This window comes from Mobula birostris, chromosome 8 (assembly GCF_030028105.1).
Source record: "Mobula birostris isolate sMobBir1 chromosome 8, sMobBir1.hap1, whole genome shotgun sequence".
In the NCBI taxonomy this organism is placed as follows: domain Eukaryota; kingdom Metazoa; phylum Chordata; class Chondrichthyes; order Myliobatiformes; family Myliobatidae; genus Mobula; species Mobula birostris.
In genome coordinates this window covers 57,609,637-57,854,567 of record NC_092377.1, presented here as the reverse complement: position 1 = coordinate 57,854,567, position 244,931 = coordinate 57,609,637, and the positions used below count along the sequence as shown (strand labels likewise).

The following is a 244,931-nucleotide window of genomic DNA, read 5'->3' as shown; positions in this document are numbered from 1 at the left end:
CCAGGTTCTGGGTCCTTGTCCAGTCGCAGGCTCGGAGTCCAAGCCTTGTCTCTTAGTCTATGGTTCCTAGTCCTGGTCCCACTTTCCCTAGCCCAACTCTGCGTTCTTGTCCCTGCTCCTTGCCTGAATCCTGTCACGTCCCTACTCTAGTCAAGTCCTGGTCCTTGTACTTCAGTGTCTGTACCTTGCATTTGGGTCCGTTCCCAGCACCCCATTGTGACATCTGTTGGTTTTTAAAATCTTCCCAATCCTCTAAATTCCCACAATTTTTTTCTCTGTTATATGCCTTCTCTTTGGCTTTTATGCTGGATTTTACTTTTCCTGTTAGCCACGGTTGTGTCATCTTTCCTTTAAAATCCTACTTCTTCTTTGGGATGCATATATCCTGTGCCTTCCGAATTGCTTACAGAAATTCCAGCTATTGCTGTTCTGCCATCATCCCTGCCAGTGTTTTTTGCCAGTCATTTCTGGCCAACTCCTCTCTCATGCCTCTGTAATTCCCTTTACTCTGCTGTAATGCTGACAGATTTGACTTTAGCTTGTCCTTCTCAACTTTCTGGGTGAATTTGATCATATTATGATCACTTGCTCCTGAGGGTTGTTTTACCTTAAAGTCTGTAATCAATTCTGGTTCATTACACAACACCGAATCCAGAATTTTTGACCCCCTGGTGGACTCAACCACAAGCTGCTCTGAAAAGCCATCTCGTAGAAAATCCCCCTCTTTGAGTCCTGCCCTAACCTGGTCTTCCCAATCTACCTGCATATTGAAGTTGTTCCCCTCCCCCCGCCACCCCCATGACTATTGCAACACTGCCCTTTTTGTAAGCATTTTCTATCGCTTGTTGTAATTGGTAGGTCATATCCTTACTACTTTTTTGGGGGTCTGTATTCCACTCCCATCAGGGTCTTTTTACCCTTGCAGTTCCTTAGATCTACCCACAATGATTCAACACCTTCTGACCCTATATCACCTCTTCTAACGATTTAATTTCAATTTTTACCAACAGTAACTCCGCCCCCTCTGCCTTCCTACCTGTCCTTTCAATACATTGTGTATACTTGGACATTAAGCTCCCACCTATAATCTTCTTCCAGCCATGATTCAGTGATGCTTACAACATCATACCTGCCAATCTGCAACTGTGCTGCAAATTCATTTACATTATTCCATATACTGTGCACATTCAAATACACTCTTTACAGTTTTGATCACCTTTTATGTTGCAACTCATCCCGTTGACTGCAGGTTTGCTCTATCAATAGCCTCTCCTCACTATGCATTGCCTCTGTTTGTAAACTAGCTACCTCATCTTCAGCGCTTTCCTACAATACTTCTTCCATTGAAATACATAAAGCTTAAGACCCTAGTTGCTCCATGCTCAACCTTTTGATTCCTAACTTTGTCTGAGGTCTTACCAACATCTGCCTCCACAACCTCTCCACTAACTGTTCAGGCATTCCGCTTCCCAAACCCCCGGCAACTCTAGTTAAACCCCACTGTGCAGCATTAACAAACCTTCCCTCTAGGTTATTAGTACCCCTCCAGTTCAGGTGCAAACCATCCTTTCTGTACAGGTCCCACCTTCCCTGGAATAGAGCCCAATGATCCAAAAATCTTATGCCTTCCCTCCTACACCAACTCCTTAGCTAGTTATTAAACTATAATCTTTCTAGTTCTGGCCTCAATAGCACGTGGCACGGGTAGCAATCCTGAGATCACAACCTTGGAGGTCCTGCTCTTTAATTTCACACATAATTCCCTGAACTCCCTATGCAGAACCTCGTCACTCGTCCTACCCATGTTATTGGCCCTACATGGACCATGAATTCTGGCTGTACACCCTCCCACTCAAGAATCATCTAATTACCTAAAGCTTTATTTGGGAGATAGGCATTACAGAACATTTGAAAGTTGAATGGCAAATGGTGCAATATTAGAAAAAACTGTAATGACACTACATAATGAAAGTGCTAATAGATTGGTAGGTTTTATAATTATTGGGTGGGATATAAACTTCTGATTGCCAATCCTAAGAAGAGATATATTGTTAGAATGCTGAGATTATGAGGAGACATGACATTTCAGAAATGCTTAAAAAGGTAATGTATCTGTACAAAGATAGCATTTATTTGGCTACTGAACTTTATGGAAAATTTAGATGCAAATAAAATAAATCTTCAAATGTAAATTATGGCACTATAATACATCCTCATTTTTAATACAGAACAGCACATATGTGAATACGGTCTATGGTCCACAATTCCTGTGTCAAGTATGAGCTAAATTAAACTAATCCCTTCTGCCTACACATGATCCATATCCCTTCATACCCTGCCTGTCTAAAAGTCTCTTTAACATATTTTAACTGCTTTCACCACCACCCCTAGCAGAGCGTTCTAAGTATTACCAATGTCCTAGCTTACCGCTGATTTCTGCTCTATTATATGCCATCTCTTTTGCTTTTATGTTGCTTTTCAGTACCCTTGTCAGCCATGGTTGTGTCATCCTGCCTTTAGAATACTTCTTTGGGATGTATCTATCCTGCCTCTGTGCTGTATCTCAATAAATAAATAAATAGAATGCTGCTGCTTCTTTGGGGTGTATCTGTCTGCATCTTCTGAATTGCTTCCAGAAACTCCAGCCATTGCTGCTCTGCCATCATCCCTGCCAATCAATTTTGGCAGCTCCTCTCTCGTGCCTCTATATTTTCCTTTAATACTGTTCAAATTGCAAGGTGACTTCTATCATATAATCACTGTCTCTTAAGGGTTCCTTTACCTTTAACTCTCTAATCAATTCCAATTTATTGCTGAACACACAATTCAGAATAGCTGATCCCCTAGTGGGCTCAACCACAAGCTGTTCTTAAAAGCCATTTCATCGGCATTCTATAAATTCTCTTGGGATCCAGCACCAACCTACTTTCAACAACAATCTACCTGCTTGTTGAAATCCTCCATGACTATCATAACATTTCTGTTTTGATATGCATTTTCTATCTCCTGTTGTAATTTGTAGACCACATCTTTGCTACTGATCAGAGGCCTGTATATAACTCCAATCAGGAGTTATACTCTTGCAGTTTGTTATCTCAACCCACAAGGGCTCTACACCTTCTGATCCTGTCACCTCTTTCTAGTAATTTGATTTCATTTTACCAACAGAGCCAACCCACCCCCTCTGTCTACCTGCCAGTCCTTTCAGCCACAATTCAGTGATGCCCACGTCATATATGCCAATCTGTAACTATGCTACAAGTTCATCTACCTTATTCTGTATACTGTGTGCGTTCAAATATAACACCTTCAGTCCTGTATTCATCACCCATTTTGATTTTGTCTGCTGTGTACATTGCAGCTCATCCCATTGACTGTAATTTTGCTGTATCATCATCATCTCCTTGCTAGCAGTCTCACTACACACTTCCTTTGTTTGTAAGCAACTGCCCCATCCTCAGTCCTATTACTGCGGTTACCATCCCCCTGCCAAATTAGCTTAAACCCTCCCAAACAACTTGAGCAAACCTAGCCGCCTCAGGTTCAGGTGTAACCCTTCCCTTTTGTACAGATTGTATCTTCCCCAGAAGAGATTCCAATGATCTCGAAGTTCAAAGTAAAATATATTATCAGAATACATACATGTCACCACATTCAACCCTGAGATTCTTTTTTCTGCTGGCATACTTAGCAAAGCTATAGAACAGTAACTGTAAACAGGATCTGTAAACAAACTGTGCAAATGCAGGTAATAAATAAATAGCAATAAATAACGAGCATGAAATAACAAGATAAAGGACTCCTCAAATGAGTGTTGTTAGCCCTTTTTGTTCAAGAGTCTGATGGTTGAGGGGTAGGGACTGTTCTTGAACAAGGTGGTGCAAGTCCTGAGGTATTTGTACCTTCTACATGATGACAGCAGTGAGAAAAGAGCATGACTTGGGTGGTGAGTATCTTTGATGATGGACGCTACTTTTCTATGGCAACATGTCGTGTAGTTGTGCACAATGGTTGGGAGGTTTATACCCGTGATGTACTGGGCCAAATCCACTACCTTTTGTAGGATTTTCCATTCAAAGGCATTAGTGTTCCCTTACCAAGCCAGAATGCAGCCAGTCAGCATACTTTCCACCACACATCTATAGAAGTTTGCCAATGTTTTTAATGACATGCCAAATCTCCGCAGACTCCTGAGGAAGTAGAGGTGCTGTTGCCCTATGTTGAGTTCAAAGATGACTGGCACCTCCTGTGCCACCACTGGGCCAAACTATTGGTGTCTGCTGTTCCTTTAGATTCATCAGCTGCATGGACAGAGGGGACCTGCTGCATAGGCAACAGTTTGTTTTCTATATTGTACTGCCCTAGCTTGCATATGACAAAGACAGCGAGAATGCAACAACCATGGTCAACTCCAACTGATGCAGGGTCTTGCTGGATGAGGAAGTAGAAAGGTGGGTTGGTAAGTTTGCTGATGACACAAAGATTAATGGTGTTGCAGACAGTTTAGAAGGTTACCATAGGTTACAGCAGAACATTGATAGAGCTGGGCTGAGAAGTGGCAGTTGGTGTTCAATATAGAAAAGTGTGAAGTAATGCATTTGGAAAATCAAACTTGAAGACAGAATACAGAATTAATGGCAGGCTTGTCAACTGTGGGGATTAACAGAGGGATCTTGTGGTCCATGTCCATAGATCCTTCAAAGTTGTCACACAAGTTGATAGGGTTGTCAAGAAGACATATGGTGTGTTGGCCTTCATTAGTCAGGGGATTGAGTTGAAGAGCTGCAAGGTAATGTTGCAGCTCTATAAGACTCTGGTTCAAACAAAATTGGAGTATTCAGTCATGCCAAAGGGTCTTAGCCTTTTCCAAAGATGCTGTCTGGCCTGCTGAGTTCCTCCAGCATTTTGTGTGTGTTGCTTGGTATTGTGTTCAGTTCTGATGCCTCATTATAGGAAAGATGTTGAAGCTTTAGAGAGGTTGCAGAAGAAATTTACCAGAATATTATCTCAATTAGAGAGCATGTCTTATGAGGGAAGTTTGAGCGAGCTAGTGTTTTTCTCTTTGGAGTGAAGCAGGATGAGAGGTGACTTGATAGAGGTGTATAAGATGATAAGAAGCATTGACTGAGTAGACGGCTAGTACTTTTCCCAGGCAAAAATGGCTGATATGAGAGGGAATAATATTAAGGTGATTGGAGAAAGTATGGGGGGGGGGGGGAATGTCAGAGATAGGTTTTTACACTGTGTGGTAAGTGCAAGGTATGTGCTGCCGGGGTAGAGGTAGAAGCACATTGGGAACATTTAAGAGACTCTTAGATTGGCACACGAATAAAAGAAAAAATTGAGATCAATGCAGGAGGGAAGCGTTAGATTGATCTTGTAGTTGGTTAAAAGGTTGGCAGAACATCGTGGGACGAAGGCCCTGCACTGTGCTACGTACTATGTTATATTTCAGCAGATTACATTTGCCTAACTGGCACGCTAATTTTTAAATACTATGTTCTATTTCAGCAGATTTCATTTGCCCAAATGGCACATTAACTTTTAAAAACTGCAGGAGATCTTATGTGGAAAATGATGAGCATAATAAAAGTCTGTAGGAGAATGTTGTAGCTCATTCTCTAATTTCTGTGTAAAAAAAAAACTGACCCCCCCCCCCAGATCTCAATTGAACTTCACTTGCATTAAATTTATGTCCTTTAGATGAAGGTACAAAAGGTCGCAGGTGCTACAGCAAAATCTACTGGAGGAACTCAGTGAGTCAGGCAGCATGTATGGAGGCAAGATCATCATTTCTGGTTAAAACTCTGCATCAGTGTTTTTCCCTGTGGTTATAGACTCTCCAGTAATAGATCTATGAAGTTATCTTGAGAATAGAGATTATTAAAGAATGATCTGATAGAAGGTACAAACACTATTTAAAGTGATCGCAACAGGAACAACAGCCACATGGGATTTATTATACGCTGTGATACATAATGTTGGAGTTGGGAGAGGAATTAAATCCAATATTAGATTTACCAATGGGATTAGATGAATATATCTGAAAAGAAACATTGGGGCTCTGATGAAAGAGCAAGAGTGGAATGACCCAGCTGCAGCAAAAGTGGCGGATGCGGGTTCAATTTCAACATTTAAGAGAAAATTGGAAAGGTACATGGATAGAAGTGGATGGAGGGCTGTGGTCCTGGTGCAGGTGATGGGACCAGATCGATTAATAGTTCAGCATGAACCAGATGGACCGAAGAGCCTGTTTCTGTGCTGTCGTGCTCTATGGCACTATTTTAATGTTATCATATTATAACATCATTCGGGACATTATGGAGCTTAGAAAAATAGAGGGCTATGGGTAACCCTAGGTAATTTCTAACGAAAGTACATGTTCGGCACAGCATTGTGGGCCAAAGGGCCTGTATTGCGCCGTAGGTTTTCTGTTTCTATCTTTCTAAAAATGCAATTCTGTTGATACTTAAGTGATTCAAATAGTCCAACATCTGGCAAAGGCATCTTTCACTCACGAGACGAAACGCTGCTGTTTCAGTGATCCAAACACTGACACCGTTGCTTTTTTTCCCCCTTGGAGATGCTAATACTTTAGCAGCTGGACTCTCTACGGTTCTCGCGCCCGGCATCCCCGCGCGTCCCCGGGCCCCTCGCGCCCGGCATCCCGCGCGTCCCCGGGCCCCTCGCGCCCGGCATCCCCGGGCCCCTCGCGCCCGGCATCCCCGCGCGTCCCCGGGCCCCTCGCGCCCGGCATCCCCGCGCGTCCCCGGGCCCCTCGCGCCCGGCATCCCCGCGCGTCCCCGGGCCCCTCGCGCCCAGCATCTCCGCGTGTCCGGACCCCTCGCGCCAAAGAGAGCTGGCGCTGGTTGTTCCAATGTTCGGTGATTGCGCCATGTCTCTCACTCCGTCCATACCGCAACATTTCTGATCCTGTTATACTAATACAGTAGGATTTATGTAGGTACATGAAAATCGTATTATACTTTGTCAGTTAAGTTCACACTCAAGTTTGTTAACTGACGGTAAATAATACACAAACGAAATAACGTTCCTCCGGACCACGGTGCACCCACAAAACATACTGCACACGCAGCACATAAAATAAAATAGTACAACAACTAATTTAATTAAAATTAACTATTTTCCAATTAGCTTGCGGTATATATTCTATAAAACTCCCGCTCGGCTCCCGGTTGGGTAAACGAGAGGAGGGTTCTGTCAGCAGGATAGGAAGCGTTGTTTCTATTCTGGTCGTCGTTGTTCGCAAAATTAAAGCGATGACTCTCGGGAATTGTCGTTTTATTTGCAGCTCTCCAGGCATCAGTAGACAGAGACCAACCAAATCAAACTACAACTGCCATAATGCAGCACGTGGATATGTCGCTGCGGCACCAGGTTTTGGAAAGAGGGAGACTTCGGGGTGACAGCGGCTGCCGGCGACCCAGCACAAAGCCTGTCCCAGTTCAGATTCTTTTGTTTCTTTAACAAACTTGTGCTTTAGCATTAAATTCGGATCCAATTTCCACTCAGTATGGGAGATGACGCCGAGGAAGGGAGCTGCACTGTAAAACACGAATTGACGCATGGTAAGGGTCTTAAAAACTATATATTTTTCTCAAACAGTTAAAAGTTAATGTCTACATGTTGCTGCTGAACATTTTTGTTATATAATCACATTTATTTTGGAGGAGGTCGTCTGTATTAACATTTATATTTGACGTCAAAATACGGGCTCGAATAAATGTTTGTTTATTGTGTGCCTTTTAAATACACACTTTGAACCCAATTCTTGTATTGACTTGTCAGCCGGCAAAGCTGTTTGAATACTGCAGGGCTCGTCTCGATCGGTGGATCCAGTAACTCCTTGCCTTTATTACGTGGTTGGATGCTGTAGTAGAAAATGCATCTCTGTACATGGAGCGGGAGAGAAGAAGGGAATGTTTGCTAACCAGACTTTTGGCAGCAGGTGTATTGTGGTGCATTCCAGTGCGTAAGGGACTGGAATGTAAAGATTCTAACAACACTTTTCAAAGCATGCTCATTCTTGGCATGCTCCTGTATGCCTTGACAGCAACATTCTTTAGTAAGTGTTTATATTGCTTTCCATAAATTTGGCTTGGACGAGACTTGTACGTTGTCAATTCCTTATTTGAATTTATCTGACTATCTTGTATAAAGGTATCGAGCGAATCCTTGACGTGATGCAAAATCACTACACTTTTAATATATGTTAGGTTAACTGAAAATAATTTCCCCACCACTTTCGTCAAGCTAAGAATGGGAAATGTTTGGCATATCAGTGGTGTGAAAAACGATTTTGTTTTGGGAATTTCTGTTGGGATGCAATAATTGTACACTTTTATATATTTTGTCGTCATTCCTAAGAAGTCTTTTATAACAATTTCTGCACTGCCAAACTTCTTTCAATTTTCATATACTGTATGCAGTCTCGTATCCTTTCATGTTTTTAAATCACTTCCGTGCGCGTTTTATTACGTTGGACATAGAACACAGCACGGAACAGAACCTTCGACTGAAATATCTATGCTGAACTTATGCCAATTTAAAGTAGTTCTCCTCTGCCTATACATCACTACTGACTTTGAAACTCGGTGTACCAACCAATGAGGGCAAGCATGCCGTTCGTCTTACTGACTTGTATGTGAGCCAACAAGGCATTACTGACTTACATAGCCACTTTCAGTGAACTACGGACCTCAAGATTTCTCTGTACATCAGTGGTGTTAACAGTCTTGCAATTAACTGTAAACTGTGCTTCTCACTTTTGATCTCCCCGATGTGTAACACCTCACACTTGTTAGATTAAACTCCGTCTGTCATATAATATCTATCTTCTGCTGTATCCTTCAACAGCCCTCTGTACTGTCCATTACTCCAACCCTTATGTTGTCTGCAGACTTCCTACCCATCTTCTATATTTTCAATCAAATCATTTATATATATATATTGCAAAATGCCCCGCACTGTTCCCTGTGGAACATGAATGGTCATGGACATACAGCCAGCGTAGCATCCTTCCATCACTAATCTCTGTCTTCTATGAGCAAACAACGTCTGAGTCCAAGGTACCAAGTCATTGTGAATCCCGTGCATCATAACCTTCTGGATCAGCTTACCATGATGGTCTTTGTAAAATTACTTGTAAAATGCCTTGCAGCACAGTAGCCTGGTGGTTAGCACAACACTTTACAGTACAGGTAACCTGGCAAGGAGATAATACGTTCTCCCTGTGACTGCATGGGTTTCCTCCCACACTCCAAAGATATACCAGTTGGTAGGTTAATTGATCATTGTAAACTGTCCCGTCATTAGGCTAGGATTAAGTCAGGGATTGCTGTGGGGCGCGGCTGGAAGGGTCTGTTCCACACTGTATCTCAACGAATAAATAAAACCCAATTCTTCCACTGCCCTACCCTCATCAACTTTGTCACCTCCTCAAGTTTGTAAAACATGACTTGCTCATTTCAAGGATTTATGTTTGTAATATAAGTGTTAGTCATTGAAATCTTTTTTTCTCAGGAAAGACAGTGAATCTTTTGAGAGAACTAAAGCACTTTCAACTTAATTGAATTGCCCACAATATGAGTTTTATAGTGCAGTATATTGTTGAATAATGGCAAAAGCACTTTTATTAAATATCTGTTTATCATAGTTTATTGGATAGTTTGATGAGAACAAATAGTACAAGGCAGTGCTTATGAGCGTGTAATATTAAATACTATGTATGTAACATCAGAATGCTTAAGTTTAGTGGCCAGCATATTACAATGATGTCAAAGGAAACATTTTATAAAGAAAGACTAGGGTGTAGCCTTTGCAGTTCAACTTTTTTTAAACAAAAAAAGGTATAATGGAGACATAGAGAGATACATCATAGAAGCATTGCTTTAATTCAATACTTTTAGTTAATAAAACATATTTTAATTTGTCTTTTCTAAAAAATTGTGATTCCTTGCCATTCGTTCTTTGCATGAATAATATTTTAAATTTGTGAATGCATTGTAACCAATTTCATGTTCATAATATTTATGCATCTGAAAAAATTGATAATGTAACCTTTGTCTTGTTTAAAACTATTTCTTTCTTCTTTTGTACTTCTAAAGTCACACTTAGGAACATGAACAAAGAAGGTTTACAATATGCTACAGTAGCAGTAATATGAACTAGTGATTGTAATAGCAGTAAAGACAATCTCTTCCTAGCAGATATTTATCAGTATTGCTTGTTTTTATATCCTTCAAACTCTGCTCTGCTCTTGCAGTACACAAACACATTTTATGTTTGATGTATTGCTCAATTTGCCAGAAATACTGCTTCATTCATGAACGTTGCAAAGTATATTAATTGGAAAATGTTCTTTCAGGTTAACTAACCAGAAAAATAATTGCACCAACAATGGTCTAATTTGATTAGCCACAAAGAGGGTTTTTATATGTGAAGCTGCCTAATTCATCGATGAATGGTTTAATCAGTAAAAGTAGGACATATGTATTCCAAGCTTCATGTGTTAACTTAAAAGTTTTGAATAAATCTTTTATGGTTTGATCCCTAATTCATAAGTTGGTTTTTAGGTGAAAAATATTATCAGTGCCAATTTTTTTAAAGTAAACTCATGTAATATCAAATCCATTTGAAGTCTCACACAACATTTGTTTACCTTGATGTTGCGTTGATTTCAGTTATGAAAGTTAAGCTTTCATTATACAGATAATGAGTTTATTCATGCTTTAGAAGTAACATGTATTTGATGTGCAATTTAAGGTGCTAATGCAAGTCTGATATCAGTATCTCAATGTCACACACCTATCAATCCATTCCTGTTCTTAATATGATCAATATTGCATGACAGTATTGCTGCCTTCTTTGGAAACAGAAGTAAGGATATAGAGGAAAGATGGCTCCTCCTGTGCAAATTCCATCTGAACATTTTAGTCGATGGGATGGAGCAGAAAAAAAGACGTGTTTTGCACTGGAACTGCTAAGAGGGCACTTGAGTACAAATGACAAGAAGATGACAACAAATCGTTGCACAGATAAATTTGTACACTAACTCATGATCCACCTGGGGTTAGTCTGGAAGAAATTCTATAATCTTAGGGAATATATCAAAATGATCATTTTGATACCGTGTCTCACTTTTGTTGTTCTGAAATTAATACATCTGCACCACTCAGACATGTCTCCTACAGTGGCAGGCATTGTTGTAGATGCCCTATTACACTCTCCCTGCTTTAGTTCTTCTCAGCTCACAAAAGTCAATCAGAAAGACAAAAAGAGCATGATGATGGTAAACATACAGGGACAGTAATTCAAAATGAACAATGATGTTATTAGCACATTAGGAACAAGTTTCCTTTTTTGTTTACCAAGATAAGGTCAGCCACAACATTTTGCCTAACAAACTGGAAGGCATCCCTTCCAATCCAAAACCTTTCCAAACTGGAGAAGAGGATCCTCTCCCATGTGCACATTGGGATCATTGGGCTGTAACCAGACCCCACCTCCGAGGAAGCAGATAATCATTGACCAAACCTTTAGTGTCCCTCCTCCTTTCATAGCAATGAACAATCTGTCATTTAGAGACACAGGAGACTGCAGATGCGAGCATTTGATGCAACAAACAAGATGCTGGGGAAACTCAGTAAATCAGGCAGTATCTGTGGAGGAAAACAGATAGTCAATGTTTTGGGTTGAGTCCATTCATCTGGTCCGTTCATCCAGTTGGAGGGCTTTAGTTTGAAATGCTGACCTCTGTTTCCCTTCACAGTTGCTACCTGATTCTCTGAGTTCCTCCAGCATCTTGGAGGTCCTTCAGTCTTTTTATCTGCTTTCTACTGGTAGTCCTCCTGACAGACCTGTGCACACAACATTATCATGCTGTTCTTTGTCTTTATCATTATAAAGTTTCAGTTACAACAACATTTGCAGTCTCATCTTTTCCCCTCTACCAATTCATCAGCTCACTATGAGGAGCACCGGAGAAGGATGTCGGTAAGATCTTCTGTCGCCGCTATGTATCAGCACCAATGCTGGCACTCCAGGGGTGAACAGACTAGGTTATAAGTGCATGCTTCATGTGGAAGTCTGCATGACAAAAATGCAGCAGTGTGATGGGAATTCATCTCCAACTATCTAAGAAGCACTTGGATGTAAGAAAAATGGGGGGTTGTGAGCTGTGTAGGATGGAAGGGTTAGATTGATTGTGGAGCAGCTTTATATAGGCTGGAACAACATCGTGAGCTGAAGTTCTGTGCTGTAACTTCTAAGAGAACTAAGAAAGTCAGGAAACTTTTCTGGCAACTGTGTCAAAGTGATTGATGTCAAAGACCTGTACCAATACCAGTTACACAGACTGTCTCAGTCCCTAAGTCAGTGTACAGTAACTTAATCATGACCTTTATTCCTTTTTTTGGCACGTGTGTGAGTGTGCGTCGGCATGTGCGTGTGTGTCTGTGCGTGTGCGTCTGTGTGTATGTGCGTCCGTGCGTGCATGCATACATGTGTGTCTGTGCGTGTGTGTCTGTGTGTACGTGTGTCCGTGCGTGCATGCATACGTGATGTTGGCGGGACGATGTCTTTTTCATGCCTTTACAAGGCACAGAGCAAGAGAAAGACTGTGTGGCGCATCACACCTCACACAGACATTTCGCAGTATTTTTCCCTTTATTTTACGAGGTCGAGTTGTGATCTCGACACTCAACCCGGCACAGATGAAAAGCGTACTTGGGAGTGGCCCCGACTGGATTTGAACCCGGGAACCTTCGTTCCAGAGTCTAGCGCTGATGTCATTGCGCCACCAGCCAGCCCCTGACCTTTATTCCTTCAGGAAAATATCCTTCAAGCTACCTGGAGGAAGCAGACTGAAGTCTGTTTCTGAATATCGAATGTATACAGTAATGTAATGGAGACTCTGACATGAAGATATTTGGTGACTAGGAAATTAGCTGTAACTGGGAGAGAATCAAAGCAATTGGATTGATGTGAAAGAAGCTGAGTTCTGGATTATTGATCTAGAGACAAACACATGAATCTAGAATTAAAGGTAATAATTCCTCCCTCCTTAGGTTTTTGTAATAAAATACAATTGTATTATTTCATTTCATAGTTCATTTTTTTCCCTACATGATTGATCTGGAATATGGGAAACTGTGATCATATTACTGTGATTTAAATGTAATGCAGTTCATATTATTTATTTGTATCCTTATGAATTTTGTATTTGTATTTATGCAATTTATATAATATCAATAAAAATATTGAAAGAGAATTAAAGGTAGACATGATAATGCTAAATGTAAAGTTACTAGATTGTCAATAAAACACATCTGGTTCACTATTAGGTGGACTGAAGGGCCTTTTTCTATACTGTACAACGCTATTGCTAATATTCTTCAGGGAAGAAAATCTGCCATCCTTACGTCATCTAGCCCATTTGTGGCTCCAGAGCCAACCCTTGTTGAGATCCCAGATAAAGACCTGATCCTCCTGATCACAAGCTAGTTGGGGGTGCAGCAGATGTCAAGAAACATTCAGTTGTCTTTGGAGTGATGCAGAGTGAAAGAATTAACTCCACCATGGATGGCCCCAAGACTGGATGCTAAAGGAGGAGGGTTGAGCATGGGGCTAGCAACTCCATCCCATAAAAACCCAGTGCCACTGAAATGCCAGCAGAAGCTCCACCTGGGATAACTTGAAAGACTAGCTCAGGAGAGAGGACGCTGCTGAGCTGCTGTCAGCGGCCTGTGCCCCAGTAGGGGTAATGGACTTAAGTAAGTAAGATGAAGAAATTGCATTTTCAAGGTTCTTCTCAACCAAGCCCTTTATGATTCTGTGGCAGACATTATAAAAACAGTCAGCTGCTCTTGCTGGAGCATGGAGAGGAGAGAGAACCTAAGGAGGGAGGAATTATTATTCCCTAAGATCCAGCCCATCATATGGTTTAATAGCTGAAATATTTCTGGCAACTTGGATGGCCTAAATTGAAAGTCATGTGAACTTTCTGGATACTCTGGAATGACTATGGGAACTTATTTTTTCTGATTGTCTGTCACAAACTGTACATTCAGAGAGTGATAACTCTTGAAACATATTTGCCCTTTATAAGGATAGAAAGTTTCAAAGAACTTGATAGGAAGTCTGAAATTCACATGAATGCAGCCGAAGACTCCCTAAATCTTTAAGGAGCACATAATCCTCATAAACCTTTGTGCCAGCTTGGCCTGGCAGTCTATACTCAATGAAGAGACAAAATCCCTTTTCTTGCAGTATGAAGTCAACTAGGATTAGGCCCAGAGGTTCAGAGTGACAGTGGCTTGACCTCTAAGGGCAGTCCATTCTTCCCTGTGCCTGAGCACACCTATCTTCCCCCCTACACCTGTCCTGCCATTGCAGCACATGGAGGTTCAGTGACAGCACTGATGGCAAACAGATATTAAATGTAGAAATGGCAACATAACTCATGTAAACTTTTGGCTCCTTACTGATCTTTTGGCTCCTTACTGATCTTCTGGCCAGTCTTAAAGCTGGTTGTAAAATCGGTGTCAAGTGATTGAATGACACTTAAGATAGTGTGATGTCACTGAATAAAGGATCATGAAAATATGGCTCTCTGTGAGAGATAACTAAAGCAAAAAAATAATACCAACAAAGCATGAGTGTCCTGACGTGGCCAATAGGTTCAACTTTGCACAGATATCCTGAATATCATAACACCATCAAGACCAGAGCAGGAATAGGCCATTCAGTCTTTATGCCCACCTCATCATTCCATAAGATCATAGCTGATCTTTTACCTCTTCACTACCTTTCTGCCCTGATGTTTAAGTTCCCTTAATACTGAAAATTCTGTGGATGTCCACAAAGATCCTGCTGTTATGGAGAAGGCCACTTTGTATTCTACAGTCTTGCTAGATGGAACAGTTTATGGATTGTTCATCCAAAATTCATGTTTTACTCTTGGCCACTACCAAGACAATAATACTGTCGATTCTCAGTGACTGGCGTAGTTCTAATTTCTTCATAGCCAACAGCCCTTGCTTAATGAGAGCTGTACAACAACCTGGTAGAAGCAGTGCGGATTGAGAGTGTTTATGGTATGCAAAAAGGGGCAAGTTTAGATTAGGTTATGAGGACACTCAGTCCTCATTTATTGTCATTTAGAAATGCATATATTAAAAAATGATACAATGTTCCTCCAGAGAGATATCACAGAAACACAGGACAAACCAAGACTAAAACTGACAAAATCACATAATTATAACGTATAGTTACAACAGTGCAAAGCAATACCATAATTTTATAAAGAGCAGACCATGGGCACGGTAAAAAAAAGTCTCAAGTCACAATAGCCTCATCATCTCACGCAGACGGTAGAAGGGAGAAACTCTCCCTGCCATGAGCCTCCATGTGCCGCAAACTTGCCAGTGCAGCACCATTGGAAGCACCTGACCACAGCGGACTCTGAGTCTGTCCGAGGATTCGAGGCCTTCCCCTCCGGAGATTCTGGATCACACAGTAGCAGCAGTAGTGAAGCAGGCATTTCAGAAGTTTCTCCCGATGTTCCTCCATGCTCTCACGTCTGTCTCCATCAAATCAAGATTGTGCACGGCACCCTACTTGACAGATAACAGATATCATTCACCCGAGTGACTGCTGCGTCGCGCCACCATCTTCTCCTCCCACACTTTTTTGAAAAAAGTTGTCAGATTTCAGTTATCAGCTGTCAGTTGAAAAGTTGTTGTCAGATTTAATATTAGAATAGCAGTAAAGATAAAATTGTAGCTCTTCTTAACAGCATAAAACCTTTTATTTTGAAACCAGTATGTTAATTATTCGTAGAAACATAGAAAACCTACAGTACAATACAGGCAGGGCCCTTGGCCCACAATGCTGTGCCGAACATGTCCCTACCTTAGAACTACCTAAGTTTTACCCACAGCCCTCTATTTTTCTAAGCTCCATGTAGCCATCCAGGAGTCTCTTAAAAGACCCTGTAGTTTCCGCCTCCACCGCCGCTGCCGGCAGCCCATTCCACACACTCGCCACTCTCTGCATAAAAAACTTACCTCTGACATCTCCTCTGTACCTGCTTCCAAACACGTTAAAACTGTGTCCTCTTGTGGCAACCAATTCATCCCTGGAGAAAAACCTCTGACTATCCACACAATCAATGCCTCTCATCATCTTGAACTATCTTGACCCATTTAAGCTGATCCCATCTGCCCACTTTTGGCCTTTGTCCCTCTAAACCGTTCCTATTCACATACCTGTCCTAGTGCTACTTAATGCTTCCTGACTGCCGGGTCACTACTGCCTGAATTGATGCATTCCTCCAGCATTTTATTTTTTGATGAATGTAATTAGTATGTTTAACAAAGCAGAAGATTGTTTGAAATTCTCTTTTAAACCCACTGATCCACACACATAGTTGGATTAGTTTCCTCCAGCCATGCTGTATGTACAAACTATATTGTCTTTTTCCTGTTTCTCTTCTCCAATGCATTTGTGCTGATGACACCATCTTACATACTTATAATATATCATTTTTTTCTCACATGGGATCCCTTCTGTATGTACCAACATGATCCCTGACCCTGTCGGTTCTGTTTCTTCGAACCTTCACTGCCTTTCTCTTTGCCCTCATTTGTCACCCACCAATCTCTATATTCAAGCAGATACTTTTCTATCACATCAGGCATCCAAGCTTGATACCAACACTGACACACATCTTCTTCCCTCTTTCAGTGTTCCTCAGCAGCACTGTGGTCCATTCCTCAGTCATTCCAACAGTGCCCCAGCCACTTTCCCTGCTTTCCATGGTAGCTCCTATGCCAGCAGAAGAGATTCAATGCCTACAATTTATAATCCCCTCCCTTCTGATTATCCAGGGCTCTTTCAATTTAGTAGATCAAATTTATTGTTCTTTTCATTGAGGAGAACAAATGAAACAAAATGACCGTTTGTGAAACATCTCTGTTTATTCTGTATGTGACTCTGAGTCTATTTAAGATTTCATGTATCTACAGTATTTTTTTCATTTTCAATTAGTTCAAAAGATGACTGCTGTTTTTCATTGGCTGCAGCAAATTTATTGAATAATACCACTCTAATTCATAAAAATAGAAAAATAGTTGTGCATTTAATATTTCAGTAACATTGGAGTAATATTGTAAATATATTGTTTGTTAAGCATTCTTTGTTGTTTACATTATACATTGTGGGTTATATGTAAAAGTACATAAACTGCATATACCATGATGCTAAAGTAAAAATGAAGTACACATGTTTATCTCCTGGCTCCTTGGTTTGCTTTTCATTAGTTAAGTGTTTTGGAGTTAGAAAACAAAAGTGATTTTAATTGATAACTGTAGTCTTATCTATGACAATTCTAAATGCATCCTACCAACAAAGGAAGTAGTTGCAGTTGACACCTCTAAGTATCCAACCCAAGCACCAACATGTACCTTAGAAACATTGACTGAGCCCCTGAGTCCTCTGCTGTCTGTGTCATTTGATAAGTGGGTTGAAGTAGTCATGACATTAATGAGAAAAACTGGCATTTACTGTATGTTACTGATTGATGGAGAAATTGTTGATGCTGTGCAGGAATATGCTTAATTTCTGAGCGTGACAAAGAGAGGATCTAAAAAACAAATGACTGTGGAGGACCTAATCTTATATATAGAAAATAGATTTTCATATTTCATTAGTATACTATTTCTGAGGAAGTAATTAATGTTGTCTGAGATAGTTACATTGAAGACAAATATACCAATCAGCTGGGGAGAAAAATCTGCAAGAATATTTTTCAGAATGACTGAACGTTTCATCATGTAAACTATTTAGTCTTGAAATAACAGGGCTGCTGGTATTACAGTGTTTTGTTTTTTTGGTTTCTCTGTGGTGCTAAGATATTTTATTTGCATTCCTTAATTTGCACCTGTGGATATTGTTTTAAACAATAAAAATATTTAATTAATTGGAATGAATTGTAGTAAGGTGTATTTGGGACATCTCTTTGAACCTTTTTAGTATTCACCACAAAGTTAAGGTAACACTATAGAGCTGTCTTTCTCAACCTTTTCTTCCTTCAAATAATTTTCAGGTCTCAGGGAATCCCTGACTAAAAATTATTATGTCTACAGCTCACGGTATGTTAGCATGATCAGTAAGTTGTAGATATAAAATTATTGTCAATGCTCTTTAGAGTAGAGGATGAATTTTAGCCGACTTTTCTTGACAAAAAAGCTACTTAAGCTTAGTTTATGTTTTGTTACTTCCCCTTTCATAAATTTTAAAAATTAATAAGGCAATCATAATAAATTTCTGTTCAATAACAGGCTTAAGCCAAAATGGAATTTAGGGTAAGCTCGGTAGATTTAATTTAAATAAAGTTTGTACATTGATTTTAGTTAATGCTATTTACAACATGAAAATTTGTTGACAATTTTGAATAGTAAAGCTACTAAAAACCATAAGCCAGATCAATATGAATAAAAATGTAGCCTGACAAAATAGCCATTTAAAATACTCAGCACGTTTACATGTCATATAGCTGTGGTTTGTAGTTAAGTGTCTTTTCAATTTTGCTGGAGCCATTGCTGTATTTCCAAGTTGTTTGCCACAGACTAGGCACAATGAAATAGGACAACCCATTGATAAGTAGCTTTCATTGTAAAGACAGACTTTTTTGTGTATGCTGTTGCACTAGTGCAGTGAAATGACCCAGAAGATTGTAATTCTTCATCATTAACCTCATCAGAATTATCCATAGGTCTAGGCCCAGAATCCCCCTCTTCCAGCTCACACCTCCTCTTAAAAAATCGCCACTCTGGACCATCTTTAGAATGAAAATTTCGCTCCAATTTTCTACTACGCCGGTAGAGTTTGTTCGCTCCCATAAGTCATTCGGCGGCACACAAGGGGAAGTTGGAGGAGATAATTCAGGAGGAAGAGGCTGAATTCATAGCACAAGTTGGGCGAGTCCATTCAATGCTTGGAAAACGCACTTCACACTCCTCATCAGCCTACCATCCTCCCCTCTGTGCAATAGAGCACTCATCAATTATCAATGGCCTCCCCTACCTCACGTCAAAAACTGAGAACAGACTCAACCAAACAAACACGGTCCTACTGCACACTGGGCTGAGAGACCTCTGACAAGATTGGTAATGGGGTGGTTCAGTCACTGGCCACCACTGAGAATGCTAGCATCGCGCATTGTGCAAAGTTAAAAAAACAATTTTTTTTTTAGTCACCATCTATGATTCCGCAGAACCTTGGTTGAGAAACCCTGCTACAGAGAGTAGATAAAACCAGAGCATTGAATAAAAGTGTATTTGAGCAACTGAATTGAAAAATTAGTCAGATTTGGTAAGGGTGATGGATTTCCTTCCCTGAAAGGCAGTGGTGAATCAGATGGGGCATTGCAACAAAATTGTAACTTAGTAGTCACCATAAGTAATAATATCTTTATAATTTCAGAATGTGTACAATTGACTGAAGGCACATTTCTCAGCTGATAAGTGGATTTGAAGTTATACCTCAGTGGCCCAGGCATTTAAAATATTGGTACTGCAATCATTTTCCATAGAATTCTTGTCAGGGAATTTAGAGAAGGCAGGACCCAAAAGCAGAGTGGGAAGGAGATTTAGTAGTAAACAATAACTTTAATAATGGACAGTAAAATAACAAAATGCTAGGGGGTCACAAAACGAGAGAACAGAAACAACAAGATAAACTTTAGGCAGGATGAGTGAAAGCTGAAAGCAACTAGTTGAGGTCAACTGATTTGATGAGTGAACAAAGGCTGTGCATGAGAAATGGGGTCAGATAGGCTGCAGGTGATGAGTCTGGAATGAGCGGCAGGTGAATCCTGTTAGCTGGGTGGAGACCGGGAGGTGCCTGCATGTGCAAAATGACAGGTGTCAGCTGGAGCAGGCCTGACAATTCTGCTGGATTTGCTATTAGGCACACACTATTGTTTTTTTCTTTTGAGGCCTAACTTCCTTCATTAAGTTGCATTTACCTGTTTTCCTTTCAGTTTCCTAGCAAACCTCATCTATAAAATCTGCACAGGTAGACAGGCTATCCTCAAACTTCAACATGAGCAGTTCTGAAAACTATGAATGGAAAATATTTAAGACCACCTGTTGAGTGTTATTTTAATGAATGTAATTGCTTTTTGTCCCTTTTTTGTTCTTTAATCTTCCCTTACTTGCAGGCTAGTTTTAACACATATAATGATTTTTAGCTCTATCACAACATCTGTGTTTGTACGTATTACTCTTCTGCATGTCTGGTATCAAACCTGAGATGATACAACTTGCTCCAACACATATCAAGGAAAATTAAGCCATTAGCCTAGAGATCCCTTTACACAGCTAACAATAGCACAGTGCAGCTGAAAATTAGCCCAGTCTTCTGTTGATGAATATCTTACTCACTTTAGTGCTCAGTGAGAAATTCAACTCCTAACATTTTTGATTACCCCCACCACCATTTTCCATTGTAAAATTCCACCAAATGTCATTAACAGTCCAATGTGCAAAGTTAATTTCAAGCATTTTCCAATCTCATTGCCCTGAAAATCAGCAGTTTTTATTTATTCTCTGAACAGCTAGATTTTACTAATTCTGTTAACCCTTGGATGAAGGGGTTCCTTAATGATGGATGCCACCTTTTTGAGACATCACCTATTGAAGATGTCTTCAGTGCTGGGGAGGCTAGTGCCCATGATGGAGCTGCCTGAGTTCCAAATTCCTGCCACTTTTCCCGATCCTGTGCAGTGGTCCTTCCATAGCAAATGGTGATGCAAACAGTTAGAATGTTCTCCACATTTGTGAGAGTCTTTGGTGATATACCAAATCTCCTCAAACTCCTAAAGAAATATAGTCACTGTCTTGTAAATACATCAATATGTTGGGCCCAGGATAGATCTTTGGAGATGGTGACACCCAGCAAGTTGAAACTGCTCACCCTTCCCACTGCTAATCCTTTGACATCTCCTTCCTGAAGTTCATAATCAATTCCTTGGTCTTACTGATGCTGAGTGGAAGGTAGTTGTTTCAACACCACTCAACCAGCAGATCTATCTCATTCCTGTACCTTCGTCATCACCACCTGAATATCTGCCAACAATACCTGTGTCATCAGCAAATTCATTTGAGCCTTTTGAGCTGTGCGTAGCCTCACAGTCACGTGTGTAAAGAGAGTAGATCAGTGGACTAAGCACACATCCTTGAGGTGTGATAGTTTCGATTGTCAGCGAGGAGATGTAATTTTTGATCCACGCTGACTGTGGTCTCCTGGTGAGGAAGTCAAGGATCCAATTGCAGAGGGAGGTACAGAGAGCCAGGTTTTGGAGCTTATTGATTTTTCTTCATCTTTGGTTATTTTCCCAAACTATTTCAAACAGGATCCTTTGAAAAATCAAAGGAGGTGAAATGTAACCAAGGTTAGGCCATGTGGTACCATGAGCTTGATTTACCAGATAATAAGTTCTTGACTGATCAACAATCTCCAATTTCTGCTGGAACCTTCCCTGAATCCAAAGATTTATCAATTCCATCCTTGTCTATAGTAAGTCACTGTAAATCAAAAGATTCATAATCACTTGGTGAAAACACTCTGTGTTTTGCAGTACTAAATGATCAACTCCTTATGCTGAGAAAATGGAGAAAATGTTTCCAGGTTTGAGACTTACCAGCAAGAAGAAACAGCTTCTCAGAATGCTCCCTATCAACCCCTGTGCATTTCAGTGAGCTCACTTCAGATTCTTCTTATCTCCAGAGATTATACCCAAGATACTCCATCTTTCCTCATAGGACAATTCTTTCATCTCAACAATCAATCTTGAGCATTTCCATTATTTTATTACTCCTGGCTTCTCCAGATAACACGCAGGTTATGATTTTACAAATGTCTGTCAATCAGTGTTGTGTTTTTCTCCAATTTATGGACAAAAGTCATTTGATTTGGTAACCATACCTCTACAGTATTGTAATGAATGGCATCAAAAGCACGTAAGACTGATCTGATAAGACAGAACAAGAACTGAAAGTGAGGAAGAAGAGAGAAAGCTAGGAATAAATATAGTACAGGTCAACCCTCACTAATCCGACTACCTGTAATCCAGTTCCTTTGATAATCTGGCATTGATTATGCTTAATGTGATCCTTCTGTAATTCGGTATTTTCACTAATCCGGCACTCCTCAGGTCCCAATGGTGCCGGATTAGTGAAGGTTGACCTGTACATGTGCTGGGCATTTGAATTTAATAATATCTTCGAGCTCACTTATAAGTAGGAGGTGTCCATCAGTTTGTCATTCTTAATCTAAGGATGACCTGGAAGCAAGTATCCCTTCTATACTTCAACAGTGACATCTGAGGCTTAGTCAGTAGCACTCTTCTCTATCATAGATTGTGTTACTCAGTGATAAGTTTTCAGTTTATTTATTTTTAGAGGAGAAATCTGAAGTTGCTGACAAGGCAATCACATATTGTCCATTTCTAGAGCAGTAAATGACAACTTTTCCAAATGATTCCAATATTCAATGAATGAACGACAAATTTATCACAAAAATTGCCATTGAACAAGACAAGTGAATGTTTTAGCATACACATCAATAACTTCCCACTCAATGTCAGCAAAATCAAAGAGCTGATTATTGACTATAGGAGGAAGAAGCCAGAGGGCCATGATCTAGTCCTCGTTGGGGAACTGGGGGAAAGGGTCACTAGCTTTAAATTCCATGGTGTCACCTTGTTAGAGGATCTGTCCTTGGACCAGCACACAAGTTTCGTCTCAAAGAAAACACAACCGTGCCTCTGTTTTCTTATGTGTAGATTCAGCATGTTACCAAAAATTTTGACAAACTTCAATAGATGCACAGTGGAGAGTATTCTAACTGGTTGCTAGTATGGAAGCACCAATGCCCAGGAACGGAAAAGGCCACAAAAAGTGCTGGATACAGCCCTCCCCAACAAGGAACACACACAAACTGCTGGAGAAACACTGCAGGACTCCAAAGGGTCTCGGCCTGAAACATCAACTGTACTCTTTTCCATAGATGCTGCCTGGCCTGTTGAGTTCCTCCAGCATTTTGTGTGTGTTGCTTGCATTTCCAGTAGCTGCAAATTTCGTGATTGGCTCCCCACCAATGAGTACATTTACATGGAACGCCACTACCATTGAGAAGGTGATACAGAAGCCTCAGTACCCATTCCACCAGGTTCGGGAACAGTTATTACCCTACAATCATCAGGCTCCTGAACCACCGTGGATAACTTTTAATCACAATTCTCAACTGATTCTACACCCTACAGATTCACTTTCAAGGACTCTTTACAATTCATATTCTCAGTATTATTTTTATTTGCACAGTTTGAGTATGTCGGTGTTTGTCAGTCTTTGTCTTTTATAGTTTGTCTGTCCTTAATTTTTCCATAAAGTTGTATTTTTTTTCCTGTATGTGCCTGCAAAAATGAATCTCAAGGTATTATTTGATAACATTCTATATATGTACTTCTATAATAAATTTACTTTTAACTTTGTATAGTTTATTTTAAAATCATTATTAAGATATTTTTCTGGGTATACTTGAGTGTTTATTGATAAGCAAATGGACGACAGCTAAACCTCAAGGAAATAAATGCATTTCAAAATGGACTTAGCTTGCACCTGGAAGGCAGATTGCACTGTGGCAGAAACAATTGAGACATAGTGAAATTCCTGACTACTGTGTAATCAGAGTTGATTTTACTGTACTACATTTCATTTTGTAATGTTATTTATTGGTTATGCCCTTTCCGGCCATCTGTCAGATATTTCCTGCTTCATCATTTGCTTGTTCAAACCTCTCATTTTCTATTTCTCCCTTCTCCCCATCTTCTCAGGTATTTTTCAGTATTCTAGCTTTTATAACCCCAAATGAAAATACTTCAGAAGTCTTTAAATGTAGTTAGAATTTATCGAAATGAATGCCAGTACGTATATGAATTATGAAGAAAAATATCTGAAATTGTCTTTCCTTTCCTCCCTCCCTCCCATACAATTATCTTTTATTTCCAGAATTAGGAGTTACACATTTTGACATCCCTGTGCAAAGTGTCCATTCAATTTCTATTAGATATTTTGCAGCCTCCTAGGCTCCTATATTCAATAATTACACATCTTTGCTTTCACCATCACCTTTTGCCTTGTTTCTTCACCCCTTTTGTCATATAATCTCTCCTGACTTCCATATCATAGACTTATCCTCGTCTTCTATTCTTCCACGACATTTGCATTGATCCTGTTAGACTTCTCCCCCACCCCCCCCCCCATTTCCATGAAACCTAATCTAAGCAAAATACTACTTTGTTTCTCTATGCACAGGCACTGCATGACCTACAAAATACCTCCTCTAATTTCTGTTTTTAAGCAGTGTTGAGTTTCTGAACTCTATAGGTCATGCCCTTCACACATGAAGTTACCATTTTGTACTTGTAATTGGCAGCAAACCTCACTGGACACAGAGAAAAAGTTGGATTGGAAAACTTTGAGCTACTGAAGGTTCTGGGAACAGGAGGTGAGTTTTGGGTAGAACCATTTTTGTATCAGTGTTTAGTCTTATACTCATATGGCAATTCTGATACAGACTGGATTTTAAACATTAGGCATAGACATGCCTCAATACACCTAGCTAGTTAAACCAAATAGGTTAAAAATTTCGGCCAATGTTCTGTGCTGAGCTGACAGACATCGGTTGACTAGTGTTCTGCATGGTCATATTCTTTTCTTTTTCTTGTGATTTTTTAACTGTATGTATAGAAAAATGAAGATTGGATTTGAGTTGTCTATGATCATATCATTTTCAGTGGAAATTATTGATACTTGGATTAGTTTAGATTAGATTAGATTATGAGGACACTCAGTCCTCGTTTATTGTCATTTAGAAATGCATGCATTAAAAAATGATACAATGTTCCTCCAGAAAGATATCACAGAAACACAGGACAAACCAAGACTAACTGACAAGACCACATAATTATAACGCATAGTTATGACAGTGCAAAACAGTACCATAATTTGATAAAAAGCAGACCATGGGCACAGTAAAAAAAGTCTCAAGTCCCGATAGCCCCATCATCTCACGCAGACGGAAGCACCGCAAACTTGCCGATGCATTGGAAGCACCCGACCGCAGCCAACTCTGAGTCCGTCTGAAAACTTCGAGCCTCCGACCAGCCCTCCGACACCGAGCACCGAGTACCATCTCTGCCGAGCGCTTCGACCCCGCGCCGGCCGCCAAGCAACAAGCAAAGCCGAGGACTCCGGGCCTTCCCCTCTGGAGATTCTGCATCACACAGCAGCAATGGCAGCGAAACAGGCTCTCACGTCTGTCTCCATCAAGTCAGGATTGTGCGCGGCACCCTACTTGACAAATAACAGATATCATTCAGCGGAGTGGCCACTGCAAGCTGCGTCGCGCTGCCATCTTCTCCTGCCTGTCAATTATTGTATAAAATACTAGTTTTACAAACGTCTTTGGAGTAAAGACATGAAAAGATTATTGACTAAAAAAAAGAATTGACTTTATTTGAATGGTTAGTCTTATTCTAACATCCATTTGTAAAAGATTAATTCTATATTACATATAAAATAATTCATGAACTTTATTTGTGTGACAGTATGTGTGTACTTTTGAATAATATGACTATCCTTGCCAGTTCAGATAGGATTCAGGAGAAAGGATGGTGCAACTATTTATCATTTCACCTGTCAAACTTGGATTCACTTTCAACCCACACCAATGAGATAAACTCTTTGTTTTGTTGAAATGATCACCACATAAGATGGATCCTTGTGAATCCATCGCTGGTCAAGTATCATTCAGACATTTTTGGCACAAATTAACAATTTGGTCATTCAGTGAAAAAAATCACATGTAATAGTTTTCTGCAGTAAACTGCATAATGTTGTAGAGGTTGCTTTCCTGATTTTTCAAACAGCAATTGATACAAAACAGCATCCAACCAGATAATTCATGCTACATATATGTTGTGTAAAGATTATGTACCACTTCAGCTAACCATCAGTCAGCTATCTGACAGTGCACTCTGTCTGTCTTTTGCCCGAAACTCACTCTGCCCCTAAGCAGCAAATTGCAAAACCTGCTAATGATTCTACCCAACCTTTAAGATGTTTTAAGAGACATTTAGATAGGCACATGGATGTAAGGAAGATGGAGGGATATGGACATTGTGTAGGTACGAGGGATTAGTGTTGTGGTGATATGACGTGTTAGAATGTGATTGAACAGAGCATGTGCAGAAATGTTAGAATGATCTAGAACATGGCTTGGTAAAAACGTGGTTTGGTTTTATTGCTGTAAATAAAAGTTCTAATTCTTCCAGAATATGATTCTTTACTGTTAACCCACGGCACGTATAAATATGAGGAACACAATATGGTGTCAGAAGTCGGTGTGGAAGAATAATACATTTCCGAATACAGGAGAATCGAAGATAATGGAAGAAAAAAAGAGCGCGAACTGCTTTGGTGTTGGCTAACAGTTTTACAAATGGAAGGTTTGCAACCTCCACCAACACTTCAGCTGACTGGGAATGTAGCTGAGAACTGGAGGAAATTCAAACAGCATTTTGAAATGTATTTATCGGTAATCGGAGCAGATAAAAAACGGAAAAAACAAAAGCTGCGATTCTACTCCATGTAATAGGTGACAACACAATTGAGGTATATAACCATTTTACTTTTGAAAATGGAGATGATTTGAATCTAAAGGCGATAATGGATACATTTGAAGCGTTTTGTATACCGAAGCATCATGTGACGTATGAACGATACAAATTTTATACTTGTAAGCAGAAAGCTGGTCAAACGATTGATCAATTTGTTACAGAGTTGAGACACCGCAGTAAAACATGCGAGTTTGCAGAACTGACAGACTCTCTCATTAAAGACAGAATTGTTTGCAGTATTCTGGATAATGGTCTGAGAGAAAGACTGTTAAGAGAACAAGGTTTAGACTTGAAAAGAGCTCTGATGCTTTGCAAAGCTTCGGAAACCATGACGTCGCAGGCTACAGAACTTTTCATTGAAAGCTACCACATAGATGCTGTAAAAAAGCACGAACATATTAGAAGAAATAAACAACAACAAAACCGACAGAGAGCAAGACGTCATCTGAGATAAAAAAGATATGTGATCGCTGTGGGTGGCAGCATCGACCAAAACAGTGTCCAGCGTATGGAAAAATGTGCAACGACTGCGGTAAGAGTAATCATTTTTCATGCTGTTGCAGAAGTAGAAAGAAAATAAAACAAGTAAATGCAGTGCTTGAAAATGAACTTGAGGAGTTCTATGTAGATGTGCTTTGTGAAAACAAAGAAAGTAAGAATGACTGGACTATTCCATTGCAAGTGAACCAAAACAATATTCTGTTTAAACTTGATACTGGAGCACAAGTAAATGTTCTTGCAGAATCTGAGTTTAATGCATTAAAACCAAGACCAGAGTTACATCACACAAATATAAAAGTGACTGGGTATTCAGTTGCAGACATCAGTTAAAGGAACATGTGTGGCAAAAGTATCACACAAAAATATTGTGCACACGCTTTCATTTGTGGTGGTGCCACAGAATGTACAATCAATACTGCCTGTGAGAGACTGAATTTGGTGAAAAGAGTCTTAGTCCTGGACAGTGAGACAGAGTCAGAATACAGTGACTTGACGAGAGAGTATGAAGTCATAAAGAAAGCTCCCAGACCCATCCCTTTGTTACCAGCATATTCACCAAAACCAGGAGTTGCAATTGTGCCCTCTGGAAGTAACGCACAAGCACCAATGGGCCATGAATTCCATCACAATCTCACCTCTGCAGGAGGACAGAGGCCAAACTTGCCAGTACAGTACAATACTGATCTGGAGCCAAAGAGTGACAAGAATCAGGATCCAATTGAAGAAGTGAAAACACAAGTGAATGAATTGAGAAGTTTTATTGAAATGATGAAGTCTCACCATAAAAAAGAGATTACAGAGTTAATGAATGAATTAGATGAAGAAAAGAAGATTCGTATTTCGTTACAAATGGAAGTGAAGGAATTAAGAAAGCTACAGTACTTGAAGAAGTACAACCTAGATCATACATGGTTCAAACAGAAGAAAGAGCAGTGTTAAGAAGAAATCACAAAGACCTCAGGAAAGAGCCAGCTTCAGAGTTTCAGTTAACTGATGCAGACCAGATAAAACATGGAAATAACAATGAAACACAAGAACTGTGTGAACCACTTAGAAGGTCTACTCGTGTTCGTAAACCCCCAGAGAGACTGATAGAAACATGTTAAATTATGCATTTGTTCTAGTTAATGTTGCTAATTGTTTTTCTTTTTAAGGCAAGGAAGATGTGGTGATATAACATGTCAGAACGTGATTGGACGGAGTTCTGAGCATGCGCAGAAATGTTAGAATGATCTAGAACATGGCTTGGTAAAAACGTGGTTTGGTTTTGTTGCTGTAAATAAAAGTTCTAATTCTTCCAGAATATGATTCTTTATTGTTAACCCATGGTACGTATAAATATAAAGAACACAACAAGTGTTTGTGAGTTTTTGATTTGCTTTTTAGCTGGTTTGGCACAACATTGTGGGCCAAAAGGCCATTTCCTGTGCTGTTATGTTCTGTGTTTTATAAATCCTCATGCACTGCTGAAAAATATTCTGACCATGTCCCACAGAATTTTCTCTCCAATATTTTCCCCTCCCAAATTATGTGACCCCAACTATATTACTTGATTCCTGTGGATGCCTTGCACTTCATGCCACTGCTACAAAATTCATTTTAACCAGCAAATAATAACCATAACACTGTAACTAAACTTGTTCATACAAGAACTTCAAAATGAAGCCTAAGGAAAAAGATCTTAAAGGCATGACCTTTTCCCATTGGTCCGAAGGCCTGCAATTATTCTTCCATTCGGTCATTATTCATCTGCAAATGTTAGTAGGTTGGTTGAAAGAAAAGCCACATGTCCCAAAGCAAGCATTTCCATTTGAGGTTCAGAGCCCAAATTCTGCCAGTCACTTACTTCTCTTCAGAGTGCCAAGGCCACGGGTTGTGTGGTGCCATGGTGCCAGTTACTTGGCATGGATTGCATCTGGGTGTGGATTCATTGCAGGAGTTTACTAGACTTTGTCTTGCTAATCTCAACACTGAAATAAGAAAAATATGAGTGGGAATTATTTTTAAAAATAGCTATAAAAGAAATTTACTCTTCTTGCAGACAATTCAACTGAGTAAGTAACACATCGATAAATATTTGATTTATTTACTTAGTGATACAGCACCGGATTGGCCCTTCCGGCCATTTGAGCCGTGCAACCCAGCAACCCCCGACAACCCCTGATTTAAACCTAACCTAATAACAAGACAATTTACAATGAGCAATTAACCTTCTAGACGATACATCTTTGTACTGGGGAATGGAACTAGAGCACCTGGAGAAAGCCGGCCCACCCCACGGGGAAGATGTACAGCCTCCTTTCAGATGATGTCAGAATTGAGCACTGGGCCCCGGCACCCCCTGTCGTAATAGCATCATGCTAACTGCTACCCTACTGTGGCACACAAGATAAGATTATAAATATCTAGGAGTGTATTGTGATACTTTATTAATGAATGTTTTTTTCTCTCTTAATTCACCAATGCAGCATATGGGAAAGTTTTCCTGGTCAGAAAAATTAGTGGCCATGATACAAACAAGCTCTATGCAATGAAGGTCCTCAAGAAGGCTGCAATTGTACAAAAAGCAAAAACCACTGAACACATCAAAACAGAACGGCAGGTGTTAGAACACATTCGTCAGTCTCCTTTTCTGGTCACATTGCACTATGCTTTCCAGACAGATACAAAGCTTCACCTTATTCTAGGTAATCTTTTTACAGTTGCTCTTCTGTTATATGGCATTCCAAAATGTTTTCATTTGAACAGTTCTTTGAAGTGTCTTGGTAATATGCATTGGTTTATTACATGTTACATTAGTAATCCAGCATATACTGCCACAGACAGACCAAACCGAACCAGCTTTCATTATTGGTTAAGGTCTGTTTCCATCCATAGGAGCTGAGAGCAATAAAGGATCAGTCCTACAGAAGAATTATTACAGCGTATCACATAAATCATTTCCAATGGTCAGTAATAAAACACAAACAATACTATAATCACAAAAATAATTAAAACAAGGTTACAATGTAATTCATAATTATAATGGATAATTCTCTTCCATAAACTGAAATGCATAGCTTTGATTATTTTAATAAACCTAGGATACCACATGATTTTTAAAAACATTGTTGACTCATCCTGACAACTTCAAGGACTTGTGCATGTGATCTGTTCATAGTTACTTCCAACATTCATCACAGGTTTGCCCAAACAAACTAGCTTCAAAGTAGAAAATAAAGATGAGGCAGTTACTTTAGAAAATGGAACTTGCTGTCCTGCTGAGCTTGGCATTGGAACCACTCTTTATACTAACTATTTGGATTCTGGAAGCAGTATCAAAATCTCCAGATGACTTCAAGTTGAACCACTGGCTTGGCTACAGACTGAAGGAGTATTGTATAGAACTACTGTACTAGGGAAACTAAAGGCATGCCAAAGGCAAGGTGCACAAGTAAAGAATAACATGATTTTGGCCTTGGTTGGAAGCATGTAGATGTTTGGCATGTTACTTTGCTTGTTCAGGTGTCCATGATTGAATAGTACAAGTTGTTGAATCCTGAATTATAGATTGTCAGGTGTGATGTTGTGGCCATCACTGAATCATGGCTGAAGGATGGCTGTAGCTGGAAGCTGAATGTTCAAGGTTACATGTTGTATCGGAAGGACAGGAAAGTAGGCAGAGGGGGTAGCGTGGCTCTGCTGGTGAAGAATGGCTTCAAATCAGTAGAAAGATGTGACATAGGACTGGAAGATGTTGAATCCTTGTGGCTTGAGTTAAGAAACTGCAAGAGTAGAAGGACACTGATGGAAGTTATATACAGGCTGGGATGTGGACCACAGATTACAACAGGAAATAGAAAAGGGCATGTCAAAAGGACAATGTTATGATTGTCATGGGAGATTTCAACATGCAGGTCAATTGGGAAAATCAGGTTGGATATGGATCTCAAGAGAGTGAGTTTGTTGAATGCCTATGAGAAGGCTTTTTAGAGCAGCTTGTTGTTGAGCCTACTCGGGGATCAGCTATACTGGACTGAATGTTATGTAATGAAGTGGAGGTGATTAGGGAGCTTAAAGTAAAAGAAACCTTAGAAGGCAGGATCACAATATGATTGAGTTCAAATTGAAAATTGATAGGGAGAAAGTAAAGTCTATTGTAGCAGTCTTTCAGTGGAGTAAAGGAAATTACAGTGGTATGAGAGAGGAGTTAGCCAAAGTAAATTGGAAATAGATGCTTCAAAGCAAGGAAATAACGCCGAGCCTTTATAAGACACTAGTCAGGCCGCACATAGAGTATTGTCAACAGTTTTAGGCCGCATATCTCAGAAGGGATGTGTTATCATTGGAGAGAGCTCAGAGGAGGTTCACAAGGATGATTCCATGATTCCGGGAATGAATGGGGTTAACATATGAGGAGCGTTTGGCAGTTTTGGGCCTGTACTCACTGGAATTTAGAAGAAGGGGGGGGGGTGGATCTTATTCTCTACCAGATGTTGAGGGGACTGGATGGAGTGGATATTTAAGAGGATGTTTTCTATGGTGGAGGTATCCAGAACCAGAGGGCACACCCTCAAAATTGAGGGGCAACCCTTTAGAACAGAGGTAAGGAGGAATTTTTTTTAGCCAGAGAGTAGTAAATCTGTGGAATGCTGTGCCACAGACTGCAGTGGTGGCCAAGTCCATGGGTATATTTAAAGCAGAAGTTGGTAATTTCCTCATCAGTCAGGGCATCAAAGGATATGGCAAGAAGACAGGTGTATGGGACTGAGTGGGAATCAGGATCGGCTATAATGGGATGGTGGAGCAAACGATGAGCTGAATGGCCTAATTCTGTTCCTTATGTATTATGATCTTCTACTGGCAGGGATGACAGCAGAGCAGCAATGGCGTGAGGTTCTGGGAAAAATGAGGAAGGTGCATGATAGATGTATTCCAAAAACATAGAGATACTGAAATAACAAAATAGTATAACCATGGCTGACAAGGGAAGTCAAAGCTAATGTAAAAACAAAAGAGAGGGCATACAACAAAGCAAAAAATAATGGGAAACAGGGGATTGGGAAGCTTTTAAAACCCTACAGAGAGCAACTATAAGAATCATTAGGAGGGAAAAGATAAAATAAGAAAGCAAGCTAACAAACAATACCAACGTGGATAATAAAAGCTTTTTCAAGTATGTAAAAAATAAAAGAGAGTTGAGAGTGGATATAGGACTGCTAGAAAATGAGGCCTGAGAAATAATAATGGGGTACAAGGAGATAGCAGATGAACTAAATGAGCATTTTGCATTAGCCTTCACTGTGGAAGACACTAACGGTGTGCCAGATGTTGAAGGGTGTGAGGGAAGAGAAGTGAGTGTAGTTACTATTACGAGGAAGAGGGTGCTCAAAAAGCTGAAAGACCTAAGGGTACATAAGTCACCTGGACCAGATGAATGGGGAGATTATGGGGAGAAGGCCAGGGAGTGGGGCTGAGTGGGGGAACAGAAGGATCAGCCATGATAGAATGGCAGAGCAGACTCGATGGGCCAAATGGCCTAATTCTGCTCCTATGTCTTTTGGTCTTGTGAATTGAATTGCAACTACATAACCTAGTGCTGATTTTCATATCCATGTGTTTTCTATATTTGTTGACTATTTCAAGAGGCTGTTAGGGTTTTGAAAGAGGTAGCAGTAGAGATTGTAGAGGCATTAGTAATGATCTTTCAAAAATCATTGGACTCTAGCATGGTGCCAGAGGACTGGAAAATTGCAAATGCCCCTCCACTCTTTAAGAAAGGAGAAAGGCAGCAGAAAGGAAATTATAGACCAGTTAGCCTGAACTCAGTGGACAAGAAGATGTTGGAGTCAATTGTTAAGGATGAGGTGAAGGAGTATTTGGTGACATAGGACAATGTAGGACAAAGTCTGCATGGTTTCCTTAAGGGAAAACCTTGCCCGACTAACCTATTGGAATTCTTTGAGGAGATTACAAGTAGAATAAGTAAAGGGAATGCAGTGGATGTTGTATATTTGGACTGTCAGAAGGCCTTTAACAAGGTGTCACACATGAGGCTGATTACAAAGTTAAGAGGCCATGGTATTACAGGAAAGTTACTGGTTTGGTTAGAGCATTGGTTGATTGGTAGAAATCTGTGAGTGGGAATAAAAGGATTATTTTCTGGTTGGCTGCCAGTGACTAGTGGTGTTCCAAAGGGTTCGATGTTGGGACCACTTCTTTTTATGATGTATATAAATGATTTGGATGATGGAATAGATGGCTTTGTTGCCAAGTTTGCAGACAATGCAAAGACTGGTGGAGGGGCAAGTAGTGTTGAGGAAACAGGTAGGCTGCAGAAGGACTTAGACAGATTAGGAGAATGTGCAAGAAAGTGGCAAATGATGTAAAATGCATGGTCATGCACTTTGGTAGTAGAAATAAATATGCAGACTATTTTCTAAATGAGGAGAAAATCCAAAACTCTGAGATGCAAAGGGACTTAGGAGACCTTGTACAGAAAACCCTAAAGGTTAACTTGCAGGTAGAGTGGGTGGTGAGGAAGACAAATGCAATGTTAACATTCATTTCAAGAGGTCTTGAATCCAAGAGCAGGGATGTTGAGGCTTCACCCTGAGTATTGAGAACAGTTTTGGGCCCCTCATCTAAGAAAAGATGTGCTGACATTGGAGAGGATTCAGAGCAGGTTCACAAAGATGATTCCAGGAATGAAAGGGTTATCATAAGAGGAATGTTTGGTGGCCCTCTCTAGAATTCAGAAGGATGAGGGGGAATCTCATTGAAACCTTTTGAATGTTGAAAGGCCGAGACAGAGTAGATGTAGAAAGGATGGTGGGGGAGTCTAGGAAAAGAGGGCACAACCTCAGGATAATGGAGTGTCCATTTAAAACAGAGATGCAGAGAAATTTATTTAGCCACTACTACTACGTCGACACAGGCCTGGGAGGCCGGCATCAGGCACGATGATGGATGCTCCACTTCTCCCTCTCCCTCATCAGTGTGTTCAGTTCATCTACATTAGCCACGCCACTGTCTTCTAGGAGTGTGTTGACCATAGTCTTGGGAGGGCGCCCAGGGTTCATCCTCCCATGCTTGGGCTCCCATGTGATAACTAGGCTGGCAGGTAGCTCGGGGTGGCGTAGACAGTGCCTCACTAGTTGCAGTCTTCTCGCCTCGATTTTAGTGGTGAGCATTGTTAGGTTGTTATAGAGCTCAACGTTCGTCATGTGCTGTTGCCAACTCACATCAATCGCCATCCGAAGCATTCATGTATAGCAACCATCTAGAGACTTTCACATCGTCTTGGTGAGTGTCCACGTCTCGCATCCGTACGTGAGAATGGACTCTATGACTGCTATGAAAATCCTCTTTTTAAACCCTCTGGTCAGGTTCGACTTCCAAAGGGTGGTGAGTTTGTAGAATTTATTACCACATGCAGCTGTGGAGGTTGTTGGGTAAAGCTTGAGAAGTTCTTGATTGGACACAGCATCAAAGGTTGCAGGTTCTCCGATGTCCTTATCATTAGTTGGTCGAATCAATGCTATTAAGATGATAGTTCTACCTAAGTTTCTTTACTTATTTCAGGTAGTACCAATTTTTATTCCTAATTCCTTTTTTGATCTTATTGATTCTAAAATTTCTTCATTTATATGGCAGAGTAAAAATCCCAGTTTGAGTAAGAAATATTTACAGAAATCCAAAAAGGTTGGTGGTTTGGCAATGCTGAACTTTAGATGTTATTATTGGGCAATTAATATCCGAAATTTAACCTTTTGGACCCAAAAGTTAGATAAAACTCAAAGCCCAAGGTGGTTGAATCTTGAACGTGAGTCTGTGCAAGGATTTTCATTGGTGTCTATTTTAGGGGCTTCGCTCCCCTTTGCATTTACTAAATTGAACAAATAAATTACTAACCCAATAATTAAATATACAATACGAATATGGTTCCAATTTCATAATTTTTTTGATTTGAATGTATTTACCCTTTCCAGCCCTATTTTATTTAATTTTTTTTCAACCATCCACAATTGACCAAGCCTTTCTTTTTTGGAAAATGAAAGGAATAAACTGTTTTTGTGATTTATTTACGGATAACTGTTTTATGTCTTTTGAACAGTTATCTAATAAATACAATTTACCTAGATCGCACTTTTTTAGATATCTACAGATCAGAAATTTTTTGAATGTCACTTTGCCTACCTTTCTGATATCACATCAAATTGATATTATGGAAAAAATTTTAAGTTTAAATCCCTTACAAAAGAGTGTAGTAACAAATATCCACGACTTGATCATGAAAATCCCTTCAGGGGTATCTGATAAAATAAAAAATGAATGGAAACGAGAACTTCAAGTAAATATATCCACAGAAGAATGGGCAAAGATTCTTAAATTAGTTAATACTTCTTCAATGTGAGCTAGACATACTTTAATACAGTTTAAAGTAGTTCATAGAACATATATGTCAAAAGATAAACTAGCCTGTTTTTATTTCCATATAAACCCTGTGTGTGACAGATGTAACTCTGAGGTTGCTTCTTTAACCCATAGGTCCTGCCCTGTTTTGAAAAATTACTGGAAAGACATCTTTGATATTGTTTCAGCAGTTTTACATATTGATTTACAACTTCATCCTATTACTGCAATTTTTGGATTACCAATGATTGATCCTAATTATTTATCATCTTCAGCCTGCCGTTTGATAGCATTTGTCATGCTGATGGCCAGAAGGTCCATTTTATTTAAATAGAAAGATTTTGATCCCCCTACACCTCAACGGTTTTCTCAAACTATAGCTTGTTTAAATCTAGAAAAAATCAGGAGTAGCACGGTTAATTCCTTGATTAAATTCGAGGAAACTTGGGAGTCCTTTATTCAATATTTCCATACGTATGTCTTAAGCTGATTTTCTTTTTGAATCCTTTTTCCTAATATTTAATTGTTTATGGAAGGAGGAACGGAGTCAAGGATAGAATAATTATAATGGACAAATTATGGCAGCCCATTTACTTCTTTCTGTTTAGTTTAGGGTGTTTTTGTTTTTTTTTTGTTTTTTTTTCTTGAACAAATCTTTTGAACTTTTTTCCAGTTTCAATTATCAAGAGATCGGGAGGACCTGTCTGGATATGATATTTGAAACTTATGTTTGTATATATGATTGCTATTATTGTAATCTTGTTCTCTTGGTATTGTTATTATTGATATGTTCATTTAACTGATTATAATGCAATAAAAAAATTTGAAAAAAAGGTTGCAGGGAGAAGGCTGGGGAGTGGGGAGAGTAGGCAACAAAAGGATCAGCCATGAGTGAATGGCATAGCACACTCAATGGGCCAAATGGCCTAATTCTGCTTTTATGTCTTATGAATTGAATTGCAACTGCATAACCTAGTGCTGATTTTCATATCTGTGTGTTTTCTATATTTGGAGTTGACTATTTCAAGAGGCTCTTAGCCAGCCTGCCTCTCTGTAAATGTCTTCTAAAACCCTGTTTCCTATATCTGAACTCAAAGCATCCAAAGTATTTCTTCTTGGTTATCAGTATTGACTCTCAGTTAAGCAGGGTTTCAATTGTTAAACATACATTGTTTCTCTCAATAAATTCTCAATTTCCATGGTCATATTACTACTAATGAATATAGTCTCCTATAGTTCTACAAACCTATGAGACAGCTAGTTCTGGCTTAGCAGCATCAGTTTTACTGGTTCTTCAGTTGCCAAAGACCAAAGCCTTGGAATTCCTTCCTTAAATTTTCTATCTTTTTACATTGTTGGCCTCGTTTAAAATGCACAAAAAGCTACCAGCTCAGTCAAGCTTTTGATTAATCTATCATAACAGCTTCATGTGTCACTTAGTCTTTCATTTCATATCGTCTGAGTACCACCTTAGAATTATAGAGTTATTAGGTTACTTTCCTACATTGAAGCTATTATTGTAAATGATATTTGAATTCCTTCTGCAGACTATGTGAATGGTGGTGAATTGTTTACACATCTTTACCAAAGAGAGCACTTTACAGAAAACGAGGTTCAAATTTACACCGGAGAGATTGTATTAGCTCTGGAGCACCTCCATAAGGTAAAAGTAAAAAAAAACATCCAGTCATACAGAGCAAAAGTAAAATGCCAAATTATTGTATCCAGGGTGCAATAATATGTTTTCTTTGAATATTGTAAAAATCCATTTGGATAAAATTAATTTGTATTAAAAATTTGACGTCATACAATGTAAAAATGGTCCTTTAGCCCATTGTATCTGTGCTGGCCATCAAGTTTCTATCATTTACAGGCCCATTTCCCAGAACTCAGTATATTTCTTTTAATGCCATGAAATTTCAAATGCTCATCAAGTATTCATCATGTTGAGTGTACTTGTCTTCCTCAGGAATTACATTCTAACTTTCAACAGCCTCTGGATAAAAAAAATTCTTCCTTAAGTCCCCTTTGAATGTCTCAATTCTAAACAATATTATTCCAACTGGTTATTGACCCACTCTGTGTCCCACTGTTAAATATGTGGGCTGTGACCAAAGAAAAAATGGCTAGAGTCGCTTAGCACTATAGTGCAAGTGTATTTATTAAGTGCGTCAAAAATCAAACTTACAAAACTAGTGGAAATAGGAAAAAGAAAACTGCCAATATTTACAAAAAGGTATCTACCAGAATACACAATAATAATTCCATACTTATTGCTGGTAATCTCAATCTCTGTCTCCTTCCGAGAGCGATAAGCCCTGTTTATTAGGCACCAGATCATGCCATCTTTAGTTACCCACAAAGTTAGCTTAAGATTACACATGAATTAGAATACGATGCACCCCACGGTGTAGTTACAATCCTATTACAAATAAATTGAAGTATCTATCTTCAATAGAGTATACAAACAATATATGCACATCTCTATTACTAAAGAGATAGAACACTCCACCATGTATGGCAAGAAAGGCATCATAAAGCCAATCCCAGCACATCAGCTCTTATGAGGATACACCAGGAAAGCTGTTGAAGTCTGCACTCTCAACATAATGACAGCAGAGTGACAAGGCAAACTTTGTGTGCATTTACCAAGCACTCTCTGTCACACCCATATAATTTTGAATACCTCAATCATGTCCACCCTCTCTGAAGTTTTCTACCCTGGTAGATCATCCAGGTTGCATCACTCAAGGTATTTAAAGAGGACATAGATCAACTTTTGAAAGATCAGGAAATTGAGAGCTTGTTGAACAGGTACAGAAGAGGAGTTGAGGCCTGAGGCAGGTCAACTATGATCCTTTTCAGGAGCAAGGTGACCTACATCTTTTCATATTTTCCTGTTCTGTTGTGTTTTTATCTCAAAAAAGAACAAACTTAGATGATCCAATCTTTCCTCATAGTTGCAGTGATTATTCTGGGCAACATCCTGTTGAATCTTCTCCGTATCCACTTCAGTGCAGTCACATTCTTCCTTTATAATTGTCTAAAGTAATTTGTTAATACCTCTTTATTGACAGCTTGGAATCATATATCGAGATATCAAACTCGAAAACATTTTATTGGATGGTGATGGTCATATTGTTTTAACAGACTTTGGACTCAGCAAGGAATTTGTCATTGATAAGGTAAATTTTGCTGGTTGATAACGCTGAGAATTTGTATGGCTATTAAAATTTTTCTCCATTGTGGATGTTTTAAAATTGATCTGCAATGTAAATATATACATACATTTCCTTTTTATTTAGAATGAAAAGGCATATTCATTCTGTGGCACCATTGAATACATGGCACCGGAGATCATTCAAGGAGGAAGTTGCGGACATGACAAGGTCAATGGCTAGTAGCATTTTTACATCATTGAATAAACAAATTCATATTTTTGTTAGAACATAATTTTGGAACTAACCACATATAAACCATTTATTTAGAAAGTTTCCTTTACCTATTTCTAATTTCCACATGTCATTTTATACAATATGTTTTTGATCAATTCATCAAAAGATTAATCAGCAGTTACCAATGAAGTGGACTCTGATCTTTGCCTATCTACATTTCCTTTGGAAATATCTTAATGATGGGAACTGGGAATTGTCTTGCTCATGAGAGTTGATGCTTATTATGGTGTAGCCCTGGTGTGCCGAGACCAAAATACAATTTGGAATTCCTGATCTGTGTGACATAGAGACTGCCATATAGAATATCTCACAATGGTGTAGAAATAGGGTCCAAATAAAACACTTCAAGTTGATTTTAGTTTTGCATAAACTTTAAGTAGAAAAGGGAAAAGACTGCAGACACATTAATTTTGTGAAAGGTTGTTGAAGTAGAACAAGGAGAATGCAAGTAGTTAGATAGCTATACTATTATAGTACTTTGTTAAAATTATAGCATAAATATGAGAAAGTCTGTGGATGCTGGAAATCCAAAGAACACAGCAGGAGGAACTCAGCGGTTCAGGCAGCGTCTATGGAAAAGAGTCAACAGTCGATGTTTCAGGCCAAGATCCTTCTTCAAACTACAGCGTGTCTGCTTATTTATCCTGGCTAAATTCTACGTATTTTTATATTTTATCAGTTTCCTTGATGATTATCATTTTAAAGATTGGAAATAGGATAATAAGTTTTAACAATTTTTAACTTAAATGTTCTGTTATCGATTGGGATTTTAGTTGAAAATAAAATTCAACAAAGGTATATTTTTTGTCAATAAGCACTGTGTATATAAAGAACAGAAAGGGGAGTAAGAATGTCAAAATATTCGGTGAGAAGAGAGGCTGTAAGTTAATAGCTGGGACTTGGGCCTAGGGTTACATTAGTTTTCAAGGTAAGTTGCCAGGAGAAAGCCATGAAGTTCTGTAAGAAGTACTGATGTTTAGGTTCAGGGCTGGCAAACAGTTGACTGACTGAACTGGATTTAGGGGTAGAAATTGGAGCTTCCATTCTGGAACCACCGGATTGGAGTCCTGGGGTGATCAGATATTCAGGGTGTACATGGTGCATGGCCTCAGGGTGCTAGATGGTTGAGGCAGAGAAAAAGACAACAATTTAGGAGCCTTCCTTCCTAGCGTGTCGCACCAGACAGTCAGCCATTCTTGTCTGGTGCGTAGTGTCAGGATTGATCTCACTTTCAGATTAACTGGGTCACGATATGAACGTTCCTGACTCGACCCTTGTTTTTTACAAGGCCGAGTGGCTAGCTCGACGCTCAACCCGGCACGGATGGTAAGTGTGCTCAGGGGGTGGCCCGACTTGGACTCGAACTCGGGAGCCTTCGCTCTGAAGTCCGTTGCTGATGCCACTGAGCCACCAGCCGGCCTTAGGAGCCTTGAGAGACCAGGGGTTGAGAAGACTGAGTTGATGTAATGTGACAGGAATGGTGTGAGTGCCCAAGGGATCAAGAGATGGAATTTGCTTACAGGAGTTGTGATCCATCTATCCAGAATAAATTATCGGGTCTCTGGAAAGCATAAGGATAGTCATTTCCAGGGGAACAGTTTGAATATATCCAATATTCTCCAAAATGTGCTCTAGACAGAAAATTATACAACAAGCAAGGAGGTTTCAACAAAGACACTAGGGTGAATAACTCTGGGAAATGCCATGTTGAATTTTGGAATAACCTGAAATTACTCAGAAATGGCAGCTCTTTCGCACTGGAAAAATGTCATTTTTCAGTCTTGAAGGATAAGAAAGGTAGCATCTGTGAGATTTGAAATCTACATACAAAAATAGTAGCAGAAGTTGGTAACTCTATAAATAGTATAAACAAAGTACTTGGTTTTATTTCTAGAAAGCATGACCTATAAGTAAGGAAGGGTTAAATTTCCCTGCTGTCTTGGTAAGGTCACACACACAGTATTGTGCTCAGAGTTGGATTCTGCTCTATAAAAAGGAAATTACAAACAATATTGACAAGGATATTACCAAAAGTGAGCAACTGTTTTAGTACAACTGTGTCTCCTATGTGTGTTGTAGTGATCTTAATTTCTTTTATATGTTTTTTTTTGCAATTTTATAAGTGTAAAACCATAAAATAAATAGAAGTTGAGTTTAGGTTTTATGTGTGTGTATATATATATATATATATGTGTGTGTGTGTGTGTATATATGTATATATATATATATATATACCTATATGTGTGTGTGTGTGTGTGTATGTGTGTGTGTGTGTGTGTGTGTGTGTGTGTGTGTGTGTGTGTATGTGTGTGTGTGTATGTATATATATATATATATATATATATATGTATATCTGGAGTAGGACTTCAACCTGAAGTAAGAATTCTGCCACTGAGCGGCCTTGGACACATTTTATACCATTGGTTCTCAACAGGCTGTTGATTGGTGGAGTCTGGGAGTCCTTGTGTATGAACTGTTAACTGGAGCATCTCCTTTCACTGTGGATGGTGCAAAAAATTCTCAATCGGAAATCTCAAGGTGATTCAAACAGCATTTTTCTTTTCTACAAAAAATGTAATGTTGGATGTAATTAAAATAAAGTACTAAAGTAATATTTATAGAATATAAACAACTTTCTCCATCTAATGTTTTGTTCCTGTTTTCCAAATTTTCACATGTAAGCTTTATTCATTTAAAAAGGACAATCTGATCTATATAACTTTAAGAGGCCTCTTTCATTGATACATTAATAAAATATTTTATGGTAATAATTTAAGTTCTGACAACACAGTAAAACTCATAATCCAGCATCTGATTATTTGGAAAACTTAATTGGTTGACATTGGCTCAGTTATTGGTCTGGAGTGTGAGTTGGGGAGCCAGAGTGCAAACAAGATGTGTAGCCATATACAGCAATTTAGACTGTGACTATAGCCAGGGTCCGGACTGCGGACTAAATGTGCAGTCAGAGCCAGGGTTGGCATTAGGAACATGACTATGTCTACGCTGGAGCCAGGGTCCAATATGCTTGTATATTTCCTGCTCCCTTTAAATTCACCGGGTTTACAGGAAAAATCATCATACCACTGTATAATTTGTAATAAATAAATGAGAAGTAGGTATAGGTGTTATTAGGAATAACGTCTAATAAAACATCTTTAACAAACAGTGGTCCAAAAATTCTGCTAGTCTCATGAATGCATCAGCAAAGTTCCATGAATGCCAGACAGGAATGTTACTACAGCATTAAAAAACCAAAGGTCTTAAAAATCAGGTACAATTAACTTAGACCAATCATTGAGGTTGCATTTCAAGTTGTTCCTTTGCATTTGGATCCAGGGAAACTAGTGCTCCATTTAAGTAAGAATTATTTGGCATTTGAGGATCTGATGAGCATTTGATTAGTATGTACTGAATACTGAAATTGCTTAAAGTCAGGAAATTTTAGCTAGCAATTTTTAGAATTCTGGTAGTTATAATCACATTAGGTTCATCACTTCAGAGGCACAACTCTTGTCAACATCTGCAACAGAAATCCAGTGTCCCGTAAACAGAAGATTCCATTTCATACCTTGTGCTAGCAGCTATTTATTAAAATGTGAACATGTGGCAGATTGGTTTATTCACACATGATGTGAGATTGCTGCAATTACATTGTGAAAGGATTTGCTTATTTCCTCAGGACATGAGCTTGCAGTAACAATAGTGTGTTACAATTTTTTATCTGCAATTTCTTCTCTTATAAGCACAATCTGGTTGAAGCCACTTAGTTTCTGTGGTACACATTTCAGTAGTCTATACAAGATTACATGCATCTGGACAAAGAACAGTGATTTATATTGAAAAATATTGCTGTTTCAGCTAGAAAAGTATGCAAAATAAAATGCACAAGGAAACTACTGAAACCTATTCAGAGATTATGCAATTTTCCAGCATCAAGTATTTCCACTAATATAGCTGCAGACTAAGATGCTATATCTTAAAAGATCCTTTTGTACTTAAATATAGTTTGTACCTGAATGTACAACTCTTGTTAATGTTTTACGTTAAGCTGTTCATTGTGGGTACAACACAAAATATTAACACATTCCTTCTTTATTCTTGTATATCAATAAATGCAGATTTGCATTATATCAATTCACTTGTTCTTTAAAAATAATTAAGGACCAGAAAAATACTGAGTTTATTTTTTCTAGATGAATACATATTCTTTTATAAATAAAGTAATTTGTGCTGCAAATGTATATATGACACTTCAGTTTTCTCTACTTGTGCATTCTTTGACTCCTGGTTTAACTTCCTACATGGAGGTGGTGAATGGAGCTCTGACATCTTCCTACTGGAAATCATTATCAATGTAGTTCACTCAAGGCACCAGTTATAAGCACGTGTGATTAACTGGCCATCCCAACTTCAATTACGACTGAAGTTAGTTTAGAAGATAAATGCTGAGATGTTATGTACCTACCTTACAACATACTACTTTGACCAAACTGTGTGTAGTCTGGTCACGAAACTAGAGGAAGGTTGGGGTTGCACTGGAGAGATTGCAGAGGAGGTTCATCAGGATGTTTCTTGGATTGGAGAGAGGTTGGAAAGGATGGGTTTGTTTTCCCTGGAGTGAAGGAGGCTGAGTGTATGATCTAAAAGACATGAGAATCTCTTTCTCATGGTAGGGGAGGGGGCGAGGGAATGTCGACTCAGACCATGAGAGGCCTGCATCGGGCATTTTCATGCCTTACAAGGCGCAGATTGGAAGTCTGTGTGGGGCGCCACTCCTCGCACAGACACTAGAGCAATGTGTGATTAAGTGCCTTGCTCAAGGACACAGACACACTGCCACAGCTGAGGCTCGAACTAATGACCTTCAGATCACTAGACGAACACCTTAACCACTTGGCCACGTACCCAAATTGTAGCAGTACCAAAAACAAGAGGATATAGGTTTAATTTAAGAAGAAGGAGTTACAGACCTGATTTAGGCAGAATGTATTTACGCAGAGTGGTTGATATATATAACTCATTGCAAGGAAGTGGTGGAGTCATGTACAATTGCTACTTTAAGAGATATTAAGACAAATACAAATAGGCAAGGCATAGAAGGATATAGGCTTAATGTGGGCAGATGGGATGGGTGTTAATGGGTAAAAGGGTCATGGACATGATGAGCTGAAGAGTTTATTTCTGTCCTGTACAACACTATGACTTTATGACTCTAAAATAAAGCCTATATGTAGCTGTAAGAAAATCTGGAGGAACTAACATTACCAACAGTCATGAGTTTTTCTTAAAATATTGGATTTCTTGTAATATGTAAATTTAAATGGCTTAATTTACTATGAATTTCATGTAATTATTGCATGTGTTCTGTTCGTGCTCATTATTGATCTTGAAAATAAATAATGAATATATTCCTTCTTAGGCGAATCTTAAAAAATGATCCAGCATTCTCTGTAGAGATTGGGCCCACTGCCAAGGATTTAATACAGAAACTTCTGATGAAAGATCCCAAACAAAGGCTTGGTTCAGGGCCAACAGGAGCTGAAGAGATAAAATCACATGCTTTTTTCCAGGTGTTGTATCAATAAGAAATTATAGCAGTTGTAAGAAGGAGTTTTGTTGTAGCAATAACAAGTCAAAGAAAGTAGTCACAGTAGAGCAGATCACAGAAAATCTCAAAAGCTTCTCAAGACATCCTGTTCAATGAGTATGCAAGCTAAACCATGGGGCTTAACCAACTGAGGCAGAGGTATTTCTGCTGAGGTGATGCCAAAGAAGTAATTCTGCCAAAATCCATAAGAACAATTCTGTCACCTCAATTGCTTAACATAAATCTTGAGTAAAGATATTTCCTCTGAACATTTCAACATATCTAGTTGTTAAGTAACCACATTGTATGACATGGTGAAACTTAAAGAATGTAACCAAATGTGGACTTAGCTAACTTTTTCTTTACATAATGTAATGTTTTATTTTTCATAAGCTTCTGTGATGGCATTTAGTAATCCAATATGGAATAGGGTAATCCAACCCACTGCTCTTTTCTTTGCACCTTAGAGTTACAAGCAGCCTTCAATCCCTCACTGACCCAGGTGAAGTTCTACAGTACAATCCACTGGTCAAAGCAGCACAGTACAGAGACACAAATAATTCTGCAGATGCTATAAATCTTCAATAACACACACAAAATGCTAATGAAGTGCTGATGAAGGGTCTCAGCCCAAAACTATGTCCCTCTGTAGTTGCTGCCAAATTTGCTGAATTGCTCTGGCATTTTGTGTGTGTTTCCCAGCACAGTACAGATCGCTTTGACATTTGTCAATGATCAAAACTCCAGTTGTTATAATTTTAATCATAAAGGGAATTATTATACAGGTGCAGTCAGTAAATCTGATCATATTGAATAATTAAGATAATTCTTCTCCTTTTCAAACAGTCTGTCCCTTATCACCACATCCATCTCCACCATTTCTCCAACACCTCCTGAACATAAGGCCCTATTCCTATCAAGTATTTCACTCAGCTGGAGGCTTTCTACCCTTCAACAGTGCAATTGCACTGAAAAAATCTCAACGGGTCCAGGATTGTTACCAATGGAGCTGCCTATCCAAAGTCGGGAGATTCTAAATCTCAATAGTGTCGAGGTGGTCTTGCAAATGTGATTGGAGGTTTAACAGTTAGAAAGTCTCCACCACACTGCCCACCTCCCAACACAATATCTGCAATCGTTTCAGTAGCTGCAGATGGAAGATCAGAAGGCTCTGCCAGAAAAGGTTGAGTTTATACAGTACTCCAAAATTTTATGGGCATTGCAAGGTCTAAAAATTGTCTGTTTTACAAAATAATGTTTGCTTTTTCCCCCATGTTAAGTTAATTAGACAGTTTCTGAAAAAGGAAGTGTTGAATAATATGGAATTTCTTTCGCAACCTATTATACCTCCCAACAATTTTGAAAGACAAAGCTTTGAGCAAGATACTGGCTGAATTGCAAAACTCCTTTTTGAAATTTATATCTGTGTTGATGAAAAAACTATGTGTTTTTGGTTCATTATTCACACCTGTGTTAAAAGATTACTGTCTCATAAACTAAAATTTGCATGATCTATTAGCTACCCGTGTTTTATGCTGTGGGATCATTCTTTCTTGCAGTGTTTCTGTACAATATTTTAATAGATTACCAATGAACAGTACATGAGTATGTCACATTTACAAAAAAAATGTGTAACTGGCCTTGAACAATTAAACATTCCATCAGTTTGCTTGCAAGCAATCTCTAAAACAGAGTGAAAGCATTAACATATTGTGAACATATCTAGCTGCTGTTTTGACATCTGTTATTTATTTGTAAGGTATCACAGAAATTGTGGAATAGGTAACTGTGGGATTCTCATTTTGTTAATTTGGCACACCTTGATTGCTAAGTAATAGGAGGCTTTTGACTGAGTGAGAACTGGGGAAGGAGTTGGTTTCTGGCTCTAGGACGAGAGAAGATTGAGGTAGGAAGTTTATGTCCGTGCTTTGGTGAGGCATCTGAGAGGGAGTCTGCAAAGAGCAGGGAAAGAATGCAGTAGTAAGTTTTGGACATGTTATAATGGTGGTAAAGTTAATGCCTTTTAAAAGATATTAAAAAAGATACATTGTTTTCAACTCCTTGGTGATGTTTCTCATCTGTAGTCTTCTTTGGGTTGAGATGGACATAATGCTTCAAAAAAGGCAGTCACCAGGGAGGGGCAAACATAACACATGGATTTGTTGGCTAGTCACACAGCATCCTGAAAAGCACCATTGATTTATGACCTGCATATAGATTTCAATATGCCTGCAGCGTCAAACCATCTGTGAGGCATGGGTAGATATCCAAATAGGGAAGGCGTTTTTATCATTACTAGCAATGGACAAGGTTCTGGAGTACTGGAGGGTTGTCGGTGTTTTGCCTTTGTTTGAGAAAAGAAATATGGATAATCCAGGAAACAATAGTCTCTTGAGAAGGTAAGAAAAGTGGTTGATGAGAGCTGGGTAGTGGATGTTGTCTACATGGTAGGGCATTTAACATAGCAAGACAGTCCCTCATGGTAGGCTGATCCAGAAGATTAAGATGCATGGGATTTATGGTAGCATGGAGGTTTGGATTCAGAATTAACTTGGCCATTGTAGTGGTAGAAGAGTATTATTCTGGCTGGAGGTCGATGACAAGTGCTGTTCCACAAGTGTGAGGTCTTCTACTTCCGGAGACCTAATACAAGGGCAAAGTGTGGCAGGACCCTTAACAGCATTCATGTACAGAGATATCTTGGGGTGCAAGTCCACAGCTTACTGAAAGTAGCTGTGCAATTAAACAGGATGACAAGGAAGGCGGAGTGCTTGCTTTCATTGGTCAGGGACATTGAACATAACAGACCTCAGGTTACAGCTACATGAAACCTTTGTCAGGCCGGACTTGGAGAACTGAGTGCCATTCTGGTTGCCCTGTTACAGGAATCAGAATCAGAATCAGGTTTATTATCATTGGCATGTGACGTGAAATTTGTTAACTTATTAGCAGCAATACATAATCTAGCAGAGAAAAAATAATTAATAAAATAAAACATAATAAACAAGAAATCAATAACATATATTGAATAAATTTTAAAAACGTGCAAAAACAGAAACACTGTATGTTTTTAAAAGAGTGAGGTAGTGTCCAAAGATTCAATGTCCATTCAGGAATCAGATGGCAGAAGGGAAGAAGCTGTTCCTGAATCACTGAGTGTGTGCCTTCAGGCTTCTGTACCTTCTACCTGATGGTAATGGTGAGAAAAGGGCATACCTTGGGTGCTGGAGGTCCTTAATAAAGGAGACCCCACTCCCTAAAGATGTCCTGGGCACTTTGTGGGCTAGTGACCAGATTTAAAACTTTCTGCAGCTTCTTTTGGTCCTGTGCAGTAGCCCCTCCGTACCAGACAGTGATGCAACCTGTACGAATGCTCTCCCTGGACTTTGAAGCCTTGGAAAGGGTGTAGAAAAGCTTTACCAGGGATGCTGTCGGGATTAAAGGGTATGATCTCTAAGAAGTGATTACACAAACTTGTTTTTTTTCTCCGGAGTGTCGGAGACTGAGAAGAGACTCGAGGAGTTTATAAAATTATGAAAGGCATACGTGAGGCAGGCAGTCAGAATCTTTTTCCGGCATGGAAATATCAAATCCTCGAAGGTGTGCATTTAAGATGGGGGGGGAGCACTTAAAGGACATGTGCAGGATAAATTTCTTACAGAGGGGTAGTTGCCTGGTATGGGCTACCAGGGGTAGTGGTGGAAGCAGACAATTAGACACATGAATATGCAGCAAATGGAAGGACTGTTTTAGTCTAATCTGTCGTTGTGTTTGGTACAGAAGTTGTGGGCTGAAGGGACTGTTTACGTTCTATATGACTGAGTGCACGCTCCCCTTCACGTTTCCTATTAAGATTAGAACATGATTATATAAACCACCAAAAAATAACTTGAATTATTGCTATACTATTTTTCCAATATAGTTCTGTAAAACCATATTTATGAATATTACTTGCAAAAACTAGTTTATCTTTCATATTTATGTTGCATACATGGCCTGGGAATTCTGCTGTACAGGGATGTTTGATGGTTTCTCAGAGTTGACAATTGCTTCAGGCTTGTGCCAGCTCACCTGTGACTATTGTGGCAGTGGTTGGGTCATGGAGGGAGGGGTGGAGAGAGATCTGGTAGATTGGAACCTGGAGTTGTCTAAGCAAGCAAGGTTGGTAGTTAGGAGAGGAGAAAAGTCCGCAGTCAAGGTGGAGTCTGACGAGTGAGCCTGCAAAGAAATTTAGAACAGAGAAGGGGATTTGCAAAAGAATAGAGGAGGTGGAAAATTGTAATTGGAGGACTCCAAGGTAGGTCTGTGCATTGGGGATTTCAAAATTAACAAAATGGAGTCAGGGAACAGGCCTTAGAAATGGCAGGGGCTGGGAACATGATCAGGCACATGGAGGACAGGAGTGTGAAGGTAAATATGTGACTGAACACACATAGGTTCCAGTCTATCACGGATTTTTTAATCCCAGTTGTCCTGAGAGTACCCACCAATGTTTATCTTTAGACTTTAATCTATGCTTCTACATTTATCTTCAGGGATTAAACTGGACTGATTTAGCAAACAAGAAAATTAAGCCTCCAATCAAACCAGTCATTGAAAATGAACTTGATGTTAGCAATTTTGCAGAGGAGTTTACAAAAATGGATCCAGCCTATTCTCCTGCTGCCATTCCTCAACATACTGATCTCTTTAAGGTATGCCAGAATGATTTTGCCTCCCTATTTAATAAAGCTTTAAATTTTCCATGTACAAGTGGGATCATATGTTTTTTACAGATTTGAATTTATTTAAGAATATTACCATAAGCAAATGGGATTGGTACAACTTATCTAATATTCCTCCTGGTGATAGATTTATTATTGAATATCATTATAATATAAATACCCAATAGCAACATGCATGGTGAAATTTGGAAGAGGTAGACTGTATGGAGGGTTATAGCAGGATATAATTATAGCATAATATTTTATTATATGTGGATTAAAAATGTTGCATACAATATTCAAACATTGCATGTCTAATCATCAGTTAACCTACAGGGCACAGAAATTGATTGGAACAGCGAACTCATCACATATTAAGAACATAAGAAATATGAGCAGGAGTAGGTCACCTGGCCTATTGAGCTTTCCCTGCCATTGTGTGAGACCAACCTTTTTTTCTGATCTGCAAAACACTTGACTCCTCTTTTACCCAAAAATGCCTGTCACAACCGTGAATATATTTAGTGACTCCGCCTTCACTGCTCTCAGGGAAAGAGGATTCCAAAGATTCACAAAACTTCTGAGAAAAGAAATCTGTCTTCACTTCCATTTTAAATGAGAGACCTCTTATTCTGGAACTTTGCACCATAGTTCTAAGTCCTCCCAAAATATAAAATATTCTCTCGCCATGTCTATCTACTTTGTCCACCATGTCAAGAATCTTTCATGTTTCATTAAGGTCATTTCTCACTTTTCACATGCTCAACTTTTTTCTTGTAAATCAGTCCCTGCAACTCAGAAACCACCAAGTAAACTGTCTTTGATCTTTTTCATAGAAATTAAATCTGCTGACACAAGGATCGGTAGGAAATTAAATTGTGAAGAGGAGACCACATATGGAGACCACAGAAGAATATAGATGGGCTAAGTGAATAGACAGAATATTATAAGGGAAAGCAAGAAATTTTCCATCTTGGTAGAAAAAATAAAATGAAAATGCATACTGTGAGAGATTGCAGAGTGGTCTTAATGCCCTCGTGCATGATTTGTTAAAGGATAGGATGCAGGTGTAACAAATAATTAGGACAACTAGTGGAATGTTATAATTTATTGTTGGGAGAACTGAATACAAAAGTAGGAAGGTTATGCTTTGGTTTTATATGAAAGTTATGCTTCGGTATACAGCATTGGTCTGATGTCATGAGCTTAGTACGAGTTCAGAGATAATTCACTGGACTAATAGGCGAGTCATTCGTATGAGGAAAAGCTGGTCAAGCTAGGCTTATATTCAATGTTTGGCAAAATGATAGAGGACTTAATTGGCACATATGGAAGTTTATCCATATATATGTACATGTATGGTATATACAAAATGGTTTTGATCAGCTGTGAATGGAGATGTTTCTTCTAATAGCAGAACTGTTTAAAATAAGTAAACACAAAAAAATCTGCAGATGCTGGAAATTCAAGCAACACACACAAAATACTGGTAGAACACGGCAGGCCAGGCAGCATCTATAGGAAGAGGTACAGTTGACGTTTCGGGCCGAGACCTTTCATCAGGACTAACTGAAATAAGTGGTCATCCATTTAAGACAGAAAGAAGACGACATTCTCTCTCTCAGAGGATGGTGACCATTTGGAACTTCCTCCCCAGAGGGTAGGCAAAGCAGACTCTTCGAATATTTTCAAGGCAAAGGTAATTGGAATCATGACTTGCAAGTGGTAACTGGATACCACAACAGACTGGAATGTGAAGCATGATCTTATTGTATACTTGAATGGCTTGAGGAGCTGAGAGCCCTAGTCCTACAGATTCACTTATGTCAAAGTTCAAAGTAAACTTATTATCAAAGTACATATGTCACCATACAGTATACTACTTTGAGATTCATTTTCTTGTGGGCATTCACAGTAAATAGAAAGAAACACAGTAGAACTGATGAAAAACCGCACACAACGGAGACTGTCAAGCAACCAATGTGCAGAAAACAACAAACTGTAGAAGTATAAAAAAAGGGGAAAAAATAGTAAATAAACAAGTGATAAATATTGAGAGCACGAATCAATTCAGTGTTGGAGTGATTGAAATTATCCCTTCTGGTTCAAAAGCCTGGTGGCTGAAGGGTAATAACTGTTCCTGAACCTGGTGTGAGGGACTTGAGGCTCCTGTACTTCCATTCCAATGGCAGCAGAGAAAGAGAGCATATTCATGTGTAACACACACAAAATGCTAGAGGAACTTAGCAGGCCAGGCAGTTCTTCTCATCTTTTTTCCATTCCTGATGAAAGTCTCAGCCCAAAACATTGACTGTTCACTCTTTTCCATTGATGCTGTCTGGCCTACTGTGTTCCTCCAGCACCTTGTGTGTGTTGCTTGGATATCCAGCATCTGCAATTTTCTCATATTCATATGTACATTTTTTTATTTCTCTTAAAATGAGGTGATTGAAACTGTACACAGTACTCTGTGTGTTCCTATCAATGCTGCAAATAGACTTTAATACTTCCTTTAACATTGTCTTCCATACAACTTTATGGAGCACTGCTGACTTCCTGTATTTCATAAACAGGAACATCCAGATTCCTCTATAATTCAACAATGTATAGTATGCTTCTATTTCAAAATATCCTATATGTGTACATTTTGATTGGATGAGTGGAAATTTTGGCTGGATAATTATCTGCTCATCATTGCTCCAACTGATTAGAAAAGTGAGTTTCTTACAAGGAGTGATTATTTTATCTCCTATGGTGGTGAAAATAGAATCAATTAAAAACGTGTATAGATCTGAAGATGAGATGTAAGTACAAAATTATTATTCTCTGGCCAAACGGTACAAACTAAATTATGAAAAATTATATCAATGCTTATATCCCTCAGGCAGCCATCAGCAAAATTATTATTTTAGTTTTTTTATTGACATTCAGCATGGAATAGGCCCTTCCAGCACCTCAAGTGCATTGCCCAGCAATCCCCCAGTTTAATCCTAGCCTAATCATGTGACAAATTACAATGACCAATTAACCTATTAACCGTTATGTCTTTGGACTGTGGAAGGGAACAAGAGCACCAGGAGGAAACCCACACGGTCATGGGAAGAACATACAAACTCCTTACAAGTAGTGTTGGAAGTTGATCCCAGGTTGCTGGTACTGTAAAGCGTTGTGCTAACTACTATGCTACCATGTAACCAAAAATTTACTGTATATATCTCAGGATTCCAGTGAAATAAGTCCATAGCAGATATTTCAGAGTGATCCTAATTTTGTGTGATAAAAATCTCCCTAGTATTTCAAAGTAAAACAAAATATTAGAAAAATAACATGAACGCTTGCAGAAATTAAGAATAATAATTTCTCGAAAGTTAACATCAGATGGATTAGATGATATAAAAATTTTTACCATATTCATTAGTAAACTTTCGGTAGTATCAGTGATGTGATCCCTAAAAATTATGTCTTTCGTCAGTTAGATCTGTGTTATTCAGGTGTGAAACATGACGTACTATCTTGATGAAATGAGTCTTTTCTGTAAGTCTCTGGTGCTTTACGCATTGTTTTTTGCCAATAGAAGTGTTAGTGGGAAATGGAACAAGGAACAAGGAACTCTTCTGGCAGTGGCATGCTTGGCTATGAGAAGTTTTCTTCATTATCAATTTAATTTAATTGTTTAAAACCTCGCCTGGATGCTTGACTCTATGGCTCTGCAACTGCATTTTTTCCAGAAATATGTTCAATTGCTATACAAAAAAGATATAAACATGTGCATCATTGTGAACAATTAAAATATCCAGAAATTTGTATTCTAATGAGGTACAACTTATCCATACTTCTAACAATATCATCTTGAAACTTCAGTTGTAACTAGCAATGAGCTCTAAATCTGTTTGCTGGATTCAGTGGAAGCTGGGATTTTGTGACAGCACAATATTGTGAAATGCTTTCAACACACAAATGATCAGTACATGAGAGGAATATTTGGGACTCAAATAAGCTGAAATTGAATGGAAAATCTGTGGAATAACTCCAGTAACCGATGTTTGCCAATGGTCTTCAGCTTCTGTTCATGAATTTGATCACCTGAGTCTCCAGAGTTTGCTGGGGTGATCTCAGTCAGCCTTAAATTATGAATTTGGTCGGGATAGGGAGCGCTTCATACAAGGTAATGCTGGTTCTGACCTTTCAGTATTCTGTCTCAGGTCCAAATTCTCTTGTTTATATTATCTAACAATTTATTTAATTCAAATTGTTAGCTAGTTTGGCAAAATAAATTAATCTTGAAGATAAAACAATCCAAAAATAACTGGTTCTGTCAACTAATCATGACATCAGAGGTATTAATATAGTTTTTATCTCATTCCTTGTCCTTTAATGCAGTCTGGAAGTGTTTGTTTTTGAGGAACAATTTGTCATTTTTATATTACACACAAAAACTATGATTTGATTTAGCCTGACAGGAAATATCATTGGGCAGACAACTATATTGGAAGAGCTCACAGAACAATTTACCACACACTCCAGTACCTTCTGGAGAAAAGTTGTATAGAGAAAAACAAAATCAAGTATTTATATTCTGAAAGGCCTGAAAGTAAGAAAGCATTTCTAACCTTGTAGAGGTAATATCATATTCATGTTACTGCTCCTTCTCTTGTACAGGGTTACTCATTTGTGGCACCTTCAATACTCTTCAATTGGAATGTTGTAATGGATAATACATGCATCTATGATCTACAGATGAGTACAGAAAGGCCAGGCGACAATACAGTTGCATGCAGTGCTATGATGAAGGTTTGAGTGCTTACAATTACTCCACAATATTCACAGTATTTTGATAATGATTACAATTTGGGCACATGGATTAAAGAATTTATAAAACAGTGAAGAACTATGGGATAATTACTTGCAGAAGCGTTTTGTTTTTAGTATCACTATCTTTACTGAGTGAAGAGTTCATTGTTTCATCCTGAAGCCTTTTACCGTGGATTAAATTGAATTTTAATCTCTACTTCTGTAGGATTCTATGTTTTACCAAAACTATGAAATAAATTTGAAGGAAAAACCACTTGGTGAAGGAAGCTTCTCTGTTTGTAGGAAATGCCGGCATAAGAGGACTGGACAGGAATACTGTGTGAAAATCATCAGTAGACGGTATTAATTAATAGCTTTATATTAAAAAGAAAATCTGTTCATAATAATTTAAAAGACAACAATCAACGATTGATTTGAAAAATAATTAAAGATCTCAAATATGATTTAACTTTTTGAAAGTGTTTTTTTTTTAGAGAAAATGAGTAAAATAAAGTGGTAGAACGTTTCATCAATCAGACTGCTATTGCTCCAGTTTAGATACCAGAACCATAATACTGAGGCAGGATTTATACAATCAATGTGAGTAGCTTCTAACAAAGCAGAGGCAAGAATAATTTAAGTGCCAGTTCTGTTCAGAAATCATGTACAATTTCTTCCCTGGTGGACTTGGGGATGGAACAATTTGTTGAATGATGCTAATGCAGGTAAATAGGATTAGTGTAGATGGGTATTAAGATTGACATAGATTTGACGGGCCTGTTTCTGTGCTCCTTGAAACTATGTCTAAGCTACTGTTCATTATATAGGGAGAAATCAAGGACAATTCTAGAATTGATCCCTAATCAGGGGTTGGGAACCAGGTGGTAGAACCGTTAGTGGAGAGGTTGTGGAGGCAGATGTTGGTAAGTCTTCAGACAAAGTTAGGAATCAAAATGTTGACCATGATGTGCCTAGAGTCCCGAGCTGCCTATATTTCAATGCAAGAAGTATCGTAGGAAAGGCAGATAATAGTGCAGAAGCTGAGGGAGCTGGTTTACAAACAGGGGCAATGTGTAGTGAGGAGAGGCTGTTGAAAGGGGAAAATTGCAGTCAACAGGATAAGCTGCAACATAAGAGGTGAACAAAATCCAAAAGGGTGAATACAGGACTGAAGGTGTTGTATCTGAATGCAAGTAGTGTACAGAATAAGGGAGATGAACTAGCAGAACATTTGCAGGTTGACTGGTATGACATTGCAGGCATCACTGAGTCATGGCTGAAAAATTATAGTTGGGAGTTTAATGTCCAAGGATACACATTGTATCAAAAGGATAGGCAAGAAGGCGGAGGGGTCAGCATTGCTCCGTCGGTTAAATATGAAATGGCATCATTAGAAAGAGGTGACATAGAGTCGGAAGGTGTTGAATCTTTGTGAATAGACCTAAGCAACTACAGGGAGTTGCATACAGACCCCCAAACAGTAGTAAGGATGTGGCCTGCAAATTACTACAGGAGACAGAAAATGCATGCCAAAAGGGAAATGTTACAGTAGTCATGGGGGCCTTCAATATGAAGGTAGATTGGGAAAATCAGGTTGGTGCTGGATTACAGGAGGGGGAATTTCTAGATTGCCTACAAGATGTGTTTTAGAGCAGCTCATGGTTGAGCCCACTATTCTGGATTGGGTGTTATGCAATGAAACAGAAATGATTAGAGAGCTTAAGGTAAAAGAACCCTTAGGAGCAAGCAATCATAATATGATCGAATTCACCCGGAAATTTGAGAAGCTAAAGTCAGATATATCAGTATTACAGTTGAGTAAAGGCCGTAGTCAACATGGTTTACTCAAGGGAAAACCTTGCCTGACAAATCTGTTGGAATTCTTCAAAGAAATAACAAGCAGGATAGACAAAGGAGAATCAGTTGATGTTGTGTACTTGGATTTTCAGATGGCTTTGAGAAAGTGCCACACATGAGGCTGCCTGACAAGCTTTAAGCCCATGGTATTACAGAAAAGATTCTAGCGTGGATAAAACAGTGGCTGATTGGCAGGAGGCCAAAAGTGGGAATAAAGGGATCCTTTTCTGACTGGCCATAAGACCATAAAATAGAGGAACAGAATTAGGCTATTTGGCCTATTGAGTCTGCTCCGCCATTTCATCATGGCTGATCCAATTTTCCACTCAGCCCCAATCTCCTGCCTTCTCCTCATATCCCTTCATGCCCTGACCAATCAAGAATTGATCTCTGCCTTAAATGTCATTAAAGACTTAGCCTCCACAACTGCTTGTGGCAAAGAATTCCACAGATTCACCACTCTCTAGCTAAAGAGATTCCTCCTTGTCTCCATTCTAAAAGGATGCCCCTGTATTCTGAGGCTTTTTCCTCTGGTCTTAGACAATCCCACCACAGGAAACATCCTCTCTTCATCCACTCTGTCAAGGCCTTTCACCATTCAATAGGTTTCATTGAAGTCACCCCTCATTCTTCTGAATTCTAATAAATACAGGCCCAGAGCCATCAAACTCTCTTCATATTACAAGCCATTCAATCCCGGAATCACTTTCGTGATCCTCCTTTGAATCCTCTCCTATTTCAACACATTCTCTCTAAGATAAGGGGCCTAAAACTGCTCACAATACTCTAAGGCTGGCCTCATTAATGCTTTATAGAGTCTCAACATTAATCCTTGTTTTCATATTCTAGTCCTCGTAAATCGAGTGCTAACATAGCATTTGCCTTTCTCACCACAGACTCAACCTGCAAATTAACCTTTAGTTATTTCTGCACAAGGATTCTCGTCTTTTTGCACCTGTTTTTTGTATCTTCTCTCCATTTAGAAAATAATCAACCCTTTTATTCCTTCTACCAAAGCGCGTGACCATACACTTCCCGAACCTGTATTCCATCTGTCATTTCTTTGCCCATTCTCCTAATCTGTCCAAGTCCTTCTGTAGCCTCTCTACTTCTTCAAGCTACCTGCCCCTCCAACTATCTTCATATCATCTGCAAACAAAAGCCACCAATTCCCTTATCCAAGTCACTGACATAAAATGTAAGAAGAATTGGTGCCAGCGCAGACCCTTATGGAACACCACTCGTCAATGGCAGCCAACCAGAAAAGACTCCCTTTATTCCCACTCTTTGACTCCTGCCAATTAGCCACTGCCTTATACATGCTAGAATCTTTCCTGTAATACCATGGGCTTGTAGCCTCATGTGTAGCACCTTGTCAAAGGCTTTCTGAAAATCCAAGTAAATAACATCAACTGATTCTCCTTTGTCTATCCTGTTTGCTATTTCTTCAAAGAATCCCAACAGATTTGTCAGGCAAAATTTTCCCTTGAGGAAACCATGCTGATTAAGGCCTATTTTATCATTGCCTCCAAGTACCCTGAGATCTCATCTTTAATCATCTACTCCAACATCTTCCCTACCACTGAGATCAGACTAACTGCTCAATAGTTACCTTTCTTCTGCCTCTCTCCTTTTTTGAAGAGTGGAGTGACATTTGCAATTGTCCATTCTTCCTAAACCATTCCAGAATCTAGTGATTATTGAAAGATCATTACTAATGCCTGTATGTTCCTGGTAGGATAAAAGGCAAGACTAACAGGTTTAGAGAACCTTGGTTTTTGAGGAATATCGAGGCCCTGGTTAAGAAGAATGGGGTACATGAGAAGTATGGGCAGAGAGGTTCAGTCACTTAGTATTCCAGATGAGACAGTAAATTGGATTCAAAATTGGCTTCGTGGGAGAAGCCAGAGTATTATAATAGATGGTTACCTCTCTGACTGGAGGCATGTGACTACAGGGATTGGTGCTGGGCCCATCGTTGTTTGTCATGTATATCAACAATGTCAAAAATAATATGGTAAACTGGATCAGGAAATTTGCTGATGACACCAAGAATGGGGACATAGAAGATAGTGAGGAAGGCTGTCAAAGCCTGAAGTAGGATCTGGACTAGCTGGAAAACTGGGCAGAAAAATGGTAGATGGAATTTAAAGCAGACAAGTGTGATGTATTCCAGTTTCGGGGGTCTAACCAGGTTGGACTTGCACAGTGAACAACAGGATACTGAGAAGTGTGATAGAACAGAAGGATCTGGGAATACAGATTCATAATTCCTCAAAAGTGGTGTCACCGGTTGATAGGATTGTTGGTACATTGGTCTTCATAAATTAAAGTATTGAGTACAGGAGTTGGGATCTTATGTTGAGATGGTGAGGCCAAATTTGGCAAAATGTGTGCTGTTCTGGTTACCTACCTACAGGAAAGGTAACAATAAGATTGAAAGAGTACAGAGAAAGTTTACAACAATTTTGCTGGGACTTGGGGACCTGGGTTATAGGGAACAGTTGAATAGGTTAGTACTTTTTTCCCTGGAGTGTAGGAGAATGAGGGGAGATTTGACAGAGATAAACAAATTATGAGGCATATAGATAGGGTAAGTGTAAGCAGGCTTTTTCAGCTGAGGTTGGGTGAGACTAGAACCAGAGGTCATAGGGCTAAAGATGAAAGGTGAAGAACTCGAGGGGAACCTGAGGGGAAACTTCTTCACTCAGAGGGTGGTGCGAGTGTGGAATGAACTTCCAGCGAAGAGTTAGGTGCAGGTTCGATTGCAGCATTTGGGAGAGGTTTAGATAAGGGCATGAATGGGAGTGGTATGGAGGGCGACCATCCAGGTGCAGGTCGATGGGTCTAGGAAGAGTAACAGTTCAGCATGGATGCTATAGTGTTCTGTGATGAGCATGTGTGGAATGGAGCACTGTATAGTATGTGACGAGGACTCTATACCTTTAGTAAAGAAGAGCAGGTGAGAAAATCATAAAGGAGTAAAGGTCTCAAGGACAACATACCAAGAATTTAGGAGGACAAATTTTGCTATGTTTTTGCAGTTGTAGATTAATATCCAAGGGTAACATGTTTTTCTCAGTACTTTAGAGCTTGCAATAGCTTTTCAAAATGTTTTGTGGTAAATGAATCACAGCAATTTCATAATCCAATTGTGATTCATCATTCTCTGGTGATACTGCTTTTTGTCTATTCTGGTTTGTTTTCCATCCAGTTGTAAAATATGAATCCTAACTTTCTGCATTTCATTCAGAATGGAACTCTGCACACAAAGAGAGATTGCAGCACTGAAGCACTTGGGGGCTCATCCCAACATTGTTAAGTTGTATGAAGTTTACCATGACCAGGTATAGTAAAGCAGAACAGCTACAAGTAAATCTAAAACCTCAATGAATCTAAAGACCCCAAAATCCAACAATTAACATATTTTATTGAATATTTAAAAACTTAAACTATGTTTAAAGGTTTTGAATTGTTTTATGCTCTTTTTGGTTTGGTATTGTTCCCCTTGACAATTTAGTTTCTTTCAAATTTCAGGACTACCATATTATCATGGTTCTTCTAATGATAATAATTCCAAGAGACAATGCATTGATCTGTTTAAAAGTATGACTGTGATAGAAAATCTCTTGATAAAAAGGAACGGTAGCTAACTGACCAAATTGAACAGGCAGAATTCAACACAAACATTTGCACAGGAAAATCTAACTTGCAAACCAGAAATTTCTAATGAAATACTTTTTTAAAATTAAGGGAAGTAGTCAGTATTAAGGGAGCAGTCAGTAGTAAAGAAGGCAAATGCAGTGTTGGCATTTATTTCAAGAGGACTAGAATATAAAAGCAAGTATGTGCTCCTGAGGGTTTATAAAGTCTTGGTCAGACCACATTTGAACTATGTGAGCATTTTGGCACAAATCTGAGGAAGAATATGCTGGCATTGGAGAGGGTTCAGAGGAGATTGAACCATAGAACACTACAGCACAGAAAACAGGCCATTTTGTCCTTCTAGTCTGTGCTGAAACTTTATTCCGCTAGCCCCATTGGCCTGCACCCAGTCCATAACCCTCCAGACCTCTCCCATCCATGTATCTATCCAATTTATTCTTAAAACTTAAGAGTGAGCCTGCATTTACCACATCAGATGGCAGCTCGTTCCACACTCCCACCACTCTCTGAGTGAAGAAGTTCCCCCTAATGTTCCCCCTAAACCTTTCCCCTTTCACCCTAAAGCCATGGCCTCTCATATTTATCTCTCCTAATCTAAGTGGAAAGAGCCTACTCGCATTTATTTTGTCTATACCCCTCATAATTTTGTAAACCTCTATCAAATCTCCCCTCATTCTTCTACGCTCCAAGGAATAAAGTCCTGTTCAATCTTTCCCTGTAACTCAACTCCTGAAGATCCGGCAACATCCTAGTGCTCTTTCAATCTTACTGATATCCTTCCTATAGTTAGGTGACCAGAACTGCGCACAATGCTCCAAATTTGGCCTCACCAATGTCTTATACAACAATCACCATAACATCCCATTTATGAGAATGATCCTGGGAATGAAAGAGTTAACATATGAGGAGTGTTTGATAGCTCTGGGCATGTACTTACTGGCGTTTAGAAGAATGAGGGGGCATCTCATTGAAACCTACCGAATATTGAAAGGCCTAGGTAGAGTGGATGTACGGAGGATGTTTCCAATAGTGAGAGAGCCTAGGACCAGAGAGCAATGCCCCAGAGCTGAAAAATATCATTTCAGAACAAAGATAAGGAGGAATGTCTTTATCTAGAGAGTGGTGACCCTGTGGAATTCATTGCCAGAGATGGCTGTGATGACCAAGTCAATGGGTATATTTAAAACGGAGGCTGTAAGTTACCTAATTAGTAAGGATGTGAAAAGTTATAGGGAAAAGGTAGAAGAATGGGGTTGAGAGAGAAAATAAATCAGCCATGATCAACTGACAGAGCAGACCCAGTCAGCCAAATGGCCTAATTCTGCTCTTATGCTCTCATGGTCTCATGGGGTTGAGGGTTACAGGGTGGCCTGAGAATACGATTGAAAAAAAAATCAGCGATGACTGAATGGCAGAGTCAGTGTCTGATTGGCCTATTTCTGCTCTTCTATCGTGGCCTTATGGTCCAAGTAAATATTGCCAATTATATGTGAATTGGTCAACTACCATTGCCTTAGTCCTCAGTAGTGGTCACTAGTTCTTCTGTTGTATTCAGTTAATCATATTGATAGGAAAATTTAAAGTTCTCCCTATGAAATGATACAAACTCTTATCAACTTCCTGATTTTGCAAATTCTATGTTTAAATACTCTATAGTGATAAAAGAAGTAAAAGATTAAATCTGAAATCTTTATGTCTGCTATATAATATGAATTCATTTTTGGTCACTGACTTTATAACAATTTAGTTTTGTTCTTCCCCCAGTTGCACACATACTTGGTAACGGAGTTATTGAGAGGAGGTGAGCTATTGGATTGCATTAAAAAGGGGAAGCACTTTAGTGAATCTGAAGCCAGCAAAATAATGAGCATGCTTGTGTCTGCAGTTCATTTTATGCATCATTGTGGAATTGTGCACAGAGATTTAAAACCAGAGGTATATGTATAGTCTTGAAAAAATCTCAAGTAATTCTGTTGTCTAATTATAGTTTTGGAAGCTGGTATCAATCCTTGTTTTATTTTGCCTTTTGATACTAATCAGAAAAATTAATTGATTTATAAATGATTGAAGGAATGTGCAGAAGTTCAGAGATTTTCTTCCCCGTGAGTGGAATAATGCCATCAATGGAGGGCTTTCACCAAATAAAATATATCATAATTAACTTGTAATTATAGGTAAAGTTTTCTAAACAAGTTTGCTTTACACAGTAAAGTCTTTGTAAAATGGGATAGAGGAGCAATGTCTGGTTGGCTGCCAGTGACTAGTTGCGCTCCACAGGGGTCGATGCTGGGTCCACTTCTTTTTATGATGTACATTAATGATTTAGATGATGGAATAGGTGACTTTATTGCCAAGTTTGTAGATAATATGAACATTGGTGGAGGGGCAGGTAGTGTTGAGGAAACAGATAGGCTGCAGAAGGACTGAGGCAGATTAGGAGAATGGGCAAGAAAGTGGCAAATGATGTACAATGTTGGAAAATGCATGGTCATGCACTTTGGCAGTAGAGATAAATGTGCAGACTATTTTCTAAATGGGGAGAAAATCCAAAGAAATGAGATGCAAAGGGACTTGGGAGTCCTTGTGCAGAACACCCTAAAGGTTAACTTGCAGGAAGGGTTGGTGGTAAGGAAGGGAAATGCAATGTTAGCATTTATTTCAAGAGGTCCAGACTATAAGAACAGGGATGTGATGCTGAAGCACTGGTGAGGACTCACCTTGAGTATTGTGAACAGTTTTGGGCTCATCTTAGAAAAGATGTGCTGGCATTGGAGAGGGTCCAGAGGCGATTCACAAGGATGATTCCAGGAATGGAAGGGTTATCATACAAAGAACGTTTGATGGCTCTGGGTCTGTACTCACTGGAATTTAGAAGGACGAGGGGGGATTTCATTGAAACCTTTTGAATGTTGAAAGGCCTAGACAGAGTAGATGTGGAAAGGATGTTTCTCATGGTGGGAGAGTCTAGGACAAGAGGGCACAGCTTCAGGGTAGAGGGGCGCCCTTTCAAAACAGAGATGCGGAAAACTTTCTTTAGCCAGACGGTGCTGAATTTGTAGAATTTGTTACCACAGGCAGCTGTGGAAGCCAGGTCACTGTGTGCATTTAAGGCAGAGATTGATAGGTTCTTGATTGGACATACAAGAGGTGATTGATAAGTTCGTGGCCTAAGGTAGAAGGAGTCAATCTTAGAAAACCTAGCACATTTATTTTTCAACATAGTCCCCGCCTACATTTACACGCTTAGTCCAGTGGTCGTAGAGCATACGGATCTTGGACCTCCAGAAAGTGTCCACAGATGGGTGATTGATAAGTTTGTAGCCTAATGTAGAAGGAGATGAGTTATACAGCTCTCATTACGTGCATGTGCAGTTCAACTCTTTGAGTGATGATGCAGAAAGTTTGAAGTTAGTAACTCATCTCCGTCTACCTTAGGCCACAAACTTATCAATCACCCCTGATAAACTATTAACTTCAAACTTTCTGCATAATCACTCAAAGAGTTGAACTGCATGTGCATGTAACGAGAGCTGTATAACTCATCTCCTTCTACATTAGGCCAAGAACTTATCAATCACCCCTGCTGTGGACACTTTCTAGAGGTCCAAGATCCGTATGCTCCACGACTGCTGGACTAAGTGTGTAAATGTAAGAGGGGACTATGTTGAAAAATAAGTGTGCTAGGTTTTCTAAGATTGACACCTTCGACCTAGGCTACAAACTTATCAATCACCCCTCGTAGCATCAAAGTTTACGGGGAGAAGGCTGGGAAAATGGGGTTGAGGAGGGTAAAAATGGATCAGCCATGATTGAATAGCAGAGTAGACTTGATGGGCCCAATGGCCTAATTCTGCTCCTATATCTTATAGTTTTATGGTCTTATAATGAGATTCTTGGATTGAAGTATTAATGTGGCCAAGTAGGCTAGAAAGGCAATTAAGAAGGGAAGCAAGATTTAGGAGTCATTTCTAATGCAACAGAATACAAAACCAAGTAAGTCTGGCTGAATTTATATGCAAAATTGATTAGGTCATGTTTAGTATATTACATACAGTTCTGACACCTTTTACTGCAATATAGGACATAAAGTATGCTACTTTGTAGCACTGGACCAGGCCACCTTCTTATTCCATCTATCTGCCAGCATTGCCACTTCCAGGGAGCTATGGATTTACACTATAAAATCCTTCTGACGATCCGGCCATTTATTGAATACCTTCCTCTTACATTTGATCTCCCAAAGAGTAGCACCTCACACTTGGTCACATTAAACAGCAGCTGCAGTTTCTTTGGCTATATTTCCTACTCATCTATATTCTGCTGTATGGTTTGGCAACCCTCTTTACTATCCACAACTCTGTTAACTCTTATGTCATTTCCAAAACATACTAATTAACCCACCTACATTGTCATCCAAATCTAAATTATTGAACGATTCAGCTGTTTTATTTAATTTTGTTCTGTATATTTCAAAGTATTTTTTAAAACTAGCACTGCTTATTTTAACTTAACTATTTAATAGACCTATATATATATACATTTACTGTAATTCAGTTTTTTCTCTATTCTTATTTATCATGTATTTCATTGTACTGCTGTGTAAAGTTAACAAATTTCACGATATATGCTGGTGATATTAAATTTGATTCTGAAGTATGACATGATTGTGTACAGTGTATAATTTATTTTGATTATATTTTGAATACATTTTGATTGTAATGTAAGAAAACTAAAATTCATAACAGATTGGCCAAATGAATCCATATTAGTTGGTATCAGGTATGCTTCAGAATTTTAATTAAGAAGTTTATTTAAGAAGGACTCTGCAGAGAGTGGTGCGGACAGCCCAGCGCATCTGTAGTTGTGAACTTTCCATGATTCAAGACATTTACAAGGACAGGTGTGCAAAAAAAGGCTCGTAGGATCATTGGGGACCCAAGTCACGCCAACCACAATCTATTCTAGCTACTACCAGCCGGGAAACGCTACCACAGCATAAAAGCCAGGACCAACAAGCTCTGGACAGCTTCTTCCACCAGGCCATCAGACTGATTAACTCACACTGATCTGACTGTACTCTATATTACATTGACTGTTCTATTTATTAAAAATTATTATAAATTACTATGATTGCACGTTGCACATTCAGATGGAGACGTAACATAAAGATTTTTACTCCTCATGTATGTGAAGGATGTAAGAAATGAAGTCAATTCATTCAATTCATTATACCACTATATTCATATTTTGTTTAAAATATTAATGCATTAATATTTTTCTTCTGTGAACAGAATATTTTATTTGCTGATAAGAGTGTTGACTCACCGATCAAGATTGTAGATTTTGGATTTGCAAAAGTTAAGCCTTGTGATAACCAGCCGCTGAGGACACCGTGCTTCACTTTGCAATATGCAGCTCCTGAGGTTCTCAAGCAAAATGGATATGATGAGTCTTGCGACCTGTGGAGCCTAGGAGTAATACTTGTAAGTTTACAAAGTAGCAACAAATTATGTCATAAAAACAACTGCTGAATATCAGGGGGATGAGCAACATCCGTGGAAGCACATTCTGGGATCAGAATGAAGCTCTGTGTAAACTAAGCACTGTAGTACAGTTGGTGTGATGGTACAGTGCCTATAAAAAGTATTCAGCCCCCTTGGAAATGTTCATGTTTTATTGTTTTACAACATTGAATCACAGTGGATTTAATTTGGCTTTTTTGACACTGATCAACAGAAAAAGACACTTTCGTGTCAAAGTGAAAATAGATCTCTACAAAGTGAACTAAATTAATTACAAATATAAAACACAAAATAATTGATTGCTTAAGTAATCACCCCCTTCAAGTCAGTATGTAGTAGATACACCTTTGGCAACAACTACAGCCGTGAGTCTGTGTGGATAGGTCTCTATCAGCTTTGCACATCTGGACACTGCAGGTTTTTCCCATTCCTCTTTACAAAACTGCTCAAGCTGTATCTGATTGCATGGGGATCATGCGTGAACAGCCCTTTTTAAGTCCAGCCACAAATTCTCAATTGGATTCTCATCAGCAGTGTTGATTTGGTGTGTCATATTAAAGGGGGTAAATACGTATGCTATCAATTATTTAGTGTTTTATATTTGTAATTAATTCAGATCACTTTGTAGAGATCTCTTTTCACTTTGACACGAAAGAGTTTTTTTGTTGATCAGAGTCAAAAAAAAGCCAAAATTAGTCCACTGTGATTCAATGTTGTAAAACATGAAAAAATACAAAAATTTCAGTGGGGGGGGGGGGGTAAATACTTTTTATAGGCACTGTATATCCAGTGATTGTTCTTTGACTATATGGGATTTAGACTTTATCACTCTGAGTACAACATAAATTCAATGTTCTCTGCTTTTGGAAATTCTCATTTCATTATACCAGGTATAATTCCATTTTAAGAATTAATACAAATCTATGTTTTTGCATGAAGAATGGTTTATTTGTCAATTTTAATCACTAATTTATGAAGTAAAACATGAACAGTTTCCAGCTAATTGTTTACTTGTTAACAAATGGGGAAAAATGCACATTTGCTTACACTAATAAACAGAAATTAGTTTAGCAGAGCATAACATTTTATTATATAAACTTCATACATGATGGCAAGTTTATAGTCGGCAAAGTGCAGGTGAAGCAATGTATTTTTTTTAAATTTTAGTTTATACTTAATTTCCAGCTGATAAGTAGGTAATTTCACCAACGGAAAGCAGTGATTAAATGGACAACAATGAAAAATATGAAGCAGTATTTGAATATTGTGCCCATATCTCCAGCTGATGCTCTGATTTTACGCATGCCTCCTATCAAGTAGCATGGGATTAAGCAATTTATTCCATTAACTTTATTGCCAGTTAACTGATTCATTGCAGAGAACTTTGGAAGGGGTTAATCCACGGGTTATACATAACAATTCATCCTAGTATATAAATTGAACTGCCGCTGCTAAGTTAACAAATTTCATGTCACATGATGGTCATAATAAACCTGATTCTGATTCTGATTCTAAATATTTTCCAGATTTTTCTTTTATTGATTTCCCACCATAAATCACTCTCCATTGACTGTGCCTTCTTTGCGTTAATTCTCAGGATTTTTTTTTAATTTGCCCTACAAAGAATTAAGACTTGCCAGATAACTACAGAAGATAGGAAAGAGACCATGTGAATGTGATCTGGAGTCAAATTAGGCAGCAGTGAGTAAGCACACGAATGTTCTTTCTGAAAGAATATGAGGGAACTGCTTGAGTTTTTACAATAATCTGACAGATTTATGGTTAGCTAGACAAAAAGTGACCCAGAAACTCAAATGGATCCGAAATGTTGCATACCTGGCATCAGCAGTGTGCCATTGGCAACCTTCCTCATGGGCTTACTGCTGCAAACTTCAGTAGCCAGACTTATAACTGACTAATAAAATCCATGAACAGAACAATGAAGGCAAACAACATAGAGTCATCGAGTGATACACACAGATACAGGCCCTTCCATGCTGACCCAGATGCCATATGGCCCATATCTTTCTAAACAGTTCTTATCCATGTACAGTACCTGTCCAAATATATATTTAAATGTTCTTCTTAAATTCTTTCCTTCAGCTTCCCCATTCCAAATTTCCATGCTCACCTCAACAAGGCAGCTCCATATAAATGGTCACTGATCATCAACTCATTAAAAAAAATAAACAAATTCTGGATAAAATAGTAGAGGATATCTAATTCAATGAAAGTCAGAGTAATGCTGAAGCAGTGTATGGAAGGGTAATTACAGAGAATCCCACCAACAAGTAAGATATAGGTGATGTAAGTGTTGTTGCCAGCAATTCAGAGGCTAATAATTTTGATTAAGTAGACATACCTGTTCCTAAAAATTAGTCTACAACAACTTGGATAAATGGAGCTTTGATTACTATAACAACATTTTCTAATTTGCATTGAATGACCATTCAGATTAATTTTGTTGCTAGAATGCTTACCAGCAGAAAAAAAGTGTCATATATACTACTTCAAATTGTATTGTTGTCAGATCAGTTATTAGCAAAACTGGTGTAGGATCTCAGCACAATAGACTGACTCGTCCTTTGCCTCCACAGAGACAGCTTAATCCATTGAGTTCCTCCAGCAACAGCATTTTTTATATTAGCAAAACTTGCTTGATGGAAGCTAGAGTCAAAAATAACTTCTAGATTTGATTCAGAGGCACCTGATTAAAATGCTGTGTGTAATATTAATCCTTCAACCTGGATCGCTTCGATTTCCTTCAGTATACATCCCAGTATATGAAATATTCTTCTTTATATATATTTTGTTGTATTCTAGTATACAATGTTATCGGGACAGATTCCATTTCTAAGTAAACAGAGTGCAGCAACATTGAGTACTGATGAAATCACACGGCAATTTACGCTCACAGGAGAAACCTGGAACAGCGTCTCACAAGAAGCTAAGGAACTCATACAAGGTAATGTTTCTATGAAATGTTACTATCCAGGGCAAATAAATTGTCACTCAAGATTGCTAATAATTAGAATAAGACTCCAATAACCCAGCAAGATTGGTGCTTTGGTGACGCTCAACCGGCTGACTTTTCAAACTAATATATATTATTCCTATTAATAACCAATAAATATTAAGATGTTACATGATATTATGATGTATTAATGGGATCATGCGAAAATAAACATCTAGATAAAGCAGAGGAAATGGGGCTCTGGTGGGTTTAAAAGGAGAAAAGGAAACAAGCGTTTGTACATTTAAAGAGAATGTGGAAAACCTCACCTGTCGAGCCAGATGTCACACCATTGGGATTTCTGAATAGCCAGATAGCAGATATTTGCATTTCCACTCCCGGGGCTGAAATGGCTAATATGAGGGGGCACAGTTTTAAGGTGATTGGAAGTACGTACAAGGAGGATGTTAGAGGTGAGTTTTTCACACAGAGAGTGGTAGGTGCATGGAATGCATTGCCAGCGACAGTGGTAGAGGTGGATACAATAGAGTCTTAGGTAGGTACATGGACTTAGAAAAATAGTCGGCTATGCAGCAGGGAAATTCAAGGCAGTTTCTAGAGTAGGTTACATGGTCGGCACAACATTGTGGGCCGAAGGGCCTGTAATGTGCTGTAGATTTCTATGTTCTAACTCTTAGTTTATTTATCATTTATTTATAAACAAAGAACAAAGAACAGTTTTTAATGTGAAAGCTTTGATAAAACTTTAGAATGGTGCTAATTTTAACTCCCAAATTCTGCAGGTTTACTTACTGAAGATCCAGGCTCTCGTCTGAAATTTAGTAGTTCCAGTTTCAATAATTGGTTTCAAAAAAGCTCCTGCTGGTCCACCAATCCATTGACATCTCCAGTTATTCTTGAATGCTCTTCCAACAGCTGTTTCAAGGTAAGTTTTATGACAACTTAAATTAGAAATACTGGTAATTGAGTTACACACACAAAATGCTGGGAGAACTCAACATTCAGGACGTGATTAAACGCTGCACTACCAGAACAAACCAGAAACCATAGCTGACTGCAGAGTTTCGTGTAGTGCTTAGGGGTTGGGGTGCTGCCTTCAGATTGGAGGTTAGATGACTCTAAGGTCAGCAAGAGCTGTGCTCTCCTGTGCCATTAGGAAGGCAAAGCCAAAGTACTCGCAGAAAATTCACAGACAACTTTGTGACACCAAGGACTTACAGCACATGTGGCAAGGGCAGTATACAAACACCATGCAAATTATGAGTCCACCCTGCACAGTAACAACAGTGACGCCTCCCTGATAGGCTGAATGCCTTCTATGCAGGATTTAAAATAATGAATGCTGTATCATCGAGGAAAGACCCCCTCTCCCCCTGAGGAATAGGCTCCCTGTCTGGCCACAGCCGAGGTGAGGAGGATCCTAGCATGGTAAACCAATGCAAAGCTGTGGGGGCAGGCAACGTACCTGCTCAGGTGCTGAGGGATTGTGCACCACAGCCAACAGAGGTCTTAACGGACACCTTTAGTATCTCTTTGCAACAGTCCACTGTCCCTGCTGGCTTCTTGGCAGCCAACATCATTCCAGTGCCCAAGAGAGCGATGGTAACTGGTCTAAACAACTACTGCCTGGTGGTACTGACCTCAACAATCATGAAGTGCTTTGAGCAGCTGGTAATGGATCTTATAAAATCCCACCTACCAGCTACTGAGGGCCCTTTCCAGTTCGCCTAAAGCTCAAACCCGTCCACTGATAATGCCATAGCCTCAGCTCTCCACTCCACCCTGTCCCACCTAGAAAATGATGCCTCATACACCAGGATGCTGTACATCAACTTCAGCTCAGCGTCTAATACCATCGTCCCTCAGAGGCTGGTGGGTAAACTGTTTTTGATGGAACTCAACACTCCTCTCTGTCACTGGATCTTGGACTTCCTGACGGAAAGTCCCCAGTCGGTCTGAGTTGGCAGCAACATCTCAAGCTCCATCACACTTAGCACTGGTGCCCCCCAGGGCTGTGTGCTCAGTCTGCTGCTGTTCACGCTGCTGAATCACAACTGTGCTGCCAGATTCTGCTCAAACCGCATAATCCATTTCGCTGATGATACTACAGTGGTTGGCCTCATGAGCAACAGTGATGAGCCGGCATACAGAGAGGTTTGTGAGAACAACAACCTGAGTCGCAACATGGACAAGACAGAAGAGATGGTTGTGGACTTCAGGAAGGCGCAGGTCAGCCACTCTCCTTTGCATATCAATGGCTCTGGCATGGAGAGAGTGAAAAGCACAAAGTTCCTTGGTGTGCAGCAACTTGTACTCACAACACCTCCTCATTAGTCGAGGAGGCACAGCAACGTAACACTTTCTGATGAGACGGAAGCATGCAAGGCTTCCTGCCCCCATTCTAGCAACCTTCTAACAGGAGCACCATCGAGAATGTCCTGTCTGACAACATTGTGTGGTGTGGAAGCAAGGCAACAGATTGCAAGACCTTGCAGAGGACAGTAAAAACTGCCAAGAGGTTCACCAGTGTCTCCCTCTCCCCTGTTTGTGACATTTACCAGGAGTGTTGTAAGATAGCGGCATACTCTGACACAACAGCTTCTATGGGGCCAATCAAGGGTACTTGTTACAATTGCAAGACCCTACTGGACATTAAGAACTTAAAGTACTGCAGGTCTACCCCAGCAGTGAGTTGCTCATTGGCAGGGAAACTAAAAGAGCTGGACTTGGTGTGGATTTTGCTGCTGCCTAAATTAGAGTCACGTCAGTATGCGAAGACGGTCTAACGGCAAGTGATTGTCTTAGTCACTTTTTTTGTGATCGCAAGACCATGTTGGACATTGGTAATGTGGAATGCTACAAGTTCGGTTCACTGTTTTATTGGTGAATGGCAGGAGCAGACGGCAGGTGAACTGTGTCGCCTTGGCTGTGGTAAGGACCGGGCCTCAAACCACTACATCACCTGCTTGCAGGATAGAGGCACTGGAGTCAGTGCACTCCACTGGAATGCCAGAGGCAGTGTGTGCAGCGTCCATGCTGGAGCAGTGCTGCCCTCTAGTGTTCACTCACCAGAAGACAAGATGTATTGTGATTAACTGCAGACTGCTGCAACATTCATGGATGCTGGGTCTTGGACTATATAGTTTTTTGTGTGACTGTATTTTACTGCTGTCTTAAATGTACTATGTGTGCCTTGTGCTATGAACGACTGTAGGTACTGTGTTTTGCACCTTGGCCCCAGAGCAATATTGTTCCATTTGGTTGTATGCATGGGTAATCATGTATGGCTGAATGACAATTAAACCTGAACTTGAACTTGATCTGAAGGGTCCAAAGCATTGTTGAGGATCCATACCACCCACCTCATAATCTCTTTAACCCAGTACCATCAGGAAGGAGGCACAAGAGCATCAGGACTAGGACTGCCAGACTGGGTAACAGCTTCTTCCCCCAGGCTGTGAGACTAATGAATACCCTGCCACCACCGAGGTCTCATCCCTAGGACAACAAGCTGTTTACTGGTTACCTGTGCTGTGCACTTCATGCATTTTGAATGATATTTTATTAACTTATTTGTGGTAATATTTTGTTTTGTGTGTTGTGTGTGATATCTGTATTGTGGGTGCAGTGTGCTCTGGAGGGACGTTGTTTTGCTTGGTTGTATATATGTGCATTCAGAAGACAAAGTTGAACTTGAATTTGAGGTCGAGCAGCATCTATGGAGAGGAATAAAGAGTCAACGTGTCCAGCTGAAACTCTTCATCGGGACTGTTGAAGGGTCTCAGCTCAAAACGTTGACTCTATATTCCTCTCCACCAATGCAGCCTGACCTACTGAATTCCTCCAGCATTTTCTGTGTGTCACTCTGATTTCCAGCATCTGTAGAAACTCTTGTGTTTAAAATTAATTGAATTGTTATATTAAAATAAAATAGGCATTAGATTTAATAATTTAGTCAAAAGCGAAGCTCTTTAAAGAAAATGTTTAGGATTTCAATGAAAATGTTTGTGACGTAAATGTTTTTCCGTTCATTCATACATTGTTCAATGATAAGAACCATTGTGGTCATCCGTGATTTGTAGGGGCTGTACTGGTCCGTGGGTATGCAGGGTGGTAGGAGAGGTATATCCATGCTTGAAAAGTTCTGGCAGTATGGACAAAAGATGGCAACCACATTGGGTTGGGGGTTGCTGGCTTGGGCTTTCCTGGTCAGTCTATGTCTCTCTACTGCAATTGTCTTTTCTGCCTCATACTTTTAGCCTTTGGCTTTCACGGGGAAACACTTTCCTTTCTGTAGTTCACTATAAAGCTATCATGGTCCAGTCCATGATGTCCGCATTCCAGTTCACGGTCCGGTCCATCGATCCATATTCCAGGTTTTCTGGTTTTCCCTTGTCCTGTTGTGTGCCTTAATTGAGGCAGATGATTCTGATTTTGGGCTGGCTACATAAACAGCTCCTGGGTTCAGCTTCATTTGCTGAACTGTTCCCTTCCCTTCCCCTTCCTTCTGTAGCCCTTGCCTGCTACCTTTGCCTGAAGCCTTGCCTGCTACCTCACTTGTGTCCACGCCTCTGCTAGGTAGGTCTGGCCATTTGCCGCTACCTTGTGTTGGGATCCGTCTCTTTGTGCCCTTGCCTCTGCTGGGTAGGTCCAGCTGTTTGCTGCTACCTTGTGGAGATCTGTCTTTCAGTGTTCTGTGTATGAGTCCCGGCCCTATGTCCTGCTCCCTAGGAGGGGTCCTGACTCTGTGTAGAGCCCCGGCCCCAAGTCCTGTTCCCAAGGAGGGGTCCCAGCTCTGAATTCCATGTTCCTGTTCTCCCTCGACCAAGGCTCTGCGTTCCTGTTCTCCCTCGACCAAGGCAAGGCTTCGTGTTCTCGTCCTGTCCATGTGTCTCACTCAGCCCAGGAGTACCTCGTCCAGCCCGGTGCTGGAGTTCCCCTGTCCTGTCTAAGCCACGTTCAAGAACCCCGTCCTGTCCAAGCCACAGCTTTGTGTTTTCGTCCTGTCCATATGCCTCGTCCTGTGCAGGAGTTCCATGTCCTGTTCTGTAGCCACGTCCTGTCCTAGCCAAGATCCTAGTCCCAAGTTCTAGCCTAGACCCGGGTTCCGGTTCCAAGTCAAGACCCAGATTCTGGGTCCTTATCCAGGCTCTAGTTCCGGAGTTCCGTGTCATTAGTCCAGGCTCCTTGTTCTTAGTTCCTTGTCCGGGTTCCGTGTTTCTTGTCCATGTCCTAGCCCAGGCCCTGCATCCTAGTCTCGTCCAGGACCTGTGTCAATGTCCAGCGTCCTTTCTTCCCCACTTCCCTTGCTTTCTTGACACACCTAGTCCTGTTCCTAGTACTTCAGTGTCTGTGTCTTGCATTTGGGTCCACTCCCAGCACCTCCCTCCCGTTATGACAAAAGTGGTCTCTTAGGCAACTGGTACAATGCATACAAGCTACGTGGCCTGCCCACTATAACTGGGACTGCATCAGGATAGTGAGGTACTGGGCAGGCCCACCTTGGTAAGTACCTCAGTGTCAGGGTTTCTGTCTTGCCACTTATGTTGAGGAACTTTCTGAGGCAAGCTGTGTGGAAATAGTTCAGTTTCTTGGCATGCTGTTGGTACACTGTCCATGTTTCGCAGGCGTAAAACAGAGTGGGAAGTCCTGTGGCCCTATACGCCCCCAGCTTCATCTGTAGACATACGCCTCTTCTGTTTCAGACGTTGGTATAAGGTCTGCCGAAAGCTACACTTGCTTTGGTGGTCCTGGCGTTTACTTCATCAGTGACGACATTCTGGAATGGCATGCTGCCGAGATATGTGAACCCGTTCACCGGGTTGAGTCTTGACTATTGATTGTGGTGTTTGGCTCAACATCATGTATGATTTCCCTGGAACTGGCTGATGCATTATGTCAGTCGTCTTGGTGTTACATACCCTCTTTCGAACCAGCACTGAGGGCAGAGTCAACAGCAAAAGGGAAGTTTCTGACAATGTCTGTCATAATCTTCGTCTTTGCTTGAAGCCTCCTGAGGTTGAACAGAACTCTAGCTTGCGTGTCATCATGGAATTGTAGCGTCACAGTGATGAATTCCTTGGCTATCTGTACTTCGCCATGATTTTCCACACACCCTTTGCTAAAAGTGTTGAGCGGCTTGGTCAGATCAACATAGCAGGAGAACAGGTCAGCGCTTTGCTCCTGGCTTTTCTGTTGCAGCAAAACAACATGTTGATAGCAACACACATCAAAGTTGCTGGTGAACGCAGCAGGCCAGGCAGCATCTGTAGGAAGAGGTACAGTCGACGTTTCAGGCAGAGACCCTTCGTCAGGACTAACTGAAGGAAGAGCTAGTAAGAGATTTGAAAGTGGGAGGGGGAGGGGGAGATCCAAAATGATAGGAGAAGACAGGAGGGGGAGGGATGGAGCCAAGAGCTGGACAGGTGATTGGCAAAAGGGGATACGAGAGGATCATGGGACAGGAGGTCCGGGAAGAAAGACAATGGGGGGGGGGACCCAGAGGATGGACAAGGGGTATATTCAGAGGGACAGAGGGAGAAAAAGGAGAGTGAGAGAAAGAATGTGTGTATAAAAATAAGTAAAAGATGGGGTACGAGGGGGAGGTGGGGCCTAGCGGAAGTTAGAGAAGTCGATGTTCATGCCATCAGGTTGGAGGCTACCCAGACGGAATATAAGGTGTTGTTCCTCCAACCTGAGTGTGGCTTCATCTTTACAGTAGAGGAGGCCGTGGATAGACATGTCAGAATGGGAATGGGATGTGGAATTAAAATGTGTGGCCACTGGGAGATCCTGCTTTCTCTGGCGGACAGAGCGTAGATGTTCAGCAAAGCGGTCTCCCAGTCCGCGTCGGGTCTCGCCAATATATAAAAGGCCACATCGGGAGCACCGGACGCAGTATATCACCCCAGTCGACTCACAGGTGAAGTGTTGCCTCACCTGGAAGGACTGTTTGGGGCCCTGAATGGTGGTAAGGGAGGAAGTGTAAGGGCATGTGTAGCACTTGTTCCACTTACAAGGATAAGTGCCAGGAGGGAGATCAGTGGGGAGGGATGGGGGGGACGAATGGACAAGGGAGTTGTGTAGGGAGCGATCCCTGCGGAATGCGGGGGGGGGGAAGGGAAAGATGTGCTTAGTGGTGGGATCCCGTTGGAGGTGGCAGAAGTTACGGAGAATAATATGTTGGACCCAGAGGCTGGTGGGGTGGTAGGTGAGGACCAGGGAACCCTATTCCTAGTGGGGTGGCAGGAGGATGGAGTGAGAGCAGATGTACGTGAAATGGGGGAGATGCGTTTAAGAGCAGAGTTGATAGTGGAGGAAGGGAAGCCCCTTTCTTTAAAAAATGAAGACATCTTCCTCATCCTAGAATGAAAAGCCTCATCCTGAGAGCAGATGCGGCGGAGACGGAGGAGACATGTTGATAGTCCCACATTAGTTATTGCAGGGCTGTTGATTTCCCTTGCAGGTGGATGATGGATGCATCTTTAAATTCCTATAGGACTGTCTCCTTCTGCTGCATGAGTGGGAAAAGCTGATGAAGTTTTTCTGTTAGCATTGCACCACCTTCCTTGTAAGCTTCAGCGGTATTGTATCAGATCCTGGTGCTTTGCCATTAGAGAGCTGACATATCTCTTTCTGGGTCTCAGCTAAGGTTGTTGGAACAACCAGTGCTTCATTGACAGGTACTTCAGGCAGACAGTCACCGGCCTCATCGTTTATAGTTGAAAAACAATTCAGAACTTTGTTAAAGTGCTCAGCCCACCTATGAAGAATTTTCTCTTTGTTCATGATCAGTGTGTTCCCATCAGCTCTAAGAAGAGGGGATAATTTTGATATAGAGCCATAGACTTCTTTTACTGCAGCATAGAAGTTTTTTAAATCATACCTATCTGCGTACGCCTGGATCTCATCAGCTTTATTGCTCAGCCAGGAGTCCTGCATCAGGCACAGGTTGTGTTCTACGGTTCTTCATATTTTATTGAAGACATTCTTCTTTGCGATGGGCTTAGAGTTGCTGAGGAAAGCTTTGTGGAGATGATGTTTCTCATCCAGCAATGTGTGATGTCAACACATTTTTCATCAAACCCGTCCTTGTGCTTTCTGGTAGCAGGCTCCAGAATCTCTGTGGCAGTGGTGTAGATCAGCTCTCAGAGGGATGACTAAGCAGTTTCCACATTCTGATTGTCCTGAGGGTGGAGTTTAAGTGGTCTTCCAGAGTGCCAACAAAAGACTGCTTTATGTTGCTTCTTCTCAGCTTTGAGACTTACAACCATCTTTGGGATTTCTTTCCTTGTGGGTGTCCCTTGGGCTGGATATGGACATTCACTTTAGAAACAATCAGATGGTGGTTTGTACAGTATTCAGCACCGCACATTGATTTTATCTCCCTTACATTCTGCCTGTCTCTCTTCCTGACGATGACGTAGTGAATTAGATGCCAGTGCTTGGAGCGGGAATGTTTCCATGAAGTTCTGTTACAGTTGGGAAAGCAGAGGATGGTGTTGGTGATCAACAATTAATGTTAGGGACACGTCTCGAGTAGTAGAAGACCGTTACTGTTGCAGCAGCCAACACCGTATTTCCCACTGACCCCATCCCAGGTAACATCAAAGCCTTCTCTTGTGTTGGAGTCACTAAGAATGATAAGCTTGTCCACTTTGGGAACAGTGGCAATAAACAAGCACAGTTCTTCATAGATCTTGTCCTTGACATCATCTGGGTGATCATGATTGGGGCATAAGCACTGACAATGGTGACATGCTTCCTATCGTGTGACGGGAGAGTTTCATGGTCATGAACAAGTCATTCACACCCTTTAGAGGTCCAACAAGTTTACCAACAATCTCTGTCTTCATTGCAAATCCAACCCCAGCCCTCACATTGGTCTCGATTTTCCTCTTCCACCGCAAAAGAATGTGTATCCCATGCCCCTTTCACAAAATTCACCCTCTCCTGCGAGTCGGGTCTCATTCAGGGCTGCAATATTGACATTATACCGGGCTAGCTCTCTCCCTACTAGGGCAGTTCTCCTTTGCGGTCTGTCAGCATTGACTCTATCCAACATAGTGCACACTTTCCGCGCAGAGAGGGTGAGAGGGATAGTCCTTAATTTTACTTCGATTGCTGTGATAGGGGCCCTGCCAGCAGCGGTGAACTGACCAAGGAAAGAGTGGAGCAGACAATGTCTAGGTCCCTTGTTCCAGCCTCTTCCTCGTTCCATGAAGGTGAGCAGTGCATTCCCGAAAAGGACTGCTCAGTTGCTCAGGTGGCTGCCAAAAGTAACTGTTGCCCCATGTCAGTGGATAACAATCCCATGGCCTGAGCCACCAGCGTGCAGGTTTGTGGCTACATCTGTGAATGTACCCAAATCTGCTGCTTTGTCACTGGCCTGTCACCACAGGACTTAGGTTGGTTTAGGATGGGAAGGATGGATGACATGAGCGACTTGCACAGAAATAAATATAAGTATCACAGTAATAAAGCTATCCACATGTTAGGATTAACCAGATATTTTATTTCCACTCCCTTAAACTTCAATGCTATCTTTCCTACACATATCACTGTGCAATTAGGTGCCATATTTATCCACATATTGGTCCGAAACGTCGGCTATTTACTTCCCTTCATAGACAGTGCCTGACTTGCTAAGTTCTTCCAGCATTTTTTTGCATGTTGCTCAGTATTTCAGTTATTTGACAGCGATGGAGCTGGACTTGTTGTGTACCCTGCTGCTGTCTGCTACAGCAACCCCAGGAGGAAGGTATTGGAGGGGGTGTGCGCTCCAACAAATGGTGCAAATGATTGCCTCGGACATTTCCCTTGTGATCACAAGACCACAAGACCCTAAGACCCTGTTGGACATTAGTAATGTAGAGTACTGCAAGTCCGGTTCACTAGTTCATTGGCCAGACCAACGGTGGGGGTGGGTGGGGATGGACTGTGTGGCCTCTGTTGTCGTGCGGACCAGGCCCTCCTGCCACGGAGTCTCCTACTGCATCCACCCAGGGGAGGAGAAGCCAGGGGTAGTGTGGCGCAGAGAGCTTACGGGCTGGGGTGGAGTCTGGCCCCATCCACTGGTGCTGCTCTCCATTGTTTGCTCAGTTGAAGACAAGCTGGATTGTGTTCATCACTAGTATGTGATGAGGAACTGCTGCATATTTGTTCTTGCAGGAATGTGGCTCCAGGAGAATTATCCCATGCACCATCAGTCTACAGCCCATGACACTCAGGGCTTGGGCTATATTATTATCATTTTGTGACTGTATGTTTTGCTGCTATCGTAAGTATATGTGCGTGTGACTGTTGGTACTCCAGGGCACTTTGGCTCCAGAGGGCTGCTGTTTTGTTTGGCTAAGTTCTTGTGTATGGTTGGATGAGAATTAAACAAACTTGATTGCCAGCATCTGCAGAATATCTTGTGTTTTTGGCTCTGAATAATCGAGCAATAGCTGTTATCTGGATGTGTTGATGATTTATAGCCACTTAGACAAGGAATAGGAGGATGCCTTTTGCTGTACCACAGCTCAGTTTAATATCTTTAGGTTCAGTAAAATATAGTGTATGGCATTTTACTGCAGATCTTGACTCCTAGACAACATTTGAATGGACCCTAGTAAAGCTGATCGCAAAGGGATGCAGTATTAGCTGAGCTGTACCTCACAAAGGAAGGGTGTGTATGTTGAAGTCAACTATCTCAGGTCAGGACATCACCAAGGGATTCTAAGGGCAGGGATCTGAACCTAACCATCTAGTTGCTTCATCAGTGGTCTTTTCTTCATCTTGTCTGAAGTACTTTGCTTTCGCACAAGGTCGATTCCATTTGCCAATCATCACCCTATATTTGTTTGCAGTATGACCTAGATAACATTCAGAAATTGGTTAATAATAAGTGTTTATGCCCCACCAATGTCCCACCAGACATTGACAACCGCTAACAAGAGAACATCTGATCACTTACCCTTGACATTCAATCTCCCACCATCTTCATCCTGGCACCACCATTGATCAGGAACTGAATTAGGTCTGCCACATCAATACTCTGGCTAAAAGACTGTGGTGAGTGACTTGCCTTCTTCTTCCCAAAAGCAGCTTCCTTGGTCAGCACCCTATCCATAATCCTCAATGCTCATTTCACACTACCAAACCATGACTGCCATGTATACAATCTGTAAAATGCAATGTATTTGCGCAACAAGCCTACTTGATAGCAACTTTCAAATTCATAGTTTCTGCTACTAAGGAGATACAGGCTGCAGATGCATAAGAACATCACTGCCTAAGATTCATGTTACCTTCAATCAGAAATGTATTGTTTCTTTATCACTGAAATGTCTCTGTAGTATACCTTCACCAAATGAACCACAGATGGTAAAATAGATGGCTAATAATCCTCTTCCCCGGGCAATTATGGATGGTGTTTGAATGCTGGCCTTATTGGCATTGAAAGAAAATGTACTTAGTTGATCTGCTGGATCACAACCATGTCATTCTAGAAATGAGATGCAGCTATAGAGAAGTTTGTATCTAGAAGAATTTATAATTGGAGCCTATTTTCAACCAAACATTAATGGTAGAATTATTTTGACCTACAGTCTGATCAGATGTTGACAATTTTATCAGTGTTAAACATGAGAACCTTTTCTGCATTGTTAACACAATGGATAAAATAACATCATTATTAGACAGTTTTAAGTACTCAGTCTGTTCAAAGTTATCTTCTAGTACACTTGTTGTATTGACAATGTGCTCTAATAACTCTGTATGATTTTGTTATTTAGGCCTTTAATAAGTGCAGGAGGGAAGGTTTTTTCCTTCAAAGTGTTGAAAATGCTCATTTGGCAAAAAGGCGAAAGATGAAGAAAAGTAGTGCAAGTACAGAGACTCGGAGTAGTTCTAGCGAAAGTTCCATTTCTTCACCATCCCAGTCTCTTGGAAGAGCATCTCCTACGTGCATTGTTCAAGTTCCTTTATCGGCAAAAAAGTCAGAATGTTTCTTCCAGTTTTCTGAAGAATTAAATAGCAGCTTCAAAAATGCTTCTCTCTAGCTAATGCAATAATATTCCACCCTGTCTCCTGTATTGACCATACCTCTTCCCACCCTGTCTCCTGTATTGACCATACCTCTTCCCACCCTGTCTCCTGTATTGACCATACCTCTTCCCACCCTGTCTCCTGTATTGACCATACCTCTTCCCACCCTGTCTCCTGTACTGACCATACCTCTTCCCACCCTGTCTCCTGTACTTGACCATACCTCTTCCCACCCTGTCTCCTGTATTGACCATACCTCTTCCCACCCTGTCTCCTGTACTGACCATACCTCTTCCCACCCTGTCTCCTGTAAAATTGCTATTCCCTTTTCTCTGTTCCTTTGGCTCCACCACATATGTTCACAGGATATGGTTTCCTTCCCAGGACATCAGAGATGTCCTCCTTCTTTAAAGAAGGGGTTTCCCTTCCTCCACCATTGATGCTGCCCTCACCCGCATATCCTCCATTTCCCAAACACCTGAGCTCACCCCATCTTTCTGCCGACTTAACAGTGATAGAGTTTCTCTTGTCCTGACCTACCACCAATGAGCCTCTGCATCTAAATCATCAGTCTCTGCAACTTCTGCCATCTCCAAAGGGATCCTACTACCAAACATATCTTTACCATGCCCCCTCTACCCTTTCCACACGAGTTGCTCTCTCCACGATTCGCTTGTCCATTTGCCCGTCCGCACTAATCTTTCTCCTGGCACTTAACCCTGCAAGCAGCTGAAGTGCCACACCTGCCCTCTCACCTCCTCTCTCACCTCCATTCAAGGACCCAGACAGTCCTTCCAGGTGAGGCAGCACTTCACCTGTGAGGCTGCTGGGACTGTCTATTGTGTCTAGTGCTCCTAATACGGCCTCCACTACATTGGTGAGACCCACTGTAAATTGGGAGACCACTTCATCGAACAACTCCACTCCATCTGCCAAAAGCGGATTTTCCTGGTGGTCAAACATTTTAATTTCCATTCCTGTTCCTATTTTGGCATGTCAGCCCATGGTCTCCTCTTGTGATACCATTGCAGCCACCTCAGGGTGGAGGAGTAACACCTCGTATTTGTCTGGGTAACTTCTAACCTGGTGGCGTGAATATCAATCTCTCCTTCCAGTAAAAAATTCCCTCTCCCTCTCTGCTCTTCTTCCATTCCCCACCTAAGCTTCTTACCTCTTCTGGCCTGCCAGTGACCTCCCCCTGTGTTCCCTCCCCTTTCTCCTATGGTCCACTCTCCTCTCCTATCCTATCAGATTTCTTTCTCTCCAACCCTTTACTTTTCCTCCCTATCATCCTCTAGTTATCCTCCTTCCCTCCCCACCCTTCCTTTCCAGTCCTGATGTAGGGTTTCAGCCCAAAACATCGACTGTTTATTCATTTCCATAGATGCTGCCTGAACTGCTGAGTTCCTCCAGCATTTTGTGTGTGTTGCTTCAATTATTTTTTCCCCTTTTCAAGACTGACTGACTATTATATCCTTTGCTGGTGTGATCCTGAACTGTAGAGTTTCCTCTGCTCCTCCCATCCCTCCCTCTCTCTCAATGCTTGCACCTTGTGATATTTTTCTGCATCAGAAGGAATGAATTGCTGCAATCTGTTGACTGTATGTAGCCTTTTTAAATTACTTTTATTAAGAGATTAAGAACTTTATTGAAGATTCGATTCACAAACTTGTTTTGAGAACATGGTAAAACTTTCTGGTATGGTATCGCATTTTCACTGATAATAATGCAACTTTATCACTTTAAAAAGAACAACTTTAAGCATGCAAATATGAATGAACACAAACTGCTCTTTGTCTCAATAAGTGCTTAATGGTGAAAAAGATGGATTGTCTATTGTGTTTCAATTGTGAAGCTTGTTCTTTACCCTTGTATCTGTGTGATGCCTCATTTGCATGGATACAATGTCAATCTTTCAGTTTTCCCTGAGAAGGAAAATTTGATATCTGACCTAGAGAAAGAAATAGTTATTAAATAGGAATTTTCCTTGCACATTATGACACTGTGAATTTATGAAAGAGAGTGGGAAAGTTAATTTAATAGGTGGGTGCTGAGAAATAAGGAGGAGAGGGTTGAAAACCCAGACATGTTAAAACATTACAGACCCATCATAGAAAAATGCATCACAGAAAAATATACCATGATTGAGAAATATATCTGTCAATTGCAATCTTATGGGAGAGCTCTAGAGTTCAATATGACATTGTTGAATGATAAATCAAGCTGGAAGGTTGTATGGCCAGTCTTTCCTATTTCCTAATTGTTTATGATATCAGAAAACACAGGTTGGATCTGCAGCTGAAGCATGAGAAAAACATTGTGTGTTGAGTCAGTTATTTTGCATTTAGGAAAATAGGATACAGGTTGATGCTGATGGGGAGTGGGAGCTGGGCATTCATTGCAAAATTGGTTTCACAAATTTGGCTGAGAATGCAACTATTTTGGAAAGATCTACGGAATAATATGGATAGCCTAAGCAGTTAATATTTTTTTCGTAAAGTAATAATGCTGGTAATTTGACTTGATGGTGCTTGCACAATTGAGATTAACTTAAAAAAATGCTGTGAAAATATTAAACTAAAGAAACTTAAGGCAATTCATATGGAAGCATTCATAAAAAGTAGGTTGCTTTTTATAGCCTCCTAAAAGCCAAAAATTGGAATCATGCTCTTAAGCCCAAGGGAACATAGCTGTTTTCAGGCAGAGTAAGAAAGCTGAAAAATGATCAGAACTTTGAGCAAAACATTCTGCACAAATTTGCAACAGAAGGTGGATGACCTTATGAAAAAGCTGACAGATTTTCTGTTTTTCCATCTTAATATCCTTAGAATATAAATTGTATTTTCAAGACTTTTCACGTCATGATTCAGGCAACTATGTAGCTGATGAAGGAATTGACTCTTTGTTTCAGTATTATCATTGTTCTGCATACAATGGTACTTGATTCAAAGATTGTAGTTTAATGCAAAAAAAATGTTGTTCCTCAGATTTTCATTTTCTAGTGTCATGTTGTACTATTTATTTCGTTAGTAGTTTGAGTGATTATTTGACCCAGTTACATTTGTTTCCTTACTCATGTCTAATGCTTAGAAGTGTAATGCCACACTGCCATTTATGTAACCTTTGACCCCTGGCTATATCTTTCCTCTGCAATCTATCTTTGGCTCCTCTCCTTTGTCTTCTATCTCACCTCCAATAGCATTGGACATTTTTTGCCACAAACATTGACATCTTTTGATCAGTTGTCTCCATTCAATAGGCAAAAATTATTTTAAGCTTACCTTTCTCACGTTTTTCTTCCATATCTGAGCATGGGCTCTCTGATCTTGCCTCGTCCACAGAACCCTTGAACCTTTTTCCACTAAACATTCATTAGCTGAGATTGTTCATAGTTCTCTTCTCAGGTACTTTCAGCCTCTACCCAAAAACTGCCATCCTTCTCTCTCTCCTCCATAAGTCTGACCTTTCACCCTTATCATTGCCAATTGCCTCCCAAATCTCACTTACCTTTTTTTCCCTCCGGTCCTAAGTTGTACTGTCATCACTGTTTCACTTTCCCAGTATTTCACAGCCGAATCCTTCAAGTCAGGCTTTGTGCTGTCACAGTGCCATGACATCTTACATTAACTTGGCTATGGTATACAGTACTATCTCTGCATCTGTATGTAGCTTGTCCATACTATCTTCCTAAATCATCATCCCATCATTATGTAACAGGGTGGATTCCTCAAGCGGGTTTTCTACCTTGTCTATTCGACTATAGCTAGAGAGTCATTTGCAAAGTCTCTCTTCCCATTTCCACACAGTTACCCATAAAGATCACAAATCTGCTTGATCACTAAAACAACCTCCTTCATCACATCTTCTAACTTGGTCCCTTCTTCAGTTCAACTAAATCTTCACTGATACCATTATTACTCTTGAATACTTTAGCTGCTGGTGTCCCAGCCCACACTAAGCCCATCATCATCCCTGTGCTTCTTAACCTCCACTAGTTCATGGGCAAACAACAGATTAATTTCAAAATTCTAATTCTAGCTTTCAAGTCTCTTGTTAACACTGCAACCTGCATTTCTAAACCATTCCAAGACATTTGCCCTTATGCAATTCTTGATTTTTCCTGAATATATTAGCTCCACCCTCAGCAATCTTGGCTTCAACTTGAATTGGCTTCAGCTTTTTATTTGCCTTCCTAAACTTCTGCTTCTTTCCATCTTTCAACTTTTCTCCCACAAGAAGCCTTAACAATTTCATTGAACTTTGGTCATCAGTTCCAATGTGTCCAATTTCCTAATGTGGCTGAGCTTCATTTATTATTTGATAATATTCATGAACAACACTTAGGGATCTTTCATTATGTTAAAGGCACCGTATAATGATGTTGTGTTGAAAGAGCTAATGCTATAGGCATGCGCTTGACACAAATGTTTGTGTAAATAGTGGAATTTTATATATTCAAGGCAAGCAGGTTTTCAGTATAAAATATCAAAATAAAGCAATAGGGTATTTTTAATATGAACTGTTATATATTGTATTTCAAATACTTCATTGTGTAATAAATATTTTCCTGAATTAGAGTGGGAACTGTTTTCATTACCCTGAATGTGTACATTATGTGAACATTGTCAGTTTTTTTATATATCAGAAATGAGAAAACTATTTACATCAATATCTTTGTTGGTTGTTAAATGTAATTTGAGATTATTCTCATAAATAAATCTAGCTGGTCTAGGAAAAGAAGTCTTCACCGTTAATTACAAGTTTATATTCTATGTGTGCTTGTTACTGTTAATTATATTGTTGCTTTGAATAAATGAATATGATGCCATTTTTCCAATGGTATTTCTGATGATACTTGTAATAGATTTTGATATTCGAAGTATTTAATGTGTTTAATTTCTCTTTACCTAGCAGAAACTGATTTATAAATTAATTTAGTTGTATGTTCTGCAATGTACAGGAAACACAGGTATTTGAAGCAACAGATTCCTTTACACAATGAAAATGCTGCTTGTGTTTTGCAATAAAGTATTTTAAGAACATCATTGATATGCTTTATTTTATTCGTATTATAGATTTTCATTACACTTAATTTCCACATCAATATTGATATACAGTTTAGAACTTACTGAAATTCAAGATGATTATGCAACAAATTGAGTTAGCTGATGTTCCTGGATCTGAGGGGAACTGCAAGTATTCAGACACTCCAAGATAGGTTGTATGGATTTCCATATGCGGTTCAGATCCCTGTGTTTGGCAGGTCACCCTACCCCGTCCCAGCTAAGTGTTTGGTACTTTCCTTTTTATTGTTCAATAGATGCAAATGTATTGCTGTAAATTTCTAAGAACAAGATGCACTTGTAAGTTTGAAGTACTTGGCCACAAATAATTTGCAGAATGTCATGATCTGTGCAGAAAATTCAGGTGCCACAGCTTATATACTCTTGTCACAGGTGTGGATATCAGGTTTAAATAAAACTTATTTGGATCCCTTGTAAAGTTTACAGTGCCCATATTTCAAATTATGGAGAAGATATATTTCACCATTGCATAGGAACTTTCACTATTCAAAAAGATTATTATCTTTTTTTTTGTTGGAATTGGAATTGAATTAATACCATAGCCCTGATTCTTGGTGTGAAACTGGGTGCAAGAGCCTGAGCCTTGCCCAGGTTCAGGTAAGTAGCACACTTGAATGGGAATCTGAAAGAACATGTCAGGCGCTCTGATTCCTTGTCATGTTCATTTTCTTGTACCTTTGTAATTCATAACAGTTGCAAAGATTGGCAGCATGGCGTGCAAAATATATTCTGGAAGAGATATCATAGATGACGTACAGGAAATACTTTGGACTTAGTGCCAGTCAAATTTCTTGGGTGTTCCTCTGCCAGTCAGGCTGCACCCAAACCTAATTCAGAGCATTGAGCAACTTGTCTTTAGACCATAAGAAATAAAAACAGGACTACTCTCTTGAAACTGTTGTTTCATTATCACTGCCTAGTAGCCTCTGTTGGGTTGAGCTTTTCATCAGAAATTAACTCAATTTTAATGAACTTCCTTCCAGACAGAAGTCTATCCAAAATTCCACAAAATGAATGGATATTTGGATGACTATTGTGGATTATCAGTTCCAGCGCATCTGTACACTTGCATTGGACTTCACATTCAGGGATAACATAGAGGAAGCAGTGAACGCAATATTGTTGAAAGCCTTTCCCACTTTTATAATTATTTTACTAATTTATTTTTGGAATATGAACAGTACAGCGTAGTACAGGCCCCCTGTCTGCCAACCTTCTAATCTATTTCAAGATCAATCAGACCCTTCCCTTCCACATAGACCCCCATTTTTCATTAAGCAATGTACCTATCTGAGAGTCTCTTAAATGTCCCGAATGCCAGCCTGGGTAAAAGGTGCCAGCTGCCCACTCTATCAATGCCTCTTATCATCTTATGCAGCTCTATCAAGTCTCCTCTCATCCTCCTTTGCTCCAAAAAGAAAAGCCCCAGTTCATTCAAACTTTCCTCATAAGACATGTTCTCTAATCCAGACAACATCCTGGTAAATCTACACTACACTGAAGCTTCCACATTTTTCCTATAATGAGGCAACCAGAACCATGTGTTGTCTAGCCAGAGTTTTACAGACTTGCAACATTACTTAGCAGCTCTTGAACCCAATCCCTCAATTACCAAAGGACAACACACCATACACCTTCTTAATCACCCTATCAACCTTTGCAAAAACTCTGAGGAACCTGTGAATGTGGAGAATAAAACTACACCTGTATGAAGCCCTACAGCATCTGGTAACCTTGTGATCTCTATCTTGGATGTCAGAACATCTTTCAAGAGAGTAAACCCTTGCCCTGATGGTGTACCTGGTGGTGCTCCGAAAACCTGTGCCAACCAACTGGCGGAAGCGTTCAAGGATATCTTCAATCTCTCACTGCAGCAGTCAGAGGTTCCCACCTGTTTCCAAAGGACAACAATCCCACCAGTGCCCAAGAAGAGCAGGGTGAGCTGTCTGAAAGACTGTTGCCTTGTGGCAATCACATATACTGTGATGAAGTGCTTTGAGAGGTTGGTCATGGCTAGAATCAACTCCTACCTAAGCAAGGACTTGGACCCACTTCAATTTGCCTATTGACACAATAGGTCTGCAGTGAACGCAATCTCACTGGCTCTCCACTCGGTCTTGGATCACCTGGACAATAGCAAAACCTCAATCAGGCTGCTGTTTATTCAGCGTTCAACATAATCATACCCTCAGTTCTAATCAGCAAGCTCCAAAACCCGAGCCTCTGTACCTCCCTCTGAACTGGATTCTTGACTTCCTCATCAGGAGATCAGAGTCTGTGCGGATCAGAAATAACAACTCCACCTTGCTGCCAATCAACACTGCCACATCTCAAGAATGCATCCTTAGCCCACTGCTCTTCTGTCTCTACACCCATGATTGTGTGACTAGTGTGTCATATGTGAAGCCAAGCAGAGCTGCAGAATGGATGATGCTAATGAGAGATAACGAAAGACAATGGAGAAACATTCAAAATGCCAATAAGAGAGAAGAGAGAGATTAACGAGAAAGAGACACAGTTCAGATGTTGGCGTCTGCCACAGACTGTTTGCTTTGAACCTGAACTGTTTGAAGTTTGATGGACAGGTGATACCCCATCGGGGGATAAAAATAGCGGGTTTGCTAAGACACAAACGCCACGAGACCCTGGAAAGAGCAGTGTGCCCCACAAGTTGGTGGGAGATTGGAGGACTGGTTCGCAGGAATCGGTCAGAGGTTCACAGGGTCTAAAGGTACGATCGGTGGGAACCTGGTGTGTGTCCGCCCATGCCTGGGTGCTGGGTTCACCACGGAAGAACGATCGCATCCGGAACGGAGGGGTCACAGTCGGTGACCCCAGCTGGATCAGAAGGCATTGAAAGGTTTGCCTGAAACCAACTGCATCTCTCACTCTCTCTCTCCCCAACGGTACAACAACAGCGATTACTTCGAACTGCACTAGACTGAACTGAACTCTGCTTCACCTTAAGACTGATCATTTTACCCCTAGACTGCGATAGAGCTTGGTTGATTCCTACTACCCTATTTCTGTGTATATGTGCATACTATCATTGCTAACCTGTTACATTTATATCCTTGCGGTTAGTGTACTGTATTACTTACTTCTTTAATAAAACTTTATTAGTTCCTAGTAATCACAGACTCCAATGAGTGGTCCATTTCTGCTGGTTTGGCAACCCAGTTACGGGGTACGTAACACTAGGTACAGCTCAAATGCTGTCGATAAATTTGCCGACACTACAACTATTGTTGGCAGAATTTCAGATGGTGATGAGGAGGCGTACAAGGCTGAGTGGTATCACAGCAGTAATGTTGCACTCAATGTCAGTAAGACCACGGAACTGACTGTTTACTTCAGGAAGTGGAAGTCAAGGGAATACACACCACTCCTCATCAAGGCATCAGAAGTGGAAAGGGTGACCAGTTTCAAGTTCCTGGGTGTCAACAACTCTGAGGATTTATCCTGGGCCTAACATATTGATTACAAAGAAGGCATGGCAGTGGCTATACTTCATTAGGAATTTGAGGAGAATTGTTATGTCACCAAAGACTCTCACAGATTTCCATAATGTACTGTGGAGAGCATTCTAACTGGTTGCATCACCATTTAGTATGGAGGAGCCATGGCACAGGATTAGAAAAAGCTGCAGAAATTTGTAAGCTCTGCCAGATTCATCATGGGCACTACCTCTCCAATATCTAGGACATCTTCAAAAGACGATGCCTCAAAAGGCTGCATCGATCGTTAAGGACCCCCTCACCCAGGATATGCCCAGTTCTCATTGCTACCATCAAGGAGGTGGTACAGGAGCCTGAAGACACGCACTCAACTTTTCAGGAACAGCTTCTTCTCCTTTGCCATCAGATTTCAGAATGGGCAATGAATCCATGAACACTTCCCTAATATTTCTTCCCTCTCTTCTTGCATTACTTATCTAATTAAATTTTATATTATATATATATATACTTATTGTAATTTCTATTTTTATTATGTGCTGCCCCAAAAGAACAAATTTCTTGACAAATGCCAGTGATATTAAACCTGATTCTGAACACCATGATCCCTCTGTTCCCTCACACTGTTAGGAATCCTGCCAGTAACTTTGTACTCCGCCATCAAGTTGAACCTTCCGGAGTGAATTACTTCACACTTTTCCAGATTGAACTCCATCTGTCACTTCTCAGCCAAGCTCTGTGTCCTGTTAATGGCCTGTTGTAACCTACGACAACCTTCTACCACCAGCAATCTTCATGTCATCTGCAAATTACTAACCCATCTTTACACTTCCTCATCGAAGTCATTTATAAAAATCACAAAGAGCAGGAGTCCCAGAACAGATTTCTGCAGAATACAACGAGTCACTGACCTCCAGGAAGAATACACTCCATCTACTATCACCCTCTGCCTTCTCGGGACAAGCCAGTTCTGAATCCACACAGCTAAGTTTCCCTGGTTGCAATCCCTCTTGAGTTTCTGAATGAACCTATCATGGGAAATTCAAAGTCCTTACTAAAATCCATATAAACCACACACACAGCACTGCCTTCATCAATTTATTTTGTCTCTTTCTTAAAGTCACTCAGGCTTGGGAGGCATGCCCTGCCCCTCACAGTGATGCTGACTATCCCTAATCAGACTGTGCTTCTCCAAATCCTGTCTCTAAGAATTCCTCTCCAATAGTTTGCCCACTGTTGATGTAGGACTCACTGGTGTATAATTCCCAGGATTATCTTTATTACTGCTCTTGAACAAAGGAGTACATCTGTCATCTTCCAACTTCTGGTTCTACTCCTGTGGTTAGTGAGGACACAAAGATCATTGCCAACAACTCAGCAGTTTCTTCCCTCACTTCCCACAGTAACATGGGGTATTTCCTGTCTGGCTCTGGGGACCTAACTATGTTTGTTCAAAAGTTTCCACACTGCCTCTTTCTTAACCTCAACATGTTCCAGCACATTAGGCTGTACTAAGCTGATCTCAGATTTGTCAAGGTCCCTCTCCCTGGTAAATCCTGAAAAGTATTCATTAAGGACCTCCCTTACCTCATCCTTCTGTTTCATAATATTGTAAAATACTTTAAAATAGTTTTCTTCAAATACACTTACACATTAACTTGATAACACAATGCATTAAAATGAGGATCGTATGACTTTATTTATATTTTACATTCTAATCAAAGTTTAGTATTGTAGGTTCATGACCTGTTTCTTTTACAAAATGCAGGAAGTCTGCAGGCTTTATACCCATTGTAGCTGAATTAGTCATTGGGTGAAAATAGATTCTTTTATGTTCTCCATTTACAAAGTCTGAATCCAATTCAAATTTTATATCCCCTTGTTTATCACAAAACAGAGCAAACGGTGTCGCACAACCTTGACCAACTTTTAGTTTTTCTAGCATTGTCCCTTCATCTGCAAAGCGTAGATTTCCACTTCCAACACCCAGCTTCTTTGCTAAGTCATTCAAATTGACTTGTCTATTGTGTAAGACAGTCACCAACCACAAGCTTTTTTTCTTCTTGTCCTTAAGGAACAAGTTCTTACTGTGCGCCCCCTCAAGGTGTTGCACATATGGCATCATAGCCTCAACTGTAAAGACCTGTTAAAAAAAATCAGAAGAACAGGATATTAGACTTAAAAAGGGACATAATTATGCCTTGTGCACTCTTGATTAATTACATCCTACCCTCTAATCTCAACTAACGTTTACATATGCTCTTGAAAAATTTTTTGTGAAGTCATTAAAAATAACTATAATCATAACCAATAGGAAGCCAATGGGGAATAAAACACTAGAAATAAAAAGCTGATTTCAATAAAACCATCAAGGTCTGGATTTTATCCTGCACATAACTTTTAAAGCAAAGAGTTTCTGAGATCACTGTAGAAATTATTTCATTAACTTCAGTGCTCTTTCTTAGCAATTGGTCTGCAATGAATACAAGAAACTGCAGAGATTTGTGGGCACAGGTAAACACATCACAGAAATTAGCCTCCTCACCATGGACTCTGCCCACACTCATTTCTGCCTTGGTAAGGCAAGCAGCATAATCAAAGGCCGCACACACACCCCAGGACATGCTATCCTCTACCCCCACCCCCATTGGACAGAAAATACAAAAGCCTGTAAGTACATACCACTGGGATCAAGGACAGTTTCTACTCTGCCTGTTATGGAAACACCAATACCCAGGAATGGAAAAGGCTACCGAATGTGGTAGATACAGCCTAATCCATCACAGGCAAAGCCCTCTCCACAACTGAATACATTTACATGGAGTGCTGCCACAAGAAAGCAACTTCCATCATCAAAGACCCCCACCATCCAGGCCATACCCTCTTCTCGCTACTATTACTGGAGAGGAGATACAGAAGCCTTGGGTCCTATGCCACCAGGTTCAGGAACAGTAATTACCCCACAAACATCTTGCTCCTGAACCAACATGGATAACTTCAATCACCGGTACTCTGAGCTGATTATTTGATCTACAGACTCACTTTCAAGGACTCTCTGCAACTTGCATTCTCAGTAATTTTTTAATTGCATTTTGTCTTCTTTTGCACATTGGTTGTTTGTCAGTCTTTGTTTATGTATTATTTTTCATAAATTCTATTTTTTCCCAGCAAAAGCCTGCAACCAAATGAATCTCAAGGCAGTAGATGGTAACTTTGATAATAAATCTGCTTTGAACTCTGAATATTGTGCAGTCAACAGTGAACATCCCTATATCACCTTACAGTTGAAGAAAGGTCATTGATAAGCAGCAGATAATGGTTGGGTTGAGGACATACCTCAATAATGACCTGAAAAGATGTCCTGTGGTTGAGATGATTGACCAACTATCTCTACACCGATTTTTCTATGGACTCCAAACAGCAGAGGATTCCTTTACCACTATCACCTTACCGCCTGATTACTATTGATTCTCCTTTATTAAATACTCAATCAAATGTTGCACTAATGTCAAAGGCAGTTAGTCTCACCTCAGCTCTGGAGTTCAGCTTTTTTCCACACTTAGACTAAGGCAGTAATCAGGTCAGGAGCTGAGTGAATTAATTGGGCAAACCCAAGCAGAGATTCGGTAGTACACCATTGCTAAACAAGTGCTGCATAATGGTATGGAATATCCCTTCCATCAGCTCGCTGATGACTGACAGTAGACCAATGGAGCAGTAACTGGGCCAGTTGGAGTTATCCTGCTTCTTGTAGACAACACACCTGGTTTATTTTCCACAATGCCGGATAGATGCCAATGTTGTAGCTGCACTAGAACAGCTTGGCCAAGGGCATGGCAAGTTCTGGAGCAAAAGTCTTCAGTATTCTTGCTGGAATATTGCTAGTACCCATAGCCCTTGTTGTATCCAATGCTTTTTGCAATGAATTGGCTTAAGAGTGGTATCCATCATGCTGGAGACCACTGGAGGAGGTCAAGATGGATCACCCACTTTGCATATCTGGCTGAGAAAAAGGGCAAACTGTACAGGGCAGTAAAATCATTCTCATAACCTATTAATATCATTGGAATTATCTAACTAGCTGTGTTTGGTCACTGAAGAGATTAAACAGAAATGGAATGTATACAGCGCAAAATCTATACTGAAGATAAATTACATTGAAGGGAAAAACAAGCAATTAAGAGTTGCAGATGGAAGCCTGATATAGAATCATGCAGCATTTTAACAATTTTTAGTAGCTTCCACCTTCTCTTGCTTCCCTTTTGAACTTGCTGACTTGAGCAGGGTAATGATTCAATAGTTGATAGAACAGGTCCCAAGATGTCCTTGGTGACACATACTTAAACTGAAGGACTTGGTAAGTACCAGATTATTGGAAGTGTACAGGAAATAAATGAACAGGCATACGGGATACTTGCTATTAATGCTGACTGCATGGAATACAAACCATAAAAAATATGCTGTATTGTATGAAACTATAGTCTTACGGGAACTTGAATTTTTAGAAGTGTAAACTGTATGAACTCTTTCTGTTTACTATTTCCTATACTTCACAAGCCGTTCCCCAGAGCTTATTCTATCCTGTATGTTCCTCAGCAAACATGGAGATCTGTATCTGGAAATTTCTCATTTTCTTTTTAAATGATTAAGATGGATAGCTATTTACTTAGGCAATGTCTTGAACAGAAGTGCAGCAGTACTTTTTGGGGGTGGGGAGAGCCAGAATAGTAACCCTATAAGTTTTTAAGAGCCATTCATATAAGCAGGCAAATCTTAAATCTTCTTGAGGGTGCCTACTATTGTCCTTCTGACTGCAATCTGACATTAGAATTCTCCTGGAATCCAATAGTAAATCAACCTCTTGGAGTTTTCTTGATGTTCCAGGAAAACAGGAAATTGTGCCAGGTTTTAAATTCTATTTGAATAGTAATGGTTCTGAACAAAAAAGAGGTTACCTCTAGGTCACTCGTGATTTCAAAATTAAGCCACTTAACAAATGCAGTTACATGGTTTCAGGTTTCTTTTCTAGTTTTTTAAAAATTATTCTTAAATTTTGTTATGCTGTGATTAACTTTTAGTACATTTTAAAGTTTTTTTGTGAATGTCAACGTTCAAAAACTTTCAGAGAAAGGCAGTTTTGCTTGGGGGGGGATGACTTCCAAAGCTCCACAGGGATCTCCCCCTCCCACTCCCACTCCTAAATCTCTTACTAGCTCTTCTTTCAGTTAGTCCTGACGAAGGGTCTCGACCTGAAACGTCGACTGTACCTCTTCCTAGAGATGCTGCCTGGCCTGCTGCATTCACCAGCAACTTTAATGTTTGTTGCTTGTTTTGGTCCTATTCAGGTTCCCCTACTTAGTTCTTTTCCCGTTACACTTAAACTGTATTGGCACAAGTTTCTACACTCCAACAGTTCTCAGAAATGTCATTACCGGTGTAAAGATGTGAACAGGGTGGAAAATGGAAGCATAGTCCATATAGTTGACACATTAGAGCCAATATCCATTTTAAGCCTTTGACTCCCACAGTTATCTTGACTTCACTGCTTCTTGTAAGAACCCCACATTACTTTCTCTCATTTCCTTCCGTTTTATCAGGTCTGATGATAAGACTTTCCACACAAAGCTTTGAAAATGTCTCATTTTCTTTTACCATGGATTCCCTGGTACCATAATTGACAGGCCTCTTAACCACATCTCCTTTTCTGCACCTCTGTTCTTGCCCACTCTCTTGCAAAGGATAGGAATCCCTTACTTACACCTTTCATCCTACCAGGTTCCACATACAGTAGTTTATTCTCTGTATTATTTGCCATCTTCATTGGGACTCCACCACCAGGCACATCCCCCTCTTCCTTTCAGCATTCCAAAGAGACCATTCCCACCAGTATTCACCAATCTAGTCATGCACTTTCCCATGCAACCACAGGAGATGCAACACCTACTTTGCTTCCTATTATCTTAATTCCGAGGCGCCTAGGGGCGACTTGAGTAGCAGCAGTACTCTCAATGGATATGATTAAATATTCGCATTTCAGCCTGATACAGCTAAAAAGGACAACTGCTTCCAAGTTCAGTACAGTCAACAAAAAAGCCTTAACGCATTTAAATGAAATATCACTGCTTAAAACCGACGGAAACAACATTGATTGTGGACGGAAGCGACCTCACAGCATTCCACCGAGGAAGTGTGGGTGTAGATCAGGGATACAAGTGCGTTTAAGGAAACGGGGTTTTAAACTCCCAATACCGATTATGTTGCTAGCAAACGTGCAGTCTCTGGTGAATAAATTCGATGATCTCAGAGCTAGGGTGCTGAATCATAGGACTTTAGGACCACGTGTGTCCTTTGTTTCACAGAACCCTGGTTAACCCCTTCCATACTGGATGCAGCGATTCAGATTGACCGGTTTACTATACACCGTCAAGATAGATCTGTAGAGTCTCTCAAAAGCAGAGGTGGAGGAGTAGGCCTCATGATCAACCCTTCTTGGTGCACAAATATTTCTGTGCTGTCCCAATTCTGCTCACCAGTCCTGGAATATCTAACAGTTAAGCGCCATCATTTTCATCTACCACGGGAGTTCTCCGGGTCATTTTGGTAGCAGTATACATTCCACCTCAGGCCAATGTCAATCAGGCTTCAGATGATCTGAGCAATGGGATCAACATGCATGAAACAGTGCACCCTAATGCCTTCACCATCATTTCGGGAGATTTTAACCAGGCCAGTCTGAAAAAAATCACTAAGCAATTAGCATCAACAGATCACTTGCAATACCAGAGGAAACAACACACTGGACCATTGTTACACCACCATCAAGAATGCCTACCGTGCTATTCCATGCCCTCACTTCAAGAAGTCTGATCACCTGGCTGTACTTCTACTCCCTGAGTATAGGCAGCACCAGTAGTGAGGACCAAGAAGGTATGGACAAGAGAAGCACAGGAGCGCTTACAGGACTGCTTTGAATCGGTGGACTGGACTGTATTCTGGGATTCATCTTCGAACCTGGATGAGTATGCTGCAGTTGTACCAACTTCATTAAAACCTGTGTGGATATGTATGTGCCTGCAAAGACTTACTGTACATTCCCAAACCAAACGCCGTGGATGAACCAGGAGGTACATCGTCTGCTGAGGGCATTCAAGTCTGGCAACCCAGGCCTGTACCAGAAAACCAGGTATGATTTGTGGAGGGCTATTTCAAGGGTGAAGAGGCAATTTCAAACAAGGTTGGAGGCGACATCAGATGCACGGCAACTCTGGCGGGGTCTGCAAGACATTACTTCCTACAAAGCAAAACCCAATAGCATGAATGGCAGCGATGCTTCACTACCAGATGATCTCAACACCTTCTATGCCTACTTTGAAAGGGAGAATACAACTACAGCTGTGAAGATCCCTGCTGCACCTGATAACCCTGTGATCTCTGTCTCAGAGGCCAATGTTAGGCTGTCTTTAAAGAGAGTGATCCCTTGCAAGGCAAAAGGTCCCGATGGAGTACCTGGTAAGGCTCTGAAAACCTGTGCCAACCAACTGGTGGGAGTATTCAATGACATTTTCAACCTCTCACTGCTACGGGCAGAAGTTCCCACTTGCTTCAAAAAGGCAACTATCATACCAGTGCTTAAGAAGAATAATGTGAGCTGTCTTAATGACTATCGCCTGGTAGCACTCAAGTCTACAGTGATGAAATGCTTTGAGAGGTTGGTCCTAACTAGAATGAACTCCTGCCTCAGCAAGGACTTGGAACCACTGCAATTTGCCTTTCGCCACAATAGGTTAACGGCAGATGCAATCTCAATGGCTCTTCACATGACTTTAGACCACTTGGACAACACAAACACCTATGTCAGGATGCTGTTCATCGAATATAGCTCAGCATTTAATACCATCATTCCCATAATCCTGTTTGAGAAGTTGCAGAACCTGGGTCTCTATACCTCCCTCTGCAATTGGATCCTCAACTTCCTAGCTGGAAGACCACAATCTGTGCAGATTGGTGATAACATATCCTCTTCACTGATGATCAACACTGGTGCACCTCTGGGGTGTGTGCTTAGCCCACTGCTGTACTCTCTATATACACATGACTGTGTGGCTAGGCAGAGCTCAAATACCATCTATAAATCTGCTAATGATACAACCATTGTTGGTAGAATCTCAGCTGGTGACGAGAGGGCATACTGGAGTGAGATATACCAACTAGTGGAGTAGTGTCGCAGCAACAATCTGGGACTCAATGCAGTAAGACGAAGGAGCTGATCGTGGAGTTCCAGAAGGGTAAGACGAAGGAACACATACCAATCCATAGAGGGATCAGAAGTGGAGAGAGTGAGCAGTTTCAAGTTCCTGGGTGTCAAGATCTCTGAGGATCTAATCTGGTCCCAACATATCGATGCAAGCATATCGATGCAGTTATAAAGAAGGCAACACAGCGGCTAAATTCATTGGAGTTTGAAGAGATTTGGTATGTCAACAAATACACTCAAAAACTTCTTAGATATACCATGGAGAGCATTTTGACAGGCTGCATCACTGTCTGGTATGGGGGGTGGGGGGGCAGGCTTCTGCACAGGACCGAAAGAAACTGCAGAGGGCTGTAAATTTAGTTGGCTCCATCTTGGGTACTAGCCTACAAAGTACCCAGGATATCTTCAAGGAGCGGTGTCTCAGAAAGGCAGCGTCCATTATTAAGGACCTCCAGCACTCAAGGCAAGCCCTTTTCTCACTGTTACCATCAGACAGGAGGTACAGAAGCCTTAAGGCACACACTCAGCAATTCACGAACAGCTTTTTCCCCTCTGCCATCAATTCCTAAATGGATTTTGAACCCTTGGACACTACCCCATTTTTTTATATTTCTGTTTTTTGCACGATTTTTAATCTGTTGATGACACAAAGGTTGGGGGTGTTGTGGATAGTGTGAAGGGCTGTCAGAGGTTACAGCAGGACACTGATAGGATGCAAAACTGGGCTGAGAACTGGCAGATGGAGTTCAACCCAGTTAAGTGTGAGGTGGTTCATTTTGGTAGGTCAAATACGATGGTAGAATGTAGTATTAATGGTAAGACTCTTGGCAGTGCGGAGGATCAGAGGGATCTTGGTCTGCGCAGGTTGATTCTGTGGTTAAGAAGGCATACGGTGCATTGGACTTCATCAACCGTGGGACTGAGTTTAAGAGCCGAGAGGTAATGTTGCAGCTATATAGGACCCTGGTCAGACCCCACTTGGAGTACTGTGCTCAGTTCTGGTCATCTCACTACAGGAAGGATGTGGAAACTATAGAAAGGGTGCAGAGGAGATTTACAAGGATGTTGCCTGGATTGGGGAGTATGCTTTATGACAGGGGTGGCCAACCTTTTACATTCCACACATCAATTTTTTCACTCACGAGTTCAGATGCGCCATACAACTCTTGTACTCCCATTCAATTCTTGTAAAAATATTAATATAGAACGCGTGCGTGAAAAAAATTGACGGATGGAATGTTGACGGTTGGCCACCCCTGCTTTATGAGAATAGGTTGCGTGAATTTGGCGTTTTCTCCTTGAGCGACGGAGGACGAGAGGTGACCTGATAGAGGTGTATAAGATGATGAGAGGCATTGATCGTGTGGGTAGTCAGAGCTTTTTCCCAGGGCTGAAATGGCTGTCACAAGAGAACACAGTTTTAAAATGCTTGAAAGTAGGTACAGAGATGTCAGGGTTAAATTTTTTTATGCAGAGAGTGGTGATTGCGTGGAATGGGCTGCCGGCGATGGTGGTGGAAGCAGATACAATAGGGTCTTTTAAGAGACTCCTAGATAGGTACAGGGAGCTTAGAAAAAAACCCTCTAATGGGTAACCGTAGGTAATTTCTAAAATAAGTACATGTTCAGCACAGCATTGTGGACCAAAGGGCCCTGTATTGTGCTATAGTTTTTCTATGTTTTTATTCACTATAGGTATACTGTAATTGATTGATTTATTTATTATTTTATTTTGTGGTTTTTTTTCTTCTTCTTCTATATTATGTATTGCATTGAACCGCTGCTGCTAAGTTAACAATTTTCACGTCACATGCCAGTGATAATAAATCTGATTCTGATTCTGATTCTGATCCAGGAACTCAAACAGTTCTTCTGGTGAAGCAGCAACTTACTAGCATTTTTTCCAATGGAGTGTATTGCTGTTGGTACTCACAAGGTGATCTCCCCAATGTTGAAGAGGACCACACTGGACTGGGCTCCCTGTCTGGAATTTTCACCTGGCCCATAAATATACCCTTGCACTCACCTGGGCCAAATGCAGAGACCTTCTGCTTTCCAGAGTCCAACAGCAAGGTTGAAATAATAATTGAGTTATGGGTGATTAAGTACAAAGGCTCTGAAGCTACAGGTAGAGCACAGACCAGTATAGTACAGGAACAGGTCCTTCAGTCTACTCTGTCTGTGCCGACCATAATGACAAATTAAACTTATCCTATCTGCCTGCATATAGACATAGAACATAGAATAGTACAGCACAGTACAGGCCCTTCGGCCCACAATGTTGTGCCGACCCTCAAACCCTGCCTCCCATATAAGCCCCCACCTTAAATTCCTCCATATACCTGTCTAGTAGTCTCTTAAACTTCACTAGTGTATCTGCCTCCACCACTGACTCGGGTAGTGCATTCCACGAACCAACCACTCTCTGAGTAAAAAACCTTCCTCTAATATCCCCCTTGAACTTCCCACCCCTTACCTTAAAGCCATGTTCTCTTGTATTGAGCAGTGGTGCCCTGGGGAAGAGGCGCTGGCTATCCACTCTATCTATTCCTCTTATTATCTTGTACACCTCTATCATGTCTCCTCTCACCCTCCTTCCCTCCAAAGAGTAAAGCCCTAGCTCCCTTAGTCTCTGAACATAATGCATACTTTCTAAACCAGGCAGCATCCTGGTAAATCTCCTCTGTACCCTTTCCAATGCTTCCACATCCTTCCTATAGTGAGGTGACCAAAACTGGACATAGTACTCCAAGTGTGGCCTAACCGGAGTTTTATAGAGCTGCATCATTACATTGCGACTCTTAAACTCTATCCCTCGACTTATGAAAGCTAACACCCCATAAGCTTTCTTCACTACCCTATCCACCTGTGAGGCAACTTTCAGGGATCTGTGGACATGTACCCTGAGATCCCTCTGCTCCTCCACACTACCAAGTATCCTGCCATTTACTTTGCACTCTGCCTTGGAGTTTGACCTTCCAAAGTGTACCACCTCACACTTCTCCGGGTTGAACTCCATCTGCCACTTCTCAGCCCACTTCTGCATCCTATCAATGTCTCTCTGCAATATTTGACAATCCTCTACACTATCTACAACACCACCAACCTTTGTGTCGTCTGCAAACTTGCCAACCCACCCTTCTACCCCCACATCCAGGTCGTTAATAAAAATCACGAAAAGTAGAGGTCCCAGAACAGATCCTTGTGGGACACCACTAGTCACAATCCTCTAATCTGAATGTACTCCCTCCACCACCACCCTCTGCCTACTGCAGGCAAGCCAATTCTGAATCCACCTGGCCAAACTTCCCTGGATCCCATGCCTTCTAACTTTCTGAATAAGCCTACCGTATGGAACCTTGTCAAATGCCTTACTAAAATCCATATAGATCACATCCACTGCACTACCCTCATCTATATGCCTGGTCACCTCCTCAAAGAACTCTATCAGGCTTGTTAGACACGATCTGCCCTTCACAAGGCCATGCTGACTGTCCCTGATCAGATCATGATTCTCTAAATGCCTATAGATCCTATCTCTAAGAATCTTTTCCAACAGCTTTCCCATCACGGACGTAGGGCTCACTGGTCTATAATTACCCGGACTATCCCTACTACCTTTTTTGAACAAGGGAACAAAATTCGCCTCCCTCCAATCCTCCGGTACCATTCCCGTGGACAACGAGGACATAAAAATCCTAGCCAGAGGCTCAGCAATCTCTTCTATCACCTCGTGGAGCAGCCTGGGGAATATTCTGTCAGGCCCCGGGGACTTATCTGTCCTAATGTATTTTAACAACTCCAACATCTCCTCTCCCTTAATATCAACATGCTCCAGAACATCAACCTCACTCATATTGTCCTCACCATCATCAATTTCCCTCTCATTGGTGAATACCGAAGAGAAGTATTCATTGAGGACCTCGCTCACTTCCATAGCCTCCAGGCACATCTTCCCACCTTTATCTCTAATCAGTCCTACCTTCACTCCTGTCATCCTTTTTTTTCTTCACATAATCTATATGATCTATATTCCTTCATGCTCTGCATTTTCATATGCCTTTCTAAGTGTATCTTAAATGGCACTCTTGAGTCTGCTTCCATAAACACCTCTGGCAGCCCTACAACTCTGAAATATTTAAGCCTGCTCATCTCCTTTAAACTTTTCCTCCCTCTACTGTTTGACATTCTTACCCTGGGAAAAGGACTCTATTTACCCTATCTGTGACTGACATAATTTTATAAACCTGTTACAAGGTCTCCGCTCATCTTGGACACTACAGAAAAAGCAATCCAAGTTTCCCCAACCTCTCCTTATTGCTAATATTCTGTATTCCAGGCAACATCTTGGTGAACCTCTTCTGCACCCTTTCCAAAACCGCCATGTCCTTCCTGTAATGGGTGACCAGAACTCCAAATGCATCCTCAACAAAGATTTGTACAGCTGCAACATGACGTTCTGACACTTATTGTCAATGCCCAGATTGATGAAGCCAAGCACATCACATGACTAGATAAGAAATGTATAACCACTTTCATGGGGCTATACTACAGACCACTAACAGTCAGAGGGATTGAGAGGAACATATTTGTAGAGAGATCACAGACTGTTGCAGGAAACGTAAGATTGTTACAGTAGATGAATTTAACTTTCCACATATTGACTGGGACTCCCATACTGTAAAAGGACTAGATGGGATAGAGTTTGTCAAATGAGTTTAGGAAAGTTTCCTGAGTCAGTACATGAAAGCCCCAAGTGATAGATAGATCTGCTATTAGAGAATGAGATAGGGCAGGTGACAGAAGTTTGTGTAGGGGAACACTTTGCATCTAGTGATCACAATGTCATAAGTTTCGGAGTAAGAATGGAAAAAGATAGGTCTGGTCCACTGATTGAGATTCTAAATTGGAGAAAAGCTAATTTTGATGGTATTAGAAATAATTTGGCAAGTGTGGATTGTGACAGGCTGTTTTCTGGCAAAGGTGTACTTACTAACTGGGAGACCTTCAGAAGTTAAATTTTGAGAGTACAAAGCTTGTATGTGCCAGTCAGAATAAAAGATAAAGATAACAAGTGTAAAGAACCTTGGTTTTCAAGAGTTACCAAGGACTTGGTTAAGAGAGAAAAAAAAAGAGCAGGTATAGGCAGATAGGAAAACATGGGGTGCTTATGGAGAATAAGAAATGCTAGAGAACATCCAGGGCCTGACAAGGTGTTCCCTCAGACCCTACGGGAGGCAATTACAGAAATTGCTGGGGCCCTAGCAAAGATATTTAAAACATCCTTAGTGACAAGAGAGATACCAGAGGATTGGAGGATAGACAATGTTGTTCCGCTGTTTAAAAAAGGCCTTAAACATAAACCGAGTTATACGCTCATGACTCTGACATCAGTTGTAGGAAAGTTATTGGAAGATATTCTAAGGGGCTATATATATAAATATTTGGACAGATGTGGACTGATTAAGGATAATCAGCATGGCTTCATGCGTGGTAGGTCATGTCTAACCAATCTTATAGTTTTTTGAGGAAGTTACTAGGAAAGTGGATGAAGGCAAAGCAGTGGATGCCACCTACATGGATGTCGACAAGGTCTCTGACTGAGACTAGTGCTGTGCCACAGAGATCAGTGCTGGGTCCTTTGTTGTTTGACATCTATATCAATGATCTGGATGATAACGAGGTCAACTGGATCAGCAAATTTGTGGATGCCACCAAGATTGGGTGTGTAGTGGACAGCGAGGAAGGCTATCATGGCTTGCACAGGAATCTGGATCAGCTTGAAAAATGGACTGAAAAATGGCAGGTGGAATTTAATGCGGACAAGTGCGAGGTGTTGCACTTCGGTCGGACCAACCAGGGTAGGTCTTGCATAGTGAACCGTAGGGCACTGAAAAGTGTGGTAGAACAATGGGATCTGGTAATACCATAAGGACCATACGACATAGGAGCAGAATTAGGCCATTCAGCCCATCAAGTCTGCATCACCATTAACATCATTCACTACTCTCTGGCTAAAAAAAAATTCTCCTTACCTCTCTGTTCTAAAAGGTCACCCCCTCAATTTTGATGCTGTGCCCTCTAGGTCTGGATACCCCCACTATAGAAAACATCCTCTCCAAATCCACCTCACCTAGTCCTTTCAACATTCGGAAAGTTTCAATGAGATCCCCTGCATTCTTCTAAATTCCAGTGAGTACAGGCCCAAAGCACCAAATGCTCTTGATATGTTAACCCCTTCAATCCCAGAATCATGGTTATGGTCCATAATTCATTGAAAGTGGTGTCACAGGTAGATCTAGTCATAAAGAAAACTTCTGATACATTGGCCTTCATAAATAAAAGTATTGAGTACAGGAGATGGGATGTTACGTTGAAGTTGTCTAAGACATTGGTGAGTCCTGTCAAAGGGATTTGGCATGAAATGTATACTGTACTCTTTTCCTAGATGCTGCCTGGCCTGCTGAGTTCCTCTACCATTTTGTGTGTGTTGCTAAGGCATTGGTGAGGCCTAGTTTGGAGTACTGTGTGCAGTTTTAGTCACCTACTTACAGGAAAGAATATAGAACATAGAAATCTACAGCAAATTACAGGCCCCTCAGCCCACAATGTGGTGCTGACCATGTAACCTACTCTAGAAACTGCCTAGAGTTACCCTACCGCATAGTAAATAAGGTTGAAAGAGTGCAGAGAAAACTTACAAGGATGTTGCCGAGTCTGGAGGACTTGAGTTATAAGGAAAGATTGAATAGGTTAAGACTTTATTCTTTGAAGATTGAGAGGAAATTTGATAGAAGTATACAAAATTATGAGGGGTATAGACAGGGTAAATGCAAACAGACTTTTTCCACTGAGGTTGGGTGGGACTACAACCAGAAGTCATGGGTTAAAGGTGAAAGATGAAAAGTTTAAAAGGGAACATGACAGGAACCTTCTTCACTCAGAGGATGGTTAGAATGTGAAATGAGCTGGCAGCACAGGCGGTGCATGCAAGCTCAATTTCAACATTTAAGCAAATTTTGGATAGGTATGTGGATAGTAGCGGTATGGAGAGCTATAGTCCTGATGCAGGTCGATTGGGAGTAGGCAGTTTAAATGGGCTGAAGGGTGTGTTTCTGCGCTCTACTTTTCTATGAATTCATTACTACTGTTATCTACTTACCTTGTCACTTTCAAGGAACTATGGACTTTTACTGCCAAATCCCTCTGTATATCAATGCTCCAAAGGGTCCCAACATTTATATTACATTTGAACTCCCAAAAACTACAACTCATTACACTTGCGCGAATTAAATTCCTTCTGCCATTTATTTGCCCATATCTGCAACTGGTCCATTCCCTGTTGTAACCTTTGGCAACCTTTTTCACTTTCCACAGGTCTGCCAACTTTTGTGTCATTGAGAAACTTACTAATCAGCCTGCCTACATTTTGTCCCAATTATTTATACTTACTTACAAACATACTGGATTTGGTAACCATATTCCCACAGTATTACCATGAAAGGCATCATTAGAACACAACACAAGGCTGCTGTGAAAAAGCAACTACTGAAATGAACTGAAACTGCAATTACATCGGACTTTTGAGTTTATTATTATGGGAGGTCTTTTACGTGCAGGAAGGATGTCTTGTACGCAGGCGTCCTTAAACGACAGGCCACAGCCAGCATGACCCCGCCCCTTCATTCGTGCTGTCTGAACTGGATGAATGGGTTGATTTATTTGGAACAGAGTTTGAGGGACGTGGAACTGAGCTGTAGAAAACTAAGGGAGGCCCTTAAACCGTCGACAAGAACGGCTTAGTTCTCTTAGACGCGCGGCCGAGAACAAGGGTGGGTGAATATAATATAATTGGTAAAAGAGTTTGGAATTGAATTTCACCCAGAAGGTGCAGAATTCCGGGCCTTGCTGGTAAAACGATAGTAAGAGATTCTTAACGTTGGATTGCCCTTTTTTTTGGCTACCATGAAAACAATGGGCCAAATAGCCTCCTTAGTCCAGTCCATTTCTTTCGGGTAAAAATAGTTATTCCAGATACAGTACAGAGATTTAAAGGATACCTTTGCAATAAAAATGTATTTCCGTGACTTACAATGCACTCCACTTGCTCTGACTCTCTGAGTCAAATTTAACTTTGGGTTGTAGTCTCCCTCAGGTTGGGGGCATTGACGCGGTGGGGGGTTGGGTAGGCGCCCGTCTGCGGGTGATCGGTGGGGAAGCGGTAAACGTGGCGTTGGCAGGAAGCTCTGCTTAGCCTGTCACCCTCTGAGTCAATCGATGCCTTGGCACCGGACTCACTCACCTCGGGGTGCTCCTCACATACTGTCTCGATGTTCAGCCCTTTCAGATAATCTTCTAGCTCTTTTCGCATCTCATTCGAAGCCATTCCGTCCTTTTCCTGCAACCGCTCAGCAAAATCGAATGGCTCAGAATGTCACTTCCTGGTCACATCCGCAGGCTCATATTTCACTGCTGGAGACACAAGACCGCGATTGGCATGTACTGTAGTATCAGAATCAGGTTTAATATCACCAGCATATATCGTGAAACTTGTTAACTTTGCGGCAGCAATACATAATAAATACATGATTTTAAAAATATCGTGGAAAAAGCTGAATTACAGTATGTCTATGTATATTAAATAGTTAAAATAAATAGTGCAAAAACAAATAAAAAGTAGTGAGACAATGTTTATAGGTCAAATGTCCATTTAGAAATTGGACGGCAGAGGGGAAGAAGCTGCTCCTGAATCGCTGAGTGTGACTTCAGGCTTCTGTACCTCCTTCCCGATGGTAACAATTGAAGGAGGGCGTGTCGTGGGTAATGGGGGTCCTTAATGATGGACGCCAGCTTCCAGAAGCACCGCTGCTTGAAAATGTCTTGGATACTACGGAGGTTAGTATCCATGGCGGAACTGACTAATTGTACAACTTTCTGCACCTTACTTCAATTCTGTGTAGTAACTTCCCCCCACCACCACCAGACGATGATGCAGCCAGTCAGAGTGCTCTCCACAGTACGCCCTCAGGAGTTTTCGGGTGTTTTTTAGTGATAAACCAAATCTCCTCAAACTCCTAATGAAATATAGTCATTATCTTGCCTTCTTTATAGCTGCATCAATATGTTGCTACCAGGTTAGGTCCTCAAGAGATATTGACACCCAGGAACTTGAAATTGCTCACTCTCTCACCTGACCCCTCAATGAGGATTAGACTGTGTTCTTTTGCCTTACCCTTTCTGAAACCCTCCATCAGCTCTTTGGTCTTACTAGCACTGAGTGCAAGGTTGTTGCTGCACCACTCAACTAGCTGGTCTATCTGGCTCCTGTATGCACACTTGTCACCATTCTGCCAACAATAGTTGTATCATTAGCAAATTTATAGATGGCATTTGAGCTATGCCTAGCAACTTCAATTTTAGCAACTTTCTCCTGTTCGAGTCCTTCCTTGTATCCTTTAGTTGTTGATTTTAAAAAAATGTATGTTTTCTCCAACTTGATCTGGAATATAATAAGCCATCCTGGGATAAAGAGTGATAACACATTGTACATTAGCGGTTTCTTTTGTTGCTATTTATAGACCCACTAAATAGTTTTGCAATTTAATTGTAAGAGAAATTACCTTAATTGCTAAAGCAAATCGTTCGTCCATCAGTAATACTGCACTAGTAGTTGGATTGAATTTGAATTATTTATTTGAAAAAAAACTTTTAATTTTAAAATACAGCGGGAATTCCCACCAGCCTCAGGTCATTGGAGCAAAATAAAGGAGATGCTCAAAATCAGAAACATAAACAGAAAATGCTGTATGCTTTCAGCAAATCAGGCAGTATCTGTGGGAGAAGATTCTGGGTGTCAATATCTCCGAGAACCTAACCTGGATGCAACATATTGATACAGCTATAAAAAAGGCAAGACAGTGGCTATATTTCATCAGAGTTTGAGGAGATTTGGATTGTTAACTAAAACACTTGAAAACGTCTACAAATGTACTGTGGAGAGCATTCTGTTGGCTGCATCACTGTCTGGTATGAGGGGGGGGGGCTACTGCACAAACTCAAAATAAGTTGCAGAAACTCGTAAAATTAGTCAGCTCTATCATGGGTACCAGCCTCCATAGTATCCAAGACATCTTCAAAGAGTGGTGTTTTAAGAAGATGGTGTCCATTATTAAGGAACCCCACCACCCAAGATACGCAGAAGCCTTAAGGCACATACTGAGTGATTCAGGAACAGCTTCTTCCCCTCTGCCATCCGATTCCTAAATGGACATTGAGCTCATGAACACTACCTCACTGCTTTTTTTATTTGTTACTTTGCACTACTTATTTTAATAGAAATGTATATAATTAATGTAACTCAAATTTTTTCTCTATTTGTTTATCATGTATTTCATTGTATTGCTGCTGTAAACTTAACAAAATTTCATGACATATGCCAGTGATATTAAGTATGAATTAAAATAAAAATAGAATTGACCTTTTGGGTCAAGGAGCTTCATCAAAACTATGAAAATGAGAAAATAAATGTTTTATATCGCAGAGCAGAGAGACACTGAGACATCAGAAGGAATATCTCTGATAGGTGCAAATGAAAGTTGCCAAGATAACAATGACAGTAAATAACTGGCACCCTTGGGACTGTGATGGCACCAGACTATTGAATATTGCTGCTATTAATACCCCAGTACACTTACAATTTACTTTTTTTAAATGTTACAATTTGGTGTAATAAATTTTCCTGTGAACCAAGTGACTAAACTGAATAAAGAAAATGGGTTCCCAGTGAGTTGAAAAGAGCAGGGGAAACAGAAACCACCATGATTTATGGGGAAATAAAACTCGATGGCAGATTACCGCACTTTTACTGTATTGGAGAGACATATAAATGAAACAAATTGATACGAAGATTCTGCCACATCCATGGAGAGTAAAATGATTTACCTCAAATAGTTAAATTCAGTATTAGAACTCAATAGTTTTAACATATTCAGATAAATGACTAGGTGACATTTCTCGAAATTACATTGGGTATTGTTTAGAAGGTGGTGATGGCTAAATTATTAAACATATTGAACAAGGTAAATCAATTTCTTGAAGCCTCGGGATCCATGCATACAGGGAGATGGGTTCCGAAGCGGGTAATCAGCACTGATACTCCTGAATGGTGGAAACGGCCGCCCTTTGCCTCTACGAAACTTGGCACCACACCTGCAGCTTTACAACAACCTGTTTTCTCACTTCCGACCTTCACAGACTCACAACGTCTGCAATCTTCTCCCCTCACAACCTGAATCAGGCCTCAGTTCCAAGCACCGTCGGCTGCTCTCCGTTTCCCCGGGACACAGGCCGGCCGCTGGCGTACAGGGGACGCTCCTTCACTACAAATCTGCAGCGCCGAAATTACGCGTCCATGACGCCAGAGCCGTGCATTGTGGGGAATTCAATGGTGGCTTCCATGGACAGGAGGAGGTGAAATACAGCTACGGGAAAACTGCATGTTCGTGTCCTTCATCTTTGCCTGTACGGGGGCTAAGGGGGCTCTCTGCCCTCGGTACTGGTATGTAGGACGGGCCTGGGCCTTCATGATAGTGGGGGAATTTTGTTATTCTTTGTGAATTGTGTGTATTCATCTTTAAAGAGTTTTACTTCATTTTCCCTCTCACCTATGTAGTTTCAGCTCTTTTCATTTACTACACGAACGCAACAAGCCGAAGTTCCCGAAGATTCCCTTCAAGCACTTTGCACCGAACCTGTATCTTTCTCCATTTTCTCATCAACTCTTGTAGTCCATCTCCAGATTCAGAGCTACACCGGACACATTGTCAATCAGGTGACTTAAGCACCAACTTCACCCTGCAAACTCTAATCTCATCCTATCGGAGAACTTTCTTTTGTTTCATTGTCCCAACTCTCTGAAATCTAAAATTAGCTTTCTTTCTTCATCCAGCACATTGTCAGTTCTGCAAGTTGTGGTGTGATCCCACCATCAATTACATTTTCTCCATGACCCTTTCTGCTTTCCACAGGGACCACTCTCTCTGTGATTCCCTGGATTGTGCAACCCTTTCTGTCCATCTCTGTCCTTCCCTGTAAGTGGTGCAACACTTATCCTTTCATCCCTTCCCTCACCATGGTCATAAACTACCCTTCCAGGTGAGGCAGTGATTTAGACACTCCTCCTCCAAGTTTGTCCCATGCATTTGTTTTTTGTGACATGGCCTCCTCTGCATTGCTGAGACCAGTTACTGCCTAGCAAATGTATTGCTAAATTGTTCCGTGTCCTCTGTGGTTATCTTGAATCCTTGAATGCAATCTATTTCATCTCTTCTCCCTATTTCTGTACTAATCAGTCTACCCTAGGGGCTTCTGCACTGTCAGGATGAGACTATCTAAAAGAACAACATCTCATTCTGCCACCTCTCTTGACATCTAAAGTTCCCTTACCTTGCCATCCTTGTCCTTTCTTCTTACTAGAACATATCTGTCCTGTACCCAGGGCAGTATTTTAATACCCTCCAGATATCAGATGTGGACTTGCCCAAAAACAGCTCTTCCCAATTAACCCTCCTTACTCCTGCCAATGCTCTCCTGCCAGCCCCATATTTATCTTTATCTACTTTCCTTTCCTTTATACTTTAATGTCGCCAAACAATTGATACTAGAACGTACAATCATCACAGCGATATTTGATTCTGCGCTTCCCGCTCCCTAGATTACAAATCGATAGTAAATATTAAAAATTTAAATTATAAATCATAAATAGAAAATAGAAAAATAGAAAGTAAGGTAGCACAAAAAAAGAAACCGAGAGGCAGGTCCGGATATTTGGAGGGTACGGCCCAGATCCGGGTCAGGATCCGTTTAGCAGTCTTATCACAGTTGGAAAGAAGCTGTTCCTAAATCTATAGCTTTCTTAAGGAGTTGTGATGACTAATTGTTCTCCCACTAAAAGGCCAGTCACCTGGCTGGGCTCAATACTCAACACCAGGTCCAATAGTGGCTCCTCCACTTGTCTGACTATCTACATATTAATTTAAGCAACCTCCTGGATGCAGCTAACAAATTCTGCCCCATTTAAACGTCATGGAGATCCTAGTCTATATTAAGGAAATTAAACTCACTCACGACAACAACCCTTCATTAATCTGCCCGCATATCTGTTCTATAATATCCTGGTGGTTGCTGAGGGTGTCTGTAGTATCATCCTGTCAGTGTAATTACACTTTTCTTGTATTTAAATTCTACCCATCTGGACTCAATGGATGAGCCCTCATTATGTCCCCTCCAGCTGCAACTGTGATATTGTTCTTGACTAATAGTGCTACTCCACCACCACATCCTCCTCTTTTACTTACTTCTGTTTATTCTAAAACATCAAAACTTGGGAATATTAAGCATCTGTTCCTGTTCCCCTTTCAACTAAGTCCCTGTTAATGGCCACATCATAAGACATTGGAGCAGAAATAGACTATTTGGGCCATCGAGTCTGTGTCACCATTCCATCATAGCTGATTTATTATCCCTTTCAACCTCAATCTCCTGCCTTCTCCCTGTAACCTTTTACTCCCTGATTGATCAAGAACCTATCAACCTCTGCTTTAAATATACCTAACGACTTAGCCTCCAAAGCCATCTGTGGCAACGAATTTCATAGATTCACACTCTGGCTAAAAAAATTCCTCCTTATCTCTGACTCTCTCTTCTGAAGCTGTGCACTGTGGATCTAGACTTCCCCATTGTAGGAAACATCTCCTCTGTCAAGGCCTTTCAATATTTGATAAATTGCAGTGAGACCTCCCACCCCCTATTCTTCTAAACTCCAGTGAGTCCAGATTCAGAGCCATCAAATGCTCCTTGTATGTTAACCCTTTAATTCATTGAATCATTCTTGTGAGCATCCTGTGGACCATCTCCAATGCCAGCACGTCTTTTCTTAGATGGAGGTCCAGAACTGCTTTCAATATGGGAAGTGCAGTTTGACCAATGCCTTATAAAGCCTCAGCATTATGTCTTTGCTTTTATATTCTAGACCTTTCAAAAAGAATGCTGATATTGCATTTGCCTTCCTTACCACCAAATCAATCTGCAAGTTAACTTTTTGGGAATCATGTACGAGGACTCTCAAGGCCCTTTGCACCTCAGATTTTTGAAATTTCTCCCCTTTAGAAAATAGTCTATGCCTTTATTCCTTCTACCAAAGTTCATGACCATACACTTTACTGCACTATATTCCATCTGCTGCTTCTTTGCCCATTCTCCTATTCTGTCTAAATCCTTCTGCAACCTCCCTGCTTCCTCAACACTACTTGCCCCTCCTCCTATCTTTGTATCGTCTACAAACTTGGCACAAAGCCATCAATTCTGTAGTCCAAATCATTCACATATAACTCCGACCCCTGCGGAACACCTCTAATCACCGGTAGCCAAGCAAAAAGCACCCCCTTTATTTACACTCTTTGCCTCCCGCCAATCAGCCAATCTTCTATCCATGCTAGTATCTTTCCTGTAATACCATGGGCTCTTACCTTGTTAAGCAGCTTCACCTTATCAAGGACCTTCCAAAAATCCAAGTAAACAATATCCACTGACTCTTCTTTGTCTTTCTTTCTTGTTACCTGCTCAAAGAATTCCAACAGATTTGTCAAGCAAGATTTCCCCTTAAGGAACTATGTTGACTTTGGTCTATCTTATCATGAGCATCCTAGTACCCCGAAACCTCATCCTTAATAATGGACTCCAGTGGCTTTCCAACCACTGAAGTTAGGCTAACTGACCTATAATTTCCCTTTTTTCTATCTCCTTCCCTCCCTTCTTAAAGTGGAGTGATGTTTGTAATTTTGCAGTCCTCTGTAACCATTCCAGTATCGAGTGATTTTTAAAAGACCATTATTAGTGCCTCCGCAATCTCTTCAGCTACCTCTTCCAGAACCTGGTCCAGGTGACTCATCTGTCTTCAGACTTTTCAGCTTCCCAGGCGCCTTCTCCTTAGTAATAGCAACTATACTCACTTCTGCCTCCTGATACTGGCATACTGCTACAGTCTTCCATAGTGAAGACCGACACAAACTGCTTATTACGTTCATTTGCTGTTTCTTTGTTCTCCCATTACTACCTCTCCAGTGTTGTTTACCAGCAGTCTGATGTGCACTGTTGCCTCTCTTTTACACTTCATATACCTGAAGAAAACTTTTTGGATCCTCTTTTATATTATTGGCTAGCTTACCTTCATATTTCATCTCTTCTCTCCTTACAGCTTTTTTGGTTGCCTTTTGTTTTTTTAAAAGCTTCCCAATCCTCTAACTTCTCACTAACTTTTGCTATATTTTATGGCCTCCTTTTCTTTTTTGCTGTCTTTGACTTCCCGCGTCAGCAACAGTTGCGTCATCCTCCCTTTAGGATACTCATTCTTTGGAATGTATCTATCCTGTGCTTTCCAAATTGCTCCCAAAAACTTTAGCAATTGCTGTTCTGCCGTCATCCCTGCTAGTGTCCTCTTCCATTCAATGTTCTCCAGGTTCCTCTCTTATGCCTTTCTAATTCCCTTTACTCCACTGTAATACCAATACATCTAATTTTAGCTTCTTCTTCGAAAAATGCAGGGTGAATATTATGATTACTGCTTCCTAAGGTTTCCTTTACCTTAAGATCCCCAATCAAATCTGGTTCATTACAGAACACCCAATCCAAAATTGCCTTTTCCCTGGTGGGCTTAACCATAAGCTGCTCTAGAAAGCCATCTTGTAGGCATTCTACAAATTCCCTCTCTTGGGATTCAGCACCAACCTGATTTTCCCAATCTACCTGCATATTGAAATTCCCCCAATGACTATAGTAACATTGCCCTTTTTACAAGCTCTTTCGCTCTCTTTTGTAATTTGCACCCTCCATCCTGGCTACTGTTTGTACCCTGCATATAACTTTCATCAGGGTCTTTATACCCTTGCAGTTTCTTAACTCTATTAGCAAGGATTCTATGTCTTCTAACCCCATGTTACCTCCTTCTAAGGATTCGATTTTATTTTTACCACCAGAACTACCCCATCCCCTCTGCCTCCTGTCTGTCCTTTCGATGCAATGTGTATCATAGTTCCGTGTACTGATTCATGGTTTCAGTTCTATCTGATCGTGCCTATTGCCTTGCTCCTGCCTGATCTTATTGGTTATGATATCTACCCTTCACTCAGTCTCTCCACTTTCTGATCTGATGCTCTGGTTCCCATCCCCCTGCCAATCTAGTTTAAATCCTCTCAAGTAACATTAGTGAACCTTCACAGGTTTTCTATTGGATGTTGGATTTCCTTTACCCTGAGTATTATCTTTCACTGCTTCTTCCAAGTGTTATTTGACATGGAGGAAAACTGATTCATAATGAGGGAGGACTAGATTATAATTAGGGGGAGGTTTTCTTGTCCATATTTGACCCTCTGGCAACATGGAGTCAGAGTTGAGGGCTCCAGGGGGTATACCGTCTTGTCTGTATAGCACTCTGCTACCTCCTTGATGAGTTTACCCTATTAAGACGTAGTCCTCTACTAATAGTGAGAAAGAGTTTCTAATATCAACTGGGTTGCTGTGTTTGAATTCCATGTATTGTATAATGCTACTCGATCCATTTCTTCTCTGTTTGATCAGAACAGCAAATGTACAACTGAGAGCCTGGTTAGACGACTTCAGAGGACATTTGAGAGCCAACCACAATTATGCAAGTATATAAGTTTCCTTCCCTGAAGGACATTAGTGAATCTGATTATTTTTACACTGTTGTGTGTAAGGAGTTTGTACTTTCTCCCATTCACCACATGGGCTTCCTATGGTTGCTCTGGTTTCCTACCAATTCCGAAGACATTTGGGTTAGTAGTGAATTGGTTCCATAGGTGTAATTGGTGTGGCACAGACTTATTGGGCCAGAAGCACCTGTTACTTTGCTGCATCTCTTAATAAAAATTTAACATTTATTTAAAATTTCTTGATTACTGGTCTGGTAATTTAACCATTGCACTACTACCGTATTTTATTAATTCCGCATACCTCTGCCACTCTGTCTTGATCAATTACAACTTAGCCCATTAAATCCTTTAAGACATGACAGTAAATTCAACAGTTTCAGATAAGTTGTAAATCTAGACAACGCATCGTATATCATGTATTTATATGTTTTTTCACTCTTTGGGTAATACATCTCTTCTGATTAAGACGCTCCCAACTCACCAACACGTCTTTATTAACACCAGCTTCTTTTTGATCCTCTTAAAGCTAGTAACCGTTATTTGTATTATTCATTTTGTCCTGGTTTCCACCTTAGCACAGGGTGACCTTCACCTTTTTTTGTACAGAGCCTTCTGTTCTCTGCAACTGAGAACCTTCCCCCCCCCCCAGCTTTTCCAACTTCCAACGAAAGTTTATCAGTATGAAACATTAACCAAGTTTTTGTCTTCAGATACTGCTTCATCTGCTGAATGTTTTCAGCATTTTCTGTTTTTATTTCAGATTTTCAGCATTGGTGTTATTTTGCTTTTGGATGGATCTGTTCCTAATTTTATTTCCTTTTCTTTCAATAACCCTTTCTTAACCGAGCTCTGCTAATACAGTCCAGATTAGCAATCAAGTTGTTGGATCTTCTTAAACAAAAGCAGAAAATGTTGGAAAGACTTAGTAAATCAGGCAGCAACCTACAATCCTTTGGCCTTGGTCTTTATGCTACAAAAGTCATTAGCTTAGTTCTTAATCCATAATTACATTTGATTGTTTAGATTTTCCTACAATGACAATACTGTGATGTTACTGTGATTTTCCTACAATGACAATACTGTAATGTTTTTCACAAAGGTATATAGTTATTAACGTTACAGCATTTTAACATCCTCAGTAAATCCTGAAGTACTTTCTTCTCCAGTGCTATCCATCTGAAATATTTTATTAATGTTGAGTCTTAAAGATTATTCATAAATTATTTTGCTCCGCAGTTGGTGATGATGATGAGAAGATTATTGATTAGACTGGATCCTACGACGTGGAAGTCATGCAGCCATGGAATCCCGATATTGAAATGGAAGGATGCTTGTGACTTGAGGCCAAATCCATGTTTGCTGCAGCAAAGGTGTTTACCCAGGGATATTAACAAATTCAGCCCATTGTGCATCAGGCATTTTAGCACTAAGAGGGTATGATGATCTATTTTAGTTTTTGATCTTAGACTGTCTTTTACTTTGCCTTGTCAGTATGCTTAAAAAATTGATGGTTAATCATTAAAGGATATTTATGGACATCTCTGCTAACTTGCATTTTCTGAAATGAGTTATTGAAATAATTTAGGAAACTGTATTTGCACTGGTTTCTTGATTTTGGAGGTGAGATCGTTTATTTCACTTGAATGCTGTTGCATTTTCCTGCAGTTGGGATAGAATTAGTAACTCAAAATTGTACTCCTATAAAAACTGCATTTTCTATTGCTTTTCTTTGAAATGGTTTTGAAAATCACTTTCACTCCATCTACTGATTTGATGTCTGCTTACTCATGGGGTTGACCCTAAATCCCATCTCAAATACTTCTAACAATACATATGTATACATGTTGGGGAAACAGTCTGTCTGCATAAATGCAGTGAACAGTTTCCAGATGACTTTTGTTCTATACTTTGGAATAGAAAGCAGCTTTTGTTCACACAATTGCATGTTTAGATTTTGAAATCAATCACTGTTAGTGATTGAATTGAAGTAGTTTATTAGCTAATATCCTTTTCTTTTAAATTCATTACACATTTAAATATGCACTAAGAATATTATAGAGAATATTATTTTTTTTTATTTGTGTGGTATATAGGTACAAAGGAAAGAGTTATCTGCTTTTTCTTTGTAAGTCCATGCATCTATCTATTCATCACAGATATAAGAATGCCTCTGTATTGATGCAGGTAATAGGTCATTCTTAAACATTTTATAAATTACCATGAGAAAATAGTGCACAAATTGTGCAAAACAATCCTAGTTACATCACTAAGCTGGGTAACTAGCATGCTGAAAGATTTAGTTATACACTTGGACATGACCACCAGCCACAGCCCTCCCCCCCATCCCACACCTGCTCATTTAAGTAGTGATCAAAAAGAAAAGTAGTTTGATCAGATTGTTTTTTAAGAATTTTACCAGTAATCACAGAGACAGAAAAAAAAGTAATTATGGGTGATCAGGAGAGTCCAATAGCCATTGACTTGTATATTGAGGTTGAGAATAAGGAAGCCTTTTTGGAATTTAAAAAAAAATCACACTTTTCAAAGTACATTTAATATCAGGGTATGTATCCAGTACATAACCTGAAATTCATCCTCTTCACAGACATTCACGAAAAAAAGAAACCCCATAGAGTGATAGAAACATTGAAGCCCTGAAGCCCCAGCCCTTCCTCCTCCCTTCACACAAGCAGCAGGGTAGCATGATGCTATTTCCCTTGGCTGGAGACTTTCCCCTAAACACTAGTTATATTTTTAGCGATTGTGATGAGGCCAAACTGGAATGACAAATACAAGTAAAGATTTATGGACAGAGAATCAATACTCCTGCATGATGCCTGGGATAACTGGTTTATGGGATTTGTAAGAGTAAAGATTTGGATCATGAACTACTGTCTCTGAAGCTGTGAGGAACATGGAAAGAGAGCTGTATTGTAGAGGGAAAAGGAAAAAAGCTTCAAAGATCTGGTTATTGAGGACTGAATGCAGAATTTCTTCATTTGTGGTATGAATCTTTGCAATTCACCACCATGACACTCAGTGAATATACTTAAGGCAGAATAGTGTTCTTGGCAGTGTGTGTATCCAGGTCAGTGCTGGGCCTGCGACTCTTCATGATACTGTATACATTAACGATCTGGAAGAGGGGACCGAGTGTAGTGTATCGGAGTTTGCTGATGATACTAGATTGAGTGGAAAAGCAAACTGCAGAAGTTACGGAGAGTTTACAGAGAAGTATAGATGGGTTAAGTGAGTGGGCAAGGGTCTGGCAGATGGAATACAATGTTGGTAAATGCAAGGTCATCCACTTTGGAAGGAAAAATGAAAGAGCAGATTATTATTTAAATGGTAAAAATTTGCAGCATGCTGCTGTGCAGAGGGACTTGGGAGTGCTTGTGCATGAATCACAAAAGGTTGGTTTGTAGGTGCAGCAGGCTATCAAGAAGGCAAATGGAATGTTGGCCTTCATTGTTAGAGGGATTGAATTTAAGAGCAGGGAGGTATGTGCAGGGTACTGGTGAGGCCACACCTGGAGTACTGCGTGCAGTTCTGGTCTCCTTACTTGAAGGATATACTGGCTTTGGAGGCAGTACAGAGGAGGTACACCAGGTTGATTCCAGAGATGAGAGGTTTAGACTATGAGGACCCTAATGCCTGGGACTCTACTCACTGGAATTCAGAAGAATGAGAGGAGATCTTATAGAAACATATAAAATTATGAAAGGGATAAATAAGATAGAGGCAGAAAAGTTGTTTCCACTGGTAGGTGAGACTAGTACTAGGAGACATAGCCTCAAGATTCGGAGGAGTACATTTAGGACAGAGATGAGGAACTGCTTTTCCCAGAGAGTGGTAAATCTGTGGAATTCTCTGCCCAACGAAGCAGTGGAGGCTACCTCAGTAAATATAAACAGACACGGTTGGATATATTTTTGCATAGTAGGATAATTGTGGGTTATGGGGAAAAGCCAGGTAGGTGGAGATGAGTCCATGGCCAGATCAGCCATGATCTTATTGAATGGCGGAGCAGGCTCAATGGGCCAGATGACCTACTCCTGCTCCTACTTCTTATGTCATGTTTATCAATAATAGTAATAGACAAGCTTCAGGAGACAAATAACCTATTCCTGCCTCTGTTTCTTTTGTTTATTTAATCTTAACATGGCACTCACTAATTTGCTGGTGGCTCTTCACCAATGATTTTGGAACTACTTTCCTATAGTGGCAGGAAATAAATTTGGGAAATCCACCCTAAACAAACCCACATTATGTCAGACCTATTAAAGGAAGAGCATTGCAATTCATTTGAGTGGAAATCAATAGCTTTGGTGAGGCAAATATAATGTAAATTATATTCCTTTTATTAATTGAATTAAATAGCTTTTGCATTAAGTGAATTAGATGAATAATTAATAGCACTGAATCTACTCAGTAACATTTACATGATAGTATTATTCCACAACATAATGTAGCTTCATTTACACAACAAAGCTGAACTTTGTCTGTGTAAGGCAGTGATCACTATGGTACATGAATCCACCATCAGATTTCTGAATGGACAACGAACCCATGTACACTACCTCAAATTTGCTTGCTCTCTTTTTGAATTACTTATCTTTTAAAATGTATTTCTTACTGTAATTTATAGTTTTGTAAAAAAAAATGCCGCAAAACACTGAATTTCATGACGTATGCCAGTGATGTTATGTCTGATTCTGAGATGGGTAGAGAGCTAAAGATGAGATCAAATAGGTTTTCCTCCTGATCTGCTCCTAGGCCTTATGGTCTTATGTTGTTTTTCTCCCACTATGTTCTTTGCCCAATTGGGCAGATAAGACCTCTAGCCAACTGAGTTAGTGGTACCGGTAGTGATGGGCATTGAGGTCATTTAACAACAGGATACAGTGCCCTTTCTTTCATTTTCTCTTCCTCCTGATGCTGAATATGATTTTCATTTGTAGGAAAGCTACGACTGGTTCTTGGTCTATATTTGAACCAAAGGATTTCACAAAGGTGTTAGTGTTCTTTTTAAGATCTTGTTGGGAAAGGCATGCAACTGAACATCACTATCTCTGACAATACATCATTATCATTGCTATTAACTGATTAATATTTACAATTCCTAGGTTGGCTGTTGAACGTAAACATTTTAAGATATAAGTGTTTCTCATATTTAGAGTAACCCATGAAGCCAGTAACTGAGTAAATTGAATAAATCAAATTCCATTTTTCTGCCCTCATTTGAAGTCATTCCATTGTATGAATGTACAATTCTGCAGTACTTACCAGAGATTTGAGAACTATGCTGACATTTCAATGTCTTACTGAAATCTTTTCATGTGCTTTGTCAACTAGTGTCCTTTTAATAAGTTCGATGTTTTATGATCCCTGTTTCTCATTCCAGAAGGGGATATTTAAAAGCACTGCAGTGAAACAAAATCAGGTAAAGAAAGAAGTGGAAATAAAGCAAAAGATGACCATCTCTGAACTTGCAGAAGCAATGGATAAAGATACAGGTAAGCCTCTTCCATTCTCTCAACAAATGCGAATGAATGGTAACATGATTAGCAAATGTATTAAAGCTACTACTTCAGCAGTGGTGCTATTTTAATTTTATTATTTGTTCATGAGTTATGAGTGTCACTGGGATGTCTGACATTTATTGCTCATCACTACTGGCAATGAGAAGCAAGCAATGGTCTATGGTAGTCCTTTCGATGTGTATACTCTCTCGGTGCTGTAGGTAGGGAATTCCAGGATTTTTTTTTACCAAGTGATAATGAAGGAATGGCAATATATTTCCAAGTCAGGAAGGTATGTAACTAACTTGAAAGTAAAGTTCCAGGATAAGATGTTTAAATGTATCTGTTTTCCTTGATCTCAGGAAAAGAGCGTGTGCGTTTGGGGAAATACTATTGAAAAAATTTGCTGTAGTGCACTGTGTCAGCAGTGCCCATTGCACAATGAGGGAAGGATAGGGAAAATGAATGTTTAAATTGGTAGTATATAGGATGCTGATCAATTGGTATCTTGAACGACTTCAAACTTCTTGAGTTGTGTGGGACCTAGGATCATTGTACCTGATTGTTGAAGATCGTGGAAAGCTCTTGGGAACTAGAAGGTGGGATGTTTGCTGCAAAATATTCCATTTTGGCCTGCTCTGGAAGTCACAATATATATTATCCTAGTTTCTATTATGTTTCTAATTAGTGGTAACCATACAGCGTTTCAGTGGTGGTGATTCAACATGATTTAATTAGTCATTAACATTTTTATGGTGGGACAAAGCCATTATCCAGCACTTGTAGTACAAATATTGCAAGCTACTTATTAGTTCAGTCCTCAGTTTTGTTCAGGCTTTGCAATATTTAGGCTTCATTGTCTGTGGAATTTCAAATAGTCATTTTGTAAGTGAATGTCCTCTTTTCTGAATTGATAATACCAGGAAAGTCTTTGATGAAGGACTTGAAAATGTCTAGATGTAGAACAAGGGTGGTGAACCTTTTTGAGAGTAGCTTCCCAAATTGGCAATAATCTTCAAAAAATATTCTCTTGTATACCATCGTAATTCTGAGGAGAAATTATCATGGTAATTTCTATATCATTATATCCATAGGACTCATCTCATGTTCTCAATATTTATTGCTTATTTATTATTATTATTTCTTTCTTTTTTTATTTGCACAGTTTTTTGTCTTTTGCACATGGTTGAATTTAACGGCTGCCCCAATTAGCCGAAGTTTCATGGAAATAGTTAAAAAGATAAACTATATAACAAATTATGTATTTTAATGAAATACAGAACAAGTTAAAACACTACCAATATTTACTACAGTACTATAAAACTATGTATTAGTTTGTAGTAGTTATTGATGGAGGAATTCATCCAGTGCATGCAAGGAACAAAATCAGCGCAGACACCTAAAGCAGATGAATTGTCTTCATACAAAACTTTCGATGATTGAATACTCCATATCTTTATTTTTATTGTAACAGTCAAGATTATTTTCGATACCGTCAAATTCTTTGTACTTACTAACTTATCAAAGTAGTAAAATCATTTCATTTTCGCTCTTGGCCATTTCTGACATCTCCAAGCCTAAATGTTTGAACCTGCAATGAGCAAAACAGTTCTGAATTGTCTTACTGTTTACGTCTCACCAACCATCAGTGACAAAAATCACTACCGTAGAGTGAACAGTTTCTAAATAGTGTCAGTTGTATGTGTTTGTTGTTTGTGTTCAAAATTCAGAGATTTTTGTCACTGATAATTGGCGAGAAATTTTGCTCAGAAGTTTACATGTTTCATCATCAACCTCTCAAAGTTCAAAGTCAATTTATTATCAAAGTACTGACAGTATTAGGCTCACACATATATATAGCCAGGGTGCTGAAGACCCATAGCACACTTAGTGTTGTTCAGTTTGAAGAAATAGCATTTTTAGCAATTAGTTGTAGAAGGTTATCCTGCCATGATACTTTTCTATGATGTTTTTTATCTGAAAATGTACTGTATTAAAATTTACAACTATATAATACATTCATGCATCATCATTCACAGCGCAAGATGGTTCATTCCATTTACAACATTCATTTTGTATCACTGTGACATCGCTCCCCTTTTTCATACATTCTATAACCAAACAGTTCAAAGCATCAAGAAAGTACCAGTAGCTCTCCATAGGTATAATAGGAATGCTGTGGATCTGTTAGTATAGCTCATTGATTTCACTGAGATTGCAAACAAAAAAAGGTATCTTGCTTATTCAAGTACTTTCTCCCTCTATCCAGATCATGTCTTTGAAGCTCTGTTGCACACAAATATTAACATGGACTCCTTAGATGATGATTCTGTCTTGGATGAAAAATGGATAAAAGAGATCATAAAAATATCTGGAATGAAGTTTAGATGGGCAAAACTTTCAGAAGAAAAAGTGAAAGAATGTAAAGATGCTGTGAAGAGGTAGGCTTGTTCTTTATTTCACATGTAATCAGGTTGAGGTGGTTATGTTTTGAAATAGTTAGCTTGGGGAAAAAAAATCTTTTTTTTTTCTGTACTTCACTCTATAAGGAATAAAGATGCCAGTTCACTCTGTGTGCAAATAAATGCAGCTTACTTGGATGAGTGCAGTTCCAGTAACACCCATGAAGCTCTTCATCTTCAGAAGAAGCATACTGCTTCATTGGCAGGCCATCAATCATCTGACACCATGATTATAGTGCGCTGTATTTGCCTACATTATGATGTCAAAGTTGAGTGTAGTGTCATTTACACGAGTAGTTGAATGAAAAGCTTGCTTGCAGCATCACAGTCACATAGCATCACGTTCAGCATGTTACCATCAAGAGGGTCAAAAGCAGCAGAGAATGTCTGCGCTTGTTCTCGTCACATTTCATCTTGGATAGATATCGAAACTAGAATAGTTTGGTTTAGAGGCCTGCTTAGTTCTGAAACACAATTCTTCAGCACATACTGGAATTTTGATGCAGTCCATCGTTTTTGATGAATCCCTTAACCATCACAAAGAGTGAACGCAGGCTTTGGTAGCAGTGGGATCTTAAGAAGAGACAAGACAGGTTGTTGTGTGGGACTCCCACATTCTTGCTACTTTTAATTCCTAAAACTCCGATCCAAAAGCTATATAAGAACACATTCAGCACTTCAATGTGTTATGAAAGTGATCTGTCACCACCGAAAGGGAAATTAATGATGGCTAATAAGTACTGATTTTCCCAGCAACATACTACTAATAATTTTTTTTTAAAATACACTTACCAGCAATCTATGATTTAGAATCTACTTTGCTCATCATTTATTTCCAAATTTTGTTCACAATTTTACTATTTTATGTTTTGTATAGTTGTTGTGAGATTTGTAGTTGCTGTGAATTGGTTTAAACATAATCCATAAGTTAACTGCTATCGCATTTGCTATGTTCTTTGTTTTAGGCCACCTGCAGATCCAGCAGTATTAGTTTCTAGGTCACCTGTAGTCACTGTCATGGGTCATGTAGACCATGGAAAGACAACGTTACTTGACAGCCTTAGAAAAACCCAAGTGGCAGCAACAGAGGAAGGAGGAATCACTCAGCATATTGGAGCATTCCTTGGTATATCTTCCATTGTTCCATGTTACTGTTAACCTCAAATATAAGCAGCATGTTGTGATAAATCAACTTTATTTAATTGTTGACTCAAAAAGTATTGTCCCCAGATTTTTAATTCTTTTTCTTTGGTGAAGCTCTAATCTTATCTTTAGAGTTGTTTACTTTGCAGTTGTAAGACTGTGCAAATTTAAGATTCTCCCCACCCTCCCCTTGAGTCTACAGTATTTTGTTAGAAAATTACTTGAAAAACTTAATCCTTTAACGTTCCCTAGATGAGAAGTAATGTTGCAGCTATACAGGACCCTGGTCAGTCCCCACTTGGAGTACTGTGCTCAGTTCTGGTCGTCTCACTACAGGAAGGATGTGGAAACCATAGAAAGGGTGCAGAGGAGATTTACAAGGATGTTTCCTGGATTAGGGAGCATGCCTTATGTGAATCGGTTGAGTGAACTTAGCCTTTTCTCCTTGGAGCGACGGAGGATGAGAGGTGACCTGTATAAGATGATGGGAGGCATCGATCATGTGGATAGTCAGGGGCTTTTTCCCAGGGCTGAAATGGCTGCCACAAGAGGGCACAGGTTTAAGATGCTTGGGAGTAAGTACAGTGGAGATGTCAGGGGTAGGTTTTTTACGCAGAGAGCAGTGAGTGCGTGGAATGGGCTGCTGGCAACGGTGGTGGAGGCAGATACGATAGGGTCTTTTAAGAGACTTTTGGATAGGTACATGGAGCTTAGAAAAATAGAGGGCTATGGGTAACCCTAGTAACTTCTAAGGTAGGGACATGTTCGGCATAACTTTGTGGGCCGAAGGGCCTGTATTGTGCTGTAGGTTTTCTATATTTCTATGTGTATCAGTTTTGTCAATTAAACCAGTTCAACAATTGTGGAGAAGAGTTGGGGATCAGCCGAAAAACCTTGAATGTAAATAATAGCTTATACTTTCTCTCAAATGCCTCAAAGAACGTAACATTAGTTACTTCGAAGATGTGATAATTTGTAAAGAGCTCTATGCTTCTTAGTTCCACAATTATTCACGTAAACCCAATTAATTGAATACTTACTATGAACTAGAAGAACATTAATGTAAAACAGTTGATCTTACAGTTTCCATTAGGACAATTACATTTTGCATTAAAGTAGTTTTGACTAATTTACCTCAAATTCAAACCGAGGAACCATGTATAAAATATACAGAAAAATCAACTTTGTATATTGTAACAGTATCCATAATGATAGAAAAAATGGGATTTTAATCTAACATCAGGTGTGATGGATTGCCTTTGTAAACTTTTGACTTTCTCTGATCCATTAATGTCCAACTTTGGCACACATTGACTTCAGCTTGAAATTAAAGCCCATTACTTACCTTCCACTTTCATCTCTCACTTTGTTCTTCTCTTCACACCTATTGGACCACTTTACATTCCTTCCCTCTCAAATACTCTGCACTTCCAAATCCACACCCCATGCTTTCATTCTTCCTTACTCTTTCTAATTACCTGCCAACGTACCATATTTGGCCATTTCTTAAGTAAGCCTCTCCAAATAGCCCATCAAGATCCTTCTCATTTTTTCCCTGAAGACCAGTGTTCCCATGCTGTTTCTGATATTTCTACTCAGGCAGCCTAGAGGGTGGTGATCTTTCCTAATCCATTCTCTCCTATTCCCATTTTACTTGCATCCTTAGTTTGAAATCACTCTGTAGCCTCATTTCTCCTTTACTCATCTAGCCCTACTAACAGACAAGAATGTGCCCCCTGATTTCTGTCATCTCACTGTCTCTGGCCATACAAAGGTTTTACTCCCTGTTAATACCTTCCCTATCTCACATCTCCTTTTAAATACGCTCTTTAAATGCCACATCATTTGCTTTAGTATCATAATATTTGATTTGACTTTCACCTCACAATGTTTCTGTGGATATAAATGCACGGTGCTGTTATTACATTCCTTAGTTAGACTGAATCATGAAAGGTGAAATTCCTTTGACCACAAAATGCTGATGAGTCAGATTTTATTTTCAGTAATTTGAGCTAAAGTCAGTTTTCAAAACCATAATTAATTTAATAAATCTTTGAGCATGGAAAAGTTAGCTTTAACCCTTAAAAATAAATAAAAGTGAAAGTTTCCCTTGTAATTGTTCTGTAGAATTAAGATTTTAATCAGAATTTCTCAGTGAACAATATTTCTGGAAGGAGTCAAGATGAATAATAGAGCATACAGAATATTTAATTACTTAGCAGAAGAAACTGCTGAGAATGCACATCCCTCAAAGCCTCAAAGAACACACCCTACTCAATCAAGAAAGCTCAGCAACGCCTTTATTTTCTGAGAAGGCTGAAGAGAACTGGACTATGCACATCGATATTCACAACCTTCGAGAGATGAGTAGAGTAGAAAGCATCGTAACGTACTGCACTTCTGCATGGTACAGAAACTGCACTGGGGCGGCACCATCAAGGACATGTATGCAGAAAGTTACCGGGAGAAGACTAGCAGTGTCATGAAGGATACCACCCACTTGATCATAGACTGTTTTGTCCACTTCCATCATAGAGTGGAGGCTATGTAGCAACCACACCAGTACCACCAGACTCAGAACCAGTTACTTTCCCCAAACAGTGAGGCTTCATCCACTAACCCGTCCCACCACATGCCACACCACCAATACTTTATTATTTCCTGTCAAAAGACACCTTATGCACAGTCACTTCTGTACCTCTCATCACTTTATGTACATATAATCAATCTATGTTTATAAGCTGTCATATAGTTACAGTATATTTATTGTGTTTTTTTAATTACTGTGTTCTTTATGTTAGTGTGTTTTTTATATCCTGCATCAGATCTGGAGTAACACTTGGAAATGACATTAAACAATCTTGAATCTTGAATGGAAGTTACCAGGTTTATTTTGCTCATTGTAGTGACCTTTGTATAACAACAATTTATAAGGAATTTTCAACTATTGCAGTTCTCTGCTTTCACTGAATTGATGAAATGTGTGCTTTTCCTTCTGTGGTCACTAAAAGGTTTTGCTTGTTTACACAGTTTGTTTACCTTCTGGTGAAAAGATAACCTTCTTGGATACCCCTGGCCATGCAGCCTTCTCAGCAATGAGAGCCCGAGGCGCTAATGTGACAGACATTGTGATATTGGTTGTTGCTGCAGATGATGGAGTAATGAAGCAAACAATAGAATCAATTCAACATGCTAAAAAATCTAATGGTACATGTAAAAATGTAGAGTTGAAATTATTTTTATAAAATTGGTATGTTTTTAGTGAATCCTTGGCTACAGAACATAGGATATAGAACAGTACAACACAGTAGGGCTCTTTGGCCCACAATGTCGTGCCAGCCTTTTAACCTACTCTCACGTCATTCTAACCCTTCCCTCCCACATAGCCCTCCATTTTGATTCATCCATGTAAGCATCTCTTAAATAAGATCAGAACTGGGCCATTTGGCCCATCAAGTCTGCTTTGCTATATGATCATGGGTCATCCATTCCCCTCTCAACCTCATTGTCCTGTCTTTATGCCCTGACTTATCAAGAATTTATCAACCTCCACTTTAAATACACCCAATTACCTAGCCTCCACCACTGCCTGTGGCAACTAATTTTCCAGATTCACCACTCTCTAGCTAAAGAAGTTCCTCCTCATCTCTGTTCTAAATGGACCTTCCTGTATTCTGAGGTTGTGCCCTCTGGTCCTAGACTCCCCCACTATAGGAAACTTCCCCACCCCATCCACTCTGTTGGAGTATTTGGTCACGAACATCCAGGCAGTATCTGTTTCATCTACTACAACCCTTTGCCTTTTGTGGGCAAGTCAGTTCTGAATCCATACAGCCAAGTTTCCTGGATCCCATGCCTCCTTACTTTCTGAATGAGCTTACCATGGGGAGCCTTGTCAAATGCCTTACTAAAATCTAAATACATCACATCCACTGCTCTGCCTTCTATTATTCATTGTTCTGAGGAAGAAGCTGACATTAATGCCTACTTGAGTTGGTGTTCCTTTTGAAGTTGTATTTAGAAATAGGGTCAAAAGAATTGAGTAGTGATGGATTGTTGTACTGTTGAACATGGGTCAGATGAAACTATATATTTAAAAATCACAAGTAGATTTAAGATAAAGTTTCCTGGTACCATTTTTTGAAGAGGAAAGGGATTTATGTGGCCAGTATTTATATCGCAATCAGCAAAGCAGATGTTCTAATCTTTGTCACATTATAATGCAGGAAATACAACATCCAACTTGCATACAACAATGTAACAATATTTTCTGAGTGGCTAGATACATCCTGATATGAATGTAAAGTGCCCAGGTTTTGGTCCTTTTTCTCCTATTACCTCTAGGTTCATCTCACTGCCACTATTCATGAACCCACCTGCTCCGAAACCAGTTCTGAAGGTCTTCCCTCTGCAGTTCCCAGTCCCATTGTTTCCCAAACCTGTAGAGCTGTCTTTTACCTCCTTCCCAAAATTAAATTTGATGGAATGGCCTGGAAATGGAGAAATTCTAACAGAGCCATTGTCACACAGAATATTAGATGATATTTAGGTGAATCTGACAATTGTAACATGAAGATTCTGCAGATTTTGCATCATTGGGGGGGGGGGGTGTCCTTGTCAGTAGGAAAAGACAGAGTGGTGCCCTAGAAATAAAATAGTGGGAACTCAATGACACAAAAATTCATGTCCCCTTTTCTATGTATGGAATGGAACATATCTAGAGACTAATACATCTGTTTACTTTTGTGTTAATATTAACAACTCCTCCTACAATAATAAACCATTGATCCTTTCTCGAGCACAGTATACGCTCTGCTACACCTTCAGCTAAAGTTAAACCTGACATATGTATTAATTTGCTGTGAATGAAAAGGCTGTAACTTTTCAATCATTTTCCTGACTAAATCAGCCTTCTGCAGTTGACTAGCATTCTATAAAATGGTCAACTTGTTCGGTCAACTTGTTCAGTCAACTCACACAAGGAAAGACCATAGAAATTGGATCTAGACATGCCCAGGCATCATCCCTGAAGAAGATGGCAGAGTTTGTCATCAAAACATTGGTTGTAATCGATACCTGTATCTGGCTGGAAGCCTGAGAAGAGTTTTTTTGACCATAGAAATTGTTCAGCAATTGCTGTAATGAGAATATTTTGTCAGCAAGCTTTCAAGTAATTCTGAATATTTTACTGTCATGTAAATTATCTAATGATTTTAATTGTTTTTATTACAGTTCCAATAATACTGGCAGTAAATAAATGTGACAAACCAGAGGCAGATCATGAAAGTGTAAAGAAGGAATTGTTAGCCTATGATGTAGTTTGTGAGGACTATGGTGGTGATGTTCAGTCGATAAATATATCTGCTCTTAAGGTAATGTTTTAATAGCATCTTTCAGCTTCTCTGGTTGAAATCCCCATTTGCTTAATAAATATCTTTCTGGCTCTTTTTGAAGCAAATGTTACTTCCATCTCATATTTATCTTCCTCATAATTAAATTAGGCTATAATTAGTGAAATATTCTAAAGTTATGGAACAAATAATATTTACTTGGTAGTTATTTAATTATTTGTTGTTATGTATGTACTGAAACAATCTTTTTCCATGGTCACAAGATTACATACTTTCCATTGTAGAAAACAAAGTTTACAAGTGTAAAACAAAAAAGTATGAGTGGCAGGAAAATGCACAGAGATTAAAATTTAAATGATCTTGGAATCGTAAGTTCAACATGAACATTACATGCATCTGTGTGTTCTTTATGTGCATACTGATGATCGCAGTTGGGGAATGGCGGGGGTGGGTTTGCTCATTGTCATAAATGCTGCTTTCTGGCCCTCATGCTCATCTCTGATTGACTCCCTTTAAAAGGTGAAGTAGAAACGTTTGGTTTTCTGGAATTCTCTATGGTTTGGAACTGTAATAAGGCAGATGTTTGTTAATGTTCTGAATTTTTTAGGGAGATAATTTGATGGCTTTAGCTGAAGCTACTGTTGCTCTATCTGAAGTGCTAGAGTTGAAAGCAGATCGTACAGGACCTGTTGAGGGTATCATTATTGAATGTCGGAATGATAAAGGAAAAGGGTAAGTAAATTGTTACTATTACATTATTGAATTTCATATATGGAATGTATTTTCAAAGGAGATTCAGAACTTTCGATTAAATTCTAGTGTCTAAGTTCTAAATATATATGTTGTAATAAATTTTAGTACAGGAAAAATGGCCTTGTACATCACTGCTATCAATTCACAATTCATATTTAAATTATTTCCTGAAATACATTGTATATATCAAACAAACCAGTGCTTGTCTATTAATTTACTAAAGTTAACTAGTGATATTTAGGAAATGTATGTGAGTTAGTTTCCAAACAGATAGCTTGCCTATACTATGGAGTACGTATTTTTAAGTTTCTTTGAAAGCAGAGTCAGGAAGCCAGGGATAGATTGCTATATAATTCAAAGCTGGTTCTCTTAGCAAAGCTTAATGTGTTAATGTGCTTAATGTGCTTGTTAGGTATTGGAATATTTAAGCATCCACAAGGGACTTACCATAATAGTCAGGTTCTCGTCCATCAGTCATCCAGATCAGAAATAGGAATTAGTTACAGTACTTGTCGATCAGAAAATAGAAACCAAATTAGGACTGCTCAGATTGAATGATTGCACTGGAAGGTACAAGTACGACTGCTTTAGGAGATCTTTTAGCAATGGTGTAAGTTAGAGCTAAATGGTGCATTTCATAAGTAAGAATGCTGGTTCTGTCCAAAATGTTGAAAAGTCACACTCACTTAACTGTTGTTGACTGGCATTGAGTTAGAGAATATAAAAAATAAATCAACCCTCTTATTTTCATGGGGTAATTGATAAAGGTACATACAGAATTGAGGAGAAAAGAGTGGACAGCAGTTAATTCTTCCTCATGGTATAGAAACCTAATATTCATAGGCATAAGTTTAAGATAAAGGCAAATTGGAATCCGTAATGTACTGCTTGCATGGGTGTGGGCACAAGTACTCTTGCAACATTCAAGAAATATCTACATGAATACTTGAATTGTCAAGGTTTGGAAGACTATGATCAAATGTTGGTCAATGGGATTGTACCGTTTCTAAGCTGCTGACTCTATGACTCCAAATCCTCCATGAGACAGGAGCAGAATTAGGCCATTCAGTCCATCAAGTCTGCTTTGCCATTCCATCCTGGCCAATCCTGAATCCACTCAACCCCATACACCTGCCTTCTTGCCATATCATCTGATGCCCAGACCGATCAGGAAACTATCAATTTTTGCCTTAAATATATGCATGGACTTGGCCTCCACTGCAGTCTGTGGCAGAGCATTCCACAGATTCACTACTCTTTGGCTAAAAAAATCCTCCTTACCTCTGTTCTAAAAGGTCACCCCTCAATATATCTCCATCATAGGAAACATCCTCTCCACATCCACCCTATCTAGTCCTTTCAATATTCCGTAGGTTTCAATGAGATGCCCCCCCCCCCGCATTCTTCTAAGTTCCAGTGAGTACAGGCCCAAAGCTGCCAAACGCTCCTCATTTGTTAATTCCTTCATTCGCAAAATCATCCTCGTGACCCTCCTCTGGACTCGGTCCAATGACAATGCATCCTTTCTGAGAAATGGGGAGTAAAACTATTGACAATACGCTGAAGTGTGGCCTGACTAATGTCTTATAAAACCTCTGCATTATCTCCTTGCTTTTATATTCTATTCCCCTTGAAATAAATACCAACATTGCATTTGCCTTCTTTACCACAGACTCAACCTGTAAATTAACTTCTGGGAGTCTTCAATGAGGACTAAAACCCTCTGCACCTCTGATGTTTGAAACTTCTCCCCATTTAGATAATAGTCCACACTATTGCTCTTTTTACCAAAATGCATTATGGTACATTTCCCAACACTCTATTCCATCTGCCACATTTTTGCCCATTCCTCCTATTGCTCCCTCAGCACTACCTACCCCTCCACCTATCTTCGTATCATCTGCAAACTGCCACAAAGCTATCAAATCCATTATCCAAATCATTGACAAACAATGTGAAAAGTAGCAGTCCCAATACTGACCCCTGAGGAGCACCACTAGTCACTGGCAGCTAACCGGAAAAGGCCCCCTTCATTCCCACTCACTGCCTCCTGGCTGTCAGTCATTCGTCTATCAACGCCAGTATCTTTCCTGTAATATCATAGGATTTTATCTTGTTTAGCAGCCTCATGTGTGGCACCTTATCAAATGTTTCCAGAAGTCCAAGTAAATGACATCCACTGCCTCTCCTTTATCCACCCTGCTTGTTACTTCCTCAAACAGATTTGTCAGACAAGCTTTTCCTTTACAGAAACCATGCTGACTTTGACTTAACTTATCATTTGCCTCCAAGTACCCTGAAGTGTCCTTAATAATAGATTCCAACACTTTCCCAACCACTGTGTTTAGGCTAACTGGCCTATAATTTACTCTTTTTTGTCTTCCTCCCTTCTTAAAGACTGGAGTGACATTTGCAATTTTCCAGTCCTCCGGGACCATGCCAGAATCAAGTGATTCTTGAAAGATCATGACCAATGCATCTTTTCAGCAACCTCTCTCTGGACTCTGGAATGTAGTCTATCTGGTTCGGGTGACTTATCCACCTTAAAATCTTATAGCAATGACACTCACTCCTGCTTTGTGACACTCGCGGACCTCTGGCACACTGCTAGTGTTTTCCACAGTGAAGACTGATGCAAAGTACCCATTAAGTTCATCTGCCATTTCTTTGTTCCCCCATTACTACCACACCAGTATCATTTTCCAGTGGTTCAGCATCAACTCTCACCTCCCTTTCATTCTTTATATAACTGAAAAAACTTTTGGTATCCTGTTCTATATTATTGGCTAGTTTGCCCTCCCATTTCATCTTTTCCCTTCTTATAGCTTTTTTAGTTGCCTTTTGTTGGATTTTAAAAGCTTCCCAGTCATCCAACTTCCCACTCACTTTTGCTACCTTATATGCCCTTTCCTTGGCTTTTATGCAGTCCTTAACTTCCCATGTCAGCCACGGTTGCCCAGCCCTGCCATTAGAGAACTACTACTTCTGTGAGATACAGTTATCCTGCGCCTTGTGAACTATTTCCAGAAACTTCAGCCATCACTGTATTAAAGTGAAAAATCTACATTTTACTTGAGGGAATGCTGCATTGTTGGAAGTTTAAAAAAAAACTTATCGTGTTAAAGCATTATCCAGTTAATTAACTTACTGGGATATAATACAGATGATTTCTTGCTGGTTCCACAGCTGATATTTATTCTTCATTCAGTGGAGATACAAGCAGATTATTTGGCTGTTACCATTATTATTCATGAAATGTTGCAGAATGGAAATTAACTTCCATGGTTCCTGGAATGTAACAGTAGAAAATTCCTGGAAATTAAAATCTTATGTTGTCTTAACTATTGCGCATGAATTAAACTGGACTAAATACTACTTTATTTGATAGACCAGTTACCACAGCTATCATCCAGCGTGGAACATTGATGAAAGGTTGTGTCCTGGTGGCAGGAAAGAGCTGGGCTAAAGTACGATTAATGTTTGATGAAAATAACAAACCAATGAATTCTGCTGGACCAAGTACTCCAGTTGAAATAGTAGGTTGGAAAGAACTTCCATCTGCAGGAGATGAGATACTTGAAGTGGAATCAGAGGTAAGGAATCTAGTCTTTTCTCAGTTATGGTTATCATTATATACCTCATTGTTCTCAAATTAATAGTTACATTGAAAACTTACACCTTTCATAGCACCTTTGGTTCAAAGTAAATTGTGCATTTATCACGTGAGCTATCACTTAATACAAAAATGTTGACGTAAATGAGAATGTCAAAATGAGAGAATACAGAGCCTGCAATTAATCTAATCATTGTGATCACCTTCATGGTAGTAGACCTTAACTTGCCTTATAAGTGAGTTCAATGAAGATTTGCTAGACTGGTTACAAGAATGAGTGGTTTACCAGATGAGGAGAGAATGTGTTTTCAGGTACTAAACACTAGATGCTGGAAATCCAGAGTAACGTACACAATATGCTGGAGGAACCCAGCAGATCAGGGGGCATCTATGGAGAGGAATAAATAGTCGATATTTTGGGCTGAGAACCTTCATCAGGGCTCGTGATGAAGGGACTTGGCCCAAAATGTCAACTCCTTATTCTTATGAGGTCCTGCAGCATTTTGTGTATGTTTACTGGGAACTTATTCTTTGAAGGTTAGAAGAATGAGAGGAGATCTCATCAAAAATTACAAAAATCTTTGACAGACTAGATACAAGGAGGTGTCTCAGACCAGGGTTATAGCTTGAGAATAAGGGATAGACCATTTAGTACTGTGATGAGGAGACATTTATTCACACAATGGAATTCTCCAATATGGATGACTGTAGAAACTGAGTTATTATGTTAATTCAAAACAGATTGTCAGATGTCTGATGAGTCAGTGGATTTGAGGACAGTACTAATTGAAGTAGAAGATCAGGCACAGCCAGCTTGAAGGGCCTTGTAGCCAATTCTGTCTTATTTCTTCTGTTTCTATTAACACATATTAGTATTGAAGAAGTTTTAGAATAAAAATTATTGAAAAACAATTGGAATAAGAGAGGGACCAGGTTCTTCTAATATGTTGACCTTCATGATAAAATGATTCATCAGAGTAGCCATTATTGTTCTATACATCTTTTGAACTGTATCCTGATGACAACTTGATGAATTTGATCTTTTCTAATTGTTTTGCTTGGCTGCACAGCAAAGAGCCAGAGAGGTTTTAGAATGGAGGAACTATGTCGAAGCACAGGAAAAAATCAAACAAGACCTTGAGGTGATTCAAGCAAAGCAAAAGGAACACCTTGAGGCATACAAGAAAGATCGAGAGAAATTTAGTAGCCTGAATTGGAGACAGAGAAAATCTGCAATGTACAAGGCCAATAAACGTCTAATGGCGGCAAGGCCGAAAGAAAAGAGTGAATTGGACAAATTTACACTTCCAATAATAGTAAAAGGTAAATGCCATATAGCTGGTGGGCTTCGATCACGTACAATTCTGTACTGCAGCTCTAGTGTATTGTTAACAATTTTGACCCAGTAGTTAAGCTAGTTACCATTCTGTAGATTTTCCCCAAATGTCCTGTGATAACCAAATTTCTTAAATGTTTGTATAATCCTGAGTAGTGAATATTGCTGAGCTGTTCGGGTGCTGGTGTTTTTTTTAAACTAACATCCTCATTTATATTGCCAGAGAGAATGTCCGACTTTTTTGCTTCCTATCCAAGCTTATTTAATGTAGCTATTTCATAAACTCCGTGGACCTTAACTAATGCTCACTGCAAGTGCATGTAGGTTTTTCTGATCTGCATACCTCAGTTTCTTCTGACTGAGCCAGTGACGGGCAGCAGCAGTTCAAAAAGGTGGCTCACTGGTACTCTTTCAGTTATGGATGGGTGGCAAATGCTGCCTTGAAAACACAAGCAAAATGTCGAGCAATAATGTGTTCCACTGGTACAATACAGTTTTATTGGATTCTTGTCTAATGTCTGCATGTTGTTACATTTTCCAGTAGACTTTTCTACTGGACTTTATGACTGTTTCAAATTATCAACTCATCTGGCTTTCTAATAGTGGATTGTTTGTGCTTTTGTTGTGAAAATGGAGTATTTTCTTTGATTATAAATGCCAATTTTGTAACTAGACAAACAGCGGTTAAAGTATTTTAAAATTACTTTCCTTCCTGAAGGTGATGTTGATGGCTCTGTGGAAGCTATTCTAAACATCTTAGATGCTTATGATGCTGATGAACAGTGTAAACTGCAAGTGATTCATTTTGGTATTGGAGATATTAGTGAAAATGATGTAGTCTCAGCTGAGACTTTTTCAGGTAAGATTTTAGTTTTGGTCTTAAATAAATGTACTGCATTTTTAATTTATGTCTGTAAAATGTCAAGAGTATTAGGGTTTATGTTTTACTCAGCTAATAAATCCATTAAATTAATACATTTGTTAAATCTATTCAAAGGCGCTTGATGCCAGTGAAAGATTTTTACAGAGTTCTTTCCTTATGCTGCACTGTTGGGAAGAAGGAAGATAGGTAAAACAGCTGAGGCAAGGATTATGGATTTGGGTCTGGTGCACTTGTGGCTAAAGGCCATTCAGGATATGCTTGTGGGGTGCGGGGTCATGCATCAGGCCCGGAAGGTTTACATTTTGGTAGATGTGGCAGGGGCACCTCTGAATAAGTGCTGGTAAGTGATTAAGTTAAAGGTTCTCTGTGCTAGCCTGGAACCTGCTCAGGGAGTTCTCCTTTAAGTACTGCTGTTGTAGTGATAACTTTAGTCATCAGGTGGCTCAGGAAACATATAATTGAAGTGAAATGCACAGTTGAATTCCCAGAGTAGTCAATTTTTACATAGAAATGATAATCACATTCTTTATTGGGAAAATGTTACAAGTACATTGGTGCTTAGAAAAAGTGAACCAAAAATATAAATGAAAAATAAAACAACTACGAACACTCTTTGCAGTACACTAAAGTGGAAAGAGTGCAGGTGATTTTCTGCAGCTGCAAGGAAAGTGCCTTAAGAATAGAGGTCCAATCACAAATAAGAGAAAATCGGCAGATACTGGAAATCCAAGCAACACACACAAAGTGGAGGAGGAACTCAGTAGGCCAGGCAGCACCTAGGGAAAAGAGTTTAGTCCCTTCAAGATCTCGGCCCGAAACATCAACTGTATTCTTTTCCATAGATGCTGCCTCGCCTGCTGAATTCCTCCAACATTTTGTGTGTGTTGTTAAGAACAGGGGTGTTTGATGAGAAGAGTGGACCAGGAAGTCGTGAAGAGAATACTCCCTGCAAAGTGATGAAGAAGGAGGCAAGGGGAAGCTATGTGGAGTTGTGGAAATTATAGCGAATAATCTCTTGAATGCAAAGGATGTTGAGGTGGAAGGTGAGGACCAGGGGAACTCTCCTTGTTCTGTCCTGGAAGAGAGCAGGGGTGGGGGAGGTGAATGAGATGCAATCAAGAGCTTTATTAAAAATAGTGGTGTGGAAGCCACAGTTCAGGAAGATTGTATAATTATCCATGAACGGTGTATGGATTTTGGCATGTAAATTAACGGCACTCTTTTATTGAATTTATAGGTTTGGTATATGGCTTTAATGTAAATGCCAACAAAGTGGTACAACAGATGGCTAACAAGAAAGGAATAAAAATCAAATTGTATAAGGTTATCTATCAGCTCATTGATGACCTTAAGGATGAACTGAGTGCCAAATTACCCCTAGTACTTGAAGAAAACATAATGGGTATGCTTTGGGTTTTATATCATTTAACATAATTTAACATTGAATACTATTTTCTAAAAGGATCTAGTGCTTTGCTAGCATATATGACAAATAAACTCTTCTCTGGCTTCCAGTCGGGTACAGGTGTTGATACCAGTACTCAGCTGGAAGCCCAAGTAGAGTTTACTCAACAATTTTCTAAACTCACCTGTTTCTATATAACATATAACTAACTGTATCTGTTTTGTTCCTGGATACATTTTTGATCTGGTTCTACCAAATCTACTTTGCTTTCAGGAGAGGCATCAGTGTTAGCACTTTTTCATGTTACAGTAGGAAAAAAGGAGGTACCAGTAGCAGGTTGTAGAGTTCACAAGGGTCAGTTGCACAAAAAGATGAAATTTAAGCTAATCCGCGATGGCCATATTTTGTGGAAAGGTATGTTTTGTTCTTGTGCAAGCCTATTTATTGTGTGTGTGTAGATGTGTTTTTTTTTATATACCATTGCATACAAAACCGCTAAAATGAATTTCCAAGGGCAGTTTGTGTCAAATATTTAAATAGACTTAACGCAAAATATCCATTTGTCAGATTGTCCACAGTCTGTCTTTTGCCCTTTTCTAATAGTGCTTTGCAAATTATTTCTTGTGCTTGGAGGCAAATTGCTTATCTGCTGTGTGGATGAAGGAAGGTTATTGCTGTAGTGGTGGGAGATCCGTTGGAATAGCCAAAGAGAAGCCAACAAATTAGGGAAAAATGTATATTATTAAATGTTTATGTAGGGAGAGTGTTTGTAACTAGTAAAGTCAGTAAAAATGATTATTTTTCCTTACCCTGTTCAGGTTCCCTCACTTCTCTCAGACATCTGAAGGATGACGTTTCTGTTGTGAAGACTGGCATGGAATGTGGCCTCAGCTTGGATAATGATATTGATATAAAGCTTGGTGATGAAATTATTTGTTATGAAGAAAAGGAGGTTCCACAAAATATCTCTTGGGATCCAGGATTTTAATCCTCATTGTTGCCAAGAACCTGTTATTTTGAATAAAATTAAATGGCACTACCATTGTAAATTATGTAAAGTAAAAATGGATTAAACAGATAAGAGGTGTATTTTGTTGTATTTGAACTTTTCTTTAGAATGCAGACTGCTAAAAAAAATCTGTTCATATCTTTTATTACTTCTCATAGAAGTATTATTAAACATTATGTAAGGAATTAATTTATTGTTTTAGTGGAGCAGTACAGATCTTTTGAACATACAACCCCAAAAAGATCTATGAATATGGAATTGCAAAATCAGTCCATGACCCAGATTTCAAATCACAATTTAAAATACTTCAAGTAATGCATTTGTTTTAATTTTATTTTGATCAATTATTGTAAATATGGCAAAAGCAGATTGTGCTATATGCTAATATATCTGATACTGTATATGGTGTAATTTTTGATTGGAGCTTTTCTCTTAACCGTGGGTTGCCAACAGCTGCAATTTTTAATGTAAGGAATTTGGCTCATGATAATTCAGTTTTTGAAGATAAAGATCTTTTACATGAGAGCTAAGCTGCATCTTGGTCTCCATTTGTTTTGTATATAGGTACCTATTGTCAGCATTTTGACTGTGGGAATCACAAGATTTGCACTAAGAAAGGGCTTTGATTGGAATGGCAACAGAAAGAGAGAGTTATAATTGGAAGTTTTTGTCGATCCCTGAACTTGAAAGTGAAAGGAAGGACGGAAAATAGACTCAAATCAAGCCTCCTGTTAATTAAAAAATAACTTTAAGGTAGATTTCAGTACAGTATCTAAAATGAGTACCTGTATATGAAAATAGTATTAAATACTTGGGAAATCATTACTGTGCGAAGTATTTTTGGGCCAGCCCTGATGAAGAGTCTTGGCCCGAAACATCGACTGTTTACATTTCTCCATAGATACTGCCTGGCCTGCTGAGATACTCCAGCATTTTGTGTATATTGCTTGGTTTTACATGGAACATTGGCGGATTTTCTCCTGTGATTGCATAAAATATTTATCTGTTGACATTTTGATCCTAAATTTTGGATTTTCAATATTTGTATTTCAGAATTCAGCATTCGTTCCACGTTCTTAATTTATTTCCTCTTTGAAGGTCATGAACCTATGGAACACTCTTCCTGAAAGGGCAGAGAAAGCAGTCTTTGAATGTTTTTTTTAAACCAAAGTTAGGTTCTTGATAAGCAAGGGAATGAAAGATTACCATTTAGATGAGAAAATAGGATTAAGATTATAGATTAGCAGTACTATTTAAGAGATGTAAACTCTGGGGGCCAAGTGGTCTACTCTAACTCATTTGTATGTACTTCTGTGACTTTAGTAAACATTGTATGAAATTTTTGAACCCTAGTACCTGGTTCAAAAGTAAATCGTGCAAATAAAAATAAGCAAATAACATTCAGAACTTAAATTCACAAAAGTGAATCCACAACTACAAAGCCAGTATCACTGCAGCCAATTCAGGAGCCCATTAGTTACAGGCCATAATTCCATGTGGAGACAAATAAGTCTTGCAGAGCAGTGATCTAAACCAGCCCATCCCAACACTGAGTTTAAATCATCCAAACTTCAGGTCGTTCCTTGCTGCTCTCGGACATGGGTCCTGCTGCCTTGATATGCGCCTGGGCCCCTCCACCTCAATTTGGCCCATACCTGACCTTTCCAATTCAGCACAGTGCTTAAATCAATCAAACCTCGGGTTGTTCCTTGCTCCTGGTCCCAGTCTTTGCCCTTACACCATGTTTCTGTGCCATTTACCAGCTCACTATGGTGGCCAGAGTAGAGTGTCTTAAAAGGTTAGCAACTGGACATCAATTTTCTTGAAACGCTAATAAAATGGGGCCTTAAATCCTCAGGACTGTGTCAAGTTCTTTAAAAGATAAACTTCCTAAAACATTTTATCAAAAATGTGTGAAAGCGCTGGGGAGGCTGACAAAATGCAGGACCCATTGTTTGCTGTATCTCATTTCTTCCCATAAGTTCAGAAACAGCTCAAAGTCTAGATCTAGAAATAATACATTGGTGGGCTATATTCTACATAGTTCCAGTGGATGCAGGTCTCTAATTTGTATATTTTAAATGTACAATTAGTGCAATAAAACCTCATGACTGACAAATCTCTAAAAAGCATTAATGCAGAACAGATGCAGGGCAATTTCCTTAAATTATCCTTTCCATACTACTGATTAGTTTGGCACGTTTTATCTGAAATTGAGAGATCAATAAATAAAATGCTAGAGGATGGCAGACAGCAAGTATTTCCTGCTTCCAGACTTGCTTTTTTGAGAAAATAACCACCTATTTCCTTACAATTAAAAACATTAAAACTTGTTTGACGTCTTGAAATGAACAAACCTTAAGGTTGTATGTGGTGATATGTACTTTGATAATAAATTTACTTTGAACTTTCTCCTCAGATTAGTTATTAAAACAGTTGATTGAGCAGGCTGGATATAAATTTTACTTTAAATACACAAGAGCCATTAAACATGAAATTCTGTTAAAGCCCAGATGGGTCAGCAGTGATGATGTAGTTTACCATTTAGTTGTCCTGGCAGTTGAAATGGTGTCAATGCCATTAACTGGTTTTCTAAAATTGTCTTTATGGGAAATGGCAAGGTCAACATCATTATGGAAAGCAACACTACTAATGTGTGGATAAGAGGCCCAGCATCCAAAAGTTGCTGAGTGGCATGATTATAAACTGCAAGGGATATCTGAACCAGCACCAGCATTGCTGAGTAAAGCAGATAGAATTAAATAATCAGGAACATGTTTTGAATGAATAGCAGTTCTGTGATTTCAGTTTTGACTCAGAAAAGTACAGCACATAAACAGTCCCCTTGGCCCATCAAGTTCATGCTGAAACCATTCAAACTTCCTGCACCAGGACCATAGCTCTCCGTACTTCTACCATCCACACTTCACTTAATGTTGAAATTGAGCTCCCATGTACCACTTGTGCCAGCAGCTTGTTCACACTCACGACCCTGAGTGATTTAGTTTCCCCTCAAACTTTTCATCTTTCACCTTTAACCCATGGTCTCTGGTCGCACTTCCACTCAATCACTGTGGAAAAAGCTTGCTTGCATTTATCCCATCTATACCCCACATAATTTTGTACATTATCAAATCTCTCAGTTTTCTATGAATAAAGGCCTAACTTATTCAATTCTATTCAACTTTTCCATATGAGTACCTATAAAAAGTATTCACCACCCCCCCCCAAGAAGTTTTCATGTTTTACACATTGAATCACAATGGATTTAATTTGGCTTTTTTTGGACACTGATCAACTGAGACTGTTTTGTGTCAAAATGAAAACAGATCTCTACAGTGATCTAAAGTAACTACCGATATAAAACATAAAGTAATTGATTGCATCAGTGTTCAGCCCTTTAAAGTATTTAGTAGATGCAACTATAGCCTTGAGACTGTGTGGATAAGTCTCTTATCAGCTTTGTGCATCTGGACTCTGAAAATTTTCCCCTTTCTTCTGTATAAAACTGTTCAAGCTCTGTCAGATTGCATGTGGATTGTGAGTGAACCGCCCTTTTCAAGTCCTGTCACAGTTGAGGTCTGGCGTCTGCCTTGGCCACTCCAGGACATCAACTATGTTGCTTTTAAGCCATTCCTGTGTAGCTTTGGCTTTGTCTTGCTGGAAAACAAATCCTCTCCTAAATCTGTTCTATTGCAGACTGCATCAGGTTTTCCTCATATTTTGCTGCAATCATTTTACCTTCACCAGCCTTACGGGGCTTGCTGCAGTGAAGCATCTCCACAGTGTGATGCAGCTAACCCCATGCTTCACAGTAGGGATGGTGTGTTTTTGATGCTGTGCCATGTCTGCCTTATGCCAAACATAGCACTTAGTCCGATGGCCAAAAAGCTCAATTTTGGTTTCATCAGACCATAGAACCTTCTTCTAGCTGACTTGTCTCCCACATGCCTTCTGGCAAACTAGCCAAGATTTCATGAGTTTTCTTCAAGTGGCTTTCTCCTTTGCCACTCCACAATAAAACTGCAACTGCTGAAGCACTCAGGCAACAGTTGTATGTGCTGTCTCTCTCATTTTAGCCACTGAAGCTTGTAACTCCTCCAGTCACTCAATTTCTGAGAACTGGTCCCTTTCTCTTCACCATTTACACCTCGGACTTCAACTACTGCACAGAGTCTTGTCATCTTCAGAAGTTTTCAGATAACTCTGCCATAGTTAGATGCATCAGCAAGGGAGATGAGGTTGAGTACAGGGCTACGGTGGGAAACTTTGTCACATGGTGTGAGCAGAATTATCAGCAGCTTAATGTGAAAAAGACTAAGGAGCTGGTGGTAGACCTGAGGAGAGCTAAGGTACTGGTGACCCGTTTCCATCCAGGGGGTCAATGTGGACATGGTGGAGGATTACAAATACCTGGGGATACAAATTGACAATAAACTGCACTGGTCAAAGAACATTGAGGCTGTCTACAAGGGACAGATCTGTCTTTATTTCCTGAGGAGACTAAGGTCCTTTAACATCTGCCAGATGATGCTGAGGATGTTCTATGAGTCTGTGGTGGCCAGTGCTATCATATTTGCTGTTGTGTGCTGGGGCAGCAGGCTGAGGGTAGCAGACACCAACAGAATCAACAAACTCATTCGTAAGGCCAGTGATGTTGTGGGGATGGAACTGGACTCTCTCACGGTAGTGCCTGAAAAGAGGATGCTGTCGAAGTTGCATGCCATCTTGGGTCAATGTCTCCTATCTACTACATAATGTACTGGGTTGGTACAGGAGTACATTCAGCCAGAGACTCATTCCACCAAGATGCAACACAAGAGCGTCATAGGAAGTCATTCCTGCCTGTGGCCATCAAACTTTACAACTCCTCCTTGGAGGGTCAGACACCCTGAGCCAATAGGCTGGTCCTGGACTTACTTCATAATTTACTGATTACTATTTATGGTTCTGTTACTATTTATTATTTATGGTGCAGCTGTAATGAAAACCAATTTCCCCCAGGATCAATAAAGTATGACTATAACTATGACGATTACCAGCAGTTCCATATTCTTGATGCCTGACTTACCTGTACTCCAAGGGATATTCAGTGACTTGGAACTTACTTGTATCCACCTCCTGCCTTGTCCTTTTCCATAACCTTATCACGGAGTTGCTTGGGAGTGTCCTTTTGCCTTCATGGTGTAGTTTCTGCCAGGATACTGACTCACCAATAGTTGGACCTTCCAAATCAGGTGTTTTTTTCACAAATCAATTTTTTACCTTGACTGCACAGAAAACAGCTCTTTTAACTAATTGTGACTTCTAAAACCAATTGGCTGCACCAGTGATGATTTGGTATGTCATTAAAGATGGTGTATACTCATGCAATTTATTATTGTTTTATATTTTAATTTAGATCACTTTGGACCTGTTTTTTAAAAAAAAAACTTTGAAACAAAAGTTTTTCTGTTGATCCGTGTAAAAAAAATTTCCCTCGGGGGGGCAGGGGTGTGTTGAAATCTTTTTACAGGTCACACTAACCTGGCAACATCCTTGTTAATTTTCTCTGTATTCTTTCAACCTTATTTACTCCTTTCATGTAGGTAGGTGACCAATGATCAAGTATCACACACTCTCGCCTTGGGACTTCTATGTACTGTCTAGTAGTACGTAGATCTAGCTCTAGCTCTTTCTAGTTATCGTTTAACTATATATAACCCAAATCAAAAACTCTCAACACTGATCCTCTCTAGCAACCCACCAATGTTCACAGAATCTTTGTCCAAGTAGATAAGAAAATTCCTCTTGATTTGCCTCGGAGAAGCAAGTGCCTTTAGTACATTAAATACATCCATGAACAGCAGCAAACAAATGCTTATCACAAATCTTTAAAAATAACGGGTTCTTTCAAATAACACACAAAATGCTGGAGGAACTCAGCAGGCCAGGCGACATCTATGGAAGAGGGTACAGTCAACGTTTCGGGCCAAGACCTTTCCGAACTGAAGGGTCTCGGCCCAACACGCCAACTTGTACTCAGTCTGGCCTGCTGAGTTCCTCTAGCATTGTGTTGCTGAGTTTTCCAGCACCTGCAGATTCTCTCTTGTTTGGGGTCTGTTTTGTTGAAAACATTACTCAACTATTGAACTGTAATGCATTTAAAACCACTTAATCATTTAAGATCAATTTAAATAGTATTATTCTTAAATAGTATTTAAAGACACATGGCATCAGGGATTTCATTTATTCTGATCCAAAAATATCCTCAAAGTTCTTAAATTGTAGCAATCAAAATCCAACACCACTATTTAAATCAGATTCACTTAGTTGATCAAAAGCTAATTAAAGGCCTATGCTAATCAAGTAACTATACCACTGCAACGTATCATTGACAGTTAAAGAATCTTTGGCCTTTAAAGTAATTACTGATAATACCCTAAAAAGCATGGTCATTTGGGTAACATTTTATTTTTTTGCCACTACTCGTGGAATTTCTTTATAACAAACCATCCAGAATGTCAGATCCAAATAATTTTCTATCATTGTTTATTAAAGTGAATACAATTATGCATCTTCAGCCTTGTTGAAGCAGTATGTTAAACAGCACTTTCCACAATACTGCCTGTTGAAGTGGCTGGCCATGAACACACCAGCACCACATTCCTCTGAGGGACATTCACGGCGTAGACGATAGATTTTCCCATATTCATCAACCTAAAAATTGAAAACAAACTTAATTTCCAAACTAATAGGAAAGGGGAAAACAATGCAACATGTATGAAGCCTGCAAGCATGTTTATCAACAATAGGTCATGCCAGTAAAGGTTATAGGATGTTAAGTAAAGCAAATACAGTGGATTCCGGTTAACTGGGCCATCAGGGTAGGTGCTTATTTAGTGCAAATCTTAAAAAAGAAAAACTAATCAAGAAAATAGCTATGATTCCCTTTGTTTACTTGAGGAGTTGCTAACCAGCAGAAGTCGCATACGCTTCAGTGGCTGTTAAGACTGTGCTTAGAACGAACAGGTTTTAAAATATCAGTTACATGAACTTGTCTTATCTACTTAGGCCAAAGGATTTGGTTCAAACTGATTTTTGATCATTTTTTTAAATTGACTTTTTTTAAAAAATCCAGATCCTTGTCAAGATGCCATGGAAAAACTGGCCAGCTGAAAAATTTACCCTAGGTCTCTGATCTAAAGAACACAGCAGCATACACTGGATGAATTCCATTATCAATAACTATTACAAACTAATACACAACTTTAAAATGCAGTAGGAATATCAAGTGTTCTAATTTTGTTCTGTATTTCATTTAAATTTATTTCTCAATTAAAAGGTAGTTTGCATTTTGTTTATACTTCAACTATTTCCATGAAATTGCCATCAGGAAGGTGGCACAGAGCCTCAGGACTGACCACCAGGTTCAGGAAGTTATCACCTCTCAAACGCTCTTGAACCAATCACCGAATGGTTCCCACACCCTATGGACTCACTTTCAAAGACTCCATCTCATGTTCTCTATATTTATTGTTTCCCTTCTTCTGCTACTTACAGTTTGCTGTCTTTTGCACACCTGTTCTTTATTTTGTCCTGTTGCAGTCTTTCATTGATTCTATTACAGTTCTTGCATTTACAAGAAAATGAATCTCAGGGCCGTATATGGCCACATATATACCTTGATAATAAATTTACTTCCAACTTTGAAACTTCAGTTGATTAGGCAAAAATGTACTGGTCCTAATGTGTCCCAAATTAGCAGAATCCACTGTAGTTCTATTTTTAAAACCCACTATATAAGGGGTATGCAATGATGAATTTTCAGAATCCAATAAATCAGAAGTTGAGGGTATAATCCTTTGCTGGAGGTGGGCAAGTGCCAAGTCTTATGTCAACAAGGAGTCCAGTAGTTGGGGGAGGAGAAAATATCAATTCTCAAGAATTGAAGAGGCATAAATCTATCATTTTTTCCCTTTTGGAGAGCAAATCTACATCCATGGCATTACCAGCACCCTAATTATACATTTAATTGCAACTGTACTAAGCCATTTAGATGACTATCTACTCTCACATTAAACAGTGAATCCTTAATGTATAGTATTACCTTGTAATATTTAAGGACAGCAAGTTTGACCTTCTTCCTCTTATGCTGGTTCTTCTTTGGGGTGGTGTATGACTTCTTCTTCCTCTTCTTTGCGCCACCTCGCAGTCTCAACACAAGGTGTAGAGTTGATTCCTGTTGAACAGCAATTATTTTGGAAGTGTAAATTTTCAGTTGTTGTGTTACACAAGGCATCCTGCAGGAATTACATGCAATAAACTATTTCCAAGTTCACAAAGTGTAACCAAGCTTTGAAAAAGTAAATATACCTTCTGGATATTATAATCGGAGAGAGTACGGCCATCCTCCAGTTGTTTCCCAGCAAAGATCAGTCGCTGTTGATCAGGAGGAATACCTGCATCAAAAAAAAACCCATCCCATTTTACTCAAATTTTAGGTTAAAGAAACTAACTGATGTCATCCATGAAGCCGCAATATTTTCACTTATGAATACAGCCTAGAAATCTACTCAGAGATCCTTGAAAGTAATTTCTCTATGAAGTGCAAACAAAAAGTCACACCAAATGCTTTTTATCATAGCCCAATCTAGATTTAAATGAAACTATAATCTGTGTCTCTTTTATAGGTGTACAAAGGACACACTAAATGTGCAACTTTTTATATTTCTCCAAGTCCTTTAAATATTTGGTTTTAAAAAAATGAAGAATATTCCTGCATAGTTAAAGTGAAAGGTTGTTCCTAATTTTTGGTCCTACCTTGCAAGTTCAACCATTTAAATCCTTACAATCATGTGGAGAATGTTGCAACCAAAATAGCTCAAAATATTAGAAATACTGGTTTAATTTGCCTATCCACCAACTACTAAGACCACATCTGACATGTGGGATAAATTTGTTGAAATGTGTGACGAAACATCAAATTAAATGGAGAGAAAGCATTCTTAGAATGCAGTATTACCATGAGAACATAAAATAAGACATTCAGCCCCATGATGATCATAACAGTATGCAGCCACAGGACATACAACATATCCTTTCAACTCTTCCCTTCCCAAAAATCTGGAGACATAAAATATATTTTCCAGATAAAACAACGCTTCACTTGCACTTCTTACAACCCAGGGTCCAGAATGTAGTCTTTTCATTGGAAAGACCAAATTGATATGCTACTTGATTTCTAGACTTTAATATAAAACCTTTTGAACTTTTCCCATCAATACACTCAGAGCAGTCACATGAAAATGAATGGGGTGTACTGCATGCCATCACAACGTATTAAACTACAGCTCTAGAAACTAACAGCCTGGCCTTCCTATGGAAATGAAAATTAAATTCTCAATTAAGATCGCATTATACCTTCCTTGTCCTGAATCTTAGCTTTAACATTTTCAATTGTATCCGAGGGTTCAACCTGTAACAAAAAAGTTTTGTGTAGTATATTCATTGTGCATTTTTCAAATATTTTCATAGAGCACGACATCACCATTTCAAAAATAGAACTGTTTAACTGATTTGAAAGACAGTCATTAGATTAGAATATGAAAAACATTAGTAATAAGACTGCAAAACACATTCCATTATTTCATCACAGAACAATAAAATAAAATTACTATGGTGGGACAGAATGTTAATGGCAAGATGCTTAACCTTGCTGACACATGAAGGGATTTTGGGATCGAAGTCCCTAACTCTCCAAAAGTGGCTGTAGCAGCTTGTAGGGCACTTGTCTTTATTAGTCAAAGCATTGAAGTTACATTCAGTTTGTAACTATAAATCTGGTTAAGCTACACCTGTGGAGCATTGCATTGAATTCTGGCTACACCATTACCGCAATGACAGATGTTTACCAGGATGTTTCCAGGACTAGAGGACATATGCTATAGGGAGGTCTGACAAACAGGTTTTCTCTGAAAACAGCAAAAGCTGGTGGGAGTTTGAAAGATTATGAGAGCTATAGACAGACAGTATCCTCAAGGGTTAAACAGACTAATACTAGACAAGCATTTATGATGAGTGGAAGCAAGTTTTTTTTAAAAGAGTAGTGAGGACCTGGTACATACTGTTAAGGGGGGTAGTGGGGGCAAATGATTAGAGGCTCAGATAGGCACAATTGTCCAGAGAATGGCAAAATATGGAAGGATTAGTTTAATTAGCCATTACATTAATAGCTTAATTAGTCCAACACAACAGTGCAGTCCTAACATGCTCAAAATGCTGGAGGAATGCAGCAGGCCAGGCAGCAGCTATGCAAAAGAATAAACAGTCGATATTTCGGCTGAAACCTTTCAATTCTGTTGTGTGTAAAATATAATCTTACAATCTGGAATTTTTAACTCAACTGTATTTTTAATTAAATAATGAAGCACCTGTTTAGGGGTTCATATACGCTGTTGGGGCCAAAACCAATTAATTAATGGTCTGTTCCAAATTAATGGTCTGTTCCATCTTCAAGTTAACTTAATAAGCGCTGACAGTCCAAAGGGCGATCAAGTAAAACAGACTTCCCACACCCGATAGACTGAAGCATCCTCCATGTAAGTAACCGAGGCCTCTGGATTCATTTTAACTAGGGAACATGTGAAGTTTCTCTTCCCAGAGACAACCTGTACTTTTCTAGACAGTTTATCGTCGACTTCCTTTTTGAATTTTAGTTAATTCTAAAACAGATTGTTTACAAATATTTCTATTTTAATTTTCACCCACCAGGCGGGGAGTCGGCCTCCCAGTGCTGGTCGGTCCCCACCACGTTCGCTTACCTCGAGGGTTATCGTTTTCCCCGTTAAGGTTTTTACAAAAATCTGCATTTTGAAAGTCAATCCACCTACAACAAACGAAGGGAAATAGCTTTAAAATTCCGGTTAAGCAGTTAATGATATCCAACGTGTGGCATGACTGACGAGCTCCACTCACCACCACCTTCCCTTAGCGGCCGTTCATCGAAAAAGGACCTTCTTCGCGTGCAATGGGGTTTCCCAAACAGGCTGCAGGGCGTAGGCGACTAACACACTCCTGTCTCAGTAGGCTTAATTTTTTAAACAATATGACAATCAAGAAAATATTAAAAGAATTTCAAAGTGAGTGTAAAAATTATTAACAAATAGTAATCGCTTTATTTCTGGCAAATTATCGCAATTGCATTGTTGAACTGTGGAAGTCTATAACTATAGCAACAAAGTATTATCTACACATTTCGTTTTAGTGTGACGCATAATATTAGGCTGTTAAAGTAAAACATTGATTAATTTCTTAAAAAGGTTAGTTTATGAAAGATGCATTTCCCATAATACGCTGCGGGCAACCTCCTTAGCAACGGACCTCGAAATGGAGTTGGTGGTGAGGTTGTGAAGGGAAGGAAGTGGAAAATAACTCTTCTGATGATAGTCTTTTGTCGGCTCCAGATGCTGTTACTCGTTAAATGGTAGTTATGTTGATCCGTGGTGCAGATAGCCTGGTTCTCCCTGGCATGTCACCGAACGAGTGATCATCTCACCCGGGATCGGTAGAGAATGGCCCAGAGACGGATGCCCGCCGCGGGTCTGTCGAAATGTCAGGCGATTCCCAGTGTAACCGACCGAAACTTTCATAGCCGCATTCGGGCACGGATTGAGTCCGAGATTGGCAAGCTGGGCTATACAGAGCAGGGAGTTAATGGGCATCGGTACATTATCTATAAAAATGCATTTGACAAGGTGAGAATGAGTGGCAGATACAACAATAGACAATAGCTGCTGGAGTAGGCTGTTCAGCCCTTCGAGCCAGCACCACCATTCACTCTGATCATGGCTGATCATCCACTATCCAGTTCCTGCCTTCTCCCCATATCCCTTCACTCCGCTATCTTTAAGAGCTGTATCTTACTCTTTCTTGAAAGAATCCAGAGAATTGGCCTCTACTGCCTTCTGAGACAGAGCATTCCACAGAACCACAACCCTCTGTGTGAAAAAGTTTTTCCTCAACTCTGTTCTAAATTGTCTACCTCTTATTCTTAAACTGTGGCCTCTGGTTCTGGACTCCCCCAACATTGGGAACATGTTTCCCGCCTCTAGCCTGCCCAATCCCTTAATAATCTTATATGTTTCAATCACATCCCCTCCCATCCTTCTAAATTCCATTGTATACAACCCCAGTCGCTCCAATCTTTCAACATATGACAGTCCTGCCATCCCGGGAATTAACCTCGTGAACCAACGCTGCACTCCCTCAATAGCTAGAATGCCCTTCCTCAAATTTGGAGACCAAAACTGTACACAATACTCCAGGTGTGGTCTCACCAGGGCCCTGTACAACTGCAGAAGGACCTCTTTGCTCCTATACTCAACCCCCCCTTGTTATGAAGGCCAACATGCCATTAGCTTTCTTCACTGCCTGCTGTACCTGCATGCTTACTTTCAGTGACTGATGAACAAGGACACCTAGATCTTGTTATAGGTGTCAAAGAACAAAAGAACACAAACCAGCAAACACTTATATAAAACTATTCCACAATCAATCTAACCCTTCTCTCCTACACTGCCCACAGCTCTATTTATTTATATCCATGTGCGTATCTTAGGGTCTCTTAAATGTTTCTGTTGTATTAGCCTCTTCCAGCACCCACCACTTTGTATAAAACAACCTGCCTCTGATATCTGCCATAAACTTTCATCTACTTAACTAAAGGAATACATTTAGACAAGTAATTTATTGGTATGGAGTGTCTCATTCAGAGAATAGCAAAACAAATTGACACATACAAACTGCTGGAAGAACTCAGCAGGTCAGGCAGCATCTCTGGAGAGGAATAAAGAATCAAAACTTTGGGCCTAAATCCCTCATCAGGACTTCCTTCAGCATTTTGCATGTGTTACTGTCTAGATTTACAGCATCTGCTGAATCTCATGTGTTTAGCAAAACTCAAGCAAGAGAATATATATATATATATATATTATGTAAACCTAAATATATGTGGAGCAAATTGAGACATGCAGAGAGCCAGCAGAGAAAACATTACATATACAATTAATTTGGAGATAATTGCCTATGCATTTAATTATTTTGAACTTATGACATTTACTTCATCCTTAGATGATTGAAAATACCACAGCGTATAAAAATATTCTCACAGCCATCAAACAAGAGTATGACGAAAGCATCAATGTTTTACTTGAAGGACAAAAAGACTCTTTACTTCTGCAGAGAAAGTTGAAATCAATGGCTTCTGAGCCGGCGACACTCATGGCTTACAAGAACAGAGCTATGCAGCTTCAAAAAAAGTACAAAAAGTTTTGCTGTTCTTTTTAATGTTTGCTGTTTGAAAGTATCTTATATTAGTTTATTTGACATATATACTAGGCCTTGTATAATTGAGCAATGCATCTCTAATCTTTTAACTCAAATTCCCTAGAAAGACAAACATCACTAAACAATTGCTTGTTGAGCCTGTAAGCTAACTTCTAGTGATTTGTTTTCAAGGACACCCGGATCATTCTGACAACATCATTCAAAAACAGTTACTTTTTTAACCAAAGTGGATAACCTATTTTCCCACATTGTCATATTCTCACATTCAGTTAGCCATATTTATAGCCTCCTAAAGCCTCTCTGCATCCTTACAGCCCACACACCATCTTGTTTTATGTCATTAGCAAATATGGATACATTATATTTGATCCCCTCATCCAAATCATTAACAAAGACCAAACAACTAGGTCCCAGCACTGATACCTAAGGAATTCCACTGTTTATAGCATTCCAATGTAGAAGTGGCCCATTTATTTATAATTTCTGTTTTCGTACTGTTAGTTATTCCTTTATTCAGAATCATGTTTATTGTCACTGACGTTAGTTGTTAAATTTGTTGTTTTATGGCAGTAGTGCAACGCAGATTTAACAAACTGCTGTAAGTTCCAATAAAAATAAATACTGCAAAAGAGGAATTGTGAGGCAGTGTTAATGTACCATTCAGAAATCTAAAGAAGCTATACTAAAACATTGTGTGTGGGTCTTCAGGCTCCTTTACCTCCTTCCTGTTGAGAAGAGCGCATGTTCTGGTTGATGAGGGTCCTTAATGGTTGATGCTGCCTTCTTGAGGGAGCACTTCTTGAAGATGTCCTCAATGGTTGGGAAGCTTGGGCCCAAAATGGGGCTGGCTGAATCTAGAACCCTCAGAAGTTTCTTACAATGGTGTACATTAGCTGGCGCCTCCTTAACTGCCAGTGATGCAGCCAGTTAGGATGCTCTGTATGGTACATCTGTAGACATTTGCGAGCCTTTGGTGACATAAGAAATCTTCTGAAATTCCTAATGAAGTATAGCCTCTAGCGTACTGTTCCTTTGTTATGATTGCATCAGTATGGTTGGCCCAGGATAGGTTCTCTGAGATGTTAGAGTCATAGAGGAGTACAGCACAGAATCAGGCCCTTCAGCCCATCTAGCCCATGCTGAAACCATTATAACGGCCTACTCCTATTGACCTGCATCGGCACCACAGCCCTCCATATCCCTACTATCAATGTATGGATCCAAACTTCTCTTAAGCATTGAAATGGAGCTCACATGGACCACTTGTACTGGCAGTTTATTCCACACTCTTACTACCATCTGAGTGAAGAAGTTTCCCCCCATGTTCCCCTTAAACTTCTCACCTTTCACCCTTAACCCATGACCTCTGGTTATAGTCCCACCCAACCTCAGCGGAAAAAGACTGCTTGCATTTACCCTATCCATACCCCTCATCATTTTAACACTCACAACACGCTGGAGGAACTCAGCAGGTCGGGCAAAATCCGTGGTAACCATCAGTCAACGTTTGGGGCTGGAACCCTTCGTCAGGACTGTAGAGGGAAGGGGCAGAGGCCCTATAAAGAAGGTGGGGGAGGGTAGGAAGGAGAAGGCAGGTAGGTTCCAGGTGAAAAACCAGTAAGGGGAAAGATAAGGGGGTGGGGGAGGGGAAGCAGGGAGGTGATAGGCAGGAAAGGTGAAGAAGGAATAGGGGAAAACACAATGGGTAGTAGAAGAAGGTGGAACCATGAGGGAGGTGATAGGCAGCTGGGGCAGGGGGCAGAGTGACATAGGGATAGGGGAAGGGAATTACTGGAAGTTGGAGAATTCTATGTTCGTACCAAGGGGCTGGAGACTACCCATACGATATATGAGGTGTTGCTCCTCCAACCTCAGTTTAGCTTCATCATGGCAGTAGAGGAAGCCATTTATGGACATATCTGAATGGGAGTGGGAAGCAGGGTTGAAGTGGGTGGCAACCGGGCGATCCTGTCTGTTGTGGCGGATGGAGCGGAGGTGGTCGATGAAGCGGTCCCCCAATCTGCGTCGGGTTTCACCGATGTAGAGGAGGCCGCACCGGGAGCACCGGATGCAATAGATGACCCCAACAGACTCACAAGTGAAGTGTTGCCTCACCTGGAAGGACTGTTTGGGGCTCTGAATGGTGGCAAGAGAGGAGGTGTAGGGACAGGACGGATGCTGCCCGACCTGCTGAGTTCCTCCAGCGTGTTGTGAGTGTTGCTTTGACCCCAGCATCTGCAGATTATTTTGTGATTACCCTCATCATTTTATATACTTATATCCAATCTCCTCTCAATGTTGTACATTCTAAAGAATATAGTCCCTAAGCTACTCAATCTTTCCAGGAAGACTCATGTCCTCCAGACCCAGCGATGTCCTTGAATATCTCTGCACTCTTTTCAACCTTGTTTACGTCTTTCCTGTAAGTAGGTGACCAGCACTACATACAATGTTCCAAATTAGGCATCACCAATGTCTCATAAAACTCCAACATAACATTCCGTCTTCTGTATTCAATACATTGATTTATGAAGGCCAGTGTGCCAAAAACTTTCTTTACAACCCTATCTACCTGTGCCGCCACTTTCAACAAATTATGTACCTGAATTCCCAGATCCCTTTGTTCTACCACACTCCTCAGTGCCCATCCATTGAGTGTAAGACTTACCCTGGTTGATCCTATCGAAGTGCAAGGCCTCACACTTGTTTGCATTAAATTCCATCTGCTAATTTTTAGCCCATTTTTCTGGCTGATGCAGATCCCTCTGCAAACCATGGTAGACTTCCTCACTGTCCGCTATACCCCCAGTCTTGGTGTCATTCGCAAATTTGATGATCCAGTTGACCACACTATCATCCAGATCATTAATATAGATGACAGAGACAAAGTACCCCAGTACCGATCTCTGCGGCACACCACTAATCACAGACTTCTGGTCAGAGACCTTGACAAATGCCTTACTAAAGTCGATGTGGACAGCATCCACTGCCTTGCCATCATCCACTTTCCTGGTAACTTCCTTGAAAGATTGGTTAGACATGACCTACCTGGCATGAAACCATACAGACTACCCTTAATCAGTCCACATCTATCCAAATACTTATATATCCAGTCCCTTAGAATACATTCCAATATCTTTCCCACTACTGATATCAGACTCACCGGCCTATAATTTCCTGGTTTCCATTTAGAACTGTTTTTAAGCAGCGGAACAGCATTTGCTATCCTCCAATCCTGTGGTACATCATCTAAAGATGCTTTAAATATCTCTGCTCGGGCCCTGGTAACTTGTTAACACGTTAAGCCCTGGGGATTTATCTACCCTGATTTTCCTCAATGTAGCAAACATTTCCTCCTCTGTAATCTGTACAGGGTTGATGCCCATGAACTTGAAACTGTTCACCCTTTCCTCCACTGACTTCGCATTGAGGATTAATGTGTGTTTTCCTGACTTCCCCTTCCTGAAGTCCACAATCTGTCCCTTGGTCTTGCAGACATTGAGTGTAAGATCATTATTGTGACACTAGTCAACCAGCCTGACTATATCACTTCTATACATCTCTCCAAATAAGAATATCACACCCAATACTGTGTATTAACTTCCTGCATGGTATTTTCTTGAAGGTTTGAAGGTCCAAGTGCACTGAATTAGCTAATGCCTATTTTGCTCTTTATAATCTCAAAAAATTGGTATATATTTGTCAAACATTTTCATGCATTTGTGTTACCTCCGTCCAGTTGTATTTTAAAATGCTCAGTTATCATTTGCTTTCATAGATTTCATAATTTCTGTACTACTAATAGTAATAGACATCCGTTAGTCTCATGGGACCATGGATTTGCACCTTGGAAAGTTTCCAGGGCGCAGGCCTGAGCAAGGTTTATGGAAGACCAGCAGTTGCCCATGTTGCAAGTCTCCCCTGTCCACGCCACCGATGTTGTCCAAGGGAAGGGCATTAGGACCCATGCAGCTTGGCACTGGTGTTGTCGCAGAGCAATGTGTGGTTAAATGCCTTGCTCAAGGACACACACGCTGCCTCAGCCAAGGCTCGAACTATTACTATTAATATCAGGCTTATGAGTCACTAGTTTCCTCTTTTCTGTCTTCCTTCCTGCACAATTGGTTTACACTTGCTAACTTCCATTCTGGGAACCAGTGCATCTACTATCTGCATACCTTTAAAGTCTTAAGATACTGGCCATCATATCTTCTCCAATAATAGTTTTGTATTAATGTTAATTTCTTTGAGCTCCTTGTCTACTTAAGATCTTTCACTATTTTTAGTTGGTTTTCTGGAATTGTTTCCTTTTTTTCCTATTTTTAGAAGCTCTTCCAATCCTTTTCTGTGTCTCTTACCAGTCCTATTTAACTTTCCTTATCAATGCTTTTGTCATCTTTCACTGAATCATGAAGTTTTCCAACTCTTAAGCTTAATGCTCTGTTTGGGCAAAGTTTGAACTTTTTCTTTGATCTGATAGTATCCATTTTGTCTTGAAAACCGTAGTTGACTTGAGTCTTTTATTTACTTTAAAGAGGGATCTGTTTCTGATATCGATGTGAAATTCTATCATTTGCTGCAACGATATCTGTTAAATTTTGATAAGTGTGTACTTTCCTCTCAGATTGATTACACCCCCAGTCTTGGTGATATTCAGCACCAGGTCAAAATTGCATCAGTGCGAAGGCTGATTTTTTGGAGAAACAGGTTATCTTTCAGGAAAATCTGCCCTTAATCTTACTCTGTGGTTTTCCTGTCAACAGATTTGGAGACATATAAGAAAATAATTAGAGCAACTTTGTCTTTCGCTGTTGACTACATTCTAAAAGGGTTGAAGAGTAGCTTGAATGCAGTAGTGATCATGTGGCATTTGTGAGAAATAAAATTCAATGGAAAAAATCAAAATAATTTTCATTTGGCCCTTGCACAATCACTTCTTGCTAATTTGTTGCACATCATAGTTAACTTAGAGACTTCAAAGTTGCTGGTGAACGCAGGCAGCATCTCTAGGAAGAGATACAATCAACGTTTCAGGCTGAGACCCTTCGTCAGGACTAACTGAAGGAAGAGTGAGTAAGGGATTTGAAAGTGGGAGGGGGAGGGGGAGATCCAAAATGATAGAAGAAGACAGGAGGGGGAGGGATGGAGCCAAGAGCTGGACAGGTGATAGGCAAAAGGGATATGAGAGGATCATGGGACAGGAGCCCCAGAGAGAAGGAAAAAGGGGAGGGGGGGAGAAAACCCAGAGGATGGGCAAGGGGTATAGTCAGAGGGACAGAGGGAGAAAAAGGAGAGTGAGAGAAAGAATGTGTGTGTATATAAATAACGGATGGGGTACGAGGGATGGTGGGGCATTAGCGGAAGTTAGAGATGTCAATGTTCATGCCATCAGGTTGGAGGCTACCCAGACGGAATATAAGGAATATAATGCTTCCCCCTCCTGTCTTCTCCTATCATTTTGGATCTCCCCCTCCCCCTCCCACTTACAAATCTCTTACTCATCCTCTGGGTTTTTCCCCCCCTCCCCCTTTTCCTTCTCCCTGGGCCTCCTGTCCCATGATCCTCTAATATCCCTTTTGCCAATCAACTGTCCAGCTCTTGGCTCCATCCCTCCCCCTCCTGTCTTCTCCTATCATTTTGGATCTCCCCCTCCCCCTCCCACTTTCAAATCTCTTACTAGCTCTTCCTTCGGTTAGTCTTGATGAAGGGTCTCGGCCCGAAACGTCGACTGTACCTCTTCCTAGAGATGCTGCCTGACCTGCTGCGTTCACCAGCAACTTTGATGTGTGTTGCTTGAATTTCCAGCATCTGCAGAATTCCTCGTGTTCGCGAACTTCGAGACTTAACAGGTTATATTTTATCATTTTAATTCACAGACCAAAAGAAATTAAAATCAGATAAATTTTATTTCAACAGAATTGAAATTATTAAAAAAAATACAGCTGGTTTAGAAACTTCCCTGCAAGTAACAAAAAATTCAAGAAATGTAAAGGATGAGACAACAGAAGAGACCCTGCTGCCAGAAAAAGAAACTTCAAATTTTAAACTCATTCCAGGTCTGAAACGTGTCAAAGAATTATGTCAGTTAGCTTAGATACATTTATTTTATTACTTTATTATATATTTCAATCAAATGCTTACTATTAGACATGTGTAATATCTAATTTTAAAACTTAATTTTCATTACGTTTTGAAACTTTTTAAGGTATGTTATTCCTGTAGCCTTGTTTGGAGCAGTCTTAATAGCAGATGATTCCAGGCACTTGCCAGCAAAAGACTGAATGTTGCTGCTATGGAATATAAAACTGTGGTTCTTCCTCCAATTCTATTTATCATGTGAGGTTCCTTTTCCTATTGTTTTCTAATGCAATCACACTCCAGCAGCAAAAAGACAGGATAGGGAGAAATATATAGCCATAGTTATGTAAAATTCCTGTGAAAATGAAATTGGAGAGGTACTGTTAGACCATAAGATATAGGAACAGAATTAGGTTATTTGGCCCATCAAGTTTGCCTTTTCATCATGGCTGATCCAATTTTCCTCTCAGCCCTTCTCTCCTTCCTTCTCCCTGTACACTTCATGCCCTGACCATCTTAAATATACAGAAAGACTAGGTCTCCACAGCTGCCTGTGCCAAAGAATTCCACGCCTTCACCACTCGCTGGCTAAAGAAATTCCTCCTCATCTTCGTAGTAAAAGGACACTCCTCTATTCTCAGGCTGTGTCCTCCAGTCTTAAACTCTCCCACCATGGGAAACACTTTCTCTACACCTACTCTATCAAAGCCATTCGATAGGTTTCAATGAGGTCACCCCTCATTCTTCTGAATTCCAGTGAATACAGGCCCAGAGCCCTCAAACGCTCTTCATATGACAAGCCATTCAACCCTGGAATTATTTTTGTGAACCTCCTTTGAACCTTCTCCAGTTTCAGCACACCCTTTCTAAGATAGGGGGTCTAAAATTGCTCACAAAGTTCCAAGTGAGACCTCACCGGTGCTTTATAAAGTCTTAAAATCACATCCTTGCTTGTATATCTAAATCCTCTTGGAATGAATGCTAACATTGCATTTACCTTCCTCACCACAGAATCAACCTGCATCTTAACCTTTAGGGAATCATGCACAAGGACTCCCAACTTCCTGTGCACTTCAGTTGTATGTATTTTCTCTCCATTTAGAAAATTGTCAACCCTTTCATTTCTTCTACCACAGTGAATGATCATACACTTCCCAAGACTGTATTCTATCTGACATTTCTTTGCCCATTTTCCTATCTATCTATTCCTCTGTAGCGTCTCCACTTCCTCAAACCTACCTGTCTCTTGACCTATCTTCATAGCGTTTGCAAACCTTGCAACAAAGTCATTAATTCCATCATCCAAGTCATTGATGTATGATGTAAAACAATCGGTCCCAACACAGATCCCTGAGGAATACCACCAGTCACCAGCAGCCAACTGTTCTCCCACTTGAAGCATATATTTACTGAGAACTGCTTACATGGCAAATGTCAGTGTCTTTCCCAAAAAAAACCCCAAAATGTTGGATTTTTCCAGCATCTGCTGACCATATAAGCACAGATACTGTCACCTCCCAGACTCATCCTACCAATAATGGAATACAAATAGCCCTGCACTCTTTAGATAGGACTTGTCTTGTGAACAAGAATGTTTTAAGATGGATGAGGTGCTCAGAACTGTTTATTTTATGTTTGTATAATAGGCCTAACATTGGAAGAATCAGTAAATGTGGAGGATCTATGCAAGCATCTGCAGAAACTAGAAAGGAAACTTAAGGACTTAAGAGTGAACAAAGAAACAAAATATGTGCCAATACAAATCAAAACTAAAATTAGCGAGAAGATTAATCAAAAAATGCAACAATGTGAAGAGCTGGTTGTGGCAAATGAGCAATTAACACTCAGGTAAACAATAAGGTTTGAGTTGTTTTCTTATAATTGTTATCAGTTGTATAGTTGATCTTATATAGCAGAATCTCACCTGGTCCTTGAACTCCTTCATCCTGATCAAAAAGTCACAATAGCGCCTTTATTTCCTGCGGAGCATCAGGAAAGCTCACCTCTATCCCAGAATATTGACAGACTTTTACCGCTGTACCATTGAGAGCATACTTACCAACTGCATCTCAATGTGGTATGGCAATTGTCCCGTATCGGACCACAAAGCACTCCAGCATGTGGTGAAAATTGCCCAGTGGATTATCGGCACCCAGTTGTCCACCATTGAGGATATCTACCATAAATGCTGCCTGGGCAGGGTGAAAAGCATTATCAGGGATGCATCTCACCCTAACCATGGACTTTTTACTCTCCTCCCATCCGGTAGGCACTACAGGAGCGTGCGCTCCTGCACCAGCGGGCACAGGAAGAGCTTCTTCCCTGAGGCTGTGACCCTGCTGAACCTCTCATCACAGTGCTAAGCAATATTGCGTCCATATTGTACTGTCTCAGTACTTTTATATTTGTGTGCTGTAGCACTTTTTTTATTCGCAGTTATTTTGTAAATAACACTATTCTTTGCATTTCTGGTCAGAGCTAAATGCATTTCATTGGCTTTGTATCTGTACTCGGCACAATGACAATAAAGTTGAATCTAATCTAATCTAATCTAATATTCCAGATACACAAAACTGAAGATGATAGCAGATGCAGTTACTGCTTGGGGACATTCAGATAAGAGTGTTTCTCTCACTGAATTCATTTGGCCAAGTATGACAAAAGCAAGATCTCTGAAAGGTATACATTTTAATGTGCAGATCTGTTTCAATCTAATGCTAGTTTTGATATTTATATAGGTACTATTAAGTAGAATCTAAATTTTTGCTTTAGACATAGTTGGGCAATTGTGTTCAAATTATTCTCAAAATTGTATTGATAAGGTTAAAATTATTTCACATAATCATATGTCTATTGTCTTCCAACAGTATAATAAATTTAAGTAATAAAGAAATTTATTGACACTGAAGAATTTATTTATGTGGATGGATCCTTAAGTTCATTATAGCCGGGGAGTGATAGCTAGTGGGAGCTTATCCCCACTATTAAGTGCTTCCAATAGTGTGCGTCTCAGATAGCCTCGAATAATCAAGCCCAGGTCCTGGATATCTCATGTGGCTTAGCTACCAAGCACTAAGGAGTAATTTCTACAGACAGAAGGGCAAGGGTGGTTTACTGGCGTCTTAAAACCAGTTGCTTTGAGCAGATGGGGCTTGTTGTAACTTATCTAGGAGAAGGAAAACATTGATCTCAAAGCTCTGCTGCCTTGTAGATATATCCACTCGTGGGGAAGACTTTGGGAATAAGCTTCGAGGAAGAATCCAGAGCTAAATTCCCTAAAAAAAAATCCTATGTTGAATTCAACACTGACTGGCAACTCTTGTAACACTGTATCTTTCTCTGCCGTTCCTTTGGATTCAGCAGCTATGTGGAGAGGGGGAGCCTGCTACATGGGCAACAGTTTGCTCTCCATATCCTACTGCCCTGGCTTGCGTATCATGTAGACACCTGGGATACAACATCCTTGGTCGACCCCCAGCAATAGAGGGCCTCAATTTATGTGAATGAAAATACCGTGTGCTTGTCAGAAGACAATCACTTCTAATAACATGTTGTAATTCTTTGAGTATTACTAAATTTACATAATTAAAATGAGTTCATGATTGTGAACTATTGTGGTTTATCTACTAATTATCGTATAAAATTAGGTCTTTAAAACATAAAAACTTTGGAAATAATATTACTACCTGGATATTCAGTGGAAACAAGCTCAATGTAAAGACATCAAAGTTGCCGGCGAACGGAGCAGGCCAGGCAGCATCCGTAGGAAGTGGCGCAGCCGACGCCCCAGGCCGAGAACCTTCGTCAGGACTAACTGTAAAGATCCTTTTTGAATGCCTAACTGAACAAAATTTGGCATCCACTTTCTATCATTCTGGTCAGATTTGTAACCAGAACCACCTTCAGGTGAAAGGATTTTTAAACCCACAACATTTAATGTTAATTCTTTACTTAATTTAATTTGAGTTTAAAATTCTTGAAATTTTACATTGGTTTGAATAGTTTCACCCAGGTTGTATTGTGAAGCAAGTATAAACTAATGAAAATATTGCCCCATACCCTGATTTTTATTATTTAATTATTATTATTATTATTTTATTTAATGGATTGTAGCATCTTCACTGTGATTGAATAGAACTGAATTTTCACAACATGAGTGTATATAGCAGTGGCTATTTATTTTTTCCACAGTAGATGTCACCATTTATATACAATGTGCTCTCACCCCCCCCCCCCCGTCTATCTGCTTAGCCCTTCTTTATCATTTGTAATTCCTGTGCAACTTTATCAAGCTCACTTTCTGCTCTACCTTTGGACCATCATTAAATTTGAAATTATTAAAAAGAGAGTCTAAAACCCTTCATCTAATAAGTTATTCATGGTGCATTTAATGAAACATGAAGCTTGGTCCAATAAAGACTACTTATCATCTGAAGTTTAACTGCCTAAATAACATAAAACAAATGTTTCTTGTCTGGCTGTATTCCATTGTAAATCAATACAATTTACTTTGATGCAGAGGTTGATGTTCCTTGGCCTGGGGTATTTGATGACGATGATCCTAGTAATATTGATGAAGCTGCGTACTTGTTGGAGTATGTTGAGAGGTGAGTTAATTTAGGTAACATAGTTCTTATACACATCTCAGAGATATGTCTGTTACCTTTAGTCTGTCAGCAGAGGATTGTACTGTTTGACCAGGTACCCCATCTGGGCTGCATGCTTTTCGTTGGTTCACGCTCCTAAAGGCTGCTTACACATCAGCCTCATCTACTTTGCTAACAAAATTTCCCATGGTTTGGTGCCTAAAGTAGAGCATAAACAATGTTGAATCAATCAAATGTCTGTGTAACAGAAGTGTACCCTATCTTCATTTCTAAATTTCAAACCTCTTGAGTTATAGGCCAATATTCTATAAGCCTTTTTGACTTATTTTATCTGTACTCTAGAATTTAGTTATTGCGTATGTGAACACACAAGTTCCTTTCCTCCTTTTACCTCAATCTGAAAAAGATACCTTCTCAAATCTGACATTGATGACTTCACATTGCCCTAGATTGAGCCCAACTGTTACTGTTTTACTGTGTCTATAAAAAGTATTTACGCCCTCCCACCCCCCCCCACCCAGAAGTTTACATGTTTTATTGTTTTACAGCATTGAATCACAATAGATTTGGCTTTTTTGACACTGAACAGAAAAAGACGCTTTTGTGTCAAAGTGAAAACAGATCTCTACAAAGTGACCTAAATTAATGAAACATTATATAATTGATTGCGTAAGTATTCAGCCCCTTTGAGATGACACACCAGAGCATCACTGGTGAAGTCATATAATTAGTTAAGTAGAGATCTGTTTTTGGAGATCTGTGTGCAGTTACGGTTTCAATTGATTGTAGTAAAAATACAGCTGCTTCTGGAAAGTTGAACTGTTGGTGAGTCAGTATCCTGGTAAAAACTACACTGTAAAGGCAAAAGAACACTCGAAGCAACTCTGCAAGTCAGGAGATGGATACAAGATAATTTCCAAGTCACTGAATATCCTTTGGAGTACAGTTAAGTCAATCATCAAGAAATGGAAAGAATATGGCACAGCTGTAAATCTGCCTAGAGCAGACCATCCTCAAAACTGAATGACCGTGCAAGAAGGGGACTAGTGAGGGAGGCCACCAAGAGACCTGTGACAGCTGGAAGAATTACAAGCTTCAGTGGCTGAGATGGGAGTAAACAACAGCTGTTGCCCGGGTGCTTCACCAGTCTTAACTTTATGGGAGAGTGGTAAAGAGAAAGCCACAGTTGAAGAAAACTCACGTTAAATCTCAGTTAGAGTTTGCCAGAAGACGTGGGAAACTCTGAGGTCAACTGGAAGAAGGTTCTATGGTCTGATGAAACCCAAATTAAGCTTTTTGGCCACTAGACTAAACGCTGGACAATTTAGATCAGTTTGTAGAGATCTGTCTTCACTTTGATACAAAAGAGTCTTTTTCTGTTGATCAGTGTCAAAAAAGCCAAATTAAATGCACGGCAAATCAATGTTGTAAAACACTAAAACATAAAAGCTTCCGGGGGGGGGGGGGTGAATCCTTTTTATAGGCACTGTAATCCTTCACTTCCTCTCACCATGTTTCTTTTGTTACTTCCTGCAACCGGTAAGTTTCAATAGATACAGAGAAATGTATACAATGTACATCTGAAATTCTTTTTCTTTGCAAACATCTGCAAAAACAGAGGAGTGCCCCAAAGAATGAATGACAGTTGAATGTTAGAACCCCAAAGCCTCCCCCAACTCCCCCTTGCCACATATAAGCAGCAGCAAAGCAATGACCCCCCTCCCACCAGCAAAAAAACATTGGCACCCTCCACCGAGCACTCAAGCGTGCAGCAAAGCAACAGCAAAGACTTGCAGAACCCCAAAGACTACTCACTCACCTGGTAATTTGACATACTGTATCACAGGCTCTCTCTCTCCCCCTAATAAGAGAAAAAGGGGTGTCCCTGTTTCACAGCGAGAGGGGAGACATAACAAACCAACTCACTGGTTTATGGTGTTAAAAGTCTTTTTGGAGTTCTGTGCCCAAAGAACTCAGGTCTCTCGCCGCACAGCCAGCAGTCAGCTTGAAGCTTACGATCTTCCATGTACTCCCACAACACATCAGGCGGCAGCACCGGCCTTGAATCAGCCCGTCTCCAGAGCCACGAAAATCCAGCACCCTGAAGGCGCACTAGTCTTCAAGGCTACGTACTTGGCACTTCGAAAAGCAGCCGGTCGTGAGGCCCTGAAAGCGGGTCCCATTTCCACAAAGAACTGAAGTCAGCGTGTAACTCCAGGTCGGGGTCTTCAAAAGAACCTTAAAGGGGAAAAAAAAGATACCAAAGATAGAAATTGAGCTGTTCCCGAAGGTGCAAGCAAAGGAGTTGCCGTTAGGCACCATCATCCTCCTAAGCTTCATTTAACTTGCTGTATTTCCTGACAGCATACCAGCTATCATCTGCAAACTTGGACATCTAACTCCTTTCTGTCATTCAAGTCATTGATGTATATAATGCAAAACTGATATTGCAGGACAGTCTCCTGGAGGACACAAATTTCCACACTTGGCATTTAAGTTTATCAAAATTTGACAAAACCCTTGACCCTCTGATCCCTTTCTCCTCCTCTCAACCAATTACTACTTCATGACATGAATTTAGCCTAAATTTACATGTCCCCTACAGCAAGTACTCATAGATTTACTTTTAGAGTAAAGGATTGGCATTTGGAGTTTTGTAGTTAAAACTCACAATTCCCAAATCAAGAGAGTTGAGGAAAAGTATGAGGAAAACTATGGTATTCTCATCTATTTATTTTAATACCATAGGTAAAAGCCATCAGGTTCTAAAGATTTGTCTAAATATCAGATTTTCTTTTTACTTATATTAATTCAATGTCTTTATATTCAATGCACTAAATTCTGGAATTTAACTTTTTAAATTCACCGTTTCATTATTTTAACCTCTTTGGCCACAGTGAAAATGCTTACAAAATTGCCTATTTATCTACTATGCTATTTCTTTATTACTCATTGCAGCCTTAAATCAATCTATTTCAAATTTAGAGTAATATAATAAAATTCTTTCCTCATTGGCATTTTGTCTTGGATTTTGAATAATTTGTGATAGGTTGTCAAACAACTATTCCTTGCAGTAAACAATGTGCTTTGATAAAACCAGAAGATGTAGGAGCAGAATTAGGCCATTTGGCCTATTGAGTCTGCTGTGCCATTTCATCATGGCTGATCCATTTTCCCTTTGGCTCCAATCTCCTGCCTTCTCCCCAAATCCCTTCATGCCCTGACTCATCAGAAATATATCAACCTCTGCCTTGAATATACCCAATGACTTGGCCTCCACATCCACATGTAGCAACGAATTTCACAGAATTCCACACTCTAACTAAAGAAATACCTCCTCATCTCCGTTCTAAAAGGACATCACTCTATTCTGAGGCTGTGTCTTGGACTCCACCACCATAGGAAACATCCTGTCTACATCTGGACCTTTCAACATTTGATAGATTTCAATGAGGTCACCACTCATTCTTCTGAATTCCAGTAAGAAGAGGCCCAGAGCTATCAAACACTTCTCATATGACAAGCCTTGCAATAATGGAATAATTTTCAAATCAAATTCAGGTTTAATTAACATTCAGCCGTACGTGAATACAGCCAAATGAAACCGCATTCCTCTGAGGTCAAGGTGCAAAGCATACATGGAACAAGAATCAAGATAGTCATACGAAAAAACATACGTAGCCCAAGTCCCTGAGTGACTTGTCCTGTGGATTGATAGTGCAGTTCTTAGCAATCCAACCTGTCATTCAACCGATCGTACACTGGAGGGTGGCACTGACAGGAGAGGCCACCCCTCCAAACCAAGCATAGGCGTCTTGCTACACTGCCTTCAGCATCTCCTCTCCTGGACTGCACCAGCAGGCTAGCCCATGGCTTGAGCCCTAGTCCTTGATATAACTGTGGCCACGCAGTTTTCCCACTGTCTGTCGCAAACAAGAGTAACAGGCCTGCAGCATCTTACATTATCATTGTCCAAAAGGGTCTTGCAATTGCAAGAGAAACCTCCAAGACAATCACTCATTGTTACACAGCAGGCTGCCTTTGCACGCCAACTTCCTGTGGCAGGCAGCAACACAGTCTGCACCTAGTCTAGCTACTCTGAACCGAAACCAGTTCTTCTGACACCCTGTCCAGCTCCTCCAATCAACAAGCAGTTCACTGATTGGGTAGCAATGCAGTACCTGAGGTTCTTGGAGTCCAGCATTGTCTTGTGATCGTTAAAAAGACATTAAACAAATTTAAAAAACACCTTTGGTTGGCCCCTGAGAGGCTGCTGTGTCTGTATGCGCTGCAAATTAACCTTTAGGGAATCCTGCACAAGGCCTCCCAAGTCCCCTTGCACCTCAGGTTTTTGAATTTAGTCTCCATTCAGAAAATAGTCTATGCTTTTATTTCTTCTACTTAAGCGCATGACCATACACTTCCCAACACTGTATTTCACCTGCCTCTTCTTTGCCCATTCTCCTAGAACTAGTTAAATTAAAAAGATACTAGTCAGTCAGGTCCTAAATAAGAAATTCTAAACAGAATGTTGTTGTAAAGTTCCACCTGGAATATTCTGTTGTTTCTAAATTGAAAGTTCTACTTTTCTTCCAGGTTTACTAAACTTTTTGAAGAAAAACAATATCAGGCAGCTGCAATGTACGTAGCGAATTGCCCCAGAGGCATCCTTCATAATATGGAGGTCATGGAAAAGTTCAAGGGTCTGTTCTGTCTTTTGCTTATTCCTATGTTTTATGCTTTTACCATAAAACCTTATATCAACTATATGTTTTTCCCTTTGTGTTTTCAAAGTCAAGAATAAAGCACTTAACTCACTGAGTTGTGCCATGTTCTGTTTTTGTTCCAGACTCCAGCATCTACGGTATCTATTGTCTTCAGTAATTAAAAATGTCTATTTTAAAGACAGATGGATTAGAAAATAGAATAGTTTAATAATTGAAAATATAAAACTAATGAGAAAAATAAATTAACATACTATAACTATGGTTATATACAGGTACTACTTCTGTTGAATTGCTGCTTTTATGCCTTTACAATGCAGAAAAACTCTGATGATCTGCTATTGTTTGGAAATTCAGATGGTTCAGCTCACTTGGTTCTGTTTTTGACGCTACTTTTAGACTCATCTGAGCACTGTTTCCTGCACTCCCTTTTACATTCCCATGATCTTTTTGAGCTCATCGGAACCACAATTCCACTCTACTTTCAATGTAACTGAGGACATATTTTCCTGCTCCTTTCAAACTCACTGGGACCCTTTTACCACACTCCTTTTAAACCCCTCAGGGCCCCAGTTCACACACTCACTTTAATTAGCCAGGTTTTGTTTCCTGAGCTCCCTTTAAGCTTATTGGGATCCCATTTCTCATGTTTTTTTTAATCATCAAGACCACAATTCCCACATTCCTTTTAACTAGCCAGGTTTTGTTTCCCAAACTTACCTTAAACTCACGTGGTTTGCTAGAAAGGTTATATTATTATATAACATTTTTATACAGAATGAATTATAAGTGTGTGGGTATTATTAAGAGGAATAATACCCAGTGGTCCTGGAAATATTCCAGTCAGGCACCATTAAAGTCTCAAAGGTGCCAGTTAATCAGTTTTACTTTGTTTGCATATTCACTGGTCTAGAACTTTGCTTGCATAGAATGTAATTGTAAGTGGTAAAGAATTCATTTTACGTAAATGTGAGTTAATGGAGTGCATCACATTTTGTTAAAATTATTGACTGCAATTTCATGTGCATGATTGACTTTAAACCACCACAACCATCTTCCTTTGTGCTAGGTATGATTCCAACCATTGGAGGGATTTTCTCCTTATTTGCACTGACTCCAATTTAACCAGGGCTCCTTAAAGTCATAAAGTAACACAGCATGAAATCACACTCTTCATCCCTTCCTGTCCATGCTGACCATGGTACCCACCAAGCTAGTCTCACTTTCTCTAAACCCCTCTTATGCATGTACACATCCAATCGTCGTTTAAATTTTACGTCAACCACTTTGTCTGCTACCTCATTTCATGTATACACCACCCTCTGCATGAAGAAGCTGCCCCTCGGGTCCCTTTTAAATCTTTCACCTCTTACCTTAAATCAATGCTCTTAATTTTTAGTTCCCTTTTCCCAGGATAAAGACTATATGTGTTCACCTTATCTATACCAGAAGACCATACAGTGTAGGAGCAGAATTAGACTACTCAGCACATTGAGACTCCTCCACCATTCAGTCATAGTTCATTTTATTTATATATACACCCCCCCTCAGATAAAGCAGGTTGACAATCAATCCACATTATCTGTGACCTTAAATGGGATGTTTTTGGCCTTGGAAAAGCACATTAAAATTGAACACAACATTTGGAATTATTTATATTTCATTTGATTGGTTCATGTGGAAAATAAAATCAGATTTAATATCACAGGCATACTGTCATGAAATTTGTTAACTTTAACGGCAGCAGTACAATGAAACATTAAGTATATATGTATGTTAAATAGGTAAAATATGTAGTGCAAAATAACAAATTAAAAATCATGATGTAGTGTTCATAGGTTCAATGCCCATTTAGAAATCGGATGGCAGAGGGAAAGAAGCTGTTCCTGAATGGCTGAGTGTGTGCCTTCAGGCTTTTGTATCTCCTTCCTGATGGTAACAATGCGAAGAGGACATGTCCTGGAGTGGGGATTCTTAATGATGGACTGCTCCTTGAAGACGTCTTGGATTCTGTGGAGGCTGGTACCCATGATAGAGCTGACTAATTTTACAAGTTCCTGCAACTTATTTCAATCTCGTGAGTAGCCTCTCCATACCAGATGATTATACAGCTGTCAGAGTGCTCTCCATGGTACAAACGTACATTTGTAGAAGTTTTTGAGTGTTTTCGTTGACAAACCAAATCTCTTCAAACTCCTAATGCAATATAGCCACTGTCTTGCCTTCTTTGTGGCTGCATCAATATGTTGTGTCCAGGTTAGGTCCTCAGAGATATTGATAAGGACTGATAACAAAAAACTATTGCTGAATGATGAAAACCAAAATCTTCAATTAGTTTCCATGCATATATACTGTGTTCCTGATCTACTGAAGGGAACAGAATGAACTTCGAGGTCCACAGAACAAGCTATTCTTGACAATAAAGTTGGTAACAATTCTCACCAATCAGCTTGCAGATCTAAAGAAGCATTATCAGGACAAAGGAAACAAAGGCAATGATTGAGAATTGTGGATGTACAAGGCTCCTTGATGACTTACTCAATCAAATGCTGCCCTGTCAAGAACAAATTACCCTTCGCTTGCCTTGTCAAGGACAAGTTACTCTTCGCTTATGGGTTTCAGCTTTTTTGTCTACGTTTGTACAAATATAATGAGGTCAGGAGCGGAGTGACTTTGGTGGAACTCAAGCTGAGCTCTCTGAGTAGTTTTAAAAACGCAAACAACAGGAATTCTGCAGATGCTGGAAATTCAAGCAACATACATCAAAGTTGCTGGTGAACGCAGCAGGCCAGGCAGCATCTCTAGGAAGAGGTACAGTCGACGTTTCAGGCCGAGACCCTTCGTCAGGACGCACCAGCAACTTTGATGTGTGTTTCTCTGAGTAGTTTGTTGCTAAGCAAGTTTTATCTGATAGCACTATCAATTGTTTCTTCCATCACTTTGTTGTGATTAAGGGTAGACTAATGGACTAGTAGTTGGCCAATTTGGATTTGTCCTACTCCTTTTGTCAGGACCTACCAGGGCAATTTCCACATTATTGGGTAGATCCCAGTGTTGTAGCTAGAACAACTAGAACAAGGGCATGGCAAGTTCTGAACAACATTTGGACAATAGTACTGAAGTTGTCAGGGCTCATAACATATGCTGCATCCATTGTCTTCATTGTGCATTGTCAGCCCATGCACAACAGTGCTATGTCTTGCTTTGTTACAGTGAAAGCATCGAGCTGCTATGCTAGTTACTTGAATGGTTACCCTGATAATGACAACAGTTTTTCCTGCTTTCCCATTCACATGACTTGAGATTGATCAGCCAAGAGTTACATGGCAGGACCCGAAGAAGACACTATCATTATTGTATTCATTCTGCATTTTGCACTGACACCATTTTCTTACATTTTCTGATACTATTTTCACAGCTGTAGCAATAATATAGATCTTTTCAAATGCAAGCTTGAATATTTTTTTAGAATTCAGCTTAGGCGAGGTGAATTCATCTAGGAGGCCTTTATCTTTCCGGAGTTGCAAATTCTGAACTCATAATGAGATATATGCCACTTTTGAACTGTGACTAATTTATGAAGTTAACTCATATGGACTAACATCAGATGTCTAGTGAAGTCACACACGGATCTTTTCAAAAGTGTTCAATTGAGGACTATGATGGGTAGAAAAAGATACATATGGCGACACTAGGCACTGTGAGCGATATCAAGGAGGAGTTTCTCAGCACTTGACATGAAGCCTGTTGGCCATTCTAGTCAGTAGAAACTGATCTGCCTGCATCCAGCCAGCTTCTCTAATAATATTGGATTCCACTATTTGTATAGGCCTCAAGGCTGTGATGGAAGGAGTACAATCCTTCTTCCAGTAGAATAGAATCTTGGCAGAAATCTCGGTGGAACTGTTTTGCAAGAATCTATGTCCTCCATCAAGGAGTCTGTCCCTATCTCGCAGTCTCTCTGGATCTGTGTGTCACTGGCAAGGCCAGCCTTTATTGCCCATCCTTACACAAACAAAAGAAAATCTGAAGGTTGTTGGAAACCCAAACAACACACACAAAACGCTGGAGGAGCTCAGCAGGCCAGACAGCATCTATGGAAAAGAGTACAGTCAACGTTTCAGGCTGAGACCCTTCAGCAGGCCCATCCCTAGTTGTCTCGGAAAGGGGATAGTGAGCTGCTTTCGTGAACTGCCACGGTCTCTTCGAACATAAAAAAGGTCACAACTGCATAAATTTCTAGGACTTTTCAGGAGGGCTAGTTGTGAATGTCAGGAGATAAACTAACATCTATTACAAGGCTTTTGTCACTTGTTAAGAAAATAACACCCCACTCAGGAATAAATTACTTCTTCAAAGTGAGGATGTTGTGTAACGAGTCCAATTTTCAGGTAGTTAATTGAAAATATATGCCTTAAGGCTGTAACTAGATGAGGCTTTTCCTTGTGATAGAAATATGCTGCACTTATCCACAAGATTACAAGATTTCATTGGTTACCGGCATTTTATGCCACCATTGAGTAAAATATAGGGTGAATTATTTGGGTAAATTGCACCAAAAGGTTGATTAGGTGTGGCACTTATTATTATACAACACAGAAGGGGCAATTTTTTTCACAATAGCGGACAGGGATATCATCAGCAAGGTGCTTTGCAACTGCCACATCAAGACTTTTGACAACTTCTTAGCTAGAATGCTGTGGGAATCAGGGAAACGTGGATGCGTCTATCTGCAAATTCCTCTTCCAGTCAAACACCATGGAAATATTACTTCTTTGTTTGAGTCAAGGCCCTTCAGTTCCCTGGTTATTGTTCAGTAGGACAACAGATGTGTCTTGTTCCTAGTGGAATTGAGGTCCCCACTTCTTATTAAGGATAGGCTCCGTCATGTCTCATCTATCCGCTCAGATAGATCCAGTTGGCCATATGTTATTCCTCAACTGGGATAGTCTTCCAAGTGTCTGTCTGAGCTGCTGCCGAACTGATCACAAAGTGAAGCATGTCAGAGATCTGCTTTAATTTGTACTTGTTTTCCCTTCTATGAGGCATGGTTAGGCTTGTCCTCATTCTCTATAATGATGCAGCTGAGTTAAAAACATAACCAGTAGTACTTGCTAGCCCTATATTTCTCAGGTTCCATCTGAAATTTTTGAATGCAAGAGATTATACTTGAAAATACACTTCAGGTTCTTTATGTAAAAACTTACATATTACAATTATTTCCTCAGCTGTCACAGAATATGAAGGGTATGTTTCTCCTCTCCTGCATTTCTTTGAGGCTGTAATGAACTCCTTTTCTGCCGTCAGACATCCACCTAATGCAAAGATGTCATTAGAGGGAGTTAAATGTGCATTGATGCACAACAGACAGGATCTGGTCATACGTTGGGTGATACAACAGAGGTAATACTCTTTGCTAACTAATATCACATTATTAATAAAACTGTTAATATAGAGCAGGGGTGGCCAACCTTTTACATTCCATGCGTCAATTTTTTCACTCACGAGTTCAGATACGCCATACAACTCTTGTACCCCCATTTAATTCTTGTAAAATTATGCTAATATAGATAGAACTTGTGTGTGAAAAAATCACATCTGAACTTGTGCATGAAAAATTTGACGTATGGAATGTAAGATGTTGGCCACCCTGATACAGAGCAAAGGGTGGAGAACAAAAATTAAATTTAACACAGCTGAATGGGAAACCAGAGGAGAAAATTCTGTATTTAAAATCTTGAATTCCAACTTCCCCATTCAGAAATCATGGTCAAATAGTGAGAGGTAGTCAGAGAATTATCATTGACTGATACGTAAAGGATTTAAAGAATTTGGAAGGAATAAAGCATAAATAGTGCTGGAACCAGGAAGGTAAAATATTGGTCACAAGAGACATAAATATATGCAATTTTATATTTAAATCAGAGGATTACTTTTGTTGTACCGGTCAAGAAACTTGTACATATTTCATGTTAACATGAATCAAAGTAGAAATAAAAATCAACATTGATAAACAAATGTGGACCAGTATTTTGGATTCAGTAAAATAAAAGGCCAACTGCATTGGGATGAGAGTGGATCTGGTATAGGTAAATGAGATCCAAGAAGAAAGGTTGGCTGAATTCAATGCAGGTAAGCCACTGGACAAAACAGGATGCATCTTAGGAGTTTGAGAATCTGAAGAGTAGCAAGTATTTACAGGCTTGATCATAATAGTGAGAAAGGATTTGCTAGCAACTACATTCCAGTCAGTTGAACTTCATTGGTATAAAAGTATTGAGAAATATTTAATCTTGTTCTCAATCATAGTTGTCTGGAAGAAACTGGATTAATTAAGGCAAACCAGAATAGATTTGTTTAGGACAAATTTGTGTTTAAATAATTTAATAGAATTATTTGATGAGATAATCCATATAGTTTGTGAGCATAATGTAGTGTGTATGGACTTCCAGAAAACTTTAGAAAAGGTGCCATACCTATAGGCTTATCAACAAAATTGAAATACTTGCCACTTAGAGACATTTATAGCATTATGGCATCATTGGCTTAATAACAGATATTATACCGTCATAATTAAAGGCTGTTCCTTGAGCTGGAAGAAGATGAATAACAGCATTTTTCCAGGTAGCAGTGTTAAATCCAATATTGATCTAAAGTTTAGAGCGAACATCAGAATTCTACATTCACAGAACTCTTTGTATTACTTATATGTAAATGTATATATCCACCAATTTTCTTTCCCAATTAAGTCAGTGGTAAAGAAAATTGAGATCGTGTAATCGGCCACATCCACACCCATGTACGCTTCTGAAGGTGAATGTCATCTTACAAGATTCAAAATTTATAGATAATTTTACATCCAAAATCCTTTTTGATACTTTGAAACATTATTTTCTGTTGTTATCTTTAGACTGACGTGTTCTGAAGCTCTGGGAGATGTGATTTACGATTATGGAGATACTGAACTGCAAAGCTTAGCCACATGTATGGCGTTGGCTCAGAATGTCTATAGTAAATGTGATGTTCATAAGAAAGCTGTTCTCTGTATGTGCAGGCTTGGGGAGATTTCTGGGGCGTTGGCACATATCCATGAGTCCAAAAAGCTCAGCTTAGGTAAGAAATGAAGTGAATTAGTTATTTTCCTTTTAAAAATTATTATTGTAATAAGTATTTCAATTGAAATTTGCTTCAAAATGTAAACAACATTTGTAAATTGCAATATCTCCACTTTCCCAGTTATTTACTTTAAAGGTGAAATGCAGGATAAGTTTATAATTGTGTGTGTGTGTGTGTGTGTGTGTGTGTGTTTTTTACTCAGAGAGTGGTTGGTGCATGGAATGCACTGCTTGAGTCAGTGGTGAAGGCAGATACACTTGTGAAATTTAAGAGACTACTAGACAGGTATATGGGGGAATTTAAGGTGGGAGATTATATGGGAGGCAGGGTTTAAGGATCAGCACAACATTATGGACTGAAGGGCCTGTACTGTGCTGTACTGTTCTATGTTCTGTCTCTGTTCTAAGTAGGCATCCTTCAATCCTGAAGTCGTGCCAGCTTGTCCTAGACTCCCCTACCATGGGAAATAACTTTGCCATATCTAATCTGTTCAGGCCTTTTATTCAAAATGTTTCAATGAGATCCCCCCTTATTCTCCTAAACTCCTGGGAATACAGCCCAAGAGCTGCCAGACATTCCTCATATGGTAACCCTTTCATTCACTAGAAAACTAGACAGTAGAGTACTACAGCACATTACGGGCCCTTCGGCCCTCGATGTTGTGCCGACCCATATATTCCTTTAAAAAAAGTACTAAACCCACACTACCCCATAACCGTCTATTTTTCTTTCATCCATGTGCCTGTCCAAGAGGCTGTTAAGTACCCCTAATGTTTTAGCCTCCACCACCATCCCTGGCAAGTCATTCCAGGCACCCACAACCCTCTGTGTAAAAAAACTTACTGCTGATGTCTCCCCTAAACTTCCCTCCCTTGACTTTGTATATATGACCTCTGGTGTTTGCTATTCATGCCCTGGGAAACAGGTACTAGTTATCCACACTATCTATGCCTCTCGTAATTTTGTAGACCTCTATCAAGTCCCCTCTCATCCTTCTATGTTCCAGAGAAAAAAGTCCCAGCTCTGCTAACCTTGCCTCATAAGACTTGTTTTCCAATCCAGGCAACATCCTGGTAAGTCTCCTCTGCACCCTCTCCATAGCTTCCACATCCTTCCTATAATGAGGTGACCAGAACTGAACACGATACTCTTAAGTGTGGTCTCACCAGAGATTTGTAGAGTTGCAACATGACTTCTCTACTCTTGAACTCAAACCCCCTATTAATGCCTAGCATCCCATAGGTCTTCTTAACTACCCTATCAACCTGTACAGCGACCTTGAGGGATGTATGGATTTGAACTCCAAGGTCCCTCTGTTCATCCACACTCTTAAGTAACCGAACATTAACCTTGTACTCAGCCTTCTGGTTTGTCCTTCCAAAATGCATCACCTCACACTTATTCGGATTGAACTCCATCTGCCACTTTTCTGCCCAACTCTGCATCCTGTCTATATCCTCTTGTAACCTTGGACAACCTACAACTCTATCCACAACTCCTCTAGTCTTCGTGTCATCCGCAAACTTACTCACCCATCCTTCCGCCTCTTCATCCAGGTCATTTATAATAATCACAAAGGGCAGGGGTCCCAGGACAGATCCTTGCGGTACTCCACTAGTCACCAACCTCCAGGCAGAATACTTTCCTTCCACTACTACCCTCTGCTTTCTTCCTGTAAGCCAATTTTTTTATCCAAACAGCCAAGATTCCACTGATCCCATGCCTCATGACTTTCTGGATGAGTCTCTCGTGGGGGACCTTGTCAAATGCCTTGCTAAAATCCATGTAGACCACATCTACTGCCCTTCTCTCATCAATTTCTTTTTATACACACATTCTTTCTCTCACTCTCCTTTTTCTCCTTCTGTCCCTCTGAATATACCCGTTGCCCATCCTCTGGGTCCCCCCCCCATTGTCTTTCTTCCCGGACCTCCTGTCCCATGATCCTCTCGTATCCCTTTTGCCTATCACCTGTCCAGCTCTTGGCTCCATCCCTCCCCCTCCTGTCTTCTCCTATCATTTTGGATCTCCCCCTCCCCCTCCAACTTTCAAATCCCTTACTCACTCTTCCTTCAGTTAGTCCTGACGAAGGGTCTCGGCCTGAAACGTCGACTGCACCTCTTCCTAGAGATGCTGCCTGGCCTGCTGCGTTCACCAGCAACTTTTATGTGAATTCTTGAAAGATCATTGTTAATGCCTCCACAGTCTCTCCAGCTATATCTTTCAGAAGCCAAGAGTGCATTCCAGCAGGTCGAGAAGATTTATCCACCCTCAGACCATTAAGTTTCCTGAGCACATTTTCAGTCGTAATTTTCACTGCACCTACTTCACTTCCCCGACATTCTTGAATGTTCGGTATGCTGCAGATGTCTTCCACTGTGAAGACTGATGCAAAATTTGCATTCAGTTCCTCTGCCATCTCTGCGTCTCTTATTACAATATCTCCAGCGTCATTTTCTATTGGTTCTATATTTACCCTCAACTCTCTTTTACCCTTTATATACTTAAAAAGCTTTTAGTGTCTTCAGCTTCCTTTCATAATTCATCTTCTCCTCCTTAAAGACATTCTTAATTTCCTTCTGCAAGTTTTTAAAAGCTTCCCAATCCTCTATCTTCCCACTAGCTTTGACTTCCTTGTATGCCCTCTCTTTTGCTTTTACTTTGGCTCTGACTTCACTTGTCAGTCATGGTAGTGTCCTTCTTCCATTCAAAAATTTCTTCTTATTTGGAGTATATTTGTTTTGCACATTCGTCAATTTTTGGCAGAAACCCCAGCCATTGCTGCTCTGCTGTCCTTCCTGTTAGTGTCCCTTTCCAGCCAACTTTGGCCAGTTCCCCTCTCATGTCATTGTAATTTCCTTTATTCCACTGAAATACCAACACATTAGAATTTAGTTTCTCCTTCTAAAATTTCAGTGAGAACTCGATCATATTGTGATTACTATTCCCTCAGGGTTCCTTAACCTTCAGCTCTCTTATCATCTTTGGATCATTGCATAACACCTAATCCAGCACAGCTGATCCCCTAGTGGGCTCAACAACAAGCTGTTCTAAAAAGCCATCCCTTAGACATTCTACAAATTCTCTCTCAAGGTCCAGTACTGGCCTGGTTTTCCCAATCCACCTTAATGTTAAAATCCCCAACGATTATCATGACATTGCCCTAATGGATTGAAAATTATTGTAAGCGTAGAATTTTTGTCCACCCATAAGTACAGAAAGAATAAGGTGCCAGGGATTAGTTCCAGTCCCTTCATGTCAGGTACTCCTTTTGTACCAAATAGTCATGAAACAATGATTGACAGAATGCTGTCAGTAAACACATTTCAGCTCTTTGGTGGTGTCCCAAACACAACAGGGAAATCAAACCTCTTATGAGTATTTTAAATTAATAAACTGACTCCATAACATTTGGTGTAATAGGCACCAGAGGTTAGTCAGCCATATTCTGATACTTATGATGTAGATCTTGCTGGGCTATGGTCCTGAAAAGTATTCTGAATGCATTTTTTAAAAAGGAAGTTCTAAATTAACTTGTCTGCAACAGTTAGCTATCTATGCCACATTTTAATTTATGTCTTCTTGACCAAGAATCCATTAATTTACTTTTTTTCTCATAGGGAGGCACCAAAAGGTAAATTATTTTACCTTACTTTGGAGAATTTCCATTTCCTGTCATTCACTCCCATACCCATTCTGACAATCAAGTTCAAATTGCAGTTTAAACCCTAAATGTTTACATTTCCATTTAGTTTCATTTTTGCCAGTTGTCTCTTTCTGCCCAGCTAGAGACTATAACTAAAATTCATGGGATGTTGTCATTATTTCAAAGGATATATTGTATCTTTGTACTGTCAGACTATTATATGGATATTGGAATGACAATATCCAACTAGGTGCTCTAGTTATGGGGGAGAATCATAATGAAGCATTAAGGAAGATATTTTTCAGATATTTTTAAGGATTAAATCCCTTACTCACTCTTCCTTCAGTTAGTCCTGACGAAGGGTCTTGGCCTGAAACGTCGACTGTACCTCTTCCTAGAGATGCTGCCTGGCCTGCTGCGTTCACCAGCAACTTTTATGTGTGTTACTTGAATTTCCAGCATCTGCAGAATTCCTGTTGTTTGGGTTTCCTTTGTGTTGTTTTCTTTATAAGACCTTTCTTATCGTTCAATGACTCATGAGGTAGGGGTAGAATTTCCCATGGAACCACAGGAACTCCTCCTTTGTTGAGAATATCCCCAGCAAAAAAATCAGTTTGAGGATATGATTGAACCATCTATCCATAATCACCGTCTACTGAAATTTAAATAATATGTCTAAATATATAGTCAGATTTCTTGCTGCAGATAACTCATTGATGTTTTTTACTTCTAGTTCAACAGCAGTAATCCTGAGCCTCAGTGTGCAGAGAATCACGAATGTGACCTCTCCTTATATCATTAAAACCAAGACAGAGAAAAAAAGTTATCTAGCATCTTTATTTCAACAGCAGTAAAGATTGTTAGAGCCAAACAAATTATTACTAGTCTCTTACTTTTTCCACTACTTAACATTTCCTTCTGTTTCAAATATTTTCTATTCTTGAAAAGTTACAGCAATCCTTGCTTAGATTATTTACTATTGAAAATAAATTCTAACAATGTCCTGAACAGGTCTGTTACAATGTCATTTTCACTTTATAATCGATTTTGGTTTGCTGCCATTTTGCCTTATATAAAGCCTTTACTAATATTTTATGTTTGGATTGCTTTTCTCCAAGATGATTGTTTATTCTTATTGAGCAACTGTCAAAATACTGAGTTACTTCAGGGCCTGACCCATGAATGGAATGGAAATCCAGCAGCCCTCTCAATAGGGCTAGCAGTATTGTGGCTCATCTCAAATGATCTCAAGGAAGTTGGATTCCATCTTTTGAAGGAGACAGATGATTGTGGTCAAGGTAAAAACATAAATTCAACATAATAAAGTGTACTTCATGGATAGAGGCCACTCAGCTCGTCTGATGCTGACAGGTTAATCCCATTAGTCACATTCACTCATCTTGCCCTGTAGCCCTGTAACTCATTCAATTTCACATGCCTGGCAGTTCCCCTTTGATTCTTACACTAACCACGGAATTCAATAGCATGTCTCTTGCAAAAATGCCATGCCCTTCTCACAATTCCTCTGCCTCCGCCGCATCTGCTCTCAGGATGAGGCTTTTTATTCCAGGACGAAGGAGATGTCCTTTTTTAAAGAAAGGGGCTTCCCTTCCTCCTCCATCAACTCTGCTCTCAAACGCATCTCCCCCATTTCACGCAGATCTGCTCTCACCCCATCCTCCCGCCACCCCACTAGGAATAGGGTTCCCCTTTTCCTCACCTACCACCCCACCAGCCTCCGGGTCCAACATATAATTCTCCGTAACTTCCGCCACCTCCAATGGGATCCCACCACTAAGCACATCTTCCCCCCCCTCCCCCTTTCTGCTTTCCGCAGGGATCGCTCCCTACATGATTCCCTTGTCCATTCGTCGTTCCCCCCCAATCCCTTCCCACCGATCTCCCTCCTGGCACTTATCCTTGTAAGCGGAACAAGTGCTACACATGCCCTTACACTTCCTCCCTCACCATCATTCAGGGCCCCACACAGTCCTTCCAGGTGAGGTGACACTTCACCTGTGAGTCGGCTGGGGTGATATACTGCATCTGGTGCTCTTGATGTGGCCTTCTATATATCGGCGAGACCCGACGCAGACTGGGAGACCGCTTCACTGAACACCTATGCTCTGTCCGCCAGAGAAAATAGGATCTCCTAGTGGCCACACATTTTAATTCCACATCCCATTCCCATTCTGACATGTCTATCCACGGCCTCCTCTACTGTCAAGATGAGGCCACACTCAGGTTGGAGGAACAACATCTGTCTGGGTAGCCTCCAGCCTGATTGCATGAACATTGACTTCTCTAACTTCTGTTAATGCCCCACCTCCCCTTCTTACCCCATCCCTCATTTATCTATTTATTCTTTTCCCCTTTTTTTCTCCTTTTTTCTCCCTCTGTCCCTCTCAGTATAACTCCTTGCCCATCCTTTGGGCTTCCCCCCTCCCCCTTTCTTTCTCCCTAGGCCTCCCGTCCCATGATCCTCTCATATCCCTTTTGCCAATCAACTTTCCAGCTCTTAGCTCCATCCCTCCCCCTCCTGTCTTCTCCTATCATTTCGGACCTCCCCCTCCCCCTCCCACTTTCAAATCTCTTACTATCTCTTCTTTCAGTTAGTCCTGATGGAGGGTCTCGGCCCAAAACATCGACTGTACCTCTTCCTATAGATGCTGCCTGGCCTGCTGCGTTCACCAGCATTTTTTGTGTGTGTTGCAGCCATTTAACTTACCATTGGCATGTGCGGAAGGGACTGGAGCACTCAGAGCGAATCAACATGGAGAATATGCAAACTCTGGATGCTCCAGTTTCCTTTCACGTTCCAAAGATATATGGGTTAGTAAGTTAGTTGGTCACATAGCTGTAATTGGGTGGCATGGTTCATTGAGCCTGTTACTGTGAGGTTTCTGTAATTAAATAAATAACACTCAAGGTCAGAATTGAACCCGGGTCCTTGGATCTGTGAGTCTGCCGTGCTCTCTACTGATACCCCTATACATCAGGTAATATTTGAAACCTTCAAAAAAGACAATATCTGGATATGTGACAAAAAGTTTCAAGAGCTTTGAAGAAACAAAGAGGCTTATGAAAGTAGTTCTGGAGCTTAAAGCACAAATAGTTAAGAGGAATGTTAGTCTCCCTACATTCATAAATGGTGAAAGGAATATGTACTTAATGTTTTCAGCTTTGACTGGAATAATTTCAACCAAAGCAAGGCTGCTACCTTTAGAACTTTATAAGCGCCTTTTTGACTAAGAAGAATGGATGAAAGATCTGCTCACAACCACTCTCTCCATATTTGTTACTGTTCTACTTTTCCAATCAATCAAAACTCCATGAAACTTATTCAATTGAAACAGAAATTGTTAAGAGCAGCCTGAACTGTCAAATTGGATATTTGTATTAACAGAGTTGTGGGGTGTGATAATGACATGGAGGAAAGTACAGAAATGAGTTGCAGTGCAATCAAAGCGAAAAGTACCAAATACTGGACTTAAGTTGTTGTACTTAAATGCTCGCAGCATAAGGAATAAGGTGGATGATCTTGTTGTACAGCTACAGATTGGCAGGTATGATATTGTGGCCATCACTGAGACCTGGCTAAAGGATGCATGTCTCTGGGAGCTGAACGTCCAAGGATACTCGGTGTATCGGAAGGATAGGAAGGTAGGCAGAGGGGGAGGTGTGGCTTTATTGGTAAGAAATGATATTAAATCATTAGAAAGAGGTGATATAGGATCGAAAGGTGCAGAATCTTTATGGGTTGAGCTAAGAAATAGCAGGGGTAAAAGGACCCTGATGGCAGTTATTTATAGGCGTCCAAACAGCTGCAGGGATGTGGACTACAAATTACAACTGGAAATAGAAAAGGCTTGTCAGAAGGGCAGTGTTATGATAATTGTGGGGGATTTTAACATGCGAGTGGATTGGGAAAATCAGGTCGGCACTGGGTCTCAAGAGGGAGAATTTGTAGAATATCTGTGAGATGGCTTTTTAGAACAGCTTGTTGTTGAGCCCACTAGGGGATCGGCTGTACTGGATTGGGTATTGTGTAATGAACCGGAGGTGATTAAAGAGATTGAGGTGAAGGAACCCTAAGGAGACAGTGATCATAACATGATTGAGTTCACTGTGAAATTAGAAAAAAAGAAGCCGAAATCTGATGTGTCGGTATTTCAGTGGAGTAAAGGAAATTACAGTGGCATGAGAGAGGAACTGGCCAAAGTTGACTGGAAAGGGACACTGGCGGGAAAGACGGCAGAGCAGCAGTGGCTGGAGTTTATGCAAGAAATGAGGAATGTGCGAGACTGGTATATTCCAAAAAGAAGACATTTTCAAGTGGAAAAAGGATGCAACCATGGTTGATGAGAAGTCAAAGCCAAAGTTAAAGCAAAGGAGAGGGCATACAAGGAAGCAAAAATTAGTGGGAAGAGAGGATTGGGAAGTTTTTAAAACCTTACAAAAGGAAACCAAGAAGGTCATTAAGAGAGAAAAGATTAACTATGAAAGGAAGCTAGCAAATAATATCCAAGAGGATACTAAAAGCTTTTTCAAGTATATAAAGAGTAAAAGACAGGTGAGAGTAGATATAGGACCGATAGAAAATGATGCTGGAGAAATTGTAATGGGAAATAAGGAGATGGCAGAGGAATTGAACAAGTATTTTGCATCAGTCTTCACTGAGGAAGACATCAGCAGTATACCGGACACTCAAGGGTGGCAGGGAAGAGAAGTGTACGCAGTCACAATTACGACAGAGAAAGTACTCAGGAAGCTGAATAGGCTAAAGGTAGATAAATCTCCTGGACCAGATGGAATGCACCTTCGTGTTCTGAAGGAAGTAGCTGTGGAGATTGCGGAGGCATTAGCGATGATCTTTCAAAAGTCGGTAGATTCTGGCATGGTTCCGGAGGACTGGAAGATTGCAAATGTCACTCCGCTATTTAAGAAGGGGGCAAGGAAGCAAAAAGGAAATTATAGACCTGTTAGCTTGACATCGGTGGTTGGGAAGTTGTTGGAGTCGATTGTCAAGGATGAGGTTACAGAGTATCTGGAGGCATATGACAAGATAGGCAGAACTGAGCATGGATTCCTTAAAGGAAAATCCTGCCTGACAAATCTATTATGATTTTTTTGAGGAAATTACCAGTTGGCTAGACAAGAGAGATGCAGTGGATGTTGTATATTTGGATTTTCAGAAGGCCTTTGACAAGATGCTACACATGAGGCTACTTAACAAGATAAGAGCCCATGGAATTACGGGAAAGTTACATACATGGATAGAGCGTTGGCTGATTGGCAGGAAACAGAGAGTGGGAATAAAGGGATCCTATTCTGGTTGGCTGCCGGTTACCAGTGGTGTTCCACAGGGATCAGTGTTGGGGCCGCTTCTTTTTACATTGTACATCAACGATTTGGATTATGGAATAGATAGCTTTGTGGCTAAGTTTGCTGATGATACGAAGATAGGTGGAGGGGCTGGTAGTGCTGAGGAAACGGAGAGTCTGCAGAGGGACTTGGATAGATTGGAAGAATGGGCAGAGAAGTGGCAAATGAAGTACAATGTTGGAAAGTGTATGGTTATGCACTTTGGCAGAAAAAATAAACGGGCAGACTATTATTTAAATGGGGAAAGAATTCAAAGTTCTGAGATGCAATGGGACTTGGGAGTCCTCGTACAGGATACCCTTAAAGTTAACCTCCAGGTTGGGTCAGTAGTGAAGAAGGCGAATGCAATGTTGGCATTCATTTCTAGAGGAATAGGGTATAGGAGCAGGGATGTGATGTTGAGGCTCTATAAGGAGCTGGTAAGACCTCACTTGGAGTACTGTGGGCAGTTTTGGTCTCCTTATTTAAGAAAGGATGTGCTGACGTTGGAGAGGGTACAGAGAAGATTCACTAGAATGATTCCGGGACTGAGAGGATTAACATATGAACATTTGTCCACTCTTGGACTGTATTCCTTGGAGTTTAGAAGAATGAGGGGAGACCTCATAGAAACATTTCGAATGTTAAAAGGCATTGACAGAGTGGATGTGGCAAAGTTGTTTCCCATGATGGGGGAGTCTAGTACGAGAGGGCATGACTTAAGGATTGAAGGGCGCCCATTCAGAACAGAAATGCGAAGAAATTTTTTTAGTCAGATGGTGGTGAATCTATGGAATTTGTTGTCACGGGCAGCAGTGGAGGCCAAGTCATTGGGTGTATTTAAGGCAGAGATTGATAGGTATCTGAGTAGCCAGGGCATCAAAGGTTATGGTGAGAAGGCGGGCGAGTGGGACTAAATAGGAGAATGGATCAGCTCATGATAAAATGGCAGAGTAGACTCGATGGGCCGAATGGCCTACTTCTGCTCCTTTGTCTTATGGTCTTATGTAGATGCAACTTTGGGAAAGGTACATAAAATATCAGAATCAGGTTTATTATCACCGGCATGTGTCATGAAATTTGTTAACTTAGCAGCAGCAGTTCAATGCAATACATAATATAGAAGAAAAAAAGAAATAATAATAAATAAATTACATTATACGTATATTGAATACATTAAAAAGCATGCAAAGACAGAAAATATATATTAAAAAATTGAGGTAGTGTTCACGGGTTCAATGTCCATTTAGGAATCAGATGTCAGGGGGAAGAAGCTGTTCATGAATCGCTGTGTGTGTGCCGTCAGGTTTCTGTACCTCCTACCTGAAGGTAACAGTAAGAAAAAGGCATGCCCTGGGTGCTGGAGGTCCTTAATAATGGACGCAACCTTTCTGAGACACTGCTCTTTGGAGATGTCCTGGGTACTTTGTAGACTAGTACCCAAGATGGAGCCAACTAGATTTACAACCCTCTGCAGCTTTTTTCGGTCCTGTGCAGTAGCACCCCCCCTCCCATACCAGACAGTGATTCAGCCTGTCAGAATGCTCTCCACAGTACATCTGTAGATGTTTTTGCGTGTATTTGTTGGAATACCAAATCTCTTCAAACTCCTAATGAAGTATAGTCACTGTCTTGCCTTCTTTATAACTGCATCGATATGTTTGGACCAGGTTAGGTCCTCAATGATCATGACACCCAGGAACTTGAAACTGCCCACGCTCTGCACTTTTGATCCCTCTATGAGGACAGATGTGTGTTCCTTTGTTGTACCCTTCCTGAAGTCCACAATGGACTCTTTTGTCTTAATGACGTTGAGTGCAAGGTTGTTGCTGTGACTCCACTTCACTAGTTGGCATATCTCGCTCCTGTGCACCCTCTCGTCTCCGTCTGAAATTCTACCAACAATAGTTGTATCATCAGTAAATTTATAGATGGTATTTGAGCTATGCCCAGCCACACAGTCACGGGAATAGAGAGAGTAGAGCAGTGGGCTAAGCACACACCCCTGAGGTGCACCAGTGTTGATCGTCAGCGAGGAGGAGATATTATCACCAATCCACAGATTGTGGTTTACTGGTTAGAAAGTCGATCCAATGGCAGAGGGAGGTACAGAGGCCCAAGTTCTGTAACTTCTCAATCAGGATTGTGGGAATGATGGTGTTAAATGCTGAGCTGTAGTCGATGAACAGCATCCTGACATGGGTGTTTGTATTGTCCAGGTGATCTAATGCCATGTGAAGAGCCATTGAGATTGCATCTGCTGTTGACCTGTTGTGGCAATAGGCAAATTGCAATGGGTCCAGGTCCTTGCTGAGGCAGGAGTTCAGTCTAGTCATGACCAACCTCTCAGAGTAAATTATTTGATAGAACATGAACAATAACATTCTAATCAAGTGAAAGAATACCAGAAGGTTGCCATTGGATGGGTGATCAGTCCACTGAGGAAGTTTGAAGTCTCAATAATTTTCTCATTTCTCATACAAAGAAGTAAATTTAATGGTACCATAAATGTTATAGGTAAATGATGAAAACTAACGTAAATATAAATTATCATGTACACTATTAGGTGCTTTGGAACAGGCCATCCTTAATGATGCTGTCTCTACACTGGAAGATTGGCAGGAAATTGCAGAAGAATGCAACACTCATAACTACAGCAAATTGGCAAACAGCATTTTTGCTGTGCTTACATCACAAGAAGGAGGAACAGTCATAACAATTACAACTGATGATGACAAAGATGGTGCAAAATTGACAGAGCATGTTTTATTGTAGTTCTGTCAGTTTGTAAGTACATTTTATAACATTCAAAATTAAAGATGGAAAGTATTACATAGTAAAAATTTTTGTTAAATTCAGATCTATATATTGCATCACATTCTCAGAAAATGCTGGTATATTTTTTCCAATAGGTTACTTCTGAAATATGGTCATTGTTCTACATTGCAGTCAATTTGTTCACAACGGGATCCTATAAACAATAAAGCCTCAAACGTGCTCCCCTGGCATTTGGTTGCATCGATACCAATGTTGATATAACATCTGCTTAGCAATAGTGACCAAAGACAAACAAATACATAAATTCCCTGTTTAAAAAATAAGAGCCCTCCCCCAGCAATGCAGTATATAACTTCCTCAGGGCTAAGCTATAGACAAATTAAAAGCTCAAATGGACTCCTCCATTTCGAAGCAAACATAAAAGCCAAAGAGAGGGCATTTAACAGAGCAAAAATTAGTGGGAAGTTAGAGGACTGGGAAGCTTTTAAAAACCATCAGAAGGCAACTAAAAAAGGTAAACATGGAACACTAAAGTTGGACAATAGACAATAGGTGCAGGAGTAGGCTATTCGGCCATTCGAGCCAGCACCGCCATTCACTGTGATCATGGCTGATCATCCACAATCAGTATCCAGTTCCTGCCTTATCCCCAGAACCTTTGATTCTGCTATCTTTAAGAGCTCTATCCATTTCTTTCTTGAAAGCATCCAGAGATTTGGCCTCCACAGCCTTTTGGGGCAGAGCATTCCATATATCCACCACTCTCTGGGTGAAAAAGTTTTTCCTCAACTCTGTTCTAAATGGCCTACCCCTTATTCTTAAACTGTGGCCTCTGGTTCTGGACTCACCCATCAGTGGGAACATGCTTCCTACCTCCAGCGTGTTCAATCCCTTACTAATCTTATATGTTTCAATAAGATCCCCTCTCAGCCTCCTAAATTCCAGAGTATACAAGCCCAGTTGCTCCAATCTTTCGACATATGACAGTCTCGACATACAACAGTCCCGCCATCCTGTGAATTAACCTTGTGAACCTACGCTGCACTCCCTCAATAGCAAGAATGTCCTTCCCCAAATTTGGAGACCAAAACTGCACACAGTACTCCAGGTGTGGTCTCATCAGGGCCCTGTACAGCTGCAGAAGGACTTCTTTGCTCTTATACCCAATTCCCCTTGTTATGAAGGCCAGCATGCCATTAGCTTTCTTCACTGCCTGCTGTACTTGCATGTTTGCTTTCAGTGACTGATGTACAAGAACACCTAAGCTAGCCAAGAATATTAAAGAGGATACCAAAAGTTTCTTCAGATACATGAAGTGCAAAAGAGAGACAAGAGTAGATATCGGACAGCTGGAAGACGCTAACAGTTTGGTGGAAGTTCCAGGTGTCAGGGGTCATGAAGTGTGTACTATTACCAGAGAGAAAGTTCTTGGGAAATTGAAAGCTCTGAAGGTAAATAACTCACCTGGACCAGATGGTGTACACCTCAGGGTTCTGAAATAGGTGGATGAAGGAAGTGTGGAGGCATTAGTAATGATCTTTCAAGAATCACTAGATTCTGGAAGACTGCAAAATTGCAAATGTCACTCTACTCTTCAAGAGGGGAGAGAGGCAGAAGAAAGGAAACTAGGCCAGTTAGACTGACCTCAGTGGTTGGAAAGGTGTTAGAATTGATTATTAAGGATGAAATCTCAGGGTACTTGGAGGTACATGACAAAATAGGCTGTAGTCAGCATGGTTTCGTCAAGGGAAAGTCTTGCTTGACAAATCTGTTGCAGGTACTTGGATTTTCAGAAGGCCTTTGACAAGGTCCCACACATGAGGCTGCTTAACATGTTATGAGCCCATGGTATTACAGGGAAGGTTCCACCATGGATAAAGTAGTGGCTCATTAGCAGGAAGCAAAGAGTAGAAATAAAGGGAGTCTTTTCTGGTTGGCTGCCATCGACTAGTGGTGTTTCACAGGGGTCTGTGTTGGGATCAATTCTTTTTACGTTATATTTCATTGATTTGGATGATAGAGTGGATGGCTTTGTTGCAAAGTTTACAGGCAATATTAAGATAGGTGGAGGGGCAGATAGTTTTGAGGAAGAAGAGAGGCTAGAGAAGGATTTAGACAGATTAGGGAATGGGCAAAGAAATGGCAGACGGAATACAGTCTCAGGAAGTGTATGGTCATTCACTTTGACAGAAGAAATGAAAGGACTATTTTCTAAGTGGAGAGAAAATACAAAAAATTCAAGTGCAAAAGGATTTGGGAGTTTCTTTGCAGGTTGAGTCTATGGTGAGGAAGGCAAATGCAATGTTAGCATTCATTTCAAGATGACTAGAATATAAAAGCAAGGATGTAATGTTGAGACTTTATAAGGCACTGGTGAGGCCTCACTTGGAGTATTGTGAGCAGTTTTGGGGTTCAGGAAAATAATATCCAGGATTGATTGGCTTGTCATAGGAAGAGAGTTTGATAGCGCTGGGTATGTATTCACTAGAACTCAGAAGAATTGGGGGTGACCTCATTGAAACCTATCAAATGGTGAAAGGCCTTGTTGACGTGGAGAGAATGTTTTCTATGGTGGGAGAGTATAAGATCAGAGGACACAGCATCAGAATAGAGGGGCATCCTTTTATAATGGAGATGAGCAGGAATGTCTTCAGCCAGAATGTGGTGAATCTGTGGAATTCTGTGGAGGCCAAGTCTTTATGTATATTTAAAGAAAAGGTTGATAGATTTTTTGGTTGGTCAGGGCATGAAGGGATACGGGGAGAAAGCAGGATATTGGGGCTTAAAGGAAAATTGGATTAACCATGCTGTAATGGCGGATCAAACTCAAACAGCCAAATGACCTAATTCTGCTCCTATATCTTATGGTCTTATAATCAGGACTGATATTAACTGAGCTAGCAGAATATACTGAGCAATATACACAGTCAGGCAACATCTTTGGAGAGGAGTAAGTTGACATTTCAGGCCGAGACCCTTCATCAAGATCAAAATATATTTACCTTTTTTAACTTCCCTTTGTGGAACTGTGCATCAAATACAAATGTCTCCTGTGCTGACGTACGCTAAATGCTGTATCAATATTGGAAATTTATTGCAGAGGAGTCCATGTAACACATTAAATCCATGATGGTCAAAAAGCTTAGAAACTAAGCTTTTATTATTTTTCAGTTTTAGGTTCTTAGCCATGCAGTTTACAACTCTTCAAATGCTCAATCAGGTACTTTTAAAAATGTGACTTAAGTATCTGCTGCTGCCACTTTTATTGACTCCTAGAGTGAAATAAGGTTTTCTCAAAAACTTGCTAAGCCTTTTAATGATTACCCTAAATCAACGTGTCCTAGTCAATGAAAACTGTGCTTTGAGGGGAAGACTTTTTCTGATCATGCAGTCAGAATCAGAATCAGATTTAATATCACTGGCATATGTCATGAAATTTGAATATTATGTGGCAGCAGTACATTGCAATACATAATAAAACTGTAAATTACAGTGAGAGGTATATGTTTATTTCTTTTTAAAGTTAAATAAGTTGTGCAAAGAGAAAAAAAATTCATGAGGTAAGTTTCATGGGTTCAATGTCCATTCAGAAATCTGATGACAGAGGGGAAGAAGCTATTCCTGAATTGTTGAGTATTTGCCTTCAGGCTCCTGTACCTCTTCCATGACGGTAGCAATGAGAAGAGAACATGTCCTGGGTGATGGGATCCTTAATGATAAATGCCACTTTTTTGAGGCATTGCTCCTTGAAGGTGTCTTCGATGCTGACGAGGCTATTGCCCATGATGGAACTGATTGAATTCACAACTTTCTACAACTTATTTCGGTCTTATGCAGTGCCACCACCCCTTCCCCCCCCCCCATGTCAGATGGCGATGCAGCCAGATAAAATGCTCTCCATGGTACATCTGTCGAAATGTGCAAATGTCTTTGGTGACATACCAAATCTCCTCAAACCCCTAATGAAGTATAGCCCTGTCATGCCTTCTTTGTAAATGCGTCAACATGTTTGGCCCAGGATAAACCCTCAGAGGTGTTGACATTCAGGAAATTGAAATTGCTCATCCTTTCCACTTTTGAAATCTCGATGAGGACTGGTGAGTGTTCCCTTATCTTACCTTTTCTGAAATCCACAATCAGTTCTTTGGTCTTACTAATGTTGAGTGCAAGGTTGTTGCTGAGACACCACTCAATCAACTGATCTGTCTTGGTCCTGTGCACCTTCTTATCACCATCTGAAATTCTGCCAACAATAATCATGCCATCAAATTTATAGATTTGAGCTGTGCGGGGCCACACAGTCACGTTTGTAGAGAGAGTAGAACAGTGGGCTAAGCACACATCTTAGGGATATACCAGTGTTGATTATCAGTAAGGTGGAGATGTTATTTCTGATCTGCACAAACTCTGGTCTTCCACTTAGGAGGTTGAGGATCCAATTGCAGAGGGAAGCACAGTGGCCCAGGTTTTGGAGCTTTTGGTCAGACTGTAGGAATTATTGTGTTAAACTCTTGACTGTAATCAATAAACAGCAGCCTGACGTATGTATTAATATAGTCCAGGTGATTCAAGGCCACGTAAAGAACCAATGAGATTGCATTTGCTGTAGACTTATTGGGGTGATAGGCAAATTGCAGTGGATCCATCTCCTTGCTTAGACTGAAGTTGATACTAGCCATAACCAACATCTCATAGCACTTCTTCTCCATAGATGAGAGTGCTACTGGATGAAAGTCATTAAGGCAGCTTACTCTTCTCTTCCTGGGCACTGTTCTAATTGTTACCTTTTTGAAGCAGGTGGGAATTTCCAACTATAGCAAAGAGAGATTCAAAATGTCTTTGAACACAACCACCAGTTGGTTGGCACACATTTTCAGAACCCTACCAGATATTCCATCAAGGTCAGTCACCTTGTGAGGGTAGACCCTCTTGAAAGATGTTCTGATATTGGCCTCTGGTACAGAGATCACAGGGTCACCAGATGCTGCAGGTATCACCAAAGCTGTAGTTTTATTCGCCCTTTCCAAATGTGCATAAAGACATTGAGCTCATCTGGGAGTGAAGCATCACTGCCATTCATGATGTTAGGTTTTGTTTTGTTTTGTAGGAAGTAATGATCTGCAAAGCCTGCCAGAGTTGACGTGCATCCAGTTCCGCCTCTAACCTCAATCAGGATTGTTCTTTTGCTCTTGAGATAGCCCTCTGTAATCATTTGGCCCTCTTGTATAGCCCTAGATCACCAGACTTGAATGCCACAGATCTAGCCCTCAGCAGACTACAAATCTCCTGGTTCATCCACAGCTTTTAATTTTGGGTATGAACGGTAAGTTCTTGTAAGCACACACTCATCCACACAGGTTTTAATGAAGTCAGTGACAACTGTGGCATATTCATTCAGACTCAAAGACGAATTCCTGAATACTGCCCACTGACTCAAAGCATCCTGTAAGCATTCCTCTGCCTCCCTTGTCCATACCTTCTTGGTCCTCTCTACTGATGTTGCAGTCTTCTCTCTGCCTATACTCAGGGAGTAGAAGTACAGCCAGGTGATCAGACTTTCCAAAGTGTGGTCGTGGGATGGTGCAGTAAACGTTCTTGATGGCAGTATAACAGTGATCCAGTGTGTCAGCTCCTCTGGTTCCACAAGTGATAATTATTTCAGTACTTTTTCAAGCTGACCTGGTTAAAATCTCCCAAAATGATGGAAAAGGCATCAGGGTATGCTGTTTCATGTCTGCTGATTATGTCAATCAGTTTGTCTTGAACCTGTTGACACGGACCTGAGGAGGAATGCACACCATCTGTTTTACTAGGCCTTTCATCATAACTTTTTACACTCTCAGTGAGATTTCCGCTCAGTTCCCTTTGTTCCAATCTATTTTGTTGAATGCAGTTTTTCATGTACAGTGTACCCAGAGTCCAAGACTAACAATCCAGCAATGTTAGTTCAAATCCTACTAAGGTAGAATTTAAAAAGTTAAAAATAATCTGGTATTTTTTTTTAAAAAAAGCGTTTACAAATCTAACCATGAAACTGCTATATTGCAGCTAAAAATCCATCTGTTTCAGTAATGCCCTTCAATGAAAATGTGCTATTACTCTTGGTCTAATTTGCATGTTACTTCATTGGCTCCATCAGGCTACATTGGGGTAGGTTCAAAACAGACCTTGGAGCTCAAAACTGGGCATCATGAGGCACTGTGAACCATAAGTAGCAGAAGTAAATGAATATCACAGTTTGTAACCTCAAAGCCGAGCATATCCCTCAAATCTATTGAAATAATCAAGCCAAGGATGCAATTTGTTTGAGAGATGAGGAAAGACGCGCCAGAAAGGGAGATACCAACCTGGCAAAGCAACAACACCAGACTATTTATGTGCTAAGCAGCAGGCAATAAACAAAATTAACAAACCTGCAACCAGCAAATCACATTATAATTCTACAATTCTTTGACAAATAATCAAAGATAATTAGTGATCAATTTAGAAGCTAATAGGGTGGAGTCTCCAAGAATTGACTCATTGTTAATGATGACAGGACTGGGTAGGTGTACTAAATATATTGTTCAGTGAGAACTGGGGCTTCTTGGGGAGAGTCTCACCATGACGGAAGCCAGTCTTTAGGCAATTAGATTTACTGTATTCCATGTGATATTAAGAAACAGCTAAGAGTATTGAATAAAGCAAAGGCTGTGAGATGAGATACAGCCCTAATTGTAACTTGACAATGAGCAAAATTGCCCAGGTATGCCAACGGTGGGGGAGGGTGGAGCGGTAATCTCTAGAGACCAGATATTAATTGATCAGCCTTTTAAATACTGTGGCTACAAGAACAGGTATCCAGCCAAAAATCCAATGGCAAGGTAACTAACCTCCTGATAATAATTCTGGTTCTGATTCAGAATCTTTCCACCAAGGTGAAAGCCAGGATCATCAGAATCAGGTTTATTATCACCGGCATGTGACATGAAATTTGTTAACTTAGCAGCAGCAGTTCAATGCAATACATAATATAGAAGAGGAAAAAAAAGGGAAATTTATAAATAAATAAATAAATAGATTACAGTAGCAGGTGACCCTGCTTTCCAAACGTTCGTTTTACGACATTTTGCTTTTACGAAAGACCTACCTGAGACAGAGATCACAGGGTTATCAGGTGTAGCAGGGATCTTCAAAGCTGTAGTTGTATTCTCTTTTTCAAAGCTGCCATAGAAGGCGTTGAGTTCATCTGATAGTGAAGCATCGCTGCCATTTATGCTATTGGATTTTGCTTTGTAGGAAGTAATGTCTTGCAAACCCTGCCAGAGTTACCTCCAACCTCGTTCAAAATTGTCTCTTCGCCCTTGAAATCGCCCTCCACAAATCATACCTGATTTTCTGGTACAGGCATGGGTTGCCAGACTTGAATGCCACAGATCTAGCCTTCAGCAGACGATGTACCTCCTGGTTCTTCCATGGCATTTTGGTTTGGGAATGTACAGAAAGTCTTTGTAGACACACACTCATCCACACAGGTTTTAATGAAGTCAGTAACAACTGCAGCATACTCATCCAGGTTCGAAGATGAACCCCTGAATACAATCCAGTCCACAGATTCAAAGCAGCCTTGTAGGTGCTCTTGTGCTTCCCTTGTCCAAACCCTCTTGGTCCTCACTAGTGGTGCTGCAATCTTCAGTCTCTGCCTAAACTCAGGGAGTAGAAGTACAGCCAAGTGATCAGAGTTCCCGAAGTGGGGGCGTGGAATAGCACGGTATGTATTCTTGATGGTGGTGTAGCAATGGTACCGTGATGCAAAATACTTGACATTTCTTAATATCTTGGTGTTCTTCATGTATTCACTACTTTGCCTGCCTCGCACTTCTTTTGGATTTAAAATGGATTTAAATTCTACTTGCTAGTTTTATGCCAATCTAACTAATCTGGTGATACTTCCTCCAGCAGTTTGTGTGTGTTACTTGGATTTCCAGCATCTGCAGATTTTCTCCAGTTGCTGATATCTCCCGGCAGTTTACAATTTCCTCTTTTAAACAAGCTGCCAATTTTGATATTGAACAACATATGATATTGAGAAGCTGAGAAATTGCAGTGCACGGGTTCTTTTACTTTTTAAACCTCAATTATAATATTGGCTCGTCTCACAATACATTTGCAATGGGTTAAGTGAGATCTAGCCATTTAACATCACAATTAAATTGGATGGAAGCTGACTGAGAACCACAGCAGGAATGTTTACACTGTTACCCTGGTTTGGGAACGCTCTGCTCATGCTGAAAATATAATTCCTGAATCATTACTGGTTGTCATAAGCAAAGTAATGTTGAGAGGATGTTCAGAGGAGTTCATGAGAACGAAAGGGTCAATGTATAAGGAGTATTTGATGGCTCTATGCCTGTGCTTGCTGGAGTTTAGAAAAATGGGGATCTCACTGAAACCTATCGAATATTAAAAGGCATAGATAGAGTGAATGTGGAGAGGATGTTTCCTATTGCGGGGGAGCGTAGGAACAGAGGGCACAGCACCAGAATAGAGGGACGTCCATTTAGAACAGACATGAGGATTTTTCTTTTAGCCAGAGGGTAATGAACCTGGAATTCATTGCCACAGCCAGCTGGGGAGGTCAAGTCATTGAGTATATTTAAAGCAGAAGTTGATAGGTTCTTGATTAGTCAAGGTGCCAAAGGTTACAGGGAGAAGACAGAAGAATGGGGTTGAGAGGGATAATAAATCAGCCATGATGGGCTGAGTGGCTTAATTTGTTCCTATGTCTTATGATCAGTGCTACCTATATACATCTCCATTGCTGGATATCTAGCAGCTACAATCAGCCAAGACAAAATTAAATTGCAAGCAGAAGACGTCAGACACCTTCTACATGGTCACACCTCAAAAGAGAAGAGCTGAGGATGGCCTTTCACCCAACAAAACAGATAGTCAGCTTTACTGTTGCAACAGTAGTGGTCAACGTGATTTGCAAACCTTCTCAGTAGGGTCAACAGAGGAATTGGGGCAACTAAATAGCTGCATATTTTTCTCTTACACCTATCCTGATTAGAGCTTGTAGAAGAAAAGTGTGTTCAATGACTCAAGCGAGAGAAGTGTTTATCGGGTCAGAGCTCTGTGGAAGTCAGAAGAAAGGATAAAAGGAGCAGATTTGAACAAGTCTGGGTCTTTCTGGACTGTAGAGGCATGAAAGTGTTGGCATCAAAAGCCCAACCTCAGCTGCAAATAAAAGGAGGGTAGTCTTAAACAAGCCTTTTTCTTTTTTGTTATAGCGTAGTCAGGATGGAATGCTTCTCCTGTCAGATGTGGGAATTCGGGATACCTGACGGTTTCTCTGATGATGACATCTGATGGAAGTGCACCCAACTTAAGTCCCTGACTGACTGAATCAAGGAGTTGGAGCTCGGTTTGGATGTAATCAGGATCATTCGGGAGGCTGCAGATATTAAAGACTAGAATGTGGAAGAGGTGGTCACACCCTGAGTGCAGGCTTCGGTCAGTAGACAGATGACTACCAGGAGAGGTAAGGAGATTAAGAAGTCAGTGCTTGGATCCCCTGTTGCTATTCCCTTGAGCAACAAAAATACCCCTTTGGATGCTGCTGGGAGGGAATGACACATCAGATCATGGCAGCAGTTGTCGGGCTGGTGACACTGTGGCCAGCTCTGAGGCTCGACAGGGAAAGGTAAAATCAGGCAATGCAGTATTATAGGGGACTCTATAGTTATGGGGACAGAAAGGAGATTCTGTGTCCACAAAAGAGACACCAGGATGATGTGTTGCTGAGTGCCCAGGGAGAGCCGCCAAAGCAATTTGCAACCTGGTCATATCTGAGGCTAAGGTACGCAGGTGTTACCAATGAGTGGACAGTCGCAAGGCTGCGTGACCAGACGACATCCCAGGGCGGGTACTCAGGATGTGCGCAGCACAACTGACTGTGTGTTTAATCTCTTCCCTCTACCAGTGTAGAGTGCCCTCCTGTTTCAAAACATCCACCATTGTCCATGTACCTAAAAAGACCAAGGTAACATGTCTGAATGACTGACATCCTGTCACACTCAACTCAATAATAAGCAAATGCTTGGAGAGGCTGTTCAAGAACTACATCTGCTGCATGCTACCACCCACATTGGTCCCCTACAATTCATCTACCAACACAACCGGTGGACAGGTGACACAATAGCCACAGCTCTACACACCATCCTTACACCTCTGGAGAAGAAGGATGTTTACGTGAGAATGCTGTACTTGGACTACAGTTCAGCATTCAACATCATAATTCCCTCCAGGCTTGACAAGATGCTCAGAGACCTCGACCTTCACCCTGTCTTGTGCAGCTGGATCTTGAACTTCCTGTCAGACACCTCTGCTCCTCTGACCTTCAACACAGGTGCCCCACAGGGCTGTACTAAGCCCCCTCCTGTACTCTCTGTATACCCATGACTGTCACCACCCACAGCTCCAATCTGCTAATTAAATTTGCTGACAATACTACATTGATTGGACTAATCTCAAATAATAACAAGGCAGTCTACAAAGCAGAAGTCATCTCTCTGACACAGTGGTGTCAAGAAAACAACCTCTCCTTCAATGTTGCAAAAACAAAGGAGCTGGTTGTGGACTGCAGGAGGAATGGAGACAGGCTAACCCCTATTGACATCAATGGATCTGGGGTTGAGAGGGTAAACAGCTTTAAATTCCTCAGCATACACATCACCGAGGATCACACGTGGACTGTACATACCGGCTGTGTGGTGAAAAAGGCACACACAGCGCCTCCTTCACCTCAGACAGATTGAAGAAGTTTGGTATGTGTCCCCAAATCCAAAGAACTTTCTACAGGGGCACAATTGAGAGCATCCTGACTGGCTGCATCACTGCCTGGTATGGGAACTGTACTTCCCTTAATCGCAGGGCTCTGCAGAGAGTGGTGTGGACAGCCCACCACATCTGTAGATGTGAACTTACCACTATTCAGGACATTTACAGAGACAGGTGTGTAAAAAGGGCTCAAAGGATCATTGAGGACCCAAGTCACCACAACCATAAACTATTCCAGTTGCTACCATCCGGGAAACGGTACCACAGTATAAAAGCCAGGACCAACAGACAGCTTCTTCCACCAGGCCATCAGACTGATTAATTCACACTGATACAATTGTACTTCTATGTTATATTGACTGTCCTGTTGTACATAATTGCACATTTAGATGGAGACATAACGTAAAGATTTTTACTCCTCATGTATGTGAAGGGTGTAAGTAATGAAGTCAATTCAATTCAATTCAATTCATTGATGAAGAGTCTCGGCACAAAATGTTGACCGTTTATTCCTTGCCACTGATGCTGTTTGATCTGTTGAATTCCTGCAGCATTCTAGCATTGTTTGAGACCCCATCATATCCTTGAACAGGGCTCATCCAGTCCATCCTCATATTCTGTACGCATTCTTATGACTCCAATTTCAACTTGACAGATTTTTTTCAAATCAAAGGTATAGCTATGAGACCCGCAAGCTGAGCTCTGCCTTTCTCTGTAAGAGTGGGACAGCACTACATGTTTCAGTACTACTTGGATCTCCTTCCTCACCTCTTCTTCGAGTATATTAAGAACTATTGGTGCTGCTTCTTACATTCACTTAGAGCTAAAAAACATGTCATTATCTTTGCTGCCAATTTCTAACCTACTCTTGCTTTCATATGTTCCATTTCCAATTCTTCATTTCCTTTTATGAGTTCTCTATTTCCATTTCAGGGAATAGGTTAGTGACTAATACCTGTTACAAGCCCAGAACTCCCACGGCTATCTCAATCATTCCTTTTTGCCATCTTGCTTCCAGTTAGGATCATCCACAGTGGGAGATGTAACACCTGAGCTTTTTATTTTTCATTTCCAACGTGCAAACAACTCTTTATGTTGAAGCAGTAATTCTCCTGTATTTCTCCCAATCTGTACACTGGAGAAACCAATCACAGACTGAGTGCATTGTAGAACACCTTCATTCAGTTCACAAAGGTGACCCTGAGATTCCAGTTATGTACTTTTTCATTTATTTCTCCATTCCACTTCCATTCCAGTCTCTCCATTTTGGGCCTCCTGATCTATTAGAAACACAGTATATAGGAGCAGGAGTCCATTAAACTCCTGAGCATCCTTGCAATCAATACACTCTTGACTGGTTCTGTTTGAACACCATTTAGCTCTATATACTCACTTGATACCTTTTGTATCTAAATATCTATTTACCTTGAGGGCCTCCATTGGTTGGGGGTGACCATGGCTGTTGCATTTCACCTGTCTACATAATATGAAAGCCAGGGCAGTACGATATGGAGAGCAAAAAATTGCCCATGTAGCAGGTTCCCCCCTCTCCACGCAGCTGATGAATCCAAAGGAATGGCAGAGACCAATACAGCTTGGCACTAGCAACACTGCAGGTTTTACCAGCTAGTGTTGAACTCAGTGTAGGACTGCCTTAGGGATTACAGTTCCAGATTTTTCCACGGCGTTTATTCCCGAAGCTTTCCCCATGAGTGGGTATAGCCACAAGGCAGAAGACGTTAGAGATCAGAGTTTTCCTTCTCCAAGATAAACTGCCAACCATGGCTAATGAGTTCCATCTGCCCGAAGCAACCGGTTTTAGGGTCTTTGCCTCTTTTCCTGTCAGTGTTAAACGCTGAGCTATAGTCAATAAATAGCATCCTGATACAGGTGTTTGTATTGTCCAGGTGATCTAAGGCTGCCTGAAGAGCCATTGAGATTGCATCTGCCATAGACCTATTACGGCAATAGACAAATTGCAGTAGGTCCAGTCTCTGCTGAGGCTTTGTTGATTCCAGCTGTCAACAACTTCTCAAAGCATTTCATCACTGTAGGTATGAGTGGCACTGGACGATGGTCTTTAAGGCAGCTCACACCACTCTTTTTGGGCACTGGTGTAATTGTTGCCCTTTTGAAACAGGTGGGAACTTCTGATCATAGCAGTGAGAGATTGATAATGTCTTTGAATACACCTGCCAGTTTGTTGGCACAAGTTTTCAGACCTTACCAGGTACTCCATTGGGGCCCGCAACCTTGCAGGAGTTCACCCTGTTGAAAGACAGCCTGACACGGGCCTCTGAGACAGAGATCACAATGCCACCAGGTACAGCAGCGATCTTCACAGCTGTAGTTATATTCTCCCTTTTAAAGCAGGCATAGAAGGCATTAAGTTCATCTGGTAATGAAGCATCGCTGCCATTTATGATGTTGGGTTTCATTTTGTAGGAAGTAATGTCCTGCAAACCCTGCCAGAGTTGTCATGCATCTGATGTTGCCTCCAACCTTGTTCAAAATAGTTTCTTCACTCTTGAAATCGCCCTGCACAAGTCATACCTGGTTTTCTTGTACAGACCTGGGTCATCAGACTTAAATGCTACAGATCTAGCGCTCAGCAGATGACAAACCTCCTGGTTTATCCATGACTCTTAGTTTGGGAATGTACAGTAAATCTTGTAGGCACACACTCATCCACACAGGTTTTAATGAAGTCAGTAACAACTACAGCATACTCATCCAGGTTCGAAGATGAATCCCTGAATACTGTTCAATCCATTGATTCAAAGCAGTCCTGTAAGCGCTCCTGTGCTTCCCTTGTCCATACCTTCTTGGTCCTCACAACTGGTGCTGCAGTCTTCAGTCTCTGCCTATACTTGGAGTTGAAGTACAGCCAGGTGATCAGACTTTCTGAAGTGTGGGTGTGGAATAGCACAGTAAGCACTCTTGATGATGGTGTAACAGTGGTCCAGTATGTTATTTCCTCTAATACTATAAGTGAGTTTTAGTGATTTTTTCAAGCTGGCCTGGTTAAAATCTCCCAAAATGATGAAGAAGATGTCAGGGTGTGCTGTTTCATGCCTGTAATGTAGAGAATACAGCAATGATGTACTAAGAAAGTACTGTATATGGCCCAGTCAATCATAGGTAAAGCCCTCCCCACTATTAAACACATTTACATGGAGCACTGTTGCAGGAAAGCAATATCCATCATCTAGGATCCCCACCACCCAAGTTCTGCTCTTCTCTCATTGCTACTATCAGCAGGAAGGTGCAGAAGCCTCAGGACTCACACTATCTGCTTCAGGAACAGTTATTACCCCTATGTCTTGAACCAGTGGAGATAACATCATTTAACTTCACTTGCCTCAACACTGAACTGTTCCCACAGCCTGTGGACTGTCAATGACTCTTCATCTCATGGTCTCAATATTTATTAATTTTTGTTTTCTGTTTTGTATTCGTACAGTTTGTTGTGCTGTGCACATTGGTGATTATCTGCCCTGTTGGATGCAGTCTTTCATCGATTCTGTTAATGGTTCTTGGATTTACTGAGTATGCCTGCCTGCAAGAAAACAAATTTTAGGGTTGTATCTGGTGACATATGCGTATGTACTTTGATAATAAATTTACTTTGAACTTTGAACTTTTGAAATCTGATTGTTATGGTCTGGGGCTTTGTCATACTCCAATGTGAAACTTTTCTAAAGATAGCTACAAATACCCACTGAACTTCTGTACCCAAACTTCACTCCATAACATATATATGACATATTGCACTGAATCATATAGCAAGTATCACCCTTTTAAAAGAACAATCAATATACTGTAATTCAGATCACTGAACATTTCAGCTAATAACCTTTGTAACATGGTCGTGTGTTTAGCAGGTCTTCCTCCGCCTATGCTACAAACAACTCTTTCCATCTGTGCAGTTCTCTTTGACCACTAATTTCCTTTGTCTTTCAAGTTATCTGATAACTGAGTATAATAATGTGGAGCAAAATGCTGAGATGATTCATTTATAAATAAAATACCCTGAACTTATGATTTTCCTCAGACACACAAATAGAATTTAAAAAAGGCCGAAATTTTCCCCCAATGAGCATAGTTTACGTGAAACTTAGTGAATGAGTGTCAACTTAATGAGAAACTTAGATTCTTCGAAAAGAGCCAAAAAATTTGAGGTTTATAGAACTTTGGCTGTCTTGACTTTTTATTTCTATGAGATGTCTTGTCCATATGTTACGTAACTGGCAACAATGAATATCAATCGAGACAGGTTATACAAAAACGACCAAACATTTATTAAACATGGATAAACGATAAAAAAAACAAACGAAAACTTTAACCGGAAGTTAACCGTTATGCAGCCGTTTAACAAATTGTCACTCGGCACTGGTTCTTAAAGCGTTAAATGCGAAAACAGTTCTTAAAGCGATAAAGTCAGATATAGTTCTTAAAATGGTAACTGCGAAAGTCCAACAGATTTATACGTTCAATTGGGAGAGTCTTCTCTGGAGAAGGATTTCTTCATAGATGCGATTTTCCTGCTAGTTCTGTCCAAAGGATTCACGATGCAGTAAATAAACAGTTTAAAACAACTGACCTTAGTTTCTAGAGAGCAAACCTTTGCATGAACTCTTTACTCATTTTGGCAAGAGTTATGTTCAATGCAGGTCGCTACTCCCTCAACGAAGACTCAATAGGTCGATCCTTTGTTAAACTGCCAAACGATGCCAACTGCTCTCAATCCTTCGGGTCCTGTACTTCGATAAAGTCTTCACTCTCCCTTCTACTGCTGGAATAAGGTAAATCAGCACATCTAGCCAAAAATTTCCAGTCCAGTAATATGGTATCTTGCAACAGAATGTAACAACTGTTTAAAAAATGGAACTGCGTCATAAAAACAAATACACAACAGAAACGGAGACACAGCACGTTCTACCTGGAAATCTACAGGCGGGAAAATTACATCAGGTGACCTCCAAAAGACCATTACATCATTCTCAAAAAAAAATACAGATCTCCTTGAGCATGTAACTCATAAAAGAGCCTTATTGTTCCCATGGCATGAGGGTAAAAACCCAGATGTTAGTTTGCAGCCATAACAGACATGAGGATAGGTGCATGCAACAAATAGTAACATTTTCCTGAATTAATTCACTTAGAGGATTGTATGTTATTGGCTAAGCTTGCCCTTTAATACACCAACATTATGATAATATGATACACCAATTATTTTGAACTGTTTGTCTTTTCTACTCTAAGGATATAATCCAGCAAAGAAAGAGGAATTTCCAATTTAATGTGATGTTTGATCTGGAGGGGAACTGGAAGCTGTGGTTTTCCTATGTGAAGGCTGCCATTATTCTTGTTGGTGAAGTTGTGCATTTGGGAGATATTTACATTATGCAGAGTTCAGAGCTTTTATTCCTTTAAGGGTTCCAAAGATATTACCATTATATAGTGATGTATATTGTTACTATTAATATCTCCGATTCAAAAAATTTATATTCAACCACAAGAGGGCATGAAAGGCAAGTCTGAATAGTTAGCAATCAAGATGAAGAATCATAAGGAAATATTTGTTTTAGAAAAGCCAATGTAAATCACATTGAATTCTGTTTTTGGAATCCTGACCTCAGCTTATTAGCAGGGTTTAAAGAATTACATCTTGTTTTGGCTTTCAGCAATGAGTATTCGTTGCAGTGAAATCAAATCTTAATTTGATTTGGTCTTCCTTGACGTCTCTGCAATAAAAAAAACCAGAAAATGCTGAAATTAGGCAGCAGATTCAGCAATACCAGTGAAAAAAAAGCATAATTAACATTTCACATTATCTTAAAAGATTTGCAAAATAATTGAAGCATATACCAATAGATTAAATGAACATGATCGTGAAAAAGATGCATACATCAGGTACATCAGGATGTTCTTTATCAATTATGGCTCAGCATTTAATTCCATCATCTTCTCTAAACTGATCAGTAAACTGCATGACCTGGGCCTCAATACCTCCTTGTGCAATTAGATCCTCGATTTCCTCACTTGCAGACCCCAGTCAGTTTGGACTGGCAGAAACATCTCCACAGTCTCCATGTTCTTAGCCCTCTGTTCTACTGACCTTACACCTATATGTTGCTAAGCACAGCTCCCACACCATATTCAAGTTTCCTGATGACACCACTGTTGTGGGCCATGTCAAAGGTGGTGATGAATCAGCATACAAGGGGGAGATTGAAAGTTTGGCTGACTGGTGTCATCACAATGACCTCTCACTCAATGTCAGCAAGACCAAGGAACTGATTGTAGACTTCAGGGGAGGGAAACCCGAGGTCCACGAGCCAGTCTTCATTGGAGGATCAGAGGAGAGGGTCAGTAACTTAAAATTCCTGGGTGATACTATCTTAGAGGTCCTGTCCTGGACCCATCACATAAATCATGACAGTGTCTCTACTTCCTTAGGAGTCTGCGGAGATTCTGCATGACATCAAAAACTTCAACAAACTTTTATAGATGTGTTGTGGAGAGTGTACTGACTGGCTGCATCGTGGCCTGATATAAATGCCTTTGAATGGAAAATCTTACGAAATATAGTGGATCTGGCCCAGTATATCACAGGTAAAGCCCTCCCAACCATTGAGCACATCTACATGAAACACAGTCATAGGAAGGCACCATCCATCATCAAAGATCCTCACCCCTGTCATCAGGTAGAAGGTACAAGAGCCTCAGGACTTGCACCACCATCGGGCTTGTGAACAAAAGAGCATAACTACATTCATCTTTTGAGATGTTCCCAGAGCCAATGATCTCATTTTAAGGACTCTTTATCTTGTTATTTACTGCTATATATTTATATTGGCATTTGCTTTTTTTTAATCTTCTATACTCTACTTGACCTTTCATTGATCTTGTTATAGTTACTATTCTATAGATTTGCTGAGTATGCCCGCAGGAAAAAGAATCTTAGGGTTGTACAGTATGTGGTGACATATATGTACTCCAATAATAAAATTTATTTTGAACTTTGAACTTTTGAAGTTTGAAAAAGGCCAGTTTATTTTGAAGGATGTGTTGAGCTGTGCTTTTAATTTTGCCATGTGATTTATTAATAAGAAACTATTAATTGTGCACAGAGTTCTAAATGATAAAAGTGGAGTAAATAAATACAATAATAAAAATTTAAAAAATAATAATATAACATGATTTCTTCTAAGATTTCTTAAGGAATTAAAGGAATGGGTTTGCACAAATACAGTATCAAATGGAATTGACATAATTTTGAAAAAGGTTCATTTGGAACAAGATACCCAAAGTAGCTTCTTAATATATGCAATGCTTGTAATGTTATAATCATAAGGTCTTTCAGCAGCTAAAAAATCAACAAGCCACAGTCATAGTCATAGTCATACTTTATTAATCCCGGGGGAAATTGGTTTTCGTTACAGTTGCTCCATAAATAATAAATAGTAATAGAACCATAAATAGTTAAATAGTAATATGTAAATTATGCCAGTAAATTATGAAATAAGTCCAGGACCAGCCTATTGGCTCAGGATGTCTGACCCTCCGAGGGAGGAGTTGTAAAATTTGATGGCCACAGGCAGGAATGACTTCCTATAACGCTCAGTGCTGCATCTCGGTGGAATGAGTCTCTGGCTGAATGTACTCCTGTGCCCACCCAGTACATTATGTAGTGGATGGGAGACATTGACTAAGATGGCATACAACTTGGACAGCATCCTCTTTTCAGACACCACCGTGATAGAGTCCAGTTCCATCCCCACAACATCACTGGCTTTACGAATGAGTTTGTTGATTCTGTTGGTGTCTGCTACCCTCAGCCTGCTGCCCCAGCACACAACAGCAAACATGATAGCACTGGCCACCATAGACTCGTAGAACATCCTCAGCATCATCCGGCAGATGTTAAAGGACCTCAGTCTCCTCAGGAAGTAGAGACGGCTCTGACCCTTCTTGTAGACAGCCTCAGTGTTCTTTGACCAGTCCAGTTTATTGTCAATTCGTATCCCCAGGTATTTGTAATCCTCCACCATGTCCACACTGACCCCCTGGATGGAAACAGGGCTCACCGGTACCTTAGCTCTCCTCACGTCTACCACCAGCTCCTTAGTCTTTTTCACATTAAGCTGCAGATAATTCTGCTCACACCATGTGACAAAGTTTCCTATCGTAGCCCTGTACTCAACCTCATCTCCCTTGCTGATGCATCCAACTATGGCAGAGTCATCCGAAAACTTCCGAAGATGACAAGACTCTGTGCAGTAGTTGAAATCCGAGGTGTAAATGGTGAAGAGAAAGGGAGACAAGACAATCCCCTGTGGAGCCCCAGTGCTGCTGATCACTCTGTCGGACACACAGTGTTGCAAGCACACGTACTGTGGTCTGCCAGTCAGGTAATCAAGAATCCATGACACCAGGGAAGCATCCACCTGCATCGCTGTCAGCTTCTCCCCCAGCAGAGCAGGGTGGATGGTGTTGAACACACTGGAGAAGTCAAAAAACATGACCCTCACAGTGCTCGCTGGCTTGTCCAGGTGGGCGTAGACATGGTTCAGCAGGAAGATGATGGCATCCTCAACTCCTAGTCGGGGCTGGTAGGGGAACTGGAGGGATCTAAGTGTGGCCTGACCATAGACCGGAGCAGCTCCAGAATAAGTCTCTCCATATAGATTACTCATGATTTGACAAGATAGGTTCTGTCTCAAGTGTTCTCAGCATGTTTCTGATAGTCTGTAAAATAGCACTTAAAAATGTGATATTTCAGTGCAAATTAGCATCTAAAATTATAAAATGCAGGTCATACTTTTGCTTAGAATCAGAGCAGAGCAGCCATATAACAAATAATACAGAATTTTGATTAGAAAAATGCAAGATGTATCATTACTTCTGTAACACTTAGGTTCGGCTGGCAGCATTCGTCTAGGGGAAGACACTGTGAAATCTTGTTTGTGTGGATGCTGCGTGGTATGTTCCCCTGTTACAAATCAATACCACAAAATAACAAATAGTACACCATATGCAATTAAACGATTTAGCTTTATAATTCTTAACTTGACTAGAGGGTTAGTAAAAACAAAAAGAAAAAGGGCCCATTTTAATGAAACAGTCTAATGTTCACGTTGGAGCTCACGATTTTCCCGTCCGTTTGTTCTCCATCAATTTCCCCCGGGTGTGGTTGACTCCCAACCCCTTTCCACGTCCACTCAGTCCTGCAGTCTACAACTTCTCCGTTCTGGCATCTTCTCTCTCCACCTTCCGCTGAACAAGAACCCGTAAATACCCTGCTCTCGGGCACATAAGAAAGAAAAACGTTCCCCCCATTGGACGGTGCACATTCCAAAGCCCCCATCATAACCCAAACACTGCTGCTACAGAGAAACCATTACATTAACAGTGAAACCTTTCCCAGGGCATTACACTCTCCCCCAACCAAATTTAGTCATGTCCTCATGGCTTTGAGATAAGTTGCCAGCCCTTCCTGCAAAACACAAAGTCCAACCCAGGTGTAAAAGACCATAAGACCATAAGACAAAAGAGCAGAAGTCAGCCATTCGGCCCATCGAGTTTGCTCCACCATTTTATCATGAGCTGATCTATTCTCCCATTTAGTCCCACTCCCCTGCCTTCTTACCATAACCTTTGATGCCCTAGCTACTCAGATACCTGTCAATAGTTGCCTTAAATACACCCAGTGACTTGGCCTCCACTGCTGCCCGTGGCAACAAATTCCATAGATTCACCACCCTCTGGCTAAAAAAATTTCTTTGCATCTCTATTCTGAATGGGCGCCCTTCAATCCTTAAGTCATGCCCTCTCGTACTGGTCTCCTCCATCATGGGAAACAACTTTGCCACATCCACTCTGTCCATGCCTTTCAACATTCGAGATGTTTCTATGAGGTCTCCCCTCATTCTTCTAAACTCCAAGGAATACAGTCCAAGAGCGGACAAACGTTCCTCATATGTTAACCCTCTCATTCCCGGAATCATTCTAGTGAATCTTCTCTGTACCTTCTCCAACGTCAGCACATCCTTTCTTAAATAAGGAGACCAAAATTGCCCACAGTACTCCAAGTGAGGTCTCACCAGCACCTTATAGAGACTGAACATCACATCCCTGCTCCTATACCCTATTCCTCTAGAAATGAATGCCAACATTTCATTCGCCTTCTTCACCACCGACTCATCCTGGAGGTTAAGCTTAAAGGTATCCTATACGAGGACTCCCAAGTCCTGTTGCATCTCAGAACTTTGAATTCTCTCCCCATTTAAATAATAGTCTGCCCATTTATTTCTTCTGCCAAAGTGCATAACCATACACTTTCCAACATTGTATTTCATTTGCCACTTCTTTGCCCATTCTTCCAATCTATCCAAATCTCTCTGCAGACTCTCTGTTTCCTCAGCACTATCAGCCCCTCCACCTATCTTCGTATCGTCAGCAAACTTAGCCACAAAGCTATCTATTCCATAATCCAAATCGTTGATGTACAACGTAAAAAGAAGCGGCCCCAACACGGACCCCTGTGAAACACCACTGGTAACCAGCAGCCAACCAGAATAGGATCCCTTTATTCCCACTCTCTGTTTCCTGCCAATCAGCCAACACTCTATCCACGTATGTAACTTTCCTGTAATTCCATGGGCTCCTACCTTGTGTGGCACCTTGTCAAAGGCCTTCTGAAAATCCAAATATACAACATCCACTGCATCTCCCTTGTCTAGCCTACTGGTAATTTCCTCAAAAAATTGTAAAAGGCAGTGACATAGCTCCCCAAAGTGGTAGGGGCCACACTCTGTTCCCCCAGTATTACATAGGGCAGCCTATCCGGTGGTCTCCTGATTCTTTGAGACCTCCATACCCCCTCTTCTACCTCTTCATGTTCTGACACTACTGGGGATACTTCTGGTCTACCTGGCAAGGCCTTCCCTGGCTTATCACTCCTGCCCACCTGCAACTCGGACCCCTCTGTCCTTGGCTGAGCTCCGCTTCATCCCTTGCAGGGTCCCGCTGAACCCAGGTTGTCCACAGATAGCAACCCCCCCCCCACCTCCCCCTCCTCCCGATTTCACCTGACTCAGCTTGAGAAGGTTTGGGAGTCTCTTCCTCAATCAATGGAGAGTTAGCAAAAGGCAGCATATACCACACCCCCATGTCCTCATCCTCCGAATCAGTATCCCATGCAAGGGCGGGGGCCGGTCTAATCTCTGCTGCTGTTGGTCCTACAGGCGCCCCACCTCGCCGCAGAGTCCTCTTACTAAGTGTAGACTCCAGGTCGGGCTCTGGGTCAATCTGCACCTCTTGTCCCAGAGGCAGAAGGTGGTTCCAGTGGAGAAACTTGACAGGCCCATTCCCATCCTCTGGTTTCACCCGGAAATCTGGTATGTTTGGCATCTGACTCTCCACCACATAAGGCGTAGCCGCCCAGCGGTTGGGCAATTTATGCTTCCCAGGTAGTCGCAAATTCCTTATGAGGACTTGATCTCCTGTCATGAGTTGGGAGAACCTCACCTTTTGATCATACCTCCCCTTATTTCCTTGATTCTGCTTGGCAGCTGCAACTTCAGCTAATTCATAAGCCTTTTTCAGCTCCCTTCTCATATCAGACACATACTTCAGATGAGCCTTTGGTGGTAGGTCGCCCTCGTCAGTCCCAAAACAAAGGTCAATGGGCAACCTAGCCTTGTGTCCAAACTTCAGATAATATGGCGAGTACCCAGTAGCTTCATTTTGGGTACAGTCGAAACAGTGGACCAGATGTCCAATCTGTTGACTCCACCTGCTCCTCTTGCTGATCTCCAAGGTCCCAAGCATGTCTAGCATCCTCTTGGGCTGAGGATCACCCTGAGGATGATAGGGTGTGGTCCTCGACTTCACGACTCCAAGCATGCTTAGTAACTCATGTATGAGCCTACTCTCTCGAAATCCCATCTCTGATCACTATGTATCCACCTGGGAAGGCCATAATAAATGAAATACTTCTCCCATAACACTTTGGCCACCATTGACACCCCCTGGTCCTTGGTAGGGAAAGCTTGCGCATATCTGGTGTAATGATCCATGATGACTAAGGCATTTGCCGCGTTGCTGGCATCTGGCTCTATTGACAAGAAATCCATACACACCAGGTCAAGTGGCTCCGCACTCTGTAAGTGGGATGAGGGACCTGCCCTCGTAGGCAGTGTCTTCTGCCGTATGCATCGAATGCATGACTTGCAGTATTCTTTGACCTCCGACTTCATTCGGGGCCAGTAAAACCGATCTCTGAGCAATCCATAGATCTTTTCAACCCCCAAATGTTCAGAATCATCATGAAGTGACTTCAACACAGTCCTCCGATACTTCTCAGGCAGAACCAGCTGGGAACGCCAAGGTCAGTCCAGAGGTGATGTGACCCGGTATAGGATCCGGTTCCTCAACTCCAGTCTCGGCCATTCTCTCAGTAACGGAGGCACCACAGCGTGTTTCATCTTGTCCACCTGAGCCATGTCTCCCTTTTCGACTGCTGCCCAAATGGTACTGATGCCTGGGTCATCTCGCTGAGCAGTTGCCACTTCCCCAGAACTCAATTGGATAACTTGCTTGTCTTCAGAGCAACACACATAAAAGTTGCTGGTGAACGCAGCAGGCCAGGCAGCATCTCTAGGAAGAGGTGCAGTCGACGTTTCAGGCCGAGACCCTTCGTCCTGCGTTCACCAGCAACTTTTATGTGTGTTGCTTGAATTTCCAGCATCTGCAGAATCCCTGTTGTCTTCAGAGCAGTCAGGTTACAGTAAACTTGTGGAATGGCGTCATCAGAAGCTCCCAATTGATCTACTGCTAGATCCTGTCCTTGCTTTCTGACTGTCTTCAATGTGATGGCAAACTGACACATAGCTTTCACCCCTGGGGCAGGAACGCTCTCCCCTCACTCCACAGAAATGATAGACCCTGTCTTTGAAGTCTCTGTGCCCAACTATGGGAAACTTAACTTGTGATATAGTCGGCTCCGCTGTTTTATCAAACCTCTGCCCCACAATCGTAACTTTGCCGACAACTTTAACAGTACTTAACAGGCAAATTAACAATTCATCTGGAATACGAGTATCTACCCCATTCAACATACAGCATTAGTTAATGGTAGCCCCCATGAATGAACACCACCACTCCACCCCGGCAGCATCCACCCTAACACAGACTTAAAACACACAACCCACTAGTTCAATGATCAGGGCAATCACACAGCATCCAATGAAATCAATCCCAGAACAATACCCCCACAATTGTAACCCTCGGGTTTGGCTAGCGACATTAGTCTAGGGGAAGACACTCCCCAGCCCACCAAACTTGTGAAATCTCATTTGTGTGGATGCTGTATGATGTTTTCCATTACAAAATAACAAACAGTACAGCATATGCAATTAAACGATTTAGCTTTATAATTCTTAATTTGACTAGAGGGTTAGTAAAGAAAAACAAAAAGAAAAAGGGCCCATTTTAATGAAACAGTCTAAAGCACATGTTAGAACTCATGATTTTCCAATCCATTCATTCTCCATCGATTTCCCCCAGGTGTTGACGACTCTTGACCCCACTCCACGTCCACTCAGTCCTACAGTCTATGATCTTTCTGCTCTGGCATCTTCTCTCTCCATCTTCTGCCGAACAAAAGCCCACGAATACCCTGCTCTCAGCATACAAGAAAGAAAAACACTCCCCTCATTGGACAGTGCTAATTAATCTAATAAATAAATGCCTAATTCAACTAATTCCTCCTATCTACAAATTGCCCACATCCCTGCATTTTTTCATATACACATGCCTATCTAAGAGCTTCTTAAACACCCCTATCATTTTTGCCTTCACTACCACCCTTGCCAGCACATTCCAGGCCCTCAACACTCTGTGTAAAAAAAACTTGCCCTGCATATCTCATTTGAACTTACCCCCCTCAATTTAAAGCTTTGCCTACCAACATTTGACATTTCAATCCTGGAAAAATGTACCTGACTGCTGACTCTATTTCTGCCTTGCATAATTATATACTCATAGTCATACTTTATTGATCCTGGGGGGATATTGGTTTTCATTACAGTTGCACCATAAATAATTAAATAGTAATAAAACCATAAATAATGAAATAGCAATATGTAAATTATGCCAGGAAATAAGTCCAGGACCAGCCTATTGGCTCAGGGTGTCTGACCCTCCAAGGGAGGAGTTGTAAAGTTTGATGGCCACAGGCAGGAATGACTTCCTATGACGCTCTGTGTTGCATCTCGGTGGAATGAGTCTCTGGCTGAATGTATTCCTGTGCCCAACCAGTACACTATGTAGTGGATAGGAGACAATGTGAATTGGTTCCATTAGGCTATAAAAGACTAAGGGGTAGGCCATTTGGGATGGAGCTAAAAAAGATTATGCTCTATCAAACACTACCTTATATAATGGTTGGAAAATGCATGATCATGCACTTTGGTAGTAGAAATAAATGTGCGGATTATTTTCTAACCGGGGAGGAAATCCAGGAACCTGAGATGCAGAGGGACTTGAGAGTCTTTGTGCAGAACACCCTGATGGTTAACTTGCAGATTGAGTTGGTCGTGAGGAAGGCAAATGCCATGTTACCATGTTAGAGGTCTAGAATACAAGAGCAAGGATGTGATGCTGAGGCTTTATAAGACACTGGTGAGGCCTCACCTTGAGTATTGTGAACAGTTTTGGACCCCTCATCTTAGAAAAGATGTACTAGTATTAGTGAGGGCCCAGATGAGGTTCACGTGGATGATTCCAGGGATGCAAGTGTTATCATACGAGGAACATTTGATGGTTCTGGTTCAGTACTCGCTGGAATTCAGAAGGATGAGGGAGGATCTCATTGAAGCCTTCAGAATAGTGAAAGACCTCGAAAGGGTAAGTGTGGAAAGGATATTTCCCATGGTGGGAGAGCCTACGACTAGAGGGCACAGCCTCAGGATAGAGGGGCACCCTTTCAAAATAGAGATGCAGAGAAATTTCTTCAACTAAAGGGTGGAGAATTTGTGGAATTTGTAGCCACATGCAGCTGTGAAGGCCAGGTCGTTGGGTGTGTTTAAGGCAGAGATTGATAAGTTCTTGATTGGACATGGCATCAAAGGTTACAGGGAGAAGGCCTGGAATTGGGGTTGAGGAGGAGAGAAAAAGAATCAGCCATGATTGAATGGCGGAGCAGACTCAATGGGCCGTATGACCTAACTCTGTTGCTATATCTTATGATCTTATGATCTTATGGCATGCAACTTAGACAGCATCCTCTTTTCAGACACCACTGTCAGAGAGTCCAGTTCCATCCCCACAACATCACTGGCCTTACGAATGAGTTTGTTGATTCTGTTGGTGTCTGCTATCCTCAGCCTGCTGCCCCAGCACACAACAGCAAACATGATAGCACTGGCCACCACAGACTCATAGAACATCCTCAGTATCGTCCGACAGATGTTAAAGGACCTCAGTCTCCTCAGGAAATAGAAACAGCTCTGACCCTTCTTATAGACAGCCTCAGTGTTCTTTGACCAGTCCAGTTTATTGTCAATTCGTATCCCCAGGTATTTGTAATCCTCCACCATGTCCACACTGACCCCCTGGATGGAAACAGGGCTCACCGGTACCTTAGCTCTCCTCAAGTCTACCATCAGCTCCTTAGTCTTTTTCACATTAGGCTGCAAATAATTCTGCTCACACCATGTGACAAAGTTTCCTACCGTAGCCCTGCACTCAGCCTCATCTCCCTTGCTGATGCATCCAACTATGGCAGAGTCATCAGAAAACTTCTGAAGATGACAAGACTCTGTGCAGTAGTTGAAGTCTGAGGTGTAAATGGTGAAGAGAAAGGGAGACAAGACAGTCCCCTGTGGAGCCCCAGTGCTGCTGATCACTCTGTTGGACACACAGTGTTGCAAGCACACGTACTGTGGTCTAAACTTTTATTAGATCTCCCTTCAGCTTCTGGTGCTCCAGAGAAAACACCCTAAGTTTTTTCAATCTCTTCTAAAAGCACTTGCCCACCAATTCAGGCAGCATCCTGCTAAACATCTTCTGCATCCTCTCCAAAGCCTCCACTTCCACATCCTTAGGGCGACCAGAAGTGAATACAATACCCCAAGTGCAACCTCAGAAGCATTTTATTGTTTTAAGAAAGTGCACAGCATGCTTAACAGTCCTTAAAGTATTGATCAATTTAAAATTCTAGGTTGTACTCAGTAAGCCTTGTTAATGATTCATCAGTATGAGGAATGGAATCCAGAACACACTTTATATGAGATTCCCTGCAATAAGTTCCAATATGTGCAATAGCCAAGGTAATGCACAGTTAGCTTTATATCTTTGCTGTAAATTGGTAAATTTACAATGTAAATCAGTTTGTTCTTGTTATATATACTGAGGTAAAGTGAAAAACTTTGTTTTGTATGCTATCTATACAGATCATATAATCACATCAGTACATTGAGATAGTACAAGAACAGAATCCAGAATAAAGTTATAGATTAAGTGCAGTGCAAACAGACAATAAGGCAGGGGTAGAGGTATAATGAGATAGAATGTGAGGTTGAGTCAATTCCACAGATGTTTTCTCCAATCATCACCATTGTGGGAGAAACAGAAAACTCATTTTACGGTTTACAGGATGCTGATAAGAATTCTAGGGAGTTTCAATTGATGGTTGGTGGGCAGAGGGGTAGGAAGATCTGGGCTTCAAGCGTGAGAGTGGATTAGCGATTCTGGTGGAGAGTGAAGGAATGTAGTAATTAACTGAAGTTTTGGGAACTTAGTGGGTTCTCGATCCAAGGGTGGTACTCAAGGGTGTAATTTGGCCAGGTTACAGTAATGTTGGGGAGGGGGGCAAGGTTGGCTAAGGAGGACATAAAAAGACCTCAGAAAACGTGATCAGCCTAGTTCCCAATATCATGCACATTGAAAAAGCCTTGAATGCATGGTAAAGCCCTTGTTCTGTAAGAGAGGTGCACAGTACTTATAGACCATTACTGAATTTATTGGAAGCAGTATCCAGATGGACCTTGCATATCCGTGAACAACCACTTTGTGTATCCACTATATCCAGAAAGATATCTTAGCAACAAGCAATTGCAAGCAATGCTTCAGATTTTTAATGATACTTCTTTGTCCAATTAGAAAAACAAAAGGATTTTATAGAGCACTGTGTCTTGCCTAGCCCTTAGGTCCTTTTCTTTCAGAGGGCACTGTGCTAACATGGATATCTAATCATAGAACTGTAATGCAAAAGCCCACTGCAGGAAATTGGAAGTAAAATTAATGAAATGTGCCATTTGTTTGTGTCTGAGGGCAAGATACAACAAAATAAAATTTTTCCCTTAAAAATCTTGCACACTTCACTGTTCTGGTTGAGTATGGTAAAGTTTAAAAGTTTTTGACACATACGGTTCTAGAATAGTAGTTTTTCCAGACTATTGAATGTTACTCCTATTAATATATCAAATATATCAATACACTTTTAATTTATATATATATAGATGTTAGACAGTGAATCCAGTGAACTTAAAGAAACAGAAGTTAGCGTGTATAAAGAATGTACAGGAAACGGGTCCCATGTGAATTTAAGGAGAGCATGAAAAATGGAACACAGTAACCTAGATGCTGAATTGTGGGGATTTCTGAACAATCAGATACCAGGTTATTGCAATTTTACTCTCTACTACCTTTCACGATGGGACTTTCTTCTTGTAGCATTCTAAAGCCCTAAATAATAAAACAATCTGAAATTTGATTTACTTAGAAGATTAATTTTGTGTGGTTTGTAGACTGCATGAAAATAATTGTGCTTTTTTTTTCTCACTTTCCCAGACATGCTGGTGGGGAATGAGGTACAGCATGGATTTTGGTGCTTTCCAAAAAAAATCTCACCGTTGTATTTTGTAAATTAGAATTATTCAAGTAAACATACATTTCCCATATTATCAAATTTATTACCACAAATATGTCATTGCAGATGATACAAAGGTTGCTGGTGTTGTGGATAGCATAGAAGTTTGTCATAGGTTACTATGGGACATTGACAGAATGAATGTCTCTATGGAGAAGTGACAGAATCCAATCCAGATCAAACTTGAGGCCAGAATACACTTTAATGGCAAGATTCTTGGGAGTGTGAAAGAACAGAGGGACCTTGGGGTCCATTTCCATAGATCCCTCAAAGCTGCCATGCAAGTTGATAGAGTGGTTAAGAAAATATATTGTGTGTTGTCCTTCACTAGTTGGGGATTGAGTTCAAGAGCTGTTAAGTAATTTTCCGCTTTATAAAACTCTGGTTAGATCACACTTGGAGTATTGTGTTCAGTTCTGGGTGCCAATGCCCAGGAAAGGTAAAGGCTACAGAAAGTGGTGGATACATCCCAGTCCATCACAGACAAACCCTCCCCACCAGTGAGTACATTTACATGGAGCACTATAAAATTCTGGTTAGACCAGACAGGGTGTATTATGTTCAGTTCTGGTCGTCACATTGTGAGGAAGGATATGGAAGCTTTAAAGAGGGTGCAGAAGAGGTTTACCAGGATGCTGCCTGAATTAGAGAGGAAGCCTTTTGAGGAAAGGTTGAGCAAGTTAGATCTTTTCTTTGGAATTAAGTAGGGTGAGAGCAGATTTGATAGAGATATATAAGATGATAAGAGACACAGATTGAGTGGACCTTTTCTCAGGTCCATATTAGCAAAAGCTAATATGAGAGAGCATAATTTTAAGGAGAGTGGAGAAATGTTTAAGAGATTTTAGATAGGTACATGGATGAAAGAAAAGATGGAGGGTGATGTGGAGGGAAGGATTGGATTGATCTTGGAGTAGGTTAAAAGGTTGACACAATATTGTGGGCCACAGGGCCTATACTGTGCTGTACTTTTCTATGTTCTATATTTTAAATATCATCTAGATGGAAATTCTGCAAAGACATCTGAATAAGAACAACAGGAATTCTGCAGATGCTGGAAATTCAAGCAACACACATCAAAGTTGCTGGTGAACGCAGCAGGCCAGGCAGCATCTCTAGGAAGAGGTACAGTCGACGTTTCAGCCTGAGACCCTTCGTCAGGACTAACTGAAGGAAGAGTTAGTAAGAGATTTGAGAGGGGAAGGGGGAGATCCGAAATGATAGGAGAAGACAGGAGGGGGAGGGATGGAGCCAAGAGCTGGACAGGTGATTAGCAAAGGGGATATGAGAGGATCATGGGACAGGAGGTCCGGGGAGAAAGACAAGGGGGGGGAACCCAGAGGATGGGCAAGGGGTATAGTCAGAGGGACAGAGGGAGAAAAAGGAGAGTGACAGAAAGAATGTGTGTATAAAAATAAATAACGAAAGGGTTACGAGGGGGAGGTGGGGCATTAGCAGAAGTTAGAGAAGTCAATGTTCATGCCATCAGGTTGGAGGCTACCCAGACGGAATATAAGGTGTGTTCCTCCAACCTGAGTGTGGCTTCATCTTTATAGTAGAGGAGGCCGTGGATATACATGTCAGAATGGGAATGGGATAATGGGATAATGAATAAGTATCTTTGAATGCACATTTATAACCCCCTTAATAAAACTGAACATGAAGTGGATGTTGTGACAGTGGATTTTATTCAGAATGCAGGCCCTAACTTGGTTGTTTAGGTATGCATGATGCAGCAGCTGTGACTTCCATTCACTCTGCCAATGATATTAAAAATAGCTCATGTAACTATTCTAGCTGTACTTATGTTGAACAACAGAAGCATGAGTCATACTTTGCCTTATTATTAATCCCGTAGATGTTAGGGAGAAGTCACTAAATAACAAAAGGCTGATAAACATAAAAATCTCTTTCAACAACACAAGAACTCAGGAACAATCTGGTGGGTCAGGCAGCGTCAATGAAGGAAAATGGGCAATTGCATTTCATGTCATTACTCTTCATCTATTGTAAACAGAGAGATAGAGGGAAGATGGCCAGTATAGAAAAGTGCAGGGTACAGGTGAAGCTAAAGCAAACAAGTGACAGGGGAGTCAAGCTCAGGAGGAGTGACAGGGGAATCCACACAGGAGGAGTGACAGGTAAATCCAGCTCAGGAGTAGTGAAAGGGGAATCCACTCAGGAAGAGTGACAGAGGAGACCAGCTCAGGAGGAGTGACAGGGGAATCCAGTTCAGGAGGAGTGACAGGGGAATCCAGTTTCGGAGGAGTGACAGGGGAATCCACTCAGGAGGAGTGACAGGGGAATCCACTCAGGAAGAGTGACAGAGGAGACCAGCTCAGGAGGAGTGACAGGGGAATCCAGTTCAGGAGGAGTGACAGGGGAATCCAGTTTCGGAGGAGTGACAGGGGAATCCACTCAGGAGGAGTGACAGGGGAATCAATCTCAGCAGGGGTGACAGGGGAATCCAGTTCAGGAGGAGTGACAGGGGAGTCCAGTTCAGGAGGAGTGACAGGGGAACCCAGATCAAGAGGAGTGACAGCGGAATCGACTCAGGAGGAGTGACAGGGAATCCAGATCAGGAGGAGTGACAGCGGAATAGACTCAGGAGGAGTGACAGGGGAATCCACTCAGGAGGAGTGACAGGGGAGCCTACCTCAGGAGGAGTGACAGGGGAGCCTAGTTCAGGAGGAGTGACAGGAGAATCCAGCTCAGGAGGAGTGAAAGAGGAATCCACTCAGGAGGAGCGATAGGGGAGTCCAGCTCAGGAGGAGTGACAGGGGAATCTAGCAAAGGAGGAGTGACAGGGGAATCCAGCTCAGGAGGACTGACAAGGGAATCCGCTCAGGAGGAGTAACAGGGGTGTCCAGCTCAGAAGGAGTGACAGTGGAATACAGTTCAAGAGGAGTGAGAGGGGAATCCAGCTCAGGAGGAGTGAGAGGGGAGTCCAGTTCAGAAGGAGTGACAGGGGAATCCAGTTCAGGAGGAGTGACAGGGGTATCCACTCAGGAGGAGTGACAGGAGAATCCACTCAGGAAGACTGACAGAGGAGACCAGCTCAGGAGGAGTGACAGGGGAGTCCAGCTCAGGAGGAGTGACAGGGGAATCCACACAGGAGGAGTTCAGGAGAATCCAGTTCAGGAGGAGTGAGAGGGTAATCCAGCTGAAGAAGAGTGACAGGGGAAGCTAGCTCAGGAGGACTGACAGGGGTATCCAGCTCAGGAGGAGTGACAGAAGAATCCACTCAGGAGGAGTGACAGGGGAGTCCAGCTCAGGAGGAGTGACAGCGGAATCCACTCAGGAGGAGTGAAAGGGGAGTCCAGCTCAAGAGGAGTGACAGGGGAATCCACTCAGGAGGAGTGACAGGGGAGTCCAGCTCAGGAGGAGTGACACGGGAAATCAACTCAGGAGGAGTGACAGGGGAATCCAGCTCAGGAGGAGTGACAGGGGAATCCACACAGGAGGAGTGACAGGGGAATCCACTCAGGAGGAGTGATAGGGGAATCAACTCAGGAGGAGTGACAGGGGAATCTAGCTCAGGAGGAGTGACAGGGGAATTCAGCTCAGGAGGAGTAACGGGAATCCAGCTCAGGAGGAGTGACAGGGGAATCCACTCAGGAGGAGTGAGAGGGGAATCCAGCTCAGGAGGAGTGACAGGGGAATCTAGCTCAGGAGGAGTGACAGAGGAATCCAGCTCAGGAGGAGTGACAGGGGAATCCACTCAGGAAGAGTGACAGAGGAGACCAGCTCAGGAGGAGTGACAGGGGAATCCAGTTCAGGAGGAGTGACAGGGGAATCCAGTTTCGGAGGAGTGACAGGGGAATCCACTCAGGAGGAGTGACAGGGGAATCAATCTCAGCAGGGGTGACAGGGGAATCCAGTTCAGGAGGAGTGACAGGGGAGTCCAGTTCAGGAGGAGTGACAGGGGAACCCAGATCAAGAGGAGTGACAGCGGAATCGACTCAGGAGGAGTGACAGGGAATCCAGATCAGGAGGAGTGACAGCGGAATAGACTCAGGAGGAGTGACAGGGGAATCCACTCAGGAGGAGTGACAGGGGAGCCTACCTCAGGAGGAGTGACAGGGGAGCCTAGTTCAGGAGGAGTGACAGGAGAATCCAGCTCAGGAGGAGTGAAAGAGGAATCCACTCAGGAGGAGCGATAGGGGAGTCCAGCTCAGGAGGAGTGACAGGGGAATCTAGCAAAGGAGGAGTGACAGGGGAATCCAGCTCAGGAGGAGTGACAAGGGAATCCGCTCAGGAGGAGTAACAGGGGTGTCCAGCTCAGAAGGAGTGACAGTGGAATACAGTTCAAGAGGAGTGAGAGGGGAATCCAGCTCAGGAGGAGTGAGAGGGGAGTCCAGTTCAGAAGGAGTGACAGGGGAATCCAGTTCAGGAGGAGTGACAGGGGAATCCAGCTCAGGAGGAGTGACAGGGGAATCCACTCAGGAGGAGTGACAGGGGAATCGAGCTCAGGAGGAGTAACAGGGGAATCAACTCAGGAGGAGTGACAGGGGAGTCCAGCTCAGGATGAGTGACAGGGGAATTCACTCAGAAGGAGTGACAGGGGATTCCAAGTCAGGAGGAGTGAGGGGGGAGTCCAGTTCAGGAGGAATGAGCGGGGAATCCAGCTCAGGAGGAGTGACAGGGGAATCCACTCAGGAGGAGTGACAGGGGAGTCCAGCTCAGGAGGAGAGACAGGGGAATCGAGTTCAGGAGGAGTGACAGGGGAATCCAGCGCAGGAGGAGTGACAGGGGAATGCAGTCCAGGTGGAGCGACAGGGGAATCCAGCTCTAGAGGAGTGACAGAGGAATCCAGCTCAGGGGGACTGAAAGGGGAATGCAGTTCAGGAGGAGTGACAGGGGAATCCAGCTCAGGAGGTGTGACAGGGGAATCCACTCAGGAGGAGTGATAGGTGAATACACTCAGAAGGAGTGACAGGGGAGTCCAGCTCAGGAGGAGTGACAGGGGAATCCAGCTCAGGAGGAGTAACAGAGGAGTCCAGCTCAGGAGGAGTGACAGCGAAATCCAGCTCAGGAGGAGTGACAGGGGTGTCCAGCTCAGGAGGAGTGACAGAACAATCCACTCAGCAGGAGTGAGAGGGGAATCCTGCTCAGGAGGAGTGACAGAGGAGTCCAGTTCAGGAGGAGTTACAGAGGAATCAACTCAGGGAGAGTGAAAGGGGAATCCACTCAGGAGGAGTGACAGGCGAGTCCAGCTCAGGAGGACTGACAGGGGAATCCAGCTCAGGAGGAGTAACAGAGGAGTCCAGCTGAGGAGGAGTGACAGGGGAATCCAGCTCAGGAGGAGTGAGAGGGGAATCCTGCTCAGGAGGAGTGACAGGGGAATCCAGCTCAAGAGGAGTGACAGGAGAATCCACTCAGGAGGAGTGACAGGAGAATCCAGCTCAGGAGGAGTGACAGGGGAATCTAGCTCAGGAGGAGTGACAGGGGAATGCAGCTCAAGAGGAGTGACAGGAGAATCCACTCAGGAGGAGTGACAGGAGAATCCACTCAGGAGGAGTGACAGGGGAATCCAGCTCGGAATGAGTGACAGGGGAATCCAGCTCAGGAGGAGTGACAGGGGAATCTAGCTCAGGAGGAGTGACAGGGGAATCCAGCTCAGGAGGAGTAACAGGGGAATGCAGCTCAGGAGGAGTGACAGGGGAATCTAGCTCAGGAGGAGTGACAGGGGAATGCAGTTCAGGAGGAATGAAAGGGGAATCCAGCTGAGGAGGAGTGACAGGGGAATCCAGCTGAGGAGGAGTTTCAGAGGAGTCCAGCTCAGGAGGAGTGACAGGGGAATCCAGCTCAGGAGGAGTAATAGGGGTTTCCAGCTCAGGAGGAGTGACAGGGGAATCCAGCTCAGGAGGAGTGACAAGGGAATCCACTCAGGAGGAGTGACAGGGGAATCCAGCTGAGGAGGAGTTTCAGAGGAGTCCAGCTCAGGAGGAGTGATAGGGGAATCTAGCTCAGGAGGAGTGACAGGAGAATCCACTCAGGAGGAGTGACAGTGGAATCCAGTTCAGGAGGAGTGACAGGGGAATCTAGCTCAGGAGGAGTGAGAGGGGAATCCAGTTCAGGAGGAGTGACAGGGGAATCCAGCGCAGGAGGAGTGACAGGGGAATGCAGTCCAGGTGGAGTGACAGGGGAATCCAGCTCTGGAGGAGTGACAGGGGAATCCAGCTAAGGAGGACTGACAGGGGAGTGCAGTTCAGGAGGACTGACATGGGAATCCACCCAGGAGGAGAAACGGGGGAGTCCAGCTCAGGAGGAGTGACAGGGGAATCCAGCTCAGGAGGATTGACAGGGGAATCCACTCAGGAGGAGTTACAGGGGAATCCAGCTCAGGAGAAGTGAAAGGGAAATCCACACAGGAGGAGTGACAGCGGAATCCACTCAGGAGGAGTGACAGGGGAATCCGCCTCAGGAGGAATGACAGTGGAGTCCACTCAAGAGGAGTGACAGGGGAATCCACTCATGAGGAGAGATAGGGGAATCCAGCTCAGGAGGAGTGACAGGGGAGTCCAGCTCAGCAGGAGTGAAAGGGGAATCCAGCTCAGGAGGAGTAACAGGGGAGTCCAGCTCAGGAGGAGTGACAGGGCAATCCAGCTCAGGAGGAGTGACAGGGGAATCTAGCTCAGGAGGAGTGACAGGGGAATCCAGCTCAGGAGGAGTGGCAGGGGAATCCAGCGCAGGAGGAGTGACAGGAGAAACCACTGAGTAGGAGTGACAGGGGAGTCCAGCTCAGAAGGAGTGACAGGGGAATCCACTCAGGAGGCGTGAGAGGAAAATCCAGCTCAGGAGGAGTGACAGGGGATTCTAGCTCAGCAGGAGTGACAGGGGAATCCAGCTCAGGAGGAGTGACAGCAGAATCCACTCAGGAGGGGTGACAAGGGAATCCACTCAGGAGGGGTGACAGGGGAATCCAGCTCAGGAGGAGTGAGAGAGGAATATAGCTCAGGAGGAGTGACAGGGGAGTCCAGCTCAGGAGCAGTGACAGTGGAATCCACTCAGGAGGAGAGACAGGGGAATCCACCCTGGAGGAGTGAAAGGGGAGTCCAGCTCAGGAAGAGTGACAGGGGAATCCACACAGGAGGAGTGACAGGGGAATCCACTCAGGCGGAGTGACAGAGGAATCTAGCTCAGGAGGAGTGACAGGGGAATCCAGCTCAGGAGGAGTAACAGGGGAGTCCAGCTGAGGATGAATGACAGGGGAGTCCAGCTCAGGAGGAGTGACAGGGAATCCAGCTCAAGAGGAGTGAGAGGGGAATCCACTCAGGAGGAGTGACAGGGGAATCTAGCTCCGGAGGAGTCACAGGGGAATCCAGCTCAGGGGGAGTGACAGCAGAATCCACTCAGGAGGAGTGACAAGGGAATCCACTCAGGAGGAGTGACAGGGGAATCCACTCAGGAGGAGTGACAGTGGAATCCAGCTCAGCAGGAGTGACAACGGAATCCAATCAGGAGGAGTGACAAGTAAATCCAGCTCAGGGGGAGTGACAGGGGAATCCACACAGGAGGAGTGACAGGGGAATCCACTCAGGAGGAGTGACAGGGGAAACCACTCAGGAGGATTGACAGGGGAATGCAGTTCAGGAGGAGTGAGAGGAGAATCCACACAGGAGGAATGACAGGGGAATCCACTCAGGCGGAGTGACAGGGGAATCCACTCAGGAGGAGTGACAGGGGAATCCACTCAGGAGGAGTGATGGGGGAGTCCAGCTCAGCAGGAGTGACAGGGGAATACAGCTTAGGAGGAGTAACAGGGGAGTTCAGCTCTGGAGGAGTGACAGGGGAATCTAGCTCAGCAGGAGTGACAGGGGAATCCAGCTCAGGAGGAGTGACAGGGGAATCTAGCTCAGCAGGAGTGACAGGGGAATCCAGCTCAGGAGTAGTGACAGGAGAATTCACTCAGGAGGAGTGACAGGGGAGTCCAGCTCAGGAGGAGTGACAGGAGAATTCACTCAGGATGAGTGAGAGGGGAATCCAGCTCAGCAGGAGTGACAGAGGAATCCAGCTCAGGAGGAGTGACAGGAGAATTCACTCAGGAGGAGTGAGAGGGGAATCCAGCTCAGGAGGAGTGACAGGGGAATCCAGCTCAGGAGGAGTGACAGGGGAGTCCAGCACAGGAGGAGTGACAGGGGAATCCACTCAGGAGGAGTGACGGGGGAGTCTAGCTCAGGGGGACTGACAGGGGAATCCAGCTCAGAAGGGTGACAGGGGAATCTAGCTCAGCAGGAGTGACAGGGGAATCTAGCTCAGGAGGAGTGACAGGAGAATTCACTCAGGAGGTGTGGCAGGGGAGTCCAGCTCAGGAGGAGTGACAGGGGAATCCAGCTCAGGAGGAGTGACAGGGGAGTCCAGCTCAGGAGGAGTGACAGGGGAATCCAGTGAGGAGGAGTGACAGGGGAATCCAGCTCAGGAGGAGTGACAGCGGAATCCACTCAGGAGGTGTGAGAAGAGAATCCAGCGCAGGAGGATTGACAGGGGAGTCCAGCTCAGGAGGAGTTACACGGGAATCCAGCTCAGGAGGAGTGACAGGGGAATGCAGTTGAGCTGGAGTGACAGGGGAATCGAGCTCAGGAAGAGTGACAGGGGAATCCAGTTCAGGAGGAGTGACAGTGGAATGCAGCTCAGGAGGAGTGACAGCGGAATCCACTCAGGAGGTGTGACAAGAGAATCCAGCTCAGGAGGATTGACAGGGGAGTCCAGCTCAGGAGGAGTTACAGGGTAATCCAGCTCAGGAGGAGTGACAGGGGAATGCAGTTGAGGTGGAGTGACAGGGGAATCGAGCTCAGGAGGAGTGCAGGGGAGTCCAGCTCAGGAGGAGTGACAGGGGAATCCACTCAGGAGGAGAGACAGGGGAATCCAGTTCAGGAGGAGTGAAAGGGGAATCTGGCTCAGGAGGAGTGAGAGGGGAATCCAGTTCAGGAGGAGTGACAGGGGAATCTAGCTCAGTGGGAGTGACAGGGGAGTCCAGCACAGGAGGAGTGACAGGGGAATCCAGCTCAGAAGGAGTGACAGGGGAATCTAGCTCAGTGGGAGTGACAGTGGAGTCCAGCTCAGGAGGAGTGACAGGGGAATCCATTCAGGAGGAGTGACAAGGGAATCAAGCTCAGCAGGACTGACAGGGGAATCCAGCTCAGGAAGAGTGACAGGGGAATCCAGCTCAGGAGGAGTGACAGGAGAATCCACACAGGAGGAGTGGCAGGGGGATCTACTCAGGAGGAGTGAGAGGGGAATCCAGCTCAGGAGGCGTGACAGGGGAATCCAGCTCTGGAGGAGTGACAGGGGAATCCAGTCAGGAGGTGTGACAGGGGAATCCAGCTCAGGAGGAGTGACAGCGGAATCCACTCAGGAGGAGTGATAGGGGATTCAAGCTCAGGAGGAGTGACAGACGAATCTAGCTCAGGAGCAGTGACAGTGGAATCCAGCTCAGGAGGAGTGTCAGGGGAGTCCAGCACAGGAGGAGTGATAGGGGAATCCAGTTCAGGAGGAGTGACAGGGGAGTCCAGCTCAGGAGGAGTGACAGGGGAATCCAGCTCTGGAGGAGTGACAGGGCAGTGCAGCTCAGGAGGAGTGACAGGGGAATCCAGTCAGGAGGAGTGACAGACGAATCTAGCTCAGGAGCAGTGACAGCGGAATCCACTCAGGAGGAGTGATAGGGGATTCAAGCTCAGGAGGAGTGACAGACGAATCTAGCTCAGGAGCAGTGACAGCGGAATCCAGCTCAGGAGGAGTGTCAGGGGAGTCCAGCACAGGAGGAGTGACAGGAGAATCCACTCAGGAGGAGTGACAGTGGAATCCAGTTCAGGAGGAGTGACAGGGGAATCTAGCTCAGGAGGAGTGAGAGGGGAATCCAGTTCAGGAGGAGTGACAGGGGAATCCAGCGCAGGAGGAGTGACAGGGGAATGCAGTCCAGGTGGAGTGACAGGGGAATCCAGCTCTGGAGGAGTGACAGGGGAATCCAGCTAAGGAGGACTGACAGGGGAGTGCAGTTCAGGAGGACTGACATGGGAATCCACCCAGGAGGAGAAACGGGGGAGTCCAGCTCAGGAGGAGTGACAGAGGAGTTCTGCTCAGGAGGAGTGACAGGGGAATCCAGCTCAGGAGGAGTAATAGGGGTTTCCAGCTCAGGAGGAGTGACAGGGGAATCCTCTCAGGAGGAGTGACAGGGGAATCCAGCTCAGGAGGATTGACAGGGGAATCCACTCAGGAGGAGTTACAGGGGAATCCAGCTCAGGAGAAGTGAAAGGGAAATCCACACAGGAGGAGTGACAGCGGAATCCACTCAGGAGGAGTGACAGGGGAATCCGCCTCAGGAGGAATGACAGTGGAGTCCACTCAAGAGGAGTGACAGGGGAATCCACTCATGAGGAGAGATAGGGGAATCCAGCTCAGAAGGAGTGACAGGGGAGTCCAGCTCAGCAGGAGTGAAAGGGGAATCCAGCTCAGGAGGAGTAACAGGGGAGTCCAGCTCAGGAGGAGTGACAGGGCAATCCAGCTCAGGAGGAGTGACAGGGGAATCTAGCTCAGGAGGAGTGACAGGGGAATCCAGCTCAGGAGGAGTGACAGGGGAATCCAGCGCAGGAGGAGTGACAGGAGAAACCACTGAGTAGGAGTGACAGGGGAGTCCAGCTCAGAAGGAGTGACAGGGGAATCCACTCAGGAGGCGTGAGAGGAAAATCCAGCTCAGGAGGAGTGACAGGGGATTCTAGCTCAGCAGGAGTGACAGGGGAATCCAGCTCAGGAGGAGTGACAGCAGAATCCACTCAGGAGGGGTGACAAGGGAATCCACTCAGGAGGGGTGACAGGGGAATCCAGCTCAGGAGGAGTGAGAGAGGAATATAGCTCAGGAGGAGTGACAGGGGAGTCCAGCTCAGGAGCAGTGACAGTGGAATCCACTCAGGAGGAGAGACAGGGGAATCCACCCTGGAGGAGTGAAAGGGGAGTCCAGCTCAGGAAGAGTGACAGGGGAATCCACACAGGAGGAGTGACAGGGGAATCCACTCAGGCGGAGTGACAGAGGAATCTAGCTCAGGAGGAGTGACAGGGGAATCCAGCTCAGGAGGAGTAACAGGGGAGTCCAGCTCAGGAGGAGTGACAGGGGAGTCCAGCTCAGGAGGAGTGACAGGGAATCCAGCTCAAGAGGAGTGAGAGGGGAATCCACTCAGGAGGAGTGACAGGGGAATCTAGCTCCGGAGGAGTCACAGGGGAATCCAGCTCAGGGGGAGTGACAGCAGAATCCACTCAGGAGGAGTGACAAGGGAATCCACTCAGGAGGAGTGACAGGGGAATCCACTCAGGAGGAGTGACAGTGGAATCCAGCTCAGCAGGAGTGACAACGGAATCCAATCAGGAGGAGTGACAAGTAAATCCAGCTCAGGGGGAGTGACAGGGGAATCCACACAGGAGGAGTGACAGGGGAATCCACTCAGGAGGAGTGACAGGGGAAACCACTCAGGAGGATTGACAGGGGAATGCAGTTCCGGAGGAGTGAGAGGAGAATCCACACAGGAGGAATGACAGGGGAATCCACTCAGGCGGAGTGACAGGGGAATCCACTCAGGAGGAGTGACAGGGGAATCCACTCAGGAGGAGTGATGGGGGAGTCCAGCTCAGCAGGAGTGACAGGGGAATACAGCTTAGGAGGAGTAACAGGGGAGTTCAGCTCTGGAGGAGTGACAGGGGAATCTAGCTCAGCAGGAGTGACAGGGGAATCCAGCTCAGGAGGAGTGACAGGGGAATCTAGCTCAGCAGGAGTGACAGGGGAATCCAGCTCAGGAGTAGTGACAGGAGAATTCACTCAGGAGGAGTGACAGGGGAGTCCAGCTCAGGAGGAGTGACAGGAGAATTCACTCAGGATGAGTGAGAGGGGAATCCAGCTCAGCAGGAGTGACAGAGGAATCCAGCTCAGGAGGAGTGACAGGAGAATTCACTCAGGAGGAGTGAGAGGGGAATCCAGCTCAGGAGGAGTGACAGGGGAATCCAGCTCAGGAGGAGTGACAGGGGAGTCCAGCACAGGAGGAGTGACAGGGGAATCCACTCAGGAGGAGTGACGGGGGAGTCTAGCTCAGGGGGACTGACAGGGGAATCCAGCTCAGAAGGGTGACAGGGGAATCTAGCTCAGCAGGAGTGACAGGGGAATCTAGCTCAGGAGGAGTGACAGGAGAATTCACTCAGGAGGTGTGGCAGGGGAGTCCAGCTCAGGAGGAGTGACAGGGGAATCCAGCTCAGGAGGAGTGACAGGGGAGTCCAGCTCAGGAGGAGTGACAGGGGAATCCAGTGAGGAGGAGTGACAGGGGAATCCAGCTCAGGAGGAGTGACAGCGGAATCCACTCAGGAGGTGTGAGAAGAGAATCCAGCGCAGGAGGATTGACAGGGGAGTCCAGCTCAGGAGGAGTTACACGGGAATCCAGCTCAGGAGGAGTGACAGGGGAATGCAGTTGAGCTGGAGTGACAGGGGAATCGAGCTCAGGAGGAGTGACAGGGGAATCCAGTTCAGGAGGAGTGACAGTGGAATGCAGCTCAGGAGGAGTGACAGCGGAATCCACTCAGGAGGTGTGACAAGAGAATCCAGCTCAGGAGGATTGACAGGGGAGTCCAGCTCAGGAGGAGTTACAGGGTAATCCAGCTCAGGAGGAGTGACAGGGGAATGCAGTTGAGGTGGAGTGACAGGGGAATCGAGCTCAGGAGGAGTGCAGGGGAGTCCAGCTCAGGAGGAGTGACAGGGGAATCCACTCAGGAGGAGAGACAGGGGAATCCAGTTCAGGAGGAGTGAAAGGGGAATCTGGCTCAGGAGGAGTGAGAGGGGAATCCAGTTCAGGAGGAGTGACAGGGGAATCTAGCTCAGTGGGAGTGACAGGGGAGTCCAGCACAGGAGGAGTGACAGGGGAATCCAGCTCAGGAGGAGTGACAGGGGAATCTAGCTCAGTGGGAGTGACAGTGGAGTCCAGCTCAGGAGGAGTGACAGGGGAATCCATTCAGGAGGAGTGACAAGGGAATCAAGCTCAGCAGGACTGACAGGGGAATCCAGCTCAGGAAGAGTGACAGGGGAATCCAGCTCAGGAGGAGTGACAGGAGAATCCACACAGGAGGAGTGGCAGGGGGATCTACTCAGGAGGAGTGAGAGGGGAATCCAGCTCAGGAGGCGTGACAGGGGAATCCAGCTCTGGAGGAGTGACAGCGCAGTGCAGCTCAGGAGGAGTGACAGGGGAATCCAGTCAGGAGGTGTGACAGGGGAATCCAGCTCAGGAGGAGTGACAGCGGAATCCACTCAGGAGGAGTGATAGGGGATTCAAGCTCAGGAGGAGTGACAGACGAATCTAGCTCAGGAGCAGTGACAGTGGAATCCAGCTCAGGAGGAGTGTCAGGGGAGTCCAGCACAGGAGGAGTGATAGGGGAATCCAGTTCAGGAGGAGTGACAGGGGATTCCAGCTCAGGAGGAGTGACAGGGGAATCCAGCTCTGGAGGAGTGACAGGGCAGTGCAGCTCAGGAGCAGTGACAGCGGAATCCACTCAGGAGGAGTGATAGGGGATTCAAGCTCAGGAGGAGTGACAGACGAATCTAGCTCAGGAGCAGTGACAGCGGAATCCAGCTCAGGAGGAGTGTCAGGGGAGTCCAGCACAGGAGGAGTGATAGGGGAATCCAGTTCAGGAGGAGTGACAGGGGAGTCCAGCTCAGGAGGAGTGACAGGGGAATCCATTTCAGGAGGAGAGACAGGGGAGTCCAGCTCAGGAGGAGTGACAGGGGAATGCAGTTGAGGTGGAGTGACAGGGGAACCCAGCTCATGAGGAGTGACAGGGGAATCCAGCTCAGGAGGAGTGACAGGGGGATCCAGTGAGGAGGAGTGACAGTGGAATCCAGCTCAGGAGGTGTGACAGGGGAATCCACTCAGGAGGAGTGACAGGGGAGTCCAGCTCAGGGGGAGTGACAGAGGAATTCTGCTCAGGAGGAGTGACAGGGGAATCCAGCTCAGGAGGAGTAATAGGGGTTTCCAGCTCAGGAGGAGTGACAGGGGAATCCAGCTCAGGAGGAGTGACAGGGGAATCCGCTCAGGAGGAGTGACAGTGGAGTCCAGCTCAGGAGGAGTGACAGGGGAATCCGCTCAGGAGGAGTGACAGAGGAGTCCAGCTCAGGAGGAGTGACAGGGGAATCCAGCTCAGGAGGAGTAACAGAGGAGTCCAGCTTAGGAGGAGTGACAGGGGAATCCAGCTCAGGAGGAGTGACAGGGGAATCCAGCTCAGGAGGAGTGACAGGGGAGTCCAGCTCAGGAGGATTGACAGTGGAATCCAGTGAGGAGGAGTGACAGGGGAATCCAGCTCAGGAGGAGTGACAGTGGAATCCAATCAAGAGGAGTGGCAAGAGAATCCACTCAGGAGGAGTGATAGGGGAATAAAGCTCAGGAGGAGTGACAGAGGAATCTAGCTCAGGAGGAGTGACAGGGGATTCCAGCTCAGGAGGAGTGACAGGAGAATCCAGCTCAGGAGGAGTGACAGGGGAATGCAGTTCAGGAGGAATGAAAGGGGAATCCAGCTGCGGAGGAGTGACAGGGGAGTCCAGCGCAGGAGGAGTGACAGGGGAGTCCAGCTCAGGAGGAGTGACAGCGGAATCCAGCTCAGGAGGAGTAATAGGGGTTTCCAGCTCAGGAGGAGTGACAGGGGAATCCAGCTCAGGAGGAGTGACAGGGGAATCCACTCAGGAGGAGTAACAGAGGAGTCCAGCTTAGGAGGAGTGACAGGGGAATCCAGCTCAGGAGGAGTGACAGGGGAATCCAGCTCAGGAGGAGTGACAGGGGAGTCCAGCTCAGGAGGATTGACAGTGGAATCCAGTGAGGAGGAGTGACAGGGGAATCCAGCTCAGGAGGAGTGACAGCGGAATCCAATCAAGAGGAGTGGCAAGAGAATCCACTCAGGAGGAGTGATAGGGGAATAAAGGTCAGGAGGAGTGACAGAGGAATCTAGCTCAGGAGGAGTGACAGGGGATTCCAGCTCATGAGGAGTGACAGGAGAATCCAGCTCAGGAGGAGTGACAGGGGAATGCAGTTCAGGAGGAATGAAAGGGGAATCCAGCTGCGGAGGAGTGACAGGGGAGTCCAGCGCAGGAGGAGTGACAGGGGAGTCCAGCTCAGGAGGAGTGACAGGGGAATCCAGCTCAGGAGGAGTAATAGGGGTTTCCAGCTCAGGAGGAGTGACAGGGGAATCCAGCTCAGGAGGAGTGACAGGGGAATCCACTCAGGAGGAGTGACAGGGGAATCCAGCTGAGGAGGAGTTTCAGAGGAGTCCAGCTCAGGAGGAGTGACAGGAGAATCCAGTTCAGGAGGAGTGACAGGAGAATCCACTCAGGAGGAGTGACAGTGGAATCCAGTTCAGGAGGAGTGACAGGGGAACCTAGCTCAGGAGGAGTGAGAGGGGAATCCAGTTCAGGAGGAGTGACAGGGGAATCCAGCGCAGGAGGAGTGACAGGGGAATGCAGTCCAGGTGGAGTGACAGGGGAATCCAGCTCTGGAGGAGTGACAGGGGAATCCAGCTAAGGAGGACTGACAGGGGAGTGCAGTTCAGGAGGACTGACATGGGAATCCACCCAGGAGGAGTGACAGGGGAGTCCAGCTCAGGAGGAGTGACAGAGGAGTTCTGCTCAGGAGGAGTGACAGGGGAATCCAGCTCAGGAGGAGTAATAGGGGTTTCCAGCTCAGGAGGAGTGACAGGGGAATCCTCTCAGGAGGAGTGACAGGGGAATCCAGCTCAGGAGGATTGACAGGGGAATCCACTCAGGAGGAGTTACAGGGGAATCCAGCGCAGGAGGAGTGACAGGACAAACCACTGAGTAGGAGTGACAGGGGAGTCCAGCTCAGAAGGAGTGACAGGGGAATCCACTCAGGAGGCGTGAGAGGAAAATCCAGCTCAGGAGGAGTGACAGGGGATTCTAGCTCAGCAGGAGTGACAGGGGAATCCAGCTCAGGAGGAGTGACAGCAGAATCCACTCAGGAGGAGTGACAATGGAATCCACTCAGGAGGGGTGACAGGGGAATCCAGCTCAGGAGGAGTGAGAGAGGAATATAGCTCAGGAGGAGTGACAGGGGAGTCCAGCTCAGGAGCAGTGACAGTGGAATCCACTCAGGAGGAGAGACAGGGGAATCCACCCTGGAGGAGTGAAAGGGGAGTCCAGCTCAGGAAGAGTGACAGGGGAATCCACACAGGAGGAGTGACAGGGGAATCCACTCAGGCGGAGTGACAGGGGAATCCACTCAGGGAGAGTGACAGGGGATTCCACTCAGGTGGAGTGACAGGAGAATTCACTAAGGAGGAGTGACAGGGGAGTCCAGCTCAGGATGAGTGACAGGGGAATGCAGCTCAGGAGGAGTAACAGAGGAGTTCAGCTCAGGAGGAGTGACAGGGGAATCCAGCTCAGGAGGAGTGAGAGGGGAATCTAGTGCAGGAGGAGTGACAGGGGAATCCAGCTCAAGAGGAGTGACAGGAGAATCCACTCAGGAGGAGTGACAGGGGAATCCAGCTCAGGAGGAGTGACAGGGGAATTCACTCAGAAGGAGTGACAGGGGATTCCAAGTCAGGAGGAGTGAGGGGGGAGTCCAGTTCAGGAGGAATGAGCGGGAAATCCAGCTCAGGAGGAGTGACAGGGGAATCCAGTTCAGGAGGAATGACAGGGGAATCCAGCTCAGGAGGAGTGACAGGGGAATCCAGTTCAGGAGGAGTGACAGGGGAATCCAGCTCTAGAGGAGTGACAGGGGAATCCAGCTCAGGGGGACTGAAAGGGGAATGCAGTTCAGGAGGAGTGACAGGGGAATCCAGCTCAGGAGGTGTGACAGGGGAATCCACTCAGGAGGAGTGATAGGGGAATACACTCAGAAGGAGTGACAGGGGAGTCCAGCTCAGGAGGAGTGACAGGGGAATCCAGCTCAGGAGGAGTAACAGAGGAGTCCAGCTCAGGAGGAGTGACAGCGAAATCCAGCTCAGGAGGAGTGACAGGGGTGTCCAGCTCAGGAGGAGTGACAGAACAATCCACTCAGCAGGAGTGACAGGGGAATCCACTCAGGAGGAGTGACAGGGGAGTCCAGCTCAGGAGGAGTGACAGGGGAATCCAGCTCAGGAGGAGTAACAGAGGAGTCCAGCTCAGGAGGAGTGACAGGGGAATCCAGCTCAGGAGGAGTGAGAGGGGAATCCTGCTCAGGAGGAGTGACAGGGGAATCCAGCTCAAGAGGAGTGACAGGAGAATCCACTCAGGAGGAGTGACAGGAGAATCCAGCTCAGGAGGAGTGACAGGGGAATCTAGCTCAGGAGGAGTGACAGGGGAATCCAGCTCAAGAGGAGTGACAGGAGAATCCACTCAGGAGGAGTGACAGGAGAATCCACTCAGAAGGAGTGACAGGGGAATCCAGCTCGGAATGAGTGACAGGGGAATCCAGCTCAGGAGGAGTGACAGGGGAATCTAGCTCAGGAGGAGTGACAGGGGAATCCAGCTCAGGAGGAGTAACAGGGGAATGCAGCTCAGGAGGAGTGCAGGGGAATCTAGCTCAGGAGGAGTGACAGGGGAATGAAGTTCAGGAGGAATGAAAGGGGAATCCAGCTGAGGAGGAGTGACAGTGGAATCTACTCAGGAGGAGTGACAGGGGAGTCCAGCGCAGGAGGAGTGACAGGGGAATTCAGCTCAGGAGGAGTGACAGGGGAATCCAGCTCAGGAGGAGTAATAGGGGTTTCCAGCTCAGGAGGAGTGACAGGGGAATCCAGCTCAGGAGGAGTGACAAGGGAATCCACTCAGGAGGAGTGACAGGGGAATCCAGCTGAGGAGGAGTTTCAGAGGAGTCCAGCTCAGGAGGAGTTATAGGGGAATCCAGCTCAGGAGGAGTGACAGGAGAATCCACTCAGGAGGAGTGACAGTGGAATCCAGTTCAGGAGGAGTGACAGGGGAATCTAGCTCAGGAGGAGTGAGAGGGGAATCCAGTTCAGGAGGAGTGACAGGGGAATCCAGCGCAGGAGGAGTGACAGGGGAATGCAGTCCAGGTGGAGTGACAGGGGAATCCAGCTCTGGAGGAGTGACAGGGGAATCCAGCTAAGGAGGGCTGACAGGGGAGTGCAGTTCAGGAGGAGTGACATGGGAATCCACCCAGGAGGAGAGACGGGGGAGTCCAGCTCAGGAGGAGTGAAAGAGGAGTTCTGCTCAGGAGGAGTGTCAGGGGAATCCAGCTCAGGAGGAGTAATAGGGGTTTCCAGCTCAGGAGGAGTGACAGGGGAATCCTCTCAGGAGGAGTAACAGGGGAATCCAGCTCAGGAGGAGTGAAAGGGAAATCCACACAGGAGGAGTGACAGCGGAATCCACTCAGGAGGAGTGACAGGGGAATCCACCTCAGGAGGAATGACAGTGGAGTCCACTCAAGAGGAGTGACAGGGGAATCCACTCATGAGGAGTGATAGGGGAGTCCAGCTCAGGAGGAGTGACAGGGGAGTTCAGCTCAGCAGGAGTGAGAGGGGAATCCAGCTCAGGAGGAGTAACAGGGGAGTCCAGCTCAGGAGGAGTGACAGGGCAATCCAGCTCAGGAGGAGTGACAGGGGAATCTAGCTCAGGAGGAGTGACAGGGGAATCCAGCTCAGGAGGAGTGACAGGGGAATCCAGCGCTGGAGGAGTGACAGGAGAAACCACTGAGTAGGAGTGACAGGGGAGTCCAGCTCAGAAGGAGTGTCAGGGGAATCCACTCAGGAGGCGTGAGAGGAAAATCCAGCTCAGGAGGAGTGACAGGGGATTCTAGCTCAGCAGGAGTGACAGGGGAATCCAGCTCAGGAGGAGTGACAGCAGAATCCTCACAGGAGGAGTGACAGGGGAATCCAGCTCAGGAGGATTGACAGGGGAATCCACTCAGGAGGAGTTACAGGGGAATCCAGCTCAGGAGGAGTGAAAGGGAAATCCACACAGGAGGAGTGACAGCGGAATCCACTCAGGAGGAGTGACAGGGGAATCCACCTCAGGAGGAATGACAGTGGAGTCCACTCAAGAGGAATGACAGGGGAATCCACTCATGAGGAGTGATAGGGGAGTCCAGCTCAGGAGGAGTGACAGGGGAGTCCAGCTCAGCAGGAGTGAGAGGGGAATCCAGCTCAGGAGGAGTAACAGGGGAGTCCAGCTCAGGAGGAGTGACAGGGCAATCCAGCTCAGGAGGAGTGACAGGGGAATCTAGCTCAGGAGGAGTGACAGGGGAATCCAGCTCAGCAGGAGTGACAGGGGAATCCAGCGCAGGAGGAGTGACAGGAGAAACCACTGAGTAGGAGTGACAGGGGAGTCCAGCTCAGAAGGAGTGTCAGGGGAATCCACTCAGGAGCGTGAGAGGAAAATCCAGCTCAGGAGGAGTGACAGGGGATTCTAGCTCAGCAGGAGTGACAGGGGAATCCAGCTCAGGAGGAGTGACAGCAGAATCCACTCAGGAGGAGTGACAAGGGAATCCACTCAGGAGGGGTGACAGGGGAATCCAGCTCAGGAGGAGTGAGAGAGGAATATAGCTCAGGAGGAGTGACAGGGGAGTCCAGCTCAGGAGCAGTGACAGTGGAATCCACTCAATAGGAGAGACAGGGGAATCCACCCTGGAGGAGTGAAAGGGGAGTCCAGCTCAGGAAGAGTGACAGGGGAATCCACACAGGAGGAGTGACAGGGGAATCCACTCAGGCGGAGTGACAGAGGAATCTAGCTCAGGAGGAGTGACAGGGGAATCCAGCTCAGGAGGAGTGACAGGGGAGTCCAGCTGAGGATGAATGACAGGGGAGTCCAGCTCAGGAGGAGTGACAGGGAATCCAGCTCAAGAGGAGTGAGAGGGGAATCCAGCTCAGGAGGAGTGACAGGGGAATCCAGCTCAGGAGGAGTGACAGGGGAATCCACTCAGGAGGAGTGACAGGGGAATCTAGCTCCGGAGGAGTCACAGGGGAATCCAGCTCAGGGGGAGTGACAGCAGAATCCACTCAGGAGGAGTGACAAGGGAACCACTCAGGAGGAGTGACAGGGGAATCCACTCAGAAGGAGTGACAGTGGAATCCAGCTCAGCAGGAGTGACAACGGAATCCAATCAGGAGGAGTGACAAGTAAATCCAGATCAGGGGGAGTGACAGGGGAATCCACACAGGAGGAGTGACAGGGGAATCCACTCAGGAGGAGTGACAGGGGAAACCTCTCAGGAGGAGTGACAGGGGAATGCAGTTCAGGAGGAGTGAGAGGAGAATCCACACAGGAGGAATGACAGGGGAATCCACTCAGGCGGAGTGACAGGGGAATCCACTCAGGAGGAGTGATGGGGGAGTCCAGCTCAGGAGGAGTGACAGGGGATTCCAGCTCAGAAGGGTAACAGGGGTATCTAGCTCAGCAGGAGTGACAGGGGAATCCAGCTTAGGAGGAGTAACAGGGGAGTTCAGCTCTGGAGGAGTGACAGGGGAATCTAGCTCAGCAGGAGTGACAGGGGAATCCAGCTCAGGAGGAGTGACAGGGGAATCTAGCTCAGCAGGTGTGACAGGGGAATCCAGCTCAGGAGTAGTGACAGGAGAATTCACTCAGGAGGAGTGACAGGGGAGTCCAGCTCAGGAGGAGTGACAGGAGAATTCACTCAGGAGGAGTGAGAGGGGAATCCAGCTCAGCAGGAGTGACAGGGGAATCCAGCTCAGGAGGAGTGACAGGGGAGTCCAGCACAGGAGGTGTGACAGGGGAATCCAGTGAGGAGGAGTGACAGTGGAATCCAGCTCAGGAGGTGTGACAGGGGAATCCACTCAGGAGGAGTGACAGGGGAGTCCAGCTCAGGGGGAGTGACAGAGGAATTCTGCTCAGGAGGAGTGACAGGGGAATCCAGCTCAGGAGGAGTAATAGGGGTTTCCAGCTCAGGAGGAGTGACAGGGGAATCCAGCTCAGGAGGAGTGACAGGGGAATCCGCTCAGGAGGAGTGACAGTGGAGTCCAGCTCAGGAGGAGTGACAGGAGAATCCAGCTCAGGAGGAGTGACAGGGGTGTCCAGCTCAGGAGGAGTGACAGGGGAATCCAATCAGGAGGAGTGACAGGGGAGTCCAGCTCAGGAGGAGTGACAGGGGAATCCAGCTCAGGAGGAGTAACAGAGGAGTCCAGCTTAGGAGGAGTGACAGGGGAATCCAGCTCAGGAGGAGTGACAGGGGAATCCAGCTCAGGAGGATTGACAGGGGAATCCAGTGAGGAGGAGTGACAGGGGAATCCAGCTCAGGAGGAGTGACAGCGGAATCCAATCAAGAGGAGTGGCCAGAGAATCCACTCAGGAGGAGTGATAGGGGAATAAAGCTCAGGAGGAGTGACAGAGGAATCTAGCTCAGGAGGAGTGACAGGGGATTCCAGCTCAGGAGGAGTGACAGGAGAATCCAGCTCAGGAGGAGTGACAGGGGAATGCAGTTCAGGAGGAATGAAAGGGTAATCCAGCTGAGGAGGAGTGACAGTGGAATCTACTCAGGAGGGGTGACAGGGGAGTCCAGCGCAGGAGGAGTGACAGGGGAGTCCAGCTCAGGAGGAGTGACAGGGGAATCCAGCTCAGGAGGAGTAATAGGGGTTTCCAGCTCAGGAGGAGTGACAGGGGAATCCAGCTCAGGAGGAGTGACAGGGGAATCCACTCAGGAGGAGTGACAGGGGAATCCAGCTGAGGAGGAGTTTCAGAGGAGTCCAGCTCAGGAGGAGTGACAGGAGAATCCAGTTCAGGAGGAGTGACAGGAGAATCCACTCAGGAGGAGTGACAGTGGAATCCACTCAGGAGGAGTGACAGTGGAATCCAGTTCAGGAGGAGTGACAGGGGAACCTAGCTCAGGAGGAGTGAGAGGGGAATCCAGTTCAGGAGGAGTGACAGGGGAATCCAGCGCAGGAGGAGTGACAGGGGAATGCAGTCCAGGTGGAGTGACAGGGGAATCCAGCTCTGGAGGAGTGACAGGGGAATCCAGCTAAGGAGGACTGACAGGGGAGTGCAGTTCAGGAGGACTGACATGGGAATCCACCCAGGAGGAGTGACAGGGAAGTCCAGCTCAGGAGGAGTAACAGAGGAGTCCAGCTCAGGAGGAGTGACAGGGGAATCCAGCTCAGGAGGAGTGAGAGGGGAATCCTGCTCAGGAGGAGTGACAGGGGAATCCAGCTCAAGAGGAGTGACAGGAGAATCCACTCAGGAGGAGTGACAGGAGAATCCAGCTCAGGAGGAGTGACAGGGGAATCTAGCTCAGGAGGAGTGACAGGGGAATCCAGCTCAAGAGGAGTGACAGGAGAATCCACTCAGGAGGAGTGACAGGAGAATCCACTCAGAAGGAGTGACAGGGGAATCCAGCTCGGAATGAGTGACAGGGGAATCCAGCTCAGGAGGAGTGACAGGGGAATCTAGCTCAGGAGGAGTGACAGGGGAATCCAGCTCAGGAGGAGTAACAGGGGAATGCAGCTCAGGAGGAGTGCAGGGGAATCTAGCTCAGGAGGAGTGACAGGGGAATGAAGTTCAGGAGGAATGAAAGGGGAATCCAGCTGAGGAGGAGTGACAGTGGAATCTACTCAGGAGGAGTGACAGGGGAGTCCAGCGCAGGAGGAGTGACAGGGGAATTCAGCTCAGGAGGAGTGACAGGGGAATCCAGCTCAGGAGGAGTAATAGGGGTTTCCAGCTCAGGAGGAGTGACAGGGGAATCCAGCTCAGGAGGAGTGACAAGGGAATCCACTCAGGAGGAGTGACAGGGGAATCCAGCTGAGGAGGAGTTTCAGAGGAGTCCAGCTCAGGAGGAGTTATAGGGGAATCCAGCTCAGGAGGAGTGACAGGAGAATCCACTCAGGAGGAGTGACAGTGGAATCCAGTTCAGGAGGAGTGACAGGGGAATCTAGCTCAGGAGGAGTGAGAGGGGAATCCAGTTCAGGAGGAGTGACAGGGGAATCCAGCGCAGGAGGAGTGACAGGGGAATGCAGTCCAGGTGGAGTGACAGGGGAATCCAGCTCTGGAGGAGTGACAGGGGAATCCAGCTAAGGAGGGCTGACAGGGGAGTGCAGTTCAGGAGGAGTGACATGGGAATCCACCCAGGAGGAGAGACGGGGGAGTCCAGCTCAGGAGGAGTGAAAGAGGAGTTCTGCTCAGGAGGAGTGTCAGGGGAATCCAGCTCAGGAGGAGTAATAGGGGTTTCCAGCTCAGGAGGAGTGACAGGGGAATCCTCTCAGGAGGAGTAACAGGGGAATCCAGCTCAGGAGGAGTGAAAGGGAAATCCACACAGGAGGAGTGACAGCGGAATCCACTCAGGAGGAGTGACAGGGGAATCCACCTCAGGAGGAATGACAGTGGAGTCCACTCAAGAGGAGTGACAGGGGAATCCACTCATGAGGAGTGATAGGGGAGTCCAGCTCAGGAGGAGTGACAGGGGAGTTCAGCTCAGCAGGAGTGAGAGGGGAATCCAGCTCAGGAGGAGTAACAGGGGAGTCCAGCTCAGGAGGAGTGACAGGGCAATCCAGCTCAGGAGGAGTGACAGGGGAATCTAGCTCAGGAGGAGTGACAGGGGAATCCAGCTCAGGAGGAGTGACAGGGGAATCCAGCGCTGGAGGAGTGACAGGAGAAACCACTGAGTAGGAGTGACAGGGGAGTCCAGCTCAGAAGGAGTGTCAGGGGAATCCACTCAGGAGGCGTGAGAGGAAAATCCAGCTCAGGAGGAGTGACAGGGGATTCTAGCTCAGCAGGAGTGACAGGGGAATCCAGCTCAGGAGGAGTGACAGCAGAATCCTCACAGGAGGAGTGACAGGGGAATCCAGCTCAGGAGGATTGACAGGGGAATCCACTCAGGAGGAGTTACAGGGGAATCCAGCTCAGGAGGAGTGAAAGGGAAATCCACACAGGAGGAGTGACAGCGGAATCCACTCAGGAGGAGTGACAGGGGAATCCACCTCAGGAGGAATGACAGTGGAGTCCACTCAAGAGGAATGACAGGGGAATCCACTCATGAGGAGTGATAGGGGAGTCCAGCTCAGGAGGAGTGACAGGGGAGTCCAGCTCAGCAGGAGTGAGAGGGGAATCCAGCTCAGGAGGAGTAACAGGGGAGTCCAGCTCAGGAGGAGTGACAGGGCAATCCAGCTCAGGAGGAGTGACAGGGGAATCTAGCTCAGGAGGAGTGACAGGGGAATCCAGCTCAGCAGGAGTGACAGGGGAATCCAGCGCAGGAGGAGTGACAGGAGAAACCACTGAGTAGGAGTGACAGGGGAGTCCAGCTCAGAAGGAGTGTCAGGGGAATCCACTCAGGAGCGTGAGAGGAAAATCCAGCTCAGGAGGAGTGACAGGGGATTCTAGCTCAGCAGGAGTGACAGGGGAATCCAGCTCAGGAGGAGTGACAGCAGAATCCACTCAGGAGGAGTGACAAGGGAATCCACTCAGGAGGGGTGACAGGGGAATCCAGCTCAGGAGGAGTGAGAGAGGAATATAGCTCAGGAGGAGTGACAGGGGAGTCCAGCTCAGGAGCAGTGACAGTGGAATCCACTCAATAGGAGAGACAGGGGAATCCACCCTGGAGGAGTGAAAGGGGAGTCCAGCTCAGGAAGAGTGACAGGGGAATCCACACAGGAGGAGTGACAGGGGAATCCACTCAGGCGGAGTGACAGAGGAATCTAGCTCAGGAGGAGTGACAGGGGAATCCAGCTCAGGAGGAGTGACAGGGGAGTCCAGCTGAGGATGAATGACAGGGGAGTCCAGCTCAGGAGGAGTGACAGGGAATCCAGCTCAAGAGGAGTGAGAGGGGAATCCAGCTCAGGAGGAGTGACAGGGGAATCCAGCTCAGGAGGAGTGACAGGGGAATCCACTCAGGAGGAGTGACAGGGGAATCTAGCTCCGGAGGAGTCACAGGGGAATCCAGCTCAGGGGGAGTGACAGCAGAATCCACTCAGGAGGAGTGACAAGGGAACCACTCAGGAGGAGTGACAGGGGAATCCACTCAGAAGGAGTGACAGTGGAATCCAGCTCAGCAGGAGTGACAACGGAATCCAATCAGGAGGAGTGACAAGTAAATCCAGATCAGGGGGAGTGACAGGGGAATCCACACAGGAGGAGTGACAGGGGAATCCACTCAGGAGGAGTGACAGGGGAAACCTCTCAGGAGGAGTGACAGGGGAATGCAGTTCAGGAGGAGTGAGAGGAGAATCCACACAGGAGGAATGACAGGGGAATCCACTCAGGCGGAGTGACAGGGGAATCCACTCAGGAGGAGTGATGGGGGAGTCCAGCTCAGGAGGAGTGACAGGGGATTCCAGCTCAGAAGGGTAACAGGGGTATCTAGCTCAGCAGGAGTGACAGGGGAATCCAGCTTAGGAGGAGTAACAGGGGAGTTCAGCTCTGGAGGAGTGACAGGGGAATCTAGCTCAGCAGGAGTGACAGGGGAATCCAGCTCAGGAGGAGTGACAGGGGAATCTAGCTCAGCAGGTGTGACAGGGGAATCCAGCTCAGGAGTAGTGACAGGAGAATTCACTCAGGAGGAGTGACAGGGGAGTCCAGCTCAGGAGGAGTGACAGGAGAATTCACTCAGGAGGAGTGAGAGGGGAATCCAGCTCAGCAGGAGTGACAGGGGAATCCAGCTCAGGAGGAGTGACAGGGGAGTCCAGCACAGGAGGTGTGACAGGGGAATCCAGTGAGGAGGAGTGACAGTGGAATCCAGCTCAGGAGGTGTGACAGGGGAATCCACTCAGGAGGAGTGACAGGGGAGTCCAGCTCAGGGGGAGTGACAGAGGAATTCTGCTCAGGAGGAGTGACAGGGGAATCCAGCTCAGGAGGAGTAATAGGGGTTTCCAGCTCAGGAGGAGTGACAGGGGAATCCAGCTCAGGAGGAGTGACAGGGGAATCCGCTCAGGAGGAGTGACAGTGGAGTCCAGCTCAGGAGGAGTGACAGGAGAATCCAGCTCAGGAGGAGTGACAGGGGTGTCCAGCTCAGGAGGAGTGACAGGGGAATCCAATCAGGAGGAGTGACAGGGGAGTCCAGCTCAGGAGGAGTGACAGGGGAATCCAGCTCAGGAGGAGTAACAGAGGAGTCCAGCTTAGGAGGAGTGACAGGGGAATCCAGCTCAGGAGGAGTGACAGGGGAATCCAGCTCAGGAGGATTGACAGGGGAATCCAGTGAGGAGGAGTGACAGGGGAATCCAGCTCAGGAGGAGTGACAGCGGAATCCAATCAAGAGGAGTGGCCAGAGAATCCACTCAGGAGGAGTGATAGGGGAATAAAGCTCAGGAGGAGTGACAGAGGAATCTAGCTCAGGAGGAGTGACAGGGGATTCCAGCTCAGGAGGAGTGACAGGAGAATCCAGCTCAGGAGGAGTGACAGGGGAATGCAGTTCAGGAGGAATGAAAGGGTAATCCAGCTGAGGAGGAGTGACAGTGGAATCTACTCAGGAGGGGTGACAGGGGAGTCCAGCGCAGGAGGAGTGACAGGGGAGTCCAGCTCAGGAGGAGTGACAGGGGAATCCAGCTCAGGAGGAGTAATAGGGGTTTCCAGCTCAGGAGGAGTGACAGGGGAATCCAGCTCAGGAGGAGTGACAGGGGAATCCACTCAGGAGGAGTGACAGGGGAATCCAGCTGAGGAGGAGTTTCAGAGGAGTCCAGCTCAGGAGGAGTGACAGGAGAATCCAGTTCAGGAGGAGTGACAGGAGAATCCACTCAGGAGGAGTGACAGTGGAATCCACTCAGGAGGAGTGACAGTGGAATCCAGTTCAGGAGGAGTGACAGGGGAACCTAGCTCAGGAGGAGTGAGAGGGGAATCCAGTTCAGGAGGAGTGACAGGGGAATCCAGCGCAGGAGGAGTGACAGGGGAATGCAGTCCAGGTGGAGTGACAGGGGAATCCAGCTCTGGAGGAGTGACAGGGGAATCCAGCTAAGGAGGACTGACAGGGGAGTGCAGTTCAGGAGGACTGACATGGGAATCCACCCAGGAGGAGTGACAGGGAAGTCCAGCTCAGGAGGAGTGACAGAGGAGTTCTGCTCAGGAGGAGTGACAGGGGAATCCAGCTCAGGAGGTGTGACAGGGGAATCCACTCAGGAGGAGTGACAGGGGAGTCCAGCTCAGGGGGAGTGACAGAGGAATTCTGCTCAGGAGGAGTGACAGGGGAATCCAGCTCAGGAGGAGTGATGGGGGAGTCCAGCTCAGGAGGAGTGACAGGGGATTCCAGCTCAGAAGGGTAACAGGGGTATCTAGCTCAGCAGGAGTGACAGGGGAATCCAGCTTAGGAGGAGTAACAGGGGAGTTCAGCTCTGGAGGAGTGACAGGGGAATCTAGCTCAGCAGGAGTGACAGGGGAATCCAGCTCAGGAGGAGTGACAGGGGAATCTAGCTCAGCAGGTGTGACAGGGGAATCCAGCTCAGGAGTAGTGACAGGAGAATTCACTCAGGAGGAGTGACAGGGGAGTCCAGCTCAGGAGGAGTGACAGGAGAATTCACTCAGGAGGAGTGAGAGGGGAATCCAGCTCAGCAGGAGTGACAGGGGAATCCAGCTCAGGAGGAGTGACAGGGGAGTCCAGCACAGGAGGTGTGACAGGGGAATCCAGTGAGGAGGAGTGACAGTGGAATCCAGCTCAGGAGGTGTGACAGGGGAATCCACTCAGGAGGAGTGACAGGGGAGTCCAGCTCAGGGGGAGTGACAGAGGAATTCTGCTCAGGAGGAGTGACAGGGGAATCCAGCTCAGGAGAAGTAATAGGGGTTTCCAGCTCAGGAGGAGTGACAGGGGAATCCAGCTCAGGAGGAGTGACAGGGGAATCTGCTCAGGAGGAGTGACAGTGGAGTCCAGCTCAGGAGGAGTGACAGGAGAATCCAGCTCAGGAGGAGTGACAGGGGTGTCCAGCTCAGGAGGAGTGACAGGGGAATCCAATCAGGAGGAGTGACAGGGGAGTCCAGCTCAGGAGGAGTGACAGGGGAATCCAGCTCAGGAGGAGTAACAGAGGAGTCCAGCTTAGGAGGAGTGACAGGGGAATCCAGCTCAGGAGGAGTGACAGGGGAATCCAGCTCAGGAGGATTGACAGGGGAATCCAGTGAGGAGGAGTGACAGGGGAATCCAGCTCAGGAGGAGTGACAGCGGAATCCAATCAAGAGGAGTGGCAAGAGAATCCACTCAGGAGGAGTGATAGGGGAATAAAGCTCAGGAGGAGTGACAGAGGAATCTAGCTCAGGAGGAGTGACAGGGGATTCCAGCTCAGGAGGAGTGACAGGAGAATCCAGCTCAGGAGGAGTGACAGGGGAATGCAGTTCAGGAGGAATGAAAGGGTAATCCAGCTGAGGAGGAGTGACAGTGGAATCTACTCAGGAGGGGTGACAGGGGAGTCCAGCGCAGGAGGAGTGACAGGGGAGTCCAGCTCAGGAGGAGTGACAGGGGAATCCAGCTGAGGAGGAGTTTCAGAGGAGTCCAGCTCAGGAGGAGTGACAGGGGAATCCAGCTCAGGAGGAGTGACAGGGGAATCCACTCAGGAGGAGTGACAGGGGAATCCAGCTGAGGAGGAGTTTCAGAGGAGTCCAGCTCAGGAGGAGTGACAGGAGAATCCAGTTCAGGAGGAGTGACAGGAGAATCCACTCAGGAGGAGTGACAGTGGAATCCACTCAGGAGGAGTGACAGTGGAATCCAGTTCAGGAGGAGTGACAGGGGAACCTAGCTCAGGAGGAGTGAGAGGCGAATCCAGTTCAGGAGGAGTGACAGGGGAATCCAGCGCAGGAGGAGTGACAGGGGAATGCAGTCCAGGTGGAGTGACAGGGGAATCCAGCTCTGGAGGAGTGACAGGGGAATCCAGCTAAGGAGGACTGACAGGGGAGTGCAGTTCAGGAGGACTGACATGGGAATCCACCCAGGAGGAGTGACAGGGAAGTCCAGCTCAGGATGAGTGACAGAGGAGTTCTGCTCAGGAGGAGTGACAGGGGAATCCAGCTCAGGAGGTGTGACAGGGGAATCCACTCAGGAGGAGTGACAGGGGAATCCATTTCAGGAGGAGTGACAGGGGAGTCCAGCTCAGGAGGAGTGACAGGGGAATCCAGCTCAGGAGGAGTGACAGGCGGATCCAGGTCAGGAGGAGTGACAGGCGAATCCAGCTCAGGAGGAGTGACAGGAGAATCCACTCAGGAGGAGTGACAGGGGAATCCAGCTCAGGCGAGTGACAGGGGAGTCCAGCTCAGGAGGATTGACAGGGGAATCCAGTGAGGAGGAGTGACAGTGGAATCCAGCTCAGGAGGTGTGACAGGGGAATCCACTCAGGAGGAGTGACAGGGGAGTCCAGCTCAGGGGGAGTGACAGAGGAATTCTGCTCAGGAGGAGTGACAGGGGAATCCAGCTCAGGAGGAGTAATAGGGGTTTCCAGCTCAGGAGGAGTTACAGGGGAATCCAGCTCAGGAGGAGTGACAGGGGAATCCGCTCAGGAGGAGTGACAGTGGAGTCCAGCTCAGGAGGAGTGACAGGAGAATCCAGCTCAGGAGGAGTGACAGGGGTGTCCAGCTCAGGAGGAGTGACAGGGGAATCCAATCAGGAGGAGTGACAGGGGAGTCCAGCTCAGGAGGAGTGACAGGGGAATCCAGCTCAGGAGGAGTAACAGAGGAGTCCAGCTTAGGAGGAGTGACAGGGGAATCCAGCTCAGGAGGAGTGACAGGGGAATCCAGCTCAGGAGGATTGACAGGGGAATCCAGTGAGGAGGAGTGACAGGGGAATCCAGCTCAGGAGGAGTGACAGCGGAATCCAATCAAGAGGAGTGGCAAGAGAATCCACTCAGGAGGAGTGATAGGGGAATAAAGCTCAGGAGGAGTGACAGAGGAATCTAGCTCAGGAGGAGTGACAGGGGATTCCAGCTCAGGAGGAGTGACAGGAGAATCCAGCTCAGGAGGAGTGACAGGGGAATGCAGTTCAGGAGGAATGAAAGGGTAATCCAGCTGAGGAGGAGTGACAGTGGAATCTACTCAGGAGGGGTGACAGGGGAGTCCAGCGCAGGAGGAGTGACAGGGGAGTCCAGCTCAGGAGGAGTGACAGGGGAATCCAGCTCAGGAGGAGTAATAGGGGTTTCCAGCTCAGGAGGAGTGACAGGGGAATCCAGCTCAGGAGGAGTGACAGGGGAATCCACTCAGGAGGAGTGACAGGGGAATCCAGCTGAGGAGGAGTTTCAGAGGAGTCCAGCTCAGGAGGAGTGACAGGAGAATCCAGTTCAGGAGGAGTGACAGGAGAATCCACTCAGGAGGAGTGACAGTGGAATCCACTCAGGAGGAGTGACAGTGGAATCCAGTTCAGGAGGAGTGACAGGGGAACCTAGCTCAGGAGGAGTGAGAGGGGAATCCAGTTCAGGAGGAGTGACAGGGGAATCCAGCGCAGGAGGAGTGACAGGGGAATGCAGTCCAGGTGGAGTGACAGGGGAATCCAGCTCTGGAGGAGTGACAGGGGAATCCAGCTAAGGAGGACTGACAGGGGAGTGCAGTTCAGGAGGACTGACATGGGAATCCACCCAGGAGGAGTGACAGGGAAGTCCAGCTCAGGAGGAGTGACAGAGGAGTTCTGCTCAGGAGGAGTGACAGGGGAATCCAGCTCAGGAGGCGTGACAGGGGAATCCACTCAGGAGGAGTGACAGGGGAGTCCAGCTCAGGGGGAGTGACAGAGGAATTCTGCTCAGGAGGAGTGACAGGGGAATCCAGCTCAGGAGGAGTGATGGGGGAGTCCAGCTCAGGAGGAGTGACAGGGGATTCCAGCTCAGAAGGGTAACAGGGGTATCTAGCTCAGCAGGAGTGACAGGGGAATCCAGCTTAGGAGGAGTAACAGGGGAGTTCAGCTCTGGAGGAGTGACAGGGGAATCTAGCTCAGCAGGAGTGACAGGGGAATCCAGCTCAGGAGGAGTGACAGGGGAATCTAGCTCAGCAGGTGTGACAGGGGAATCCAGCTCAGGAGTAGTGACAGGAGAATTCACTCAGGAGGAGTGACAGGGGAGTCCAGCTCAGGAGGAGTGACAGGAGAATTCACTCAGGAGGAGTGAGAGGGGAATCCAGCTCAGCAGGAGTGACAGGGGAATCCAGCTCAGGAGGAGTGACAGGGGAGTCCAGCACAGGAGGTGTGACAGGGGAATCTAGCTCAGGAGGAGTGACAGGAGAATTCACTCAGGAGGTGTGACAGGGGAGTCCAGCTCAGGAGGAGTGACAGGGGAATCCAGCTCAGGAGGAGTGACAGGGGAGTCCAGCTCAGGAGGAGTGACAGGGGAATCCAGTGAGGAGGAGTGACAGGGGAATCCAGCTCAGGAGGAGTGACAGCGGAATCCACTCAAGAGGTGTGAGAAGAGAATCCAGCGCAGGAGGATTGACAGGGGAGTCCA

At 42.3% G+C, this 244,931-nt stretch overlaps 5 protein-coding genes across 23 annotated transcripts; 3 read left to right on the top strand and 2 right to left on the bottom strand.

The window, feature by feature from the left end:
• Positions 1 to 7,353: 7,353 nt before the first annotated feature.
• On the top strand, positions 7,354 to 85,287 carry LOC140201329 (ribosomal protein S6 kinase alpha-5-like). 6 transcript variants are annotated; one of them, XM_072265236.1, is made up of 17 exons: positions 7,354 to 7,589; positions 24,523 to 24,594; positions 29,737 to 29,955; positions 37,210 to 37,325; positions 38,740 to 38,847; positions 38,968 to 39,051; positions 41,552 to 41,655; positions 44,540 to 44,690; positions 49,243 to 49,401; positions 54,070 to 54,201; positions 54,428 to 54,561; positions 59,312 to 59,405; positions 61,489 to 61,659; positions 65,016 to 65,207; positions 68,070 to 68,211; positions 69,003 to 69,145; positions 79,998 to 85,287. In XM_072265236.1, the coding sequence occupies exons 1-17, from the start codon at positions 7,535 to 7,537 to the stop codon at positions 80,262 to 80,264; spliced, it is 2,343 nt and encodes a 780-aa protein (XP_072121337.1). In that variant the 5' UTR covers positions 7,354 to 7,534; the 3' UTR covers positions 80,265 to 85,287. The 6 variants fall into 6 exon arrangements, with proteins under 6 accessions (XP_072121337.1, XP_072121338.1, XP_072121339.1 ...); XM_072265238.1 differs by lacking the exon at positions 24,523 to 24,594 and adding an exon at positions 26,423 to 28,596 and having other exon boundaries at positions 7,355 to 7,589; XM_072265241.1 differs by lacking the exon at positions 7,354 to 7,589 and adding an exon at positions 23,849 to 23,920.
• Positions 85,288 to 90,463: 5,176 nt separating this feature from the next.
• Positions 90,464 to 108,438, bottom strand: prorsd1 (prolyl-tRNA synthetase domain containing 1). 6 transcript variants are annotated; one of them, XM_072265230.1, is made up of 3 exons: positions 108,251 to 108,438; positions 105,345 to 105,514; positions 90,464 to 90,932 (listed from the first exon to the last, which is right to left on the bottom strand). In XM_072265230.1, the coding sequence occupies exons 2-3, from the start codon at positions 105,426 to 105,428 to the stop codon at positions 90,504 to 90,506; spliced, it is 513 nt and encodes a 170-aa protein (XP_072121331.1). In that variant the 5' UTR covers positions 105,429 to 105,514; positions 108,251 to 108,438; the 3' UTR covers positions 90,464 to 90,503. The 6 variants fall into 6 exon arrangements, with proteins under 6 accessions (XP_072121331.1, XP_072121332.1, XP_072121333.1 ...); XM_072265231.1 differs by having other exon boundaries at positions 108,269 to 108,438; XM_072265232.1 differs by having other exon boundaries at positions 108,281 to 108,438.
• On the top strand, positions 108,291 to 139,562 carry mtif2 (mitochondrial translational initiation factor 2). Of its 3 annotated transcripts, none has more exons than XM_072265229.1 (15): positions 108,295 to 108,599; positions 113,675 to 113,744; positions 115,006 to 115,203; positions 119,174 to 119,285; positions 121,561 to 121,732; positions 122,719 to 122,879; positions 125,927 to 126,103; positions 128,129 to 128,268; positions 128,855 to 128,979; positions 132,389 to 132,593; positions 133,684 to 133,936; positions 134,668 to 134,808; positions 136,070 to 136,234; positions 136,511 to 136,651; positions 137,056 to 139,562. In XM_072265229.1, exons 3-15 carry the CDS (start codon positions 115,012 to 115,014, stop codon positions 137,223 to 137,225), a joined length of 2,154 nt encoding a protein of 717 aa, XP_072121330.1. In that variant the 5' UTR covers positions 108,295 to 108,599; positions 113,675 to 113,744; positions 115,006 to 115,011; the 3' UTR covers positions 137,226 to 139,562. The 3 variants fall into 3 exon arrangements, 2 of the variants coding, with proteins under 2 accessions (XP_072121330.1, XP_072121329.1); XM_072265228.1 differs by having other exon boundaries at positions 113,675 to 113,748; XR_011886840.1 differs by lacking the exons at positions 136,511 to 136,651; positions 137,056 to 139,562 and adding an exon at positions 135,675 to 135,875 and having other exon boundaries at positions 108,291 to 108,599; positions 113,675 to 113,748; positions 136,070 to 136,151.
• A 4,198-nt stretch (positions 139,563 to 143,760) lies between these two features.
• rps27a (ribosomal protein S27a) lies at positions 143,761 to 148,246 on the bottom strand. Its single transcript, XM_072265226.1, has 6 exons — positions 148,203 to 148,246; positions 148,049 to 148,113; positions 146,649 to 146,703; positions 145,602 to 145,687; positions 145,336 to 145,467; positions 143,761 to 143,945 (listed from the first exon to the last, which is right to left on the bottom strand). The coding sequence occupies exons 2-6, from the start codon at positions 148,094 to 148,096 to the stop codon at positions 143,796 to 143,798; spliced, it is 471 nt and encodes a 156-aa protein (XP_072121327.1). The 5' UTR covers positions 148,097 to 148,113; positions 148,203 to 148,246; the 3' UTR covers positions 143,761 to 143,795.
• A 344-nt stretch (positions 148,247 to 148,590) lies between these two features.
• Positions 148,591 to 199,303, top strand: LOC140201325 (clathrin heavy chain linker domain-containing protein 1-like). 7 transcript variants are annotated; one of them, XR_011886839.1, is made up of 13 exons: positions 148,591 to 148,981; positions 150,357 to 150,544; positions 156,489 to 156,628; positions 158,297 to 158,498; positions 159,214 to 159,329; positions 161,170 to 161,257; positions 165,854 to 165,960; positions 171,210 to 171,384; positions 172,892 to 173,094; positions 177,862 to 178,041; positions 184,674 to 184,894; positions 194,158 to 194,408; positions 199,170 to 199,303. XR_011886839.1 is itself a non-coding variant. In XM_072265222.1 (12 exons), the coding sequence occupies exons 1-11, from the start codon at positions 148,799 to 148,801 to the stop codon at positions 184,880 to 184,882; spliced, it is 1,791 nt and encodes a 596-aa protein (XP_072121323.1). In that variant the 5' UTR covers positions 148,591 to 148,798; the 3' UTR covers positions 184,883 to 184,894; positions 199,170 to 199,303. The 7 variants fall into 7 exon arrangements, 6 of the variants coding, with proteins under 6 accessions (XP_072121323.1, XP_072121324.1, XP_072121322.1 ...); XM_072265222.1 differs by lacking the exon at positions 194,158 to 194,408; XM_072265223.1 differs by lacking the exons at positions 194,158 to 194,408; positions 199,170 to 199,303 and adding an exon at positions 188,057 to 188,334.
• Positions 199,304 to 244,931: the final 45,628 nt, after the last annotated feature.

Coding starts and splice junctions, on each gene's coding strand:
- LOC140201329 (XM_072265236.1), top strand. CDS start 7,535: ATGGGAGATGACGCCGAGGAAGGGAGCTGCACTGTAAAACACGAATTG. Junction 44,691..49,242: donor AATCACATGCTTTTTTCCAG/GTGTTGTATCAA, acceptor ATTTATCTTCAG/GGATTAAACTGGACTGATTT. Junction 61,660..65,015: donor ACAGAGATTTAAAACCAGAG/GTATATGTATAG, acceptor TTCTGTGAACAG/AATATTTTATTTGCTGATAA.
- prorsd1 (XM_072265230.1), bottom strand. CDS start 105,428: ATGGCTTCGAATGAGATGCGAAAAGAGCTAGAAGATTATCTGAAAGGG. Junction 90,933..105,344: donor TATGTGAGGAGCACCCCGAG/GTGAGTGAGTCC, acceptor TTTTTTTAACAG/GTCTTTACAGTTGAGGCTAT.
- mtif2 (XM_072265228.1), top strand. Junction 119,286..121,560: donor AGCAATGGATAAAGATACAG/GTAAGCCTCTTC, acceptor CCCTCTATCCAG/ATCATGTCTTTGAAGCTCTG. Junction 133,937..134,667: donor ACTTCCAATAATAGTAAAAG/GTAAATGCCATA, acceptor TCCTTCCTGAAG/GTGATGTTGATGGCTCTGTG.
- rps27a (XM_072265226.1), bottom strand. CDS start 148,096: ATGCAGATTTTTGTAAAAACCTTAACGGGGAAAACGATAACCCTCGAG. Junction 146,704..148,048: donor GGAAAACGATAACCCTCGAG/GTAAGCGAACGT, acceptor TTTTTGTTACAG/GTTGAACCCTCGGATACAAT. Junction 145,468..145,601: donor CCGATTATAATATCCAGAAG/GTATATTTACTT, acceptor GCTGTTCAACAG/GAATCAACTCTACACCTTGT.
- LOC140201325 (XM_072265222.1), top strand. CDS start 148,799: ATGGCCCAGAGACGGATGCCCGCCGCGGGTCTGTCGAAATGTCAGGCG. Junction 156,629..158,296: donor AAATTTTAAACTCATTCCAG/GTCTGAAACGTG, acceptor TTTGTATAATAG/GCCTAACATTGGAAGAATCA. Junction 165,961..171,209: donor GGTCATGGAAAAGTTCAAGG/GTCTGTTCTGTC, acceptor TTATTTCCTCAG/CTGTCACAGAATATGAAGGG.